The sequence below is a fragment of the Erythrolamprus reginae genome, chromosome 1 (genome assembly GCF_031021105.1).
Source record: "Erythrolamprus reginae isolate rEryReg1 chromosome 1, rEryReg1.hap1, whole genome shotgun sequence".
Taxonomy (NCBI): Eukaryota; Metazoa; Chordata; class Lepidosauria; order Squamata; family Dipsadidae; genus Erythrolamprus; species Erythrolamprus reginae.
The window spans coordinates 281,681,693-281,970,050 of NC_091950.1; the positions used below are offsets into that span (position 1 = coordinate 281,681,693).

General features: G+C 39.2%; 4 protein-coding genes and 1 long non-coding RNA gene across 21 annotated transcripts; 2 read left to right on the top strand and 3 right to left on the bottom strand.

Moving 5' to 3' along the window:
* Positions 1 to 6,752: 6,752 nt before the first annotated feature.
* On the bottom strand, positions 6,753 to 118,284 carry PHIP (pleckstrin homology domain interacting protein). 3 transcript variants are annotated; one of them, XM_070733093.1, is made up of 40 exons: positions 117,741 to 118,284; positions 117,575 to 117,633; positions 117,451 to 117,480; positions 117,197 to 117,256; positions 101,026 to 101,176; positions 100,840 to 100,938; positions 95,752 to 95,912; positions 94,291 to 94,512; positions 92,725 to 92,825; positions 90,554 to 90,624; positions 89,038 to 89,138; positions 88,905 to 88,945; positions 85,830 to 85,928; positions 82,438 to 82,591; positions 81,346 to 81,480; positions 73,287 to 73,415; positions 70,217 to 70,442; positions 63,633 to 63,758; positions 63,100 to 63,277; positions 56,349 to 56,472; positions 55,057 to 55,197; positions 53,816 to 53,892; positions 52,024 to 52,255; positions 51,225 to 51,344; positions 45,551 to 45,658; positions 40,022 to 40,146; positions 37,913 to 37,995; positions 34,942 to 35,053; positions 34,716 to 34,777; positions 32,459 to 32,614; positions 31,654 to 31,774; positions 29,951 to 30,076; positions 28,317 to 28,389; positions 24,675 to 24,725; positions 13,900 to 14,049; positions 13,479 to 13,631; positions 10,144 to 10,307; positions 8,793 to 9,058; positions 8,035 to 8,196; positions 6,753 to 7,526 (listed from the first exon to the last, which is right to left on the bottom strand). In XM_070733093.1, exons 1-40 carry the CDS (start codon positions 117,799 to 117,801, stop codon positions 6,880 to 6,882), a joined length of 5,457 nt encoding a protein of 1,818 aa, XP_070589194.1. In that variant the 5' UTR covers positions 117,802 to 118,284; the 3' UTR covers positions 6,753 to 6,879. The 3 variants fall into 3 exon arrangements, with proteins under 3 accessions (XP_070589194.1, XP_070589192.1, XP_070589193.1); XM_070733091.1 differs by having other exon boundaries at positions 34,942 to 35,071; XM_070733092.1 differs by having other exon boundaries at positions 6,799 to 7,523; positions 34,942 to 35,071.
* Positions 118,285 to 118,350: 66 nt separating this feature from the next.
* LOC139156916 (uncharacterized) lies at positions 118,351 to 126,760 on the top strand. The gene is made up of 3 exons (XR_011557388.1): positions 118,351 to 118,618; positions 125,147 to 125,245; positions 126,432 to 126,760. It is a non-coding gene; the product is annotated as an uncharacterized lncRNA (long non-coding RNA).
* A 10,404-nt stretch (positions 126,761 to 137,164) lies between these two features.
* HMGN3 (high mobility group nucleosomal binding domain 3) lies at positions 137,165 to 175,316 on the bottom strand. 3 transcript variants are annotated; one of them, XR_011557389.1, is made up of 7 exons: positions 174,880 to 175,235; positions 152,628 to 152,678; positions 146,446 to 146,475; positions 143,928 to 143,975; positions 139,119 to 139,232; positions 138,834 to 139,009; positions 137,165 to 138,600 (listed from the first exon to the last, which is right to left on the bottom strand). XR_011557389.1 is itself a non-coding variant. In XM_070733094.1 (7 exons), the coding sequence occupies exons 1-7, from the start codon at positions 174,892 to 174,894 to the stop codon at positions 138,581 to 138,583; spliced, it is 339 nt and encodes a 112-aa protein (XP_070589195.1). In that variant the 5' UTR covers positions 174,895 to 175,235; the 3' UTR covers positions 137,165 to 138,580. The 3 variants fall into 3 exon arrangements, 2 of the variants coding, with proteins under 2 accessions (XP_070589195.1, XP_070589197.1); XM_070733094.1 differs by having other exon boundaries at positions 138,949 to 139,009; XM_070733096.1 differs by lacking the exon at positions 138,834 to 139,009 and having other exon boundaries at positions 174,880 to 175,316.
* Positions 175,317 to 194,477: 19,161 nt separating this feature from the next.
* On the bottom strand, positions 194,478 to 221,746 carry LCA5 (lebercilin LCA5). Of its 12 annotated transcripts, none has more exons than XM_070733115.1 (10): positions 221,631 to 221,746; positions 220,093 to 220,254; positions 214,946 to 215,176; positions 212,596 to 212,932; positions 211,114 to 211,640; positions 207,323 to 207,460; positions 202,930 to 203,026; positions 201,809 to 201,957; positions 200,489 to 200,621; positions 194,478 to 197,179 (listed from the first exon to the last, which is right to left on the bottom strand). In XM_070733115.1, exons 4-10 carry the CDS (start codon positions 212,840 to 212,842, stop codon positions 196,404 to 196,406), a joined length of 2,067 nt encoding a protein of 688 aa, XP_070589216.1. In that variant the 5' UTR covers positions 212,843 to 212,932; positions 214,946 to 215,176; positions 220,093 to 220,254; positions 221,631 to 221,746; the 3' UTR covers positions 194,478 to 196,403. The 12 variants fall into 12 exon arrangements, with proteins under 12 accessions (XP_070589216.1, XP_070589222.1, XP_070589215.1 ...); XM_070733121.1 differs by having other exon boundaries at positions 212,596 to 212,878; positions 220,093 to 220,258; XM_070733114.1 differs by having other exon boundaries at positions 220,093 to 220,258.
* Positions 221,747 to 243,450: 21,704 nt separating this feature from the next.
* SH3BGRL2 (SH3 domain binding glutamate rich protein like 2) lies at positions 243,451 to 282,394 on the top strand. Of its 2 annotated transcripts, none has more exons than XM_070733129.1 (4): positions 243,451 to 243,696; positions 255,739 to 255,924; positions 275,493 to 275,573; positions 279,884 to 282,394. In XM_070733129.1, exons 1-4 carry the CDS (start codon positions 243,652 to 243,654, stop codon positions 279,896 to 279,898), a joined length of 327 nt encoding a protein of 108 aa, XP_070589230.1. In that variant the 5' UTR covers positions 243,451 to 243,651; the 3' UTR covers positions 279,899 to 282,394. The 2 variants fall into 2 exon arrangements, with proteins under 2 accessions (XP_070589230.1, XP_070589229.1); XM_070733128.1 differs by lacking the exon at positions 279,884 to 282,394 and adding an exon at positions 277,129 to 277,375 and having other exon boundaries at positions 243,454 to 243,696.
* Positions 282,395 to 288,358: the final 5,964 nt, after the last annotated feature.

Genomic DNA, 288,358 nt, shown 5'->3' on the forward strand with positions numbered 1-288,358 from the left:
GCCGTTCATTCTCGCCGCTTTCGAGCTGAGTCCGGGAGCAAATTCGCTCCCGGACTCAGCTCGAAAGCGCCGAGAACGAACGGCAAGGAACGGCTTTTCCACGCCGTTCATTCTCGCCGCTTTCGAGCTGAGTCCGGGAGCAAATTCGCTCCCGGACTCAGCTCGAAAGCGGCGAGAATGAACGGCGTGGGCGGGCGAAGGGCGGGCGGCAGCGAGGAGTTTGCGTGGGCGTTGGGGAAACTCCTCGCTGACGCCAGCAAGAGGGGGAAGACTCAGGGAAGCCGCCCAGCAGCTGATCTCCCGGTTGCCATCTACGCATGCGTGCCCACGGGCATGCATGCGTAGATGGTATTTTGACTTCCGGGTTGAAAAATAGCGAAGTACCCTGTTCGCAATGGTTGGGGACGCAATAAACGGGGGATCACTGTATAACAAAGTATTGAGACGAACTTTTATTATTGACCAAATACTTATTTTCCACCCTAATTTTCAAATAAATTCATTAAAAATCAGACAATGTGATTTTCTGGATGTGTTTCCTCATGTTTTCTCTCATAGTTGAGGTCTACATATGATGTCAATTACAGGCCTCTCACATCTTTTTAAATGGGAGAACTTGCACAATTGGTGTCTGACTAAATATCCACCCCCCACCCACCCCTGTATACAAATGATGAAATTTAACAGGGGGGAAACTTGAGTCATATTCCACAGCCAATACTTTCAAAACTTACCTGGCAGCCAAGTTATAATTTCTTGAAAGTATATAAGATCTTGGATTAGAAACATCAATCTTAATCATGCAACCATGCTAGAACTACAGAACATCCCACAAGAGAACAGAGAAAATCAAGAACAAAAGTTTTAAGAAGTTACACTGAATTGTGATTATGATAAATCCCTTATCTTTCAAACTAATTATAGGAGAAAATAAATATTATAATAACAGACAACTTATATTGTTGTCAAGGAAACAATGTATGACATTAAAATTATATAATTTTTCCCTCCTTTTTGCTTGGGTGGAATTTCCCGCTTGGTACTAAATCCAACATAACAATTTTTGCAAACCTATAGGAAAAATGTATTTGAGGTTTTCTATTTCTAATTTCCTACAGCTGGATTTTTTAAGCAACATAATGAATACTACATTAACATTTCTTTGAAAAACAATTTCTACCAATGAACATCCCTTTATATAACAAAAGAATCAGAAATAACCAAGATTGGAATCATATTTGTCCTTCCAGAGAATGCTCAGCAAAATTGAGATAAAGCAGAGGAATGTTAATTCATTTTATTTTTCTATTTAACCTAATACTCAGCATTTCCACACACATTGTTCTGTGGGAACCTCCCATTCAGGTGCTCCATGGGAAGCGGATAAACAAAATCAAGATGGTGACAGTGATCAGACCCTACGTTTAAAAAGTGCACTTACCCGCATGAAAGATATTGAAAAATAGTTGGTTATAACAGTTACCGTCTTTATTGTTTTAAATTCTCTCTGTGGATATTGGTCCATTTCAATAAAGTATCTGCAGCATGGAATGTTTTTATTTAATGGATTCTTCAATTATCTGCAATCATATTTGCAAAATTTTGATTGTATTCCTCCTCCAAGAACTTCATTAATGACAGAAATCAGCACAACTTAGAAAAACGAGTTTTCTATTTATTTAAAAATAGGTTTGTTACTACATTGCAGTGACAGTAATTCTTACACTTACATTCTAGTTTGTATAAAAGGATTCCAAGTATTATTCATCAAAACCAACATAAGTGTTTCACATAACAATAAAAGTTTCAATCAATATATACAAAAAGAAAGGGCAATGTTCATCCAGGTAAGAGACTGCACTTTATAGTACAATTAAGATTTCTAGGGAAATTGAAAAAAACCTAAAGGTATTATAAAACATATTTGGAATTTACATATTGTACAAAACAAGTATAGTTTTAAATGTGTCAGTTTTAAAACTAAATGTTCCAAGACAATTTCCTTATATTGTTCTATTTTATATATTTCACATTTTAAGTGACAAACGTTTTACTTAAAAATAAAGTCGTGAACTGATTATTCAAATGTAACTTATTTTTCAGATTTTTTGCAGTGATGGTCCAAAAATGTAACAAATGAGTGACAACTTGTTTCTTTAGGTGTATGTCAGATGCATGCCATCTGTGCAAGTGTACAAATTCTGTGCAAATATTTCATAAGTAATTTCTACAGCAAGCATTTTGTCAACGATTTATTTTCTATCACAGCAGTTTCTTGATGTGTTTAACTGTATTTTTAAAAAAATGATATTTTCTAATAACTCAGTATTTCATATCTATGTAAAATAAGTCATTTCTTAATTTCTTTTTAACAGAAATATTTCCAAAAATTATACATTTTAGAACAGACTTGGGCCTTGGTTTTTGTAATTCCACAAATAATGCCATTAGTGTCTTCACTCCACCCCATTCCTTTTATATTCTTAAAAATCTATATCGAGTTGAATCCCATCACATCCCTACAGAAATGTAGACTCTTCTGCTAGTGGGAACTGTACTGAAACATACATAACAGGCAAATTCAATATCTTAGTTGCCCTTGCACAACATAAACCACTAATAAACCAACATCAGCACTTTCAAAAGTTTACAATAATATTAGATTTTATCTTTCAACCTTTCTGAAATTAAAGTTCTCTTCAAAGAGCTCTGAGCTTAAAACAAAAATATCAGAAATGTTTTTCTATAGCCAATTGCAACTTAAATAAAAATTGTGTAAAGGTAACACCTTGAAAATGCAATACCAGTGATTTATATTAGAAATGATATTCAGACCTGGCCATCATATATGAAATGTACATCTTTTTTTAAAATATAAACATATGAACATTATTTACACAGTAGAAACTGAGCAGCCCTTTTATCAGATGAATCCTTAGGTCCAATTATATGAAGTGCAAGATTAACAGATACGTGAAAATGTAGAAAAGCCCGATCCAGTCGGTTCCTGTTACATCTATGCAGGATTCCCACAACTGTTCACCTGAGGGGGGGTTTCAGATGGTGGGGAGGGGTCAAAGCATAGTCCTCTGTATACCTCTCGACGCAAAGTGGACTTGGTTGTGCCCTAAACCTTCATTAGATATAGTATATCAAGGGGAATAGAGTTTGTCAGAATAGAGGTGACAATCTTTAGCAAAATTCAAGACCCTTGTTAAGGGGACTTCGATGGGTCCTTTGTAAATTTATTTAAGACTATTAAAGCTTGTGTAACTGAAATTCTAAATTGGTACTTCAAGAACATTTGTATTATAGCATATGACAGATCTTTGTGTCTATACATATAAACGCCCTTTTAATAGCTGATATGTAATACATATAGCATGACTTATAGAATGTTTAACAAAGGTATTTTAAAATTTAAAGAAATATACACTGAAAAAATTGACAACATGGTACAAATCATCGCATCAATTGCTCTTAGGTGCAAATGTACCTTAGAGCAATCAATTCATTTTAGGAAGACAATTCCTTATATCTTACCAACAAAAATGATCATTGTTTTACGTCTACTATTTGGCTGGTAATTATTGTAACTGCTGGGAAACAGAACTCAAGCCTGCTAGTTTTATTATTAAATTTGGAATTTTTCAAATTTTTAAAGTAATAAACTTTAAACTGTTTTGAAATTAATGTGGAATGCTTTTCTATCAGACTATAGCATATTAACCACAGTTAACAACGAAATAATGGAGTAAGTAGCATTTTGAAACTAATGGTCTATGCTGTATCAGAATCCATTTGCTTTTATTGTCAAACTTGTGAGATTATAACTTGTATGAATATCCATAAGTACCAAGATATGTACATAAATATTTATGCAAATATGCCAAGAAATATATTTTTCTAAGGATAGTATAATATAATCCATAATATATTTTATTATAGATCATCACAAATTATTGAACCATGAATTATTGCTTATCTAGGTTCTAAATGAACATTGTTTTTGTTGGTATGACAAGAATCGTGTAAATTAGTCAAACCAAATCATTTTAAAAAATTGAAGTCAAGTCAAGCTTAATCTTATTTAGGGAAAGTAACATAGCTAGTGTTATAAATACTATTTTGTTAAAGAAAATTCCCAAATAATATTAGAAAAAAGATAAAGTCAATGGTGCCTCTTAGTAGTATAATAAAACCTTCAGGAAAAGGAAAGTGTTACAAATAAGACTCTCAATTTTTGTCATTTGTAAAAATACTTTTTAGGTCCTGTAATGATCATGTATATTATTCTTTGTCCCAAAATTATATCAACATAAACATCCCAAGTGTGACATAATAAATGCAATAGGACTACAACAATAATTTCCTATTTGGTTTGAACTTTCTATTATACGCCAGTGTGGATAATATCAGGATATCAGGTAATTTAAACTTCCTACCTTCTGCTACAAAATCTTAAAATGTATAATGTTTTTCACTGTAAGTTGTAAAATGAGGGATTTTGTACGCAACTTGTCATGCTTTCATGGCTAATGCCTCCAATATTTCTAAGAATACACATTTTGTTTTGATTTCAAACATGTAGAAAAATTCATTCCCCTTAAAAATCAATATTAAAATATGTATGTCCAATTCTTTAAAATATTAAAGAAAATAAACATACAGAGACCTCTGCCAGTATAATAAGATTGCCAAAACATACCAATGTTGAACTATGAAGTGCTATGCAACTTTTTTAAAATGCCGTATGATGATGTCATTACTTTTTAAGTTAGGGAAACAAGGTTTTACATGATGCACATTTCTAAAGAATTGTTATAAAGATGGTTAGCTTAAAAGAAAGTGAAAAAAATGACATATTAAATTCTATGGTTAAACTACAACTACACTATAAAGTTGGGTAGCCACATATTGGCTGAGGTTCAAGATGAATATTAAATATATTTGCATTCCAAGCAAGCAACTTTCCTGCATCTGTGCTGAACTCTATTCAATTGAAATTTCCTTTGCACAGATTTGGCTGTGTGACTAAAACTACCTACAATTCTCCAACTGTATGTAAGATCAAGTAGCTGAGCAATGCCACAATCTTTGGTAGTGCCAATAATCTATTTGGAGAAATGAAACACTGAATTCAGTGAAAACATAGAAGCTTAAGATTCCAATCCTTACTCTTCAAACTGTACTGTCAAAATTAATCATACCAAGCATCTTTGGAACAGGCAATAGTACATCTGCATTTTTAGATAATGTATTTCCAAATAAAATAGAACAAAATTAAATTGCCATCTTTACACATGTTCCATTTCCTGCAAGAATGTCAAAGCAAAAGTGTGGTTACATTTTTGTACCATACAACTGTTTTACTCTGTACTTTTAAATGGACTATGGTTTTAAGCAATAAAATTGTATTTAGGTTTTAAAAGGGATAAAATAAGTAAATGTACCATAAACAAATAAATAACTATTTTCCCCATAGCAGTACATACAGCAATACATTCCCCTAAGTCATACAGTCATAATTTACAATAGACAACTTAAGGTTACTAAAGATGCACAAAATAATAGAATACAAGGCACAATCATAAAGTGGGATTTTCCTTTAGGATGGATATATTGACTGATGTCAGCTTGGTTAAGTATACTGTAAAAAGTGCAGAAAAACAATGTGCAATGAGAACTGTATAAAATATGATTGCATAAAAATTGATTTGGCCTTTTTATCTTTAATAATGGAAAACAACCAATCTTCCCCTTAAAGTTTGACATTTAATTTTTTTTAATATTCTACAGCAATCTAAAAAAATCCTAAAAGAAAATTATACCTGGTTAATTTTATGTTTATGTGCTCATGTATATACTCAATACATACATGCACGCCAACTTCCTTTGAAAATTTGTCAGTTTAACACAATTCATAGAAGCAATCAATTTGATCATAACATAAACATCAGTGTCTCACACTTTTCCTGCAACTTAACTGAACCCTTTAATCAAATTATATTTTGTTTCAGTATCTGTCAAAAGAACCTACCAGTGCACTACCTGCTCTTATTACAATGTACCAGTAGAGGTAATCTTCCAGAATAATGTATACTTTGAACAAGGAGTGATAACTATAATTGAAAATATCATGTTGCACTTGTACTAAAAAAAGTTCTCTATTCTGGTTCTCAGTCTTTGGCACAATAAACAGAGATATGATTGGTACAAGAATGAAGGTCTGAAAAATTAGACATATTAGTCAAACTTTTTCCAATGTGGATATATATATTTATATATATATTTATCTCTATATCTATATATGTGATCTCTCTCTCTCTCTCTCTCTCTCTCTCTCTCTCTCTGGCAGAACTTAGATAAAATGATCTGCCCTGTGTTTATATAAAACTGTGCCCAATCACTACTGAATTAGTGGTACCTAATTAGCAAATTTGGTAATTTTGTTTTGTACTCAATGGCATTTAGTGCCATGCTCTATCATCTTGCAAATACAGTTTCTACAATCTATACAAATGTACTGTACCTTGCTCATTCAAAAATAGGAGTTCTGTTCTCAATCTTTACATTAAAAATTCTACTATTCAAATAATGGTTTATGTACTGCTCAAAATTACAGTAACATTTCTGGAAATCAAGGTTTTCATTTATACCAACTGAACATACTGAATTGAAATGCATAACCTATTGAGAGAACAATAAATAGCAATTGTTTAAAATACATACTTCTTTCAAGAAATTTTCAGTTTGTTTTTGCTATATTTTATCATATTAGAACATATTCTTATCTGTAAATAGCAGCAGAAAGCAGATACCCCTCGGTCTATGAATTCCTCAACTGTACCTATTTATTAGCATTTTTAAATGCCAAAATTACCAACCAATCAGATTAGCCTTTGCTTTTTCAGTCAACTTTCGGACTCTGCCTCTGCTAGATGTTCCAAAAGTCAAAGAAGTGTCCTCAAACAACAGCTGTCTTTGTTCCTCTTCTGAATCATCTTCATTGTAAAAGGCTGTCCTCCTACCTTGGTTTCTAGTTCTCATATGAGGTTCAGAATCTTTAAATTCTTCAGTCTCTTCCTCAACAGGCTCATCTATTTTTTTCCTTCTGCTTCTTGTCTGAATTTTAGGATCAGGAGTAAAAGTACGTTCAAATTCTGGCTGATCTTCCTGTAGTTTTCTTTTAGGCTTTCTCCCACCGCGCCCTTTTCTTTGTAACAAGTCTTCCTTCACATTATTTTCAGAAACAGAATTGCATGCAGTAGAAACAGAGGCTTCTTCTATTGTCAATTCTTTCCTAGTCTGGTTTCTGTGCTCCTCTGAGAGTTTCTGTTGAGCAAGTAACAGGGCTTTTGGTTTTCTCCCTCTTTTCTTGTGCACCACTTCACATATATTGTTGGTCTCAATCTTGGGTTTCCGTCCAGGGCCCCTCTTAAGTACAGGTTTTGAAGATTGCGCCCCATGTCCATTTACTTGGATGCTGCCCAAGGCCAAAGCCATTGCATTATTCTTGCAATCTGCTGTAACAACAAAGTAATTTGTAAGTGTCTCACAGCAGTCATTTTTAACACCACAGACAACTTTTAAAGCCTTAATTAAATTTACAGGTTAAAATGGAGAATTGGCATGATCAACCTTCTGAATTTATTGATAACATCATATGCCATTAACTAATTATAGCAAATGCAGCCTCTTGAGGGATGTGAGGCTTGTGAAAGACCTGTATCTCTAACAAAAAGGAAAAGAGGAAGGATATTCAATGAGAAGCCCATCAGGTAGAGGCAGATATCTAGTTCCTTAAAGCAAAATTGCATCAGGACACAAATTGCAGTATGACCCTGGATATCTTGGTAGCCTTTGATATTAATGATCATATATGTCCTTCTGTATCATCTGCAAAGGCCTGGGAGAAGAAAGCACCATTTTGTTGTGTTTCTCCTTTCTGGTTGTTTCTGCATTTTGTTACTATATTTTAATAGATATTACAAATAAACAATGAACAAACCAATGAAATTCAAATAAACCTACCTTGTGGATTGACTGTAGCTGATTTTGGTTTACGTTTAATTTGTTTATCTTTTTCTAAATGTTCTCTTGCAGTATTATTTCTAGTATTATGTATATAATTGGTTTGATTTGGAACTGGCAAAACATTCTGGTTCTTGGAATGTTTGGTAGAATTTTCTAGTACTATTAGACAAAAAAAAAGAGGACAAGTTTTCATTAGACTCTAATACATATCTGCTCACTAATAAATTAATATTTTCAATATGGAATACATATAAAGTGTATACAAAGTAAGGTGCTATTCTTCTTCCTCATCCTCTTTTCATAAGTTTTATTAAAGCTTTACTATTTATACAATTACACTTTTATATTTCTGTATTGTTGTAGAATGTAGTATTTGTATCCAAAATAAGCAAAGGTGCTTGAAAACCAACATTCTTGCTGTACCTGTCATGAGCTCATAAAGTATATGCAGGTTCAGGAAATTATTTCAAATATATAAGCTCAGAAAATACCTTATTTAAGAAACTGACAATAGGTACATAGTGAGGGTGCCCATTAAGAAAGAATTAGTAAGAACAACAACCACAGAAGATATAGTGTAGGCAAATAAATGTCCCAACAAAAACTATTTAAAAAGCTCCTGATAAGCTTCTCTAAGAAAAACTCCCTTATAACTGAACATTGTGAATACAACCGTACGCTACAAATTCTGATTCTCTAATAGAAATCATGATAAGGCAATTTTAGAATTAAACTTATTTTATCAATTAGTTCACCTGTTTTTCCTGATGTAGCAGCACTGTTAGGTTTCAAAGTTACAGGCTTTGCACCAGAAGAAGTAGAAGGTTGTTCATTGGTAGTTGTTTCAGTTATCGCCCTAGTACTTCTCGTTCGGACCAAACTCACAGAATCAACTATTTTCCCATTCATCTGAGCTGCTATGTTTCTCAATAAAGTAGGACGTGCAGGCGCAGAAGAAGAAGGTGTAGTGGTAAGCTCAGCTTTCAGCTGCGGTTTTATTAATCTTCGTTTCCTATCCGGACTAAAAATAGATGACAAGTCCAATAACTGATACTATTTTTATAGAGCAAACTAAAAACAATAATTTATTTATTTATTAATGTTAATACTGTAATATGCATTGGTCCCCAACCAATTTAATCCATAGGCAATTCCAGTGAAGATTTAATTCTACTTTAGAACTTAGAATAACTAGAATATCTTTACCCTCTCCTTACGTTTTCCCTATAATTCAAAATGCTTTCAAATATCTAAAAAGCTCAAATCCAAGTAAATAAAGAACTATAAAGAACAATATCTGGCTCAGAACTATGTTTATCCCTCATTCCCATAAAACCTACCCTAATTGAATAGTTGGAAGATATTGAAAGACACCTAACAGCAATTAGAAGGAATCACCTCAACTGTCGTTCCCTTCATCTAAGGAGGGTTCCCGGGAATGTAATTCACAATCTTAAGATGTTAAACTTTCCATTATAAGGGCTTTTATCCTTTCAATGCTGCTGAGACTGAACATATTTTTTAATCACTTGGGACAATTTCAGAACAATTCTATCTTTTAACTGTGCCACTCAAATATCTTAAAATATATTTACAACGGTGTCCGTATTTTGAGCTTTGGCTAGTCAACGGTCAGAAGGGCTAGTTATGGTATGAAAGTCTAGTAATTAAGGCATCAGGCTAGAAACCAGGAAACGGTGAGTTCTAGTCCCACTTTAGACATAAAAGCTGGCTGGGTGACTTTGGGTCCAGTTACTCTCTCTCAACTCAACTCACCTCACAAGGTTGTTGTGGGGAAAAGAGGCCGAAGAAAGAGTATTAGGTGTGTTCACTATCTTTGCCTTACTTTTATAAGCTATTCATAAAAATAATAAACTCAGGACAAAAATATAAAAAATCATTGCTAAGGGAAAAGATCCCCTACTGCCCCTTAAAATTTCTACCAAATAAATAGAAAGTACCTAAATAAATAGAAAAGGGGTTAAACCTGAATCCACTCAAGGAAATAAATTGGCATTGCACTTTTGAAACATTATATAGGGCTTACAGAAAGTAGCATTAAAATACTGATACAACTCAGATACAATTGAAAGAACTGTATCATACCTTGATGCAGCACTACTTGAAAGAGAACTGCTTCTACTTCTTTTACTCCTTTTCTTTTGAATTGTACTTCTTTTATGAAAGCGTAAGGCAGATTTGTAGTCAGATAGAATTGAACTAATGTGCTCCTCAAAGAAAGCAGACAGGCGTAGGCTCATACTATAAATCTGTTTTAAAAAACAAGAAATGATGATATAAATTTTGAATGGATGCATAAAATTTTAATTACTGCCTACAAAACTATCTCTCATACACACACACAGATATATATATATATATATATATATGAATATGAATATGAATATATAGATATACACACACACACACACACATCACTTATAATTGAATTTTGAATGCATGTATGTATCAAAAGACCAAATGGGCATATCTGTATATGGAAAATTCTCCAGAGTTCAAAAGATCCCTGTTATCTCTCTCCTACTCCAAACTTGAACATAGCAAACAGGCTGATGTTATTAAAAACATGTGACATCCTCAAGAGACCTTTACAAACATCCTTTTACTATAGAATTCAATTCAATACAATATATGCTGGCAGAATGTTTTCAGTAATGAAAATGTGAGAGAGAAAGTTCATGAATAAAACACATACTAACTCTTGCCCTGTTGTCTAATTTAACTATTTATATTTGTCAGCGCTTCATTAAACACTAACACACTAATATAAATTTAAAAATCTACAGTATTCCAGCATGTAGAATAATTTTGTATAAAGGAATGAAAATAAAATGATTAATGTAGCTATTAATAATTACTTATGTGGAATATGTTTCAAGGTCAAAACATTTTCATAGAAACATAGAAGACTGACGGCAGAAAAAGACCTCATGATCCATCTAGTCTGCCCTTATACTATTTTTTGTATTTTATCTTAGGATGGATATATGTTTATCCCAGGCATGTTTAAATTTAGTTACTGTGGATTTACCAACCACGTCTGCTGGAAGTTTGTTCCAAGGATCTACTACTCTTTCAGTAAAATAATATTTTCTCATATTGCTTTTGATCTTTCCCCCAACTAACTTCAGATTGTGTCCCCTTGTTCTTGTGTTCACTTTCCTATTAAAACACTTCCGTCCTGAACCTTATTTAACCCTTTGACATATTTAAATGTTTCAATCATGTCCCCCCTTTTCCTTCTGTCCACTAGACTATACAGATTGAATTCATTAAGTCTTTCCTGATACGTTTTATGCTTAAGACCTTCCACCATTTTTGTAGCCCATCTTTGGACCCGTTCAATTTTGTCAATATCTTTTTGTAGGTGAGGTCTCCAGAACTGAACACAGTATTCCAAATGTGGTCTCACTATATAGCGGAATTACAATCTCCCTCTTCCTGCTCGTTATACCTCTAGCTATGCAGCCAAGCATCCTACTTGCTTTTCCTACCGCCTGACCACACTGCTCACCCATTTTGAAACTGTCAGAAATCATTATCCATAAATCCTTCTCTTCTGAAGTTTTTGCTAACACAGAACTGCCAGTACAATACTTAGATTGAGGATTCCTTTTCCCCAAGTGCATTATTTTACATTTGGAAACATTAAACTGCAGTTTCCATTGCTTTGACCATTTATCTAGTAAAGCTAAATCATTTACCATATTACAGACACCTCCAGGAATATCAACCCTATTGCACACTTTAGAGTCATCAGCAAATAGGCAAAGCTTCCCTACCAAACCTTACCCTGTGTCACCCTTAATAGTCTTACTAAAACCACAAGAAAGTGTTCAAACTTCATTTTGACAGTGCCAGAAGCAGCCAAGAATGGCCACTCTAACCTATTTTTACAGTTGCAGTAACTCATTTGAGTTTGGATAACTTTTAATAGTTAACTATTGTTACCCAAGATCAAAACAGAGCATTTCAGGGCCTTAACATCTCAATGTGAAATATTTCTGCATATTTCAATATTTTGACCTAATCATGTTCTAGTGTGTGCTAAAAATTAAGCTCATGAAACAAATGTTTTGTCCACATTGGAAAATGAAGTGAAAGAAGCTAACTATCTATTTTAAATCTTTCCTGTTTTTCCAATATTAATCTCTAAAGAATAAATTCACACCATCAAGAAAAAAGCAAAAATGCATAATAGTATATTTGCACAAAAAAGGAAATACTTCAGACTGATCTTGGCCATCTTGGGTCAACCCAACCATATTATCTTGGAAAATGAAAATGCCTAAATGGTCTAAAGTTCTTTAATATTTTTTTTATCATTTGGCCCATATGATGTTCCATGTGATATCATTTTGAGCAGTCACATAAATGTTTTTACTATATTACTGCATTAAGCCGCTGACCCAAGTTAATCCGATTTTAATTTTTTGAGATATCTAATTCAGAAGTAACTTCATACTCCAATTTACTCCAATTTAAATGAATTCAATATTGAAAATAAAGATAATAAAGCAATGTAGTTTCAGAAAATGTGTGAATATAAACAGAAACCTTCTGTATCTCTGAAAAAATATGTACAAACTCACAAAGCAGGCTCAGAAACTTTCAATATCAAATTTAAGATTATCTGAACTGAACCCTTTTCCAGATTCTAAGAAGTTAAAAAATAAATCTTTAGAAGAAGGAAAACATTTTTATTTTAATTATCAGAGATGGCCTATGGATGAAAAGTTGCTTTCCTCTGATTCTATTAACTGTGGTTTCTTGGTTTTTCACATTTGGTAAGTGACTGCCCATGTTTCTTCTGAAAGTAACTCTGGCAGAAGTGCTTGGCTATAGGCAAAACATCATGTAATATTATTCATAATTTTCATAGTACCATGTTCATCAATATTTAATGAAAAGACTGGTGATAATTTAGCTTCTGACTCAACCCTCAAAAAAATCAGATCTATAATATTCTGGGAAGAGCTATATCATTCTATAGCAATATCCATTTCTTCCCTTCCATGTAAAATTTTACCTCCACAATCTCTAGTACTATATTATTGCCAATGCCATCAAAATCTATTGCAAAACCAAGTACCAGAGAGATATTAAAAGAGTGGGATTTTTAAGTTAGTTGATGGCAATGCCTTGAACTAATTTCTATGGAATTTTATCCATACTTTATTCTTGCCTCTAGCTTTTTGAAATATTTTCCCTCAGATAGATTATTATGAAAGGAAAAAGTTTTATTTTTCAAAATCTTACTCTAGAACCAGTTAACAAATCAAATCCAAACTTGGATTGTAGAACTTCTCTATACTTCTTTTAACCATGTCAAAAATAACAAATATAATTAACATTCAGAGGAATAAACACATCCATGGTGCAATATTAATACATTTTAGATATAAGCTGTGAAGCCATACCCTTGATCTTTTGCATGGTGTATAAACTTTGGAATTGCTGAAAATCAGTCTGACATCTTTACATAACTCCGTTGGCGATTCATAGTTTCCTGCTTCTAAGGTTTCTCGCACTGTTGCAAAATCCATTGGTGTATCAATAATGTCTCGGTAATCCTTTTAAAAAGCACAAATGTCAATAATTAATATTTTTAAAAATAAGATAAAAAGAATAGTGCAGTAACTGTCACTTAAAAGCATTGTAAACACTGAAAATCTTTGATAAAACCTTGCATGTCCAAGAGCAAAATCCACGTATAAAATACCTGATACTTCTTCAAATTTAAATATTTGTTGATTGCTTTAAAAAATAGGATAGTCATTCTTCTACTTCAATTTTTAAGAGGAATGTTTCAGTATAATGCTAAGGTTTTTCAATACTCACTGGATACTCAATAAGATCCACTGGTTGGCGAAAAGGTTCAGAATCTTCACACTGAAAAATCAGATTTAACAATTCCTGACATTGCCTCTTCCATGCCTGAACATCATACGACTGAGCTCTGTTACGCAGCCTTCTCTTTGGCTGATGTTCCTGTAATGGCAATTTCAAACAGCTTTTATTATGTTTTTGTTACTGTCTTTTATTACATATTCCCTTGCTGAAATTCCAATTTATAATTATCCAAATTGTTATAGAACAGTTTTATAATTATTAAACACATAAATATGAGATATGAATAGGAATAAATGGGGAGTAGGAAAGCTTGTCATGCAGAAGATCTGAGCTGACTCAATCAATTAAATCAGTTTTATTTAGTCTAAAGTTAACTCAGCTTTATTTATGGTTTTACTAAACCTCCCTGTTAACTGTTCCTTCTCAATGACATAGATTCTTTGGGGATACCATAGCCGCCCCAAGTCCCTGGAAAGGGGTGGCATATAAATCCAGTAAACAAACAAACAAATAAAAATATGCATTTAAGTTTCAGACATTGAGTGTGTAACAAATCTTTAGTACATAATTTCTATTTTTTAAAAAGGCCTCACAACTAGTGTTGGTGAACCCGTTGAAGTTCGGGTTTGGCGGGTTCAGACGAACTTGACATCGGAGTTCGGGTAGGTTCGCCGAACCCGAACACCTCTGGCCTGGCGGGATGTGAAGCGCTGGGAGGGAGGCAGCAGTGGGCTACGAGCTGGAAAGCTAAATTGCGTTTGCCGCCACGGCTCATAAGTTCTTGTGGCAGAACCTGCCTCCTCAGCTGTCTTGCCTGGCGAGGGGCGAAGCGCTGGAGGGGGTGGTGTCAGGTTCCATCAAACAGGCGATGGCCGGGAGCTGCCAAAATGAGAAAGATTTTCGGCGGCTCCCAGCCATCGCCCGTTTGATGGAGCCTGACACACATCCCTCCAGCGTTTCGCCTCCCGCCAGACGCCTCTACGGGATGGGCAAGCCGGAGCCCACCGTCTCCGCATCGCTTGAGCAATGGGCCTTCACTTCGACTGCCTCCGTCCCGTCCTGCACCTCCGGTTCCCTGGCCCCGCGGATTGAGAGCTTCTCCTCCCCTGCGGGCTGTTCCCGCGGGGCCGACTACACGGGCGACAGCTCCTTTCTGGCAGCAGTGGACAGAAAGGTGACTGACAGACTGGGCACGCCCACTCTCACCTCCCCAGCCAGCAATGCCGGCCTCAGCCTGGCCAAGCCGGCCTCTGGAGGCAGCCTGCTCAGCAACCTCAAGGAAGAAAAAGAGGAGCAGCCACAGCAGCAGCTTGGCTCAAATAACCCAGCCACGAACTGGATACAGGCTCACTCCACCAGGGAAAAGCGTTGCCCTTACACCAAATTCTAGACTCTGGAACTTGAAAAGGAATTCCTCTTTAACATGTACCTCACTGTGAGGTGGCGAGGATTTTAAACCTCATGGAGAGGCAGGTTAAGATCTGGTTTCAGAACCGAAGGATGAAAATGAAAAAAACGAATAAAGGGAAAAGGGGCATAAAGGAGACTTAAGGCTTCCGGGGGGGGGAATGTCTTGGTGAAAATATTGTAGTGTGGGGCTTTTGTTTTCTTGTTTTAAGTAAGCACACAAACACAGGTGTATGTGCAGGACGGGGGTGTCAGGCTCCATCAAATGGGTGAGGAGCCTGACACACACCCCTCCAGCGCTTCTCCTTCCGCCAGGCAAGAGGGCTCGGCAGGCAGGTTCTGCCGGCTGGCTATTCAGGATCCCGGCTGGCAGCTTCAAGCAGGTGGTGGGCGGGATGGGGAGGCAGGGAGGGCTCTGAGTCAGCCATCATGGTCATCAGCCACCATGGTGGTCTGTTGCTTGAGCTGCTCCAACGCCAACCCCATCTTCTACTTTTTCACTGACATGATCGTGCATGTGATGGCGAAAGAAATTAAAGGAGGAGGTGCAGCTGCGGCGTCCGAGCCTTTTCTGTAAGAAATAAAAGGAGATCGGCACGCACACGGATTCCTGGCCTGCGCTGCATGAAGGTTTTGTCTGAGAGGTGGCCGCAGGCTGCAGGAGGGCAGGGCCTACATCAACACAGAACCCGCCCCCCTCCCCTTACCAAAGAGCGCCGGGGTGAGCTAAGGCTGCCCTGGGCAATGGGCGCCAAAATCGATTGGTGCAGACTTTGGTTTTGTTTCCTGCTTGGCAGCCAATCAGTATTGCCCTGGGTTGCAGGAAAAGCAAGGCGGTGTCGTGGCCTTGACTTCCTTATATATTTAGTCCAACTTTGGCCACTTTAAGACTTTGTGGACTTCAACTCCCCGAGTTCCTCAGCCAGCTTCACTGAGTCAGAGCCCTCCCCGCCTCTCCCTCCCGCCCACTGCAGTGTTCGAGCGAATGCCGAACCTGAACACGGACTTTTTAAAAAAGTATGCCGAACACCGCAAAGTTCTGCGCGGACCTGAACTATGCAAGTTTGGTTCACCCAACATTACTCGCAACCTGTTTTTTAGCAGCTGGAAGGATTAAAATCTTGGTTGTTGGAACACTTGACTAAGACATCTTGGTCATGACTACAAAGTACTTATAAGTAGCTCCATATCATGTTAGGCATAGGGCAACACTTATTTATTACATTTATATACACTAAAAAACAGCTTGAATACTGGGTAAAACAGGAAGAAAAGTCTTGCATGGGGGCAGAGGAAATCAAAAGCAGTAATACATGTGAAAAAGATATAAATGTTTTGATAGTTGAACATGAACCAAACATTTTGCTATGGAAAACACATTCCTTAGTTATATCCCTTGTGAGATATTGTGTGAAGTTCTGCATAAAAGAGACATCAATACACCTGACAAACTTTATGAAGACAATAGAAACCAAATCCCAGGAAGGATGATTAAATGAATTGAATAAAGTTCAGTCTAAACAAGACAGAGAGATACATGTTATTTTGTGTTGCACCAGAGGTTAGAACCAGAACTAATGAATTGAAACTAGAAAAATATCTTGACTGTAAGACCCAAAGGTGCTTTTTCAAAAGGCAAATGGACTTTTGGGGGTTTTCTTAAAGTTGTCTCTTGAAAAAGCACCTTTGGGACAACCATGACCTGGATGACTGAGAATTTCCATAGACACCTGAGTTATCAACCAGTGGTATAACTTGCCATCCTGGACATCTTCGAAAAATCAAAAAGATATAAAAAGAAAAAAGAGAAATATCAAAAGCAAGGTGTCAACCTAAGAAAACAGGAATCACTTGGATTTCTGAAAATATCTTAAATGCTAGGATAATATAATTTGAAAGCCTATAAAGGAACTCTCCTACACAACCTATAGCAAGTGTAATAAAGGCAGAGTTATGTTTGGTCTCTGTTTATTGGGCACCTGACACTGGATCACACTTGTATCCTTCCCTGGATTCATGAATCTTGTTCTGTAATAGCTGTTTACAGCCATCCCTTAACCCCTGCACCCCTGCAGCCATTCAACTGCAGAAAATATGACTTTAGCAACAGAGTGGTCAATGTCTGGAATGTGCTACCTGACTCTATGGTTTCCACTCCAAATCCAAAAAAAATTAACCTTAGATTGTCTACTGTTGACCTCACCACATCCATAAGAGGTCTGTAAGGGGCATGCATAGCGCACCAATGTGCCTACCATTCCTGTCCTAATGTCCCTTTTTCAAAAATTTGTAGCTTTTTCACGTATTCAAAATCATGTTTATACTTTTATCTGTTATCTTATATATGCGAAAGAAAGAAAGAAAGAAAAAAAAGAAAGAAAAAGAGAAAAGGAAAGGAAAGGAAATGTTCCCAAACACTGTTTTACCAGGCCAAAGCTGGATAGCCATCTGTTACAATGCCTTTGTGGAAGTCACTCTGAGCAATGATTAACTTCTGAGGTTTCTTCTAGTACTATTACCATTTATAAGACGCATCTCTCTCCCCACCCCCCAAAAAAACAAAAGTGGGTGGAAATGTCTTATATGCAGTCTTATACACAAATGTCATACAGTGCATTTTATACACTGAATGCAGCCATTTTTCCCTTCCAAAAGCCCTGGCCACTGGCTGCAGAGAGCTCCTGGGTGCTGGAGATGGCAAAAATGCCTGTTTTTGCAAAAAATGGACCATTTTTCCCCTGGTTTTTTCACAAAAATGTGGTGGGGAAAGGGTCTGGGGAGCGTGCAGACAGCTCTTGGGTGCTGGGAAATGGCAAAAAATGCCCGTTTTGCGAGGAATAAACCATTTTTCGCAAAAATGTGCTGGGAAAAGGGTCTGGGTACTCTGCAGAGCCCAGACACCCCCACCCCCAAAATGGGCGATTTTTCACAAAAATGTGCTGGGGACTGGGGGAAGGCAAAAAATGTTTGTGAAAAACAGGCAAAAACAGCACCCAAGAGCTATCTGCAGGTTTCCTAGACACTTTGCCCACCCAATTTTTTTTTTTGGGGGGGGGGGGTGAAAATAGGCGTTGATTGCTTACCTGAACGCCTCTTCTCGTACGGTGAGTGGGTACAGCAGTCACATGGGTTGCTCCTGTCCAATCCGTTGGAACTGAGCCTAGTATTAAAAAAGACTGCTGGATCCGCCCCTTCCCCAGAATTCGCGAATCCGTAGACTAGGCTCAGTAGTGAAGCTCTTTAATGTTCAACTCTCATGTGTTATAAGAAATTAGAATAGAAGGTAAAGAAGACCACACAAGGGAGGGAAGTGACTGCTGTACCCACTCACCGTACGAGAAGAGGCGTTCAGGTAAGCAATCAACGCCTATTCTCCGTACTGAAGGAGTGGGTCCAGCAGTCACATGGGACATACCCAAGAGATAGGTCCCTAGGGTGGGAGTACATTGCTATCGTGAGAGATAACGGATTGGAGTACTCTTCTTCCGAAGGCAGCGTCTGCTGATGCGTACGAATCAATCTTGTAGTGTTTTATAAAGGAATTTGGCGAGGCCCAAGTGGCTGCTTTGCAGACTTCTTCCAACGGAGCCTGAGTCGCCCAAGCGGCAGATGTGGCAGCACTTCTGGTGGAATGCGCTGTAATATTCCTTGGAATGGAGAGGGAAGCTGTCTCGTAGGCCTTTGAGATGGCCCCTCTGATCCAACGACCTATTACTGTGGAAGACACTCTGGATCCCAAGGATCTGGGATGGTAGGCTATGAAGAGTGCTTCAGATCTCCGGATGGATCTTGTGCGTTGGATATAAATCTTTAGCGCTCTAGTGAGATCTAGAGTGTGCCATCTAATCGCCAGGGGATGCTCTCGTTGGAGACAGAAAGAAGGTAAAACGATATCCTGAGATCTGTGGAACATGGAACTGACCTTGGGTAGAAAGGTGGGGTCCAGCCGCAGAACCACCTTATCCTGATGAAACTGACAGAGGTCCTGTCTGATAGAAAGGGCTGCCAACTCAGATATGCGTCGGGCGGAAGTAATCGCCACCAGGAATGCTACCTTGAAGGATAGGTACCTGAGGGACGCAGAGTTCAGGGGTTCGTAAGGTGCTTGAGTAAGAGAGTGGAGAACCCGTGGCAAGTCCCAGGTTGGATATCTGTGGATTTTAGAAGGCCTGAGATTGGCCACTCCTCTTAGAAATTCCTGGATTTCTGGAAGGGAGCGTAGGGGCTGCCTGCGAGGCCCCGCCAAGACGGAAGAGATAGCGGCCAGATGGCGGCGGATGGTGCTGGTAGAGAGACCTTGGTGGAAACCTTTCATAAGGAAGGCGATTATCCTGTGTATGGGAAGACACAGGGGGGATAAGCCCTCCTGCGAGCACCACTGATGAAATTTGGACCAAGTATGGTCGTAGATCCGATTGGTAGACCCCCTTCTAGATTTCAGAATGATTTCCACTGTGTCTGGGTCATACCCTCGCAGGTCTAAGTCCCTCCGGATAACAGCCAGGCGGTGAGGTGGAACCACTCTGGATCCGGATGGAAGGAGGCCCCCTGCCGCAACATATCCTCCGAAGCGGGGAGTCGCCAGGGGTCCTGGACGGACAGTTGTTGAAGGTCCGCGAACCAGGGCCTGCGAGGCCAGTGAGGGGCAATCAGGATTACACGTGCTTTCTCCAGGAGGATTTTGTTGATCACGTCTGGCAGAATTGGAATTGGAGGGAAGGCATACAGTAGGCCTGGAGGCCAAGGACTCCTGAGGGCATTGACTGCCTCCGCTCCCGGAGACGGGAACCTGGAGATGAAGCGGGGAAGCTGGGTATTGTCTCTGGTCGCGAATAGATCCAACACTGGATGGCCGAACCTGAGGCAGATTTGGTGGAACAGTAACTGATGGAGATTCCACTCGCCTGGATCTATGGTGGCTCGTGAGAGCCAGTCCGCTTGGACGTTGAGGCTCCCCGAGATGTGATCGGCTAGAAGCGATTGGAGATTTTTCTCTGCCCAAAGACCCAACTTCAGGGCCTCCCTCATGAGGGCCTTGGATCTTGTGCCTCCCTGTCTGCAAATATGGCTTTTGGTGGCTATATTGTCGGTGAGAATCAGCACATGTTGGTTGGATATGTGAGGTTGGAATTGCTTTAGAGCTAGAGACACGGCTCTTAATTCTAGCCAATTGATGGGCTTGGAAGCCTCCTCCGGTGACCATGTGCCCTGAGCTAAAAGACCTTGGGCGTGGGCTCCCCAGCCCGAGAGGCTGGCATCTGTGGTGACTACAAACTGGTCGGGACACCGGAAGGGGGATCCCTTGTCTAGGGCTGGAGAAGTCCACCACTTGAGGGATCTGCGAACCGTCGGTGGGATGGTGATGCGTCGGTTCGAGTTGCTGTGGCCTGATCTCTGAAATGGTAATAGTAGCCATTGAAGTTCCCTGGCGTGAAGGCGGGCCCAGGGAACAATACCAATACATGACACCATCTTACCCAAAAGGGAGGATAGGGTGACAATGGAGGCCGATTGCTGGGGCAGGATGCGAGCAATGAGATCCAAAATGCTGCGTTTTCTCTCATTGGAGAGAAAAACCTGGGATATTTCGGAATTAATGATAGTCCCCAGATGCAGGATGGAAGTGGATGGATCAAGATGACTCTTGTTAAGGTTTATGGAAAAACCATGGTTCTGTAGAACCGACATGGTAGAGGAGAGGTCTGCAGCTACACCAGCTCTGGAATTACCATGAATTAAAATGTCATCTAAACAACATAAAATATGAATGGGAGAGGCCCGGATATGAGCCGCCAAGGATCCCAAGAGTTTAGTGAAAACCCTGGGAGCTGAGGAGAGCCCAAAAGGCATAGCCCTATACTGAAAATGCCTGCCTTGAAAGGCAAAGCGCAGAAATCTCCTATGGACCTTGGCAATGGGGATATGGAGGTAGGCCTCAGTGAGATCTAGAGACACCATAAAGTCTCCTCGATGAAGAGCTGATAAAATGGAAGATAGGGAGTGCATTTTGAATTTTCTATATTTAATGAAGCGGTTTAATTTCTTTAGGTCCAAGATGGCTCTCCAGCCTCCAGAAGTCTTAGGGACCATGAAGAGGATGGAATAGAAGCCTAAACCTCTCTGGAGAGAGGGGACCGGTTGAATAGCTCTAATAGTCAACAAATGAGAAATAGCCTCCTCCATTCGAATACGAGATGGAGAGGAACTGGGAGAGGGACAAGAAATAAAACGGTTAGGGGGAGAAGAAATAAACTCTAACCTTAGGCCCCTTTCCACTGTGTCAATGACCCAGGGGTCCTTACAAGAGCGGTGCCAGGCGGAAGAGAACCAGGCTAGGCGACCGCCTATAGGCAGGTGAGAAAACTTACCATCTGGTTCTTTTGGAAGTTCTGGTAGTAGAGGATCCTCTCTGATAGCGGGACCCTCTGCCCCTGGTGGTTCTAGCTTGGGATCGAAAGCGAGGGGAATACTGACCTGGGCTCTTGTGAAATGCGAAGCTTTGATCCTGCTGACGCCCGGTGCGCCGAAAGGACTGCGGTTTCGGGGCCTTCTTGGTGGTAGGTCCCAAGACCTTTTTCTTGTCTGCGTTTTCCGTAAGGAGAGGGTCCAGAAGATCTCCGAAGAGGAGGTTACGTTTCAGTGGACCCATAGCTAACTGCCATTTCTGTCTTACCCCCGCCTGCCAAGGGCGGAGCCATAGAAGCCTTCTGGCCGTTGTGGAGGCTGCTACTGATCTGGCTGCAAATCTGGAAGATTGGAGAGTAGCATCTGCTATATATTGGGCAGCTGCGAAAATTTTGTTGAAATCCTGTTGGCCCCGTAAGTCATCTGGAGGCAGGTGTAGTTGGAGCTGACGAAGCCATAAGAGCATAGCTCTGGAAAAGAAGGATGCCGCTGCAGCACTCTTAATGGCCCATGAGTCTGCAAGGAGACTTCTTTTGAGCATTTGTTCAAGTCGTTTGTCCTCTGGCCGGAGGACCTCCTCTGCCTCGCCAGGCATGGCAGCCGTTGAGTGGAGCGTCTTCACTGGTTCATCTGGCCTGGGACATGTTAGGAGTTCCTCATAGGAGGGGGAGAGCTTGTAGAGCTTCTTGTCCTTGGGAGTGGGAGTGAAGCCTATGGTTGGGTGGTCCCACTGTTTAAGCAAGGCATCCTTAAACAACTTGGGCATAGGAATTACCTCATTGTCTTCCTGTTCCTCCATGAAGTAAGGAAGATTTTCCTCTGGGGGGTCTGTGGAAGGAGTAGCTTGCTTCTCTTGCCCGGCTAGCCCCGTGGATACTCTAGCTTTTAGCAGGAGAGATTTGAAAAGCTGCGAAGGGAAAATAGCAGCTGGGGCTGGAATCTTAATCTGAGATTCCTCATCCTCCGACAGACGCTGAAAGGGGTCATCATCCTCTTCTGCATCCACGTCCTCATCCTCTTCCTGAGAGGAGTCAGAGACCTCCATGACTGGGGCTCTGTAGGAAGGAGAAGAACTCACGGGACGGGAGGAGCGAGGGGGAGGATGAGGCAGAGGAGGTACATTTAAAGATGAGAGTCTAGCATCAATAGTGTTAGTCAGAATAGTCAAGATAGACTGAAACTCCGGTGGCAAGGAAGAAATATCAGCCGGAAAAGCCTGAGGATCCCTGAGGCCCTGAACAGGTTCTGGCTGGGGGAAATCCTCGGTAATATCTGGCTCCTCTGGACCTAAACCCCATAGGTTAGGTTGGGGTGGATTTAGGTTTGGCTCATCCAGGGATAGCACAGGTACCCCAGAGGGAGGCAGGTTAGAGGCCTCCGGGGGGGTAGGGTTGATATGCACTTGGGCCTGCACCTTAAAACGTTTGGCTGATTTATCATGTATTTTTTGTAGGGCTAGGTCCCTTCTCTTCTCAGCCCTAGTGGGCTTGGCTAAAGACTGAGAGCCTGAGGAAGAGGAGGAAGAGGCCTGGGGAAGCTCAGAAGGATTACCAGTAGGCCTAACCTCTTTGGAACCTTTGGTAGTGCCTCTCTTGGGAAGGGAAGCCATAGTCTGAGCAATTACAGAAGACAAGGCTTGAGCCAAAAAATAGGGGAGAGAAGAATTATTTTGTGGAATTCCCAAGAGGATAGGTGACCCTGCTCCTAGGCCCAGGAGCAGCTGCGCCTTAAGAGGCAATCCTGGGCGATACCAAGAGTTCTTGTCCTTAAGTGCAGCGTGGCAGGCCTCACTAACTTAACTTTAAGAAAAACCAAGGCACACTGGTTGGAGGCCACTTCCGTGGAGAATAGGCCCGAGGGAACTCAAAGCGACGACTCCAGGGTCAGGCGGCGGGCTGTAGGCACTAATGGCCGACCCCTTAGGGCAGAACCGAAAGTGCAACTTACTGGGCGTCAGAGCCTTGGCGCCAAAATAACTGCTCCGTTATTTGCAATAGGAGCGACTAAGCCCGGGAGACAAAACAAGTCCCACACCGCGGGAGGTAAATAGCCCTTAATTAGTTGAAAAAAATAAAGCTTGCTCACGGCAGGACCTCCAAGGCCGGAATTAACAAACCGGCCGCGGCTACAGCACGAAGGGAAAAACCGCAAATGGCTGAGCCGCTAACTTCTCCCCCAACTCAAAGCCCTGTAGGGCTGAGAAAAAAACTGCCGGCAAGCTGAGTAATGGAAAAATCTTACTTGCTATTGAAGAGAGATCGAAGGGAAGGTGTTTTATCGAGAGGAACGAGCATTCACACACATCCGAGGATGCGAACTGAGCGAATTCTGGGGAAGGGGCGGATCCAGCAGTCTTTTTTAATACTAGGCTCAGTTCCAACGGATTGGACAGGAGCAACCCATGTGACTGCTGGACCCACTCCTTCAGTACGGAGAATGGTCAGCAAATAAATAAATAAATAAATAAATAAATAAATAAATAAATAAACTAAAATCCAACATGGTAGGACTTGCATACCATGAATAACCCATCTGTTACATATTTTAATCCTTTGACTAGTTTTATATATCAAGGACACAACCCCATTTTTTGACCTATAAGATGCACTGGAGTATAAGACGCACATAGATTTTAGAGGTGGAAAACAAGGAAAAATATTCTGAACCAAGTAGTGTAGTAATATAAAATAGTGTAGCAGAATACTTTTTACAAATATGTATATTTTTTACAACCATTTACACTTTTTACACATTTCAAACTTGACAGCTTTAAGACTTGTGGACTTCAACTCCCAGAATTCCTCCTCCAGTCATGGGGTAATTAGAAGGCAAAACCAGTCCCATTTTTGCGAAAAACAGGCCATTCTCCTCTACAAAATGACCCTGGGCAGCTTACAAGTTATTAACTGCAGATTATCAAATCAGAAATACAAATCTAGAACAAAATTTACCTTCCTCTTTCTAGTGGAAGTTCCGGGCATGTCAGCATCTTTCTCTTCTTCCTTTGGGCAACAAAATATCCATTATATGATGTAGAAATATTCAGCGCTTGAGAAATATTTCACTTTGACACAACCTTATAGTTTTTTCTTACATTTGTATCTAAGAATTATGTGTTTCTGCATTTTTGTTATGTGGTAAAACATACATGGCAACTGCACAACCCACTGATTGTAATCCAATTATTGATTGTAATACAGAAGCCATGATAAAATGGCTTCTATCAATGCAACAGAATCTCCCCTCCCCTCCCCATCCACCCATATGTGTAAATAGATGTCACATGTTTTTGGAGAAAATATCACCGAGTAATGAAATTCTGCTTGTCTATCACTGGGCGCAGCACACATTTTGCTATAGCTATATACATACATACATACATACATACATACATACATACATACATACATACATACATACATGTTTTTGCTGAATTTTTAAAATTAAGGGAGACTAGGATAGCGCTATTTCGGCCTTGTTCTGGCCTCATCAGCTAGCAATGGTTGCGGGAATTGGATACTGTATATCTAATTAATGAAAAGAATGATTAAGGATGACATAATAGCAGTGTTCCAATATCAAAGGGGTTGTCACAACAAAGAGAGAGTCAAGCTATTCTCCAAAGCACCCAAAGGCAGGACAAGAAACAACGGATGGAAACTAATCAAGGAGAGAAGCAACTTAGAACTAAGGAGAAATTTTCTGACAGAACAATTAATTCGCTCTGAGTCTTAGGAGAGGGGCAGCATACAAATCTAATAAATAATAATAATTATTATTATTATTATTATTATTATTATTATTATTATTATTCCCTTCCAACTCTTTTATTACATAACAAGGAAATGTCTTCCTAAAGTTTCAACATGTAGATTCTGGAAACTAGTTTATGGCTAAAAATAACATGAATCTTTGGTACTAATCTAATTTTCTTTACTTACACACACACACACGCCCGCGCGCGCACACACCAGATCATCTCTCTTTTTTTACTGTATTCTATCTGAAAGATAATATTCTAAGAAATAAAATTAGTTTCTAGATAGAATCTCTAAGTCTCATGTACTTGGGGATGTAATACAGGTTTTACCGACTTACCGACTTTATCAACTACCTTGTGCAACAACACAAATTGCAGTGGCTCTGAAAATCATAATTTTGCAACCAAGAAACACATTTACAACCACTGCAGTCACTGACCCATTTTTTTCTGTTCTCCACACCTTGCATAAATTATTTAGACAAGTGATCTCCTGAACTGCTTTTCCCCCCAACATTTCTCCCAAAGGTGCTAAGTGCAAGTTAACAAGCTGAGCTCTGTAACCTTAATTAGCCACCTCACAGCTACTGCTTGTAAGATTTTAGTTATTTTACAGCTTTGGCTTTTGTTTGCCTAGTTAAAAAAGTTGGGGGTGAGGCAGGCAGAAAGTTTCCTTTCTATGTGTATTTCTCATTATGGCCTTACTCTCCTATAATCTCTTGCTCTCCAATTAATGTCAATAAAAATATTAATTTCCTTGGTATTAATTATCGAAGCACTGCTGTGAGCATTCCACACAGAAAGGTAACAGAAGGAAAGGAAAGTTGAAATAAAATCCTTAGCGCAGTTGTGGTCATGGGACCTTCTGTCCTAGTTTAGTCCCTAAACTACCTGTACTCAGATTTGGAACAGCCATACATGTAAATAAGGACTGCATTTAAACTATTAACAGGTATTTTATAAATGACAAATAACTGGCATTCTTATCTGAAGTTGTCTTCCCAATATATATTTTATATTGCATTAAAAATTTGTAGTATAGATTGTTGTCTATGGTATTGTATTTTATTTCTATTGCCAATGCTAATTTTAGGTTGCAGTATTGGTCTGAAAAGCAGAATAGATTATATACAGTGATCCCTCGATTAGCACGGTCTCGATTAGCGCGAAACGCTGCAACGCGGTTTTTCAAAAAATATTAATTAAAAAAATAAAATATTAAAATAAAATATTAAAAAATAAAAAATAAGTCCACGCTAGTTCTCTCTCTCTTTCTCTCCCTGTTGCCGGCGTGGTATATGAGAGAGAAAGAGAGAGGCAGAGGTTGGGCGCATTATCGGGAGGTGGAGGCGGCGTGGGGACGCTGGGTGCCGGTTCCCTGAATGGAGACCGCCAGCCGCTCAATCGGGCCGGCAGGGGACAGAATGGAGCCTTCCGCGGCGGGGCTGGTAAGGGGGGGAGCCGAGGGGGGAGCCGAGCCCAGCCCCGTGGCATTCGCCTTCCTCCCGCCCGCAGCCGAGACTGATCGTGGGCTCCTTCGCAACCTCGGACAGCTTCCTGGTTTTCGTGAGCTTTCATGCCCTGGAAGCTCTCCGAGGTTGCGAAGGAGCCCACGATCAGTCTCGGCTGCGGGTGGGAGGAAGGCGAATCCCCCGTGGGCTCCGTTACATCTTCCGCTGCCAGCCAGGCCATGCTGGCGGCAGCGGAACAATCGCTGGCTGTCAACTTTTCTTTTTAAAACTGGGCAGGAGCTGACTTGCCTCCCCAGTGCTAAAAAGAAAAGTTGACAGCCAGCGCTGCGACTGACGGAATGCTGAGCCTCCCGTTTTCTCTCCCCCCCCCCTCGCCCCTTCGCCTCCCTGTGTTCCTAGGAGAAGTGCTGGGGATTGAGGCAAGACAGACCTTCTGCTCCTCACCAGCACTTCTCCTAGGAACAAAGGGGGGCGAAGGGGCGAGGGGGCGGAGAGAGAACGGGAAGCTCAGCATTCCGTCAGCCGCAGCACTGGCTGTCAACTTTTCTTTTTAAAACTGGGCAGGAGCTGACTTGCCTCCCCAGTGCTAAAAAGAAAAGTTGACAGCCAGCGCTGCGACTGACGGAATGCTGAGCCTCCCGTTCTCCCCCCCCCACCTCGCCCCTTCCGGTTTCGGCGTTCGGCAACGGAGTCCGGCGCTGGGGCCATGCGGGGCCGCTCATCCAGGGGGGCGTGGACTGGCAAGTCGCCCTCCTTTCTCTTTCTTTCTCTCTCTTATACCACACCGGTAACAGGGAGAGAAAGAGAGAGAGCGGAGGGCACCTTGCCGGTCCACGCCCCCCTAGATGAGCGGCTCCGCATGGCCCCAGCGCCGCCCAGGCAGCTTGCCGCTTGCCGTATTGCAGCGAAGGAGGCGAAGCAAGGCTCCAAGCTGCAATACGGCAAGCGGCAAGTGATCTTGGGGTTTCCCCTTTGCCTGGGCGGCGGGAAGACCAAGGGAAGGTTCCTTCAGCCGCCCAACACCTGATCCGCTCCGCAGCGCGGCAACGGGGAAACCCCATCTTCGGCTCCTCGCTGCTTCCGCGCTGCGGAGCAGATCAGCTGTTGGGCGGCTGAAGGAACCTCCCCTTGGTCTTCCCCGCCGCCCACACGCAAACTCCACCATCTGCGCATGTGCGGCCATGAAAAAATGGCGCACATGCGCAGATGGTGGTTTTTACTTCCGCATCCAGTATAACGCGGAAATCGGTTAGCGCGGGAGGTCTTGGAACGTAACCCCCGCGCTAATCGAGAGATCACTGTAATATTGAAAGATAATCACCATTTTCTTTAAAAATGCATTGCATGTTAAATTAGCTTACCTCTTCTGAATCAGACAAGACTTTTTTCTTCATGGTATTGTAGAGTGGGATTATATCATAACAGGCCTGATCCCTGTTCAAAACCAACACACAGCATGTAATTCACATGAAAACTTTCAGCAACCCCCCCCCCCCTAATTTTAAAAAAAGCTGTATTCAGAGATTTACCATTAAAAATTAGTGATAGAAAATAACTGTAGGAATTACTTTGAAAATTGTCTATAATTATGCAGATTAAAGTAAACAACAAAATAAAGCAAAACAAAACAAAAGTAATCATTCAACTCTCTACTATGGAATGTCAGTAGTTGAAACCACTATTTGGTCAATCAGATAATCTTCGTGTGGAGATATAATAAAATTCTTGGTAATTTTCAACTTAATAGAATGAAAGGTATTTTATTCACAAGTTTGGATAATTTCATGTTTCATGATGTGGATACACTGCCCATTATGTGGATCCTTAGTAAATACTTATACATTCAAGTCATGCATGAAGTCTTTTGATAACAATGAGTTTTAATCTCCAATAATTGCCTCCTGTGAGGAAATACTTCAAAGATGAAGAAACAAAACTCAGAAATTAATTTGTTAGTATCTAATTGTTCCTTATGTCCTAAAGTACACTGGTCATAATATGCGTTACTCAGGGTTGATGGCTTTAAGGCCTTCAGAAGAAGGGATAAGGGAGACAGTTACTCTACCTGAAGTTGACCCACTATTAGCAACTTTTATTTAACCATAAATATTGAAAGCAGCTGGGATGCTGCAGGTGCGGTAGTAAAAGATGATCCAATTCCATTCAGTTGGGGGAAATGTGTGACATTCACTAATTTAAGATGCTCAAAAATGGTTCGTTAGGCAGCATCTTCATCCTTTACCACCTTTACCAGAGGTGGTGCTATCCATCTATGTGATTGATAATATATTAAACAAAAGTGCAAAGAACTATAATCATTATATATCTGAGAATACAAAGTTGGTTTCAAAAAATTGTTCTTTAAGAAAAACCAGCAGTGTAGATACTGTGTGTCTTGATGAGTTAAGGGCCTGTTCTATATCAAAATCTGAATCTGCTGAGCCTAAGAAATTAAATGAAGTTGTGACAGAACACTAACCTGTAACATCAAGACAATAAAGCACACTATTATAACAATTCACACTAGATTTCTTAGTCTAAAGATGTGATGTAGTTCAATCTGTATCCATTCAGTGGTGGTGATGTAATGGAATAATCTGTATAATAATCTTGGTTATTTATTCTGGACAAGATCAAATAATCATTTGATTCTACTATTAGTAAAGAATCAAGGTAGTTTCTGAATAAATAGCATCTTGGTGTTTTTTCCCCCCCCCCTCTTTCCTTTAATATTGAAGGAAGGGGGATATTTCTTGAAGCTCTAAATCTGATTGTGAGAGACAAGTCTGGAGCAAAGAAGCCTTTGATTAAGGCCTGTGTGAATTATCTCAGTTTACCTGCCTGCAAATGTTTCAAATGCCAAGGTATCCATCTGTATTCTCTCCTTTGTAAACATAAATATTATAAACTATAAATATATAAAATATATATCTCCCACACTAATTAAAAATATTAAATTATATTAAAATTTATTATTTCAACTTTATTAACTTACTTCATGAAGTGCAACAAAAGATCTGTGACAAATTTGGCAGATTTGACAATAGGACTTCCTGGTTCATTGAATGTCCGTGTATTATATTCTATATACCTAACCTCCCACATAAGGGAAGAAAGTCGCCTTTGAAATTAAACAAAAACCAGTATTACTATACACTTAAAATTCCATTGTTAAAACTTAAAAAAAACATTTTAGCTACTCCTGATACAAAATTTTAATGAATTATTTTGTTTCCCTTTAATTACTAAAAACTTAGAATATAACTACAGATTTATTTATATATTACAAAAACTAGAAAATCCAAGTAAAACATAGCTATGTGTTTTGGCTTAGTGTCTTTATATTATTTTTATTCCCTGAGATATACAACATTCTATTCATAGTTCCTAAAACATAAAAAGAATAAAATTTGAAAATAAAGTTTGCAAGGAAAAATGTGCACTGGAAATAATACAAAGCCAATATCTGGCAAACTGAGAACATTTCTCAGCACTCTTTACTAGCACTGATGATGTTATCTAGTTAGGGTAATGAAATGTCTGCAAGGAAACAAGCAAGCTCAGAGAACACCAAGGATCCCTCACTTCAATGCGGAGCTACACATATTTTACTTTATTGGTGAGAACATTGCCTATCTGAAGTGCCAGCACTAAAAGTGTTCTCCTAGTAGCCAAAAGAATAAAATGAATGTGCAAATATGAACAGCTTCAAAGTGTTCTTGAATATTATTTGTTAAAATTCACAAAGTGCTTTAAAGGTAGCACTTCGAAAGGGACCTTTGAGATTGTGCAAAGCTGGTATGAGTTTTCTGAAAATATTGTTAATGAAATCTCTTACGTAAATGACAATAGGTTGCTAAATAAAGTTAGGGAACAGAGCTTTCACTGCCTACTTTTTCACTTAATTATTTTTGCGTCAACAGACTTTACAATTTAAAAGTATTGTTTACCATTTAGTAAAACTTTTATTTACTAAACCTTAATACAAAAACTAGTTTCAGGATTATAAACTGGCAGTATAAATTAGTCTATCTAAGACATTTGGGAGGAAAACCAAATAAAAAGAAGATATAAAAATTATGGTCTTCACCAATTTTTGGAAAGTCATTAATGAGGAAATGCAACAGATTTCCATAAGAATGAAATTCTGAAGCTTTAACACAGGGGTATCAAACTTGTGTCATCATGGTGTTGTCATATGATGTATCGGGACCTTTTTCCCCTTCAAGGAGCTGAGGTGGGTGTGGCCAGCACTTGACACATCTTGCCTACAGGCTGCAAGTTTGATAACCCTGTTTTAACAGAATCATTGAAATAGCCTTCTTCTTACTATCAACTTTTAAGCAGTTTGAAAATATTGCTATTAAAATCAATGGATACTAACAAAATTACTGTATATGGGGAAAAAATTAAGTACAAGGTCAAAAATACCCTTACATGATATTGTGGCAAATATTATAGTAATGAATCTATGCTGTAGACCAGGGGTGTCAAACACATGGCTCGCAGGTTACATACAGCCTGCACAGGCTATGTCCACCCCAGCTCCACAGTGGCAAAAATAATCCTGAAACATCACTATATGGCCCATGATGCAAATGGATTTGACACCTCTGCTGTAGACCAATAATAAATGTTTTAATGCTATAAAACAAGTGGCATAAATAAAGTTTGAATAAAATGAACTTAAGAACAAACCTGTAAAATCTATTTTCCAATCTCTGCTTAATTGTACTGAGATCAGTGGGGTATGCAACAACAGTGCAGTACATTGGATATGCCTGGAAATCCACTGGTGCCACAAAAGCAGAAGCAATATCTACAATAAAAAGTTCTTAGATTTCAGACAAACAAGGCTTTTACAAATATATAAACAAATGTATGTATGTTAAAGCAACAAGAGAATTAAACACAGTCAGATTTAGACTTTTATCTGATATAAGAAAAATAGTTACTTGCCCACTGAAGTGGCAGTATTCAGCCAACCTTGGTGATTCACAAGGCTGTGTTAGCATTGGATGGGATAAACTTCCAGGGATGAAGGTTAGATTAGGATATAGTGCAGATCTTGGAAGAAGGGATTGCAAACCATTTATTTCTAATGCCACAAAAACTATATGGATATTCCATGTAAGTTAGTGGAGTTAAATTTGATTTGAGTGTTTGTACTGAAATACAGTACAATACAGTACAGTGGAACAGTGGTTAGAGTACAGTACTGCAGGCTACTTCTGCTGATAATTAGCTGCCAGCAGTTTGGCAGATCAAATCTCACCAGGCTCAAGGTTGACTCAGCCTTCCATCCTTCCAAGGTCAGTAAAATGAGGATCCAGATTCTTGTGGGCAATATGCTGACTCTGTAAACAGCTTAGAGAGGGCTGTGAAGCACTATGAAGTGATATATAAGTCTAAGTGCTAAGTCTACATTGCTATATTCATTTAGAGGGGGGGGGGGTGCGCGCGCGGTGTTTGTGTGTTGCTTCTGTCATATTAAAATTATTACCTAAAGTCATCAGTTGATTTATTCCTGAAATTATTCTTTCACATTCATCATCACGAGTTCTGGAACCCCATTCTCCATCCAAAGGTTTGTATATTAAAGATCTGCTTTCAATATTAGTTAAAGGAACACTAGTTCCAAGTTCCTCTGGAAACACAGCTGTAATAAAGTATGAGGTGTAATAGTAATTATGAATGCAAAAATAAACAATTAAGAAAATGCAATGTCATTAATACTGAGCACAGTATTATCTCACAAAAATAGCCATGTGTTAGAAATACTACAAATGTATTCAGCATATACATCTGTGTTATCCAACCTCTGCCAGTAACATACAGTTTAATCAAATCTTTTCATGTTAAAATAAAGGTGGGAGATGACTCTTTAAGAAATAAATATTAATACAGTCCATGTATTAAATTGCATTTATTTATTAAATTTACATGGCTGCCATTTCACTGTCCAAGGCAAATCTTAGCAGCTTACAATAAAGTAAAAATGGAGATATAAAAATAATTTAAAATTGCATGCTTTCCCAGTCAAAATTACAATAAATGGTATTGTTGATATTCCACATCTATGCCATGAAAAATGGTGTATCTATTAAAGGGAAACTCATAGACTGGAAAAGGAGAGTATTCGTATGTATGTAGCCTTGAAGCGGGAAACTATCCTTCCCTGCATTAGAACTAAACTATGCTTTTTTAGCTAAAGCAACAAAGTTAAAAATGATGTAAATCATTATATTCAAATACACTTTTAAATATATATTTTTACAAGGTGTTGCAGAATAAAACATATCCAAACAAATTTTCTCAGTATGAAACAAATAAACTGTTAAACATTATTGGCAAAAAGTTTGGCATCTGATGATAAGTACTGAGGACTTTGGATAAAGAGGTTAAAAACCTAGATCCTCCTAGCATAAGAAGGAGGATCTCTACTTTGTCAACTCAATAGTTAAGCTTTCCAGATTTTGTCTGTTCTCTGCAGGATCTGATCAGCTTTACCCAAATCCAAACTTACTTTCCCATGGTTGAGTAGAGATTGCCCAGTGTGTGATTCCTGACAATAAACCCTGACTGTTTCTGGTTGAGCAAGTTTGTGTGTTTCTCATAGGAGAAATCTATAGAAGCTCCTTACTTGTTTCTCAATCAAGAATCAAGATGGATGGTCTCTAGTTGAAGCACTACAGAGAAGGTATACTCTGGGCAAAGCCTGAAGGAACTAGTAACTTACCTAGTGGAGAAAATTTTGGCAGCACCCCTTCCCCACTTGTGTAGAAAGTACAGTATACGCAAATCCAATTACTCTCTAAAGAAAACAGGGAGCAATAGCTCCTTGTGTCCTCTCCAGAGAAATGACTATCAATGTTTGAAATTTAAATAACATACAAAGTTGTTATTCTACTCCTATAGCGCCACAGGAGCTGGCTTTGATCCTTAGGCCAAATTCAGTTTATCATTTCTGACTAAAAGAGATCATTAATAGCCTGAAGGATAACAACAGCAGACAAAAAAGAAATGGAGTTAGGAAAGATAATAGCAAAATTTCCCAACTTCAAATAATGTAAAGGTACTCTTTAGAATTTATAATGATATCACAGTTCCTTTATAAAAACAGTTCCCACCTTTCTACACATGAGATACTGAATTATGGCTCCTTTCTGTAACAATGTAGGAATTGTTTTAATTAGTGATCTATAACAGGTTTCTATGTTTCATTTGTTATATTTACCAAGATAGATAGCTAATTTCCCTCACAATTTTGTAACTGAAGAGACTATACTGATAGTAGCATGATGATTCTTTATCATTTTCCAGCAACTAAATTGGGGAGGCTAATCAGATGATGTTATGAAGATACAGATGATGTTATGAAGATAAAAACAATACAGGACGAGCATTTTTTGCTTAACCAATAAGCCCAGCCCATTTATGTGTGGGTTTTCACACCTTTTAGGCAATTTACAAACCATTCTAATCTAAAGAAACAAAAAAGGGGCTTAACAGTTGAAATTATTACTTTCTTCCTACTGCTTCTAAAGAGTTCACAATACTTTGGCCCAAGAGTCTCAATAGTCCTAAAAACCAGAAAGCTTTAAACAAAATGCAATTACTGAATTTTCCCACAGTTATTTCATTAATCAAAACTAGTTCTTTCTTCTTTTAAAGAAAAATCAGCTTTCCAAATGATCACATCTGCACACATTAAGTTCTATATCCTCTTTCTGTACATCTAGGAGAAAGTAGGCACATACCATTGTTTGGTATAGGCTCCATATCCCATGGGCTCATTTTCTCAGTATCTCCATTGTCCCAACTTCAAGGGAAAAAATGATAAAAAAGCATTTTGAGCAATATTATTTATCTAAATATTTATTGATAATACATGTTCCCAATTTTTAAACAGTAGATATCAATTAAAGGCACTTGAATTTTAAAAATCTGAGACATTAAATATTGCTGTATTGGCAACATACTAACCAGACATTGTAGCACTGAAACAAGCTGTCAGGATAATCAGGCTGAAGAGGTTCTTGACTTTCTATTGTTCCGAACCACCATGCATCATCAATTACTGATCTAAATCGATCACCTGGGCAGGCATACCAAACTATATAATTAATCAATTTTATATGCATTACTATTTTTAATATAGGTTTGACAACAATTGCATCAATAGGAAGATTTAGATTCATACAATTAAAAATGCACTATAAAGGTAAACTGAGTCAGCCCAGAAACATTATTTCAATAAACAAGGAAAATTTTCTAAGCATAATAATCTCTGGGACTGAGGGTGATTGTGCCTATGCCAGGACATTATTCTGCAACATGAATTATATATTAGAGATATTTTCTGTTTGTGGCTTCTATAAGGTGCCTATAAATAGAAGATAAGACACTATGTTTTTTCATAATTTAAAATGCAAATGAATAGAATAGCTTTATCTATTAAAACAAGTTTTTAAAAACTGCCAATAATTTGTTTTTGATATCATTTTAGCATCAACAAGACAGATGAAGAGCACCAATTGAAAATTCATACTTAATTCTTTTGCCATTATGCAGCTTTATTTTGCAACCATTCAAGCATATGATTGAATACCAATTTTCCCACTGATATTTTGTGCTTATACAAAAAGATAATAGTATAGTCCTACTAGTCAGTATACTGTACGTCACAAAAAACTATTTTAATTTTTTGTAATATTTTCAAGTATGGGTACTTCTACTTTTGATTTATTAACTTGGGTTTTCCAAGTTTTTTAAAATATCCAAGAATCCTGGGGTTTTTTTTTCTTTGATCCAGCCAGGTTAGCATTTTATTTGTTAAAATGTTGTTTATGAAATATAAACAAAGATAAAACCAATTCAAATAAAGAAAAGTTGTAAAAAATGAAATTAAACACTGAGAACTATTTGTGAATATTTTTTCCAGAACAACAGAAATGTGGCCAACCTCATAGGGTTGATGTTTCAAAGAGTGGGGGCCACAGCAAAAAAGATCCTGCCAGATAGAATTTCTTAGTAGATAGGATACTCATCCTGCTCAACCTGATGGGTAGATGTAATAGGGAAGGGGAAGTCCCTCAAACAATCTATTCTCATGCTGTGACAAGGTTTAAAGATCAAAACCTTATGGAATTAATTTTTAAATAGCAATTTTTTTAACTGGCTGGGTTATTAGTAAAAGAGAAAGAAGAAAGCTAAGTGGGATCTACAATGACAGTGAAATCTGAATGCTATAAATTTTATGTCTGAAAATATTACAGATTTGTAGTACTTATTCCAGATATGTATGACAACCACTGTACCCTCTAAGGTGCGCACCCGCGCACCTCAAAACACCCCCTTGTGCACCCTTTTCCAATGCCAAGCAAGGAGCCGCCCCTGCCCCCCAGCGCCTCCGGCCCCCTGGCACCCCTGGCTTCTCGCCGCTGCCCCCCGCCCACCCACCTGATCCACCCCTCTTTCTCCTCCTCCTCCACTTCCTGCCTTGGGGCGCAGCCCCTCCCGCAGCGGTGGCTTCAGCAGCTGCGGCTTCTCGTCCTCCTGATCCAGCTGCTAGCTCCAAATGCTTTGGAAACACCCACCCCACCCCACCCCACCCCTCTCGCAGTCCTTTCACCAAGAGCGCTTTCGGCCCGGCTGTCAGCAAAGGAGCTGCAGGAGAGGCAGGACAGGCGTTCTTCTCACAGCGGAGGCCGGTGAAGGTTAGTTTGAATGTCGGGCACATGTGCGCGCGCACTCCCCATCCCCCTGCCAGCCCGCCCGGAACATTCAAACTAAGAAAAACCTTTGCCGGCCTCCGCAGAGAAGAAAGGAAGAGAGAGAAAGAATAAGAGAGAGAGAGAGCAACAGACAGAGCGAGAGAGAGAAAATGAGAAAGAGAGAGAGAAAGAGAGAGAGAGAAAGAGGGGGGAGAAAGAAATAGCAAGAAAGAGAGAGAAAGTGTGTTTGTGAGAGAGAGAAAGCAAGAGAGAGAAAGAAAAACAAGAGGGAAAGAGAGAGAGAGAAAGCAAGAGAGAGAGAGGGGAAAAAACAGAGATAGTAAGAGAACAAGAGAGAGAGAGAAAGGAGAGAGGGAGACAGAAAGTGAGAGAAAGAGAAAGAAAGCAAGAGAGAGAGAGAAGATAGGAAGGAAGGGAGAGAGAGTGAGAGAGCAAGAAAGAGAGAGAAGAGAGAGAAAGAAGAGAGAGGAAGGAAGAGAGTGAGAGAGAGTGAGAGAAAGAAAGGAAAAAAGCAAGAGAGAGAGAGAAAGCAAGAGAGAGAGAGAGAGAAGAGTGGAAGGAAGAGAGAGAGAGAAATGATAGAAAAAAAGGGGAGGAAAAAAGAGAAATGAGAAAATGATTGAGGCAGAGAATGACAGGAAAGAGAGAGAAAGAGAGAGAAGTGACTCTTGATTTAATATGGTAAAAGTACTTAAATAACAACAGAGAAAAAAAACCCCAGCCCTCACCTGTTTTTATTAATAGCTATGTTTTTGGTTTTGCTGGTTGTTTTAGTTTTAATAGTAATAGATTTTGGTTTTGTTTTATTATTAATTTCTTTTAATAAAAAAGAAGGGATTTATTTGTTTGTTTGTTTATACATACATACATACACACACACACACACACACACACACACACACACACACATACTTCTATGCCGCCCACCCCGGGAAAAAAATTAGAGGGAACATTGATGACAACAGCCTACTATTTCTAAGAATCACAACTGGAAACAAAAAATATTATTCACTTGGGAATATAATGAAAATTCTTATGGCAAGCATTTCTCAAAATAGCAAGGGTTTTTAATCTTGTGGTCTAAACTTCTAACACATGGAATATTGTGAGGATCCACACACATGGCAAAATGGTAGTTATCATACGTTCTATTGAATTTTGACCATGACGTTAGGGAATTTTGACCATGACATTACTGAAATGTATTCTAGAGAACCTACCTATATTCCATCTTCTGTGCTTTGCATCATCAAACTGCTGTCTTAAGACTAGGAAATCTATCACATCTGGCATATCATGATACCTAGAGATAATCAAAATGAAATAGTATGAAAAATCTGTTACCCATCACAACAAATACTTTGGAGAACTCATCCATTCAAAGACATATCAAGTTCTGTAGGTGAAATCTAATGTTGTACAAGTAGACAGTCATGCAAGAATGGAGAATTCTGTCATTTCAGAGATTTTCATCCCCCAAAGCAGGAATATTGAGGGCTGCAGGAAGAATAGCAATCCATTCTGCTGAAAGTTCCCTCTGTAGTGGGAGATAGGCATAATAATCACAACCAAATAAAGCTTCTTAAAGTACGTTTTAGACATTTGCTTTAATAAAAAATGCTCTCAATTACACTTCTATTATTAACCAGTAAGTGCCTGTATCCCATCTATGCTAAACTGAGGGCTTGGCAATATTTTTAGGTGCTGCTGCTGCTCCCCAAAATGATCCCATCCTGCCCTTTCAAAGATTTCAGTAAGCTCACCTGAGATTATACAAGACTTCAGCATTTTAAATAAAATATATTTATTAAATGTGGGGATAACTATATAGGACAGGGGTGTCAAACTCAAGGCCTGGCTGGCGAGGCATTTCTTACTCAGCCACTTTCCCTCTTTCTTGTCCCTGCTCCTTTCCTCCTTCAGTCGGAAACTGCACTTTTCGTCTGTCCATTACAGAGCCCGGGATTTACTTTGACAGTGGTGAGTCTTAGGGGATGGACAATCCCCTTTCATGGCACAGTGGCACAATGAAAGTGGAAGGCAGTCCCCACCACCACCACTAGAAAGACTAGCCTGGCGGGTGTGGGGTGGAAAACTGAGCGATGCTGAAAGCAGCTGAAGGCACACAGTCTGTAGCTGCCTGGCCTCCTTGCCTCACCTTATTCCATGGGATGAGCCTCCTACCCCCTGCCCCACCCACCACAGACACCTGGATTCCCTTCCCTATTCTGCCCGGACCTCCACAGACATCCCCCACGAGCAATGTCAAGCTGGCCACACGTCTGTGCCATGCCCAATCAGCCATGACCATCCTGGCCACACTGTCACCCCCCCCACACACACACACATCCAGAGGACAACTACAATCCTGACCCAGCCCTCAATGAAATCGAGTTTGACACTACTGATTTAGGAGTATTCTGGACACCATGCTGTTAACTGTTGGTAATGACCTTTAAAGCCCTTCATGGCATTGGACCAGAATACCTCTGGAACCGCCTTCTACCGCACGAATCCCAGTGGCCAATAAGGTCCCACAGAGTTGGCCTTCTCCGGGTCCCGTCGACCAAACAATGTTGTTTGGCGGGCCCCAGGGGAAGAGCCTTCTCTGTGGCAGCCCCGGCCCTCTGGAACCAACTCCCCCCAGAGATTAGAACAGCCCCCACCCTCCTTGTCTTTCGCAAATTACTCAAGACCCACCTATATCGCCAGGCATGGGGGAAACTAAGACATCTCCCCCAGGCTCTCTTATATTTTATGTTTGATATGTATGTGTTGTATGGTTTTTTAACAATTGGGTTTTTTTATTTAATTCTTATTATTAGATTTGTTCCATTGTCTATACTGTTTTTTATTGTTGTTGTGAGCCGCCCCGAGTCTACGGAGAGGGGCGGCATACAAATCTAATAAATAATAATAATAGTAATAGTAATAGTAATAATAATAATAATAATAATAATAATAGTAGTAGTAGTAATAATAACAACAACAACAACAACAACAACTTAAATAGATAATATAATGTTTATCCCATTTAACTATCACAGCGAGATCCAATTCTCTTCCAAGTCTATATCCTGTGGGGTGAAATGCATTGGGGAATGGAAGGGAGGAAACAGGAATGGAAACTCTTTGTGTAATTAGATATTCTCAAATCTCCAAATCTACACTGCAAATTTACTATTTAAGCTCATTGAGTGCGATTAATTTCAGAAACACATTTTATTTTGAATATGCATAAAATGTGTTGCAAAGGTGTGGGAGAGGGTGAGAGAGAAAGAAAGAGGCATATAAATAAAATTGTATAGATGATCATGGATTTTTCTTACTTCATTGTAAATGATCCTCCGGTCAATTTACCCGTATCAGGGTCAAGGAAAGCAAGTTTAAGGCAGCAAAGTGTAGGCAAACCAACTTCGTATTTTATCCCAACTATTTTCATCAACTCTTGTTCCTTAAATAAAAACAAAAATATTGATGTTAGTGTTTTGTGTTTGTTTTTTAAAATTCAATAAAAAATGAAACAAAAACAAAAATATTGATAATAATTTCCCATGATTTTTAGGTTAAAAAAAAAGGAAGAGAAGGAAGAAGGGATTCCTGTAACTTACACTTTTGAATTAAACCAAAAATCCAAACAATAGAGCAAGAGCACTAGTGAACAATATGTTCTATCCTCCATTACTAGGAGGCCGATCCATTAGGTCTGGTATCACCATTATAACTTTGCTTAAAACCTAATCAAACATAAAATGGTACTTAAATATAATAAATATGAATTGAAGCAGAGTAGTTTATGAACAGCTTCCTTTTAAGAATATGCAAACTTCTGTGATTAGGATGAAACACCTTTTAAAAAAAGAAATGTGGCAAATATACTTATTACAAGCATGATATTCCAGGGAATCTAACTGCAGTGATGTCTCCTGTCTAAAAATTGGACCATAATCTGTCTTTCTACCTAATACAAGACAGCATGTTCCTTGGCTTTGGCTTCAGCTGAATGGAACAAGTTTTGGAATCAGCAAGTCATTTTTCATATGAGCTACTGAGGGAGCCAATCTAGATCTGAAAGGTGTGGGTGAAAGACTTCAGACCACAAATAAGAATTCTGCAAGGGACTCAACACTTACTTGCATTCAGTATTGGTGCTCTGACTATCAGTAGTGCTGAATATATGTTATCTACCTCAGGTAACCCCCCACCCCAATATTATTTATTTCAAGTATGGTTTATCTTCTGTTTTTTAAAAAGTGCTGTCCAGTGTATCACCAGAACAAAAGATTGACCACACATCCTTTCTCTTTTCAACTTTGCTCAATGTTGAATATTAAACTAACAGTTCCCTCCTGCCAGAAAATTTCCCCTCTCTAAATAAGGGCTGAGAGGAGAATTAATTATTCTATTTAAAATGCACATATAATTGGTGTGGAAAGCGGAGCCTTATGATAAATACACATGCACAATTACACATAATCCTAAAGCACAATCACACACATATCTACCTATAGTTTTAAATAGAAACTTGCCCAATTCAACCCATTCTTTTTCAGTTTAAGACTAGCTGGGAGTCTCCAACCAAATATTCTATTTTTTAAAAACATTCAACCCAGCCATGTCTGAAAATAGACAGGTAACAGACAGAGTCCTAGCAGGAGAACCAAATTATAATCTATTAATTAAGGGAAGGGCTTGATTGCAATACAAAAGCCAGTCTCCACATGTATAAAGAAGAGCCAGACTATAACTGAAAGTCAGGTCAAGTTTGTCCAACTTCAACATTCTAAGAAATTCTATTTATCACCTGTTCAAGGACTACTTGTCTATTTGACTAGTGTCATGCTTGAATTTGATATGTGGCCTTTTTCTGAAGTTCTTCATCCTTTTCATTTTTCAGCTATTAAAAATATAGCTTGAGTCCACGACTCAAAATTAGCTCTTTTTTGGTGAAGTTAAAAGGTTTTATTACACATAAACGCAGGTAAATAGAAAAGGGTTCTCTTTTGCATAGCGGCACTAATTGTCCTCCTCCTCCTCCCACTAATATTCTCATCCACCAAATAAAAATTGTAGCATTTGGGGGTTTAGCAGTCAGTCCGTTAATATGTTGCAGCCCCCAACTGTAAATACATTTGTGACAAATGTTGCTGTTTGCAATGCTTTGGTAATACAGTGAACCCTCGAGTTTCGCGTCCTCGAGCATCGCGAAAGGGCTATTTCGCTAGTTTTCAACCCGGAAGTAAACTCCACCATCTGCGCATGCGTGCCCTTCCACGCATGCGTAGATGGTGGAGTTTCCCCGCCGGGCAGAGGCTTCCCTGGGTCTTCCCCCTCTTGCCCCGGTAAGACCCCAGCGGCGGTGGACTGGCGGGCGGCGCGCGCGAGCTTGGGGCACCCTAGCTCCGCTTCCCAGCTGGGAAGCGGAGCCGGCAACAGCGTGGGCGGGGCGGGCGGCGCGCGCGAGCTTTGGGACACCCTAGCTCCGCTTCCCAGCTGGGAAGCGGAGCCGGCAACAGCGTGGGCGGGCGGGGCGGCGCGCGCGAGCGAGCTTTGGGACACCCTAGCTCCGCTTCCCAGCTGGGAAGCGGAGCCGGCAACAGCGTGGGCGGGCGGGCGGCGCGCGCGAGCTTTGGGACACCCTAGCTCCGCTTCCCAGCTGGGAAGCGGAGCCGGCAACAGCGTGGGCGGGCGGGCGGGCGGCGCGCGCGAGCTTTGGGACACTCTAGCTCCGCTTCCCAGCTGGGAAGCGGAGCCGGCAACAGCGTGGGCGGGCGGGCGGCGCGCGCGAGCTTTGGGACACCCTAGCTCCGCTTCCCAGCTGGGAAGCGGAGCCGGCAACAGCGTGGGCGGGCGGGCGGCGCGCGCGCGAGCTTTGGGACACCCTAGCTCCGCTTCCCAGCTGGGAAGCGGAGCCGGCAACAGCGTGGGCGGGCGGGCGGCGCGCGCGAGCTTGGGGCAGCCTAGCTCCGCTTCCCAGCTGGGAAGCGGAGCCGGCAACAGCGTGGGCGGGCGGGCGGCGCGCGCTTGGGGCAGCCTAGCTCCGCTTCCCAGCTGGGAAGCGGAGCCGGCAACAGCGTGGGCGGGCGGGCGGCGCGCGCGAGCTTGGGGCAGCCTAGCTCCGCTTCCCAGCTGGGAAGCGGAGCCGGCAACAGCGTGGGCGGGCGGGCGGCGCGCGCGAGCTTGGGGCAGCCTAGCTCCGCTTCCCAGCTGGGAAGCGGAGCCAGCAACAGCGTGGGCGGGCGGGGCGGCGCGCGCGAGCTTGGGGCAGCCTAGCTCCGCTTCCCAGCTCGGAAGCGGAGCTAGGGTGTCCCCAAGCGCGCGCGCACCCCAGGCGCGAGCAACGGGGTGGGCGGGCGAAGGGCGGGCAGCAGTGGAAGTAAAAACACCATCTGCGCACGCGCAGATGGTGTTTTTACTTCCGCACCGCTACTTCGCGAAAAATCGATCATCGCTTGGGGTCCTGGAACGGAACCCTCGCGATGATCGAGGGTTCACTGTATATAGCAAAAAATGCCAAATTATATTAGCAATGTGACTGAAATTCATTTTCTATCTGTCTATCTGGCAGCCCTGGAGAATATAATCAACTAGAACATTAATCTTTTCTCACATTCTTTTTTATTATTACTCGTATAAGTATATAGGAAACAAATAGCCTCTATACAGTTTCTAAAGTAACAATTTTCAAAAATTGTTGCCATCATTTAATGAGGATCATGCAGGACATTAAGTGAAAACCTCATATGACCATAATGTCTAACTCAGTGTTTTTCAACCAGTGTGCCGTGGCACACTAGTGTGCCGCGAGACATGATCAGGTGTGCCGCGAAGCTCAGAGAGAAAGAAAGAGAGAGAGAAAGAAAGAGAGAAAGAAAACAAGAGAGAAAGAGAGAAAGAAAGCAAGAGAGAGAAAGAAAGAGAGAGAGAGAAAGAGAACAATAGAGAAAGAAAGAAAGCAAGAGAGAGAGAGAAAACAAGAGAAAGAGAGAGCGAAAGAGAGAAAGAAAGCAAGAGAGAGAGAAAGAGAGGGAAGGAGAGAGAGAAAGACATAGAGGAAGGGAGCGAGGGAGCGAGAAAGAGAGCAAAAAACAGGAAGGAAGGAAGGGAAAGAAAGGGATGGGGAGAAAGAGAGAAAGAGGAAGAAAGGGATAGAAAGAGGGAGGGAGAAAGAAATAGAGTGAAGGGGAGGAAGAGAGAGAGATAATTTTTTTGTCCAAACTTTTTTTAAACCCCCCCCCCCCCCCCCCCCGCTCAATGTGCCCCAGGGTTTCGTAAATGTAAAAAATGTGCCGCGGCTCAAAAAAGGTTGAAAATCACTGGTCTAACTTCCTCCTGGCTTCCCCATTGACTTTGTTTATGGGAAACCAGCCGGGAAGGTGCAAATTGCAATCACATGACCACAGGAATATTAAGTACAAAGCCATCATAATTGCCAATTGTTCAGTGCTGTTGCAAGAATGGCTACTGAAAGAGCTCAGTAAATGATGACTTATAACTCTTGTACACTTGTAATAGGCCCACTATCTTACTGTTTTGACTTTTTAAGCATGACAAAATAATTACCATTAAATGCAGTGGACTGTATGTGGAAGTATATACAGTGATCCCCCGATTGTTGCGAGGGTTCCGTTCCAGGACCCCCCGCAACGAGCGGGTTTTCGCGAAGTAGCGCTGCGGAAGTAAAAACACCATCTGCGCATGCGCAGATGGTGTTTTTACTTCCGCAACGCTAGCGAGGAGCCAAAGATTGGGGGTGGCGCGGCTGTTTTAAAACGTCGCCGCCGGCATGGGGGGCTTCCTAGCAGCCCCCCAAACCCGTTGTTGGGGGTCCGGGGGGTGCTGGCAAGCCCCCCATGCCGGCGGCGACGTTTTAAAACAGCCGCGCCGCCCCCAATCTTCGGCTCCTCGCTAGCGGGCAGGCAGGCGGCGGACAAGCCGTTTGCTGTCGCTCGCTCTCGCCGCTTTCCAGCTGAGTCCTGAAGCGAATTCGCTTCAGGACTCAGCTGGAAAGCGGCGAGAGCGAGCGCCAGCGAACGGCTTGTCCGCCGCCTCCCCCAGGCCGGCTCCGATCGTTTTAAAACAGGCGCGCCGTTCTCCGCTGACTCCTGGCGAACTTCCCGGGCGAAGGGCGGGCGAGCGGGTGCTGGGGGGGGCTTCGCCCTCCCGCCAGCAAGAGGGGGAAGACCCAGGGAAGCCGCCCAGCAGCTGATCTGCCCGGCGCCATCTACGCATGCGTGCCCATAGAAAAAAAGGGCACGCATGCGCAGATGGTGTTTTGACTTCCGGGTTCAAAAATCGCAAATTACCCTGTTCGCAATGGTCGGGGACGCAATAACCGGGCGATCAGTGTATATAGCTAGATTTAAAGGCTGAAACTATGTTTCAGGCAAGGACGTCAAATTCAAGGCCCAAGGGTCAGATCAGGCTTGCAAGGTGTTTAGATCTGGCCTGCAGGGCCACCTTGGAACTAGCAAAGGACCAGCCTGTAACGCCTCTGCCAGTTCAGAAAGGCAGCCAGAGCTCCGTTTTTGCTGGTAGGGGATTGAAGGAGGCTATCCAGGCCGAAAACAGAGGTTGGGAGCTAGTTTTCACTGGCAGAGCGCTCAGCCTGCCACAGATGCCCTTGACATGAATGACATTAAGCTGACCATGCCCCCTGGCTATGCCCTCCAGCCCCCGCCAAGGTCAAACACAACCCTGATGCAGCCCTTAATTAAATTGAGTTTGATACCCCTGATGTAGGGTATCCATCTGTTAAATCTTAGTTCAGTAGGATTTATTCCCAAATTAGAACCCATAAGATCTGAATTTTATATATACAAAGAATGTAAAAAGGAAAGAGCAAGGAGGACACATACCCGTAACTCCATCTTATGCCATGGCTGTTTTTTAGGATTAATGCTATATATTTTGTTTTTCTTTGCCATTAGAACATATGCTTCATGGCCTTGCCGGAAATAGTAAACCTTCAGAAATTAAATATCACAGTTAATGCATGAAATAACTGTAAATCTAAAATAACTCTAACTGAAAGTATTCACCAGAACCAGTTATTTTCCAATCTTTCAATTAAAAATTTGTTGCCAATATACTTTTAGAATGTTATAATCCTCGAGACTTTTATGAAAGTACATTTTGTTTTAAAAAATCTATCTGAAGCTTTGTTTAGTTTAGAGCAGCACATTTATGGCACATTTTCATTAATAACATAATATAAAACAGGTACTGTAAATTAACCAAGATTCAATTATCTGAGCATTTTGTACTTCCATAGTTTTTACAATGCATTATGTTTATTAGCATATAAAACATCTAAAAGAAAATTACCCTAATGTGTGACCACTGACTGATCAGAAGAGTTGGTTGTCATATTTTACAATAATTAGAGCTACATGCAAGGATGAAAAAATAGTGTGTCTTCTTTCTTGACTCCAAGTTGCCACTCACATAGGGCATGTGGGATTTACAAATACATGTAATATCTAATGAAACTGTTTCTAAATTGTAGTACACACAGTAATATATATTAGTCATTTCTATAACAACAGACCTATCTAATCAGCAAGACCAAAATGTCACCTTTTTTTTCCCCATTACCAGCACAAAATCCAGAAAAACAAATTGCCTTTGGCTTGCCTGAACGGTCTTCTCTGTGCCCAGCATAAAGAATCCAAGCAATGGGATAAACTTTTGCCGGTTGTCAAGAGACTGAGTTATTTTTAGATTGAAGCATGTCCTCTCTCTTCTACTGGTTCTCACTTGTCAGTTTCAAAACGAAGATGGAGAGCTACAAAAGGAGGACATGCAGGAAACCCCCCTGCGACCCTGGACCTCAGAGGCCAGGGCGGGTTTGGACTCTCCACACAGCTCACAGAGGATATCATTCAGGTAAGTCAACAACACTTCTCCTGTACACTGCTAAGGAGAGTCCAAGCAATGGGATATGCCCAAGCTTAAGTCTTGGGGCGGGAGAAAGCCGTCCAGGGAAGCCGCTTTAAGGCAGACCTTCTGAAGTACCCGCCTGCCAAATGCAGCCTCAGCCAAGGTGAACAGTTTATAGTTTTTAATTAAGGGAAATGGCGTAGACCATGTGGCTGCCCTATAAAATTTCTTTAACAGATGCCTGAGCAACCCAGGCCATCGAGGTGGCCATGCTACGGGTGAAATGCGTGGTTATCCCATCCAGAACAGATCTCAACGGTCCCTCATAAGCGCGAGAAATGTATGCTTTAAGCCAACGGCTGGTAATCTGGGAAGTGACCATATAACACATGGAGACTAGCTCAAACACAACAAACAGTGTTTCAGATCTCTGGAATGAAGCTGTCCATCTGATATAAATCTGGAGGACCCTTCTCACATCCAGATTATGCCAATGATGTTCCAATGGATGATGTGGGTTGAAACAAAATTCTGGTAGAATTACCTCCTGGACTGCTTCTGGCCCAACCTGGACGTTTGGCCCAGAGATTGATAAACACTTGCAGCTCCCCAAGGTGGACATTCCCATTGCAAATTTAATGTCTTTGGCTATTTTCCCATCAGAGGTGTCGAAGGGCCTTAAGCCTGATGACTGGAAGGCCGAGTCTGGTTGGGCCAGAAGCAGTGGAAGGATGGCTCCAAGACCTCTTGATGATCTCAATAAAGAGCTTTGATGATAGTAAACAATATCTCTCTCTGGCTCAGAGAACCACCTGGGAGCAGGGTCAATATCCATAGATGGTTCAGAAGACTTGGCAGCTATGCCCAGGTTCACTGTGAGTTTGATTTTGTACAGCAGTGTCTTGAAGAAGGCCAGTTTGAACAGCCCAGTGAAGGCCGGCTGGTCTGGGATCAGGTGTTCCCGTTCAGCTCCCAGGCGAGCGAATTCATTTTGTGTTATTTTACGGTCATTTCTGCTGTTTTTGAATCATGCTGTGAGTACATAAATCTTGGTAAACGGAGGAGGCTGGGAGGAATGCATGAGGAATGTAATTAAGAGAGATAACGGGAGAAAAAGGAATGTGCTAGTATGAACTGGTGGAAGGTCTGAAGTATAAAACATATCAGGAAAGACTTAATGAACTCAATCTGTATAGTCTGGAAGACAGAAGGAAAAGGGGGGACATGATCGAAACATTTAAATATGTTAAAGGGTTAAATAGGGTTCAGGAGGGAAGTGTTTTTAACAGGAAAGTGAACACAAGAACAAGGGGACACAATCTGAAGTTAGTTGGGGGAAAGATCAAAGGCAACATGAGAAAGTATTATTTTACTGAAAGAGTAGTAGATCCTTGGAACAAACTTCCAGCAGACGTGGTTGGTAAATCCACAGTAACCGAATTTAAACATGCCTGGGATAAACATATATCCATTGTAAGATAAAATACAGGAAATAGTAAAAGGGCAGACTAGATGGACAATGGGGTCTTTTTCTGCCGTCAGCCTTCTATGTTTCTATGTAACTGCATTTTGAATACAGAAGAGAAAAAGAGATAGAGTTTCTTTGTTTATGAAATACTGCATTTAGTAAGAGTTATTTGTAATAGCTAAAGTTCTACCAGAAACCAGAACAGAGAGTAAGGAGGAGGCCACAAGGGCAAGGCAGGAATATAACCTGAGGCAGGGACTCCAACTGAGGCCCAGAGAAGGATGGAAATTAAGTCCAACTGATTTCCAGGAGAAGCACTCACTCTGCCACGTTATAAGAATAATAATGATGCTTTTAGCAATTCAGTGGAATCATAGAACCTTAGTGATCAAAGACGCAGCTGTGCAATAGTAAATCAGCAGACGAAGTAGTGAACGGGAAGTTGGTGGCCGTTTAAAATGGCCACCAGCACAAACTGTATCAGTAGATCTATGGCTAAACAAAATGGCCACCGGCACTGAATAAGCTGTGACTGATCTGCCTAGAGACATGGCAATAAAAACTGTTTGTTTTTTTTTAATATTAAGGGATTTTAACTTCAGTTTTACTAATATTAGATTTGTACCACTGTCTATTGTATTTTATTATTGTTGTGAGCCGCCCCGAGTCCTTGGAGAGGGGCGGCATCCAAATCTAATAAGAAGTTGTTGTTGTTATTGTTATTATTAATCCAAAATGGCCACTGGCACACAGCAAGTCAGAAAGCGATCTGCCTAACAACAGGTAGATCATAGTGTTCCAATGGCCGCCAATTGAACCAGTGATCAGAAACCAAGGCACAATTAACATGATTCACACATGGCGAATATCGCTCCCCAGCAGAGCAGCAGAGGAAGGGAATCCCCTCAGGTAATAAGCGCGGCAAACTAAGGAAATCCCCTCAGGTAATTATAGTGAGTATAGCCCCATAGGGCAGGGACTCTACTTCAACCTTGCTCCCCTGGTAGAGTATAACCCCATAGGATAGGGACTCAAGCTGCTTCAGCTGTTTCGTAGTGGCAGTTTTAGTCAGCGTACCGACTAATCCGCACACACATGGACCTTAAAAATCCAATACCTGAAAGTGAGAGCCCAAGCAGAAAATTCAGTTGATTGTAAAATAGCTGAGCTAGAAAAAGCATGTCCCGCTAACTGAGTTTTGAAACTGGCAAGTTAGGACTAGTGGAACATAGAAGGCGTGCTTCAATGTAAAAATAACTCAGTCCCTTGACAACTGACCACAGTTTATCCCATTGCTTAGACTCTCCTTAGCAGTGCACAGGATAATAAGATATATTCTCTTTTTTGGATGAGGCAATCAATTTAACCACCTCTACTTTTTTCCCTTGTTGTGGAAAGTAATATTTCTTTTTACACTTATTAATCTTTGTAGACTGCCATAATTTATATTAACAAAATTCACTCTATTCTTTCAGATTTTTAACCTGAAGGTTACACTTTTTAAACATCCATTTTAAAACACTAAACTTTTCTTTCAAAACACTTTTAAACTTCTCAGCTCCCTCTTGTGGTAAAAGTGGATTTTTTAAAAAATAAATCAGTTAATCCTGAACAATGAGAATCTCAATTGAGATTACCAGGTTTAGCAATAATTGCCTATGGTTCCCTACTATTTCTTACACTCAGCAGAAAGACAACTCGGTGTCTCTTTGGAGGGGTACAAAAAGCTGCCACCTCCTTCTTGGCAATTTTTCTCATTCATAATTCTATCTTTAATTTATAGCCAGCTTTTTCATGAGAAACTCAAGGTACTGAGATTTCTCTTCACTTTCTCCCCCCAACAGTAATGTTGTGAGGTAGTTCAAGCTTAGAGATTGGGACTGGCCCAAGACACCCAGGCGAGGGTAAACTCAAGGAGCCTAGATTTCCTTGCTCACAGGTCATGATACCAACCAAATTACAATTCTATAATTCTTACTCTACTTTTCTGTCCAGTACTTGCAGGAGAGATACGCTGTGGGACCATCCATCAGACAAGAAAAAAGCCAAAAAACGAGATGCAGAATTAAATAAATGAGAGGGAAAACAGCCTGTTCTTGAGGAAAATAAATAACAGAGGAAGGAAAATGGGGTAGATGTAAAAGAACTAGAAAAACCTAAATTAAGGAACAAATACCTAGTTTCCTTTATAAATGAGAGTACAAAATGAATTAATGAACAGCTACTACCGTGTTTCCCCGAAAGTAAGACAGTGTCTTACTTTCTTTTTACCCCCAAAAGCCCCACTACGTCTTACTTTCGGGGTATGTCTTACATTGGAAAAAAATTGAAAGGGTCGCGTTCCCGAAGGCATCTCCCCAGAGTCCAGAAGGGCAGCCACGGGACAGGAGCCTCGTGAGCCCTTTTCCAAGTTCAACCTCAGGGCTCCAAGCGGCGTGCACGCGTGGAGCCACAGACGCGTGTCGGGGAAGCGTGTGTCTGGAGGGGAGGAGCCGCTCTGCGCAGTTGGGCAGCCCCACCTGCCTGCTGGAAAGGAGGCGGGCGAAGGAGGGCGCAGCTCCGGCCGCTCGCCTCGGAGCTGGTCGGCCTCGCAGGCCGCTTGCAGCCGAGCCTCGGCAGGACTCGGTTGCTGGGACGAGCGCCTTCGCTGCAAGCCGCCACCCACTCGGCTCACTTCGGACCAGCGCCATCCTTCGCTTTGCCAAGCCGGGGAAGAGGCGGTGGCGCCGCGGCGAGGCGAAGGCGAGGGGCGCGCGGGGAGCTTGGAAGCGACGTCATCGGGCTCCCCCCCGGCAATACCCCGTGTTTCCCCGAAAGTAAGACATATGTCTTACTTTCGGGGTACGGCTTATATTAGCCGACCCCCCCCCTGAAACCCCCAATATATCTTACAATCGGGGTGTCTTACTATCGGGGAAACAGGGTATGTTAACAGTTGCATTCATGACTCTTGTGTTTTAAATATAGGGGGAGATATTAACTATAACACAAAAGAACTTGTTAAATTTTTATTTTAAAATGACCATCAAATTCTGCCTTATTTCAGGATTCTTTTTTTTAAAAAACCCACTCTAAAGTATTTGACTGAGAGAGAGGAAGAGATTCTTTCTTGGCACTTTAATAAACTGAAAATGAAAGTGCAACTAAAGGTGATGCATAAAAATGAAAGAAAAATTAAGTACCTCATCTCCCATTTGTGGTACAAAAGGGCATCGTCGAGGAACAGGATCTGTAATCCACACTGAAGGAAGCCACTCTTCTAACGTTAAGCCATTTTCGGTTAACACTCCCATAGCCAACCTCTAAAGAAATATGCACATATATCTACATTAAACTCTAGAATCTGTTATGCAATTTAAGGTTTGCTTAGCTGTTCTCAAAAGCCTTTGAATTCAGTTTTAAAAATATAGGAACAAACCTCAGATCTTAATATTTCTCTTTCCTATTTCAATACAATTATAAGCTACTCACGTAGAGAAAATGAAATATGTTTAATTTTTCATTGCAGCCCTACTGGAATAGGAAGGAAAGTATGCATGATTCGTGCATATTAAAGCATCACAATCAATTTTCTATCAGCAAAATAAATAAATACACCCATCACATGTTAAGTATCTGCTAAATAAGTCAGCATCTTCATATTAATTGACTAATAACTCAGCACTTACTATAGTCCTTCTTTCTATAAAGAAGACAAGAGTTCACCTTGAAAGAACTATATCGAGAGGAAGAGATATATGGAGGAACTTAGCTAGTTCATGAAGTGAATAAAAGAGCACATTTACAAACTCTACACAACTTTCCTTATAGACAAATTTTGAATCAAAGATCTTGCTAAATGTGCACTCCTTAAGTTGTAATTTTAATATATTAGCTATCTGAATAATTAAAATTATAATTCTCAGTTCATTTACATTAGCGAGGAATAAGCATTATTGAAAAGAAGCGTTTTAAATTAGTATTTTATAATTGTCGTATAACCTTTTGTTTCCTTTCTTTCGGTTTCCTTTTCTTTGGAGATGATGGACCATCTTTATCTTCAATACCTTTTTTCCTTTCTTTTCTAATTTGTTTTTGTCTCTGTTTTTCAGGACCCTCTTCATCTTCTGAACTGCTCTCTACTTTCTTGGTCTTAATTTTAGGAACTTTCTTTGGTGGTTGCAAATTAATTCCAGCATCTGCTGTCCAGTCCGAATAATCACTGGAATAATCACTAGAAGTGAAATAATTAATCAGTACATAGATATACACTGATGTGCAAATTTAATATCCGTCAGAAAAAATATGTTTCAGTAAGTTTCTGAAAAACTAGCTAACCATACTAGGATGAAACAAGTAATTTTTGCCTTAATTCTTCTGCAATTAGAATACATTTAGATGAAAAACACTGAACAAATGTTAATTGCACCTCCATACCAAACCATAAGGCATATATGTAATCATAAAACCAGGTGGGCTAGAACTAAAAATATCAAAACAAGAATTACTTAATAATGTTAATTTGATGCTCCTAAACTCGTCAGATGCTCTAATTATTTATTACCACTCTATTCCAAGAAGGTAATTTTGAAGTCATATTGTCAAAAAGAAAGCATTTTTTTTCATTCAATCTTTATTATGGTCTCGAACTAGCACAAGAAATATTTAAATTATATAATATGCTAGGGGTTTTTTAAGCAAAGTTGAATGTGAAAAAGCAGGCTGTAATATAGCAGAGAAGACGTGTTTCCCTAAGAAATATGTTCAAGTCCACTGTCTGACAAAACAACTGTAACAAAAAGAGCCACTAGCAAAATTCCACAAACCTCTGTGCAAAATCCAAATGTTGCTCTTTTATAGGTAGTTGCTACTGTTTCCACTTAGTGTTTCCACTTACCAGTTACAGGAGAAACTATTAAAAATAGACTGTATATTAAAAATGCACCACTTTTGTTATTGAAAATGTGTGGTTTCAGTGTTTCATTAATTCACGAAAGAACTCTGTACACCATTTTTAGTACTGGTCAGTCTGATTGTATCTTAGGGTTGTTTTAAACATTCTTAAAATACATTCTTAACCTGGGAACTGCCTGCATTCTTCAATGTGATGAATGGAAATGTAATGATATATCAACACTAAGTTCTCAAGAGATAGATATTCAGGAGAGTGTTTAATGGTGGCCCTTTCCTATCTGACAGAAGGTCATTCTAAAGGACCCTCCTATCTTCAAGGTCAGGGATCGGCAACCTTAAACATTCAAAGAACTATTTGGACCCATTTCCCACAGAAAAGAAAACACTGGGAGCCACAAACCCTTCCTGTGCCTGCCTATTTCTTGAGCGGCCACAAAATTAGCATGTGTAGTTGAATTCTGTTTCCTTCTGAAACTTTTCTTTTCTTAGATTTTTCCATAGTTGGCCTACTGGGGGTCAAAAGCATATTGGCGGTTGTGATGCATATTTTGAGAGACAGAGAGCACCAGTAGAGGGATAGAATAAAATAGAATTTTATTGGCCAAGTGTGATTGGACACACAAGGAATTCATCTTGGCACCAGATGTGGCTCCAGAGCCACAGGTTGCTGACTCCTGTTCAAGGTGGACAGGAATGTGGCTGAAAGATGCCTTTTTTATTTTTTACTGGATTCTTTCTTCCGTAAAGGTTTCTTAAACTCCTTGCTTTACATTTTTTACTCAAAATGTATTTTATGAATCGGAACCATTAACATATATCTTACCACTTAAATCACCCATTTAAGTTTAAACAGCATAGTTCCTAATATTCAAACACTTACCTAGAACTACCATCACTATGCCATGCTTTTCTTTCATCTTCTGATGTTCCACCACTGGCAACAACAATTTCTCCTTCCTAAGAACAAATAATATTTAGATATTTCTTCTGACATGCTAAGATTTTCTTTAAAAGTATTGAAGTACCTCTAATTTCTTTAATAAATGAATACTTCTGATATTATTATTATTATTATTATTATTATTATTATTATTATTATTACCTCCCCTCGGCTCACAGAAATTAAGAATGAAGTTATCCAGTGACTTCATTTCACTTAATTTTGACACCACTTTGGGTGGCTCACCTTCCCCCCCTCAAAAAAAAATTGACCATGATAAGTTTATATATAAAAAAGTAACTATTAAACAACTTTCTTGGAAACTAAGATCTTTAGTTACTACACAGAAACTCACAACAGATAATTAGCTTATATAATTTATTTCCAAATATAATTAATATAGAAAAGCTGAAGTGTGTTTGTAAACCAGAGTATCGGAAAGGCTGCCTTCTTTGATATAAATCTGGGTAAAACGTAAGGGTTTGGTTACAACACAAAACACATAAAATGTCCATTTCAAGAGAAAAACGTGCTACACTATTTTTGAACCTGCAGTAGAATAGCACTGGAATTTTCAAATTATCATTACTGAGTTCTCTTTTATGTCATTTGATAGTTGCTTCTTTAGTTACAATATTTTTTTTAATTTAAATCACCATAACCGCCTGTCAGGTTATATGATCAATAAATAACTCTCTGCTAAAGGAAGTTAGATTTTTCATGCATGGTATTAGGAAAACAATGTGTCTCTGAACATTTACTAAAAAGCTCTTCCTGAAAAAGTTAAGTTGTATTTAACATGTGTAATACATGAACAGATCTAGGAAAAACACCCATTTTTGTCTTTAAGAATAGAGAGTCTAGTAATTTCAGGATTATGAATGATTTTGCATGCAAACAATCAAAGATAGAAGTTCTTAAACTTTATGTTAATACACCTCCCTGTGATCTAATTTCAATGTATATACCTCCCTTAAAAATCCAGATACCAAAATGGCTAACTAAAACAATACAATAAAGCTTAATTTTAATAAAAACATAAAAAATAAAAATATTCACACCTTTCTGCAGGCTCCCAAAGAGAGGAGCATCTCAGCTTGGGAAAGCCTGATCTACCCTATGAGAACTCAACGAACAGTCATGTTCATTTCACTTAAAATGTAACACAATATAACTCTTACCTCTGAGGAACTGCTTCCATTTTCATTGTTTTCATTTGGCCTGACAGTTTCCTCTAAGGCATATCTGGTTCGATAGTTATGTTGGTTGGCCTGTTGCTTTTTCGAATCACCAACATCTAACACATGATCATGTGAATTATTCTAGAAACACATGAAATGATCATTAATCAGAACCATGAAAAACCTCTGTGAAGCAGCTCACCAGTGGAAATGTATGTGTAGAGGGGCGGCATACAAATCTAATAAATAAATAAATAAGGAAGAGCAAACTTAGGTTTTTTGCCTTTTTGCTGTAGATAAACTAAGTTTGCTCTTCCTTATACATTCTGACATTAATATTGCAATCTGAATGGTCACTGATTAGAATTCACGAAACAACCCCCAAAAGATAAAAAATGCAAATATATCATAATAAATATTTGGATAGATAGATAGATAGATAGATAGATAGATAGATAGATAGATAGATAGATAGATAGATATATAGATACTTATGAGATGAATTCCTTGTACAATTTAAAAAAAAAACCGATCCTATTAGTGCTATGATTGTAGAACATTTAAAACTTTCTATTGTTTCAAATAGTTTGTCCATTTCTTAAACTTTTAATTATAAATAAAAATGAAAATGATACTGCAGATAATCGAAGGTTTCCCCCCCCCCCCAAAAAAATATATTTATTCTAACGAGCTATTCAGGATTTTTCAACATTTTTCAGACTGAAAAACTAAAAGAAAATTAAATTCCTGGACACATGAAGGAGGAAGCAGGAGAAAGAAGACAGTGAAGGTCAGTGAGGGGCAGCAGAATGCAGGACAATTAAATGGTGGGGGAGGGAGGAAGCTTGTGGTAAGAGTTGAAGCAGAGGGGGCACAGCTGGGCTGTGGAGCCTCATCTGCTAAAGTGTTGCTCACTGGGTTCAGCTGAGAAGGTAGCAGGACTAAGCAGCAATTTGTACAGAGCAGAATTATGAGGTCAAAGCTGGGCACATACATTCTGTCTACTTTCAGGTTTATGATACAGATAATCCTCAATCTTCAAACCTTCATTTAGTGATCATTCAAAGAAAACAGTGGCCCTGAAAAAAAGTTACTTATGACCGTTTTTCACACTTACAAACACTATAGCATCCTTATGATCACATGATCAAAATTCAGATGCTTAGTAACTGACTCATTTATATGACAGTTGCAATTTCTAGGCTCATACTATGATCACCTTTTGCAGCCAGGATTGGAATCAGTAAAAGGGGAAGACGGATTCACAAACTTAACAATTGTACGCCACTTACTTTGGGCAAAGATGGTATCTTATTTTCTCTAGGAACATGACTTATAACGTGCTTTCTTCTCTCTTCTGCTCTGTATGATCTTATTTCTTCTTCTCCCTTTGCTGTTCGCCATTCTTCTTGCCTACTGCAGGACAAAAATTCAAACATTAAAGTTCATTTCAATGTATTAGAATTAGATACATTACTCCAATTTTTGTATCAAGAGCCACACATCTGCATCCCAATCTCTTTAAGAGTACATAGCTTTACAAATACAGTGGTACCTCGGTACTCGAACGCTTCCTTTCTCGTACATTTCGGATACCGAACAAAATTTTCGGCAAAAATTTGCTTCGGTATCTGAACAAAAATTCGGATACCGAACAGCCACAGAAAATTTTGTTTATTATCCGAAATGCTACAAGATCTGAGGGGACGGGGTGAGACGGAATGGGAGTCGGAATCCGACACGCCCATCCTGGCCGCCCACTAAACAGCCTCCCATGTCTCTAGTCTAAACGCTCCAAGCTGTAGGAAGGGACATGAGGCGGCGTCAGACCCAACTTTTTTGCCTAACTTTTTTTCCCGCTCTCTTCCCCCGGCCGTGCTGCTCTCCGTTTCTGTTCCGAACTTAGCTTCTAGTCCGCCATGAGGCTGTGGCGCGCGCCCTGCTTCCTAAGTCCGGATGGGCCATGGTGCCTAGAGCCCCTCATGGAGTACCTCACCACCTTCACGGGCAAGAGCGGCCGCCTGCTGAGGGGCACCGCCAACCATCTCTGGGGCGTCGTCCCCGGCGTGGGGAGCCTCCGTCAAGTCCACTTCCAGGATCCCCAACACGAGGGGGTTCCCTCGCCGCCCGCTTGGCAAGATAACTTGGTCCCAGTTGGGCCGGCGGGTTTCGGGAGGGAGGGAGTAGAATGGTTTCCTTTGTAGCTGGTCAGTCAGAGAGAAACAAAACGTCCGTCCCTCACTCCCCCCCTCCCTCGTGGGGGAACCCAGAATGCGCGACTCCTAAAAAGTTGTGTTTCCCAGCCTTTTGTGGAGGGCACTCAGCAGCGCCGGGAACGTCAGCAGCTTCCCTTTCTCATGTGACGTTCCCGGCGCTGCTGCTGCTTGAAGGAAAGCCGCCCTCGCTGAGAAGGAGAAAGTTGGTGTAGCTGCTTAAAGGGAAGAAGGAGCCCCCGAAACTGCCTACAGCTTGGAGCGGAAAGGTGTAGGAAGGGTGGAGGCAGCTGCAATACCGGCAGTTTCGGGGGCTCCTTCTTCCCTTTAAGCAGCTACACCAACTTTCTCCTTCTCAGCAAGGGCGGCTTTCCTTCAAGCAGCAGCAGCGCCAGGAACGTCACATGAGAAAGGGAAGCCGCTGACGTTCCCGGCGATGCTGCTGCTCAAAGGAAAGCCGCCCTCGCCGAGAAGGAGAAAGTTGGTGTAGCTGCTTAAAGGGAAGAAGGAGCCCCCGAAACTGCCGGTATTGCAGCTGCCCCCACCCTTCCTCAGATCTTTATCCCATAGGAAATAAAGGAAATAGGGTCTGGAAACCAATTAAACCCATTTCCATTATTTCCTATGGGATAAATTAATTTGGTACTCGACCAAATCGGTTCTCGACCACACTTCTGGAACGAATTGTGGTCGAGAACCAAGGTACCACTGTAATATCTACATAAACCAAGCAACAAGAGTTGCTTTACAATTTTAAAATATCATATTTTGTGTAATTCCCTCTAAATATAAAAACCTGTACCTACTAACCCTAAATAAAGTGGTTGTGTAATCCTATTTATAACACTAATTAGCACAAAGTACATATTGGAGTCCTAAGCTGAATTAAATCTTCTCAATGTATCCTTCTTGTTAGTCGAGAGAACTGACCTATTCAAAATGAAAATACCAACATGGAAGCATTTATAATACAACTTAACAAAACTAATTTTAAAATTAATAATAAAACAATCTCATCATATTAGCAACAGGCAGTAGATATCAAAAAATAAGGGAGAAAGAATGTAGTCCTACAGCACCCAACAGAAGAGTCAATAACAGCCTCTCTTCCCTGACTGGAACTATCCAATAAGTAAGAAGAACTACTGTAGAACAATGCCTCTAAATCCCAGATTTTCCAGGTGATCCAAAAGGAAACCATGAATGATGGTATCAAAGGCCAGATTCAGTAGAACCAGGAGTGTGCAATACATTAATTCAGACCCAACCAACATAGTTGGTAAAGTTTCCATCTCGGGCACAGACTAGAAGCCAAAGTGAAAATGGTCAAGGCAATTCACCTCTTTTACTCTTACACATTCTCAATCATTTTTTCTTATACAAGGAACACTGGATACTGAAAGTTGTCAAATGTGTTTGGATCCAGAAAGGGCCTTTTGAGAAAATAATGTACCACTCTTAAGCAATGTTCCCTCTAATTTTTTTTCAGTGTGGGCAGAAAAGTATAGTGGCTGAGTGGCAGTCCCTTTGGGACTGGGTGGCATGGAAGAATGAATGAATGAATGAATGAATGAATGAATGAATGAATGAATGAATGAAGAGGGAAAAATTCCCTTCTTTTTATTAAAATAAATAATAGAACAAAACCAAAATCTATTACTATTAAAACTAAAACAACCAGCAAAACCAAAAACACAACTATTAATAAATCCATGCTTTAAAATCTTCATTTCTTAAATATTTATCATAGTATTATAGTAATCTAGTAATACTATGAAAATCTACCTGAATATCAATGCATCAATTAATATATTTCCATAAATTATACTTTTCTATAATTTCATTCAATATTTCCAAGCTCAATTAATTTTCAGGCACTTAGCATTTACTATTACTATCAATCTTCTACATTTCCAAGTATATTTTAAATTCATAATGCAAACTCATAAAACCATACAGTACATATAATAAACCCCTTATTTATCATATGTATCTTCCATTAATTTTACCTATGTAATTATATATAGTTCTAAAATTCTAATCCAATTTTTAAAATTAATACATCCTAATATTAAACAATACCTAAATATATCTTTTACCAATATTCCATAATCAATCCATATTTAATAATCAATCATCCCTCCTCAAATTTCTACCACTGTTCTCATTTCTGGGTCTCTCTCCTGCCCCTCCCCCTTTTCTGTCTCATTTGTTTTTCATTTCTCCCTCCCTTTTTCTCTCATTCCTTCCCCCTCTCACTTCTCCTTTTTTTCCATCCTTGTCTCCTCCCACCCCCACGTGTGTGTGTGTGTGTGTGCACGTGCGTGCGTGCATGTGTGTGAACTTTTGAACCATTTCCAAAAACAATATCTGAGTTATTATTTGGGTGCTTTTTATCATATGCTTTAAATCAAGAGTCACTTCTCTCTCTATTTCTCTCTCTTTCCTCTCATTCTCTGCCTCAATCATTTTCTCGTTTCTCTTTTTCCTCCTTTTTTTCTATCATTTCTCTCTCTCTCTTCCTCTCTTCTTTCTCCCTCTCTCTTGCTTTCTCTCTCTCTCTTGCTTTCTTCTCTCTCTCTCCCTTCCTCTTCTCTCTCTCTCTTTCTCTCTCCCTCTTGCTTTCTCTCTCTCTCTCTCCCCCTCCTGCTCTCTCTTTTTCTCACTTTCTCTCTTTCTATCTCACTATGTCTGTTGCTCTCTTTCTCACTCTCTTGTTCTCTTTTGTTTTCTTTCTCTCTCTCTCTCTCACACTTCCTCTCTCACTCTTCCTCTCTTGTTTTTTTCTCTCTCTTGTTTTCTTTCTCTCTCTTTCTCTCTCTTGTTCCTCTCTCTCTCTTGTTATCTTTCTATCTCTTTCATTTTTTCTCTTTCTCTTGCTTTCTATTTTTCTCTCTATCTCTCTTGCTTTCTTTCTCTCACTCTTTCTATCTCTTGTTTTCTCTTTTGCTTTCTTTCTTTCTCTCTCTTGTTTTCTTTCTATCTCGCTCTTTCTCTCTCTTGTTTTTCTCTCTTTCTTTCTCTATCTCTCTCTTGTTTCTCTCTCTCTTGCTTTCTCTCTCTTGTTTTCTTTCTATCTCTCTTGCTTTCTCTCTCTTGTTTTCTTTCTATCTCTCTTGCTTTCTCTCTCTTGCTATCCCTCTTTCTCTCTCTCTCTCTCTCCCCTTTCTCTCTTTCTCTTTTTCTCACTTACTTACTCTCTCCCTCTCTTTCTTTCTATCTCGCTCTGTCTGTTGCTCTCTCTCTCTCTCTCAGTCAGCGAGGGGACTGTGAGAGCGCTTTCTCCAAGCACTTTGGGAACACCTGCCCAGCCTCTCCTGCAGCCCCCTCATTGACAGCCCGAGACGAAAGCGCTCCCAGCAAAGGGGCTGCAAGAGGGGCGGGGTGGTCATTCCTGAAGCGCCGGAGAAGCCGCAGTTGTCACCGCCGCTGCAGCCACCGCCGCGGGAGGAGCTGTACCCCAAGGCGGGAGCCAGAGGAGGAGAAAGCTGGAGAGAGGGATGTATCGGGTGGGCGGGGAGTAGCAGAGAGAGGCCAGGGATGTGAAGGGGCTGGAGGTGCCTGGGGAGGGGGAGGGGGCGGCCGCAACTCCCTTTCCTTCTCCCACCGCCTATGTCTACTGCTGGCGACGACCGCCAGCGGTAGACATAGGCAGTGGGAGAAGGAAAGGGAGCCACGGCCGCTGCCACCCTCCACGGATGGGCCGGTGCCGAGTCTCTCAGTTGTGGCCTCCCCGCCACCCCACCCCTCAGTGGGCTGGCAGGGGGATGGGGAGCGTGCACAAATGCGTGCCTGTCATTCAAAATAAAAAACCATCGTCACTCCCTGCTCCCAACATCAACTCCTGGCTTGGCCTTGGAAAAGGGTGCGCGGGGGGTAGTTTTGGGGCATGCGGCGTGCACCTTAGAGAGAACACTGCTCTCAAGTCCAATGGTGTCATCTCTTTCAAAGGGGCACTGCCATTCTCACATCAACCATCAGGAAAAACAGTTCTCTTTAGCCTTAAAAAAGAAAAGCCAACTTATCTCAAAAATATGGGGAAAAATGCAGTGTAAAATGGCATGAAATCTACTTGCTTATTTCTTGCTAAAAAGAAGTTGATAGCCTTGAAAGTGACTACTTCAGAAGCCAACTGATGTAATAAGAAATGCACCATTAAGACTTCATCAGAAGCCTCAACTTGAGTTCACAGACATGCTCATGCTCACTCGTCCACTTTTTGCATTTCTCCACCAGCACTCTATTTCTTCTCTTGGAGTTCCAAGGAGTCATCCAGCTTCAGCAGACATTAATAAATTATTCAGGAATAATCATATCAACACAATAGGTTACTTCTTGTGGTTAACATAGCAAATAACAAATTGCCTATTAAATTGCTGAGCTTATCAGAATCCATCTAGATCCATCTGGCAAGTGAGCTGAACCAACTAAATTAAATTAGTCTCTTTCTCCTAACTGCACCAAGTCTAATGTATAACTTTATTTAATGACTTTATAGACTGCTGATCTCATATACATGACTCTAGATGGCTAACGATTAGTGATTAAAAAAAACCCAATAAAAATAACCAGAAGCATGCCTAACTTCTTAAATATTTTGGGCTAACTATCGCGTGAGATAATGCTGTTATCACCAAGCCAAGAAATCCCAGGCAGATTCAGATTGGCCAATATTGACCCTTTCCCCAATCATGTTTTGGTTATTCCTGCTCATGAAATCATGAATGATCATAAATTTTAGTGATGGACCTGATGTTTTCTATCAAAACCTTGAGGGTAAGTTATATATTATTTAAAACAAATATATCAGAAATCTGTCATTATTCGTTTTTCTTTAATCAAGTATCAACTTTAGTCAGAAATACCAATAGTGTAAAGGACATGATACTGATTTGCATTGATCAGTTTTCCATCAGAATTCTAAACCAAGGAAAAGATAAGGCTAAGGAGAATGTTTTTAAACGAACGGGTCCCGTCAACTAAGCAATGTCATCTGGAGGGGCACAGGGGAAGAGCTTTCTCTGTGGCGGTCCTGGCCCTCTGAAACCAACTCCCCCCAGAGATCAGAACTGCCCCCACCCTCCTCACCTTTGCCGCCAGGCATGGGGAAATTGACACCTCCCCTAACTACTGCTTTATGTATGGTTTGATTGGGTTGTGTGATTATTTTATTAATAAGAGTTTTTAAATATTGGATTTGTACATTGTTTACTATTGTTGTGAGCCGCCCTGAGTTCTCAGAGAGGGGCGGCATGCAAATCTAATAAATTATTATTATTATTATTATTATTATTATTATTATTATTATTATTATTATTTAAAAAGGGAATAAATATAAGTGAAAAGCTGATAGAAAATATAATCAGGAAAAGAGAAGTAGTCATAAGAAAAGATTCAAATACTCAAGATCTATTCTGGACATATAATGAAGAAGGCTAGAAACAAAATGTGGGCCATGTGATTCTTGCCTTCTTGTGCAAATTAGGTTATTACATTTCACCAGGAACTATCCTCACACCAAACTGAAAAGAAAAATATATTTGCAGCAATTACTCTTAACTGAATATATTTCTTATCATTTGTTTGATGAAACCAAGCATGAAACATACCATGAAATCTAGTATTAATTTTGTGCTTGTTAAACAGAATGCTTATCAAGATTTAAATTTAAGCCCAGAGAGAAAGAAATTAGATGACACAGTTTTCAGCATTATGGGCAGATGGGGGGGGACTGCCTGGAAAATTGGAGAGTTGTGCCAAAATAAAGGAAGCATCACTGTTGTTCATAGTGCAAGCTTACAAATATAACACCATTGGATACATTTATTACCTGGCTACACCCGTTGATAATTCTGGTACCACAACCCTTCGACTCCACGCTACCAGATCCCTTTCAGTTGCCATTTCACTTCTTGGGGCATTACTATGCATCTGGCGAACTCCTTCAATTTGTCCACTGCGTCTTAATCCCACATTTGGTGGTGAATGCACTTCTGAGGTAGAGTTTACTGAGCATAAACAGAGAGAACAAAACAGAAATGAACATTTTTAAACATGGAGGAAATTTAAAACTATTACTGAATACATTTCTGTGAACAAATATTTTAATAAATACACACATTTTTAATTATTGCAAAATGATTTAACTGCCATTATTACTAGGCTAAAATATTATTTCCATAATAAAATCAAGTCAAAATTAGATCAGTGTTTTTCAACCTTGGCAACTTTAAGATATGTGGACTTCAGAATTTCCCAGACAGAATGAATTTGGGAATTGAAGTCTGTAGATCTTAAAATTGCCAAAGTTGAAAAATACTGTATTAAATTATTAAAGTTAACGAAACAAGGATTTTTGTTTACCTCTGCCAATTCTATTTGTATTACTGCTTCCAGCTTCTCCAGATCGACGCTGATCTTGTTCTTGTTGAAGTCTCTGTATCATGCTATCCAAAGGACTAACTTGTTGACTCAAAACTTGATTCAGTCCTATTAAAAATAAAATTTAGTTAATTTAAAATGTATTTTTATACTTAAAATACATATTAGAGTGCATAAAATCTGTAACAGTTCAACTGTTAAAAACATTTATTTGGAATGGACATTTTTATCATAATTCACTTTAAAATTACACAATCCATTTCAATTCAATTCATACCCCTAAAATTAACAGCACAGCTTCAATACCTGAGTTTGTATCTTTCTTAAGGTCATGCAAACAATGCAACTTGTTACATGCTCATTTATTATCAATAAGTAACAAATAATCCTTTTTTCTCCTATGTTGGAATGATTCAGTTGAGTTTACAAAGCCATAATAAACTAGATCTGAGTTCCTGATATAATTTGCAGTGTAATCTGGAATGGTTCAGATCTTCCACCACTGAATTATCACAAATGTGCAATTTCTAATCCTTTATATTTTATATCTAAATAGGCTGTTGGCATTGTCTGAAACTGAGGTTCTATGAAACCTTGTTTCAGTAAATGGGATGCAAGTCTGTAAATAAAATTACTTTCCTTTTCCATGTTTAAGAAATCAGTACCAATTGGGCAAATTAAGCTTGTACACATGCTCTTTATATATTTTAACAAAAAATACCAGTAATTAATCTCTCAATAATATATGTTAATTTATATCATTCAACAGGTCCTGATCTAGTTTTAGACACAAATTCACTCATCTACTACTAGGTTCATTTTTTCAAATGTCAAAATGTTAATGAATCAAGCACTTGTTATTTACACACTGGAGAAAATTAACGCAATTCCACTAAAGTAAAACTTATTAACGTCAATTGTGTTAATTTTCTCTTTCAAAAACCGTGGAAGAGATTATGAATAAGAAACTTGCCACTTTTTCAGTGACCCATCTATGGAATATATATTGGAATTTATCACTAACTGATCTTTAGATGATTAACTGGAGGGACAAGCCAACAAATCTCACCTATGACACCATTCCTATACAGTGGTACCTCGGTTCTCGACCACAATTCGTTCCAGAAGTGTGGTCGAGAACCGATTTGGTCGAGTACCGAATTAATTTATCCCATAGGCAATAATGGAAATGGGTTTAATTGGTTTCCAGCCCCTATTTCCTTTATTTCCTATGGGATAAAGATATGAGGTCTAAGCACTCCAAGCTGTAGTAAGGGTGGGAGCAGTTTCGGCGGCGGGGGGGGGTCCTTTCCTCAGTGCTTCGTCTTCTTCCCTTTAAGCAGTTACACCAACTTTCTCTTTCCCGGCAGTAGCGACGGCGGCCGCGGCTTTCCTTAGAGCAGCAGCAGCGCCGGGAACGTGAGATGAGAAAGGGAAGCCGCTGACGTTCCCGGCACTGCTGCTGCTGTAAGGAAAGCCTCTGCCGCCGTCAGGAAGGAGAAAGTTGGTGTAGCTGCTTAAAGGGAAGGCGAACCACTGAGGAAAGGAGCCCCCCCGAAATTGACGGTATTGAGCCGTCCCCACCCTTCCTACACCCTTCCGCTCCCAGCTGTAGGGAGTGGGGAGGCGGCTGCAATACCATCAGTTTCGGGGGGCTCCTTTCCTCAGTGGTTCGTCTTCCCTTTAAGCAGTTGCACCAACTTTCTCTTTCCCGGCAGTAGCGACGGCAGCAGAGGCTTTCCTTAGAGCAGCAGCAGTGCCGGGAACATGAGATGAGAAAGGGAAGCCGCTGACGTTCCCGGCGCTGCTGCTGCTCTAAGGAAAGCCTCTGCTGCCTTCGCTACTGCTGGGAAAGAGAAAGTTGGTGTAACTGCTTAAAGGGAAGATGAACCATTGAGGAAAGGAGCCCCCCCGAAACTGACAGTATTGCAGCCACCACCACCCCCCGCTCCCTACAGCTTGGAGTGGAAGGGTGTAGGAAGGGTGGGGACGGCTCAATACCGTCAATTTCGGGGGGGCTCCTTTCCTCAGTGGTTCGCCTTCCCTTTAAGCAGCTACACCAACTTTCTCCTTCCTGACGGCAGCAGAGGCTTTCCTTACAGCAGCAGCAGCGCCGGGAACGTCAGCGGCTTCCCTTTCTCATCTCACGTTCCTGGCGCTGCTGCTGCTCTAAGGAAAGCCTCTGCCGCTGTTGGGAAGGAGAAAGTTGGTGTAGCTGCTTAAAGGGAAGACGAACCACTGAGGAAAGGAGCTCCCCTGAAACTGCTGGTATTGCAGCCGCCCCCCACTCCCTACAGCTTGGAGCACGACTGGGAGGCTGTTTAGTGGGCGGCCAGAATGGGCGTGTCGGATTCTGACTCCCATTCCTTCTTACCCCGTCCCCTCATTTCGGATAATAAACAAAATTTTCTGTGGCTGTTCGGTATCCGAATTTTTGTTCAGATACCGAAGCAAATTTTTGCCGAAAATTTTGTTCGGTATCCGAAATGTACAAGAACCAAAGCGTTCGAGTACCGAGGTACCACTGTAATTATTATTTTTGCTAAAGAAAAATAAATGCAGGAAGAAAAAACAAGGTGATTTAACAGTTAAAGATACTGAGCCTGCTAGCTGGAAAGTGCCACATGATGGGGTGAGCTCCCATTACTTGCCCCAACTCCTGCTCACCAAGCATTTCAAAGGCATGCAAATGAAAGTAGATGAATAGGTACAACTTTGGTGGGAAGGTAATAATGTTCCATGCACCTTGGTATATAGTCATGCTGCCCACATGACCATGTCAGTGCCTTCAGGTAACTCTGACTCACTCTGCTAAGAAACAAAGATGAGCACCATACCCTTGAATCAGACTGGACAGGAGAAACCTTTACCCTTGTGGGGTGCCTCAGGGGTCGGTCCTCTCCCCCCTGCTATTCAATATCTACATGAAACCGCTGGGTGAGATCATCCAAGGGCATGGAGTGAGGTATCATCAATATGCCGATGATACCCAGTTATTATTTATTTATTTATTTATTACTTAGATTTGTATGCCGCCCCTCTCCGAAGACTCGGGGCGGCTCACAACATGTAGAAACAAATCATAAGCAATCAGACAAATTTAAAATATTTAAATATTTAAAAACCCCATATGCTAACAGACACACACAGACATACCATGCATAAATTAAACGTGCCCAGGGGGAGATGTTTCAGTCCCCCCATGCCTGACGGCAAAGGTGAGTTTTAAGGAGTTTACGGAAGGCAGGAAGAGTAGGGGCAGTTCTAATCTCCGGGGGGAGTTGGTTCCAGAGGGCCGGTGCCGCCACAGAGAAGGCTCTTCCCCTGGGGCCCGCCAACCGACATTGTTTAATTGACAGGACCCGGAGAAGGCCCACTCTGTGGGACCTAATCGGTCGCTGGGATTCGTGCGGCAGGAGGCGGTCTCGGAGATATTCTGGTCCGATGCCATGAAGGGCTTTAAAGGTCATAACCAACACTTTGAATTGTGACCGGAAATTGATCGGCAGCCAATGCAGACTGCGGAGTGATGGTGAAACATGGGCATACCTAGGTAGGCCCATGACTGCTCTCGCAGCTGCATTTTGCACGATCTGAAGTTTCCGAACACTTTTCAAAGGTAGCCCCATGTAGAGAGCATTACAGTAGTCGAACCTCGAGGTGATGAGGGCATGAGTGACTGTGAGCAATGAGTCCCGGTCCAGATAGGGCCGCAACTGGTGCACCAGGCGAACCTGGGCAAACGCCCCCCTCGCCACAGCTGAAAGATGTTGTTCTAATGTGAGCTGTGGATCGAGGAGGACGCCCAAGTTGCGGACCCTCTCTGAGGGGGTCAATAATTCCCCCCCCCCCAGGGTAATGGACGGACAGATGGAATTGTCCTTGGGAGGCAAAACCCACAGCCACTCCGTCTTATCCGGGTTGAGCTTGAGTCTGTTGACACCCATCCAGGCCCCAACAGCCTCCAGGCACCGGCACATCACTTCCACCGCTTCATTGACTGGGCATGGGGTGGAGATGTAAAGCTGGGTATCATCCGCATATTGATGATACCTCACCCCATGTCCTTGGATGATCTCGCCCAGCGGTTTCATGTAGATGTTAAATAGCAGGGGGGAGAGGACCGACCCCTGAGGCACCCCACAAGGGAGAGACCTAGGAGTCGACCTCTGTCCCCCCACTAACACCGACTGCGACTGGCCAGAGAGGTAGGAGGAGAACCACTGAAGGACAGTGCCTCCCACCCCCAGCCCCTCCAGCCGGTGCAGAAGGATACCATGGTCGATGGTATCGAAAGCCGCTGAGAGGTCAAGGAGCACCAGGACAGAGGATAAACCCCTGTCCCGGGCCCGCCAGAGATCATCCATCAACGCGACCAAAGCGGTTTCCGTGCTGTAACCGGGCCTGAAACCCGACTGCTGGGGACCTAGATAATCGGCTTCTTCCAAGGACCGCTGGAGCTGGAGTGCCACCACCTTCTCAACAACCTTCCCCATAAAGGGAAGGTTGGAGACTGGACGATAGTTATTAAGCACAGCTGGGTCCAGGGAGGGCTTCTTGAGGAGGGGGCGCACAAGCGCTTCTTTATAGAGTGATGGAAAAACTCCCCTCCCCAAGGAAGCGTTGGTAATCTCCTGGGCCCAGCTCCGTGTCACCTCCCTGCTGGCCGAAACCAACCAGGAGGGACACGGATCCAGTAAACAGGTGGCGGAACTCACAGCTCCAATGGCCTTGTCCACTTCATCAGGTGTCACCAGATCAAACTCTTCCCAGACAGGTGGACAAGTACGTGCCCCAGTCACCTCGACTGACTCGTTGTCAGTTGACTCTGTTTTACAATTGGAGTCGAGGTCGGCCCGAATCCGAGCGACTTTATCAGCGAAAAACGTGTTAAAATCCTCGGCACTACTCTGCAAGGGCTCCCCAACTCCCCCCTGATTAAGAAGGGAGCGGGTCACCCTAAACAGAGCGGCCGGGCGGGATTCCGCTGATGCAATCAAGGCGGCATGGTACGCGCATCTTGCCGCCTTGAGCGCCACTTTGTAAGTCTTAATAAAAGCTCTTACAAGTGTTCGATCGGATTCAGACCTACTCTTCCTCCATCGCTTCTCTAGACGTCTCTTTTGGCGTTTCAACTCCCGGAGCTCCTTGTTGAACCATGGGGCTCTACGGGGTCTAACGCCTCGGAGAGGTCGCAAAGGTCGAGAGCCTCCGCAGCAGCCGTGTTCCAGGCCTCCGCAAGAGACTCCGCCGAACTGTGGACGAGTGCCTCTGGGATAACCCCAAGCGCCGTCTGAAAGCCCTCTGGGTCCATCAGGCGTCTGGGGCGGAACATCTTCATTGGTTCCGCCTCCCTGCGGGGTGAGGATTGGAACCAGGAAGTCAAGCCGTAGTAGAAAATGTTATACATCTCCATCCCATGTCCAGTCAACGAAGCAGTGGAAGTGATGTACCAGTGCCTGGAGGCTGCTGGGGCCTGGATGGGTGTCAACAACCTCAAACTCAATCCAGACAAGACGGAGTAGCTGTGGGTCTTGCCTCCCAAGGACAATTCCATCTGTCCGTCCATCACCCGGGGGGGGAAACTATTGACCCCCTCAGAGAGGTTTCGCAACTTGGGCGTCCTCCTCGATCCACAGCTGACATTGAACATCATCTTTCGGCTGTGACAAGGAGGGCATTTGCCCAGGTTCGCCTGGTGCACCAGTTGCGGCCCTATTTGGACAGGGAGTCATTGCTCACAGTCACTCATGCCCTCATCACCTCGAGGTTCGATTACTGCAATGCTCTCTACATGGGGCTACCTTTGAAAAGTGTTCAGAAACTTCAGATCGTACAGAACGCGGCCGCGAGAGCCATCGTGGGGCTTCCCAGATTCGCCCACATTTCTACAACACTCTGTGGCCTGAATTGGCTGCCGATCAGTTTCCGGTCACAATTCAAAGTGTTGGTTATGGCCTTTAAAGCCCAACGTGGCATTGGACCAGAGTACCTCCGGAACCGCCTGCTATCGCACGAATCCCAGCAACCGATAAGGTCCCACAGAGTTGGCCTTCTCCGGGTCCCGTCGAATAAACAATGTCGTTTGGCGGGCCCCAGGGGAACAGCCTTCTCTGTGGCGGCCCCGGCCCTCTGAAATCAACTCCCCCTGGAGATTAGAACTGCCCCCACCCTCCTTGTCTTTCATAAACTACTCAAGACCCACCTATACCGCCAGGCATGGGGAAGTTGAGACACCTTCCCCCAGGCTTTTTATATTTTATGTTTGGTATGTATGTGTTGTTTGGTTTTAAATATGATAGGGTTTTATATGCTTCTTTTTTTAATATTAGATTTGTTTCGATGTAACATTGTTTTTTATTATTGTTGTGAGCCGCCCCGAGTCTTTGGAGAGGGGCAGCATACAAATCTAATAAATAATTATTATTATTATTATTATTATTATTATTATTATTATTATTTATTCTTATGCCTTTAGAACTGAAGCTGGTAATAATGCTAAAAGGCTCCTCTCAAAAATCCTGGAAAACAGTAAGGTATCATACAAGGTTAGAAGTTGTACATACCTGATGAAGTTACCCCCATCTGAGGGATAAGCTGCTCTTCTCTACAGTTTTCACGTCCTGGAACTAATCTCTGAAATCTTGATGGATGAGGGTTACCATCAACATCAACCAAAAATGGAGGTGGCATGAGATGTGGTGCCTGTTGCGTCTGCTCATCCAATACAAAATTATTGGCATCACGAATAAGAGGCCGATAATCACTGTGAAAGAACATCTGATCTGCTATCTGTAATAAAAAATAAAATGTTCTAATTATAGACTATATGTAATTGAAAAAATGTTTAACAAACTATATTTGTGAATCAACATCAAAATAGTGACATATTGCTAAAGTAACCTTTTCTAGATAACTTTCTTTTGTAAAAACCAAATCAAGATTTAAAAAATGATTAGAGATTGCCATCACTTCTAAAAACTACTAATTATAGTATAGCAGCTAAAATAATTAATTACACATGTCTTTTATAAAACATTTTTAAAGTTGAAATTATAAATTTATTTATTTATTTATTTGTTTATTTGATTTTTATGCTGCCCTTCTCCTTAGACTCAGGGCAGCTTACAACATGTTAGCAATAGCACTTTTTAACAGAGAGCCATGGTCTTCATAGATAATGAGAAATAGTTCTGCACAGGCATACATGCACAGGAATTCTTATTACCATATTTTTCGGAGTATAAGACGGACCTGAGTATAAGATGCACCTTAGTTTTTGGGGAGGAAAATAGGGGAAAGAATCTGCTTACCAGATATTCATCTGGCTAGCATCCTTAGTCTGGTCAATTTCAGCACATTATTTTATCCCCTGGTTAGGGCTTAAAAAAACCTTATTTGGAGAGAGTAACAATGAAAGAGCTTACAAGCCAGTAAGAGCTGGAAACATTGTTAGGACCTGGTTAGCGCTGGAAAGAAAAATTCTGAGTGCAGTGGCACTCAGCAACAGCAGCACTTGGACTGAAATAGAAGCCTGAGGATGATGGCAGCTGACTGAGACTGCTGAAGGCCATGGGACTCTATTTCAGGGCCAGCCTGGCTGCTGCCATTAGTAAGTGTTATTGTGCAAGCCAATCAGAAAGACATAGATCAGGGAGAGAAATGGAAAGTTGTAAATGCTGCTGGAGTTAGTGGACAGCTATGGTTTCCTGGGGAACAACAGCTTTGGGTTCGGCAGGAGTAGTTGAGGGCTTTCAAGGGCACTCTAAAACATCCCAACTCATGCACAATCTGGAAATCCTTGTGCTTCTTACCTGGGACTCCTAGGACTTAAAGACCTATAATTTTGTTTAACAGCTGAAGCCAGGAGTGCTGGAATTTTGATTGCTAAGCAATTCAGTTATAAGACATCTCACTTTATGATCCCTTTACTTAGCAACCAAAATTCTGCTGTGGCTATAAACTGAGGACTCCATGTATCTTTGCAAAAGAGAGGTCATCTCAGAACTTCTTACCTGATCCAAAAGCTTCCCAATTTTGCTCTGAATCAGGCTAGTTTTTAAAGCAACCTCAAAAAAGGAAAAATGTATTTATCAGAGCCATTTTGGTCTAGTGTTAAGGCATCAGGCTAAAAAGCAGGAGACTGTGAGTTCAAGCTCTGCCTTAGCTATGAAAGCCAGCTGGGTGACTTTGGGCCAATCACACTCTCTTAACCAATTGATCTCATAAGGTTGTTATTGTAGGAAAAATAGGAAGAAAAAGATGTGTTGGATATGTTTGGGAATAAAATGTTTACCACCCTGAACTATCTATAAAAATAATAAATGGGATACAAGCAAAACATTTTCGTATATGGTAACTATTATAATTTTTTTAATTGGCATGAACCACTTTTCCAATATCCTGACATTTTGATAGGCATCAGAAATTATATTCCTGAATTCAGATATAACTAAAAAATCATCCATATTAGTTAAGCAGGTAAGATGTGTATTCACCGTAAAATGGGGAATAAATGACTCACTACAAAGCACTTAAAACTATCTTTTGTTTCAAATTAGAGGTATAAACTTCATGAAACAATAAAACTGTTTTATAAGGATTCTAATACATGCTTTGTTAAAAAAAATTCTGTAGCAGCTTTTTCATATCAGAACAATTGGACAGGTCAGAGCATGCAATGATTTTCTTTTCAAAAGATAAATACAGAAAAACAGATGAAAAAGGAATAGTGAAGTCTTTTGAGAAAAGAATCGGGGGGGGAGGGGGAGATAAGATGGGCCAAGTAATAGGAATGTTCTTAAAATTTGCATCAAAGTGCAGAAAATAGATTCAATATGAAACAAAGTAGAGCAAGAAATGAAAAAACTTTGGATGTACCATTTCTGTGTATGGAGAGCCTTTGAGTGGTCCAATCAATGAATCAGAAAAAGGGTAGGGTAAAAAGTGTCTGAATTCAAGGCTTTACTATTTACAAAGGAAATTGGGGGGGGGGGGGGGATTCATTTCATAGTTCGTTTGAGATGATGAAAAAGAAGTTTAAATATTTACCCAGAATAGTTTTAAGTACCCAAATCTGGGGTAGGTAATCTCTGCACTTCCATATTTTTGGACTACAATTTATCAAATTCTAGACTTCAGGCAAGATAGTTAACCTTAATTAGAATTTTATTCCCAAACATTTGAAAGACATTAAGTTGCCCAACTCCAGCTTAGAATGTCCCTAAAAATAATGACTAAGCATTCCCGTAATAGTAGATTAAATCTAATATCTATTATTCAATATTATATAACCAAAAGAATTTTGTGATGTCAGGTGGAATTTCAGAGCCATTCATTTAAAAAGGAAAAAACTAAGATTTAATTTATAATGGAACAGAATTTGAAGTTAACTCCAAATTCTTTCATAGGTGGCTCAGTAGCTAAGACACTGAGCTTGTCAATCAGAAAGTTTGGCGGTTCGAATCCCTAGTATAGGTCTGCTGTGTAAGCAGGGGGTTGGACTAGATGACCTCCAAGGTCCCTTCCAACTTCTTTATGCTATATTCATGCTGGGAATCCATACAGTCATTTGGTTAAAACTAGCTTGTATTGTTTATGTAAAAAATACACATTAAGCTGTTTCTTGTACAATACCTTATCATACTTGCTACTGGAACCAAATCCAAATATTAAGAGGTGCCCATGGGAATCTGTACATGCAAAATGCTGGCCATCAGGAGAGCACTTGCAGTCAAACACAGCCCCGTGTCCTTGTCCTTCAATCTGAAATACAGCAGCACACAAATTAGTACTAAATAACAAAATATGAAACAACCTATTAAAAAGAATCCTATTAAATAGAAACAATCAATATATCATTCATTTTTATTTGTAAATGAAATCAAGTTCCCAGAATCAGGAAACTGTGTTTATATTTGATTATGTTCTTGATAGTATAAGAAACCTAAAAATTAACTATAAATAAGACTCATCAAATAAACCTCTGACCAAACATATCTCACTAAACGTATTTCAAAGTAAACAGGTTTAGAATCAGGTTATTAACGGTAATTCATTAATAAAAGAAGAAGCTGTAAAAGGGGAAGTTCCATCCTTGATTGACAGAACTTGGAATGGGGGAATTTGCTGTGGCCAACTTGCTACGGATAACTCACCATGGCCAATTCACCACAAGATAACTCAATGCGATAAATGTTATCTGCCTTTGTTTCTTTGATATTATTTTCATTTTTGTCAATGGAAATAGTGTCAAAAGAACAGTGATGGATAACAGTAATGCTTCATGGAATTGTTCCTTGAGAGGTGGCTGCAATGAGCTGTTCCACAGTAAGTTGGCCATAGTAAGATGGCCACAGCGACTTGTCCTAGACCTAGAAGAACTGTTGCCTACTTCTTATTTTGTTTTTGTATACTTGAATGAAAACTCTATCCAAAACTCAATTATTAATAGCAATTTGCCTTTCTAGTAAAACAAAACAAAACAAAACATGGACTTCTGTATAATTTACTCCTGCCCAATATTTCCAGTGAGGTGGTAGGTACATAGCTGAATTAGTTGTTTATTCAGTTTAATATAAGTTCTATATTTGACTGCTTGCAACTCATCTAAAGAACTCCAAATATTTTAAAAGGAATTTTACCTGATACCTGATTTTCTGTTTTCCACTTCCATTAATCCAGAACAAATGGGTTTTTGTTTTTCCCTGTAACCTGTCAATCAAGCACAGGTGACCAATCACCACTCTGAACTTTCATACCCTACTAATATTCCTAGTTGCCAATAATTTTGGCAGCAGTAAGCAAATATTTGTTCTGCCTATCTGTGGAAAGGCTATGAAAAGCAGAAATGCACGTAAAGTGAGTAAAATTTTCCTTCTATAAATTTAATCAAGTGAGCATTAAAATCCCAGGGGAAAATATAAGGAATTTTTTGTCTTACTATGACGTTAATGTCCTGACAAAATAAACTGTACTAGGTTTTATATAATGCCATATCTAGGTAGTCTACTAAAACCTCATTATTTTAATGCTAGGCGATATCTGAATATATAGAGGTTTGCAACAATTAGGTATGTTTCAAAGTTAACAATAAATCAAAGAAATAAAGAGACGATATCTCTACTTGTATCAAATGGAACTCATTTCCAAGTAATACAAAACGGATTTAGAAAAAGTTCCTGTTCACTGTTCTTTACAAGTCTTGTCCTTGTAGTTCCCAGTTGTGTCAAGAATGACTCAGAGAAAAAGAAAAGAAAAATTTGTAATAGGAAGAAAGGGTCCCATTTGAATCATTTTTCCTTGTGTACTAAAAGTTTTTTAAAACCCCTTAAAATTATAGCATTTCTGCTTATAAAAATGTGCTGCGGGTGGTTTTATACACTTTCCTAGATGACCATCCACAGCATCTTGTGCATAGCAGCATAAGACACATAGCAGCATCTTATGTAATGTAATTAAATTTCCTATTTTTAAATAATTTGGAGCATATGTGTTACTTTATTTCAATATACAGTGTTCCCTCGATTTTCACGGGTTCGAACTTCGCGAATAGCCTATACCACGGTTTTTCAAAAAATATTAATTAAAAAATAATTCACTGGTTTTTTTCTATACCACGGTTTTTCTCGCCCGATGACATCATATATCATCGCCAAACTAATAATTTTTGCAAATAAATAACAAAAAAAATAATTATTGTTAATAAATAATTACGTTTATAAATATCAGAATCACCAAGTGTCTTATTCAATGGTCAGTACCAGTAATAATGGTGAGTAAATGGTTATTAAGGGAATGGGAAATGGTAATTTAGGGGTTTAAAGTGTTAAGGGATGGCATGTGATACTGTTCATAGCCAAAAATGGTGTATTTACTTCCACATCTCTACTTCGCGGAAATTCGACTTTCGTGGGCGGTCACGGAACGCATCCCCCGCGAAAATCGAGGGAACACTGTAGTTTCAACAAATCAATAAAATCAAAGTATTTTGTTTTCTCTCACTCTCTCTATAATAAAACAAAAACTGTTTTGTTGCAATACACATCTTTGTATAAAGGCTGTATGGCTACCTATTTTGGAGTTGCAAAAAAAACTTTAGCAAATCATAGAAAAGTATTTCTGCAAAGAAAAAAAAGAAAGATCAGCTAGATCACATTATATTACTCTAATCTGTATGATGGAGTTTAAAAATTGCTCCAAGTACCAAAAATTCAGTCCAATCTGTCATACAATTTACAACTTTGTATTGGAACTACAGTGGATATAAAAAGTGTACACACCCTATTAAAATGCCAGGCTTTTGAGATATAAAAAAAAAATCAAACCAAAATAAATCACCTCCAAATTTTCCACCTTTAACACAGACTGTAAAATTCAACCGAAAAACAAACTGGAATCTTTTAGGGGGGTAAATAGCAATTTTAAAAATGTACAATAGTGTAGTTGCATAAGTGTGCATGCCCTCTTACAATCAGGGACATTGGCTGTGTTCAGAATTAACCAATCACATTCAAACTGATGGCAAATAGTCAATATACATTTGCCATCAATTAAAGTGACTCTGATCAAACCCATAAAAGTTCAGCTCTTGTAGTAGCATTTTTCTGATATTTACTCTCAGTTGCATTTTACAGCAAAAGCCAGAGTGTCCAAACCATGTTTATAAATCATCAAAGAGCTCCCATTGTTGCAAAGTATCAGTCAGGAAGAGGGCAAATTTTTCCCCAACACATTTGATATACCATGGAACACAATAAAGATGGTCTTCAACAAGTAGAAAACATATGGGACAACAATGACACTACCAAGAATTGGTTGTTCTTCCAAAATTGATGAAAAAGAAAAGAAAAAGAAAAAGAAAAAAACTGGTCCAGGAGGTTAACAAGAGGCCTACAACAACATTACAGCAGCTACAGGAATTTCTGGCAAGTACTATGTGCAATAACCATCTCTGATAGTCCTCAATGTCTAGGCTGTAGGGCAGTGATGGCAAAACTTTTTTCCCTTGAGGGCCAAAAGTGCACACACCCATCATTTAATGCCCAACACGCCCTGCTCCCTGCACATTCAATCCCCCCCCCATGCTTCCTGACCCTCACACATGTGTGCATAACCACACACCCCCTCCTATTTTGGAACTGCTTTTCTCAACTGGAATTGGACCTTTAGGCAAAGTGGAAGGAGTTTGTGGAAACAGTTCCAAATATTAGTCAACTTAGACACAAAACATCCAGGCCTCTGCTAAAACGCTGAAGAGGAATTTTAACTTTCAACACAACAGCAACTCAAAGCATACCTCCAAATCAACAAGAAATCAACAAAGAATAGCTTCAGCAGAAAAAGATCAAAGTTTTGGAATGGCTCAGTCAGATCTCGGACCTGAATCCAATTGAAAATCAGTGGGGTGACCTGAAGATAGCTGTGCACAGGAAATGTTCTCACAATGTAACATGTACTGTTTTTGCAAGAAAGAGTGGGCAAAGATTCCAAGGTGGGAAGTGGCATGTTGTATGTTCCTACCCCAGTAGATTAAATGATGTCATAAAATTAAAAGGTGCTTTAATAAAGTATTAATTTAAGAGTGTGAATACTTATTCAAATGAGATATTATACATTTTTCTTGTTATTGTTCTCCTTAAAACATTTCAGTTTTTGAAATTGAAATTGAATTGTAAAGCTTCAGTGTTATGTTAAAGGAATAAAAAATTCTTTAGTAATTTAATTTTTTATATATATATCAAAAACCTGATTATTTTAATAATGATGTGTAACTTTTTATATCTGCTATAACTTGCACATAGTATATGAAACAAAGATGCAGGGAAAAAGGCAGGTTTAGGATTGTTCCCCTCATCCCCTCATCCTACACACCCTGACCTTTCTTAGATAAAAAATATAAATAAAAATGTATTAATTATTTATTATTTATTAGTTAATTCAACTTCTATGCCGCCCAATCCTGAAGGACTCAGGGTGGCTTACAGCAGTGTAAATTACAAAACAATAAAAAGAAGTCAAATATAGCTCTAAAATGTAAAGCACTAATTAAAACCACTAATAAGCTAACTCATTAATATGCATACATAATTTCCATACAATCTGGCCATGATAGTTGTTGAGTCATAGCCCTGAGGCCTGCCGGCAAAGCCAGGTCTTTGTGGCCTTACCAAAAGCCAATAGGGTGGAAGCAGTATGGACATGGGGGGGGGGGGGGGTTTGTTGATTCCATAAAATGGCTAACTTCTTCCATGAATTGTGGAAAAAAACCCTAAAATGCTCTTCTCAGGATCCTTTAGATTTATAAAGTTATAATGTAAGAAATTGTCTTCTATCAAATGCATTGCTTCATTATATCTTCTGTACTGACTGATGAATAAAGTTCAGGAATAACAGTTTTTCAGTGTATTGTTTAGGGTTAGGGTTAGAAAGGTAGTCATGAAATTTATTTATTTATTTTTAGAAACTAAAATTGAGGTATCAACAAGCTCCTTCTCTTCTCTTACAACATGAACTAAGAAAAAGCTTATTCACAGATAAGGAAGAAAATAGGTCTACATACATGAAGCTTACTCATGTCTCAGCTTATTAAGACTGATTGCATTCCATATACTATATTTTCAGTATATAAGAGGGACTTCCTCCACCCCTAAATGGGTGGAAATGTATTATAGAGCAACTGTTGAAGCCCCACCCACCTGCCAGCTCCCACCCTTCAACCTCTGCCTCCCAACAATTTACCTCCTTGCAGCAAACAGCCTGATCAACTTCAGCACAGCCTGATTTAGCAAGAGCAGCTGATTGGCAATTGAATAGGCTTCCAGGAATACCGATGATCAGCTGTTCCCGGCTACGGGGATTGCCACCTCCCATCACTGCTGCTGTCTATTGCTGCCTCCACATGCCACATTTTCGGCCTCCGCACGTCTTGTTTTCAGCCTCCGCACGTCCTGTTTTCAGTTCATTCTAAGCAGTGGGGATAAGTGGCAATCCCTGCCACCTGGAACAGGCTGAAAACGGGATGTGAGGAGGCTGAAAATGGGGCATGTGGAGGCAGTGATAGTGGTGATCCCCACTGCCTAGACCAGCTAATTAATAGTATTCAGGGAAGCCAATCAGCTGCTTGTGCTAAATCAGGCTGTGCTGAAGCTGACCAGGCTGCTTGCTGTTTGCTGCAAGGAGAAAAATTGTTGGGAGGCTGAGGCAGATTTTTTTTTCTTGTTTTCCTCCCCAAAAGCTGGTGTGTCTGAAAAATATGATACTTAGACCTAACCTAATTTTTTAGTTTCTGCTTCTTTTTCTAAATATAACTGACTGCTACCACATTAACATTTAAGAAATTCTCATTATGTGATCTAATTTATAAATATAAAAAATAGTGAAGAAGTTAAGAAATGCTCATAATTTTAATATAAAAGCTAGGGCTCATAATTGTAGTAATTTATTTGGAAAGCCATTATTAAAATATGAAGATGTGTTTCAAGCAATATTGCCAGCTTAAACTATTTTTTGCCACTGGCATAAGTAAAATGTATGGCTATGCATCATAAGGGCAAGATTTTAATATAGTGTTCTCCATAACTCAACCTATCTGTTTTGACTCTAAGTATCTTGCTGTTTCTTAAAACAATTGAATTTTTCAAGAATCCATTCCTAAAGATATGTTTAAAACACAAGCAAGTTTGATCTAAACTCAACAGATACATGAGGACATGAATCCAGATGAGTTCATGAAGCATATTTCTCCTCTATAATATAGTTATATTCATAGTGCTGAATCCAAGAAAAAAAACCCATTAAGAATATTTTTCTACTTCATATTTCAGAATTCCTATTTTCAACTGAGGTGATACACAGAAGATACATCTGATTGCCTGGTTTAATAAATTTAACTTCATATGGCATTTGCAATTTGAAGATGATGTTTACTTGGCACATCAGGCTGACTTCACTGCTTGAAAAATAAAACTGGGTCTGGCCTGGCTAGTGCCAGATTAATGTATACAGTATCATGATGCAAACTACCTTTCTATTTGTATTGTGTGCAGATGTACCCAAAGGGGTGGAGCTTGCAAAATAGTTTTTGCGAAAAGCAGCAAGAGTCTACTGATACTACTGATCTAATGGGAGAGACTGACAGATAATGCAATGGTTGTAAACCAGTTTAGGAAGCAAACGAACATCCTGGAAAGAAAGTAACAGCAAACCACTTCTATACTGTTGCCGAGAAAACCACATGGTTATAACCACTGAGTCACAGGGATGCAAGCTACTCAGTAGGACATCTTTATAAATATTTAATGCAATAGGCCTTCCCTTTATGTGGAATTTAAATAGGGGTATAGACGACTTAAAGTCAAGTGGTATCTTGCAATTATTAATGTGCTAATGGTACTGATTAGCAATCAAAATGTTGAATAGTTCATGTCTAAAGTCAATTGTACTGCTGTCTGCTACATTTACAACAAATTTATAATAAAGCCCTCATCTGTATAACCTATGATTAAAATCATAATTTTATTTTGCCTATTCATATGTATTTCTCAGCAAAAAACAAAAAAAGTGAAAAATGCAAACTATTTTGTCAGTAACAATGAGATAAGGAATTACCTTGTGCACCAGAAGCTTCTGCTTGATTTACAAAAACCCATTTGCTCTGAATTAGTAGATAGTGTACAATCCAAGGAGTTTAAAATTATAACATTTCAACACTCTTTAAAATATGGAATTCATCAAGATACAAGCAGCATATATACAAACTAGAAAAGGGATACGTTGTTGTGATTTTTTACATGCCTGGATTAAAACTGTTAGAAATAAAATTGTTCTAGACAAATAGAGCATGACTATTTTATGTCAGCTATTTTTTGTGTGTACATTAAGCAAACAGGGATGTCATTTGTCTGTATGGGCACTCTCATATCAGACTCAGTGTCTATCTGTCAACAACCCTTTTAAAGAACTGCATCTTTTCCTGAACTTATAAGGCAGTTGCATGGGCTCAGGAAAATAGATGCTTGTTTATACCCAATTTCTACAACACTTCTGGTTCAAAACTATTCACATTCCTAAAACAATTGAAGAGCCTAAGTTGTTGAGAAGGGTTAAACTACTTTTCTGATTATATATTATATTTTGGTTATGCTTATAGTTAGGGTTAAGTGAGTGAGCAGAACTATGAAGCTCCTCCTCATCACCTACAGGGTTGGGGGAAGGCTTCACAATTTTTCCCAATTTCGTTCTGAAGGCCCAAAGTGTCTTTACATTGTTCATATTTAATCCAATCTACAAATTATATCTGAATATTTATGGGGGTTATAAACATAACAGAATGGGTTGTCAGAAAAGTTCAACTAATACTATGAATAAAGCCATTATTCCTCCTTTTGCCCATTCCAGAAATTCTGGCAATTTTGAGAGAGCACAAAATTGGAGCTAGCTATTCTACTCATATATATATCTTATTACCCAAGTGTTAAAGAGGAGCTCCCCAAGAGAAATAGCATTAAATTTTGTTGTTTGGATTACTATTATTAATAATTTGTGATGTTTAATCATCTATTCAAAATATTTAAAGTAAAAAGTTGCTTTTTAAATTGCTTAATATGAATGATTAAAATTTATCACAATCTATCAATTAGATTAATAACAGATAGAACAAGCCGTTTTAAGACATTAATACAAATAATATATTTACCATATTGAAGTAAGAGCGAATTTTTGTTCCCTTTGCCAAATCCCATACGATAACATTTCCATCATGACCAGCAGAGAAGAGAACCCTGGGATCAAAAGGGTGACTTTCAAGTACAAATACTTCATCTTCATGACCCTAGAATAATTTTTTAAAAGTTAGAAATAAAAGTCAGTTAAAGACATTGAATCATTTTACTAAATCAAAAAGTAGTCAGCCAGTCAATCAACCAAAGAAGGGTTAATCCAGTGTAGAAGGATAGAAGAAAAGTATCAATTGTCAAATTTTGCTATTTGCAATATACAAATTTTGATCAACAAAATGATGTTCAGTTCAGCGAGAACTGTAGGAACTTCATCTGTAGAAACTACTAGAATATAATTAAATAGTAGGATTTCTATTAATGTTCTTTGGCTATATCCTCTACTATAACCTGATGTGAAATTTACAGTTACCCCAACTTGGTTCTCCTGCCAGCAGGAATGCCTAGATTCTAAACAAATAGAGGAAATCTATCAATAGTTTAATAATAATAATAATAATAATAATAATAATAATAATAATAATAATAATAATAATAATAATAATGTAAACCACAGTCTCTAGCCAGTTTTTCTAGCAAAAGGTCAGAATTTGAAACTAAGTCTCCTGTATTAATTCTCATCCATTTCAAGGTTTCCCAATTCATTTAATTATACCTGCTGACAAGAACAACCAAAAAGAATCAAATTAACAGTATACACCAACATGTTTATCATAATAAACTAGAATTCTAAAGAATGCTAGTTTATCATTATATGTAAATTAGCCTTTGCATCCAATATGTACAATATCTAAAAAAATGTTTATTTTCATGTATAAACACATACTGTTAACTTTATCATAATGTACTTTCAAAAAAATCATGCAAACTCAAGAAAGTGTTGTTTTTTAAAAATATGTTGCTATATAATATTTTGAAATTTAAATTCTATACTAAGTGTACAATCAAAACATCTCATTTTTAACTGATTATACTGTTTGAAGACAGTATAATCAATACTGTTTGAAGACAGAGCTATTTCCAGAAAGTAAGTCCTCTTATTGTTTCATTACCAGTAAAACATGAGTAAGTTGACCAGTGAAGGAATTCCAAACTTTCAAAGTCATGTTGTTAACTGCAGTAATAACAGAGTTGTCATGACGGTCCCATGCCACCATAGTGACTTTTAATTTTGTAATTTTGTCTTCTACTCCTTGTAGGGTTTGTCTACAATGAAGAATTAATAGAAAATAGTAGCGTTATAACAATGAGAAAATTTTCAAAATATGTCTAAAGATTTTAAAAGTTTCAGTTGATGACTATTACAAGCCTATCAATATTAGAAAAGAGATACAAGATATTACTGGACAGGACAATCACTTATGCAAGTCCAACTTCATATGGGTCAAAGTAAAGAAGCTCTTTAGTTTCCTGCTGCTATGGCTTACAATGTGTAATTACTATACCCTATTACCCAAGAGATTGCAAATGGAAACTTAAGCAAGACTAGCACTTTTATTTATTCACAGAGGTACTGTAGAAGAGTAGGTTAAAGATAAAGGTTTCCCTTGCATCTTTGTGCTCATCTCAGTTTCAAAGCCAAACAGCCAGCGCTGTCCGGAGACATCTCCGTGGTCATGTGGCTGGCATGACTAAATACCAAAGGTGCATGGAACGCTGTTACCTTCCCACCAAAGTGGTCCCTATTTTTCTACTTGCATTTTTACATGCTTTCAAATTGCTAGGTTGGCAGAAGCTAGGACAAGTAACGGGAGCTCAACCTGTTATGCAGCACTAGGGATTCGAATCACTGAACTGATGACCTTTCGATTGAGAAGCTCAATGTCTTAGCCACTGAGCCACCGCGTCCCTACAAGAGCAGGTTCCAAGTTTGCAAAAATGTACTACTTTCATTATTTGTCCCTCCTCAGAAAGAAGCAAGAAAGAGTAAAACTCTAATCACAGTACAGTGGAACCTCGACATACGAGCAGCTCTACTTACGAGCTACTCGAGATAAGAGCTGGGAGGGGAGCGACATTTTTGTTCGCCTCCCGAGCTCACATTCGGAATACGAGCGCCAAGGAGCTGTCTCCTGAAGCCGAACGCTAACTTCCGCGTTCGGCTTCAGGAGACAGCTGCGAAGCGGCGCGGGTGTTTTAAAATGTGGCAGCCGGCCTGGGGAGCTCGGGGGCTTCCCCCCAAGCCCCCCAGGCCGGCTGCCACGTTTTAAAACACGCGTGCCGCTTCGCAGCTGTCTCCTGAAGCCGAACGCTAACTTCCGCGTTCGGCGGCAGCGGGTTTTTTTGTTGTTGCACGGATTAATTGACTTTACATTGTTTCCTATGGGAAACAATGTTTCGTCATACGAGCGTTCCGACTTACGAGCCTCCTTCCGGAACCAATTAGTCTCGTAAGTCAGGGTTCTACTGTATGCTTAACCAGAGAAATCACCCCACCCCCCAAATCCATATTCTAATCTTTACATAATTTGACATGTTTTTTTAAAAATTTAAGAACATTTGAATTGTATTTGCAATGTTCATCAGTAGTATTCATCAAACAGTAGATATTACAGGTAGGCCTTGACTGTTTGGTTACCATATAACAGCACTGAAAAAAGTGACATGACTAGTTTTTATACATACGATCACTAAAGCATCCCATTCCCAGTCATGGGATCCAAACTTGGGCACATGGCAGTTGACATGTACTTGTGACAACTGCATAGTCCCAGAGTGATGTGATAACCATATGTAACCTTCTCAACCAGCTTCCAACAAGCAAAGTCAATGATGGAAACCAGATTTGCTTAATGTCACGATTCACTTAACAACTGTGCAAAACATCATAAGATGGAGCAAAACTTACTTAATAACTGCTTTGCTTAGCAACAGAAATTTTGGGCTCACTTAGGGTCATAAGTCGAGAATTACCTGTAGTTAAACCTGCATTTTGAATCCTCCAAAGGTGTCAAATTTTCTTACTATTTAATACCTACTTAGAAACTGTGCAGGAATCAATTATGGTTTGGGGTTTTTAAAACAAAGATAAGAGGATGATGTATATCAGCTTTTGATGTATTTCAAAGATTAAAAAAATTAGTTTCCTAAATCTTGCTTCTGGTTATGGTTGCCTTCAGGGGCTTTGAATCAATGAGGGTTCAGAAAAACAGTTTCAGAAAAACAAATGAAAATTATTTTTTCATTCTTGTAGATTACAATTTTTCGGTAACAGAAACATTTATGTTAGATATGTTTGGCAAAATCAGGTCTAAATCACTTCCTTTTGATCCAGTTTTGTAAAACTTTCAGGAAAATGGTTAAGACTTCAAGTTCTGGATCTGGGGGGAAATTTCAACTGTACACTATAGTTTAATTTGAGTTTTAAAATATATATCTATTTTTAGTTCAGGGTTTAAAATTTAATTAGTTCAAATTCAGTTTGGAAGTTTGCATGAAAGACCTTGAAAAATATTTCCTTTCGTCCCAATGTAAAACAAAGAAATAGACAAACTGAACATTCTTAAACAAGATGTATATGTTAGAAATTCCTTCAGTTTTTTAAAAATCTTATATTCAGGATCCAACATCAATGTGCAAAGTACAGCTCCAATCAAAGGAGTCCATCAAGCAGCAAGATACTTTTGCTTATTTGTGCCTTACCTACTTCCAAATGCCAAATTTTCTCAGTCTTCTTCTCAGAGGAACTCTGAATTCTCCACTACATACACCCCAAGCTGTGTCAGCACTCTGGTTCTTTTTTATTTTAGGTTCAATTTATTTCCCCCACACACACACACACATTTCTATACAACTGATCTAAATCCTTGTACCTGGCACCACTATCTTATCTATCTGTTTACCCCTGTGCCTGTTTATGACCCTACGTGAGGAACTAGAGCACTTGGCAGGTTTGGAATTCAATCTGCTGAGTTTCAGGCCAAACCTGGCTTTGAGAACCAGTCAACTATATCTTCCAGGGTCCTCAATGCATTTGTGGAACAGAACTACTCCCTCCTATCCCATCTTTATCCAGCAGCATATAAACAGTATGTGTTTATGTGTATTTTTCGCATCATCATGAAATTGACAGAACCATAGTAAACCCATGTCTGTGTTATTGATCACTAAATCACCCATTACTAAAAGCTCTCTCATGCTGGGTCCTTCCTATTTCCTTTCTTCTTGAAAAGATAGCAAAGGAACTGTGATTCTAGAAGTAGAACAAAACTGCTAAATTCTGGAAAATATCATCGGCTTATTTCTCCATCTCACCCATCATGCTTTAAAGAGAACAACCCTGTTTTCTAAGAGTCAGGAATTCACTGCATCAACTACAAACTGAAAATTGAAAAATAAAACTCAGAAATAGTCCTAGCTTGTTCCCCTATCACAAAATTATTTCTACCTTAATATCAGTAACATAAAACTATAGTATATATAGGTAAATGAAAAAATAGTTTACCCTGAGGGACGAGTAGCCATATCCAGTAAAATGCTTTTCCATTCCCTTCTCTTGAACATCCAGATACGTGCTGTTCCATCACGACTTCCACTCACAAATCTAAAAAGGGGGGGGATATATCCTCATATCGCGTATGAAAACATTCAGAACTGATCAGTCCTCAACTTACAATAGTCTACTTAGCTATTATTCCAAGCTATATATAAGCTATATAAGACCATTTTTCACTCTTACGGCCGTTGCAGCATCCCCATGGCCATGTGATTTACATTTGGATGCTTGACAGCTGATTCACATTTATGACATTTGCAGCATCCCGAGGTTATATGATCACCTTCTGCAACCTTCTGACAAGCAAAGTCAATAGGAAAACCAGCTCCACTTAACAACAGGGTTACTAATTTAACAAACGCAGTGACTCACTTAACAAGGGACCTCTTGCAAGGTCTTCGTCACGGCTGATTGGATCTCTTCTATGGATGAAAAACAGGTTCCTTTCAGGGTTCCCTTAATCCAAGGGAACAAAAAGAAGAAGTCTGCTGGGACAACATCAGGACCATAGGGGGTGTGGGGCAGCGTTGGCACCTGGTGTTTGGCCAGGAACTCGTGGACTCATGGCAAGGCGTGTTTTTCATCCATAGAAGAGATCCAATCAGCCGTGAGAAAGACCTTGCGAGAGGTCCCTGAAGATGCCTTCCAGGGCACGTACCGGTCATGGCAGAGTCGCTGGAAAAAATGTGTAGAGGCCCAAGGACAGTACTTCAAAGAATTTTAAGTGTTTGTGCAAATCTGCTCAATAAATTACTTTAAAAAAAATAATTGCATTACTTTTGGAATGCACCCTGTATCATCTATTAAATCTACTGATGCCTCAATTAATGTAATTTTATTGGTTTCTTTTTATAAGTTACTAGTAGCCACTGCATTTTCCAACCTTGGCTTATACTCCAGTCAATAAGTTTTCCCAGTTTTTGAGGCAAAAATAGGTGCCTCTGCTTATACTCGGGTTGTCTTATACTCAAGTATATACGGTAATACTCTTTCCTCCTCCTATTTTGGACATAATAACAGCCCTGTTGGTGAGTTGGGCTGAGAGTGACTGTTAGGCATGAGAGTGAATAGTGAACATTAACTTGCTTTTCTGCAATGGTGTTCAATCATTTAGAGACTTGACACTGTTGAATAAAAAGCTAGGCTATTACAGATAGTCTTTGACTTACAATAGTCCACTTAGTGACCATTCAAAGTTACAATAGTACTGAACAGTGACTTACGACCATTTTCAACATCCCATGATCATGTGATCAAAATTCAAACTCTCGGCAACTGATTCTTATTTATGACAATTGTGGTGTCTTGGGGTCATGTGACCACTTTTTGCAATCTTCTGAGAAGGAAAGTCAATGGGAAAGCTATGTTACTAACTTAACCTCCGCAGTGATTCACTTAACAATTGTGGTAAGAAAGATCGCAAAATGGAACAAATCTCACTTAACAAATGTCTCACTTATCAATAGAAATTTTTGGTTCAATTATGGTCGTAAGTCAATGACTACCTATATTACTAACTTGGGGTAGTTGGCTTGGCAAGTATCCTCTTGGGAGAAAATCCCTTTATCACTATTATATTTAATATAAGCAATCATGATTCAATGGTAATATTCTAGCAGAATGGTATCATGAAATATCTCACACATATAAGTAATCCAAAGAGAAAGAATGTGGAACAGAGAAAATAGCATTGATAACCTTGTTATTGTTTCTATGTTTATTGAATCTATGTTTCTATGTTTCTATTGCTAATCTTAAAAAAATATTTTAAAAAACAAACAGTCATAAGAAATCAACTTTGCCTAATCATGCCAAAAACTTAAGTGAGGCTTCTTCCAATAGCATGGACTAGGTCTAACAGGCTTCAACCCATATTCAGAGTGTGGGCTAAATTAAATTCCCAATTGTGTAATATTCCAATAGCACAAGAGATAGCAAAATTAGGATTTGTAACAGACCGCCAAAAATAAGTTATAAGATGAAAAACTGAATGAAGACCAAAGCAGGGTTTAACAAGGTGATAAAACTCATCAAATAATTCAAATCTCCTTGCCATCCAAAGATATGATATTACAATGTATTATGTGCCTACTGCAGCTCCTGGTATATTGAAAACCTCAAATCTTCACATCATTTTGTAGCTACCCAATTTGATGTATGACTTCAAAACATGTTTCTGTTTTAACAGTGTGTTTTTATTGAAGCTTTTTCAAATCAAAGCACCTTTTTATGTTTGGCACAATCCTACCTATCCATGTAAGAATATAAAGAAAGTATCAATGGGATTAATGAAGGCTTTCTTACAAGACTTTCAGAAACAAAGTTTGCTGTGAAATGTGTATCTATAAGTATCTTTCTCATAAACAAACCTTAGGCTATTTCAGTAATTCAGCCAAAATCAGAAACTGAATCTATCAATTATTAAGTAAAGCACAATATCACATACGTTTAATGAGAAATAAGTTCTATACAGCATAAAACGTGTTGCAGTATGCAAAATCAAAAAATATTGTTCAAGGTATGTCTAATTAGATAAATTAAACTTGATGATTGATTGATTGATTGATTGATTCGATTTTATTTTATTTTTTAAAGGCCACCATTCTCCTTAGACTCAGGGCAGCTTACAACATGTTATTAATAGCACTTTTTAACAGAGCCAGCATATTACCCCCACAATCCAGGTTCTCATTTTACCCACCTCGGAAGGATGATGATGATGATGATTATTATTATTATTATTATTATTATTATTATTATTTATTAGATTTGTATGTCGCCCCTCTCCGTAGACTTGGGGAGGCTTACAGCAATAAAAGGAAGGTTGAGTCAACCTTGAGCTGGTGATGAGATCTGAACCGCTGACCTGCAGATCTAGCAGTCAGCTTTAGTGACCTGCAGTACAGCACTCTACCCACTGCGTCACCTTGTTAAACTAGCATGTTGAATATTAACAACTATGTAACAGTACAGTTTTCATAACTGTAGTGCAAGAAAACATGAGAATTTGTAAGTAATGCTTACCGATTACTGGTATTAGAAAACTGAATGCTGTCCACTTTGTCCTGTGGGAATAAGAAAAAAAAATTAACAACATAACTATTGGTTATTAATTTACTTCAAACAAAGAGCTAAACAATTTAGAGAAGGTATTTACAGTATGAAACTCCAACTCTGATATCTTCTCTGGCTGACCTGATCCAAAGAAATAAACCCTAATGATATGATCTGTACTTCCGGTGGCCAGAAACATTCCACCTAAAGAAAAGCAAACATAAAAGAAATATCACTATATCAATTTGTTAATGAGATTTACTATGGTACTATAATCTTATACCATGTATTCTTTTAATATTAGTTCCATTCAACTGCAAATATACAGTATGTCACACTGACTCTCTACTACAATCATACATCTGTTTCCCCAAATTTATTCCAGGGTGCTTTTCCTATGAAGAAACCAAACATGATTAAAATTATTTTTATTACACAACAGGTTTTCAGCTAAGTATTAGAATTCAAGATAGCAAAATGGACTCAGATACTATTACATAATTATTTCTAAACTTTCATAGACACCAGCTATTTGAGAATCAGCAGAAGATTAAGTGAAAACTGAATGAGTGGGCCTTTCTCTTGGTCAAACAACCTACCAAATAGGATTATTGTGAAAAAACTGTAGAAGAAGTATGTATGTATGTATGTATGTGTTTGTGTGTTTGTTTGTTTGTTTGTTTATTGGGTTTGTATGCCGCCCCTATCCGTAGACTCGGGGCAACTAACAACAGTAATAAAAAACAGCATGTAAATCCAATACTAAAACAACTAAAAAACCCATTGTAAAACCAAACATCCGTACATACAAACATACCATGTATGAATTGTAAAGGCCTAGGGGGAAAGAATATCTCAGTTCCCCCATGCCTGGCGGCAGAGGTGGGTTTTAAGGAGCTTACGAAAGGCAAAGAGGGTGGGGGCAATTCTAATCTCCGGGGGGAGTTGGTTCCAGAGGGCCGGGGCTGCCACAAAGAAGGCTTTTCCCCTGGGCCCCACCAAACGACATTGTTTTGTTGACGGGACCCGGAGAAGGCCCACTCTGTGGGACCTAACCGGTCGCTGGGATTCGTGCGACAGAAGGCGGTCTCGTAGATACCCTGGTCCGGTGCCATGAAGGGCTTTATAGGTGATGACCAACATTTTGAATTGTGACCGGAAACTGATCGGCAACCAATGCAGACTGCGGAGTGTTGGTGTTACATGGGCATTTTTGGGAAAGCCCACGATTGCTCTCACAGCTGCATTCTGCACGATCTGAAGTTTCCGAACACTTTTCAAAGGTAGCCCCATGTAGAGAGCATTACAGTAGTCAAGCCTCGAGGTGATGAGGGCATGAGTGACTGTGAGTATATGTATGTCACCTTCAGCTGTCCAAAGAAAAGCAGGATAGAAATATATCAAACATGCAGGTAAAGCACCGATGTATCAGTTACATCTGGAGGTTAACGGGAATAAGATCATAAGATCAAGTAGGCATTTTTGAATTATTATATATTATAAATAATTATATTCCACTAATACAATTAATTTTGGAGAGGATAATTGTGCAATTATCATACAAATTATCATACAATTAGCATACAAATCCAATAAATAAATAAATAAATAAAATTTACCAGCACTAAATGAAGAGCAGATCATTTGGACTCCAGGCCTTGGCCGTTCTGTAAACTTTGTTGCCCTTGGACTGCAAAGATTTAAAAATATATAATTAAATATACTAAAGTTATTTAAAATGATAACTGAATTAAACAGTAATTATTAAAAGATTAAACTAAATATGTGCAAATATTTTTCAGAGAAAGTAAATGAGAATATCTTTCAAATTTTCTGTTTTAGATTAGTCTATCATTCATAATAGGCATTTATTGTAAATAAAAATGTGATAGATAGATAGACAGACAGACAGACAGACAGACAGACAGACAGAGAAATAGATATGTTTTCCCAAAAATAGGAACTAGCCCCAAAATAAGTTGTAGCCCAATTTTCATACCTGAATATAGGATATTAAGCCTTACCCCAAAAAATAAGCCCGGGTGACCAACATAGAAGGTGGTGAGCAGGCGTGGGGCAATGGTTTTGGGCAGCAGCTGCAGCCTACTCAACACAGGTGAGTTAAGTATCTGTCCAAGTAGCAGACAGACATAGAGGCGCGGGGGGAGGGAGGCGATTCAGAGGTGCTGTGTGGGCTGCAGTAAAGCCAAGTGATAGTGAGCCAGAGTGGCAGGCAGACGGAGACACAGGCTCACCCTGTGTCTCTTGGCTTGTCTGCAGCCTGCAAAATGCATTGGGTTTGCCTGCCTTCCACTCCATGCCCTCTGTTCTGTTAAGCCTCAAAGTGCACCAACCAAGGGACCGTCAGTCCCTGCGTGCTAGCTGGTTCTTGTGTGCACACCAGGGGGTGGAGAGCCCAGCCAGGCTGATCACCGTGAAATCATGTTTTCCCTAAAAATAAGCCCAAAAGAAAATAAGGGCCCAAAAGAAAATAAGATCAGGTCTTATTTTTGGAGAAACATGGTAGACAGATAGACAGCAAACGCTAGCATATTTTATACTCAAAATAGCTTGGATTTAAAGACATTTTATGAGTAGAGAAAACTTCTGTTCAATATTCCCAACTGGCATTAATATTTTGATTTATTTTCATTGAATCAAATTAAAACCCCATGGTCCTCTGCAGGATATAATAAAACTATTGAATTATATACATTGCACACCCACAAAAGGGTATGCATTAGTGAATTGCAGTCTTTTTATATTCTCTGATATGTCTACCTATTGTATATCTCTGAATACCTGTTGACATATATCCAGCCCCAACTTTTCAGTACTCTATTATAGGAAAACTAAGTATACTTAGTTTTCCTTTAGTATATTTAAATCAATTAATTTAAATCATGTTCGACTTAACTCTATTTCATAATTAGTATATATCCTGAGCAGGAATGCATACTATAAGTGTATTGTTTTGCCATCAAGATATTTCTAAACTATAAGTGTAAATTAAACACTATAGTCATGCAGTTGACATTCCTTTTGAACTGTACAACTGCACAATTTTCAAGAAACGGAAGAGTTTAAACTATAAAACTAATCACTCTCAACTTAAGAGTCTCCTTTGAATTAAGAAAAAATAATTATTTCATGCACACACCCACATAGATTTCTTAGCAACATAATGGAAGTTTTTTCTAGAATATGAGACTTTCCTTTTAGTCAACAGTGTTTTTTTGACAATCATATGTACAAGTATTAATCAGATTCCATTCTGATTTCCTTTTCAAGAGCAAACAAGGTTAGCTAGGTGTTGCCACTTAGCAATAATGAATGGTTGGCTGAGCATCAAAAGGTTTTCAGGAGAAAGAATAGGCTATAAAATGCTTAGCATTTAATCTGCAACAGATCTATTTGATCATGTGGGTGTGCAAAGGCAACTGATCTAAGTTGCTGGTGATTGGTGCTACATTCATACTCCGCATCCTTCAAAAATATAGTTTGGATGCTGTACCTGAAGTGCTCCACAGCCCTACTAATAATTAAGTTGCATTGTGTGTTGATATAATATCAACTACTAATATCAATGCATGGTCTACTGTATTTATAGATCCTAACCTTGTTAATTCAGAAATCTCTCCCATTTTTCTATAGAAAAAAGCCGATTTTACTCTTTTTTGATAATATGTTTTGGGTCCATAGACAAACGCAGACAAAAAAACCTCCAAGTTTTGAACAGTTTTTCAAAATACTACATGTAATCTTACAGGAATAGAAGATATAAACTAACTTGATTTTAAGTGTGCCAGCATCCCACAACCAAAAACATATTGTGCCATCTGCACCAGTTGAAGACAAGTATCGCTTTGAGCCACTGCACAGGGGAGAAAACTGAAAAAACAAAAACAAAACAAAAACCACCTGTTATGTATTTTTTAAATTTATAGTAAGCAAGGAAACAAGGTGATTTGGAATATACTAAAGTGTCATTACCATCACTTCTATAAAAAAATAGTTGCAACCAAGTGCAATGCTCTGTCAGAAAACACTTTGCAAGAGTTCTCTCTCCCATGCCTTCTTTCCTAGTTTGATTTATTCACAATAGTAAATAGTAAATTTTCACAAATAGTAAATAGTCAATTACGAATTTGTCTAGACATTGCATACATTCTTCCTCACGTCTTCAGCATGGTCGCTCCAGCTTTTGACAGCTCATCTGGATGTCTTCCACATCACCCTGTACAGAGCTTTGTGGATTTTGTGGAAATTGCTGTTTCCCCACCCACGCCAGCCTGTTGGTTCTTCATTGTCCCTCCAGAACACCTCTGGATCACAAGGACCCCCAACAACATTGAGATTCAGCATTTATTTTGGAGCCCCAAAATTTACATTGTGCTGCTGTGGCTCTGACCACCCACCCCAATTCTAGACAATGCATACATCAGTGTTTTCAACCTTTTTTCTTCAGAGGAACCCTTTGATGCGTGCGTGCAGGGGGTGGGGGACGTTCAGTCGCTGGTTTCCATAATGAGTAGGTGGGGCCATGACTTTGATGCGATCCCCGGATAAGCATTCTGGGAGGAGGTGAAGCCAAAAGCAAGTGGTGGTGGTGGTAGTGGGGAAGTCGGGTCCGTCTTTCCCCTGCTGTGTCCCCTTTTTTCCACTTGGTGTAGACACCATGTTAGCTGGAAGGGAAGATGATGAGAGGCGGCTGCGGAACTAGCAGTGGCGGTAGGCGGTGAAAGGTACCAGGAAGCAAGAAGCACACTGGAGAAAAGCCAGTTCGTTTCTCCACAGTCCCTTCTCCGCCTCCTTTCCTTTTCCTCCTTCACCGGGGTCTCCCTCAGCAGCTGATGGTTAACGGAAGTCCCCTGGCAGCCGAGACGGAGGAGCGAAGAGAAGGAGTCACTCCTCCGCTTCGGCTGCCAGGGGGCTTCCATTAACCATTGGCTGCTGAGGGAGATCCCGGCAAAGGAGGAGGAGGAAGAGGAGGAAGAAGAAGAAGAGGAGGAGGAGGAGGAGGAGGAGGAGGAGGAGGAGGAGGAGGAGGGATTGTGGAAAAATGAACTGGGGGAGGCGATGAAAGCCCAGACCTGAGGCAGAGGGGGCAGCGAGGGTTGCTGCTGCTGCGTGATACGATCCTGGTCGATTTTTTTTTCTCATTACATCGCGGAACCCCTGGTTGGCCCTTGCGGAACCCTTGGGTTCCGCAGAACCCCAGTTGAAAAACACTGGCATACATACTTAATTACACTACTGTACATGAAAAAGAATATGAATCAGGTAGCATAAATTGTTTTACTTCCTTATTGGTTATTTTGCCTCCAAAATTTTAAATCTTAGGCATCTATTTTACCTGTAGAGATGTTATAGAAGCACTGTGTCCTTGTAGAACAGCCAAAGGAGCACATGTTCGAAGACACCACACTCTGATCATCTTGTCACAGCTCCCTGAAGCAATCATGGTATTCTCGTAATTAACAGCCATGTCTGATATTTCCGCTGCATGCCCTCTTAAAGTAGCAAGCAACCGTCCATCATCTGTTGCCCAGATTTTCACAAGACAGTCGTCAGAACCCTATAAAAAGATTAATCATTAATTTGCATTTATTTATTTATTTATTATTTGGATTTGTATGCCGCCCCTCTCCAAAGACTCGGGGCGGCATTGCATTGGCATCTTTCAGTCTTGAAAGACCATGGTATCATGCTCTGGATTCATCAATATTCATCAAAGCTAGACTATTAGATCTTCTTTTGGATCCACGGAATCCTTCAGATAAGGAAGATTATTTGAAATCCCCCACATATATACTATATAGCTGTATAATTTTAACCTCCCCAATATACTAGACTCCTTTTCTGTTGCTTTGGAGTGTTCAAAAGAACATACAGAAAGGTCTGCTATTTGAATATAAGTACTTTAAATATCTTGAAGTATTATGATTTTCCTAAATCTAATTACATGGAAATAAAAGAAAATGTTATTTATAGAACACTGACCTGCCTCATTACAGCTATTACATATGCTAAAAACTAAGGAAGAGCAACACTTCCTTTAATTAATTCCAAATACTGCATTAATTGTCAGAAACACTGTCCAAGAAGGACAGGAAATATTTTTTTCTTATTATATTAAGGTCAATATTTCCCATCACTATTATTTATAAATTCTTAAGTAGAAAATAGCTCAGCACAAATAACACAAATGTTTTTTCAGAAAGACTGTACATTTTAATTCTAATTTTCACTCGAAAGCCGTACAATGTTCAATAACAGTGTTATGCTTGTTCTTTATTGAAAACGTTGCTTACCTATCTTAATGACATCTGATAAAAATTAAAATAAAATCACCTCAAGCATTGCTCTCATTTACTGCAGAAGAAAATGCTGGAAGCATCATCAGCTGCTACTATAACCTCATTTACTCTAACTATCCAAAGCAAATGGTTCAAGCTTGTTATGTCTCTCCCCAGACAGGTATGAGAAAGAAATATTGGGAAAGGGAATTGTATTGGTTAAGAAAAGTAAAGGAGACCCAAGGGGTATATTAAGTTTTCAGAACATATTGTTTGTAAGTTCAAATTGTCAATAAAAAATTTGTAATGTCTATTTCAGCCCTTCGTTCTTAATTAAGCCTAATCTTCCTTATATTTATGTTTCAAGTCTACTAATTCTCATTAATTACATTCTTCCTCTTTCTGTTGGTTTTTCAAATAACACATCTATTTTTCTTTCATTTTATTTTTTAATTCGCACTCATCACTCTACTCCACTTATATTACAGAAATAAATATTTTAATGAATCTGCACTTACTGTGAATATCCGTCTACCAGTCCGATCAAATGTTACACAATACACTGAAGACAAATGTCCCAGGATTCGCTTATGCATTTTCATATGCTGATACACAGCAGTTGGAATAAGATGTTCCAGTCTGTATTTTCCATTAAGCTTTCTTGAAAAGAGTGTTTCAGCTATATAAAAAAAATATTGATATATGTTCAAAAAGAGATATTTGTTAAGCATTAAAGATTTAAGCTGTTATTCATAGGCATAATTCATGTAACTAAATTATGTTTGTTATGAACAATTACAATAAGCATTTAAGTAGATTACAAAGAAAATCTATCATGACTTCATTCTAGGAAGGCATTTCATCTCCCCAAAATCTCTCAGTCATGAGACAAAACTGCTATACAGTAATTTGTCAGAATGTAACAAATACCGGTAGTCCTCAACTTACAACCACAACTGAACCCAACATTTCTTTTGTTAAATGTGATGTTTAAGTGGGTTTTGTCTCATTTTACAAGTTTCTTGCCACAATTGTTAATTGTTAATTTTTAATTGTTTGCTGTGATCCGCCCCGAGTCTACGGAGAGGGGTGGCATACAAATCTAATAAATAAATAAATAAATGAATGAATGAATGAATGAATGAATGAATAAATAAATAAATAAAAAAATAAGTTGGTAACCTGGTTATTAAGTGAAACTCTGCCTGCCCATTTACTTTGCTTGTCAGAAGGTTGCAAAAGGTGATCACAGGACCTTGGGACCCAGCAACAGTCATAAGTATGAGTTAGTTGCTAAGCATTTGAACTTTGATCACATAATGATGATAATGGGGATGCTTCAAAGGTCATAATAGGAAAAACGGTCTTGTCATTGTTTTCAGTGCTGTTGTAACTTTGAATAGTCACTGAACGAATTGTTGTATGTTGAGGACAACCTGTACATATTACTTCATAAGTCTCAACAATGAAAACAAACAAACACTCTGAAAAATCACAGATCTGACCAATATATTTCCCTTAGGGTAAAAGATTCTCAGTTATTAGCAGCCATTTGTGTAAGGAGAATTTGGACTAGAAACAATGATAAACTTCTAAACAGACTGCAATAATGTGAAAATACCATTGAGTATATTTCAACAAAGGAGACATAGAAGACTGACGGCAGAAAAAGACCTCATGATCCATCTAGTCTGCCCTTATACTATTTTTTGTTTTTTATCTTAGGATGGATATATGTTTATCCCAGGCATGTTTAAATTCAGTTACTGTGGATTTACCAACCACATCTGCTGGAAATTTGTTCCAAGGATCTACTACTCTTTCAATAAAATAATATTTTCTCATGTTGCTTTTGATCTTTCCTCCAACTAACTTCAGATTGTGTCCCCTTGTTCTTGTGTTCACTTTCCTATTAAAAACATTTCCCTCCTAAACCTTATTTAACCCATTAACATATTTAAATGTTTCAATCATGTCCCCCCTTTTCCTTCTGTCCTCCAGACTATACAGATTGAGTTCATTAAGTCTTTCCTGATAGGTTTTATGCTTAAGACCTTCCACCATTCTTGTAGCCCAGTCTTTGGACCCGTTCAATTTTGTCAATATCTTTTTGTAGGTGAGGTCTCCAGAACTGAACACAGTATTCCAAACGTGGTCTCACCAGCGTTCTATATAGCGGGATCACAATCTCCCTCTTCCTGCTTGTTATACCTCTAGCTATGCAGCCAAGCACCCTACTTGCTTTTCCTACTGCCCGACCACACTGCTCATCCATTTTGAGACTGTCAGAAATCACTACCCCTAAATCCTTCTCTTCTGAAGTTTTTGCTAACACAGAACTGCCAATAAAATACAGTGGTACCTCGGTACTCAAACGCTTCCTTTCTCGTACATTTCGGATACCGAACAAAATTTTCGGCAAAAATTTGCTTCGGTATCTGAACAAAAATTCGGATACCGAACAGCCACAGAACATTTTGTTTATTATCCAAAATGAGGGGACGGGGTGAGAAGGAATGGGAGTCGGAATCCGACACGCCCATTCTGGCCGCCCACTAAACAGCCTCCCAGTCGTGCTCCAAGCTGTAGGGAGTGGGGGGGGGCCCTGCAATACCGGCAGTTTCGGGGGGGCTCCTTTCCTTTAAGCAGTTACACCAACTTTCTCTTTCCCGAGAGTAGCGACGGCAGCAGAGGCTTTCCTTAGAGCAGCAGCAGCGCTGGGAACGTGAGATGAGAAAGGGAAGCCTCTGACGTTCCCGGCGCTGTTGCTGCTCTAAGGAAAGCCTCTGCTGCTACTCTCGGGAAAGAGAAAGTTGGTGTAACTGCTTAAAGGGAAGACAAACCACTGAGGAAAGGAGCCCCCCCCCCCCCCCCGAAACTGCCCCCACCCTAACTACAGCTTGGAGTGCTTAGACCTCATATCTTTATCCCATAGGAAATAAAGGAAATAGGGGCTGGAAACCAATTAAACCCATTTCCATTATTTCCTATGGGATAAATTAATTCGGTACTCGACCAAATCGGTTCTCGACCACACTTTTGGAACGGATTATGGTCGAATACCGAGGTACCACTGTACTCAGATTGAGGATTCCTTTTCCCCAAGTGCATTATTTTGCATTTGGAAAAATTAAATCGCAGTTTCCATTACTTTGACCATTTATCTAGTAAAGCTAAATCATTTACCATATTTCAGACGCCTCCAGGAATATCAACCCTATTGCACACTTTAGAGTCATCGGCAAATAGGCAAATCTTCCCTACCAAACCTTCCCCTATGTCACTCACAAACATATCAAAAAGAATAGGACCCAGAACAGAGCCTTGTGACACACCGCTTGTAACCTGTCTCTGCTCAGAATACTCGCCATTAACAATAACTCTCTGATGTCTACGCTTCATCCAGCTGCAAATCCATTGAACTATACAGGGATTAAGTCCAATCTTCACTAATTTATCTATCAGCTCTTTATGTGGAACCGTATCAAAGGCTTTGCTGAAGTCCAGATAGGCAATATCCACGGCACCACCTTCATCCAAAACCTTTGTGACATAGTCAAAGAAATCAATGTGATTAGTCTGACATGATTTGCCTTCAGTAAAGCCATGCTGATTTGGGTCCAATAAGTTATTGTTCTTAGGTGTTGATTTATCCTCTTTTTGAGTAGAGTCTCCATCATTTTAACTACAACTGATGTTAAGTTAACTGGCCTGTAGTTACCAACTTCTTCTCTACTGCCCTTCTTGTGGATAGGCATAACACTGGCCATTCTCCAATCCTCAGGAACATCTCCTGTTAACAGGGATTGGTTAAACAAGTCAGTCAGGGGGGCAGCAATGACAAATCTGAGTTCTTTAAGAACTCTGGGGTGGATGCCATCTGGACCCATTGCCTTATTTATCTTTAATCGTTCAAGTTCTTCTAAGACATCGGCTTCTAAGATCACTGGAGCTGAATCCGTTCAGCTGGAAGCAATGCTATATCCATCTATAGTATTATATTGTAAGGTGTCTTTTGAGAAAACTGAACAGAAATAGTTATTGAAATGGTCAGCGACTTCCTTATTCCCATCAATATATGTATTATTCCTGGTACTAAGCTTCGTGATGCTGCAGTTTTTCTTCTTCCTATCACTAATATATCTGAAGAAGGTTTTATCCCCCCTCTTTACAGATTTGGCAATTTCTTCCTCTTTTGAGGCTTTAGCAGCATATATTATCTGTTTCGCCTCCTTCTGTCTCATTTTATACACCTATGAGCTATACTTCCAGACTCTTTATACCTCCTATAGACAGCCTTTTTTTCATTGACTATAGCCCTTACGTCATTGCTAAACCATAGTGATTTCTTCTTCCTTTTACCTTTAGATATTTGCATTACATATAGTCCAGTGGCTTTTAAGATGGCCTTTTTATATACAGTCCACTGGGTGCTCGCTCCTGCCATTTTATCCCTCCCCTTTAATTCATTATTTAAATATTCCCCATTGCATTAAAATTTGTTTTTCTGAAATCCAATACTTTGGTTGCAGTATAGGATTGCTCACAATCAGTTTTTACATCAAATCACAAACATAGATGATCACTGCAACCTAAATTTTCTCCCACCTTAACCTCTGAAACCCAATTCCCATTCATAAAAACTAAATCTAGAATATTCTCCCCTCTAGTCGGTGTCTCAACCAGCTGTGCCAGAGCTGCTCCTGTAAAGGCCTCTACTATATTCTTACTTTTGCATGTAAGGGCACTGGGGATATTCCAGTCAACATCAGGCATGTTGAAATCACCCATAACCACAGTATCTCCCTTTACTGCCATTTGGGTAATTTCATCCACCATCTTGTTGTCATATTCCTCAGATTGCCCTGGAGGCCTATAGACCACCCCAATTCTAATGACAGAACCTTCTTTATTTTGCATGCAAACCCAGAGTCTCCAGATCTTTACATGTATTTTGAATTAGTGTTGTTTTTAGACTTTCCTTAACGTAAATGGCTACTCAGCTCCCCTTCTCTCTATTCTATCCTTCCTGTACAATGTATATCCTGGTATAGATATTTCCCATTCATTAGAATCCTTAAACCATGTCTCAGTTATGGCAACCAGATCCAAATTATCTCTAGATATTATGGCCATTAACTCACAGAGCTTGTTGCTGAAGCTTCGAGCATTCGTGCACATTACCCGAAGAACATTATTTTCATTATTAGTTTGCCCCTTATCATCAACAACTAAATCTATTTTATTTACAACTCCCTTTTCATAAGCTTCCAGAAACCGATTTATAATAATAATTTATAATAATAAGATAATTTGAAATATTTAAAGAAGCCACATTCAGGATTTCAACTCATTTTGGGAGGTGGGGGGAGAAGAGAGTTATTCTATGCTTTCAAATTATTTTCAGATAGGCTTCCAAATACATACAGTAATATGCAGTCAGTTCTGGTTGCTTAAGACTCTTTTACTTGAAACCTAAAATCAGATTTAACATACACATTTTTTTAAAGAAACCTACATAAAAGAAGGTACATGCCAAAAACTATCATCACAGATACAGTATTACATTCTGTCAACATTCTACAATTATGTAATCACATTCTTACCTATACTGGGAGGACTGCCATAATTTATTGGTGACTCTGGAGGTCTCCCACAATGCAATGCGGCAAGAGCAGAACCCTTCCACACAACATGTTTGCAGCCTATTTAAATATAAATAACAAATATAAGCAAAACAAATATACAGTGAAAAAGATTATCAAGCCATTTTTCCTTTTGCATACTCATACTTTTACTTGTGCGGAGCAAAGACTGTCTTCCAGCTCCTAATAGTGTTTGAATTCCTGGGACACTTTGAGGAATTTCTTGTTCTAGAAGAGGTCCAAGTCGATGGCATATTTGCAGGAGATGATCAGGTGCCAAGTGTCTATAGTATTTAACCTGTTAATAAACCAAAAATTATTTGTACAATGTTTTACTCTCACTTTTTAAAGTGAAAAAAATACTTTGAAAATGAGTGTGTATATTTGGTACTTAAGTCATTGTTTTTACATCCTGCAGAAAGAACAATTTAAAACATCTACCTTTAAACAAATTTTATACTAAATATCACTCTCTGTGTGATTTAATCAACCCACCTGGCAGGGTTGTTGTTGCTTTTTTCTAATATTTTAGAAATTGTTTTCTTGAAAATAAAACTCTGTTTTCAAGATTCAGTTTAAATCCTTTTGACAATGTTCACAAGAAATATTTAAGTCTAACTATAAACATAAATAAATTCATATAACCACTACTCCTTATCTTCCAAAAATCATGGAACACAGGAGAACTACCAAAAGATTGGAAACGAGCTGACGTAGTCCCCATATACAAAAAAAAGGGGGGGGGAGACAGATCCAGGCAACTAGAGACCAATAAGTATGACATCTATACCTGGAAAAATACTAGAAAAACTAATCAAAACACAGCTCTGCCACTACCTAGAAACAAACAAGATAATAACCAACAGCCAACATGAGTTTGTCAGAAATAAATCATGTCAAACCAACCTCGTATCATTTTTCAACACATAACCAAATCAGTAGACCAGCATAATGCAATAGACCTAATATACTTAGACTTTAGTAAAGCTTTTTATAAAGTAGACCACAACCTATACAAATTGGAAAAAAGTGGGATAGACTACAACACATGTAGATGGATTAACAGTTGGCTGACCAACCACACCTAACAAGTAGTCCTCAACGGATTCAAATAGCCATGGAAGGAGGTAGGCAGCGGGGTACCTCAGGGTTCAGTCCTGGGCCCATTGCTCTTCAACATATTCATCAACGACCTAGATGAGGGAATAGAGGGGGAACTAATCAAATTTGCAGACGACACCAAGCTGGCAGGGGTAGCCAATACCCAGAGGATAAGCTCAAAATACAGAAAGATCAAGATAGGTTAGTACTATGGACTCAAATTAACAAAATGAAATTTAATTTTGAAAAAAACCAAATCTTACACCTAGGTAAGAAAAACCTAAGACACACCTGCAAATTGGGAGAAACCACACTTAACAGCAGCGACTGTGAGAGAGAACTTAAGAGTTTTGGTGGATAACCAACTAAATATGAGCCAGCAATGTGCAGCAGCAGCTAAAGAAGCCAACACAATCTTAAATTGCATCAACAGGGGGATGCACTCCAAGAGGTATTGATACCACTCTATAATGCCCTAGTCAGACTACATCTAGAGTACTGCATTCAATTTTGGTCACCCCATTACAAAAAGGACATTGAAACACTAGAGAAAGTACAGAAAAGAGCAACTAAAATGATTAAGAGACTGGAATTGGGCATGGAGAGTTTAGCAAAAAGGAGGGCCATGGGGGACATGATAGCAGTATACAGATATTTGAGGGGTTGCCATAGAGAGGAGGGGGTCACACTATTTTCCAGGGAACCAGAGGGTCAGACCAGGACCAACGGATGGAAACTGACCAAGGAGAGATTCAACCTGGAAATAAGGAAGAACTTTCTGACGATGAGAGCATCAACCAGTGGAACAGCCTGCCAGGAGAGGTTGCGAAGGCCCCATTCACTTAACACATTCAAAATGAAATTGGACTGCCATCTGGCTGGAGTGGTGTAGGGTTTCCTGCTAGAGCAGGGGGTTGGACTTGATGACCTGCAAACTCCCTTTAAACTCAACTCAACAAATAGGTAGATAGGTAGGTAGGTAGGTAGGTAGGTAGGTAGATAGATAGATAGATAGATAGATAGATAGATAGATAGATAGATAGATAGATAGATAGATAGATAAAACGATTATGTAAAAAAACAAATACCATATTTTTCAGAGTACAAGATGCATCTTTTTGCCTCCAAAAAGAGAATGAAAACGCTAGTGCATTTTATACACTGAACAGAGCAATTTTTGGCCTCTCAAAGTCCCACCCCGCACCTCATTTTTGTAAAAATGGACCCTTTTCCCCCCAAAAAAATGGGGTACGCACAGGATTTAGAAAGCCTACAAAGCATTCCTAGGGGTGGAGAAGGCAAAAACACTAGTTTTGGCAAAAAAAACAACCACCTGGTGAAAAATGGGCCATTTTTTGCAAAAAGAGGAACATTTTTGCCTTCCTCCACCCACTAGGAGCTCTCTGGAGACTTCCCAAACCTCTGCATGCCCTATTTTTTGCAAAAACAGTGGTGTTTTCCCTTCCAATTACTCTATCTAGCATGACTAGAGGATGAATTCTGGGAGTTGAAGTCCACTAGTCTTAAACCTGTCAAGTTTGAAGACCCCTGGATTAGGAGTTAGGGGTGCAATGATCTTCAACCTTGGCAAGTTTGAGACTTGTGGATGTCAACTCCCATTCCTGAGCTAGCATGACTGGAGGCGGAATTCTGGGAGTTGAACTCTATAAGTTTTAAAGTTGTCAAGTTTAAAGTTTGTAAAAAAAGTACATGGTTGTAAAAAGTATACATAGTTAAACATTCTGCTACACTGGTATTTTATTAAATAATATATTACTACACCATTTGGTTCTTTCTCTTGTTTTTTCCTCTAAAATCTAGGTGCATCTTATACTCAGGTGCATCTTATACTGTGAAAAATATGATATTAAAAATGTGTGCACATCTGCATGTCTCTTCTCCCAACAGCATTTTAGTTCTAAGGTTAATGTATTTTGAATCCAAGAAAAGGAAATATTTATTATTATTTTAATTGTCACATGGAAATGTAATTATTCAAATGCATCAGCTATTTAGTGAAGTCAGATTACATTATAATCAGAAATACTCTACTCCAGAAGTGTTATGTCTTTTCTTTAAAGTCTTTTCCCTCCTAAAGGTTTAGCTGTGTTAAACTCTCCCATATTGCAGAACTGAAGCAAAATACCTAACAGATTTTTATTATTTTATATTTCTTTTGTAATCCAAGTTTTCTTACATTTATCATTGAATTGCATGCCCAAATGACCCAATTTGATCAAACCAAATGAATATTAAGAGGAAAATAAGCTTAAGTAAAGCTCATTCAAGACATCTACTTCTTTAAAACATGTTGGCTATGTTTCTATTGAAGTCCATGCAAACTACCACAAAGTCATGTGTATATAAATCACATGACATTCGGCATGTAAAATAGCTTATTTTGAGAACACTATACAATGAATTCAATGTAAAGAATTTGTATATTTTTAAAAAAAAATACAAAAAATATTGATCATATGACCATGAAAATTGGGATTAGCATCATCAGATGACGAAGAGATGGTAAAAAGACAAGCACGCCTGGCAGCTGAAAATTTATATTGCTGTACACAAAGGCTAACTTTGCTTATCTCAATAACATCAAAAAAGATTTTATTACAATTTTTACTTTTTTAAAATTTAGGAACAGATGTCCAAAACATAAACCAGAGATTCTTTTGAACAGAACTTCATTCTCCCAAAAATACGGCATGGAGGAAGAGTTATTCCAACTCTTGGGGTAAAAAGCACAAAAACTGGAAAGCCAACGGATTCAATTACAAGAAAAAAGTAAACCAAGATTTGTCTGCTATGAAAACACTGGGAAGGGAATTATTTTATTTGGTATTTTCCTTATTTTTTCCCCAAAAAAGCAAGTTTAGGAAAATTGTACTTTCTATTAAGTGATTGCCTCCCAAGGTCAATTCTATCTGTCCGTCCATTACCCTGGGGAGGGGGGAATTATTGACCCCCTCAGAGAGGGTCCGCAACTTCGGCGTCCTCCTCGATCCACAGCTCACATTAGAAAAACACCTTTCAGCTGTGGCGAGGGGGGCGTTTGCCCAGGTTTGCCTGGTGCGCCAGTTGCGGCCCTATTTGGACCGGGAGTCATTGCTCACAGTCACTCATGCCCTCATCACCTCGAGGCTCGACTACTGTAACGCTCTCTACATGGGGCTACCTTTGAAAAGTGTTCGGAAACTTCAGATCGTGCAGAATGCAGCTGCGAGAGCAATTATGGGCTTCTCCAAGTATGCCCATATCACTCCAACACTCCGCAGTCTGCATTGGCTGCCGATCAGTTTCCGGTCACAATTCAAAGTGTTGGTTATGACCTATAAAGCCCTTCATGGCACCGGACCAGAATATCTTCGGGACCGCCTCCTGCCGCACGAATCCCAGCGACCGGTTAGGTCCCACAGAGTTGGCCTTTTCCGGGTCCCGTCGACTAAACAATGTCGTCTGGCGGGACCCAGGGGAAGAGCCTTCTCTGTGGGGGCCCCGACCCTCTGGAACCAGCTCCTCCCTGAGATTAGGATTGCCCCCACCCTCCCTGACTTTCGTAAACTCCTTAAGACCCACCTTTGCCGTCAGGCATGGGGGAACTAAAACACCTCCCCCTTGCCCATGTTGTTTTGTTGATTGATTGACTGTGTGCCTGTTTTTTATATATACTGTTTTTATGAGATTATTAATTTTAAATTGTAACTAGATAGGTGGGCATTGGATTTGGTAGTATGTACTGTACTGTTTTTTATTATTGTTGTGAGCCGCCCCGAGTTTGCGGAGAGGGGCGGCATATAAATCCAATAAACCTAAACCTAAACCTAAAATGTTTATATAATACATAACCAAAATGATATAACATTAAGAATTTCATATAAGAATTTTAACAGTACATCACAAAAATTGTCATGCATGTTGTCAAACATTTTGGTAAAACCTCTGAATGCAAGGGCAATTTTACTGACTATTCACAACGGCAGTAAGAACCCAATCTTTTACGTTTGTTCATAGGCTTCTGTTCCCAAACACAACAAAGCCTCAAAGCAAAAGAGTATGGAAGATGTCTGAAGATGCATTTTACATCTTTAAAACTGGGTATACTTTCTGTTCCACATTGTTTTGTTTTTCCTGAATTCCCTTCCTTGCAGGATTTTTTCCCACCCACTCAGAGTTTGAAGCAATCTACCTCTTTACTTTAAAATATTGGCTTTTCCGTGGCCGAAAGACACTTGTACAACCAATACTGAATATGCCAATTGATCCCTATAAGAGAAATTTGGTTTAACACCAACATTCAAAAACCCTGGAATCCACCATGATGCTTAAAATTGCAACATTTCAGAAAACTTAAGCAATACCAGGAATGATCCCAACAAAATAGCAAATTCACTTATTCCAAAGACAAAAGTATTGATAAGAACCTGATAGGAGTGTGAGTAGGAGCATGATGTAGACAGCAGTAGCTGATGCACACTGATGAAAAAATTGCTAGATAGAAATACTTGGGGCCAACAAATACTGATAACTTTGCATTGGAACGCATTACTCTGGAAAGGCTCCACTTCCCGCAGGCCAAAATACTGACTGACTGACTTTCCAACCAGAGTCAAGTTTTATATCTCTCTACTAAATTTCCTGGCATTATTCCAACACTGAAAAACCTCTGATATAAAATACAGCTTCCTGGCTGATTCGACTAACTAAAATCAGGTATAGAGTGAAAAATAATAGTTTACCGTAGACTTTAAAGTATCGTTGGCGCACATCTGTACATCTAAGCAGTTATAACCACAACATCCATTTATCCAGCCTTTGTCAAGTGCTTGAAGGGGAAAAAAGAGCACTCTGATTGCCAGACTCAAAAAGCCCAACAACTGTATAATGGCAAAGATGGTGAGTCGCCTCTCTGAGGGCAGAACCATCTGCAGCAATGGTAGTTTATGTACTAAATCTCGATGGAAAAGAAACAACAGATACAGCTATTCTTAACTCATCTCAGGTCTCTTTCACACATACCAAACAGAGAGGTTTTTTTTAAATTCACCTTGTTTACTTTTTTAAGTCAGACTGCCAACTGGGAAGAAATAGGAATGGTCCTTATTGATGTAGTATGTAAAAGGATGGTAGGAAATACTACAAATCCTCCAAAATGTTGCCAAGGGGAGGAGGGTTAAAAAGCACACATAGAGACATACACCACTGATTCTTTAATGAAAGGTAGCTTTTGCTCTGCCATACATGAAAATCCAATCTTTGCTGTTATGGCTTCAAACCCAAAACAAGCTTTCAATTATTTCTTTTGCTAGTTTAGATGTCAAGAATACTGCAGGATTTTAACCATCTGTAACACCATTACATTTTTCAAGAATATGAAACATTAAATTTTCTTCTTATAATGTAAACTACAAAACAAACTGCTTTCAAAACTTTTCAAATATAGCACATTTACTTGTTTTCTCCCTTTTCTTTAACTTTTTTCTCTTCTAACATGTCATTTGGAGTAAACATTTTCTTTAGAACAGGAATACCATAAATTAGAGAAATTCAAATAAATCATTTCTGCATCCTTTTCTTAAATTTCAAAAGAGTGACTAAAAAGAAAGCCTGTGTTAATCTAATACAATTCCAACATAAAAGCAGCTGGAATTATTAAACTCAATGAGACTTATTGAAGAGCATGCACATATCAATGTTTCTATATAGACAAAAATAATTGTTACATGAGGAGTCAGTTAGTTTTCTAAATGGGATTTCTCACTTATTTTTTTCCAGATAAATATTGGCGCTATATATGTACACACACACACAAGTGATAACCTGATAGACAAGCCATACTCACCATATTAGAATTTTACTTTGAAGAGAAATGGACAGGGTGGAAGAAGTAAAATTGGGACTATACTGTACAAGAATAAGATAATTTATTTAATCTACTCTATTTGCTTATTAATAAATTATTATTAGCTTAATGAGGATGAATTCCAGTACAGGTACTCCTTGATTTACAACAGTTCATTTAGTAACCAGTCAAATTACAACATCACTGAAAAAAGCTATTTATGACCATTTTTACACTTAAACCATTGCCATGGTCACATGATTAAATTTAAATGACAATTGGCAATTGACTCATATGTATATGACAGTTGCAGTGTATTGGAGTCATGTGATCACCTTTTGTGATTTTCTGACAAGCAGATAAGGAAGCCATGTTCACTTAACCATCTCATTACTAATTTAACAACAGCAATTATTCACTTAGTAACTGTGGCAAGAGGTCAAAAAAATGGGCTAAAGTTCACTTAGCAACTAACCTAGCAATAGAAATTTTGGGCTCAACTGTGGTTGTAAGTCAAGCTGTGCTACATGTACTGTAATAAGAAATACACTTTCCTATGTGTTTCTTCAGTTCAAGATACTGAATATTCAATATTCAAAATATGTAATTTAACAGTCATCTGTTGACCACTGGCATTTTCTATTGAGACATACAGTACTCTTAGAATATACAATTATTATTATTATTATTATTATTATTATTATTATTATTATTTATTGGATTTGTATGCCGCCCCTCTCCGTAGACTCGGGGCGGCTAACAACAATAATAAAAACAACATGTACAATCCAATAATAAAAAAACAACTAAAACCCCTATTATAAAACCAAACATACACACAAACATACCATGCATAACTTGTAGTGGCCTAGGGGGAAGGGCTATCTCAACTCCCCCATGCCTGTCAGTATAAATGAGTCTTGAGTAGTTTACGAAAGACAGGGAGGGTGGGGGCAGTTCTAATCTCCGGGGGGAGTTAGTTCCAGAGGGCCGGGGCTGCCACAGAGAAGGCTCTTCCCCTGGGGCCTGCCAAACGACATTGTTTAGTCGACGGGACCCGGAGAAGGCCAACTCTGTGGGATCTTATCGATCGCTGGGATTCGTGCGGTAGCAGGCAGTTCCAGAGGTAATCTGGTCCAATGCCATGTAGGGCTTTAAAGGTCATGACCAACACTTTGAATTGTGACCGGAAACTGATCTGCAGCCAATGCAAGCCACGGAGTGTTGAAGAAACGTGGGCGAATCTTGGAAGCCCTACAATGGCTCTCGCGGCTGCCTTCTACACGAGCTGAAGTTTCCAAACACTTTTCAGAGGTAGCCCCATGTAGAGAGCATTGCATCGAACCTCGAGATGATGAGGGCATGAGTGACTGTGAGCAGTGAGCAGTGACTGTGAGTATTCATGAGACAAATATTTTTGTTTTCTATACTAATTATTTCTTCCCGAACATAACCATGTAGCAAGAGAGGCCAGAAAAAAAGTTAGTGCCAAGCCAACAGAAATCTGAGTTAACTCTACATATTTTTTTCATACTGTCACAGCTACCCCCATCTGGCTAGCAAGAAGCGGAAGTTTTCCTGGCTCTAGTCTCCATTCCTGGTATATGTACCGTGTTTCAATAATAATAATAATAATAATAATAATAATAATAATAATAATAATAATAATAATAATAATAATAATAATACCCTGTTTTAACATTTTTTTGAACCCTGAAATAAATGACATGCATTCAAAAGCCCAATTGGGCTTATTATCAGGGGATATTCTATTTTGGGGAAAACAGGGTATGTATGCATACATACATACATACACAAACCCAGACACATATACATTTGGTATTTACATACAGTACATTAACTCTATCATGCATTTTATACACATTATTTAATTCCTCTTCACTCAATGCGGCCCAGGAATGCCAAAGGGCTGGACACAGCTGTTCCAAAATGTTTTTTTAATTGGGGGGGGGGGGCTTTTTTAAACTAATGCATCATCCATGACCATAGCACGCTATGACTATATTAACAGAACTTTTCTTGTACATGGAAGAAGGGAGAAACACTTTGCTGTTCTTTTCAGTCATCCCTGCTCAACTCTCCTAGATGAAGCACAATTACATCCCACCTATCCCATTACACTGCTGGGTAATATTTTTCCAAAGTCCAGCTAATGACTATCCTGTTAGACATTGAGGAAAAGTGGATTGAGCTCCTACCAGACTCACAAAAAAAAGTAAAATTACAATGTGGTCCATAATTTAAAGATAATCAAATATTTCAATGTAGAGAGTATATCTGAAATTTTAACACACTTCTCCAAAAGAAAAAAATGACTAGATTACTTAAATAAACTACTATTGGTTGACTACACAAATTTATAAAGCCACAGTAGCTGGTTTCACGTGATCAAATAAATGTCAGTTAAGCGTCAAATCCTAGAGTTGTCATGACCAAAATAGCAGGAACAACTATGCCAATATAGAGTAAACTAGAATTTTAAAAACTGAAAAAGGAATTTCACACTTGCATTCATAGTGAGTTAATTATGATATACCCACTTTGCAAAGTTTATTCCAGACTTCTTTTTACCTGGGCTAGATAGTTTATGAAACAAGCTGCCAACTGGTCCTCTCTCTATTTTTGACCAATTCCTTTCCCAACTTCCCCCAATCTCTCATAGCTAATATGATTTGTTAATTAATTATCCCTTAAGTTTTAGCTATTGGATATTCCATAGTAAAGCAAAATGCTGTGCCACAGAAGGCTCACATCATTTTCTCAAGACAGTTTCTGCTATATTGAGGGCACTTCCAAAATATGAAAGGATTTTTAAAATCTTCTACTATAACAATATTACTTTTTTAGTTTTTATATTTTTAAAAATCTACTAAGCTTCAGAGAAGTTTAATAATAAAATCAGAAAAGGATCCTTTAAACAATCTAGCCACATCCTCCAGAGGAAGTGAAGGTATAAACTGAAGATTATGGCTCCATATATAATCCAATTTAGATTATTTTTGTGTTGAAACAATGTCTCCTTATGTGATAGAAATTCAGTGAATACAATTTGTATTAGTTGTATTTTCAGCTATCCTCAGCTTAGCTTGCAATTCCTAATACATTTTCTTGCCCAGGTCCCATTTAGCATTTCACCTAATTAGGGTATATGACAGTTCTACTAGGATCAGATTTTTCCTACATACATCAGAGTTGCCAGATGCTATTGGGTTTCCTTGCAAAGCAGGATTCTGAATGTGTAAATAGCTAGATGGCCTGAAGAAATGCTATGGATATGCCATGTGTTCACATTTTGTTCACAATAAGGGGACCATAATGAAACACTCTTGTGTGAATCTGGTCCAGCATGCTCTTCCTACTGAACAAACTCTAGAGCAAAGGATTTAGTTTTCCTTTCTGACCAGCTCAACTACCCGCTGTCCATCTCGATTTCCCAAAATTTGAAAACTGATCTCAAGACCTGAGATGCACTCTAAATACTTTTTTCTTCCTCAGGAAGCATAATCAAGAAGTCCAAATTATAAATATAAACTGATACAGTGGTACCTCGAGATACGAGTTTAATTCGTTCCGGACCTGGGCTCTTAAGTCGAGCAGCTCTTATCTCGAACGACTTTTCCCCATAGGAATTAATGTAAATAATTTTAATTGGTTCCAGCCCTCAAAAAACTCACAAAGTTAGTCTAAATTATGCAGAAAGACATGTTTTTAATGAAGAAATGTACATGTACATATAAATGAATAATGAAGTTTCTTTCACTTAACTTGTAAACTTTCTTAAACTTTTAAATTTACATATGTTCAACTTCTCTGCCACCCAATCCTGTAGGACAGAGGTCCCCAACCCTTTTTGCACCAGGGACCGGCTTTAAGCGATCAAGAGAGGAATGGGTGAATGAATGGACGGAGGGTGGGAAGGAAGGAAGGGAAGAGGGAAGGGACAGGAACAGAGGAAGGAAGCAAGGAAACTTATGAAAGGGGAGAGTAAGAGAGGAATGAGTGAAGGGAGGGAGGGAAGAAGGTGGGAAGGAGAAAGAAAAGAAGAAATAGAGGAAGGGAAGGTAAAAGAGAGAAAGAAAAAGAGCAAGAAAGAAAGCTGCAAGCACCCCCCCGAGCCCCCCAGGCCGGCTGCAACCTTTTAAAACACGCGCGCCGCTTCGCAGCTGTCTCCTGAAGCCGAACGCGGAAGTTAGCGTTTGGCTTCAGGAGACAGCTCCTTGGCGCTTGTATCTCGAATTTGGGCTTGTAAGTACTGTAGAACAAAAATATCTCTCCCCTCCCAGCTCTTATCTCGAGTTGCTCTTAAGTAGAGCAGCTCTTATGTCGGGGTTCCACTGTAGTTTGGATTTCATTTTATCACTTGCAAGAATAGCTATAGACCGTTAATCATTTTCAATGTTAAACTTTTTAAGAAAAATGAAATCATGGTATGTGCATGGTATCAAATCCCATTTTACAAGAAATTGTCTCCAAATAATGTGAATATGTGTACGACTGTACTGATTCTATATTTTATATAGAGTCTATATACTTCTTTTAAAAAGTTACTAGCTATTCAAAAGGTTCTAAGTCAAGAATTGAAGCTAAATGTCTGTAAAGCCAAATCTACTCACAGATCCAGAGAAAACAATTACTTCTTACAATTACTTCTATGTACTTCTTACATACACTCTCAAAATATGGTGAAAATGATCTCTTGAAACCTCAAAATACAGGGAGTTACATTTAAATTAATACTGTACTTCCACTGACCGACAAAAAGTATTCTTAGCAATATTTTACAGTAGCAGTATTTTATTTTATTTAGAATCAGTAAATTACTCTTCATATCACAATTTCTTTTTATTACAATGTAACATATATATGTAAATAATTTAACTCTAGTGAACACATAAAAAGTAACATCTCTAATTGACAAACATACAGACCTAATCTGGTGTCTATGGGCAACACTTGCATCTTTTTACTTCCCCTTAGGTCCTAATAGAATTCCTGAACCATTTTTTTTTTCCTGAAATTAAAATAACTAGGCAGTAATTGGAAAACATCAAAGTGAAGCTCAAGTCTAAAGCTGTTTACTTCCAACCATGCTACCAGATCCCACATGGAGCCTGAAACTATTTTAGAATATAAAAAAGGTAGCTGAATATGAACAAGCCTCTTGCTTTAAAATGTACATAGAAAACAAAACACACTGGGAAACATTAGGAAATATCTTGAAAGGTTAAAAATGATGCAGGAGGAGGAGACTACGTCTATGCAGTATACAGTAAGCCTTTGGGAGTATGTTTGGGTTTTGTCCCTGTAGACCACTAGAAATAAAAGTCATGCTTGCTTTTACTGGTAGTACATATTTTGCCTCACTTTGTTTCTCAGATTATGAACAAAGTATTTTTTGTAAAATGGATTTTTAGCTTTCATATCTAAGCTGTCTTCATACTGCACAGACATACTTTGGGCCTCATTAGTCCATGTTCTTCAGTATAATTGTGTTTGGAAATTACTGATAGTTTTATTTTCTTAGCCTTTCCTATTTTGTCACCATCATTATTGTAGTCCTTTTGTTAGAATATGATTGATTTTCTCAAAATTATAAATACGACTATCAAGAAGGGAAAAAAAGATCTTTAAAAATTTTAAATAATCAGCAAAATGGTTTTCCATTCTCAGATAGGAACATTTAGCCCCTTGAAGTATAAATTTTTTAATGATTGTCCTACATTTGCCGAAAAGAAATACCAAATAAATCAGAAGAATTATTCTGGAAATACTTAGCATGTGTAAAACAATATAACACACACTTTCAAAATTGTGAACTCTTCGCAAGATTATTGATGCTGCCCACTAACTCTCTTGCTGAACTTTTAGTCTTTATTAACTTTGATAGCAGTACCTAAAAGCTTATTTTATATTAGTTTCATTTTCACCACTTTAAAGTACTCAGTCTTAAGAAAGACATATTTCCTGCCTACTGAAGAAAACTATCAATATTTAATACAGATGTTGCATTAAAACCATACAATTGTTTATCTAACACTTCAAGACAAGTACTTCACTGCATGTGGAATTTTCCAACAAAAGAAAGAAAGAAAGAAAGAAAGAAAGAAAGAAAGAAAGAAAGAAAGAAAGAAGGAAAGAAAGAAAGAAAGACAGGATTGTTGTTTTGGATTGGTATATTATACAATCCCTTCTGAAATCCAGCCGCTACAATGATGACATATTAGGACCTGTAGAAGTATGGAAAGTATGTATGAAACCTTGAACTTCTGGAAAAAGGTGAAATGCACACACACACACACACACTGCTTTTTTAAAAAAAATAACAGGGGGTGGTCATAAAAAGTTTGAAAGACAGGAGAAAAATGGGTGTCCAAATCCTCCAAAAATTAGAATAGTTTCAGCATTTGATTAATTTTGGGGAATAAAACTACTACATAACATAAAACCACTATACCATGATCTACAAATCATAGTGTCTGAATTCCATATCAAGCCAGATAACTTAAGTTATTGCTCAGCGTGTCATGTAAAACAGATCACTAGGCTAAGAAATTTAAGTAAAACAATTCAGATCTGAGATAGGACGAACATCTAATATCAATTTATACTTCCATCTATTTCATTCTGCAGATTTCTATAATTTTGGATCTATAATAATAAAAACAGTTGTTCTCATATCCTAAAAACTCTACTGACTTAACTGGGAACTAACAACTGGTTCTTATCGATATTTTAAGTAACATGCTAAGATTTATATTTTTCTCAACAGGATTCCTTTGTAATATGATTAATAAAATACTTATACAGTTGAAAAGAAATTAATAGATGTAACACAGCACTATCCTTTTAACTTTTCTAAGGTTTCCTAGTAAATCTGAGTATTCTTGCCCAAGAACACATTAATTTATTTGTGACAATTCAAACATCAATTAAGATGTTAGCTAAACTGTTTAAAAAGCAGTATTTACTTTTTCATTTGATTTTTATAGTCAGAACTATCCTATTTATATAAGAAAGAAAAGTTAATAATACTGTTCAACTGAAATAAACTTCTAACATGAACTGCACAACTTAGCACCAAGTTAAATCAATGATTTATATAAGAATAGAGATTAATGTCTTAAGAATGCATTAAAATATTCAATAAGATTAAAACTACCTTTAGTAGCATTTATTTATAAGTGCATTTTTAAAAAAATCAAAAGATAAATCTTGCATGTACAACTTCTAACCCATCAACCTAAATATATTACTTTAGCTACATATTTTGTTCTAATAATTCTAAATAAACTAAATTTTAAATAAGCATTAAAATATTGCTTTGCAATCAGCTTGGCTAAGCCAACTAGACCAAGGTTAGAATTCCTAAATAAAATAAAAATGTATCTTTTACTAAATAAGCACCCTTATGATCACTGATTTCTGAAACTGAAGCAGGAACCAGCAACAAATTGTTGCTTTAAAAATGTAAGCAGCTGTACATAAACTTTATCTTGCATTTATCTTCTTGTATTAGTTATGTACTCTATTCAAGTAGTATTATCACTAGGCAATATATTTCAAGAGCTACCTCTTCTAAATGTGTGAAATTATACAACCCTTAAAATTACAATATATGAAAAGTCATGTAGTTTAACTTCATACTTAAGTTTAGATGTAATATTTAAAAAATCCAATCCCTTAATATTTACCTATTTTTAGCAACTAGTAACAATGCCCAAACTTCGCTCATAAGGAACTACTTTTTACAAACAATAACTTAAAAGCTTTTGTGAGAAGGATGCCCAATTGGAAAGGAGGCACTTTAAACTATCTGCATAATTTTCTGCTTTGCCCTATATCCTACAATCAGCCTTTAATACCACAAAATTAATGTGATATTTTTCTGCATCTATAGTTCAGAATTTTTAAATTATCTAAAGATATTGGCTTCAGAAACACTGTATCTGTTTCAAAGGTGCTAGATCATTGTATCCTTATGTGAGTTTTATACTCTGGGGTGACTTTCTACTTGTCAGACAAGGATATATAATGAATGAGAGGAGGGAATGGAGGAAAAATGCTGAATGTAGTAACACTAGTGACTTTTAACAGTTTGTTCCATGAGAGAAACTATTCTTTCACAATTCGCTGTCCAACATATACCAAAAAACCCTAAAGGTGGTATACCAATATGAAAAAGAATCAAGCAAAGTTTGTCTCATTCTTGATTCTTGAAAGAAGTCTTGATCCAACCCATAGCTTGTCTATGTATAATGAAATAAAATTTATTTACTAAAAATGTGACTGATTATAATTCAAGGGGAGAAATCCTAAGAAATCCCTAATCAGATTTCCCTGCCTGCTCTACAAGTGAGTGAGACATTTTGCTTTTACCCTTTTTGATTTTTCCCTTCATTTAAAATCAAACGCATGCCATTTGTGCTGCCCAGGAGGTAAAGAGAAATACATTCTGCATGCCAAGTAAAAACTTCCTTGAACTACCCCCCAAAATCCCCTTCAAAACTATCCCAAACAATAGTCTGTCACAGATCCATAAGTTTTCTAGCTTAGTTCCATAGATGTTCCTTCCTGAATGTGAAACAAACAAAAATGTCTCTAGTCAAAACAAATAGAACCACAAACCGATCAATTGCACATACTACAAGCTAAGTGTGCCTTAAAACACCACAACAGTCCACAAGTTTGTTTTTGTCAAACCGATACACGTTTTATGAACAACACTCTGTCCCCCACTAAAATCAGGCAGAAAGAGTTAGCTGTGCGATTGTCACTTAACATTATCCTGCCAGGGTTAGTCAGTAGTTTTTTTCCTCCCAGACTGTTTGGCTTTGTCTTTCAGCAAAATAAGACATGGAAAACAAGAGATTCCGCCTATAAAGGCTGCTTATAATTCCTCAGTAATTGCACAGCCCTATTGTGTTATGTGAAACAGGACTGCATACGCGAGAGAGCGCTCCTACAGGCCTAGTTGGCTCACACAAGCGCGCGCTCTCATTCTCGCCCTCTCTCGCTCGCTCCTCCCCTCCCGCCTCCTGCTCTCCCTGCACAACATCCATGACGTACCTTTATTTCTAGCATAGTGACTCTACGGCTCTCGCATTAGTAGGATTATTATTATTTACCCTAACTGCAGGACCCCAGACAGATGACTTCGGAGACAACACCTGCTCGACTTTACACAAAAAAACACAAACTCGCCTGTTCTCGGGCAGGGGAAAAAAAGCAGGAGTTTTAAAAATGTTTTTTTTTTAAGTTGCTAAAAAAAAATTTGCGGGAAATTCAATTTTTTAAAGGGCTGCTTGCAAACTTTCCCTAGCACATCCACACCGCCTTGGTCGCTTCTCTTACTAGGCTCTCATAGCTCCTGGGATGCTCCTTTCCAGTCCAGTCCGTCCGCTTCGGCAGCAGCTGGAGAGGGGAAAAGACACCGCCGGTCACTAAAAGACACCCCCTTCCTTGCCCCCCCGCCCAGAAAACAGCCCCCGGAGTGCCTTCCCGCCCCCCCGGCGAGGGGGGGAGGAGGCGAGGCCGCCGCAGCCGCTAGCACTCCAGCAAGCGGGCGGGCAAGGGAAGAAGCGCTGGGAAGGCGCCGCGTTACTTACCTCCTTCTCGGCGACTTCTCGGATCAGGACCTGGAGGACCAACAAAAAAGGGGGAAACAGGGTCAGAGGCAGCGCGAGGGAAAGTAGCCATATTTCCAGGCCCGGCCCCGGCGGCGGTCCTTACCTGCGCGGCTTGCTGGCAGGGTCCGTCCTCGAGAAAGCGAGCGATGAGGAAATAGAGCTCTGCAGAGGGGAGGGGGAGAAAGGGGGGGCACACACACACACACACCGTGAAAACAAGGGCGAGGCCTGTTAGGGCGGCAGTCCCGGCCCGGCACCCACTTACTTACCCGCTCGCAGCTCCGCCGAGTGCCTGCCGCCGCCGCTGCTGGAGCCGCCGTCCCCGGACATGGCGAGCGGAGGAGCTCGGCTCGCTCAGGCCGAGCTCCTCGGCGATGTGGGGCCCTGCAGCTGAAAAGCACGCTCCCCCAGTGGCTGTCACGGTTTCTTCAGCGGCAACGAGAGTCGGAGCTCCACCATTCGAGCCCCGGTAGGAGGAGGAGGAAACAACAACTCGCAGCAAAACCCGCCGCCGCCGCTGCTGCTGCTCCTGACCGTTTGCCTCAGCGCCAGCGAGCGCGATCCTTCCGCCGCGACAAAGAGTCCCGGCCCCCCTCCCTCAGGGCGCGCACACCCCCTTGGCCCGCGCACCCCTGTCCCGCCTCGCCTTCGACCTCCCGACAACCCTCCGAGGGCTCGGATGCCGGTCCTCGGCGTGCTGAGGGGCTGGGCGGAACGGACTCGCGCGCCGGCTCCACAGCGGAGGGAAGAAGGAAGATGTCGGAGCAGCAGCAGAGGCGGGGTGGAGGGTGGGCGGGTAAAAGCTCGCTCGGCAGAAAGGCGCTTTCTCTGTGAAGAGCTGGGAGGCCTCGGCGGAGGGATACCTCGCGCGAGAGGGGAGGGGGAAGAGGCCCGTTGGCGGCGGTGGTGGCGCTGGAAGTTGCTTAGTTTCAATGTAGCCGAAATAGGAACCAAATGAGGCAAAAATGCCCCCAGGGACCGTAGGCCTCACTGGGTGAGGCGGGCATGAGGAGCTCCACTTAGCCCTCGTTATCAGGGCCTTTTGGAAAGAGGGAGGGAGGAAGGTTGAGCAGAGTCGTGCCAGGCTCTCTTTGCTTTCATGGCCCTCCTTGCCGCCTTTATATGGTACAGATTTCCATCTCTGCTTGTAAGTTACCATGTCGTGTATAAATATATACATATATATCCAAACAGTTATATGTATATATTCCTGTGTGAATGTTCCTCAGTATGAGTGGGAGAATCGGGGTGAGTGACGAATAAAATGTCTCGTTTTGCTAAGCGTTTTCCAGTAAATTGTCCTTTGTTGTTGTTGTTGTTCTCCTCTCTGGTTGAGATGATGAATAAAATATCCTGTTTATCAATTGTCCTTAATTTTAGCCTCAGTATTCTTCCTTGGTCGCTGCCAGTTTTAGTAATGGGAGATGGTGGGGGCTTCCCCCCCCCATTTTGTCGGAACAATACAATTTTATGAAAATGAATACAGTGAGAAGGATGGAATGAGATGGATAGGTATGGTCACATTTGAGGAGGTGAGGTAATTTACAGCTGGATCAATAACAAACAGAAAGCGTTAGGCAAGCTTAATAGTCACATTTGCTTTTTGTCTTTCATGCTGCATATAGGCAATGAATAGACTTAATCTGCCAAAACGACCCGTTTTGTTTCATTGTGAAGAGCAGATTTTTTTTATGTTCTGCCAAAGGCATACCGGTACCTATTGATTGTGTAAAGAATCTATGACTGGAGACTGAAAATAAGATTTTTGTGTGTATATATTCTGCCTCCAATAAGATGTAAACCATTGGAATAATGGGTTGCATTAGTTATAGGCCAATGACAGTCACATTTTGGTTAAGTGAATACTTAACAGTAAACTAAGTTAAAATGTTCTTTTTTGTTACTTGAAAACTGTTTAACTATATAGCATTTAATTAATAACCAGTTATAGTATTGCAGTCTGCTTGTGATGATTAAAGTTATAGATCAAGTTACTCAGAACTGAGCCCGCAAAGGGTAACAGTTACTACATAAATGCTTGTTTTGTTGCTTTAAGAGGAATTCTAGCAATAATGTTTCAGCTTCATTTTATACTAGAAAATATATACAGGAAAATTAGGGTAAATAAACTATTGAATGTAGCTAGTTGAACACAATTTAGATTACATCTGGGGGGAAAGAAACATTGCATTCGTGGTACTTTGATTAAAATTATAATATAAACTAAAGTTACATGTATTTCAAATGGTACTTATGTAACATTTTAACTAGTTTTTGATACTATAATAAACCTATTATATCAATCATTTTTGTACTACAGTTTTATGGATTCTATTTGATTCTAGGTTCTAATATTTGTCTATAATATTCAATTGAATACAAATGTTACTTCCATTGCTCTTTTCCATAAAGATTTACTTTTAATAAAGTATTCTGTAACTATTTATGATACAGAATATAAAAAGCAATTCTCAAAAATTGTGGATAGATTTAGAAAATGTTCATAACTGCTTTTTTAATTGCTTATGGATGCAAAATAAGCTATATGTTAGATTGAGGGTATGTTTCATTTAATATGGAAATATTTAATTTTTTGCTCTGAAATTACTATTTTAATATTGCGTGTTGCATAATAAATTTGAATTCATATTGCATAATCTTAATTTATATACAAAAATAATTCTGTATCAAAAATACTAATCATATAAGTAAAGAGTTACAAACAAGGGTTGTGAACTTTTATTCTTTATTATTCTTATATGCAAACTATTTTTTTTTCCATGGATGGTTAGGTATTCTTTTGGTATTACTGTATAACAAATTGAAATTACTGGTGATACCATTCAGTTCTGAAATTATAAATATATTCTATTCAGTTTTCAATATAATTTAGTAGTTTAAAGTACTTAATCTCTGTAAGATTTTCCAGGTTTCCTTGCAAAGTATTGCTTTTGAATTTTATTTCTATCGTTCTTGTTTTAGTTGTACTGTTCATTGTGATGAGATGATTCTTTGTGAGCCAATTCTGTTATAAATGAGCCTTGCTTTATATGAGAACATTGTCTCTTTTAAATTAAAATGGCTGCTCAAAATATAATGTTATAGTTGTGATTTTACAATTTTCTACAGAATCATATTGTATTTGTGAGAATCTATTATTCATTTTGTTTTAACTTTGCTAAATATGAGCATCTCATTTTTGGGATCATTAATGTGCTCAAGAAATTTATCATCTCCCATCCATGATAGTACTGCTAGAGGATAACAGCTTACTTTATAAAGAAAATGACTTATTTTTAGTAAGAAATTAGAAATATTAATCCTAAAATAACATTCACCATTATTTATATCTCCTAATTATTCATGGTGAATAATTGATTTCTGTAGGATATTTTCTGAATATTAAGATAAAGTTAATGAATGAACTTGTATTCACTTAATTAGGACAATTATTTGAATTATTGTTAATACCTGATCTGTTATACAAAACATATTATCTAAACTATAGCACATTATCTATATATATATTTAATCATGTGATAGTTCTGTAGGGCCACATATACGAATTAATGTTGATTTAAATACTTTGTCTATTGTAGAAATACTGCTGAAAATTAGGGATTTATGCAATTTTGCATTGCATGATTTGCTTTCCAGTGCAGAAGTAATTATATCACAGCTTTTATGGCTTGCTTTGTAATAAGGAACTTGTGGCACCTAATTTACTTGGATTTGCTTTACAAATATGAATAGGATATTAGCAATGGAGTATTAAATATATTGGATAAAAAGCCTTTTTGTGAAGGGAAGAACTTTGATAGTTAGCAAAATGAAGAGATACATTTGTTGCCAATTCCACCTCTTTCTCCAACATTTTTGCACTATATCCCATGCTATTTTAGAAAATGTCTTAACTTTCTCTACCAGATGTTTGCCTAGTCCAGAGAGAATCAATTATGCTTCCCTGTTCTGTGTGTAGCAACTGCTTGTCCTTTTCAATTCAGCCTCTAGGACATTTGATTTAATCTAGAGAAATTACTGTAGTTAAAAGTTGCAAATGGCTGTACAGTATATACTTTAAGTACAAGACTTGAACTGTCAAAATCACTTCTAATAGTTCTGATCATTTTTCTTGGAAAATATTTCTACCTAATTATGAACTTTCGTAAATAAAATTGATATTTGGGGGATACCGTTTTTGTAAAATATATTTGATATTACAATAAATGATATATATAATGTGAAATATTGATATATACCACTAAATATAATTACAAAATTATTTCAGATATGCTATCAGTGCATTAAAATACATTTCATGAAAGAATCCTTTACAAAACTGTGAAATAAAGATTCTTGCTATAAATGCTTAAAAATTGCATGAAATATTTTTTTCCAAAAAAATTGTCTTTTATCTGAAACGAATTACATTTTTTAATTTCTACATTTTATAATGAAGAACAAGTGATAGTCAATCTTCAAAGTTCAAACTGTTGTTAGTTATTAAAACAACCAAAGTAAGGATACGTGGAAGTATTATATTAGACATAAATGACTTTATTTTCAGAAAAGAAATTAAGTAATCAGATATACCAATTAGCTTTTCTTTTCTCTATTTTCTTTTATTTTTTCTCTTTACAAGGTAATTTATTTGAATGTAATATGTAGACCAGGTGAACTGCATTTTACAGTTTGATGTATCTGTGAAAAGAGTGATTATGATTCATGCTATTTTTTGCCTCTTACAGTTACCTACCATATTTCACTGTGGTTACCAAAAGGCAGAAGCAACAAAAACTTCGTGACAATTTAAGAAATAGCAGTGTATTATAGCCTACAGTAAACCAATATGTATTGATAAAGACTTAAGTGTATAATAAAATGTTCCTGATGTTTCCTGGTTCAGCATGCTTTTAAAATCAAGACTTTTTTGAGAAGAGGGGAGTTTTCTTTACTAACACAAGATTCTGAGGGGAACTCCAAATTAAAACTTAGTTTCAATAATAGTCATAAAATTTACTCAGCAATACAAATGTAAAAACTGGGTAATTTTATTTATTTGTTTATTATGTAATTCTATTAAGTTTTCTCTGGGCAAATGAAATTGTACACTTCTTTCCAATAAATACAATGAACAAAACAAGTGAAATGTATCTAGTTCTTAGCTTGTAAGACATAAGTAAATAAGCCATAGAACATCATTTGAAAATGTATTGCATAACTTTTGAGATATTGAGAATCACTTTGGAATCATTTTTAAAATATTCCAATGTGTCCAGAAAGCATTTTCAAAAAACCTAGTCTTTGTCCAAGATGTAAATTCAAAACTTATTTACCTTTCACATAAGGATGATAATTTTAAATATTTTAAAATAATTGTCACATTTATGTAGCTTAAATGTTAAATCTTTCAGCCTTTTTCAACCTTTTAAGTGATTGGCCAAATGGTCTGCCCCATAATAAAATAATTTAACTGCAATATCATGTAACAGAACATTAATATATTTTATGCTGCCATTACTATTGCATGCCATTAGCAAATAACAGTAGTTATGCACTATTATGATTTAAATTTATTCATGATACAATCTGTTTATTGCTTCAACTTCTGTGATTTCTTTCAGCACCATAAATTGTCTATATTAAGTCAGAATTTCTTCATTATGAATTTTGGTTAACATGTACAGACTGAAGCATCCGAGCTAATATACAAGTAGAGGTAATAAGCAGGAGGAAACAATCATTATAAACCTTTATTAATTTAGGAAGAATTAACTATCTGATCTACCTTTCAAGTATGTTTTATTCCTTCATTCTGTAAAGGGTTAGACTTTCTACATAAAGATTGGAAGAGATAATTATAGTGTATAGAACAGAGATAGTCATTTTCAAATAGAACTTGCCAGTGACCTTTTTGTGAAATGTACACTATATTCCAGAAAGGTGAGGGCCAGACAATCATTGCCTTAAATGTAATTAATATGATTGTTTCATTGTGTTTAAAATATTTCTAGTACATTTGAAATTGTCTTCCTGTGGTAACTCTGGGAGAAAGGTAAATCAACATCCAAAACTGGAAGACCCCCCCAGAATGGGCACTATTGGGACTATAAGATCCTAAGACTCTTAATAGTATTAATTTCTTCAAAAAATAAAGATAATAAACATTGGTGGTTCACTTATCTGATTCTGGATTAAATTTCAACCTTCAAATGCTAAGATTTAGGGTTTAATTGTATGCCGCCACGAGTCTACGGAGAGGGGCGGCATACAAATCTAATAAATAAATAAATCTTTTTTTCATCTTGAACTGTTTTGTTGTTTTTTAAATTTTACCTATAAACTACATAGAGTTGAGGAGATGGCCCAAAAATTGAAATAATAAATGTAGCATTTTCTATAGACATAGTGAGGTGTTCCTTGAGAAAAAATGTTTCCAAAGTTTTGCATACTTAGGAGATGCTTATAAGCCTGAATAGAAAAATGTTTTTTGCAGATTTCACCATCAAATTATATACCAACCATCACATTTCAAGACCAATCAAGTGTTTGAAGAAGCCTGATTTTCCTTAGTAACATTAGTGTAATCAAATAATTACTCTATTTTGTGTTATTCCAAATTAACCAAATTAAAGTTTGCGTGTGTGATGTGTGTGTGTATTATAAATTGATTCTAGCTAGCCAAACTTCTTAGAAGTCACCTCATTCTAAAATATATGCAAGAAGTCTTAAGGTCCATTTTAATTGTTAGAATTCATTAAAACACTAAAAGAGTATGAAGCTTATATTATGTTTGTTAAATAAAATTTAAAATAAGTGTACATATCAAAAATAAACCTTATAGCAAGAGTACTTTATTATAAGATTTACAAAATATTTGTAGAAAAAATTGCTATTGGCTCTATTGTGTACATTTGCTGTCTTTGGAGATTTAACTCAAATAGCCATTGTGAAATCAATTATATATGCGGTTATATACCCATTAAAGCTTGTTAGACCATCATCTGACCTCTAAATATTTTTAAAATGTTTATTTATATATCTTTAAAGTTCCCTGGAATATTGAAAGAATTCTGAGAACATTTAGTTTGATCTCAATGATGACTTGTTCTAATAATCATTTTAGTATTTTTATTTTATACATATTGTGTAATGGACATACTAAACTAAACTGTTTCTATAAGACTCTGCATTTAATATTTAGTGTCTGTTACAGGTTAAATATTAGAGATAAATTTTCAGTGCAATAATTTGTAAAACTAGTGATATATTTCACATATGAACAAAATACAGTAATTATGTCTTATCCATGTTGGCCACTTCAAACATAGTATTTTAAATGTGTGTTCATAATCAATATGCTAAGATTGTACTTGTCTTAACAACACGTCCATGCACTAATAAGAAGGAGCAGCCTCTCAACTGCTCCTTTATCTATACTGGAAGCTTCCTTAATAGTCTTAATTGCTGCATTTATATTCAAAGCTTGTTTCTTCACTTGTTCAGTGTATTTACATAAAGGTACTAATAACACAGAATATCTGTATTATGCAACTGCAAATGTGTAGCTTTAAAATTGTAATCTGTTGCCTCTGCCTCTTTTATTGGATTTCAGTTGTATTTTTCATCTAAAAAGTGAAGCATTTTTACCTATGTATAAATTTATTCTTTGTAGATCTAACTTCCATGAGGACTTCACCTCCTACAATTGGAATTCCATTACTCTCCCTGTGTGCATCAAGAAATTCCCCAACTTTTCAGTGCATACTTCAAAGTATATGAAAACAAAAATCAATTCTATTTATTTACAATATTTTATTTTTTGGAGTTCATGTTACCAAACACCCACACATCTTTTGCCGACTTACCTTTTAAAAGCGTGAAACAATATAAACAACATACTGTAGATTATCAGGGGAGGAACAAAAAGCAAACCCAAGCTATTGTGGGGGTGGGGGAAACCAATAGAGGCTCCATAACTATCATAGCTGAGGCCTGAGGTAAAACCATGTTTCCAAAGATTTTCAAAATGTTTGCAGACTGGGACTCTCATAGTACAGAAAAGGTGTACTGTTAGAGTCTGATAGGAGACATTGGTGGAAGGAATCTGGAATGCATCCACTCTGCCTAATCTTATGTGTAGGAAGAAATTAATGAAAATGGAAAGTCCCTCAAATAACAGGCCTTATGCCATGAAGGGCTCTGTAAGTGATATCCAAAAACCTTGAAATGCACCTGGAAACAAAATGGTAACTAGCTTATTTTATAAAGCAGTGCTGCCTCATGGACGTATTGTGGCATGTCATTATGTTTTTGCTGTATTGACAGCCATTTTTTAAAAGTATTGAGAGTTTTTTTCTGTTAAAAACAACATATAAAAAGACATACAAAAACACATAAAATAGGTAACAGCTTTTACAGGTTTTTTGTCATATTTCCACATATATTTACATCTATTCATTCCACTTTAATTACAAATGAATCTAGTTTTCATAGGAAAAGAAAGTAAAAAGATTTACAATTCTTTCAGAGATGACTCTCATTCTATAACCAAATTTGAATTTACTTATGTTTGTTTTAAGCATCATTTATTTAGTCTTCGGAGAGGGGCGGCATACAAATCTAATAAATTATTATTATTATTATTATTATTATTATTATTATTATTATTATTCCATGATTCATAAAATTCTGTATCTTCCTTCTCATGTATCTTCATTGTCAGTTTACGCATCTTGGAACATTCCAATTTTTTTTCTAATAACTATAGATGATGTTAGGATAGTATTGGATTTCCAACTCTGAGTGTAAGCAATTCTGGCAGCTGTGGTTATGTGAAGTATTATATAATGATCCTCTTTTTAAAACTTTCCTCTGAAAATTTCCAGTAAAAAACCACTGGTTTCAAATCTATCCTCTGTTGTGTGATTTCTTCCAACTAATTTCTTATTTTATTCCAGATTTTGATTTTAGGACATGTCCACCAGAGATGATAATAAGTCCCTTGCTCCTTATGCTTCCAACAGTTTGAAGACACCTTCAAATCTTTGTCAATCATGCCAACGATAAAACATTTTGTAAATATTTTCCTTATATGATGCTGCTAATGTCAGTTTGTAGTTTACCTCCAAAATTTTGTTCCATTCTGCCATATGGATTGCATATCCAAAATTTTGTGCCCATGCCATCATTGTTCCCTTAACCACATCTTCCTCCAATTTGAATTGTAATTGAAAGTTACATAATTTCGTTATCATTTTTTCTAATAATAAAATTTTATCTAATCCTTGTTCTTTTTGGAGTCCAAATTCTGTTACATCATTGTCCCTCATAATGGCTATAGCGTACAGGAATGGGTTAAATCCATCTGCTCTCTGATTGGACTGAGTCTGTCAAAGCATGTTTAGATACCGCAGTTGTTGATATGCTTGACAGCTTTTTCATTCAGTTGCTCAGCCACTCCATTCCTCCCAAACTGGGTGGATATTGGTTGCTATATTCCATTTTTTCTTACTATTAATCCCTCTTGTATCAGCATGTCTTAGTAACATAAGAGACCATTGGTAGCTTTAGAATTTCAGTTGCTGCTGAGCCATAGCTCAAACTGCTTCTGGCAGCGGTAACTTAATTGTCAGAGAAAGATTGCTTTAAATTGTGGCTTGCTGCTTGATGAGCCTACAGTGTTAGGAAACCGCGTGTGGGGTGAGAAATTATCAGTCCCCTGGATCAGGGCTCCAATCCAGACTGCCTGCTGACCAGCTCTTAGCCCCATTGATCGGTGGACGTGGTGAGCATTTTTGGTGGGTAAGCAGTTATCCACATAACAACGTCAAGAAAGTCAGGACTTCAATTTCTGCTGCAAGGCTTATAGAATACAGTAGATCACAAGAATTGGCAATAGTGCAGAGAGTGGATCTCTCCACCGCCTCTCATCACACTGGGTTGGTGATAGACACATTTCAATGGTTGCATCCACCATTTAGCCGCCCTGAGTTTTCAGAGAGGGGCAGTATACAAATCTAATAAGTTATCATCATCATTATCATCATTATTTGGCAAGCAGCCTTTTCCCACAGCGGTGGCCATTTTGTGTGCACAGATCAACAGAGTGCTGCTTGTAACAATACTGCCAGCTTGTTGCCTCAAAGGACACATATTCTGTAACCATTGGAGGTGCAATTACCGTTCTTCACTTAGTGTCAGCTTGCATATAAGCTGCAGACCATTGCCCAGTGGAGTATTGGCTCCCGTAGGTTGACAGCTTGCCACGCCCCATCAAGACATGGCTCTTTGAATGGCTAGGCCACACCCCACAAAGATATGACCATACAGTGCCATGCCCCACCAGGGCACAGCTATGCAATTTGAATTACTATTTCACCTGCTGCCACACCCCACCAAGGTACAGCTCAGCTCCAGTGTCAACTCTGAACTCTATTATTCCCAGCTCCAATTATCAACCTTGAGGCCCAGGAGCAAGTTTCTTTACTCTCACTGAAACTGCCCCACCTCCTATAAGCCAGAGGGGCACTGAGCCACAGGCCACCTTCACCCCTATTGCCGCTGGCCTCAGGCCCCAGGATGATCCCAGGAAGGTCATGCCAGACTATATGAAAGCAATTGTGGCAGAGGCAATCTGTCAGGGCATCACGGAAGGTCTCCAACAGTCCAGATAGCAAAGCCACCCGCATGCAAGGTGGCACTATCAGAGGTTATCTGCAGTATGTGCCTGCAGAAGGTGAGAATTTTTATCTGGACCAGGCTTCTGACCCCTCTGACAGAGACAGCAGGAGGTGGAAACCTGGAGTTGGAACTGTCTGTGGATTAAGACAACCCTTTGGAACAACCTTCGTTCACCAACCTTTTTCGTATTCATCCACTTGGGCACTTACTACACAAGGCCAAGATAGCAACAGGTCTTGCACCAAAAACCTCTGACACAGATCAACCGTCAAAACCAGACCTAACAAACCATTTGTTCTTGGACTGCATTTCTGAAGTGGAAACACTCAAACTATTTGTGGATATTATTTCCAGACAGTGGTCATCCCCAGGAACAGGACTCGACCCCTTGTCATCTGAAAAAAGATTGTACAATGACTTGGTGAAGACTTGGTGAAGACCCTGCAGGTCCCTGCTGTGGATGCGCTGGTTGCAGCATTGCCTACTTCATCCAATCTGCCCGGAGATTCGGCAGAATCATTACACTCTGAAGACTGTAGATCTGAGCAGTCTCTTTAACAGACCCACCAGGCGGCTGCATAGCCAACCTGAGTATCTACCACGGTGTCATTCTTTTCTCGGATATCACTCATCTGGCTTTGCCAGTTACAGGAGAGAACGCCCGTGGCTGATCCCCATCTCTGGCAGGATATCAACAAATTGACAGCAGACCCTCAATGCAACTCATTTTGCGTCTAAGTCCACAGGTGCACCACGGGTGGCTTGGAGGTTTGTAAGAATTGGCAGGTGGACACTTGCCATAAGTGGTGGTTAGCTACAGCCTCACTTGCAGGGAACCATCTATTTGGGTCTTGTTTAGATCCATTGCTAACAAAAACAAAGGACAACAGATTTTGCCATCAGTGACCAGGCGCTCCGATTTCTGGTTGTCACTCTACTTTAGACGATCTAATTATCAATCAGGTGCCTTTCCTCAGAGGCCACAAGGGGGTTATGGGCAGAGACCTAGGCAGCGCCAGGACCATCCTGAATGTGGATGTCTCTTTAAATACTAATGGCCCTTTTGAGGAGGAGGAAGTTGTTCTTTCCGGTGCCCTGAATGAGTGCATCCCAGAGGCTGTTGGCATATTTTGTGGACCGATGGGAAGAGTCCACTTCGGACGCTTGGGTTCAAGAGATGGTTCGGTCTGGTCTTACTCTTGAGCTCCGCTCCATTCCCTTGAGGTTCTGTATCTGATGTCCGGTTTCTAGATCCTCAGACAAGAGGATCCTCATGGAGACAGCTATTCAGCACTTGCTGGACATCTATGCCATTGAGGCCATCCCAGAGGATCAAAGTGGATAGGGATTCTATTTGATCTTGTTTGTCATCCAAAAGACCTGGGAGGACAGAGAGCAGTTCTTGACCTCAAACGATTTAACTGTTACGGCCCTCTCTAAATGGTTTACAGAGGATAAGCATATTGCCCCCAACAATCTGGGTCCTCATTTTATCAACCTTGGAAGAATGGAAGGATGAGTCAACCTTGAGCCTACTGAGTTTTGATCTGCCAAACTGCTGGCAAATGCATTCACTTTTCACCATCTTAGAGGACATTAGAGAGGGCAACTTCCTTTCTTCTATTGATCTGACAGAAGAATATTTGCATGTGCCTGTTGTAATGCAGCATCAATATTTTCTGAGATTCCAGTTCGCTGGAAATTATCAATATAGGGCAATGTCATTTGGTCTTTTCTTGGCATCTAGAGTATTTACAAAGTCGTTGGCAGCTCTTCCGCAGTATTAAGGGCTGTTCCCGTGCATGTCCAGTGTTACCTGGATGACATTTTAATTAAGTCTTCCTCCTCCTCTTGGGCTCAAGAGGATATCCAGACAACCATCCAGGTCCTGCAACACCACAGCTTCTCCATTAATTTGGAAAAGAGCCACTTGACGCCTACTGCCAGATTGCTCCATTTAGGAGCCATAATTGATGGTACAGTATAAGGTATATCTCTCTCACCTGACTAGTGTCTTCCATTTAGAGAGACCGATCAGCAGATTTCAGTATTGACCAATTATTAGGCAAAATGATGTGCACTTATCCATTGTTCCCTGGGTCCATGTTCACTCCTGAGACCTCCAGTGTTTTCTCTTGCTGTTTCAGAGGTCCGGCAGGAGCACTTCTCCAGCCAGGGTGCACCTACCCTCGGACGTTATCACATCCCTCAGGGGGTGGAGGTCCACAGCTCTTTCCAGCAGAAGCCTGTTTAGGAACCAGATCAGGTGGTCCTGACTATAGATGCAAGTTTGAGGGGCTGGTGTGCCCACATGACTGCTCATATTGTCCAAGGTCAGTGGACCGAGCAAGTATGTAAATGCCTGATAAACTGGCTGGAGTTCTGGGCGATTTGGTTAGCCATTTTGGCCATTGCTGATGTGACATCATATGCTAATCATGACCACAACATTACAGCCAAGGCACACATCAATCATCAGGAGGTCACTCAGTCCTAAGCCCTAATGGCGGAAGTACATCAATTGGCCCTTTGAGGGAGAAATTCCTGCTGTTCCTTTGGGCAGACCACATATCAGGTATTGCCAATGTAAAGGCTAATTGGCTCAGCTGATCATTGATAGACCACAACGAATGGTGGCTGTATCCAGCTCTCTTCAGGGAGCTGATGGAGGTATTCAGACTACCAGAGATAAACCCCTTTGCTTCACCAAGAAATGCCCAGCTCGACAAATACTTCCTCCAATTTACGACTCAGAAGGTTGTGGGAACCAACGGTCTTCAGATCTAATATGTCATAAATTAAGAACTGCATGTTTCTAATTACGTATCATCTTAAACAGAAAGCATTGGTGGCCTAAAATCCATACTAAAAATATTACTATTCACCTTCAACATAAAATATCAGGATTATTTTTACATTCAGCATTTATAGTTATGGCTAAATTAGTGACAGTAAACCGATGATGGTGAACCTATGGCATGCATGCCAAAGGTGGCATGCAGAGCTCCCTCTGTGGGCATGCACATCTGTAGCTGCTTGTCTGGGTTCCGGCATGCATGCATGTGATGGAACCCGGAAGAGCAGCTGGCCGCCACATGCATGCACATTGACCAGCTGTTTTCTTCCAGGTTCTGGTGCTCCAGCATGCGCTCGCACTCTTTTTAGCATTCAGTGCCAAAAAGGTTAATTAACCATCAACGCACTAGACATTGGCAATAATGATGGATTTTTCAACTACATTTTCTGAGTGAACAAGAAATAAAATCAGAGCTGGCCAGAATGGCCTTCTCCAAATTGCTATCTTCTAAATGTTAATGAATATGCGGAATTGAGGATTATAGAAGGTGAAATTCAAGACATCTGGAATATGTGGTAGGCTGGGAAGTACTGGCCTTAGTGATAAATACTATCTTTTCATGAATGCTTATTTGGATAATCATGTTTTCAGGAGGTTTTAAATCTTTTAACAATTACTATACTGTACTTTTACTTTGTGTATACAGGTGTAAGCTAATGAAACAAAATTCTTTTAGTTGACAACAATTCAGGACAGCATTTAAATAATTAAAAAATATCAGCTTCAATGTTAAAAAATTACCAAACTTTGTTTGGTACAGTGTGCTAGTGGTGTCTGCTTAAAGAATACTAACTATATAGAAACGTAACATGGAAATCTAATGAATTAATTACTATGATCTAAACAAGTTTGTTAAAATAGTAGACTGCCTGCATAACTGAAAAGACATTGACATCTCTGGGCTTGTTATATGGGCTTCAAAAAAGAAACAATAAAATTAACTTTATATAGAGAAATGTATGTTTCCGCATCATTATCTCTATTAAAATGTAACAAAATTTGTATATATGTTCTAGTACAACTCCATGAAATTCCCCAGTTATGCCCATTTTAAAGATGTGCATCTGTTCATATTTTACCTATGTAAGTGTAATAGCAAATATTATTGTATTAAAGATCAAAAGGGTTTCTTAAATGGAGTCACTTGTAGAGTCTTATTAATTTTCAGTTTCTCTTCATAATAGGGTCCTAAACTGGCAGCGTTCTAAATGATACAAAAAGCCATCCTGAGAATTAAGACTGCTACATGCAACATACCTGCAAAAAAATGAATATAATGAATTAACTACTTAAATAGAAATGTGATAACAAAGGAGGTGCAAGAATGCATTCACTGAGGTCCCAAATACAGTAATTGATACAAATTTGTGAAGGTTGACTAGTAATCTTGCAAGGAAGAAAAGCATCATCTTATGAAACAGACCAGCTTTTACAATCTTATAGTCTTTCACATACTTATTGAAAGATATTAGCCATTTACCTTGAAAGCAATTATTTAAGATTGTCTAAACAAATCTTGATGATAAGCAAAGTAATAGTTGGCACTGAGGATAAAAAAAGACTTCAATTTGTTTCATCTATCTGGATTACAAAGAAAAAAAAGGGGGGAGAAAGGTGGACATCCCTATTGACATAGCAGTTACACTCAAACTTCCACTCTGTAGTGGTTCCCAGGGTGAAAGCATTAATGTGTCTGGCTAGAGACTTATTTCAGGCAAAAAAGCAGAGATGCAAAGCTGAAGCAGATAAACAGCACCTGCTCCCTTATTAGAAAGACAGATGATGAAGTGGAGTCTGGTGTCTTCCTGTTCCCTTAATGCCACAGCAAGGGATTTCAGAAGCAGAGTAGGACAACGGAGTGCTCCTATTTTCCTCGTCCTCTGTACAGTAAAATAAAAAACTTTGATAATAATGGATTGGCAAATTCAAGATTAGTCTCTTCACTTTCAAATAAGAAATTCCAACAATGCCTACCTCTCACATTTTAAATTTATTAAATAGATTATTAAAGCCATGAGTATTTAATAATTCTTATTTATAGCGAAGCCAAATTTTTACAGCATACATTTCACACCATCATGTTCTTTTTAGTCTCAAAATGAGAAGGATAATTATATTTCTAGTATTTTTAATATTGGTAAAATTCTCCAGCTACCAATCAATTTGTTTTAATTCAAAATACAGGTGTTTTAAACGTATATAACTTAGGACTCGAAGTTACTTGAATAATATTTTCTGCTACAGAAAATACTCATTATTATTCAGGTCTCCTTACTATCCAAGTAATTTTACTAATTTTGGATAATTTTTATTGTGATATGCCATAAATGGAATTTTCTGTCCAGAGAAATTAATCTGAAGCAAACAATACTATGGTGGGTTGCCATCAACAGAAAATACTCCAGTCATATGTTAATGTTTCTTGTCAGATGTTCCCTGTACAAGTAATGTCTCTTTTCTAGGGGTGAAAAAACAGCAACCTTCAAGGGTCTTTGAGCAGAACGTCCCCTATTGTCATTCTCGGTGGACCACATTTCCAGGGTGTCCAATGTGACAGCGGACTGGCTCAGTCGCACCACTAGAGATCAGGCAGAGTGGAGTCTCCATCCCTCCATATACAAAGCCTTGACGAGCCAGTTCAGCCTACCTGTGGCAGACCTCTTTGCCACTCCGGAGAATGCCAAACTGCCCAGATATTCAAGGTTTAAGACTTGGGGCACAGAGGGGTCCGATGCTCTCCTTTATGACTGGCCGTCTGATCTCTTTAATGGATTCTACCCTCTGCCTCTCCTCCCTAAGGTCATCAAGAAGATCCAGGAGGAGAGGGCAGAAGTGCTGATCTTGGCTTCTCAATAGCCCAGGAGGACCTGGTTTGCAGACCTGAAATCTCTATATGCCAGCCCTGGCGGATTCCCCAGGCAGTTGTTGCTCAGACAATGGTCATTGGTTCAGCCAGACCCCCAGTGGTACTATTGGTGCTTGAGCAGTGCTATTTCAAGCACCGCAATATATCGTACAGTTATCAAGACCCTCCAGGTGTTCAGGAGGCCTTCCACCAAATGAATTCATTCTGCCACTTGGAACAACTTTTGCTCCTGGTGTTCCAAAGAGGGATGTTCTCCTGTGGATTTGACTATGGTGAAGCTCCTGGAATTTTTACAACGGGCTGAACGAGGCACTATCATCCAGTTCGGAAGGTCCCCTGCATTTTTCATATCAACAGTGATCCTCTGCCTGGACCCTATATTTGTGCCCAAGATAAACTCCTGATTTCAGAGCTCAGGGGCTTGTCCTCCCTAATTTCTGTCCCAACCCCTCCCAAATCTTAGAGACAGTGGCACACCCTTGGTGTTATGAGGGTCCTTGAGTACATTAAGACCACATCAACATTGTGGAGGATGGAGGGGTGCTTCCATCCAACCCACTTCCTTAGGGCAGAAGGTGTCTACTTCCACTGTTGGGAGATGTCTGTGTAGCACCATGGCAAGAGCTTACAACCTCCAGTCTTTGCCCTGTGACGGCGCACTCAATGTGCAGTTCGGCAACGGCGCAGCATGGTCCATGCAAGTGTCCATTGAAGTGGTCTGCAGAGCAGCCACTTGGGCCTCACCAACACCTTTTATCCGCTACTACAAAATTGACATTTTTACATCAGCTGAGGCAGTCTATTGTTATTGAGTTCTTCAAAGAGTACATTCACAGACTGTGACTGTCAACCAGTCTTAACCTACTCAATGGATTTTGGTATGTTCCATTCCTGGATGCTAGCTCCACTCACTATGGGGAAGGGGCATTGGTCTTACCTGATACACTCTTTCTCATAGGGTGGAGCTAGCATCCAGTCCCACCCAAAGTCGGTCTGGTCTGTGATCCAGGACTTCAAATTGTGATCTAATTTATGTGAGAACAAACGCCAAGGTTGTCTATTGGTCTTTGCCAAAGAGGGGGAATTAAAGACAAAGATGGAGACCTACAATTGGACAGACTCAGTTATGATTGGCTGAATTGACAGTGTCATCCTTTTCCTGGATGCTAGCTCTACCCTATGAGAAGAAGCATATCAGGTAAGACCAACGTTCCTTCTGCTATTCCTAATACTGTCTTGATGATCTGCTTTGTAATTTTGGTTTAGAGATTAAGATTCCCTTAATCTTCAAAGCTCATTCGGTTCCTTTAAATCTTACTAATTGTAGAGTTTTCTTAGTTTGCAACTTTTCCTAATCTTTTCTTGATCTCGATTGTATAATAATAAGGTATGGATTTTCTCCCTTTGACTTTCTCATCAATGAGGCCCACCTACATTGATTCATTGCTATTTGGATCTTCTTGTCTTAGAACTGCATTTTCTAATAACTACTGTAAAGTAATAACTATTGCAAAGTAATTATGCAATCACTTATATTTCTCACATAATTTTACTTTTTTTTAATTTACATTTTTGTAATTATTTCAAATTGTAGAAATGTCAAGTGCTATGAGAAAAAATGCTCTTCACTTCAAACCAAATATTCTACCTAGTCACTAGTCATTATGCTCTTAATGGTTTGAGAAAGGATACTGCCAACAGTTCTGATGTATGTTTCAATGGTGCAAAGAATAAAAAATTGAAGAGCAAATGTAATGGTGATAGTTCTATTCCATTCACCATCTTCACTTTACATTTGCTGAGTTTGTGTTCCATTGCAAGCTTCAGACTTCTTATAAAATCTAGAACCTTGATTTAGCCTCTCATGCAAGTGAGGTAGGTTTCTACTTGGTTGTTTGTCCTATAGCCTACAGGTGAAACTCAAAAAATTAGAATATCGTGCAAACATTATTTTATAATAGTGTCTATGCCATGCCACAATGAGGCAGTAATTGCTGCAAAAGGGGCCCAAACGAAGTACTGAGTTACATATGCATGCTTATACTTTTCAGAAGTCCGATATTGTTCTATGTACAATCCTTTTTTTATTGATCACATGTAATATTCTAATTTTCTGAGATGGGGGATTTGGGGTTTTCATGAGCTGTACCCCATAATCATCACAATTATGACAAATCACGGCTTGAACTATCTTGCCTTGCATGTTATGAATATCTCTTATATATTAGGTTTCCCTTTTAAGTTAGATTACTGAAATAAATGAACATTTGCATGATATTCTAATTTTTTGATTTTCATCTGTATATCAGAGTCCATATTGATGGAAAATGATATTTGGAAGGGGCAATGAATGCTAATACTTATGTTTCTCTATTACCATATGAGTAAAAAATGACCAACTACATGCTAATGCTATTTTTGATCAATAAATAATCCAGTATTACAGATTTTACCTACAGTTGTGCCTGCATTAGATTAAATATATGACCCAATGTAATATATTTTTTCAGATACATCAAGCAAATTAAAATAGCATTTTTTATAATTTTAATTTTTGCAAATTGCACTTTATCAAAGCAATGGAAAATTAGTAAAAGAGGTTTTAAAGTACATTAGACATGAGAAATCATGGGCATGTGATACATTCTAATAATATGACAGATGCATTTTATTTAATTTCTAATTTTCCCATGAACATTTTGTTTTGTTTTCTATTTCCCCCCAGTTCTAAGACAATGTAAGTACTATTCATTCTTTTTCTTCTATTACTAGAAAAGCTTTGAAGATTGGGCAATGAATTTCTTGTGTCTTAATTACTTAACTGCAAGATGGAGAATAAGAGCATCCTACATCAAAAAGAGATGCTGCAAATTCATTAGTGTTTGTACATCATAAACCTATTTTTAGGTTTTATTATGATAAAAGCTAAAAAAGAAAATCAGTAGGGCTTTATTTTAGAAAACAAATCACAAATTGTGTTATTATGTTTTACTGTATGAAAAGATTGAGCTGCATATTATTCAAAAACTATTCAGTGCTTTGAATCTTTGCAAAATGATAAGGACTAGAGAAAAATCATTTTCATATAAACACATCTTCAAGCTTTTGATATATAATATTGTATTTATCATGTATATTGACACATAAATGCTTTTATTACATTATATTATTTTTTCTCCAGCAACATCAGTATACGAGAGGAATTGAATCTCTTTTAAGATTTGTAAAGGTAGCTAATCGTTATTGTTAGTATCATTTTTGCTAAATACTAAATAAAGACATTTGGATTGGATGATAATTACTTTATTGGTTGAAACATGCATATAACTCCAAACATTATGGCCACAAGAGCAATGATAAAAGTTATGAAGAATTTTTTTCCAAATCCTCAGAAAATAAAATTACTCAAATTTCAACCCAAAGAAAGATGCTTACAAGAGGCTAAAGCAGTGTTAATATGAGTTAGAAAAAATCCCCATTTTAACATCATTACAATTATAGACTCCTTCAAAAATATTGTTTACATCAATGCTTCAGAAGATCACCCCAGTGTTTTAAATCTCCATTTTGATATAAAAAAATTAAGTAAATGCAAACAAAGCAACAGAAAATACTAAAGGTTAAACTGAGACAAACTGCAAGTTTCATAGTCATATAAATGTATATGGATTGAGAGACAGTTAAGAGGAGATGATGAAAGTGAAACTGTTTTTTCAAGAAAGCATAAACTAATGTCCACATAAAGTACTGTATAGCATAAAACAGTGCCGAAAAAATAATTTGTTACATAATCCCTGGGCAATTTACATTTTTCTGTACAAAGTATAAGGCCTTCAAGATGTGTGAACCATCCAGCTGTGTAAGATAGCTCTTCAGAGCTCCTTAAAGACTCTAGTTTTGCATCCAGGCTTTGGGTGTTCTGGTATATTTGGCAAATAGCTCTGTAAAGGGGGTGGCTGCCTCTTAAAGCTCTGCTTAGTTTGCTTAAAATACATGAATTGTAAATATATTATTCTTATCCATTCCTAATCATAAAGTCAATCAATTTTTAGTATTATGTTGTAAGCCCCGCTGTTTTCTATGAGCTATAATAATCTTGATTCTGAAATAACTGTTGTAACCAAATTTCTAAACAAGTGTGCTTAATATTTTTCTTACAAGCATTACAAAGCATACCTCTGATTTAGAAAGATACTAGTGAACCACATTTGTTAGCACTGAGACTTTGTTATTTTTTTAAAATGAAAAGGATCCCATATGGGCAGCAGGTAGCCAAATGTATACATGTTTCATTAAAAACACAATCCTTAATTATAAAAGCACCACAGATTATTGCTCTAGGGTGAAAATGACAAAAAAAAACCCAAAAACATTCTAACACTCACAATAAAAACATCACTATATGCACCAAGACTTACATCTCTGAAAAGCAAATATACGGAATGCTTGTTCAATTGTATAAATACTTTTGTTTTCCAAAAGTTATGTTAATGATGCTTTTCCCCCCTTAACTTGACATGGTTGGGAATTTCTAGAAGTACTGATACAGGAGGAAGAAGTGTTCATATATAGTTTATCAATTTATTGTAAGTCCTAAAAAATTAGCATTTACAAAATCCTTGATAAAAATATCTTTTAAAAGTTGTCAAGAGGTACATAAAAACATCCTCAAATGTTCATGTCAGTTCATATGCACCTGTCATCTACTGATTCAATTCTGTGCCTGTAAAAGGGAAAAGGAAAAATGTTATGCCAGCCTGCCTTTTATAAAGAAAGACTAACCCTACTTCATATCTTCTCTAAACAACTTTTCAACACTCGCCATCTTTCCTTTTGCTACAGAGGTTTGAAGCAGATGAAACAGATCATTTAACAACTATTGTATTATAGACAGGACAACTGTAAATATTCTTACATTTACAGGCTCCTGGTTTGTAAAAGCCATAGAAACCTTACCTGCTAGCTTCCATTGTTCACAATGAAAAGCACCACACTACTATCTGCTCCTATTCACTGCATATGCAGAATGCTCTATTGTACCCTTAAACTTTCAATATGCCCTTTTACTGACATGTGATGGGTGGGACACCTCTGGATGTTGAAACACTAACAGTTGAGCGAGAGATGAGAATCTGTAATAACATTACGGGGGCAACAAAAAAAAGTATTATGAACATGCTTTCAACAGCTTAGAAACTGAATTGTAAAACACTGACTGAATCAGCAGGATATATAAAGTACCTCTTCAGCTTTACTTTCACCATTTTCAGATGGTGTAGTACCTTCCTTTGCAGCTTCCTGTTTTTCATTCTTCTTCCCTTTAGAACCTTTATTTGCCTTTGTTCCAGGTTCCTTCTGATAACAGATCAAATGGACAGAATGAGTTATTACAGTAAAAGTCTCCAGAAATAATACAAGATACTTGCTTTTAGCTCCATTTCTTCTAGAACACATTAGTATTTCTGAAGTTATGCAGAGCCATAATCAAAGTTACAGAGATCAGAAAACTTTGGTGAAAACCCATCCTACTTTGATGCACATCTTCAAGGTATCTTTTGCTGTTACGTCACATTCATAATTTAACTCCTATATTATTTATAACATTATTATAACTGTCATAGTGTAAACTTCACTTGAATCAAGACTATGAAGGCTACAAGAAGTAACCAGCATAGCAAATAGCAACTCTTCTCATTATTTAATTAGTAAATGAGAATTCCTCATCACATGAGAAATACAGACACGATTGAAAGGTGAAATAGTGAGGCTCCTTATCTTTGTAGAGGGGACACCTGGCAGAAGTAAGCAAACAGAATCAAATCTATGCTGGCTTTCAAGAAATACTAAATGACATTTTACAAGAACAAGTGACTAGCTTCTGAGCAGTAGTGATTGTGACCTCCCATATTTTTTAGCAGAATGAGATTGGTTGTATTTCCCAAGAAGCAGTATGCTGTAATTATTCCGATGTTACAGAGAGTTGCATTAGGACAACTGGAATTAGGTCTGACATGATATCCTGTGACTGCAGTAAACCAGCATGTATCTCACAAAAATGCAGTTTATACTCTGCTCGGTAATTTGAAAACCATTGATAGGGAATGGAATTGTAGGGGTGAATGATGAAACCTTGCAAAAGTTTTCTCACATCAGGGATGTTCTGGACTGAGGCTCTGCCCATAGATACATACAAAATCTGAGACAAAGGACCATATTTCTTTTACAATAAAAATAAGTTTTTAAAAACCACGAAATGTCTTTTAGGTGGTTAAATTTTAGCATAGCCAATTATGTGATTTGACACTGCTATACATTTTCCCTACTATTAAATCTGAAAGATATAAAAGTATGCTATACTTTGCCCATGACCTTTTGTTACTTTTCCCTTCTTTTGGCCCACTTTCAAGAAGAAAAGGGAGATATTTAAGGAGCATTAGGCAGGTTTGCTGCCTTGAGTTATTTATTAAAAGTAGAAAAAGTAGTATAAATAAATAAACGTGTTTCTATCATGGGAACAGGTTTCTCTCCTTTGTGCACAAGAAAGAAAATGAGATAACTCATGCTATTATTTCCCCTCTGTACATATGAAATTTAAATATGTTACTACTGTTGGTTAATCTAAATATCTAAAATATTATCCAATATGGGGTTATTTTGCCAGAGCAACAATCTCAGACTGTAGGTTATCTGTTTTAACATACTAATACAGGATTGGATTTGGATCCTGCCTCAAATAGATGAGAGTCTTCAGACCCAAGAAAGAATTTTGCTACAGAATGGCAGAGTGCTTTTGTCAATTCCACTGCACTTTTATATCCTATTTCCTGGAGATGTCCTAAAAATAGAGATAAAGTTTGAACACCCTACACTCTAGGGAATCTATAATAGCTCCCAGATGGACAATAGGGGGAGCAGGAATAAGGTGACTCTTGTCCATATTGATGGAAACCCGTGGTCTTTTAAGGTTAACATTACCTGGATATCACTCAAGGCTTGCGTCCTGAAGGAAGCCAATAATAGAATGTCATCAAGGTAACAATGAATAGGCACGGGGAGCGTCCTTAGGTGGGCCGCCAAGGCCGCTAACACCTTAGTGAACACTCTGGGGGCTGAGGAAAGGCCAAAGGGAAGAGCCCGGTATTGGTAATGAACGCCCCATAGCAGAATCTAAGGTACTGTTGAAAATCAGGTGGATAGGAATATGGAGATAGGCCTCTGTAAGGTCAATGGAGGATAGGAGATCGCCCTTCCTTTTGAGTTTCTGATTTTTTTTGAGGCCTTGGTTGATTTGGGCAAAGTGTCTTTGGCCTTGAAGGCTCGTTTCCTCGAATGTGCAAAAGAATACCCCACATTGCTAGGGCCTGGGGACTGAGAATCCCCCTCAGGAGTCGAAATAGTCGGCCTTGACTCCCGGCTCACAGGATTATCTGACATGGTTTAATAAGAACAAAACAGGCCAGACAGAAAAATGGCAGTTGAGGTATACAAAATGGCCGCCGGCGAAGGACTACTGAAAAACCACAAAATGGCGGGAAGTCTAGGCTCGCTTAGTGCAGCTAGGCTTTGGTGACTGACCCTGCTCAACTGCTACACGGCGTCGTTACACCAACACTCACTCTCCTGAGTCAGAAAGAGCAATATGTTTAATTTCGGCTTAGCCGCTATGCAGAAAAAATGCTCCTGAATTGCCGTTATGCACAAGGATTTTCCAGGGCCAGTATGCCTACTGGCAGTAAGGATTGACTCTAACTCGGCAATTAGATCCTTCTGCGGGGCCTATCAAACTGGAGCAGTGCGCTGTGCAGCTGCCCGAGCCGATCAGCTGTGAGGCACTGTTTTTTAATTAGGAGGAACCAGTGGATCCGCAAGCCGATAAAGAAAAGAAATGCGCTGAAATTGCTTGTCCGGGATGCCTCTCGCTTCGGCTTTCATTCACCGGCTCGTTTAGGCCTCGGGAAGGACTTTTGGCTGTGTAGGTGTTAACACCCCTCCCCCGACCGGTTGCTCAAGGCTGGAAGCGGCAGAGGAGTTGCTTTTATTAGCAACTCGGCTGGCTATAAAGGGCCAGGCCAGCCAGGAAGGCCGAGCCTTTCTTCCTCACAAATTGCCTTCCTGAAGCAGCGGCTAAAGGGGAAGAGGAGGAATGGGAGGGGTTTTTTTTAATTTTTTAAAAAAGGATTACCTGAGAGGTGAAAGGAGAAGTAAGTAGAAGATGAAAGAAGAGGGGGGGGAAACAGTCAGTAGGTTGACCACACGTCCTGTCATGCTGAGGACTGAGGAAAAAAGCGGGAAGATTGACAGAACTTGAGCTTTTATAACATGGGCTCAGTCCTGATTGGTTGACGAACGGAGGTCAACCCACTGACTGTGGACTCCACCTACAAGCTGGAGAACACTCTTACACCAAGAAGGCCATTCTAACCAATTGGTTAATTATATTTATTGGTTAATTAATATTTAATTATATTTAATAGTCCCCATTGGTAGACCTAATTAATTAATCTATACTAGATTGGTGTGTTAGAACTCTCCTCTCTTCACCATTATTGGAGCTTTCTCCTAAATTTTCTTCCTTTTACATGGTATTTGAATGAAAAGGACTGTTATGAAGATAGTATTCTATATATACCGGTACAAAGAAAGAGCTTTGATGTAATATTTGGGTGGAAAGTGCAAAAAGGTAAAGACTTGGATGTGGGGTTGAATATAAAAAGCTGTAATTAGATTGATTAGATTGGGACTAAATTTAAAAAGCTGTAATATTACAAATTAGATATTGCAATAAATTATAGAGGGCAGACCTTGTAACTATCTTACAAAATATGTTTTTGTTAATTGTGAGGTTTTTGTCACATTATCTCATATCAATTACCTTGCCATGGCTGTGCCCAAAACAAATAGCATTGTCAACTGTGACATTATATTTATATCCTGCCTTTGCTCCATGAGCAAACAACTAAGTACACTTTTCTTTGTATTTTATCTCAAAAAGACCTTCTGATGATAGTAACTAGTTCAGCAACACCCAGTGGGCTTCCTTGGCATATTTCATATTAATACACGTTAATTATCAATATACTAGACGCATGTCTTCCTAGTTGGTCAATACCTCATGAGAGCTAAAAAGAAGCTGGGTCTAGCTAGTGGTGTATGCAAAAAGGAAGATTTCCACCTCCTTGCCCTCCTCTTCTTTTTACTCCGGCTTGTTCAGCTGCAGCCAAGGAAGAGGTGGCAGTTTAGTTTCAGTGCTCCTACTTCGCTCGCAGAGCCCACCTCATCCCCTCCCCTTATTTTTACTCCGGCTTTTTTGGCTGCAGTGGGGGCACGTTATTTTCAGCCCTCCCCCTCACTTGCAGAGCCCTCCAGGAAAGCTTTCCTGAAATGTCCGGAATGCAAAAAAACCCAGCACAGTGTCTGTTCGTCCTTTTTTTTTGTTTCCGGGGCTTCAGGGAAACTTTCCTGAAGCGTCTGGAAGGCAAACCTCCTTTCCCAAGACCGAAAATCAGCTGGCCAGTGCGTGCATGCGCTCTGGAGCTGAAACCTAGCAAAACTAGCAAAGTCTAAAAATTGAATGAATGAATGAATGAATGAATGAATAAATAAGTCTGGCGTGCCTTCCGATATGGCTCCACGTGCCAACTGTGGCACATGTGCCATAGGTTCGCCATCACGGGTCTATGCAGATAATGATGTTTTCTTACATGGCAATAATTTCTGGAATGAAAACCTACAATTCACAATTATTATTTCTAGTGTTAACAATAATTGTATTTTGAATGTTGGTGGAGAAAAATCTGAAACAATGATAAGGTGACTAGAAAAATCTAATATCTAGCCTGTATGAATGCAATGTTCACTGAGTGAATTTAGACCAGTCTCTTTCTCTCTCCCCAAACTATCAGAGAGCATCCTTACTGTGAAAATGAAATGAAGGGCATCCCCCATACACACCACTTTGAGCTCCTTACAGAAAACCTAAAATTAGAGCAGAGCGAAAAAGTTGATTATGAAAATATTCACTGCACATGGTAAAAAGCATGACTGTTTTACCTTCGCACTTTTCCTTGGCTTAGACTCAGGTTTTGGTGGAACAGGTTTCTAAAAAATATGTTCAGAGAATGCAACCATTAGCACAGGTAGTAACAAACTTTAAGTTACTCCTTCTCCTTTCTTTTTTATTTTGATAAGGAAAAGCCAGGTACATGACTTGTCTATAACAATATGCAAAAATAGTTGTGTAATAGGTTGTGAGCACAATAAGAAATGTAACACATATTTGCTATACAAATGTCCAATGTTTTTAAATGTCTTTTGTTTTGTGTGTTACGTATATACGTGTATAAATAAAACCTATTTTATAATTAAGAAATAAATAAAAAGGAAAGAACTGACAGTTCACCTTTGTAAAAATTAGTTCCTATACCTTCCTCAGAAATATTTTATGTTTCTTTTCCTATAAATTATAAATATTTTGCAAGAAATTTCCTGGTAATCTGAGATATATATTTTTTTAAATTATATCACTTTTTCTCTCGTTTAAAAATAATACTTCTTTAAAAATATCATTGCAAAGAAAATGAAGAAAATAATCAACAAATATTTATCAATTAGTCATCTTTGCTGTGCATTGATTATGAATGAGCCTGGACTTAACAAATCAAATTTAATGTGACCCAAATTTAATATGACCAGCAATTTTCTTCCACATATCCTGAAATTTGTCTCCAGTCAGACGACCTGCGGGAATGTTAATGTTCCAATGTCATGCATATGATCACATTATGTCCACAATAACTTCTCATGGTACCCACAATTTATTTATTTAATTGGACTTCTATGCTGCCCAATCCCGAAGGACAAGCGTCCTTCTTGAAGGAGATGGGTGATCTAGAAACATAAATATGTATGGTATATCTGTGTAAGAGGACAGGAAGAGGATTTTGTAAGAGGATTTTAACTTTTTTCTTCTTTTAAACTTCTTCGAAAATTGAACTAACCTGTGCATTTTCTTTCTTTGGGACTATTTTTCAAATCATTTCCAAAGTCCAGATTGACTCAAGCACCCAGAAAAGCTTTGCCTCATGAACTGGCTGCTTGCTTACTGGTCCTGTATCAACTGAAGTGGGGGGTGGGAGTGCTTGAGCATGAGGACTGGGAGACTGCAGTACAGTGATCCCCCGAGTTTCGCGCTCTCGATCATTGCTAATCGCTATATCGCGATTTTTCCACCCGGAAGTAAAAACACCATCTGCGCATGCGCGCCCCTTTTTTCTATGGCCACGCATGCGTAGATGGTGGAGTTTGCGTTCCCCGGGCAGATCAGCTGCTGGGCGGCTTCCCTGGGTCTTCCCCCTCTTGCTGGCGGGAGGGCGAGCGGCGGGCATCAGCGAGGAGCCCGGGTTTCCCCTTTGCGTGGGCGGCCAGTAAGACCCCAGCGCCGCTTCCCAGCTGAGTCCCGAAGCCAAACGCGGAAGTTCGCCTTTGCCGGCTGGCTTCAGGACTCAGCTGGGAAGCGGCACGAGCGAACGGCGTGGGCGGGCGAAGGGCGGGCGCGCGGGCAGGCAGGCGGCGGACAAGCGGCGGGCGGACAAGACAAGCGGCGGGCGCGGCAGCAGCGAGGAGTTTGCGTGAGCGGCGGGGAAACCCCAATCTTCGGCTCCTCGCTGCTGCGGCGGAAGTAAAAACACCATCTGCGCATGCGCAGATGGTGTTTTTACTTCCGCACCGCTACTTCGCGAAGAATCGATTGTCGCGAGGGGTCCTGGAACGGAACCCTCACAATAATCGGGGGACCACTGTACTATAATTGCAAATGATTAGTTTTATTTTTATTAAAAGGGGTGAGAGAGAAAAGTAAAAATTGGTTTGGTTGATGCTGCCATTAAGGCCAAAGGGCAAAATAGGGAAGCAGGAAGAAAAAAGAAGAAACAAGGCAAAAGTTTATTGTGAGTGGGTTGTTCATAAAATGCGGTGGCTAGCCAGACTTCAGAGGCAGCTAGTTTGTGTTTTCTTATCCTGCAGCCATTGGACTGAGCTGCCCATCATATTTACACAAACAACCAAGTGTTTCCCCGGAGCCAAAAGGGTAAGGGGCCTCTGTTCTAGGCTTTGGGGAGTGATACATTCCATCAAAACAAAGGAAGAAAATTAATTTGGAGCTTAGGAAGAAAGTGACAAAGATTTTAGTAAGAAATGTAACTTTTTGCAAATCTCAAGAAACAATATTGATTAAATGTGCAGGAGAGTTTGTATTTGCCCAATCAGGTGTGCTCTGCATATATATTTATAGATGCAGTAAATGTTATACCAGTGTCCTAGATGTCTAGTGTTCTCTGCTTCAAAATAAACTTCAACTGTACTAAGCTGCTTGGGGACTTCCCAATGTTTATGGAAGTTTCTTTGTTATTTCAGATAAGAATTAACGTATATTCTCTCTTGTGGGTAGTTAAAAAATTAAGATGTGATTATCTTACATATCATATGGCATAACCAATGTTAACTTGTATGGACCGGATTAAGAGATATTGGGGCTTCATACCCAACAGAAATAACTCTTAGAAATACTTACAGCTGATAATCTTGCAGATCTTCTTGTTGGCTAGAAAACAGAAATAAAATCTCTTTGTAGATTCATAGTACTAGGTAAAAGGGGCATTGGGGGGGGGGGTTGTCATTCATTTGTCAATAAAATAAAATATACATCAAAAGCAGAAGAAGCCTTTCATATCTAATGGTAAAGTACTATATTTACAATTTGTGGAATTATTTTAGAAATGTGATGTACTTAAGTTGGATAATTTAATTGGTATACTTAGAAATAGTATCTTCCTTTTTTTTCTCTCCATTGTAATGGAAATATTTTGTGGTAGGATCAGGGCTAAAGATTTGACAGGCACAGTGCAAATCAATAGTACTTTCAATCGTTATTTTGGTAGCCAAATAATATTTGCTCTGTGATTCCTGGAGCTTTCTAAAATTGAAAGTGACATATTTTATTCATGTTCCAACACAAATTAATATACAGGTAAATATCTTGCATAAACCAATCTTCCCCTCCTAACCTGGAACACTCCAGATTAGACCTAGAAGGCATTATATGATGGAAGGATGAATCCGGATAGACACACAGATACAGATATAAATAACTGAAATAGAATTTTTAATATCATAGTCTAAACCAGCCACCCCTGCTGCTCACGTGGCCCACTTCTGAACTGGCCACAACCTGGTAATAGGCCTTGCAGTGGGTATTAATATTTGGTACTTGTGACAGTTGGCATTAATAATTTTGGTTTGATTTACTATTTCCTTTGGAGTACAGCCTATAAACTTGAAAAGTTCTAACTTGAATGCTGGTATTACATTGAAAATCAAAATTCTCATTAAATGAAAAATGAGACAGGAGGATTTTAAAGATTTGCTTTAGGATATTGAGCCTAAAAAGGTTAAATACCATATTATAAATCTGTTGGTAAAATACCACTTTAATAACAATGCTATACATGGGAGAGAAGGCAAGCTCATATCCAACTGGGGAAGGTGTTACCGTGTCCTGTTGCACTGCTAAAAAGCAGCTTGTTAGTGCAACAAGCAACACCTCTGCCAATGATATGACTTACTTGAAACACCAAAATGAAAACACCAAAATCATAAGATCCAATCTTCTGCTATGCTCCTGGTTCCTGAATGCGCTAATATTAGAAACAACATATTGCTACAGATGCCATTGGCCACATTTGAGAATATATTCGCCGCCCTGAGAATACAGCCGCCCCGAGTCTACGGAGAGGGGTGGCATACAAATCTAATAAATAATAATAATAATAATAATAATAATAATAATAATAATAATAATAATAATAATGTTTTATGATATAAGAATTTGGAACTTTGGCTTTGTTGTTCCAACTTAGTTGAAGCAAGGAAATATTCACATGTGGAAGACACTATTCCCCAGAATTTCAAATACACTTTTTCTCAATTTGTCACCCCAAAGCCTTCTAACTAGCATTCACAGATTAGGACTAAAAATGCAGACTGAAACTTGAAATTCAGTTTTGCCAGCCATGGCTTTTACACTTTCTTGCTATGTTAAAAATGATAACTTTCAGATTTGTAGGGAACTTTGAGAATTGTAGCCATCAAACTGGGATAGGCTATTACAGTTCTTACCATTAACAATTATGAATTATTTTTCTTCGTTCTAAAATTAGATTAAATGCCTTTCTTTATTGCTTGTGAATAGAGCCAGTCTTTCTAGAATAGGATGTGATTTTAATACAATTATCCTAAGCACATCATTGCAAGTACCTATTTCATACATTTACCCTAAACATAATTACTAATTTTTATTTCCATCATTTTCATTCGTTAATTGTAAAATAGACCACTGCAGGGGTGAAATTCATTTTTTCCCCTACCGGTTCTGTGGGTGTGGTTTGATGAGCATGGCAGAGGAAGGGTACTCAAAATCTCCATTTCCACCCCACTCCAGGGGAAGGATATTGCAAAATCCTCATTCCCTCCCTACTCCTAGGGGAAGATTCCTACCCACTCTGAAGCCAGCAAGAGCTGATATTTGCCGGTTCTCCAAACTACTCAAAATTTCTGCTACCGGTTCTCCAGAACCTGTCAAAACCTACTGGATTTCACCCCTGGACCCCATTGCCTTGGAAATGATTGCCTCTAACCTGCATGAGAAATTATCCAGGGCCTATAGTGTGATGGAGGGGACTTCAATTCTCACAAACACATTCCATTTATCGTGTTTCTAGGAGGGAGGCCTCTGCTTTTCATTCACATTAGATAGCCCATTTTTTCCTGTCATTTTGGAAACTAGTTTAAAGTTGAAGTGACAGTGTAAATAAACATTTTACAAAAGGTAATCATTTAAATGTCCAATGTGTTGCCACTTGGCAGCTATTCCAGTACTCAAAAATTTGTACTTGTTACTCTTTCCCTTTTTGAGACTATGAGATCATCAGATGTACTGATGCTGTATCAATTCCCCAGTTCTTAGAAGTCACACAAATGTAAAATTGCTTTGAAAATGCACTTTTGTCTCTAAATGTGCATTTAAAACTACCAGCATGCAGGGAAAAATATGTGCAAGCTTCTCCACTGCAATGAAAATAACTATTACTGTATAGTTAAACGGAGAGCTAGCTCTCTCTCTCTCTCTCTGTGTATGTGTGTTCGTTTACAATGAGGATCCTTTAGAAGAAAAATGATTATTATTTAACTGCAGCAAATTAATAATTCAGTTTAAAAAAACCAATTTTCTGGTTGTGGACAACTCATAGACATTCCAAAAATAAAATAAAACTTTACATCCTTCTGGACATATTTCAAAATGTATGTACATAACAGTCCAGCTTAATCCAGTTAGCATCACAAATTTTTACATTTCTAGTTTCCTACAAGTAATAAGATTTTTTAAAAAAATCCCTAGAGAACACTAGCTTGATTAAGAAAAGAGGCAATTCATGGTTAATTATTCAGGAAACTTGCTTTGGTAAATTAAAATGTGCTTTCAAATTGTCAATTTTTAAAAAAAATTAAAAGCATGTATTCATTTCAGCTGAGCTGGAAACATTTTCTTAGTATATCCTGATCAAATATGCCCATTATCACTTTATTACTAAAGGCAACATCAATCAAATGTTCTTTAATGGAACATTAACTCAAAAATACAGTAAATCTGTCATAAAACTACTTCTATGGAACTAAGGGAAAGTACAACCTAGAAATGAGCCTCTGTGAAACAAACAGGAACTGCACTGATTTGCTCTCAGAAGGTAAGTGTATTAAAAAATCTGATTAAAAACAATACCTAAGGAAATATTAATTAGGGCTCGTTTGATGTTCAGCCACTTGAATGGGTTTCCTATAATTAGAAGTATTCTTCATGATGAAGAAAATATATATGTTCTGATGAAGTTCCTTGCTATCACATACAAGATATATAAGACTTAGAAAACAATGCTATATAGGTCATGACTATTTTTGCTTTAACAGCTTCAGTAACAAAAGTCTTCATATGAACCTGGAAGGACTTTTGTGAATTTTTTTCTAAAGTTATTTCGAAGGCCTGACTCAAGCCCTGCTTACCTAACTACTGCCTTGGTAGTATTTCCTCCCTCTGTCCTTTCAGGCCATTCCTTATTCCCTCTACATATCTTATAAATAAGTTATTTCCAAAAATGAATTTTCTTAGCTGCCAAATCATAACATGTAATATGGGTATTTCAGGAAAAAAGGGAACATCGCACAGATGATCAAAATACGTCGTTGTGTTACATACTATGTCGATAGCACATACAAGCCTTTGTATTTTCTACAGAAAAACTACTTGGGCAAGTATATAAAATGATGTTCCAACAGATATTAGTGCAGAAGATTCTGTTTTAGAAGACTCTAGGTCAGTGTTGCTTCTTAGCAATATTGAACTTAACATCCCTACTTGTCTTTTATTTATTTATTTGATTATTTATATCCCACCTGTATTATTTCTACAAATAACTCAAGGTGGTAAATATATCCAATACACCTTCCTCCTAGGGGCAAGGCTAATCTTAGCTTATGTTAGCCCTGCTACAAAGTAAATACAATGGTACTGTAATAGAAATACGTCTTTCAAGACTGTCTTCTAATATTACTGCTACTGCTGCTATTTTTACCAAATGGAGTTTCTGTCTTATTTCCCTTAAAATCAAAGGCATTTATAGTTGGAAACTATGCAAACAAATGCAGTTGAGGTATTCTTGGTGGGGAAGGGTGTGTGTGTTAAGTGTGACAAGCAGAAAAAAACCTACTTCAAGCTATTTTCATAAGATTCCAATATGAGGGACAATTCTAAGTCTGCGAAGCAGATTTCCTCATTTCAGCTTCTTTAATTCACCAATGGAGTGAACTAGCTTTGTACCAGATGGGAATGAGGTCTCTTGCACAGCAGACATGTCCTTGGAGATAAGAGCATTCTACCTCTCACAGGCTTATTTACACATTCTTTCTGCTTTTAAAATAAGAAAGTTATAATTTCAAAAGGGAGTTTATAAATAGCAGCAGCTTACATTAAGACTTTGGAACTTGTATATTCCATGCAAATATTAAAACAACTTGTGAACATTCAAATTATTTTAAGTCAAAAAATAATTTAAGAAAAAGTTGGTGCAACTGCCTGGAGGTAACCAACTGAACCGCGCGACATTCCCGACGCTGCTGCTGCGTTGGGAATGTCGCGCGGTTCAGTTGGTTGCCTCCAGGCAGTTGCACCAACTTTTTCTTTCCCCGTGGCGGCTCCGGCGGCTTCCCTTCACGTGACGTTCCTGACGCTGCTGTTGCTCCTCGAAGGGAAGCCGACGGAGCCGCCACCGCTGGGGGAAAAAAAATTGGTGCAGCTGCTTTTAGGTAACCGACTGAACGCTGAGGAAAGTAGCCCCCACGAAGCTGCCGGTATTGTAGCCAGCCCTACCCTTCCTGCTGCGTTGAGAAGTTACAAGGTAGAGACTGGAAGGCTATTAAGAGGGCGGCCAGGAGGGGCGTTCCGACTCCCATTCCCTCTCATCCCGTCCCCTGAGATCTTTATCCCATAGGGAATAGAGGAAATACTGTAGATTTAATTGGTTCCCAGCAAGTCAATGGGCTGGGAACCAATTAAATACATTTCCATTATTTCCTATGGGATAAATTAATTCGGTTCTCGACCAAATCGGTTCTCAACCACAGTTCTAGAACGGATTATGGTCGAGAACCGAGGTACCACTGTACTTCTAAAATGCAATGAGCTAATTTGCACCTGATGATTCTGGCTGATTACAAAGGAGCAAATACACCAAGACATAGCTGTTTGCTTGCTTTTCCTTGGCTCTTCCTGCTGGGAGATGTTATCTGTGAGTTTAGTATTGTCAGAAGGACAAGGCAGGAGCTCCACATCCATCTCCCCCACTCTCTCCCTCCCTACCCTCTCTCTCTCTTAAATCAAGCTTCTGACTCTTATTAAATTTCAGTCATTGGAGCAACACGACTTGTGGAGGTTTGTACAGTACTGCCAAAGGTGTCTGCCCCAGCATGTGGAAATTATTGAAGAATTACTTCCTGCCTGGGAAAGAAATTATCTCTCAATGTGCCCATTAATATAGTGGAAGAACTTTGAAAGGGCATCTGGGAACAACTGTTGTAGCAACTGCAACTTACAGAACATTAGGTTTATCCATGCGCATCTACTCCTAACCAGAATGCTGCCAAAATGACAAAACATGAACTTACAGTGTCACATCTGACATTTCAAACTTCCCTCATAACATTGCACAGAAGTTTCCAAGGGGCATGTTTTGTCATTTGCTCACAACTTTGCATCAGGCTAAAAACCAGAGTGACCGTCAGTAAGGCTTGGACAACAAGCTGGTTGGCCAATTCCTGTTGCAATCAATGGATCAACATTTGTTGATCCTAAAAGAAGCTGATCCTGCTGCCACTGCAGAATCCTGTGGGACTTCCTGTTCCTCACAGACAGGCAGCTGATCAACCAGACATTGTGATAGTAAACAAAGACATTGTTTATCAAAATGTTACATTTCAAGGAAGAAGATTTGCTTAAATATATAAAACATATGAAGTGTTAGTCAGCTGTAATGAAAGCACCACTAGACTTTATTAGACTGACTGACTATGGCCTGAGAGAAATGTAATTGTCTTTGTCTCTATTATCTTGCCATCAATAAAAGAAAGAATTGAAACAATCAGACTTGCCTCTTGTTTTGTTATTTTTGCTGCATCCTTGGCTTCAGCACCCTCTGGGGACTAGGAAGAAAATTATACGATTAAGTATACTGCATTCTCCTTAGTTAAAACAGACAATCAGAAATATAGAACCAAATGGAAATCTTAGAGGTTATACTATTTCAATAAAAGACAATGAGATTTAATTCCATCCGTATTTCTAATGCTTTAGAGATCACCTGAGCATTAGATTATTATAAACTGAAGTGTTTTGAAAATATAAACATATACCAGGAATTAGCAACTTTCTATTTTCAACGATATTTCTTTAAAAAGTGACTAAGGTGGTTTTAAGCAGAACCATTCAGTTACATATCATATTCAGGTTTAGTTTTCAGTCAAATGAAAAGAAAAGAAAATCTATAATCTAGTTTTAATGAAGATACAAAAACATAGAAGTGCTCAATAATGGAAACAGACAACATACCTTATTGGTAATACTGTACTACAAATTAAAATATGTGGTAAGAAAAGAAAATCTTAATTTTTCTTAAGGGAAAATTAAGTTTAATTTAGTAGAACTAATTTCAACTAAGTGTATTTAATTCTAGATTCTTACTGGTAGAATAATGGTGCTTGGCTTGGATATTTTATAAGACACTTTTGATGTTTAGGTGAACAATTCAATTTTCCAAATACTGAAAATGCTGGTCGGCATAGCAGAACCACAAGAATTTCCTTTGGGCTGGGTGAATTGGTACATGAAGATAGGCCTCAGTAATGTCCTCCAAAGCTAGGAAATCTCCCTCTCTAATCCCTTCCAGGATGGAGCAGAGGGAGTGTATTCTAAACCTCTGGTATACCAGATATCTATAGAGGCCCTTGAGATTCAAAATTGCCCTACACACACACACACACACACACACACACACACACACACACACACCAAGCTTTTTGGGTACTATGAAGAGCATTAAATAGAAACCTGACCCCCACTGGTCTGGCGGAATCGGCTAAATAGCCCAAATGGCTGGAAGGTTACTGCAAAATCCCTATTCTCTCCCGATCAGCTGGGACTCGGGAGGCAGATAATAGATAGGGGCTGGGCCAGTAAGAGATGGTATTTACCGGTTCTCTGAACCATTCAAAATGTCCACTATCAGTTCTCCAGAACTGGTCAGAACCTGCTGAATACCACTTCTGTAACAGACCCCCAAAAGTTCCAAAGTCCTGAAAGACACACGTACACTCCATGGTCCCATGACATTTGGGGCGTTCAGAAATTCTGCCTTTACATCGTTTGCAGCATCCTGTGGTCATGTGATCAGAATTTACAAAAGGTCATATAATCAAGTTTATTTATTTATTTATTTATTTAATTTATTGGATTTATATGCCGCCCCTCTCCGAAAACCCTGGGCGGCTAACAACAATCGTAAACAGTGTACAATAATAATCCAATACTAAAAGCAAATTAAAAACCCCTTAATATAAAAAACCAAACATACATACAAACATACCATGCATACAATTGTAAAGGCCTAGGGGGAAAAGGAATCTTAATTCCCCCATGCCTGGCGGCAGAGGTGGGTTTTAAGTAGCTTACGAAAGGCAAGGAGGGTGGGGGCACTTCTAATCTCTGGGGGGTGTTGGTTCCAGAGGGCCGGGGCCGCCACAGAGAAGGCTCTTCCCCTGGGTCCCGCCAAGCGGCATTGTTTAGTTGACGGGACCCGGAGAAGACCCACTCTGTGGGACCTAACTGGTCGCTGGGATTCGTGCCGCAGAAGGCGGTCCTTGAGGTAATCTGGTCTCACGAGTGCTATCTTACACTCAACACTATTTTTACCGGTTTATACTTTTATTCAAAGGAATTGTGCTAAAGAACCCAGGTCCCAGCCTTATGTTTCACTGGATGGATCATTTAGCTACAGGCAAAAATGTACTCTTCAAGGAAAACCCTTTCCTCTAATAAAGTATGTCTATAATTATGCCTCTCTCGCTCTCAAATTATCCACTTTTAAAACATTTGTTTAAATTTTATTAAATTCATTCATCTTAATAAGAATAATGGAAGGAACAGAACGTTTTAAATTAAACTCTATCAGCACATTGCTGAAGGCTAAAAAATGTAAAGTCAAACAACTGTATACAAATTATAAAATAGATGCTGAATCAATTTATAACATTTTATTTATTAGATTTGTATGCCGCCCCCATTGCAGTACAATACACTGGGCTGGCTTAGGATCTGCTATGCCCTCCCCCAAACAGAAAAGGAGACCCTTCTCACCACAGGAGGCATTTCAGATTCGATAAAAGAATGTCACTGTGGAATGCAAAGAGAGGGCATGGTCCTCCCATGCCTCCAACTGGTAGCTGTGCTAAGTTTGGGGGTTCTCTGTACCATCTGAAGTTCTTCCTGGTTCTTTTGCAGGCAGCACCATCTGCAGATCAAAATCTATTCAGGGAATCCTCCAACCAGTGGAAAAGAAGCTACAGAAGAGAATATCAACTCCATGGTAGACTGTTTTATGCTAGGATTAACAATTTAAATCCTTGCATTGTTACAAATGTTTGGTGCAAATGTCAAAGTTGAAGGCTGGGAACTGAAGGAGGTGAAGGGTGAAATTGGATTCTCCAAGACTATCTTATCTAATTGTAAATTAATCTTTTGTTGTATCTCCTGAATTTAAATGCAATGTAGCTATGGGCTGGCGATGAGGCAAAATGTATTGATAAGCCTTGCCTTATTAACTGCTTCAATTACCATTCCTGCTGACTGAAGAGAAAATATTCCCAAATCAAAGGCAGGAGCTGAGCGAAATTGTATCTGTGGAAAAATGATTTTTTAAATGTAATTGTCATTTATCTGACCAGCCTTTCATCCTCTGCAACCAGCAGGTCCAAGTGAATCTTTTAGATTTTTGTATCCTATAGTTTTAAAAAAGTCTTCATTTATAGTTTTACTTTGTTCTTTCATTCCTTTAATAATTAGAAAATTAAAATGGCTTGCAAGGTATCACGGGGCACAAGTTTATTTTGTCAGCTTGGCTTGAGGTATTACTTTTTCAAACGCAGGCAAAACATCTAAAGGCAGTATAGGTAACTAGGTTGTATGTGATCAAAAGATTCCAAGGTATAGTATCTGCATCAAAAGAACTGCTCTTAAGAAAGACTCTGTTTGTGTTTGTGTTTGTGTGTGTGTGTGTGTTTGTCGAGTCACCCTGGTATACCCAAATATGGGAGGGAGCATACTGCTTCCTTTTTGCCTCTATATATATTTGCCTCTACACACACACACACCCCCCTAAACACCACAATTCAATCAGCATGTAAAGCAGTGGTTCTCAACCTTTCTAATGCCTCAACCCCTTAATACAGTTCCTCATGTTGTGGTGACCCCCAACCATAAGTCTAGAACCAATTCTCCCAATAGAGCTTTAAGCTGATGAGCAGGAAGGTCAGAGGGATACCCCAACTGTAAACACCTGATTGGTTGGATTGTAAAAATAATTTAAAAAAATAAAAAATGTAATTTTTTTTTGAAGATGGGGATGACCGTGGCTAGTGACCATAGGTTTGGTTGGGAACTGGTCCTGACTGTGCAATGAACCATTTATTTTTATTTATTTATTTATTTATTTTATTTGACTTCTATGCCGCCCAAGCCCGAAGGACCCAGGGAGGCTTACAACAATATAAAGAGATACAAATACAATAAAAAGAAGTCAAATATAAATATTTAAAACTATAAATCCCAGTTTAAAACCCACCACTCAAGCAATCCAATCAACACACAGGCATATCATTCAGTACAATTCAGCCATGACAGATGTCAAATTCATAGCCCCCAGGCCTGCCGGCAAAGCCATGTCTTCACAACCTTTTGGAAGGCCAGTAGGCTGGGAACTGTATGGACATCAGGGGGAGTTGGTTCCATAGAGCCGGGGCAGCCACAGAGAAGGCCCTCCCCTGCGGCCCTGCCAACCTGCATCGCTTAGTTGATGGGATCTGGAGGAGGCCAACCCTGTATGATCTTATGGGTCTCTGGGAGGCATGGTCCCATAGATAATCTGGCCCTAAGCCATGTAGGGCTTTATAGGTAATAACTAACACCTTGAATTGTGACCAGAGATTAACCATAACTATAATAATAAGCAAAGGTAGTACCAATAGTAATAGGCACCTTGCATGCAATCCCAAAACAATTGGAACACCACTTGAACACCTCTGGCTTCGATAGAATCACAGTCAGTCAACTGTAAAAGCAACTTTACTTGGAATAGCTTACATTCTCAATGATACCTTTAACACCATCAAATGCTTATGCCTATCCCAGGTCTTTGGGAAAGAATCAATAGGTGGGTAACAATGCCAAATCTAATCCAAACAGAAAGCTGATTGTATAATGAATAATGAATAATAGTTTTGGGTTAGGTATAACATTTATTGAATATGCCAAGTTAAAATGCTCTATGATATCCTGAACATTCCAAAATTTTCCAGAAAACCAATTCTGATGCAAAATATTTCCAGAAAGCTTCCCCAATAAGTATGGAGATCAGTTCCAATTAAAGGCAATAATAAATAACTATTGCCTCTACTGTGCCAAAAATAAGTTTCTATTCCATTGCCAGGTTTTACGTTATTTTCTTTTGCGGCACAAATCATGGAAAGGCCTGGTTTCAGACAAGAGCTCTTATTTTATGCAGTAATAAATCTACATTGTTCTCATTCATTTTATAACACATTATTGACATACTCATAAAGACCTTGCACTTGGCAATCCACATGTCTGGCATGATACAAGAGAAATTAGCCACCTCTGGAAAATCAAGAAAATAAATTTAAACCCTGAATAAAATCATTGGGAGTATATAATTTATAATTATGTTTTATTAACTAGTTTCACTACATTTGAAAGATATTTTTTAAAAACACTTAAGCCGAATTTGTAGGCACCAACTTTAGCTTAGTTTTATAGAGTTTTATAAAAAGATTTAGATATTTTTCAAACCAGACGAAACAGTTAGAATGGCTATTATAGAACAGAATACTACTTTATATATTTCTAAAGCTAACAGTCTTTTTGTTGCCTTAAATGCATTTTTCCAAATATGAACCCCAAATAAGTGTGTTTTTGAGGATATACAATTTTGTAATCATGCAAAATAAAGTACAGTGGTACCTCTACTTAAGAATTTAATTCATCCTGTGACCAGGTTCTTAAGTAGAAAAGTTTGTAAGTAGAAGCAATTTTTCCCATAGCAATCAATGTAAAAGCAAATAATACATGCAAACCAATTAGGAAAGAAATAAGAGCTCGGAATTTGGGTGGGAGAAGGAGGAGGAAGAAGAGGAGGAAGACAGTCGCTGCTGAAGGAAAAAGGTGAGATGAGAGGAACAAAAAAAATCCAAAATTATAAGGCTTAAAAAAAAAAGAGGGACTCTAAGACGGCGAGGAGGAGTATGCGCCTCCCATATACCCGGCGCGAGACTGCCTCCCATACACTGCGCCAGAGAGAGAAACATAGGCAGGCGAGGGGGGGAACCTCCCGCTCCTTTGACCAAAAGGCGGTGGCTGCTGCTGCTGCTGCTACCTCTTCCTTTCCATGCTGAAGGGCTCCCCTCTTCTTTCACCCGCTCGTTTTATAGCCGTCGCCTTTCCTTCACTGTGGTAACTCATCAGTTTGGCTGAAGCCGTGTTGATCCAGCCGGGGTGAAGTGCCCCCTTTTGTTTTTCCGCACTCAGACGCTCTGGGAGGCACTCTTGTGCTGGGTTTATGGGAGGCAGCATGAGGGAGTCACCACAGTGAAGTGGTTTATTCCCTCTCCAAGCATCCAGAGAAAGGAAAATGCTCTGTTCGCTCTGGGCTGCCCAGAGCAAAGGGAGCGTTTCTCTTCTCTGGGTGCTGGCAGAGGTTTATTCCCTCTCCAGGCACCCAGAGAAAGGAAAACGCTCTGTTCGCTCTGGGCTGCCCAGAGCAAAGGGAACATTTCTTTTCTCTGGGTGCTGGCAGAGGTTTATTCCCTCTCCAAGCACCCAGAGAAAGGAAAATGCTTCGTTCACTCTGGACTGCCAAAGCCTCCTTAAGCGCCACTGAAAGGCTCCAATACCTAAAGTCCTGCTGGATTCATTTCAGAAGTTCAAAATCTTGGACAAAGAAATGGTCACCTTCCTCTGTTGCTTCCCAGCAACCAGCACCTAAGACATTCAGGACATAATAATAATCAAGCCAGCACCATTAGTAGCTACTAATTGCCTGTTACCCCATGAATCTGTTATCCAGTTGCCTTCCAAACAATCCAAAGTGGCTTCCACTAGCATAACTGATGGCAATGAATTCCAGTTTAAGTGAGCGTGGCATGAGAAAGTATTTCTGTCCATCCTGAGTCTCTCCATGGACCCTTGTTACTTTGCAGTAATTATCTTGCATCAGTTCCCTAACTTTTAAAAATTATCTTTTCTCTATGTATATTATAACAGTAAACAATTAAAGAAAATTTGAACTATTCATTATGAACTTTTCCCAACTGTGTTTCAAAAATTCAGACGGTTTATTGCTGCTCGTTGGGGCATTATTTTGTTTTCTTTTGTTTTGCTGTTAAGAAAACCAAGTTAAAAGCCTGACGAACGGAGTCTAGGACAAGTAGCACTCCAGCTGTTGTGGTTTACAATGCACAACCAATGGTCACGGCTTACTTCTATATGCTAACTTTGTATGCTGTATTATTTTTCCAACATAGAATAAGGTTATTACTAAATATTTAACAAACTATAAAGCAAAAAATTACAAATGCATTTATGCTCTAAGAATAAATGCTGGATGCCAAATCTTTTTTTTTTTTTAAACTTTCAAAGACAGCAATGTCAACATCATACAATAAGACTTTCTTGAAATGAAATTAAACAAGCACTACAGTCTGGGTTGATATTAAATATTAAGAATTTAAAAATAATGCCTGTATGTATAATTAATTCACAGCTAACAGAGAATAAATTAACTCTTCACTGTTTTCTTGGGTTCACTAGTAAATATGGATTGTTTGCAGGAGAAATAAAGAAAAGGAAGGAAAGCAATAACAACCTTAGACAAGATCAGGAAGGATGGTGATATTTCTATGCAGTGCTTTTATATTAAAGGCAGAAAAAAGTGCTTCAAGACATGCAGGGATAGGAATTTGGCTATCGTTGTCTACCATTCCTTAATCAAATGTGTCTTTTATCAGGAAAGGGCATGACTGCACTGCCCGAATCACTATGCCACGAAATATCAGAATTAAAGCAATGAAGCTCTGCAAAACTGTGGGCAGATTTCAAGCTTCAGGACTGCTTCATCAAACAATTTCACTGCAACTACAACACAATTAGAGGAAAAGCAGAGACTATCTAGATAAACTATATTTATGTTATTGCATCCCACCCATTTTTAAAAAATCAAATCCAAACAATTTCATACACACCTCCAAAAAATGTACGCACTTGGGGACTAATTTCTGAACAGCAACAGATCACAATGTCCAAATTCCTTCCAAGCCTATTCTCAGGATTCAGAACAGCTTTATATGATCTGATAACCTCATAATATAGTTGCAAATGCAACTTCTAAAATTTTCATCTACCCACACGTTGGCTGAAATTCTGAGAGCTGCAGTTCCGACATAATGGGAATGAATCTAGATAGAGAAAAGTACTATACATGGTGAATCAGGTAGACTGTTGAAATGAGGGCAACCCTCTAGTGGTAGCTTTTAATTATACTTAATCATCAGAGAGTGATTGCTGATACAGTATATGATTTTTTTTTATTCTTGTCTTGGGCATTATACAAATTCCATTAAAATAGAACTGGAAGTGAAACTTAGGGACATAAATTCTAAATATTGACCAAAATAAGACTTTAAGATTTTTTTTTAAAAAAATGCATTGATGTTACTAATGTAGAATGTATCAGGAAAGTAATACGTTTCAATTAAGGTTGCAACCCATTAAATCAGGATTGCAACACAATTAAACAAATTGTTAATCGATCACACAAAGGATGAATTATTATTCTATCAAACAAATGTGCATATAAATAAATTTAATTTAATGCAAGCGCTCCTTTCTATGAATATGCAAGCCTTTTCCATAGATAGAAAAGCCTTTTCTGACTTAATGCAGGATACCTGTACAGCTGTGGAAAAGTAAAATACAAAACTATGTTTTGTCTCTGAAAAAACATTGCCTGGTGGTTTGTAATGTCAATTATTACAAGAATACTGTAATCTCTTATATGGATTTTTGTTGCATCTTATAATGTGCCTTTTGTTATTATTTGTATATTATTTTATGGAATAGCACCACTGTCGAATTATTAGGATCTCAAACAGAACTTTTTATGAAATAATACAGGATGCCACAGAAATCTTCAAGAATATATAAAGACACTTCCAGGGATGAATGGCACACTAATGTCAGCTTCATGGGAATATGAGAGAGAAAAAATCAGGATGAGGCATTCAAAATTAAAAAGAAAAGAAAATTACAATCCCAGAGAGCAATTGTAATATTTTTTTGCTAGATTTTCAAAAGAAGCTGTTTAAAGTTTTAAAGAAATTTGAAACGATCAACAATCCTTTGAATGGATTAAAGATCAAGATTTATGTAAAATGAAGGGACACAAAGTCAATTTATTTGATAAAGATTAAAATGTTATTTTGGGTGATAGTGTTTAAACAGGTTTTGTACTTCAGTGTCGTTCTACTTAAAACATAGAATTTTGTGAACTCATTTTCTTTAAAGGAGAAATTATCCTCTGTCATGTTAAATTTTTGTTCTTTTCTTTATGCTAGGACACTAGGAATTTTTAATATCTTTTAAGTTTTGATTTGCTCATAGTTAAGAATTGAGAGATAGAATGTTTACTTGAATGGAACATGCTGATATTTGGCATAGTTTTCTTTGGATTTCCGGACATCTGGAATTGAAAAATGATGTACAGTGAATTTGATTACAGTTACCATAATGTTTAAGCTTTTCTCCCTGCAATTATTTTAAGTATTGTGATCTGATAGTATTTAAATTGGCTTCATTGTATGTAGTTCTTTCTACTTAAAGGAAGGGATATCTGTGAGCTTGTTTTCTTTAAAAGATAAATCCTCCCTGTTCTATCATTAAACTTTAATCTTTTGTTTACACTGGAACACTGAGATACCCTAGGATATCTAATTACTTTTAAATGTGGATTTGCTCACTGTTAAAAGTTGTGATCTGGAATGTTGTTTTATATATATATATATATATAATCCTCAGAGAGGGTTCGCAACTTGGGCGTCCTCCTTGATCCACAGCTAACATTGGAACACCATCTCTCGGCTGTGGCGAGGAGGGCGTTTGCCCAGGTTCGCCTGGTGCACCAGTTGCGGCCCTATTTGGACAGGGGGGTCATTGCTCACAGTTGCTCATGCCCTTATCATCTCGAGGTTCGATTACTGCAACGCTCTCTACATGGGGCTACCTTTGAAAAGTGTTTGGAAACTTCAGATCGTGCAGAATGCGGCCACGAAAGCTGTCGTGGGGCTTCCTAGATTCGGCCACGTTTCCACAACACTCCGTGGCCTGCACTGGCTGCCGATCAGTTTCCAGTCACAATTCAAAGTGTTGGTAATGACCTTTAAAGCCCTACATGGCATTGGACCAGAATACCTCCGGAACCGCCTTCTACCGCACGAATCCCAGCGACCGGTTAGGTCTCACAGAATTGGCCTTCTCCGGGCCCCGTCGATCAAACAATGTCGTTTGGCGGGCCCCAGGGGAAGAGCCTTCTCTGTGGCGGCCCGGCCCTCTGGAATCAACTCCCTCCAGAGATTAGAACGGCCCCCACCCTCCTTGTCTTTCGCAAGTTACTTAAGACATCTCCCCCAGGCTTATTATATTTCACGTTTCGTGTGTATGTGCTGTATGGTTTTTAATTGTTGGGGTTTTTATATATTTTATTATTAGATTTGTTCCAATGTTATACTGTTTTTTATTGCTGTTATGAGCCACCCCGAGTCTTCTGAGAGGGGCGGCATACAAATCTAATAAATAAATAAATACATATTAATATTATCATTTTAGGGCTATTTGGATTTTTTGCTGACACTTGAATTAGAGAATACATTACTCACTGGATTTGCCTATAGTTAGGAGTTATGGGATGAAAAGTTTTATATTTGTTAATTATGGAGGGGTGAAAAGATAGTGAAATTGTTTATATTTGTGGAGATGATTTTCAATGGTTCCCTCCTCTCTTTTCTTTTTTAGTCTGTATTATGTTTCATTATTAGAATCAAAACTTTTAACAAAACTGTTCTTTAAAAATTTACATTCTTTGCATCCATTCAAATATTTCTGAAGCAAGAGGTTCTGTCACTTATATGTAATGGTGGTAGGGGTTTTTTTTTTGTGAAAGATATAATAAAGCCATATGACTTTTACTCTTTGAGAAAGCTAATTCTACTTTTTCCCTGTAAAGCTCCCCAAATCTCCTCCCTCCCCCCCTCCAAGATTTTGGGAGCCTCCAGAATAGTGCAGAAGATACTATATGAAGCTATGGTACAGGGGCAAAAATACTGTCTTTCCATTAATGGAAGTTAAAACCAGATCCAAAATTTTTCAAATAAAATGAAGGACACCTTTACATTTGTGATAGCAGGCAACCTCTGGTAACATGTCTCTTGTGTGCAAAGAAAATCCTCCTTTTAAAATACAGCTTGCTGTGGCATCTAAAGAACCATTTTACCTTTGAGGGCAAACAGAAGATCAAAGAACTCAGTGAGCTACTGTCATCTAGCTCCCATTAAGTGTTCCTTTCCTACCACAGTCACCAGAAAGATTTCTGAAGAACCACATCATGTTAAGAGATGAAAAGAAGATGATTAAGTTTGATTTCAAGAACAGAAAGAAGAAAAGCAGAAAAATTAAGAGGGATAAACAGTGAATAGATGCAAAAGAAACATAGGTTGGTGCATTTATAAACTAAAATAGTAAAGTAAATCAGTATTGTTTTATAATCTTTTCCATTGTGTGTTTTGTACATTGTTGTTTTTATACATTGTAAACCACCCAGAGTCACAAGATTGCAGGATACAAATGTCAGAAATAACAAATTACAGTACCGCCTTTTTATTTTACACTCCTCCTCTCTTCTCAATGCATTTGTTTCATTTTCATTTATTTTGGAGTGAGAACACATTAATTAGAGGGCAATGGATTTATTGTTTGGGGAAATTGTGTATTCTGATCAAATAGAGCAGTGGAAAAGATGGAGACCAGCTAAAGAATGCCTTTGCTTCTTCATGCTGTATTAACTTTATGTTCATTCTTATGTCTAGCAAATATCAGTATTTTTTAATAACAAGATAAAATCTCAGAAGAGAAAATATAACATATAGTGCTACCATTCTCTATTTTTTCTGGAAAAGAGCATTGGCTTACCTGATACACTCCTTATCAGAAGGAGCCAGCAGTCAGGATGGGTGTTCTCACCCATCAGCTTTAAGGACTGAGTCTGTTGATTTAAACTGGGATCTACCCATTGGCTCCCAGTTCTGACGGATCTGATGCAAAGATTCAATGTGGTAAACACTATAGACTTCCAAAAACCACAATGCCTCATCTATTGGGCCTTGCTGTAAGAAAGCCCAGCTTTCAATGCCTATGGGTATAGGTAAGAAGAACAGGGCATTTTGGGAGTGGAGCCAAGTCTATCTTCTGTACCCATGAAAACCATACCCCAACCCACCCAATCCAGTTAAATTCCACCCCAATTTCTGCAGAAAAAAATGCCAACACATGCCTGATAAAACAGAAAGTCTGATTAAAGATTTTACGAATATGTGCTTAGTCTTCTAAGTTCACCTAGTATTACCTGAGGAGGCTTTTCTTGGGAAATTTAGTCACCTTATACAAGTAAACTGGCCACTTCCATAGCAGAAATCTGAGATTTACTTTATACAACAAAAGTGGATTCTGAAAAATCAAGGAATATCTGCCACTAATAGGTTTTATTAATAATACAAAAACACAGAAGATTATACAATCATATGACTGCTTGTAATTTCTTATTCACTTCACATTTCTCTTATCTTAAAAAGCAAAATTCATTTTTATTGTTAGAAAAGATAAAAAGATCTGTACTGCTTGTTATCAAAATCCCAGTGGAAGTGAGGACCCCGCTAATCGTGATTCTGGTAGATAGAAGCAGAATTTTTTCTTATTTCCCCCCCCAGAAATTAAGGTGTGTCTTATACTCCTAAAAATATGATATTTTATGCAGGGAGAATTAAGCCACATGTAGGGGCATTGCAAAAACCTTAAGATTCAGCCAAACATTTTGCTTGGAAGCTATGTTGAATGTCATATGCTTCTTCAATAGCTATACTAAAAGTCATTAAATGACATGTTTTCTGTATTATTTCCAGGGTTGACACTTTTATTATACACTAATCAATATCCAATCATACTAAGGCATTTACAATTGTTAAGAAGAACTTAACAGCCTAAAGTTGTAATATTCTACACATATTCTTCTTGGGACTACATCTAATGTAAGACTTGCTTCTGCCTGAGAATGGTTAGGGAAGTGTTATGAAATATGATTGTATTGAAGAGAGCAACTGACACCTGGACTTACCAGAAATCCAAAGTAGGACACAATTATTAATAGCAAAACCATTAGAAGGCAGAGGAGCCATGAAGTTTGCAATGAAGACTTTCTCTAGTATGCAGGATATTCTCTGCCTTGCGGCACAATTGGTTCTTTTTACCCTTAAACACCAAACGTGGTTTAAATTCAAGGCCTGATCTTCAGAGTAAGAACTATAAAAATAAGAACATTTGCATGTCTTATTTGTGAAAACCTTGCTTTCCTACTTAAATAGAAAATAGACAAGTTGTTAGTTTTCCTACAAAAACCTGTGGATTTTTTAAAAAAGAAACCTCTAAAATCACATCATTATTAGTTAGATTGATAGAGAGGATTTAAATAATCAGAGAACATCTGAAACCAGTTTTATTCAAAGAAAAGTAGGGTTTTTTAAAAAAATTTATGAATAACTATCTCCATTTATAACCCTGAACTACAATTTAGCATAAACTGGTTCTTTGTCTCCTTTTCTTAATTGATGAGGAAGACCAAGTCACCAAAATTCAGTTTTAATTAGCAAATTCATGATTTGTCTTAATATATATAGTTAATATTAATATACAGTTATATTAACTTAATTAACTAGTTAATAGTTAGTTAATATTTATTAACTAAGCTAGTAAAACAATCCAGGGTGGTGACTGGGTTGTTTAACAAATGACTAAGATAGTTTAGATATTGTTTTCAGTTAGCAAATATGTTAAGAGGTAAAGTTAAAAAATATTTCTTTCATGTACACACAACCATTTGTCATAGTGAAATTTCTTTTTTCTGAATGGCTGATGAAAAAACAAGTCATACAAAGATCAATTGTAGGGCAAATCTCTTAGTTAATGGCTGTTTCAATTTCAATATTCACAGAGCCTTCTCTGTGGCGGCCCCGGCCCTCTGGAACCAACTCCCGCCAGAGATCAGAATTGCCCCCACCCTCCTCGCCTTTCGTAAGCTCCTTAAAACCTACCTCTGCCATCACGCATGGGGGAACTGAAACATCTCCCCCGGGCCTATACAGTTTATGCATGGCATGTCTGTATGTATGTCTGGTTTTTATAATAAGGGTTTTTTAGTTGTTTTATTATTGGATTGCTACATACTGTTTTTATCACTGTTGTTAGCTGCCCTGAGTCCACCGAGAGGGGCGGCATACAAATCCAATAAATAAATAAAATAAATAAATATTATATTCTACAAGAATGTATAATGTAAAAAAACAAATAACCGGGGCATAAATATCACACTGAAATGCTAATTTAATATGTTCTTTGTTTTATATGCTTTATAAAACTGGGGAAAGTTTTATGAATGGTTGGAAACTAAAAATAACTGAGAAATATTTTTAATCACCTTTGAAGGAATACATGATTATTTAATTTTAATTTTTAATTTAGACCCTGATGAAGAAATAAGATTTGGTGGCAGCAATGGATAAGGATTTAACACAGAGGTGAAAAGGTTAAGTTAGATACTGAGTTAAGATGTTTATGTTTTATTATAGATAGAAAAAGGGAATATAAGGGAATTTTATAATATTGCTATTTGTAGACAAAATATGTTTGATGTGCAGTTAATTTTAATTAATTTAGCAAAGAAGGAAAAATCACTTTATTAAAAATGTATATCAAGATTTATTTTTGAATGTTTAATGTAACAAAAAATATTTTTTATTATTTTAGGCATTGATTCTGTGTTTTCTACTGGTAATGTTGTTTTTACTCTATGTTGGTGAAAAATAAAGAAAATTTGGTACGCCCCCCCTCCCCCCAAATGCAGGCTGTTCCTTGAATCAGAGAAGCTTATTTCAAGAGCACAATAGGTAAACATTATGAGTTGTGGGCAGCAAAAGTTTACTTCTGCCATAAAGCCCTTTTACCAGTAGTCCTAAACTTACTACCACAATTGGGACCAGAATCTCCATTGCTAAGCAAGGCAAATGATATGTAATTCACTGCAGTTGTTAAGTGAATCATGTGGTTGTTAAGCAACAGGCTTCACCTATTGACTTTGCTTGTTGAAAGCCAGCTGGGAAGGTTGCAAATAGTGATCACATGACTCTGGGGCGCTGCAACTGTCATGAATATATACTTGGCCGTCCTTCTCGATCCACAACTTACATTAGAGAACCATCTTTCAGCTGTGGCGAGGGGGGCACTTGCCCAGGTTCGCCTGGTGCACCAGTTGCGGCCCTACCTGGACCGAGACTCACTGTTTACAGTCACTCATGCACTCATTACCTCGAGGCTCGACTACTGTAATGCTCTTTACATGGGGCTACCTTTGAAGAGTATTCGGAAACTTCAGATTGTGCAGAATGCAGCTGCGAGAGCAATCATGGCCTTCCCCAGGTATACCCACATTACACCAACACTCTGCAGTCTGCATTGGTTGCCAATCAGTTTCCGGTAACAATTAAAAGTGTTGGTTATGACCTATAAAGCCCTTCATGGCATTGGACCAGAATATCTCCAGGACCGCCTTCTGCCGCACAAATCCCAGCGACCGGTTAGGTCCCACAGAGTTGGCCTTCTCCCGTCGATGAAACAATGTCATCTGGCGGGACCTTCTCTGTGGTGGCCCCGACCCTCTGGAATCAACCCCCCCCTGGAGATCAGGACTGCCCCCACCCTCCTTGCCTTTCACAAACTCCTCAAAACCCACCTCTGTCATCAGGCATGGGGAAATTGATTCCCCTGGGCCGTTTCCGCTTTATGTATGGTCTGTATGAGATGTATGATTGTTTTTTATATTAAGGGTTTTAAATTGGTTTAATGTATTGGATTTGTACTGTTTCTTGTTGTGAGCCGCTCCAAGTCTTCGGAGAGGGGCGGCATATAGATCTAAATAATAATAATAATAATAATAATAATAATAATAATAATAATAATAATATGATGATGATGATTGAAAATATCTTTGGGGGAAGGGGCCTTTTTTAATTTGATGAAAGAGATCTCAAGTTAGAATAAAAGAAATCTGTTTGGGATCCAACAAGGAGGAATGTTTGTTTGTTTATTGATTTATTTGTCAAACAAGTATAGTATTACAGTACATATTAACATAACATAATATAACATAAGTAGAACGTAGTAATAGAAAGGATAATAAGACAGGACAGGGACATTAGGCACATAAGTGCACTTATGCACGCTCCTTACAGACCTCTTAGAAAAGGGGAGAGGTCAATTGTAGATAATGTAAGGTTGAAGATTTTGGGGTTGGGGGAAGCAACAACAGAGTCAGGTAATGAGTTCCAGACGGTGACCACTCTATTGCTGAAATCGTATTTTCAGCAGTCAAGTTTGGAGCGATTTACATTTAATTTGTTTCTATTACGTGCTCTTGTGTTGTTGTTAAAGGTGAAGTAGTCACTGACAGGGAGTACATTATGATGTATGATTTTATGAACAACAGTTAAATCAGTTCGGAGACGACGTACTGTAGTTGTAAATTTTCTAGATTTAGTATTTGAAGTCTGGAGGAGTAGGGTAATTTGCTACGTGAGGAGGAGTGAAGGACTCTTGTGAAGTATTTCTGGGCTCCTTCGATTGTATTAATATCTGATATGCAATGTGGATTCCACACAGGTGAGCTGGTATTTTCCATGGTCTTTTTCTAAAGCCTAATTCAATTTGAGATTTTGAATTAGAGAAGGAAGAATGACTGAAGGAAGGACTTGATTTTTTTCTCACAATGCTAACTCAATACTATCTCAAACTTCACCTCACCCTCTACATTTGAACAATGAATATGTGCAACATAGCCTTATCTGGCCATTCCTCTGATTATCTAGAATTTAAAATCCTGTAGAGATTTAGATACATAAATATACATGTAGATAAAAAGGAGGATTCAGGAGAGGGCAAGATACTTGCTGACAGATGTCTGAAAAAGCAAAGACATAACTTTAAGCATTTGACCTTTGCCTTTGGGCCTAGCAGAGAAGAGATACAATCCAACATCTAATAATATTCCTAAAATGCAAAATCTACTTGGAACTTTATTTTGAATATTAATATAGTATAGCAAAGTTAGTATCACAGCATGAATGCTAGGTTAAGATATTCTTACATAATGTGAATGCAGAGAAATCTTTGACATGGAGACACTATGAAAAACAAAGCATTTCTCATGTGGAGATGGTATCACCCTAGATATCTCTGATATATACACTCTCTACCCTTTTGAAATTAATCTCCTATATTTTGCATTCTGTATCTCTGGCAATATCATTTGGCCCCTAAAAATCACAGGCTTTCTCTTTTGACTCAAATTAAGAAAATGTTCATGTAGAAATGCTGCAAGACAAACTTTGCCTGAAATCATAATTTAACATCATAGACTTCACTCCTATTCATAATTACATCTCTTAATTGAGACCACTCTCTCCCAGTATTAATTAATTTACATGTTTCTACATCCAATTTATGAGATTGCTTTTGTCATCTGTAATAAAAATGGAAAAGAAGTAAAACTAAAGACAAAAAAGACAAAAATCTCATGAAGGAATTTAATCAAGTATTTCAGAAAGCTGTCAGAGGAAACAAGAAGCAATATTACATCTGTAAAGATATTGACAATGGGAAGAGACATAGAAAAACAAGCAAATCTTTCTAAAACATTTCTAAATTCAGAAGGAAATTCCAATCTTGAACAGATATACTAAATGACATCATCAGATGGACAGTAACTGATTCAAAGATAGAAGAAAGATGAAAGAAACATACTGACATTCTTTGAAGATTTCAACATTGAAAATATTTTAGAAAATAGTTTTACTTAAAATAATATTGTACTGACAATGAGGTTTTAATACATTTTTATAGGCTTCTGACTTGGCTGAGCCCAGCACTCTGGGTTCTGCCAAGTCAGAAGCCTATAAAAATGTATAAAAACATGGTGAGCAACAGAAGTAAATAAAAATTCTCGCCAAACTATGCCTGCAAATCTAGGTAATACTCACTGACCAACAGAATGGAAAAGATCAATCTACATACACTACTAAAAAAAGAGATTTAACAAAATGTCTAGTTCACTGTTCACTCCAGGAGTTTAATTCTGAGTGGCTCAAGGTTCGACTCAGTCTTCCATCCTTCCGAAGTCAGTAAAAAGAGAACCCAGTTGTTAGGGGTAATATGTTGACTCTGTAAACTGCTTAGAGTGGGCTATAAAGCACTGTGAAGCGGTATATAGGTAAGTATTGCTTAACAAAATGTACACATTACCACACTTCTAGCAAAACAGCACATCATCCCTACATGGAAAGGGACATGCACACTGGACAATTGAGAAAACCAGATAATATAAATGTATTGAAAATATCAAACAGTGTACTGTATTTCCAAAAACCCAGGAATCTCACACCAATGCATTGTCCTCAGGAAAAAGCTCATACAGAAATGTGGAAGCCACAAAACAGATAAAACAGATTGGTTCCAGGTTAACAAAAAGTGACATAGCCTTGCATGTTTAGAATATATACAGTATACTGGAAAAAGATAATTATGATTTTAAAATTGGAGGAAGAAACATCTTATGCTAATGATATTACTGTGCTAGCTGAAAATACAAATTATCTGCAAGCTTTAGTAGTGAAAGTCAGGGAGCAAAGGGAAAAAGTGGCTGAAGTTAAGTATACACAGGACAACTAAAAAACATATAGCAACCACTATATAATTGACATTGAAGTGGTTCATAGCCTCTGCCTTTTAGGATCAACTATCAACAATAAAGGAATCGGAAGTCAGGAAGTAAGTTAGAGACTTGCTTTTCGTCCAGCATAAAGGCCTTGAAAAAGTTATGCATATTCTGTGATTGTTTACACCAACAAAGATCAGAATCAAGCTGCAGTGTTCTTTCCTCTGAAGTTCTATGGAAGTTGAGCTTAGAAATAGAATAGAAAGAATACTGATACTGAACTTCTTTCTCCTTCTATCCCTTCCTTCCCTTTTTTCGTTCCTTTCTTTCTTTCCTTCCTTCCTTCATTCCTCCTTTCGCTCTTCATATTTCTTAACCACCCATTTCCCTCTGATCCTGAAATCCAACTTCTTGAATCAGAAGTAAATTGATCATGTCAAAGTTCAGCTTAAATTTATTTTTCCATACCTGTCCTTTACTATTTGGAAATCTGCACAAGTTCTCAAAACATCCAGCAAGGAGTACGTACACCTTAGTATCATCAATATCCTGCTGAAAATTAGCCTCCAGCCAATGTCTGATAGTGGCTTAACTTACACAGAGACACATGAAACAAGATAAAATTTTGCAAAAAAAATCCAAGGAATCAAGTATGTTATCTCTTCCAATAACCACCATCATAAAGTGATATATTTAGGCTCCAACTTTTACAAGTACAGTACATCATTTTTTGGTGATTAATAAATTCAACACAAATGAGAAACCCAAGAATTACCATCCCCTTTCCCGGGAGGAAGAGCTAGTTAGGGGTATTTGTGTGCCAAATCTAAATCTTAATTTAGAATATAATGAATCAAGATTTCTTCTAAGAATTCTAATGCAATAAACCCATCCATCAATTCTTCAGCTATTCATATCCAATGTGTTCTAGCAATATCCTGTTTCTAGTTTCCTACACTATGATATTTCATTCTATGATATCTGAGGCATTATACACATATGCAGAATGAATGAAGTTTTGCCACAGAAGAGCAGCAAATAAGGTTATCAAGGATAAAATTAAATCTAAGACAAGAATGATAATACAAAAAAAATATTCCACTAAATCCAAGGAAAGTAACTCTCTGATAAATATGTAGTTTAGTATAAGATTATATCTTAATGAAAGCTAAAACTTTACTCAGATCTACCCAAAAGTAAGTCTCCATTTAATTTTGAAGAGATACATATCACATAGGTGTAGGCTTTAAAATATTTAAATATTTCAACTAACTTGAACTTTCAACCAATAATAAATCAAAATTGTAACTCATTCCCCAAAGGGAAAAGCAATGGTAATTATGAAGGAACATGCTGTAACTGTCTACTTTCAGACAAAAGATAAAATTGTTAACATTTTTAAAAGTAGTATTTATTTAAAGGAAGCTTAAAATACTGGATTGCTGGTCAAAATGGTACTTTTATATCAAGTATGACACATGAATATATTTCCATAAGAATCATGCAGAAATGAAATACTTTTGCTATTTCTTCAGTGGCATTAGCCTGACAACATTTTTGTGTTGTATTAATTACTTTAGTGGAGAATATGTAAATATAAAACTAAAGGAAAAGCACTATGTAGATAAAATAATTAGTAGTACAAAAGTTGGGTATTTTTAGACAGCTCAGCTTCTTAAAAGGCCTAAAAATCCATAAATAAGTAGCGGTACAAATTTATTTTTATTCTTTCTCTGAAGAGGCAAAACAAAGGCAGCCTCTTTCCATTATAGTCAGTTGTGGTACAATTTTGTTGCTTGCTTTTTTGTTAAGTGTTCTACAGAACCATCAGTGCGTGTACTACAGTACATTTCACAGAGGACACCAAGAACAGTTAAGCAGGTCAAGGTCTTGCATAAGGTTTGGAGGATGACTCCAGGGAAGCCTTGTCTTTGGCCATGTTGGCTGGGACTGATGAGAATTAAAATCCCAAACCTTTGGAAGACACTAAGTTTTATATCCCTGATACAAAGCCATCCAATCCTTATCCTTAGGAATTTATAATCTCAGCTGCAGCACAAGGGATTACCGAAGCTGAAGCTGATCACATCTTCAGTTACAGTCCCTGGTTCCTCTCTTTTTTTAGATGCATATCCTGCTTTTTCTCCAGGAACTATGCTAGCATACACAATTTCCTCCTCAGGTTTTTTTTTCCTGCCAACAAAAACTCCATGGGGTAGGTTGGATTTTGCAAGAACGACTGATCCATCCAGATGGACTTCATTACAATCTTGTGCACTTCACCCCACATACCCAACTGCTCCCAGAACATTTGAGGGAGTCATTTATGTGTTATTTGTATTGAATTTGTATTTGTATTTGTTTTGACTAGATTGCTCAGTTGTGGGTTTTAACTGGGGTTATTGTTTTAATATATATACAGTACTTGACTTCTTTTTATTGTTAACTGTACTTTTTTTTAATTGTTGTAAGCTGCCCTTCAGGATTGGGTGGCATAGAAGTTGAATAAATAAATGACTAAATGGATGAATAAATGAATGAATAAATAAATTTAATAGCGATAGCATTTAGACTTATATGCCGCTTCATAATGCTAACCCTGTACAAAGCCTCTGCTTCTTTTCAGGATCTAATGCAAGGTTGAATAATTTCTGACGACTTCAATTTCGGCTACTAGTTAGAAGTTATATCCAGATTGCCTCTCAATTTACACAGCCCAGAGCCAAAAAAAAAAGGCATTTTTTAAAATCCCAATCAAATGTGACCAGCGAAGAAATCCCTATCTTCGGAGCCGGGAGGGGAGACGAGTGCAGAAGTCGCTGAAAGGTCCAGCAGCCTTTTCACCAGAGGAAAAGAAAAAAAAGGCAAAGGAAACGGCTGAGGAGAAAAGAAACGCCTCGGCTTCACACAATTCTCTCTCTCTCCGGAGTAACCGTTGCAAGCGGCTCCTTCGCGTCTCGAAGGTGCAAAGCTCCTCCCTAACCGCCTTCCTCGGGCGCCCTCGGGGTCTTTGGAAGAAACATTTCCCGCTGCCTTGGCATCAGAGCCCGCCTCAGCTGCGGCGGTCGCAGGCCCAACCTAGTCAGCCAAGACGGTCCCGAGAGACCCGAGAGTTGGCACCGAACAGATGGGTCCTCCACACACGGAAAGCAAGGAGCGGGGTAGTTTTAAATACGGCTCTCCCCTGCCTTTACTTTCCGCCCCCTCGCGCTCTCAGGTTACCTTAGCAGCCCTCCCCTCCCCCCCGCACACACACCGTCCCCGAGGCGGCTCGAGAGAGTCGCGCGCGAGCCCGTGCTAAGAGTTCCCCACCCCAATGGGGGGGAAGGCGGAGAAGCGAACTCTCGGAGCGTTCCTTTCGTAAATACGCGCACAAGCACACACACACACAAACACACACAAACACGCACACACATACTCCCGCAGCCGCGTAGTTCGCCCAAGAGCTGCTCGCGGAGAGTTGTGGTGTTGTAGGGGTGGTTTTTTTGGGTTGGGGGAGCCCTTCGTTTCTCCTCCGAGGCGTAAGAAGAGCGAGTGTATGTGGTGTGGTGTGTACGGGGGGGTGGGGAGAGAGACAGAGAGAGAAGCTTGCTTGACGTGCCCGGGAACGCGAAGGGCCTTGCGGGAGACTGACACCGACCCGAGCGACGGGTCTCCGCGCGCCCCAAAGCGCCGTGCGCACCGCTTGCAACCGCATAGAGCACGAAGAGGAAAGAGAAAACGTGGCCGCGTTCAAAACTGCAAAAGGCGAGGAGCTGGCGCCCTTACATTATTGCAACAGGCGGTTAAGAAAAGGCGGGAGGGGGGGTTATAAACAGACCTCGCCGCGGCCTCTCGAAGTGAAACCGAGCCCGCCGCTTGGAAAGCTGTCAGCATATGTGGCGAAAGGCTGGCGCGGGGGGGGGGGTTACCCTTGGGGGGGGTTATTTTCCTCTCCTTCTCCGAGCCTGAAAAAGGGGGAAACGAGGCTCCGGCATTACCTTTCTCTTCGGCATGGTGTTGCCTTCCTGCAGGCGGCTTGAAACCCCAAGCGAAGAAAGCGGCCGCGGGGTTGTGCTCCTCGCCGCAGCAGCAGCAGCGTCGGATCCGCTCTTGGAAATCGCCCGCCGCCCGCGATCACCAGAGCTGACAGCAAAGGCAGCCTTGCCGCTTGGGTTGACCCCTCCCCGGGCGACAGCTGAAGCAAGGACGGCCTCCGCCTGGCGACGACGACGCTCAGCGCCCACCGCTTCTTCGACGGGAGAGCAGGGAAGGCGGGAGGGGTGGGTACGGAGAGGTGCAGCTCTGGCTTGCGATTGGCTCCCCAATTCGGTTTCTCCCCCCCCCCTCCTCCTCCTTCCCCGATTTGGGAATAGATCCGAAGGAGGAGGGGGGTGGGGGGAAGTCCTTGCGGCTTAGAGGCTGGATCCGTTGGGGCGAGGCGGGATCTCGCGATTGGCCGGCGGGCAGCCTTCGGATATTGCCCGGAGGAACGCGCCGAGGTTGGAAGCTGGAGGGAGCCGCCGCGCCGCTTAGGTAGGTTGCCCGCTCGATCCGAGCGCCTCTCCGCTCCGTATAGCGGCGAACCTCGAGGGTTTTGCGTCAACTTGGATTTCCCAAACCGCAGACCGAAGATTACCTTGTGGCCGAGAAGGCTACCACGTCGCGATCTTCCGTGTTTTGCAATCTGTTTTGCTCCAAGTTTTCGGAGAGGGGCGGCATACGAATATTATTATTATTATTATTATTATTATTATTATTATTATTATTATTATTATTATTATTATTATTTATTATTATTATTATTATTATTATTATTATTATTATTATTATTACAATTATTAGTAGTACAAGTGCACTAGAGTGCCTTCCGTCCCGTGTTCTATTGCTCTCCTATATCTCCTATACCTTTCTTCTATTCCTATATCTCTTCTATTCTTTCATTGATATGTTCTATTACTATATCTTCTTTTCTATTATTTCTTAGATATATTTTACTATGAGAATCTCCTCTATAACCATCATGTATTTTACTATGTGTATATAGATATATACCCACTAAAACCCTAATTGTGTATTGGACAAAATAAATACATAAATTATTATTATTATTATTATTATTATTATTATTATTATTATTATTATTAGTGCACTAGTGTGCCTTCCGTCCCCTGTCCAATTGCCATTCCTATATTTTATATATCATTTAGTTAGTTAGTCCAATGCACAATGAGGGATTTAATGGGTATACTGTATATACATATATGCACACAGTAAAATACATGATGAAGATTATAGAGAAGATACTCATAGTAAAATATATCTAAGAAAGAATAGAAAAGAAGATATAGTAATAGAACATATCAATGAAAGAATAGAAAAAGAGATATAGGAATAGAAGAAAGGTATAGGAGATAAAGGTGAGCAATAGGACAGGGGACGGAAGGCACTCTAGTGCACTTGTACTCGCCCCTTTTCTCCCATTCATATATTTTTCCTCTATTCTTCATTGATGTATTCTATTCTCATATCTTTTCTTCTATCCTTTCCCTGATATTTTACTACTACATGTTTTTATTCTCTTTAACTTTCAATTTGTATTGGACAAAATAAATAAATAAAATAAATAAAATTTTCAAAGCCAAGATTATGGCGTTATAGATTTGGATCTGTACAAATTTGTTATTATATGCAATTCAATTGTATAAACAATTACCATTTTTTAAAATGTTGCGGGGGTGAATAGAATAGAATAGAATTTTATTGGCCAAGTGTGATTGGACACACAAGGAATTTGTCTTGGTGCATATGCTCTCAGCGTACATAATCAAATAATTACAGTGAATAATCTGTACAGTTGTTCTATTAAATGTCTTTCTCCCTAAATCGGTCAGATGGACATCTGATGGTGTTTTCCATCCTGTTGGAAGAGGACCTAGGCATCAAGGATATCAAGAGTGAATTGAATTAAAGTGAGGGAGAGGGGCGCATACTCAGCCTGGCTCTCTCTTCCCAGATTCCATCTTACTCCAACTAGCAGGAACAGGGTCGAGACAGCTGGAGATGGGCTGGACACAGTGGTTGACCAGGGCATCTTTCATGTCTTGCCATGCTCTTAGCATACCACATCATTTGCAGAGACTGCCTTCATGACCATTGTCCTATTCTACTAGGTTTCATCCGCTTAGTCCACTGGAATTTGTCTTCACATGGAATAGACAAGTCCCTGTCAAACTGAAGGTCAATGACCCAACAGCTACTGTCAACCTGGTTTAGCCAGCCTGTCAAAGCTGTTGCCCGGGGTGTGGCTGCTGTTCATGCTACAGCTGATTGGAGCCACAGGTGACAGCTGAGTGACAGGTGGGGACCAATGGTGGATGAGCTGCCCTAAAATGAGCTGCTGTAAAGTAGTGTTTCCCAACCTTGGCCACTTGAAGATATCTGGACTTCAACTCCCAGAATTCCCCAGCCAGCATTCGCTGGCTGGGGAATTCTGGGAGTTGAAGTCCAAATATCTTCAAGTGGCCAAGGTTGGGAAACACTGCTGTAAAGAACACAACATGCTCCTACACCAGAGGTGCTACCCCTCCCTGAACACCCCATACACCCCATTAGATGGGCATCTAATTCAACATGCACTGGATTCGTTCTCTCTTAAAGACATTGGACAGCCATTTGTGCGAAATAATACAGGGTCTCCTGTTTGAGCAAAGGGTTTGAAGAGAACACCTCCAAGGTCCCTTCTAACTCTGTTATTCTGTTAAGAGGAACCATCAGTGCCTTTGGTATAGCGGTATACCGACTAAGACAGTCAGGTCCTAAATGATTATTTTAAATTGCATATCGATTGGGAAGAGGAATTGGCTGTTTTCAGTATTGCCATTATTGCATTTGAGATAGGCACTAATAGGTTATTGATATTAGGCAAAATAAAATTACTAAATTGGAGCCAGCCAGCCCTTGATTTGCCCAATAAACAAATTAGATGACTTTTCTAAGTAGGTACTTATAAGCAAACAGTATCTACTTGGCTTACCTGCACTGTGAAGCTAAGCAGGATCAGGCCAGGTTGGCATTTCAGTGGGAAACCCCAAGGGTGCAAGCCAGGCTGAGAATTTAAAACAAAGATGGAAGATGACAGTGGCAAACAGTATGGCTATCAAAAAATTCAAGAAAACAGTATAAGACCTTGACTAATATACTTCACTTAAATTTTTCAAGGGATAATAGGAGGCAAAGCAGGGCACCACCTTCCATTATATGACCAGGTATAGTAATTTACTCCTGTGTCCCCTTCCCCTCTGCTTATTTTCAATTTGCATGTATATAGTCGTGTTTTTCTGCTTTGTATATTAAAGATCTGGTTTTATTTATGCACGTACATGATCCATAAATAAAGTTCTGCTTTTATTTGCATATACGTCTGCAAGTATTTGAACAGCTTAGTATAAATCTGGTGCTAATGATAATTTTATTATTGTCGTAAAAGATTGATCAGTATAGTTTATCTCCAATACATCACTTGATGGATTAAATTACAGATTTTGCAGGCCTAAAGTAAAAGGAGGCTACGGTTTGTTTCCTAAGAACCTATGGCTTCTTTGCATATACAGTATTCAACAGACTCAAACTCAACCCTGATAAGATGGAGTGGCTGTAGGTTTTGCCTCCCAAGGACAACCCCATCTGTCCGTCCATTAGCCTGGGGGGGATCACTAACCCCCTCAGAGAGGGTCTGCAACTTGGGCGTCCTCCTCAATCTACAGCTCACATTAGAGAAACATCTTTCAGCTGTGGCGAGGGGGGCGTTTGCCCAGGTTCGGCTGGTGCACCAGTTGCGGCCCTACCTGGGTCGGGAGTCACTTTTCACAGTCACTCATGCCCTCATCACCTTGAGGTTCGGCTACTGTAATGCTCTCTACCTTTGAAAAGTGTTCGGAAACTTCAGATTGTGCAGAATGCAGCTGCGAGAGCAATCATGGGCTTCCCCAGGTATGCCCATGTTACACCAACACTCCGCAGTCTGCATTGGTTGCCGATCAGTTTCCGGTCACAATTCAAAGTGTTGGTTATGACCTACAAAGCCCTTCATGGCATCGGACCAGAATATCTCCGGGACCGCCTTCTACCGCACGAATCCCAGCGACCAGTTAGGTCCCACAGAGTTGGCCTTCTCTGGGTCCCGTCAACTAAACAATGTCATTTGGAGGGACCCAGGGGAAGAGCCTTCTCTGTGGTGGCCCCGACCCTTTGGAACCAACTCCCCCCCAGATATCAGAGTTGCCCCCACCCTCCTTGCCTTTAGTAAGCTCCTTAAAACCCACCTCTGTCGTCAGGCATGGGGGAATTGAGACTTTCCCTTCCCCCTAGGCTTATAAAATTTATGCATGGTATGTCTGTATGTATGATTGGTTTCTTAAATTGGGGTTTTAAAATTAACTTAAATATTAGATTTGTTTATATTGTCTTATTATTGTTGTTAGCCGCCCCGAGTGTACGGAGAGGGGCGGCATACAAATCTGATAAATAAATAAATAAATTCCTGACCTAGCTCTGTAATAGTTAACACCACAGAAATTAATAATGAAGATAGAACTTCCTCCTGTCTTCCAATGAAGCTGCCAATATTCCCTCTGCCTTTTCATAGGATTTGTTTGGTACCAAAGGTGCCTTAATGGTACAATTAATTTATTGTCACATAAATTTTGTGAGTTGAATGCTTTTTCATGGGATACAGTAAATGATAGGCTCAATTAACAGTTCTGAAGATGCTACAAAAAGCTGCTATTATTATTTATTAGATTTGAATGCCGCCCCTCTCCGAGGACTCGGGGCTGCTCACAATATAACATGCTATGGGTGGCATGTTATATGGTATGCTATGCTATGTATGCTGTGGTATAATTATTAATAATAATAATAATAATTTATTAGATTTGTATGCCGCCCCTCTCCGAAGACTCGGGGCGGATCACAACAATAATAACAATGTTACAATGGAAAACAAATCTAATATTAAAAAACAGTTAAAAAACCCATCACTTAAAAAACCATGCAACACAAGCATACCATACATAAAATGTAAACACCTGGGGGAAGTGTCTCAGTTCCCCCATGACTGACGATACAGGTGGGTCTTAAGTAATTTGCAAAAGACAAGGAGGGTGGGGGCAGTTCTAATCTCTGGGGGGAGTTGATTCCAGAGGGCCGGGGCCACCATAGAGAAGGCTCTTCCCCTGGGGCCCACCAAACGGCATTGTTTAGTCGATGGGACCCGGAGAAGGCCAATTCTGTGGGACCTTATCGGCCGCTGGGATTCGTGCAATAGAAAGCGGTTCCGTAGGTATTCTGGTCCGATGCCATGTAGGGCTTTACATGGTATGCTATGTCTCTGCTTGTTCCTGTTGATATTCAGTTCATTCCAGGTGGGTTCTGGATCCTTTTGCTGCTAGTTTGCTCAGTGTTGCACATGCACGCACCTACAGCGATCAAAAAATAGCTTCTGTGCAAGAGCAGAAGCAAAATCCAAGATGATGGCTCCCGCGGAAACGCTGTCAGAACTGGTTCCGTGATTTCATCCCTGGGTTACTAACGGTTCATTCCTCTTGAAAGATCGCAATAGCACTTAGACTTATATATTGCTTCATAGTGCTTTGCAACCCTCTCTAAGCAGTTTACAAAGTCAGCATATTGCTCCTAACAATTTGCGTCCTCATTTTATCACTCACCTCGGAAGGCTGAGTCACCCTTGACCCTGGTGAGATTCGATCTGCCAAACTGCTGGCAGCCAATGACCAGCAGAAGTAGCCCACAGTACCACTGTGCCACCATAGATCTTGTGATTTTAACCCTACAGTGATACCTCATCTTACAAACGCCTCGTCATACAAACTTTTCGAGATACAAACCCGGGGTTTAAGAATTTTTTGCCTCATCTTACAAACTATTTTCACCTTACAAACCCACCACCACTGCTGGGAAACCCCACTTCCGGACTTCCGTGTTTTTGCGATGCTGCAGGGGAATCCTAGCAGGGGAATCCCAGCAGTGCAAAAACGGGCACTTCGCTGGCAACGGAAGTCCAGAGGTGGGGTTTCCCAGCGAGGGAAGCCTCAGGGGAATCACAGCAGCACAAAAACACAGAGGTCCGGAAGTGGGGTTTCGAGGACTTCAGTGTTTTTGTAATGCTGCGATTTCACTGATGCTCCCTTCACTGGGAAACCCCACCTCCGGACTTCCGTTGCCAGCGAAGCACTCGTTTTTGCGATGCTGGGATTCCCCTGCTGGGATTTCCCTGCAGCATCGCAAAAACACAGAAGTCCAGAGGTGGGTTTCCCATGAAGGGAGCCTCAGGAGAATCCCAGCAGCACAAAAACGGGCGCTTCGGCTGGCAAAAGGGGTGAATTTTGGGCTTGCACGCATTAATCGCTTTTCCATTGATTCCTATGGGAAACATTGTTTCGTCTTACAAACTTTTCACCTTAAGAACCTCGTCCCGGAACCAATTACGTTTGTAAGACAAGGTATCACTGTATTTTGTTTCATAATCAAGATATTATCCTATTACAGATGGTAGCATGTAGTTGTAAGCACAATGGCCAACCCTGCTATCTTTGCTGTCACTACCAAAATAATCTTGTTCAAGATTTAAATAATCTTGTTTAAATGTAAGTCATTAAATTCTTATGTCTTTTATCAGGTCATCTCACTGACTGACCACATCTGTTTACATGTCTTTTTAATTCAACCAATAACAAATAAAAGCAATAGTTTTATAAATTTATTATAATTTTTTTGTATACTACTTTGCCGTACTTTTGTAAGAATAGTAGATGCTTGGAACAAACTTCTAGCAGACATGGTTGGTAAATCCACAGTAACTGAATTTAAACATGCCTGGGATAAACATACAGTGGTACCTCGAGATACGAGTTTAATTCGTTCCGGACCTGGGCTCTTAAGTCGAGCAGCTCTTATCTCGAACGACTTTTCCCCATAGGAATTAATGTAAATAATTTTAATTGGTTCCAGCCCTCAAAAAACTCACAAAGTTAGTCTAAATTATGCAGAAAGACATGTTTTTAATGAAGAAATGTACATGTACATATAAATGAATAATGAAGTTTCTTTCACTTAACTTGTAAACTTTCTTAAACTTTTAAATTTACATATGTTCAACTTCTCTGCCACCCAATCCTGTAGGACAGAGGTCCCCAACCCTTTTTGCACCAGGGACCGGCTTTAAGCGATCAAGAGAGGAATGGGTGAATGAATGGACGGAGGGTGGGAAGGAAGGAAGGAAAGAGGGAAGGGACAGGAACAGAGGAAGGAAGCAAGGAAACTTATGAAAGGGGAGAGTAAGAGAGGAATGAGTGAAGGGAGGGAGGGAGGGAGGGAAGAAGGTGGGAAGGAGAAAGAAAAGAAGAAATAGAGGAAGGGAAGGTAAAAGAGAGAAAGAAAAAGAGCAAGAAAGAAAGAAAGAAAGAAAGGGGGAAGGGACAGGAACAGAGGAAGGAAGCAAGGAAACTTATGAAAGGGGAGAGTAAGAGAGGAATGAGTGAAGGGAGGGAGGGAGGGAAGAAGGTGGGAAGGAGAAAGAAAAGAAGAAATAGAGGAAGGGAAGGTAAAAGAGAGAAAGAAAAAGAGCAAGAAAGAAAGCTGCAAACACCCCCCCGAGCCCCCCAGGCCGGCTGCAACCTTTTAAAACACGCGCGCCGCTTCGCAGCTGTCTCCTGAAGCCGAACGCGGAAGTTAGCGTTTGGCTTCAGGAGACAGCTCCTTGGCGCTTGTATCTCGAATTTGGGCTTGTAAGTAGAACAAAAATATCTCTCCCCTCCCAGCTCGTATCTCGAGTTGCTCTTAAGTAGAGCAGCTCTTATGTCGGGGTTCCACTGTATATCCATTCTAAGATAAAATACAGGAAATAGTATAAGGGCAGACTAGATGGACCATGAGGTCTTTTTCTGCCTTCAATCTTCTATGTTTCAATGTTTCTATACAACACCTGGCATGCTACATGACTTATTGAGAAAAAAAAGGGGATGAATTATTAATACTGGTTTTAAAATATCCCTTTAATGTCAAGATCTCAAGTAACCATTCACTGATTTTTGTTTGTAGACAACCAAGCAACAATTACTTTTTCTTTTTTGATAAATGCAGATTGTATAGTAATTGGCAATATAATATTGAGGTAATATTTCTCTTTGGAGTTTGTGTGCAAATTTTGACTTCCGTTAACTTCAGTAGTATATATACGTAAAAGATTCCTAGTGTAATAGCCTTCAAACCTGTTGGGATACAAATTCCATGCTGGTTGGTACTGATGGGAACTGGAGACAAGCAGACTTTTTGTAGACCAATAGCATACTTGGGAGGAAGATGAAAGTTGATGTTCATCACACCGGAACAGCCAACAGGTGGAAAAAGTCTAATGTATAAATTACTATTTGAAGGAAGACACTTTTAAAATATACAGCTGTTGATTTTCCGTCCAACCAACCAACTGGAGTTAATTGAAATTTCTGAGAAACTGCAGGCAGGACCTGGTTTGGCACAAGCTGAGTAAATTGCTAAATAAAGAGACAGGAAGTTTGTGGGCTTTTATTAAATGATTCTTCTTTGAGGACTAGCCAGTCCTGCCTATTTTTCTAATTTTATTTTCCTAATCCCTATCATTGAAAAAAAAATAGACTCTTGCCAAGATGTTTTCTGTATTTTCAGTACCATCTGATCCAAAATCAACTTTGAAAGCCTACCCACTGAAAATCAAAAAGGAGAAACAGTATTCTGCAGAATTGCTCTGAAAAGAGAAGTAGTGCTAGATATGCAAAACCACACCTGGCTTTTTCCATTCTAGCAGCCTGGGAACAGCATACCGGTAATTCAAGGAATTCATCCTATGCCAGAATAAACACTTGCATTTGAGATATATCAGGTATTTTATCTGCTGTAATGCATTAACGTTTGAAGCCCAGTGAAAATGGGAAAATGCCTTTGCTGTATGTAAAATTGTTTTTTTCAGTCCAGTTCCCAAATGGTCAGTGTTAGTGATTTCTAAAAGTTGTAGTTGCAGTAAATATTGAGGTCACCAGGTTTTGGAAAGGATGACATAATCCAAAAAATGCTGGAAATTATATATAATAGATGCAGTAGAATGTCTATTAAAATTCCTATGCAGTTTGACCAGAAAGGGCTTTCTTGGGAACTCTAAGAATTTTTTTTAAAGGCCGATATTTCAGTAGTTAATTAGCAGCTATTAAGAACATATATACATTGGGTAGTGTAATACAGTGTTTTTCAACCAGTGTGCCGCGAGACATGGTCAGCTGTGCCGCGAAGAAGGAAGCTCAGGTTCTGGCCTTGCAACTTTTTGCTGAGAGAGAGAGAAAGAAAGCAAGAGAGAGAGAGAGAGAAAGCAAGAGTGAGAGAGAAAGAAGGCAAGAGAGGGAGAGAGAAAAGGAGAGGAGGGGACAGAGAGAAATGAGCAAAAAGGGGAGGAAAAAAGAGAAATGAGAAAATGATTGAGACAGAAAATGAGAGGAAAGAGAGAAACAAAAGAGAGAGAAGTGACTCTTGATTTAAAGCATATGATAAAAAGCACCCAAAGAATAAGAGATGGAAAAAAACCCAGCCTTCACCTGTTTTTGGAAATGGTTCAAGAGTGTGTATACACACACACACACACACACAAGGGGGGAGGAGACGTGGATGGAAAAAGAGAGGAGAGTGTCTTAGAGTGTCATTTTGTGTCATTTTTGTTGGTGGTGTGCCCCAGGATTTTGTAAATGTAAAAAATGTGCCGCGACTCAAAAAAAGGTTGAAAATCACTGGTGGAATAATTGGATGGTGGAATTGTCAACCAGAGCAGAGGATTACAAGAATCTTCTTCCTGTGCTATATAGTAGAAGTCTAAGGAAAAATGAGTTTGTGGAATCCTTGGTGTTCCCTGAGCTTGGTTGTTTTCTTGCATATGTTTCACTACACAACTAGGCAACATCATCAGTGCTAGAAGAGAGTGAGATTCGCTTCTCTTTTTCCATAGTATACCTGTCACTGTTGGTGGGAGTATTCTTGGTGGTTTCTTGATTGGACTGTTGTTTACTGTTAACTTGTTTGTCTGAGTTGGCCGGGCTTTAGTTGGTTTGTGTGCTATTGTGAAGCCATGTGGTTGTAATAATCAGTTGGTGGTTTCTGAGATGTTTTTAATATACCAACAGCTCAATCCTGAGCTACAAATATTCTCTTCCCTCAGAGAGGGATTTAGAAGGTATGGGTCCGAGTGGAGGTTCGGAGGTCTAGAACAGGGGTAGGCAGTTGGCTCTTCTATGACTTGTGGACTTCAACTCCCATAATTCCTAAGCCAATCATGCTAGCTTAGGAATTCTGGGAGTTGAAGTCCACATGTCATAGAAGAGCCAACTTTGCCTAGGCATAGACAGATATTGACTGACAATAGGTAGATCGTAGAGCTAAGTGAACCTATTCATAAATAGTTGAGAGATATTTAATTAAAGTCATTTTAAAAAAATAACAAAGTGATTGCCTACATATATTTCCCCCACATTCTACTTAGTGATGTTTCCTCAGAAGTATAAAGAAATAAAGGAGAAGAATGGATGAATTTCTAAACTTTTATTATTACACTACCCAATGTATATATGTTCTTAATAGCTGCTAATTAACTACTGAAATATCAGCCTTTAAAAAAAATTCTTAGGGTTCCCAAGAAAGCCCTTTCTGGTCAAACTGCATAGGAATTTTAATAGACATTCTACTGCATCTATTACATATACAGTGGTACCTCGGTACTCGACCACAATTCGTTCCAGAAGTGTGGTCGAGAACCGATTTGGTCGAGTACCAAATTTATTTATCCCATAGGAAATAATGGAAATGGATTTAATTGGTTCCCATCCCCTGTTAACTCGCTGGGAACCAATTAAATCTATTTTCTTTATTTCCAATGGGATAAATAAATTCGCTACTCCAAGCTGCAGGAAAGGTGGGGGCTGCTGCAATCCCGGCAGCTTTGGGGGGCTCTTTTCCTCATTGCTTCCTTTTATTACCTGTAAGCAGCTTCAAAAACTTTTTCTCTGTGGCTGCAACAGCGGCGGCTTCCCTTCCAGTAGCAAGAGCGCCGGGAAGTCACGCAATGAAGGGAAGCTGCTGGAGCGGCAGCAACTGCTGAGATGGCTCCGCCGGCTTCCCTTCATCACGTGACGTTCCCGGCGCTGTTGCTACTGGAAGGGAAGCCGCCGCTGTTGCAGCCACAGGGAAAAAGTTTTTGAAGCTGCTTACAGGTAATAAAAGGAAGCAATGAGGAAAGGAGCCCCCAGAAGCTGCCATCCCGGCAGCTTCAGGGGGCTGAGGAGCTCTCTAAGAGCTCCAAGCTGCAGGAAAGGTGGGGGCTGTTGCAATCTTGGCAGCTTCGGTATCTGAATTTTTGTTCAGATACCGAAGCAAATTTTTGCCAAAAATTTTGTTCGTTATCCGAAATGTACGAGAAAGGAAGCATTCGAGTACTGAGGTACCACTGTAATTTCCTTCTGCCGCACGAATCCCAGCGACCGGTTAGGTCCCACAGAGTTGGTCTCCTCCGGGTCCCATCAACTAAACAATGTCGTTTGGCGGGACCCAGGGGAAGAGCCTTCTCTGTGGTGGCTCCGACCCTCTGGAATCAGCTCCCTCCAGAGATTAGAACTGCCCCCACCCTCCTTGCCTTTCGTAAACTCTTTAAAACCCACCTCTGCCGTCAAGCATGGGGGAACTGAAACATCTCCCCCTGCCTATGTAGTTTTTTTGTGTATGATATGACTGTATGTATGTTTTCATATATTGGGGTTTCTTGGGGTTTTTTTAGACTTTTTAAATGTATTATTGTTATTTTAGAGTCTAACTATTACATTTGTTATTATATATTGTTTTTATCATTGCTGTAAGCCGCCCCGAGTCTATGGAGAGGGACGGCATACAAATCTAATAAATAATAATAATAATAATAATAATAATAATAATAATAATAATAATAATAAACCAAAGGAATGGCTTAGAGAAAACAGCGAAGACAAATAGATTGTGTAGATAACTTCAATTGGTTATAGGATTTCATGTTATTTTAAAGAATAAAATGGTAATAAGAAAAGGACACCCACAGCTGAGAAGGTATATTAATTTATGTTTTATTCCAGAGTTAATTTTTTAAATCTTTAGAGACAATATCTTCATATTGTGTTGTGTTTCTACAGCTGAACTTAAGAGTTAGTTAGTGTCCTGTTGCAGCACAAACAACAGAAAGCAGCAGAGCTAGAAAGTAAGATACAGATGATGAAATAAAATTGTCAAGCAAACTGAAGAATAAACTTTGTTGACAAAGCAGCATATCTTCTGTGAAGTTAAGTCCTATGTATTTATTTGAAGATTTCTTTTAAGAGGTGAAAAAACATTCGATGGAAGTTTTCCAAGTACAGTATTGCGCATGTGAACTTTTAAAATGGCTGTGACAAAAATCTTGACCCAAGGCTGTAGAAAAGAAGTTTTAACAATTGTGGAATAAATGACAGCTCTCTTACAGATGAAAGCAAAAATCAAGAATAAACAGTACAATGACTTTTTAAAATAGTAGCAGGAAAGTTTCCTTGAAAATTGCACAGAAAGAAATATTGCTCAAGACAGAGGTATGGTGATTCTGTAAACTGTTTAGAGAAGGCTTTAAAAGCATTATGAAGCGGTATATAAGCCTCAATGCTATTGTTATTGCTATTTTGAGGCTGCTCACTGACACAAAACACAGGGGTATCTAAGATAGGTTATCTATGCCCAAAATTTCAAGTCTGGTGGAATAAGGTATTCTGTTGCGAGCAGAGGAGTGGAGGACTCTTCTTGTGAAATATTTCTGGACTCTCTCAATTGTATTAATGTCCGATATGCAGTGCGGGTTCCAGACAGGTTCCACCTGTCTGGAACAATCCATTGAGGATTGGTTTGGCAAATGTTTTGTATGCTTTGGTTAGCGGTTTAATATTGCCAGAGAAGAAGCTACGCAAGATTAGGTTGACGACTCTTAGTGTCTTTTGGGCAATTTTGTTACAATGGGCTCTGGCACTTAGTTCTCCAAGGTCATTAATAGAGTGAGGGTCAGGTTGTGTCCTCCAAGTTTGTATTTTGTGTTCTGATTCTTTTTGCCAATGTGTAAGACAGAGCATTTATTGGTTAGGTTTGAAGTTGCCAGTTATCAGACCATTGTGATACATGGCCTAGGTCTTTTTGAAAGGTAGAAGGTGATGGTGTTGAATAATTTAACATGGTTAGCAAAGAGGATGTAGTTATTTATAATACGATCACAAATATCGTTTATGTAAAGAATGAATACTGTTGGTCCTAGAATGCTGCCTTGAAGGACACCACTGTTGAGAGGTGCAGGATTTGATAGGGCACCCCTATTTTAACCGTTTGTTGTCTGTTTAACAAGAATGCAGTTATCCAATCATGAAGGGGACCAGAGATGCTGAAAGCTTTTAGTTTCCACAGTAGTTTGTCATGTATTACTGAATCAAAAGTTTTACAAAAGTCTATGTAAATTGCCTCTATTGATTTACCTTGATTGAGTTGTGAAGTTCATATGTTTTTGCAGTGTAGGAGTTGCAGGTTAGTGGATAATTTTTTTCTGAAACCAAATTGTTTGTTAGAGAGTAGGTTGTTGGTTTCTAGGTGGAGGGTAATTGATTAATTTATGATTGATTCCATTATTTTGCAAGTGATGCAACATAAAGAGATTGGTCTGTAATTTTTAACGTTACTTGGATCTCCTTTTCTGAAGATAGGGATGACTGTGGCTAGTGACCATAAGTTGGGTAAGAGCCTAGTCCTGAAGGATTTTAAAAAAAAATTATACTTAGAGGTTCAAACTATGGTTGAGGAGAGCTTTTTTAAGAAATATGCTCATAGACTGTCAGGTCCAATGCATAGAGATGGTTTTAGGCTGCGTAATGCTTTTTCAATATTATCTTCCGTAAAATTGATTTGTGTTAAATTACTGCAGTTGTTTGAGGTCTAACTAGGAAATATTTGGCATGAGCCATTGCTGCTTACAAAAATGTAGCCAAAGAATGTGTTAAAGAGGTTGGCTTTAACAGCTTCATCATTATATTCTTTACCATTTGGTCCTTTGAGGGGTGGGATGGATCTTGAATCTTTGAGTTTGTTTTTTACAAAGTTGTAGAAGGTGCATGTGAAATTTGTGCGCAGAAGATTTTCTTCTTGATTGATATGATAATTGGTACATTCTGTCTTTAATTGGTGGCATAAATTTGAGAAACACTGATTTAGACTCCGCAGGAAATTTTAGGATAATTTAAACCTTAGAATGAGTCTCATAGCCATGTCTAGGCTAATATAGTCAGCGTCCAACCTCAGATTCCACTATGGATTGATGTCCGTGATAAGTATAGCCTTTATCTTTATAGATTGAAATCCATGCCTTAAATGTGCTTTGAACTTTTTGTTATTTGTTAACAAGAAAGGAATATCAATGTGTCACTGCCTTCTTTACCCCAGATCTTCAGTATTGTTAGAGGGAGGGAAGATGATAGTTCATTGGTACTTCATAATCTCTGAATTTTAATATTACCAAGCTTATATTTGGTTCCAGACTTTTATTTTTGTATTCTGCTTGAGTTTTGACTATGGGGTGCCTTTTTTCCAAAGTTTCTGTACTGTATTTAAATATGTGGAGACGTCTAGGTTGACACACGCAGAGGAGACAGGAAGGTAAAAGGACAATAGCCTGATCTTTATTCTGTAAACAGAGCAAATTTTCTTTTGTGGGAATTGCTACAATTGAAGCTTTTCGTTTTGGTGCTCCCTCGTCTTCCTTTCACTGTCACCCTGGATTGAGAAGCAATTCCCATTCAAAACAAAAGGAAGAAAATTATTTTTTATCATTATAAAATGAAATTTCTAAAACCTCAGCTGTGGACTCCCTATGTATATTGCTAGAAAGATTTCTAAAAAGTACAAATCTGGCTTCGGTATATTGATGAATAGAATAGAATAGAATAGAATAGAATTATTTATTGGCGAAGTGTGGTTAGACACACAAGGAATATGTCTGGTGTATATAAGTGCACTAGTGTGCCTTCCATCCCCTGTCCAATTGTCTCTCCTTTATCTCCTTTATCTTTTCTTCCTTTCATATATCCTCTCCTCTATTTTTATATCTTTTCTTCTATTCTTTTCTTTATATATATTACTACTTGTCTATTCTCTTCAATGTGTATTGTGTATTGGACAAAATAAATAAAAAAATAAAAATAAGTATATGCTTATTGCATAGGTCTTTTTCCTCTTAATTTGAGATTTCTTGTTATGTTTTCTTTTATTCACTATAATTGCATTTCTTGGTAGTATAATCACTGTCCTTTTTGTTGGTGGTGGCGACCTAGAGCTTTGTTGTATGTCATTATTTTACAATAAATAATATATTTTTAAAAAACATGCTGTACATGCTCATCATTACACATACAAATGCTTCTGGATCTGCAGTTGCAGCTGATAATTGATCAGTTATATGGTTAGTTAATTTCCTATTAGCAGATGGCTTGCAAGTCTTAACTCCCCCAAATCATTAAACAACATCACTGATGTTTTTGCATATTTCTTGTTGGCACCATATTATTTTGTTAAACATTAGAATTTGATTGCCAAATAATTATATTGATTTGTGACATGAGTCACAGATTTTATTTCACAAACATTCCCCTGAAAGGAATCTGAGGCATCACTTCCAGCAGCAACAGTTATCAAATCAAAAACAATATACAGTGATCCCCCGGGTATTGCGAGGGTTCTGTTCCAGGACCCCTCGCAATGACCGGTTTTTCGTGAAGTAGCGCTGCGGAAGTAAAAACACCATCTGCGCATGCGCAGATGGTGTTTTTACTTCCGCAGCAGCGAGGAGCCGAAGATTGGGGTTTCCCCACCGCCCACGCAAACTCCTCGCTGCCGCTCGCCCGCCCTTCGCCCGCCCACGCCGTTCGCTCGCGCCGCTTCCCAGCTGAGTCCTGAAGCCAATTTGCTTCAGGACTCAGCTGGGAAGCGGCGAGAATGAACGGCGTGGGCGGGCGAAGGGCGGCCGGGCGGCAGCGAGGAGTTTGCGTGGGCGGTGGGGAAACTCCTCGCTGATGCCCGCCGCTCGCCCTCCCGCCAGCAAGAGGGGGAAGACCTAGGGAAGCCGCCCAGCAGCTGATCTGCCCGGCGCCATCTACGCATGCGTGCCCATAGAAAAAAGGGCGCGCATGCGCAGATGGTGTTTTTACTTCCGGGTTGCAAAATCGCCATATAGCCGTTTCGCAATGATCGGGATCGCAATACCCGGGGGATCACTGTATTTCCTATAATATACTGTAATTCATAGTCTGTGTGATCTCTCTGTGTACCTGTTTTATTTTGCATTAATGGCATGTCTGCTCTTGTTGAACTTACTAGAGGAAATCATTACATCCATTAACTTGATTTTGATCAGGTTTTAATTTCAAATGTCTATACCTACATGGAAACCAGTGGCTGGAAAATGGAAATAGATGCAATTTCTACACCATTCTTGTTCTCAATATATTGTACTTCAGAATTTGAAACTTAAATTCATGACATTTTTCTTCCCTGCAAATACCAACGGCAGAGTTAGGACTAAATGAGCTGTAGCCTTTGTGGAGGTGGATGACTGAAACAGTTCAATAAAAAGACTGACAACTCTTCTTGGAATGAGCTTTCATTAGTACCTTGGCAACTTGCCCATGTGTTTCCAAAAACCTCACATTTGGTTCACACTTTTTTTTCAGCAAAGCAAAGAGCTGATGATTGCAAAACTATGCCTACTTCTCCAGTGTGCAAGCTGGAGTACAGAATGGCAGATGAACTTCACAGTTTCTCCACTGAGGCAGATAATTATTTGAAATGTTAAATCTAGTTAAAATCGTTATACCGGAGCCTCCTTTCCTCCTAAACTATTTTGTACTCATAATACAGTGGTACCTCTACTTACGAACTTAATTCGTTCCATGACCAGGGTCTTAAGTAGAAAAGTTTGTAAGAAGAAGCAATTTATCTCATAGGAATCAATGTAAAAGCAAATAATGCGTGCAATTGGGGAAACCACAGGGAGCGTGGAGGCCCTGTTTCCTCCCAGGAAATTCCTAGAGAGGCCCCACGGGGGCTTCTCCCTGCCTTTTTCGGTTATAGTTCCAAAGGCTCGGGTTTTTAAGTGGAAAATGGTTCTTGTGAAGAGACAAAAAAAATCTTTGAACACCCGGTTCTTATCTAGAAAAGTTCGTAAGTAAAAGTAGTAGGCATTTGTAGGTAGAAGTACCACTGTATTTTGAACAGTAATGCAAAAATGCCTTGTTTTGAGATAACATAGCTGCCCAGAGTCCTCCGAGAGTTGGGTGGCATATAAATTAAATTAATATATAATAAATTAATAAATAACTGTGTTTCGGAGTGAACACTGAATCCAAAAGGCTCCACAGAAGCCTAGGACAAGATTTTGACAATTAGATAACTAGATTAAAACTCCGTTTGTGCCATAAATTTTAATTTCCAAGCATTAGACTAATGACTTTCGGGGGATATAAAACATCACTTACTGTGTCCTGTCATTATTTTCCTCTTAATTTTCAAATTAAATTCCTATTTCTGGATTTTAATGCAAATGGAAGAAACCTTCTGTTGTCTGGAAAGTACCATTTTGGCCATGGGAGCCAATTCAATGTAGTGATTCAGCTGTTGGACAAAAAGCTGGGATACCCAGATTCAGATCCACCTTTAGCTATGGAAAGTAATTTAGGACTAAAAATATGCTGTAGTCTCCCAGTCCAACCGACTCACAGGATTGTATTGGGGGAAAATAGCAATAGGCCTTGAGCTCCTGGGAAAAGGGGAGGACATAAACCTTAACAAATAAATATGCAACGTTTGATGATAAAGGGATACATTGTGCCCTTAATGCTTAAGATACAGCCAGTCAATAGTAATCTTTAGATAGTACAAATTCTCTGCATTCATTGACACATCTCCCAATTGATCGTCCTCCTACAGTCCAAGAAACTCATTGAAACTCATTGACTAAAAGTTTATTTGCACCTTCCCTGTATAGATCAGTTTATTCAGTGGCTTCCTGTTTGAAATTGTCCATTTCAATAAAGTATTCCCTGTGTTGGGATGCAAAGTAGACCCACTCTTCCAGCACAAGTAGGATTATTATTATTATTATTATTATTATTATTATTATTATTATTATTATTAATTAGATTTGTATCCCGCCCCTCTCTGAAGACTTGGAGCGGTTCACAACAACAAAACAGTACAAATCCAATGATTAAAAACAATTTAAAACCCTTAATATAAAAACAGTCATACATCTCAGACAAACCATACATAAAACGGAAACGGCTCAGGGGAATCAATTTCCCCATGCCTGATGGCAAAGGTGGGTTTTAAGGAGTTTGCGAAAGGCAAGGAGGGTGGGGGCAATCCTAATATCTGGGGGGAGTTGATTCCAGAGGGTGGGGCCGCCACAGAGAAGGCTCTTCCCCTGGGTCCCACCAGACAACATTGTTTCATCGATGGGACCCGGAGAAGGCCAATTCTGTGGGACCTAACCAGTCGCTGGGATTCATGTAGCAGAAGGCGGTCCCAGAGATATTCTGGTCTGATGCCATGGAGGGCTTTATAGGATGGGCTTCTCCTAGCAGGATGAGAGAGTTATGGACAGAATCTTGCCAAACTAAAGCTTTAATCTTGTAAACTACTAGATATATTCTGAGAGATTCCAAATGTGGCTACCCTGAGCCTCTTCACTTTTGCCCCATCCTATTTGGGATAGTGCAGTCTTTTAATCAGAGCGTCTCTGTGGGAATGCTCTGTGTTGCCAAAACTCCCCTCACAACTGCTTCTCTAGCTACACATTACAGAAAAGGTGCTTTTGGTAGGCATTCAAGATTGTTACAATTAGAGATAAGGACATGAAAATGTATTCCAAGATTTCTAGTGATTCTTGTTTCCTAACCTCATCTATTTTGAAGGGGTGACAATATGTTGTATTATGCCAAGATTGTTGAGTAAGAAGTAATGGCTGGAAATTGCAGATAATTCATACTGAACAATCATCATACTAAACAAAGCAAAAGGAGAGAGACTTTGTGACTTATATCTATCTCATGAGTATTTAAAGCAGCATGGAACTTGTCACGAGCCATTCCATCTTATTTACCCAACAAGTTGCTATTGATTCCATGTGCAAAATGGACTTTTAAAAAAATATTCAAATTAAAAATGTTCCAAAGTACATTAATATCACATGGACTACAGTGAATACAGGCATACAAATCTAATAAGTAAGTAAGTAAGTAAGTAAGTAAGTAAGTAAGTAAGTAAGTAAGTAAGTAAGTAAGTAAGTAAGTAAATAAATAAATAAATAAATGGATTTGTTACTTTCGTAAACACAGTTGTCATGAGATCAAAGCTAGTTTGTTCCCCATTTCGTATCCTTGGAATTAAGTACAGAAATATTTATGTCAGCAAAAAATAGAGTACTTGTGCTTGCTTGGGTCAGAAATACAAATACTTTAATGAAAAATATTTTTTTTTAAATCAAGCATTTTCCAGAAATAACTTGTACATAAAATATAAATGTATAAAAGCCAATTAATTTACACATTTTCAACCAGTGCAGACAAAATGCTAGAGTAGTGTGTGTATATAATGCAGAATTGGTATTTGTTCTTAGTGAAAACATTTTTTTTAAAAAAGAAAAAAGTACCAAATCTTTATTTGTGCATTCAAAATGTAAGGATATCTAGTTATTTCCAAAGATGTACTAATAACCAAAGCATAATCCTTCCGTTTCAGTTCCAACTGAAAGCTAGAAAGTATCTATGATATAAACCAAACTGTGTGTGTGTGTGTGAATTCTGGAAGATTACAGGGTAGAATACTAAAACTCAGGGTGCACAAAAGCCTTTTGTTTTGCCAATGTGTCACAGGAGAATGTTTCCCTAGAGTCCACTGCACTCTTTCTTCAAATGCTCAAGTAGCCTGGAGGCTAAACTAGCAGTTTGGGAAACTAACAAAACCTAAATGTTTCTTTGGTATTGCCTTAACTCACAATTTCTGCTGGTAAATAATATCGAGTTAATATTGAGATTCACCAACAATCATGGAAATGGGAACTATGCAGCATGATACTGTTGGAAATGGAAAACTTTACTGTTTTTCTCTTTCCTCTTACTTTCCAACTTAGTTCTCTGGTAACCAAGAACCTTCCCTTTGTATTTCCATAGCTCTGAATCTTACTCTACACATGAATGTTTTTCTTGCCTTTAGTTGCAGTTACTTGGGATCTTGTGCCTTAAGATATAATCAGCATATAATAAGAGCATCTGTTTAAATGGTTCGGATAGAAGCCTTATATTAAAAAATTCTGTACATTCATAGTAATGCATCAGAATTCTTCTCATTCATTCAATTTTCTGTGTTCATATGGAACATAGAAATGATGTTCCTTAGAGGAAGCAACTGTCTGTAGCCAAAATGAAAAACAAAATGAAGTGTAGATCTAATTATGGACTTCAGGCTCACCAATCCCTTCGCTCATCTCTTCAAATGTTTTTCAATTGACTGTTTTATATTGATATAGACATTTGGTGCAGCCCTCTAGGAACATTAGGATAATCACCAAAGTTACATTACACAAATACTTCACTTTGCTAAATTGATTATATTCATGTCAGTAATTCACAATCCAGCTATTGTATTGTAGTGTGTTTTTTTTAATAGAGCTGTCTGGGTACAACTAGAAGAGGTAAATTTAATAGGCATACATTTTTGTTTCCCAATTAAATATTTTTATAAGCTTTCAACAGAAGATATATGATAAAAATTACAACATTCTCTATGTTGCCATCAGTCCTTAAATAGTCAATTTTATTCTACGACAGTGGCTGATAAACATCTATTACATTTAAAGCAAACATTTATGTGTGTTGTGCAAAACTAGAACATGAACTAAGGTTACAAGGACAATCCAACTTTTTCTGCAGTAATTGTTTTGCCTGCACCCTCAATTTCATTAGGCAAAATTCCTCGTAAAGGAAGCACTCTACAAAAGATACTTAACAAAATGGTGGTGCAAAGAGGCCTCAAATAAGGATTCAAATTAAAAAAACAACCCCATTTATTTGGATGTGCTAGTGAAATGTCAATTTGAAGTGACTGATGACAAATATGTAGAGAACACTACTTCCTCCCAAGAAGGCAGCCAAGTTATTCTATTAATAGAATTAAAATAGGAAAATAATTATTGAGTACACCTTGTTTTATCTGTTAATTGTCATCATTTATGCTTAGGGCATTAAATAAAAACTTGCATTCTTGATCATTCTCAAAGCTATATAACTTAAATTCAATCACGTTGAATGTATAAACTATAAACATACTAACTATAACCATTTACATATTTTACAGAATAAAATCACTGCAATAATACTTCCTCAATATCATCTTCTAAAGAATCAAGTGCCTTAACTGCCGGTCTATTTGCTGTGTGTTGCAGTCGCTGTCTTGGAGGTATTAGGTTCTTTCCTTCACTAAAAAAAAGATCAGTGTCATTTTTAATGTTGACAGTGGTTCCTTTAGCCTGAAAACCATTGTTTGTATTACCGTCTTGTTGAAAATCATTTCTCTTAGGTGGAGCGATTGTATTGACATTGCTACCAAACAGCTGCTCCATTAAATTAGACTTTCTCTCTTTCTTACTATCAAGACTTACATTTTCCTTAGTGAGTTCTTCTAAGAAGTCAATTTTTTGATTAAGCCAGTTTGGCCGCCCTGACCCTTTCCCAAAGGAAGGTACATAACTTCCAAATATCAAATTGTTGCTGGTACATGTGATGTCTGTAGATTGTGGTTTCTGGATTTCTTCTTTAACAACTCTACTAAAGCGATCTGCTTCTGGCAAACCATTAGGCACTTTCTCTATTGTCTCTGACAATTGGTGCAGTCTCTTATTGTTTTCCAATGTATCTGTGCTAATTTCTTGAAAACCCATATTTATACTGTTTTGCATTTCCCTGTCGATTTCATGCATCTTGGCAAGCAGAATTTCTTTCCGTCTTTCTTCCTCTGTTCTGTCATGATTCTGTGTTCCTTTTTCTGAAATAAATATTTCTGTCTCTGTCTTCATTTTTTCATTTTCAAGCAAATGTCTGTTTTCTTTCTTCTTTCTGTCTGATTCTTCTTTCTCCCATTCTGGAAGTTAAAATACAACAAATTTAGGTCTACATATTGATTGCATTGACATTCACACATGAGGCTAAACTATAGTTTAGTGTGACATAAATAAGTTGAAACAAAGCAATTTTTTCTCCTCCAATACGACTGAGAAGAGATTCAGAACTTTTGTGCTTTCCCACAATTGTATCTTGTCATCGGGGCAAAAAATGCTACTAATATATACAGTGGTTCTTAAAAGTGTGTAAACTCTGTTGAAGCTTGAGAATGCCTGTATGAATATGATCTAAACACGACCTATTCTTCACACCATTCTTAAACCTAAATAAAGAAAACGTAATTATCTGAGGGACTGCCTTCTGCCGCACGAATCCCAGCGACCAGTTAGGTCAACTAAACAATGTCGCTTGGCGGGACCCAGGGGAAGAGCCTTCTCTGTGGTGGCCCTGGCCCTCTGGAACCAACTCCCTCCAGAGATTAGAATTGCCCCTACCCTCCTTGCCTTTCGTAAGCTTCTTAAAACCCACCTCTGCCGCCAGGCATGGAGGAACTGAGATACTCTTTCCCCCTAGGCCTTTACAATTTTATGCATGGTATGTCTGTCTGTATGTATGTTTGGTTTTATAATAAGGGTTTTTAACTGTTTTAATATTGGATTGTTTATATGCTGTTTTATTACTGTTGTTAGCCGCCCCGAGTCTACGGAGAGGGGCGGCACACAAATCCAATTTAAATAAATAAATAAATAAATAAATAAATAAACAAACATTATCCTTGTTCATTTATTAATGGATCCAAGACTACATCTTCATGTGTGACAAAAGTTCATTGGAAGGAAAATTCTTGTTAAATAACAATTAAGTGTAGTTGCATAAAACAACATGTTAGTTATGATTTACAATTAGGATATACAGTACTTGATTTTTAAATAATGCAGAGAGAAGTGTTTACATGCTGTATTTCTTTTAAGGACAAGCAAATACACAAAGCTATTTTTTTTTTAAAGGCTTTCTACAATTATCCCCATGCATGTGTGTGAGGAGAATGGACTTGAATGTTAATATATCTACTGAGTATAAAAGTACTGTGATGAAAGGGCAAAATCACCAATTTCTATGGAAAGGTAGATATACAAAGATCACTCACTTCTTCAATTTGTATAGTTCAGATATATGTAGCAAAATATTTAAGCGAAAGTTTATGGAGTCATAGATATCTAGTCCATCTCCTACATAGTCCAAAAAACTACCACTACAGCATTCCCAACATGACTATCCAGCCTTTGTTCAGATACCTCCAGCAAATGAGTCTCTCTACCATCTCCCATAATAATCCCATTCCCTATTGAACAACAATTACATTAGAAAATTTGCCCAGAATTTATTCTCTTGTATTTTAAACTCTTTGTGACTTGTCTCTTTCTCAGAAATATCACAGAACAATTCTGCTCCAATTTCTATGTCAGAAGAGTAAAAAATATGTGGCCCACAAAAATCCTGAGTGTGGCCTGAACCAGGTTAAAATGGAATTCCCAAATATTTAACAAAATAAAATTAAAATACAATAAAACACAGAGTTCTTTTTAAAATGAAATAATAATAAATTACATCATGAAACACCTTAAAACACCAGCCTTGCGAAATCCTGCACAAGTTTCTCTTTCTCACAAACAGTAATGTGTGTGTGTGTGCATGTTTGTGTGTATTGATACACACACATTGTATATGAATATATATCTACATACACATATACACATATTTATACTGTACACACAGAGAGATTTCCTCTTTCCTTAAGAATTCCAGAGGCTTATACAGAAACCAAACAATGAAATGGTCTCTATAAACTCAGTAAGGTATAACGAATCATCAATGAAAAAAACACATTAAAATGTAACATGCAGCTTGTAAAGTTAAAATAGTATTCACTTAAAAAGTAGTGTTTCTGAAAATGTCCAGAGATCAAGCATTTGTCTTTTAATTTGAGACTAGATAACATGGGGATGGGTCTGCATTTTTTCCAAGTGAGAGTACCATAACTGCGTGACATAACCTTCTTATTCCTATTCACTACACTGCCAAATCTACAGGTAGAACCATAAGCAGTAGCTCTCCTGGTGTTCATGACATATGAGCTGGGTTGCATTGAGGGGCAGGTTTATCTAGATTCTGTGGTCCTGAGCCATTTAGGTCTATGGAGACTGCCATCATTACCACATAGAACCAAGCACTCAGAAGAGATAGCAGCATCTCCGGGTCCCGTCGACCAAACAATGTCGTTTGGCGGGCCCCAGGGGAAGAGCCTTCTCTGTGGCGGCCCCGGCCCTCTGGAACCAACTCCCCCCGGAGATTAGAACGGCCCCCACCCTCCTTGTCTTTCGCAAGTTACTCAAGACCCACCTGTATCGCCAGGCATGGGGGAACTAAGACATCTCCCCCAGGCTTTTTATATTACATGTTTGGTATGTATGTGCTGTATGGTTTTTAATTGTTGGGGGTTTTATATATTTTTTTATTATTAGATTTGTCCCATTGTTACACTGTTTCTTATTACTGTTGTGAGCCACCCCGAGTCTTCTGAGAGGGGCGGCATACAAATCTAATAAATAATAATAATAATAATAATAATAATAATAATAATAATAATAATAATAATAATAATCTAACGACCATTCATTTTAAAAACAGCTATGGAAGTCAGTCTTCATTAGTACTTGGTTAGGCAGCCACCAAAATATCCTAGAGCTGAAGGCTTGATAAGCAAAAAACAAGATGATATTGGTAAACCACTTCCAAAGGACATGTCTTGGTAGTTACCAGGAGAATTCTTATCTTTTGCCTAGAGGCCCTCAATACAATGTCAGTGGTTTTTAAATTGTTTCATCCAATTACCTCTTTTGCCTGTATCTAATAATGTGATTCCACCACTGTAATAACATTCACATCCATTGTTTTCACCAGGCAGTTTCAAACTGGATCCTCAACTCACAAACAAGCAATTATAAAGTGCTCCATTATCCTCATGACATGTCCAAATTATCCCACTGGGGGTAATTACCTCCAGTTTAAGAACCACTGATCTATGTGATAGGATTCTGTTTCGCTGCCCCACAACAATCATGGATATACTGTACAAAAACAAACAAACAACCCCAACACCTACCTTTGTCCATAATATTTATTTATTGCAGTGTAAAAATAAAAAAAAATGTTTTGTTTATCATCCGAGAAGAAATAACCATTATATAAGAAAATAATTGGAGGAAATTGTACATATAAATTACATGATGGCATGTTCATTATGTAAATGTAAACATTTCTACTTTACCTTCTCTTAGTTTCTTGGCTCTTTCTTCCAGTGCTTGGAGTTCTTGTTCATTTTTTAGTTTCTCTTCTCTTTCTCGGTTCTGTTCCTGCTTCAAATCCTCTCTTTGTTCTTTCCAATCTTTAGCTGTCTGTTCCTAAAAATATAAATGTAGAATGAAAAGCTCTTCAAAAGCCATTTGGATGAAATTAGAATGAATATTGTCATTTCAATTCATTTGCAATAAGTTCCATTAAATAAAAATATCAGCAAATTATGATCAAAATACTCTTAGTAGAAAGAGTAGTGTACGGTATATTCCTTTCCTACTTAAAGAAGGTGCTACTACCTGATATTCATGATCCCTTTTAGCTCAGCCACCTTCTATTCCAGGGTTTCCAAACTCGGCCATTTTAAGTCTTGTGGACTTCAACTCCCAGAATTCTCTAGCCAGATTTGCTGACTGAAGAATTCTGGGAATTGAAGTCCTCAAGTCTTAAAGTTTGACCAGGTTTGGAGACCCCTGATCTATTCCATTCATGAAGGATTTTCAGTTCTAAAGAAAGGTTTTGAGATGGACTCTCAAAGAAGCAAATAAAAAGATGCTGCCTGATTCCTCTACATCGGTGGTTCTCAACTTGGGGATCAGGACCGCTTGGGGGGGGTCAAACAACATTTCACAGGGGTCGCCTAAGACCATGACTACTTTTTAGAAAGGTTGAGAACCACTGCTCTACATGACTTTTAACTGGATTCAACTCACAAAATTTTCAGATCTTAGATATCCAAAGAAACTTGAGCATTCCTGTATTTTATCATACTAAAACTTAGATTTTCAATTTTCAATTACAGGTAGTCCTTGACTTACAACCAAATTGGAACCAAACTTTCCATTGTCAATCCTTGTGGACATAAACTGAGCTGGACCAATTACATGACACTTTTACAGTGATCACTAAGTGAATCACATGGTCACTAAGCAAACAATGCAGTCATTAAGCAAATCCAGTTTCTCCAATCTATGGTTTTTTCCTCCCTAAAAAAAGTGACAAAGGGGCCACAAATTGCCATCAGAAATGGTCACAAATTGCAATCAGGATGCTGCAACTGGTCATAAACACACGCTGCCAAATGCCGAAATAGTGACTATGTAATTCCAAGGGTGATGCAATGGTCATAAGTGCAAATAGAGATCGTAAGTCACTTTTTCTGACTTATGTTAAATGAATGGTTGTAAGTTGAGGACTATCTACTTTCACTTTCAACACAAACGTTTTCAATGACATGGAGAGAAGCTGGTGAGTACAGAAGACAGTACAAAGGGAAATTACAGGTTCAACTCACCAATTGGAGATGCTCATCTTCTTCCTTTTTCTCCACTATTTCATCAGAAAAGAAGTCTGGTAGCAATGGAAATTCTATCGGGGAAAAGTATCCAGTAGTCTGTACTGCTTTTGTGTTCTGTACTTCTCTTACGGTGTTTTTCTCAACAACTATAATAAATTTTGCACAACATTTTAAATAGTTTCATTTAAATAAACAGTTTCAGGAAGTCCATACCCACTTGTTTTATTAATAATATGAATGACTTGAATGAATATCAAAAGAGAGTCCCTTTAGAACAGTGGTTCTCAATCTTTCTAATGCTGCAACCCTTTAATATAGTTCCTCATGTTGTGGTGACCCCCCCCAACCATAAGTCTAGTGCCAATTCTCCCAAAAGAGCTTTAAGCTGATTGGCAGGAATGTCAGAGGGACACCCCCATTGTAAACACCTGATTGGTTGGATTGTAAAAATATGTCCCCAGGCGCCAGAATAGAAGCTTTAGTTCCTAACTCCATGGGAAATTTGTCTTTTCCCGTGGTTTTAGGCGACCCCTGTGAACTGGTCGTTCGACCCCCAAAGGGGTCCAGACCCCCAGGTTGAGAACCACTGCTTTAGAACATCTGTAATGGATTATGGTGCGAAAAGAGGTCTGAAATGCTGACAGCAATAAAGAATTAAAAACCTCTTATTAAGCCAATTGCTTCTTCACAGATAACAATAGTGTTACATAATAATTTATTCTTCTTTAATCAAGCTAAGAGTTGGTTTGCTTTCGTTTTCAAATGCAAAAATTAGAATAAAGATTGTTTATTTTTCAAATGATTAAACACTAAAAAGGACAGGCAATGGATTCAATGTGCTAGAAATACGGAAATATTGAGAAATCATTCATCGAGTGATATATTATTTGAAGAAAACCTTCACTATTTTGTGTGTTTGTTTATCTGTCTGTCTGTCTCTCTCTCTCTATTTATTTGACTTCTATGCCGCTCAATCCCGAAAGACTCAAGGCAGTTCACAACAATGATAAAAATACAATAAAATAGGTACAAAGATAAAAGAAGTCAAACATTTTAAAAAACTAAAACGTTATAAAACGATATAAAATATAGCGGTTAATATAGTACAGATAATTTACCTTTTCTTCTTGGTGTGATATCATCATGTTTTTTGGGTGACTGTTTTAACATACGATTAGAATATATATTCTTTGCATCTAATTCTCTTTCTTTTTCCTAATAAAAATAGGAACATGCACATTGTCAGAAAACTAAGCAATTCTCACATTTTTATTTCTACAGTGCCTCATTAAGATTTTTGAGATACACGCCAATATTTACATTTCAATTTTTATGACAAATATGTGTCTTGAGGTTTAGTTATGTGAGTAACCAGGTAATTCTGAAGTAGTCAAAATGCCCCCCAATCTGATGATATAATATACCCTCTCTGACCAGGACATAAAACTCTATACTCCTGAAGGCAAAATAACTTTCAGATGTGGGATGGGATGACATAAGATTTTGTTGTTAGCATTCCACACTGGGCTTATTACCAATGTTAGAATACCGAGCATGAAACAGAGGATATGTGGCAGTGATGGTTGTTCAGCCAATAACACAGACCAATCAGTAAGAGTATAAATATTATTCACAATGTATACAATAGACCAGTGATGGCGAACCTATGGCATGGGTACCACAGGTGACACACAGAGCCATATCTGCTGACACCTGAGCTGTTGCCCTAGCTCAGCTCTAATGTGCATGTCTGTGCTGGCCAGCTGATTTTTGGCTTACATGGAGGCTCTGGGAGGGCGTTTTTGGATTCCAGAGAGCCTCCAAGGGGATGGAGGAGGGCGTTTTTATCCCAGCTCCAGGGAAGCCTTTAGAGCCTGAGGAGGGCAAAACAGGAGCCTACTGGACCCACCAGAAGTTGGGAAACAGGCCGTTTGTGGCCCCCAGAGGGCCTCTGGGGGTGGCGGAGGAAGCTGTTTTTGGCCTCCCCAGGCCATTGAATTATGGGTGTGGGCACTCGCACATGCACAATAGCGCGCAGCCACGCTCTTTCAGTACCCAAGGAAATAAAGGTTCGCCATCACTGCAATAGATTAACCAGCATATAAATATTAATGTATAAAGTAGACTAACCAGCATATACAGTCAGCTACATACATAACCAACCATTAATATTACACATAGTTCCATACAGTATCATAATATAACACATATTAAGCACACAGCAATATAGTATATTATTATTATTATCACACAGCAATATCTTAGCACACATCAGTATTAAGCACACAGCTATATCTTAGCACACAGCAATACTTTAGCACACAGAAAACTTAGTGCACAGCAATATAGCAAGCATTATCAAGGCTAACCGCAATAGCCACCAACAACCAACAATACAATGCAACACAATATAATAGAGAACAGCACATCTGTCTCCCTTTTATGGCAGCCTAGCTCTTAAAGTAACATTATACTATTTCCTCCAAACATACATTGCTGGTTAGTTCATATACTGACAAACCCAGTACATAGTACTGACAAAACATGTGTACCACTGTTCAGTTTTATAAGGCATAAATGATTTTGTGAAAGAAGGATATACTGTACTGTACTTTGACCAATTGTTCATCAGATCGTTATCAGATTTTTACAGGGGAATGTACTATACATCAGCAGTCTGAGGAAGACGTCTTTTGAATAACATTTTGTCTATGTTGCAGCCCTAAATATAACTAATAAGAGTAACAATTTAGACAAAGCTGGAACACAATTTTATATCACTGGGGTTCTCAAACTCCATAATACCCTAATTACCTAAGTCAGTAACATGAATTTGTGCAACCCTATCCCAAAATAAATGTTAATTATTTCATTGGGGTTGGGATGGATATATGTCAATTTACTTTTAATAATTACATTTTGATCTTTATATAAAATAAAACTGCAAATCTTACATATTAGTAAAGTAAGGTTCAATAAAATAAAATTGGGATTAAGTTTTGCTTAAAGTCATATTTTTAATGATGATTTTTCTTACTTTGGCAAAATTTCTGAAATCTGAAATTGATTATGAAGGCAGTCACTATCAATTATTAGGTTGAATGGTGATAGAGGTAATACAGGTAGTCCTCAACTTATGACCACAAATGGGACTGCAATTTCTGTTGCTAAGCAATACTGTCACAAAGTAAGATGTCATGTAACTGCATCACTTGGTGACCGCAGTCCATCATTAATCAAATTCCACTGTTGTTAGTCATGGACCCAGCTCAGTCCAACCATTCTGGACATCTCCCAGCCCCAAGTCTCCATAAGGAAAGGGATTATTTCCTCTTTAACTCACTCTATCCATCTGTTTCCCTACTATCACCATTTTTGCTCTTTTGGTCACCTTTTACCCTAACTTGCATGGCAACAAACAGTCCCAGATCACAGGGCTTGGGGGCTGCTTGTCATACTGCAGCTCACGGGCTTTTAGTGCACTGCAATTCCACAACTGCAAGAAGCCACAGACAATTCTGAAACCTAAACTACCCAACAGTATGGAGCAAAGCTGCCATGCCCTGAGAAACTCTGGCTGCTCTTGCAGTACAGTGCAAAGCCACAGGTAACTCAAATTGCTCTGGCACCGTGTTTTTCAACCAGTATGCCGTGAGACATGGTCAGGTGTGCCGTGGGGAAATTAAACATGGGTCTCCAAACTACGGCCTGTGTGCCGGATACAGCCCGCGGAGGCCATTCATCTGCCCCGCCGCCAGCTGCCTCCATCTGAACATAAACATTCCGCTCACAATCCCTCCAGCTATCAGCGACAGGAAGAATGGAACCACAGGGAATGCTCACTGACCAATCACCTTCTAGTAGTTGAAGCTGCTGCTCCTCCCCAGAGTCCCGATTTCTAATCCTGGTCAGGACTGGAGGTAAATGTTGCCACCGCTAGATGAAGCCTCAGCCTCAGCTGGTTATGCCTATCCTGATGGTGTATATAGATATTTGACCATTTAGAAACTATATTATTAACTATATGTATAATATGTACTATCTTAGAGTGTCATTTTGTGTCATTTTGGTTGGTGGTGTGCCCCAGGATTTTGTAAATGTAAAAAATGTGCCGTGGTTCAAAAAAGTTTGAAAATCACTGCTGTAGCAGCATGGCCAAAGCCACAGCTGTCTCAGGAAACCTAAGTAGCCTCAGCCAGTTGCTCTTGCCACCGTGCACTCCGGACTTTCCAGCTGCTGATTGCATGAAACCATATTCCCCAGACCTTGTGGCTAAATCATTGGACATGACCTTAGGAAGGAAGCCTGATGAGGCCAGAAGCTGCAACCGTCAGTTAGAGTGGCAGGGGCTGTGAAGGGCAAGGGGCCAAAAGGGCATAAATTGGGAGGTGGGATAGGCAGATGAAGGAACCTGAAATGCCCCTGTAATTATAAGCATTAGTGGGCTGAAAGGTGCAAAAATGTTATTTATCTGATCAGGGGCACTGCAACACTATAACTTTGAATGATTGCTGAATAGTTGGCTGTAAGTGACAAAATTGAAGGGGTCCAAAGACGGGCTACAAGAATGGTGGAAGGTCTTAAGCATAAAACGTATCAGGAAAGACTTAATGAACTCAATCTGTATAGTCTGGAGGACAGAAGGGAAAGGGGGGACATGATCGAAACATTTAAATATATCAAAGGGTTAAATAAGGTCCAGGAGGGAAGTGTTTTTAATAGGAAAGTGAACACAAGAACAAGGGGACACAATCTGAAGTTAGTTGGGGGAAAGATCAAAAGCAACATAAGAAAATATTATTTTACTGAAAGAGTAGTAGATCCTTGGAACAAACTTCCAGCAGACGTGGTTGATAAATCCACAGTAACTGAATTTAAACATGCCTGGGATAAACATATATCCATCCCAAGATAAAATACCGAAAATAGTATAAGGGCAGACTAGATGGATCATGAGGTCTTTTTCTACCGTCAGTCTTCTATGTTTCTATGAGGAGTACTTGTACATTCCCTTGCCTTAAATCAGCTTCTCTTAAAATGTTGCAGCTTGCAAAATACTGGTAGGCTATACATTACTTTGGATGCTCATTCAGAACAGAGCCATACTGAAACAATCACTATGGTCTTTGCCCCTTCTTCTTCTCTTCTGTTTTCATTCCATCTACAGAGTTAACATCAGTTCAGTGAGGATTTCTGTATAAAAATGTTAGCATTCAGGTATGCTTATTCCTTCTTTCAAGGGCAAAAAGTGATGACTTAAAAAAAATTTGGGCTTCATGTAGAATTCTGAACCTTAACACACTTTTTGCACTAAACTGATAATCCTGCTTGGAAATAAAAGACAAGAATGAACTCTCTAGAAATACACAGCAACCTACATTTGAGAAATGCTGTTGAATCAAAAACTATAATTCAATTCCCCATTAATAGTTATATTGAACTATGTGAGATATAAAAAATATTTTGGATTAGAAGATATGTTCTAAAGATTGTAACAATACAGATTTTTACCTTTAATTTTTGATTCAATCGTTGGACTTCCTCTTGCATAATCTTAGTTTCTTCTTGGGCTTCATACAATTTCTTTTTCAGAGAATGCAGTTGTCTTTGGAAACTACTATTGGTGAGATCAAGCTTCTTCTCAAACTCCTAAAATTCAGTATAATAGTAAAGTCATCGTGTTTTTGATAAAAATATTTTTAAAGGGACAAAACGAAGGAATTATTTGTATATAGAGCCATTGTGGCAGAGTGGTTAGAATGCAGTATTGCAGTCTACTTCTGCTGACTGCCAGCTGACTACAATTTGGCAGTTTGAATCTTATCAGGCTCAAGGTTGACTCAGCCTTCCATGCTTCCGAGGAGAGTAAAATGAGGGCCCAGATTGTTGGGGGGCAATATGCTGACTCTGAAAACTGCTTAGAAAAACTATGCAGCACTATGAAGCGGTATATAAGTCTAATGTTATTGCTGTTATTTACTTACTTACTTACTTACTTACTTACTTACTTACTTACTTACTTACTTACTTACTTGCTAGATTTGTATGCTGCCCCTCTCCGGTAGACTCGGGGCGGCTCACAACAATAATAAAACAATTCATGGCAAATCTAATAATTTTAAAAATATTTTTTAAAAACCCGTTATTAAAACAGACATACACACAAACACACCATACATAAATTGTATAGACCTGACGGCAGAGGTGGGTTTTAAGGAGTTTACAAAAGGCAAGGAGGGTGGGGGCAGTTCTAATCTCCGGGGGGAGCTGGTTCCAGAGAGTTGGGGCCGTCACAGAGAAGGCTGTTGTGGTTCAAATACTTTTCTAAAATGAAATACAGTGGTACCTCTACTTAAGAACTTAATTTATCCTGTGACCAGGTTCCTAAGTAGAAAAGTTTGTAAGTAGAAGCAATTTTCCCCATAGGAATCAATATAAAAGCAAATAATGTGTGCAAACCCATTAGGAAAGAAATAAAAGCTCGGAATTTGGGTTGGAGGAGGAGGAGGAAAAAGAGGAAGAGGAGAGTCGCTGCCGAAGGAAGAAGGTGAGGTGAATTTAAAAAAATCCAAAACTTTAAGGATAAAAAAAAAGGGATTCTAAGGCGGCGAGGAGGAGCACGTGCCTCCCATACATCCAGCGTGAGGCTGCCTCCTATACACTGCACCAGAGAGAGAAACCCAGGCAGGCAAGAGAGGGGAACCTCCCACTCCTTTGACCGAAAGGTGGCTGCTGCTGCTACCTGTTTCCTCTTCCTTCCCATGCTGAAGGGCTCCCCTCTCCTCTCGCTCACTCGCTTTGTAGCCGGCGCCTTTCCTTCACTGTGGTGACTCCTCGGTTTGGCTGAAGCCAAGTTGATCCGTCCAGGGCAAAGCCCCCCCTTTTGCCTTTCTGTGCCCAGATGCTCTGGGATGCAACCTCGCACTGGGTGTATGGGAGGCAGCGCGAGGGAGTCACCACAGCAAAGTAGTTTATTCCCTCTCCAAGCACCCAGAGAAAGGAAAACGCTCCATTCACTCTGGACTGCCAAAGCCTCCTCAAGCGCCACTGAAAGGCTCCTATGGCAGCCCAGAAAAGCCTGAGATGGCCAGGATTAAAAGGGAAATGGCAGGAAACTGGCCGGGCCTTCGTGCCACTCTCAAATTTACTGGGAAACTTTTTCGGGCGCTGGTTCTTAAGTAGAAAATGGTTCTTAAGAGGAGGCAAAAAAATCTTGAACACCCGGTTCTTATCTAGAAAAGTTTTTAAGTAGAGGCGTTCTTAGGTAGAAGGACCACTGTATTTTATATTTCAACCCTATCAAAATATTTAACGTATAAAGAATTTCACTAATTTCTCTTATTTGCTGATGTCAGTGGTTGGATGCAAAATGCAATGAGTCAGAAATTGTCAGTCTTGTTATTTTCATCATTACAAAATGTCAACATCTTTATTTATTTTATTTTATTCGACTTCTATGCCCCCCAATCTGATGAACTAAAAGAAAATATAAAGTTGTATAAACTAATCAATGTATCTTATATAAAGTCTGAACTTCAACTACTCAAGAGGCATCAAAACAGAACAAAGCGCCTTCTGTTTATTATAGGTGTTAATACAATGTATGAAAATGTGTTGGGTGCTACAATACATATAAACTAAAAATGTATGTTTAAGGATTGTTCCTTAAGAGAAGTGTGCCGGTTGGCTTTAAGAGGGAGCCAACAGAATTCTCTCTCAGGGTAGTATTGTTGATTAGGTACAGTGTGTATAGACCTGTGTGCTGATATCAGATTTGCATATGATGGTTTAGTTTATCTGTGTATGATTTGGATTGTATAATGACTACTCTATTGTATATCTGTATATAATATACATACTCTATTTGTACTAGACTGGGGCATTTGACTGAATAATCCATAACTGCCACATTCACTCTATATAAAGTTTGTTTTAGGATATTATATTTTTCCTAAGCAATCTAACAATAGGGTTTGAACAAGAATTTCATGTTTTGCTCTACCTGGATAAATGCTGCACGTACAAAGGCCAAAAAAAAAAAGTTCCATCTGTTCTTTTTTCCAGTTCCGTATTACTGAATGTAACATTTTCACAGTGTGTAAATTTCCCCTAACGTTCCATTACAATTTAGAAAGACAACATATGGTCATATGCATGACCCTTGAAGAAGAAATAATTTGATGACTAGTTCTAGATCCTATATTAGCAAACAGTATTAAAGATTAATTGCTAATCAAGTAAAGGTATCGTGATGATAAGGAGGTTAGAAGTGGTTGGAGACTTCTTGCCAGTTTTATTCAGCTTTTATAAATGTATGTTATAATTAAACATTCATATAATTCTAGTTCCTTTTCATTCATTTAGACTCCTATGCTACAATTTTCAACTCAAAGTAATGGCAAATAATAAGCAAAGATCCCCACTCCCATGTTGCCTGTCCTCTTGACATTTATCTTATTTAATCTTCCTAATTTATGTGTTGTTATCATCTTTTTAAAGTTTTATATTATTCTATAAGCCTTCCAGAGTCGCTTGAGCAGTGCAATGGGAGGCATACAAATTTAATAAGTCAGGCAAAATTAAATGAATTTTAACATAGCACAAAAATATTATATGCATACTCCCATAAACTTAACCCTTAAAACTACATTATTAACAGTGAAAACAAAGTGACAAAGTAACCTTAGAAATTTTATCCCTGTGAGTTTGATAAATGAAGGGCTTTAAATAATGGAGGGATTGCTAAGAGAAGTTTGGGGACTATTCTCACCAACAACCTGTCTCTGCATCACTTCTATATAATTTCAGAAAATTCCCATTCTTCAGGTTTTCTTAGAACCTACGGAAGCTGGTGAAAACTACTTCATTCTATTAGCAGGTACACAAAGCAGGCCTTCTAAGAATTCAGCTCCCCTCTTACAATCTTAAGGATCCAATTAAGCATTCTAATGAATTAGATGTATGTCAAAAGGAAAGGTGAATTTAGAATTTAATTTACAGCGAAATTTTATACATATTTATTTAGAAGTATAAAGTATGCTTAGAAGTGACACCCCCACTGTTTACTGGCTAAGATTTTACATCTGTGAATTATAATGGCAATGTTAGTAAATAACATGTGTTCCTGGTTCTTTGTCAGATTCAAAGAAATCACTAACTAGACTAAATTGGCCTGTTTGAGTTTAATTTTGGGGTTTTGTTTTTTCTGTGTGTGAGTAGCCAGTGTGTAAATATGGCATGCACCACAGAATGTACAAAATTAAAACACATCTTTTAAAACGCTTTTTTAAAATGGCTCTCACCTTATTTTTCTTCTCATTATCTTCCAATCTATTTTCTGCAATTACCAGCTTCTTGGCCAGCTCATCACGTTCGGGGAGATTCTTATCTTCTGCAAGTTTTTTCAGTTTTTGCAAACTATTTTTAGCTTTGAATAGCTCTTCCTCGGAAGCCTTGAGTTTCTTCTCATTCGTTTGTTCTCTTTCTTGTGTTTTTCTTAAGCGCTCCTTTAGTATTCTCATCTCATCATTATGCCGCACCAGAAGTTGAGAGATTTCATTTTCTGGGTCTCCAAACTTATGAAGGGCTTTCTCCTGTCTGTACTGAAGCTGCTTTAGTACCCTATTTTCTTTCTGCAGCTCATCAAGTTTGACATGCAGCCCAGCCAGTTCATTACGAAGCTCGTTAATTTTCAGCAGCCTAGCAGAAAGCACTCTCTTTGTGACAAGACTAATATCTTTGGCGGGAGACTCCCTGGTGAGGCTCTGGGAGTAAAAACCCCAGCGGGTTCTCTTGCTGGGTGCATATTTAGAGTAAAACTGCTTTGTGGCTGCAAAGAAATACGAGGTTAAGATTGGGATGAAAATTAGTAAAACCATACGATTTCTCATAGCCTGCGAACATACTACAACAATCTCTCAAATATTCACTTTGAAATCAGTAAATATTAACCCTTGTGCCATTAATTTTTTTTAATCCTGATTTTGTAAAAGCCTTTTTAAAAGAAGATACCAGCCTAGCAAAGTTCAGTATTTTGGACAACCTGAATTCTACTGTAAAGTTTAAAAGCACTCATGGGTTAGGGTAGGAGAAGAAAAGCAATAAAGTTGTACGAAAGTAAACAAGGAGAAAAACTAAAAATAGATGACTCATCTATCTATACCAAAACTAAAATGAAACTAATACCGTATCTGATGTGCAAAAAAATCTGAAAAATGTAATGGCAGTCCATTTAGTATCATCTGAGTTTTTGCAGCCCAAATACAATACTATGGTAAATACCTTATGACTAAATATTCAATATGTAATTAAAAATAGAGCAGAGTTTTGTCAATCTTTTAAAAGAAAAGCTAATTAATTATATTTTGTAATCTCTCCATGCAATATTATTGCTAAATGAATTTTTAAATGGTCATGATCAGTTGATCTGTTAACTGAATAAAACACAATACCTACCCTCTCTACTGTCTTTTATCTAAGATGTTATACTATGAGGTGAAGAAAGGAGATATTTATAACTGACTAAATTCAATTAATACATATAATTACAAGAACAAAAGTATGTTCCAATTTAATTACAAAGAAAAAGCAAGCTAGAGTACTTTGTTGAGTAAATTGTACTTTTATTATTTTAAAACCTAAATGTTAATTTTTATTACAAATGTCAGCTCAGTTTTGAAATATGCCATATTTCAAAGGAAATAATCTTATTTTCATATAATTCATTTAGCAACGTGATACACACAGACACACACATAATAAATTGTGTTTTGGCAACTACTTACCATGATAATCAGCATGGCTTTTCAAGTTCTGTGTTTTACTGCTTCTATTTACAGTTTGTATAGACCGACTGCTGATGGTTGGAGACTGATCAGAAGCATGAGATGAATCATCATCTGAGTAATATGAATTACTGTTTTTATCACTGTCTGATTTTCTGCTATGCTCAGAATCCAGACTCCTTCCTCTTTCCTCCATTACAAGAAACTTTTCCTCAAATAGACATTTATTTTCCAGATGAAGGCTCATAACACGGTTACTGCTGGCTTCTTGTCAAATAATTACCTAAGTTTAGAAGAGTTGCTGACATCATTTTGGCAATCAATATTTCTCATGTATCTTTTAATCCGCATTCAAAGAAGAAAATGAAAGATGATTATAATAAGCATTTTAAAATGAATGATAGTGGCCAATCATTCCTCCATTTAATCTTTAATTAAGTCTTATTTATGTACTTTTGTGAAATGAACTTCTGCAGATTGGAGCTTGTTAATTATAACTGTTATTACACATCACCATTTTATAATTATTGGTAACACAACAGAGGAATTTCTTCAAAGAAAAATATTAAAAAGCATATGCAGAAGGGCAGCACATCACTTGAAAAAAACACTTAATAATAAATAATTCCAAAGAAATAGATATATGAATAAATCATGTCCAATATAAGAACATTCAAAATTTTATCAATTATTAATTTATAAATACATGAAAGTCCTTTGATTTGAACATAGCCAAACATTTTTAAAGTTAAGCAAATATTTAAGATGGTCTCAACCAGTTGTTTTGTTCAGTAATTCAGTATTTTTAAGCATCATCGCAGTACAAATCTAACAAAAATGTATTCTTACTGAATCAAACCAAACTTAATCTACACCAAATATCCTCTTTCAAACTAACTAATTAAAGGACATCTAACAATAATATATTACTAAATCAGACACTAAATATTCTATTTCAAAAGGACTAATTATAGGACATGCTGTTGCTGCTAAATCCTTCACATTTCCAGTGATTCTAGATTTTATTTCACCTAGAACATAGACTTCATACTTTTTATCATTGGTAGACTTGTTTTCCCTGAATTTGTCTACTCAAAATCTTTACAAAATAAATATATGAACAGGACTATTTACATTATATAAAATAGATCATGTAAACATTAAAAGTCTGGTACTCAGTGGAGAAAATACTGAACAATGAACCAATATTCTGACTTCCTTTATGACAACATACAGTATTTCATGTTCTTTCATTCTAATATGTGAAAGAAGATTCTTCATATTGTTTAGCATATGGAAGTTTGCTATATTATATTTTAGTCCCTAAAACTAAATGTCTCAGAACATACACTGTCCAACTATGACATATTATTTCCATCCTTTGCCTCAAATTCTAAATAACGTTTGTTCATTTCATTAGTATAATGTGTGATTTGCTATCTTTAAGTGAATTAATGTGCATCTTCTCAGTTTAATATTCCTTCTCAAGTCAGATGTAAACTTAAGCATGGAAAATTATGAAATTAAAGTCATCTTTATAAAGTCCACCAGGTTTTGCTCATTTAATCTAAAATTACAGAATAAATCTCCACAGATGCCTTTGGGAACAATTTTTGCCTGTGGCATGATTATTTCTACTTTAATGATCATTTGACAAAATAAGAAAATGGAAGCTGTAATTAATGATAAATTGTGTACTGTATAATTAACTGGACTGCTTTCCACAGTACGTATATTGTATAGAGATGAAAAAGAGAGACTTGAATTTTAATACATCAGTGTAGATTGCAATGTTTGAAAAAAAGTGTTTTCAAATTGAGGAATTCATAGTAATTTTTAGTGGTCACAAACTGACACATATGTACCCATATGTGTCTCATTTCAATTTACAAATGCAGCTTAAGAAAAATTGCAGAGTTCTTGTAAGTAAACATAAACAAAACTTTATATGGGAATGTATCTTTCTACATTTACATTTACTGAACAAACTCAGAAATATTTTAACATTACAGTACTGTTGTAATTCTAAGCCAATTTTTTTTCTGACAGGTTCTACTGAATTTAATGGGATGTACTTTCGATTATACCAACATAAAGTAGCAGCCACAAAGCAAAAGCCATAACTTACTAATAACCGAGAAAGCTTTTATAAATAAAGGTAATGATGCAAATGTTCTCAGAGAAAGGTTTTACAGGTATAATGTTGTCCTGTCTACATTTCCTTATTAATTTGCTTTGAAGGTTGTGCTATGAATGTGTTTTCATAAGAGAGATTTTTACATTTCCCAGTAGAATGAAACAATCATATTGTAGAAATATAACATTAAATGTAATTAATAAGTAAAGATACCCTCAATTTGAGCTTGATTCCTATGGACTACAGCCATGTAGTTTTCTGTGTAGTATTATAGAAGTAGTTTATCATTATGTTCTTCCAGATGGTTTTTTTCAATGTTCCAATGTAGCAACCTTAGAATTCTAGGCAGTTTCTCACCCAATTACTTTCAGGGCTGATCCTGCTTAGCATGTGAGACCAGCAAGGGCTGGGTAGGTTGGTAGGTGCTGCCACCTGCTGAGGCAACTATTATAAACAGAAAAAAGCAATACTTATTTGAGGAAAAAATCCTTAAATGTGTTTAAATTCAACAATAAATTCCTAAACAGGAGATATCAAGCTCCTCCGCATGTTTTGACCAAGGTATGCAATTATTTAAAAAGTTACTTCATTAGATCTTTTAGAAGCATTTTATATTGCATTGAGAAATTCTTAAACAATAAGCACATATTTAGGAAATATATATTTTTCCATTCTTAATATTATTCCCTTCCTGTTTACTAGTAAAATTGCAATTTACTAAGAAAATGGCAATAAATGTAGTATCAAGATGAATCTCAAAAGAAACTTCTGTTAACTTTAAAAAAAATACTTATCGCAGCCTGACTATTATTAGTCAGTGTATCTTTCTAGAACAGGTCTCTCCAAACTTGGCAACTTGAAGGGTTGTGAACTTCAACTCCCAGAATTCTTCAGCCAGCCATGTTTCTATGCTGGCTGGGGAATATAGAGCCTCTGTGGTGCAGTGTTTAGAGTGCTATACTGTAAGCTACTTCTACTTCTGCTGATCACCAGCTGCCAGCAGTCTATGGAGAGGGGCGGCATACAAATCCAATAAATAATAATAACAATAATAACAACAACAATAACAACAATTATTATTATTATTATTATTATTATTATTATTATTATTATTAGTTTGGCAGATCGAATCTCAGTAGGCTCAAGGTTGAATCAGCCTTCCATCCTTCCAAGGTCGGTAAAATGAGGACCCAGATTTATTTATTTATTTATTCGATTTTTATGCCACCCTTCTCCTTAGACTCAGGGTGGCTTACAACATGTTAGCAATGGCACTTTTTAAACAGAGCCAGCATATTGCCTCCCCAATCCAGGTCCTCATTTTACCCACCTCATAAGGATGGAAGGCTGAGTCAACCTTGAGCCGGTGATAAGATTTGAACCGCTGACCTACAGATCCACAGTCAGCTTCAGTGGCCTGCAGTACTGCACTCTACCTGCTGCGCCACCCCGGCCAGATTGTTGGGGGCAATGTGCTTATTCTATGTAAAGCCCTTAGAGAGGGCTTTAAGGCACGTGAAGTGGTATATAAGTCTAAATGCTATTGTTAATATGCTATTTGGGGAGTTGAAGTCCACAAGTCTTAAAATTGCCGAGTTTGGAGACCCATATTCTAGAATTATTATCTTTCTACAGGTTTGCAAGTTAGTTAAAGTTACAAGATAATAAACATTTAAGAACACAGCAGGCCACCCTCAGAAGAACCTTATCACAAACTGTGATTGCCCTGCCTTCATCAATAGTTTCTTGCTGGTTCTGCACATATCCACGTGGACACCCAAACAAAATAGTTTTTTATTTGTTTTGCCAATAGGGAGCTGAGCACAAATGGTACTACAAACCACCAAAGACACAGGTCTCATAGAAAAGAAAGGGAAGCTGGTTTCAATATTTATTATTTATTTATGTATTATTTAGATTTGTATGCCGCCCCTCTCCGCAGACTCGGGGCGGCTCACAACAAAAATACAGCAATCATAACAAATCCAAATAATTTAAAATATTTAAGAAGATTTAAAAAGAACCCCATTTACTAACAAACACACACACAAACATACCATGTATAAATTGAACAGGGGGAGATGTTTCAGTTCCCCCATGCCTGACGGCAGAGGTGGGTTTTAACGAGTTTACGGAAGGCAGGGAGAGTAGGGGCAGTTCTAATCTCTGGGGGGAGTTGGTTCCAGAGAGTCGGGGCCGCCACAGAGAAGGCTCTTCCCCTGGGGCCAACCAACCGACATTGTTTAGTTGACGGGACCCGGAGAAGGCCCACTCTGTGGGACCTAATCGGTCGCTGGGATTCGTGCGGCAGAAGGCGGTCTCGGAGATATTCTGGTCCAGTGCCATGAAGGGCTTTAAAGGTCATAACCAACACTTTGAATTGTGACCGGAAATTGATCGGCAGCCAATGCAGACTGCGGAGTGATGGTGAAACATGGGCATACCTAGGTAAGCCCATGACTGCTCTCGCAGCTGCATTCTGCACACTGACATCAAAAGTGAAGTTTTGAAACACTGGCAAAGAAAACTCTGGGAAGGACAAGCAGGGAAATGAAGGGAATGGCTGTCATCTGCAAAGGCTGAAATGGGCCGAAGCAGCACTAGTGGCTGTTGAAGATGTGCTTCTGGTTTCAGTTCAGAAAAAGAGTGTGGCTTTGGGGCCAAAAATAGATTAGGCAGGGTTTGTACTGCTGAAGGCTTAGTTAATCCAAGTGTGATATAAAGTCCATAAAGTTTTTGAGAACACAATTGGGGATAGAGTGCTGGAGAAGAAAAGGACTGGCATGGAAACTATGCTTGTTAGTGCATTTAAAGATGGGGAAGAAACACCCCCCCAAAAAAGGTCTTACTTGCAAAAGAATAATTAGCTAGTTGAAGGCCAATTGCTTCTTTGTCTGGCTGATATAGAGATACAGAAATAAGGATAGATAGAGGGAGAGGGGAAAGATTGCAGCTAATACTTGTGCTTCTTCAACTCTTCAGTAAATTAGAAAAAGTACGTATTAGAATAAAGTACATACTTATTAAGCTTGTATCCTAAAATACACATATTTATATGGTTAAGAATTTGTCAGGACTAACAATTAGAGATCTGGACTACCCCCACCCTACTGGCCTTCCGGAAAGTGGTAAAGACGACAGGCCTGGGGCCATTGATCTTATGGTGGTAACTAGCGAGATCCAGCCATGAACGGTATGCAGGGATCTAACTGTGTGAATTGTAAATTGTTTTTAACTGTTTAACTGTGAGCCGCATAGAGTCCCCAGGGAGTTGGGCGGCATAGAAATTGAATAAATGGATGAATAAATGAATACATAAATAAACTAATCACATTTCCGATATATTTATTTTATTTATTTATTTATTATTTAGATTTGTATGCCGCCCCTCTCCGCAGACTCGTGAATAATATGTATACTATTGTGAATAAGCACATTTCTAGATAAATTGTTCAAAATCAAAAAATGAAACATATATAATCTGGCAATTATCCTTAGGTAAGCCAACTATGAAAATTAAAACATATAAATATTTTGATGGTTAGCTTATCTGAGGCTGTGGATTTTTTCATGGTACTTGGATTAAAAATGTGAGAATCAGTTTATCAATGAATATATTGTGATAGTTTAAAATTCAGATCAATTTTGGATAGATGGGGAAACTAGTAAAACAACCCAGAAGAAAAAAATGGCAAATCACGTAATGAAAAGTTGAATATGACTGGTTGAAATTTTAATGCGCCTGGAATGAAATTAAATTTGTAACAGCTATAACAGCATAGTAGGATTTAAAATAATGAAAACCTATTTCTAGCCTTTAAGAATCATTGCATAATTTTTCCCTCATGGGTTTTATTTTCAGTGATGTTCACAGTTATATAGAACATGATGTACTTCAAGGTTTGTTTCTTTAGGAAATTGAATAATAAATATAAAAAGGGATTTAAAAAGACATGCAGCTTCACTTGTTTACTTTGATGGAATTTTCTTCCTACTTTACCACTCTGGCTATAACATTGAATTCTCAGGCTTCAATTCAAGTACAAACTTGATTAAATTCAATTCCGTTTCAGTTTGATTTAACAGCTTGTGTACTGGACAAATAATACAACAATTCACCAGTTCTCACAATGCAGCATAGAATTATTTTGCTTTCTCTTATGCTGATGTAATGACTGTGAGAGTATATGAAATCAATATTTATGTTATTCATACGCATACCCATCCATAAAGGAAATAAAAAAGCCTAGTAAATGATGCCAAGAAGCAAGGTAGAAAATATATTCTGTCTTTTTAAGATGTTATTTAATTGAGCAATAACACCAGGTATTTTAATGTATTTATAATGTACAGATATAGCAAGTGAAAACAGAATGTCTCTCAGAGTTGCATATTCTGTGATATTTTTTACAGAAATTTACTTGATATTAATCTTAGAAACTGATTTTAAAAATATCACTATCCCAACATTCTTATTTTAAGCCTAAAACAAAAAGCAATCACCTAAATAAATAAGGATAAAAGCAAATTTTATTCAGTCCAAGTTTTCCACCATGTTGCAATCTTAAAGGAATCCTTTGGGGATATTTTACCCCATGAGATATCATACTGAAAGCAAGGCACATTTTCCTCTTCCTGCTATTGTAAAACAGAAATACTTTCTACTAAAAAATATGGAATAATCCAAATCATTTGTTTATTCTGAAGTAAATCCCAGTGCTCAGTGAAATTTATATCCTAGAAAGCAAGCTTGTTTATGACAATAGCATTTAGATTATAAATGTAATACGTTTGTGATTATGTATATGATTTCCCACCACCAATTTCAAATATAGTTATGTTAATCAAGTGCAACCATAAAGAAAGAAAATGTTTTGCAAGTACAGTAAACGCATAAAGCTGCTAAGAATTGTATATTCATTTGAGTGTACCTACACAATCTGAACACACCTAATAAAAAAAATAAATGGAAAAAATACACCAATGTATTGATTTTCCCCATATTACAAAATACATTACTGTATATGTATTTTCTCATCAAACAGTTTTTGAAATATTACAGAAAGAAGAAAGGACCATCAGATAATTAGGGTATAAAATGATATTTTGTTCTCATATTAATTTTCTACGGGGATCACTCTACTTCCTTTCTCATCAAGATAATTATGTTTCATGCTTTTGAAATATTAACATATTTTGGTAATTCTGGTCCCACTGAACGTGAGATTTGACTAAGTAAGCACAACTAGGATTTCATTACTTTGCAAATATTTCAAGTCCTTGAGCTATTATCTTTTAATTATCCTGGGTATAGGTAAACATAAGGATTATAGAAAGAAGGGGGAAAAACTGAACAGCACCTGTAAGAAATTCTGTTTATGTCATTTCTATGCAAACGTCCGTTGTAATAAATTGTGGTTTTATATTTCTTTTCCTCCAAGGTAACATTAGTCGATATCCTTTCTTTCACTTTTTTCCTCCACAACAACCTTCCTGTGTAGTTTTGGCTGGGAGAGAATGATCTGCCTCAAGATTACCCAGAGAGTTAAGGGATTGTTAGTACTATGTACATAACTAGTTGGGTTTGGCAATATATTACACAAACCAACAATGTATGCTTACATGTAATAGAACACTATTGCTTTAAGACTAGTGTTACAGATTGCCATAAGAGGGAGCCAGAAAGGTGGGTCTCTCTCAGCAACTCTCTGCTAGTTTGTCTTTGTGACTATGCTGTAGAACTGTGTGTTCATATGATGGTTTCATGTATTAAGATGAACAAGTAAGGATTATAGTATTGTATATGTATAGCGAGTTATTGGCTATGTAATTGTGTATGTCTAGGATTGTTCTTGACTAAGATATTTGCCAATTGAAATGATATTTTGTATACATAGTGTATCTGGACTATATTATTGAATTATTGTATCTCTGTGCTATCAAGTGGAAATCTGCAAAACCTCCACGTTTCCTCTGTGTCTATGTATCTTGGACTACTAAGAGATTACTCTGCACACAGGGGTAGACTCGTAAAAAAGTGCATTAAGTCAGTTGGATCAGGGAGGCAAGCAGTGATAGACTCCTACGGGTATGGTCAGATACCCAGAACCGGTAGAAAAATTTTGGTCAGGTGCACAGTACCGGTAGAAAAAAACTGATTCCCCCCCCCCTTTTTTACCCTTCTGGGCATGTTTTTCCTATTGCAGTAAATGAGGTTGAATGTGTATAATTTTAGAAGAGCTATGTGTGTGTGTACATACACATACAGTTTATATAGTAGATAATGTATATTTTCGTGTGCCTGTGTGTAATATGTATGTACACATATGGCATATATACATAGAATTAAATGGTGTATTTTGGATGTTCAGTAATAGTAAATAAATAGAGAAATTGTATCTCTTTGAGGCAAGGAGAGGCCAAGCACCCTAACCGGTGAGGTCACGTTGGCCACCTTTAAGACAGTCACATGATCTTTAAGCTACTCCAGTCACATGATCACCAAGCCACTCCCACCTGGTCACATGGCCGGCAAGCCACACCTATAAAATAAGCTACGCCCATAGTGTGCTAATAAATTTTTTTGCAGCCCTTCACTGGAGGCAAGTGCCAGCCACAACGTCCCCACCACCACCTTCTATTACTGGCACCCCAATAAAGCTGCTTGGCTTTAAGGAGTTACCAGTTCTGTTGCAGTGTATGAAGGTGGGGGTGGGAGAGAAGTGCTGTGATAAAACGAGGACGCGGGGGACCGTGGAAACAGTCATTCCCCAACCTGGAACAGAGGCTATCAGCGAGCGAGCGAGACAACGCGACCACAAGAAACCTCGCCACGTAATGCCAGCCTGCCCCCCCCCCCCGGGTTTCCGGCTTCCTCCCAGCTAGCCCCTCGCCCTACCTGACTCCGGGGGCTCTACTTCCTCCCCCCCACTGACGGAGCAGGACGGTTACCGGGGTTCCCTTAAAGGCGTCACCAAGGCGCTGCAGGATATTTACAGCAGGTTCCAAGGTAACGCGGGCGAAGAAGAAAGCAAAGGGGCGGGGATAAGAGGGGGGGAGAAGGAGGAGGCGGCTCTCAAAGTCTGTCCTATTGGCTGTCCGCTTTGTCAAAAATCCTCGCCTGAGAAACCAATCCCCGCGTCTGATTAGACCGGAAAGGGCGGGCAAGAGAGGAACCGCGGCGTTCTTTTTTTGGTGGGGTAGGAAAGGCTATTCAGGGATGCGCCCTTATTGGTTCATGCACCGGAAGACTCCGAGAGAAAGGCAAGTCCGCTGGATCCTAGGGATGCAGGCGGAGTAATTTTTACTCCAGCTGCGAGGGGCGAGTTGTCAGTCTGGCGGAGGAGTCGGTCAAGTGTTGTGTTCGCGCTCCGCTCAATTCGTTCAATTCAAACTCTCAACGCTGGAGTGTGGCTAGCCTCACTTTCTTCGTAAGCACTTCAAATGTGCTTTTCCTCAGGAAACTGAAGAAAATAAGAAAACATTTGATCAATATTTATCTTAAGATAAATAATATTTATAGTATTATTAATATTAATTAATATTAATAATATTTATCTTAAAATAAATAAGATAAATATTTCTTAAGATATATGTTGATCAAATATTATCAATATTTGACACATTGACATAAATAAATAGAAGATCCTTTTTAACAACCTTTATTGTGCTCTAAAAAGGAATGACGCTACACATTTTAATCGCAATGAGAATTTAGTAGACATCCGTGATATAGAATTTGAGGTGAAATTTTTGGCTTGTCATATTTATGCAAATGACATGAGTCCCTGCAGTGCTGTATTTAATGGGTATTTGTGAATAATGGAAAGCCTCTTTCCAGTTAGGACATTAGAAGTGAATACAGTGTGAATATCATCAACATACAGTATTTGTTTAACACAACTTAAAAATGACTTTTTATTGTTTTTACTTTATATTAATTCACTTTGGTTCAAATGCTTTCTATGATGAATGAAATCCCTATCCTTATTTTATCTTCATGGTTTTTAAATTTGTTTTCACCTGAAATAGCTCACCACAATTTTTTTTCTAATGTGAAACACAGAATTTCACATTAGAAAAATGTGAATTTTGAATTTCAGCCCAAACAGTATAGTATTCAAACTACAGGTAGTCCTCGACTTACAACAGTTTACTTAGCGACCGTTCGAAGTTACAATGGCACTGAAGAAAAGTGATTTATGACCAATTTTCAGACATGACCTTTGCAGCATCCCCATGGTCATGTAAAATGGGGCAAAACTCATGTAACAAATTTCTCACTTAGCAACATAATTTTGGACTCAATTGGGGTGGTAAATAGAGGATTACATGTATAAAGATATGCAAGACCTAATAGTATGTCTATACCTTGTATAAATAAATCTAGAAAAACATTGACATTTTTGCCATTGCTATCAATTCTCAAACTTGAAACAATGTAATTTTATAAAATAGTGAAAAACCAAAATTTTATTTTATTTTAAAAATCCATCTTGTAGAAAGCAAATAGATTGTGTCTCATTTCCTAGGAGGCTTTCAGCAATTTAATCCATTCTGATTGGAATAAATTACTGTACAGTACTTGTAATTTTCACATCACTCCATTTTTTTTCTCTTCTGTGTTTTTTTATTTCTTTACTTGTTTATTGTATGATTTGCTCATCCTCAAGTTAGATTAAAAGTCAAATTATACATCATAACCTTATCTAGAAACTTAAAGCACTTGTGAAATATATAAAGCTAATTAATATTTCTTCAGATTAATTCCCACTAATTTAACGGGATTTACTAGTATCAATGCATATTCACTCCACTAAGTTACTTGTAACTTCCATCTATTCAGTTTATAAAAGTACAACTCAAGCCAGATGGTGCAGGTACGTTCAAAGCATTGGGGAGCTGCAGAAGGGCAGAATATGCTTCAGAATGTGCAGCTTCTGGATCTAACAGTGAGTGATGTGAGTGACATCAAGTTGGCTATGCCCACCCGGTGACCACCACCGCACTAAACCACGCCCATAGAGCCGGTAGGGAAAATTTTCACATTTCACCCCCGGTCCAGGGGCTGCCTCTGGAAGCTCCATTTCAGCCTGCAATGGGCCGAATGGAGTGGTGGGGTGGTGGTGGATCCAGCCACTGGAAGCTCCATTTCAGCCTGCAACGGGCCAAGGGAGGCCTGTAGAGGCTTACCCAGAATTGCAGAGGGACACATGAGGCTGAAATACCTCATGTGCACTTAACGAGCCTCTCATTTGATTAGCAAATGTTTGGGCAAAAGAAGGCACTGATCTCATTCAAGATACCAGATTCATTCCCATGATCCTCGAGTTGCAATTGGAATGGGCAGGTTCCATTATATTCGTAACTCATGGACTACCTATACTGTATTCTCTTTTTTTTTAAAAGGTCTCAACACTGTTCTAGAATAACAAACTCGGTCTTCCCCTACTACTCACATATATCCTTCTTTCATATATTTGTAGCTTTTAAAATTTTTATTGTATTCTAATTTTCCCTGTGTGAACAATTTCCTTTCTTCATGCAATGCATTCTCCCTTATTAACAGGGTCAGGAACTCTGTAAGTGATGCAGTTGTAAGGCATGATGTCATATGATCATGTCAAGTTATGATAGCAGTTCTGGCAATTCTAGGTGCCATCAGTAGGTGAATCCAGCCCTGCTCCACATTGGTTACTTACTGCCCCTCCCTGCCAACTTTGCTTGTCAGAAGCTGGCAGCAAAGCTTGCAAATGGTGTTAACATGATCACAGGACATTGCAATATCAGAACTGCAAGCTGGTTGCCAAGTGCCCAGATTACAATCACGTGACCATGGGGATGCTGACAGCTGCACTTTAAACAAATTCTCACAGCCAACCCACACTCAGTAAAAGACCTTGGAATACTAATATCAAAAGACCTAAGTGCTAAAGCCCACTGCAACAATATTGCCAAAAAGGCTTCCAGAGTCATTAACCTGATCCTACGTAGCTTCTGCTCTGGCAATCTCACACTACTGACTAGAGCCTACAAAACCTATGCCAGACCCATTCTTGAATACAGCTCATCTGTCTGGAACCCACACCACATCTCAGACATTAACACTCTCGAAAATGTCCAAAGATATTTCACCAGAAGAGCCCTTCACTCCTCCACTCGAAATAGAATACCCTACGAAAATAGACTATCTATCCTGGGTCTTGAAAGCTTAGAACTGCAGCGCCTAAAACACGATCTAAGTATTGCCCACAAGATCATATGCTGCAACGTCCTTCCGGTCAACGATTACTTCAGCTTCAACCGCAACAACACAAGAGCACACAACAGATTCAAACTTAATATTAACAGCTCCAAACTTGACTGTAAAAAATATGACTTTAACAATCGAGTTGTCGAAGCATGGAACTCATTACCGGCCTCAATAGTGTCAACTCCCAACCCCCAACATTTCTCCCTTAGACTCTCCACGATTGACCTCTCCAGGTTCCTAAGAGGCCAGTAAGGGGCGTATATAAGTGCACTGATTGCCTATTGTCCCCTGTCCAATTGCCTTTCCTTATATCATATATCATATATATTCTCTCTCTCTCTCTCTGTCTCTATATATATATATATATATATATATATACAGTGGTCCCTCGATCATCGCGAGGGTTCCGTTCCAGGACCCCTCGCGATGATCGATTTGTCGCGAAGTAGCGGTGCGGAAGTAAAAACACCATCTGCGCATGCGCAGATGGTATTTTTATTTCCACCGCAGCAGCGAGGAGCCGAAGATTGGGTTTCCCCGCCGCCTCGCTGCTGCTGCTTGTCCGCGCGCGTGCCGCCCCCCCCCCCCGCGCTGTTGCTGGGGCCGCTTCTCAGCTGAGAAGCAGCCCTGGGGTTTCCCCGCGCGCGTGCGCGCCGCCCGCCCCCCCCGCGCTGTTGCTGGGGCCGCTTCTCAGCTGAGAAGCGGCCCTGGGGTTTCCCCGCGCGCGCGCGCGCCGCCCGCCCCCCCACGCTGTTGCTGGGGCCGCTTCTCAGCTGAGAAGCAGCCCTGGGGTTTCCCCGCGCGCGCGCTCGCCGCCCACCCCCCCGCGCTGTTGCTGGGGCCGCTTCTCAGCTGAGAAGCAGCCCTGGGGTTTCCCCGCGCGCGCGCGCGCGCCGCCCGCCCCCCCCCGCGCTGTTGCTGGGGCCGCTTCTCAGCTGAGAAGCAGCCCTGGGGTTTCCCCCCGCGCGCGCGCGCGCCGCCCGCCCCCCCCGCGCTGTTGCTGGGGCCGCTTCTCAGCTGAGAAGCAGCCCTGGGGTTTCCCCGCGCGCGAGCGCGCGCCGCCCGCCCCCCCCGCGCTGTTGCTGGGGCCGCTTCTCAGCTGAGAAGCAGCCCTGGGGTTTCCCCCCGCGCGCGCGTGCCGCCCGCCCCCCGCGCTGTTGCTGGGGCCGCTTCTCAGCTGAGAAGCGGCCCTGGGGTTTCCCCGCGCGTGTGCCGCCCACCCGCCCACGCCGTTGCTCGCGCCTTACCGGGGCAAGAGGGGGAAGACCCAGGGAAGCCTCTGCCCGGCGGGGAAACTCCACCATCTACGCATGCGTGGAAGGGCACGCATGCGCAGATGGTGGAGTTTACTTCCGGGTTGAAAACTCGCGATATAGCGTTTAGCGAAGATCGAGATCGCGAAACTCGAGGGACCACTGTATATATATCATATATCATATATATTCTCTCCCTATCTCTTATATCATATATATTCTCTCCCTCCCATCTACTTCTCTTCTTTTTTACTTTCTATCTTTATATATATTACTTAATGTCTATTCTCTTCCATATGTATTGTATATTGGACAAAGAATAAAAATAAATAAATAATGCCCTTCAAGCAGCTGTTGAACCACAGGACATTAAGCAAGGACTACCTGTACTACCTTATTATTCTATTTTGTGTTTAGTCCATGTTTATCTATCTTTCTTCTTTGAACATATATTTTTTATTATTTCACATGCAGTATATTTTAAATACTTTATTCCAACTGCATTCTATTTTTCTTTTGACATATTCAATTTTCACTTCCGTATAACAAACTACTGTATTTTTGGAATATAAGATACACCCTAGTTTTGGGGGAGTAAAACAAGGAAAAAAGGCCTCTGCCTTCCAGCAGTTTGCCAAACAGTAAACAGCACAGGTGATATAGGCACAGGTACCTATACCTACAAACGCCTCTACTTACAAACTTTTCTAGATAAGAAGCTAGTGTTCAAGATTTTTTTGCCTCTTCTCGTGAACCATTTTCCACTTACAAACCCAAGCCTCTGAAACTGTAACCAGAAAAGACAGGGAGAAAAGGCAGGCTTCCTGAGGCCTCTCTAGGAATCTCCTGAGAGGAAATAAGGCTGGAAAAGGCAGGGAGAAACATCTGTGAGGCCTCTCTAGGAATCTCCTGGGAGGAAACAGGACCTCTACCCTCCCTGTGGTTTCCCCAATCACACACATTATTTGCTTTTACATTGATTCCTATGGGAAAATTGCTTCTTCTTGCAAACTTTTCTACTTAAGAACCTGGTCATGGAATGAATTAAGTTCGTAAGTAGAGGTATCACTTTACACTGTTTGCTGTATATTTTTGTGCCTGACCTCTCCCTCCCAATTTGCCTCCTTGCAGCTTTAGTTTCACTTTCATTTTAGCATGTGGCCAGCAGATCTGCCTCACTCAGCTGAGGGTGATGAAGCTAATAATAAACTGCTTTGATTAACAGGCTCTGTGTTTGCTGCAAGAAGGTAAATTGCTGGGAGGCAGAGGCCAAAGAGGGACTTGGTGGGTGGGGTTACATTCGATGTATAAGACACACTCAAGTTTTCACCCTCTTTTTGGAGGTAAAAGGTGCATCTTATACTCCGAAAAATACGGTATACATATATAGAAGCAGTCTTATGCGTGGCCATTTTTGTTCGTTTCAATATTCATTTTTTTTACCACTGGCTAAATACTACCTGCCATTCTTCTACCCACTCTTACAGGTTTTAAAATTTCTTAATCCATCTTCCTATCATGAGTACACATTCATCCACAGTACTTGCTCTATTTTTGTCATATATAATTTGCAATTGTTCACTTCACTTTCCTTGTCAGATCAAAACTTTGTTAATTTTGATACATTAATTTTCATATTGATTCCTCTTTGTTCTGACAACACTAATAGAATTTTTCCTGTCATTGGTACTTTGCACTTTTTGATCAGTAAATGAGGATTCATCCATTGACATCCACAGAATCCATCAATTTTCATTAGAAAGTAAGTGTCACGTGATAAGCCAAATTATTGGGTAGAAATTATTATTAAAGGGGACAGAACATTCTAATGCCTAGATACAGGTGACCCTCAACTTAAAACCAGAGTTGGAACTAGAATTTTGGTTGTTAAGCAGTGAGGTCATTACACGACTAGGCCTGATTTTACAACCGTTTTTACTGTGGTTGTTAAGTGGCTCATGTGACTTAAGTGACTCGGTTCATTAAGCTAACCATATGGTTAAGCAATTCATTTCCACAACTTATTTTGTTTTTCTGAAATTGGCTGGGAAGATTGCATTCTGCAATCACATAACTGCATTTGTAAGCATTATAAATGTGAGCCTGTCGCCAAGTGTCCAAATGGTGATCAAGTGACTCTGGTAATGGTACAACAGTTGTAACTTCAAAAATAGGTCATAAATCACTTTTTCAGAGGCTGTCACAACTTTGAATCATCATTATAGGAACTATTGTAAGTTGAGGACTATTAGTAGCTCAATATCTCCCGAATTAATTATAATTAAGTTGTATTTTCCCTTCCTCCTCTTTCAATCCAAGTTGGGGTTTTTTAATTAAAGATTCATAATAATAAATATCTCAAATTTAGTAGGTTGTACCGGTTAATGCCCCTGTCATTTCTGTCTAAATTTGTCAAATAAATAAATTGGAAGATTCATTTCCAAATCCCATGCAGTTATTTGACAAATTTAGACTATTGCATTCATACCCTATTTTTCCTCCAAGAAAATTGTAGCATAGAATCTTACTCAAACAATGTACTCTAGAATTTTTTAAATTGTGACAAAGGTTTCAAAAAATTCCAGGGGGACTATTGTATCTTTTGCTAATAACAGTGGACTAACTTATTTTGTCCACTTTCTTGAATCTTTCTTTCCTTCCTACTTACGATCAGGATTTAGTTACTCTGTCATTTGCTTGTTTTTGGCTTAGCCATTGTGGTTTATAAATAGTATTACATGGTTTAATGTATCTGAACTCATCCAACTGTGGCTTATTGGACATGCTGTCATTTAGCATATGGTGTAAGGCATCCACCAGGGTCAAGATTGCGATTAGTGCTACGTTTGCTGCTTTGTGAAAAATTCTGAATGGATATGAATAGCCCTGCAGTTGTCTATGAATCCTCTGAGTGGAGCTTCAAGTCTGCTTCAGATAATTGTGATAAAATTCAGCTTTGTTTACAGCAATAAGCAACAGACTATTACATACCAATATCTGGTAGATTACTAGCCATGTAATATTGATTTTAAGAGAGAGCGGGGAAGATGTTTCCAGTTGGCAGTCTTGTCCTAATTTATTTATTTACTTTATTCTATCTATACGGCCATCTGTCTCAACAAGTGATTCCTACCTGTTGTTTTCATTGTTTTGCATTATTTGATTAGTGTCCTTTTAGCTAAAATTTCAATAGGAGAAGGATTATTTAAAAAGCAAAAGAGGTAATTAGAAAATTGGCATTCTCTATTTGTTTTCTTAATACATTTTCTTGTGCAGCAAGAAAAAGAAAAATGGTAAGAGGAGGAACAAAGTCGTTGCTCTTAACATTCCCCTATATCAGAGGTGGGGGTGAGAGGGTGTGTATGGAAACTTTGCATAGAAATAGCAAATTAGCAGATGGAGGGAGGAAATCCCAGGTTATTAATAGGTTGTAATAAGAGGCAGGTTGTTTCCAACTGCACAAAACATGTTGTAAAATTGCCGTGCTAGAAGATTGAGCTAAATCAGTGGTTCTCAACCTGGAGGTCGAGACCCCTTTGCGGGTCAAATGACTGTTTCACAGGGATCGTCTAAGACCATGGGAAAAGACTAATTTCCCATCGTGTTAGAAACTAAATCTTCTATTCTGGCACCTTGGAACATATTTTTACAATCCGACCAATCAGGTGTTTACAGTGGGGGGTGTCCCTCTGACCTTGCTGCCAATCAGCTTAAAGCTCTGTTGGGAGAATTGGTGGTAGATTTATGGTTGACGGTCACCACAACATGAGGAACTGTATTAAGGAGTCATGGCATTAGAAAGATTGAGAACCACTGAGCTAAAAGTTAATCAACTCAGCTTCCCCATGCTCTCAGAAATTTGATGATGGGGACACAAGAGGAACATGTAATGATGGGGATATTGTAACAGTTATAAGTGTAAAAACCAGTCATATAGTCACTTTTTTCCAGTGTTGTCGTAACTTCAAACAGTCATTAAATGAATGGTTGTAAGTCAAGGACTGCTTGTTTCCTGTTCACTCTTTTGTTGTTGACAAATATACATTACGCTTTGAATGTCAAACAAAAGTGTACATCTTCATTTTCAGAACTCCTAAAGAAAGGCTATCAGGCTCTGTGTGTCACAGATTTCATGATTTCTATTTAAAATTGTCCATATACAATAAACCAAGAGTTTATCCAAGTGCAGCAAGACCAGTGCTACTCATATAGCCTCATGATACCCTTCATATTACAAGGCTAGGCTTATTAGGTATTGGTTTCTTTCAGATAGGAGTACAAATCCATCAGTAAAGGAAGGTGACCTACATGCTGCTATCACGATGCTGCCAACTGTCATATGTCATCAAGATTGCTTTCTTCTTGTTTAACTTGCATTGTATCAGACAAACCAGAAGGAGATTAGAATAAGGCACGATTGTACCAATGATAGCGAACCTATGGCATGTGTTTCACAGGTGGCACTTGGAGCCTTTGTTTGTTTGTTTGTTGATTTGATTTGATTTGATCTGATTTGATTTTGATTTGATTTATATGCCGCCCCTCTTTGAGGACTCGGGGCGGCTTACAACATATAAGAGACAATAAAAAATATCCTAAATACAATTAAATTTAAAACTAATCTAAAACCCAAGTTTGTTAAAAATCAATCCCTCCCATTCAAACAAGCAAACATGTATTTTATTAATTGGCTAGGGGCCAGTATCTAATGGCCCCAAGCCTGACGGCACAAAGAAGTCTTCAAACTCTTGCGGAAGGCGAGGAGGGCCAGGGTGGTGCTAATCTCTGGGAAGAGCTGGTTCCATAGGGCCGGAGCCCCCACAGAAAAGGCTCTTCCCCTAGGCTTCGCCAGACAACATTGTATAGTTGATGGGACCTGGAGAAGGCCAACTCTGTGGGACCATTTTCACTCTCCCCATGGTGAAAACTGGCCAACCGGCCAACCGGAAGTTGGGAGCTCTGTTATCAGTAGAGAGGCCTTCAGGAAAAGCCTTTAGGAAAGGCCTCTGCAGATGATAGCACAGCTCCAGATCGACCCGGAGCTCTGTTATCGGCTATATAGGTCTTCAGGAAAGACTTTCCGGCTGCAGAAGAAATGGGCCGAGGTATGGGAGGCCTGGTCTCAACTATCTGAAAGCAGGTAGTAGGGCAGCTCCACTTCCTTTCATTTCTGAACTTCCAATTGGACCATTTTTTGCTGTCCCCAGCCTTCAGCAGGCTTTCCTGAATCCTGAGGAGAGCAAAAAATAACTCAATGGGCCTACTGGAAATCTGTAGGCTTCAGTGAGGCCTGTGCGCATGCAGGGGGGAGCAGCGGAGGAGGATTGTGCGCATGTGTAGGGCATTGCATTATGGATGTGGGCACGCATGCTGTTGATTACACACCTACTCTTTTGTCACCCAAACCAAGAAAGGTTCACCATCACTGGTATATACCCGGCATTGTAAATGTCTAGATGATTCAAAGTTAGTTTGGATTTTCTCACACCGTTGATGGACTGCATTTCTGTCTAAAAGATCTCACCAATCCATGTATCAATCTTTCTAAGCATCTTGGCTAGATGATCCTTCCAGGACTGATCTTAAATACAATTAAGAAACTAAATATACAGTAATTGAATACACAGTAGTACCTCGTGATACGAACCCCTCGTCTTATGAACTTTTCGAGATATGAACCCGGGGTTCAGAATTTTTTTGCCTCTTCTTACGAACTTTTTTCGCCTTACAAACCCGCTGCCACGAACGCTGAACCCGGAAGTTCGGCAAAAGTTCAGGTTTGGGAGGCCGCCAAGAAGCGACGCCGCCCCTCTGTCACCTTCCGCAACAGCCGGGGGGCTTCTCAGCGTTCTCCCGAATGCCGAATCCGGAGGTCCAGCAAAAGTTCGGGTTCGGCGTTCGGGTTCAGGAGAACGCCGAGAAGCGCCGCCGCCTGGCTGTCACCTTTGCAGAAGACCTGTGCAGCTGTCAGCCGGTCAGGAGGCTCAAACAGAGCTGGGGAATCCCAATAGGGAGTTCCAGGAGCGGAGCTTTGACGTCATGGAGATGGAAGGACGTCTTCGTGATGTCAAAGTTCCGCCCCTGGAATTCCCTATTGGGATTCCACACCTCCGTTTGAGCCTCCTGACCAGCTGACAGCTCCACGGGTCTTCTGCAAAGGTGACAGCCAGGCGGCGCTTCTCGGCGTTCTCCCGAACCCGAACGCCGAACCCGAACTTTTGCCAGACCTCTGGGTTCGGCATTCAGGAGAACGCCGAGAAGTCCCCCGGCTGTTTCGGAAGGTGACAGCTGGGCTGCAGTGCCCAGAGGAGCGCTATTTTTGCAATTCCCCCCCCCCCGCCGGCTTGCACGCATTAATCGGTTTTACATTGTTTCCTATGGGAAACATTGTTTCATCTTACAAACTTTTCACCTTACGAACCTCCTCCTGGAACCAATTAAGTTCGTAAGACGAGGTATCACTGTATTAGCAAATACTTAATATAAACATAGAATTGACAAGTTTCAGATCTTCTAAGAGAGCCCCTAGCCTTTTTGACACAAGGGATCAGTTTCATGGAAAACAATTTTTCCACAGACTAGGGGAGTTAGGGATTTCGATTTCTTGCCTGTCACTCACTTCCAGCTGTGCACCAAGTTCCTAATAGGCCATGGAATGGTACCAGTCTGTGGCCAAATGATCAAGGGATCCCTGTTCTAATAATTAGTTTCTAAAAATCTGCACTTTTTTGAAGATTATTTCTGTAGAAGAATGGCATATCACTGTGAAATTATGGGTTTTTGTTTTTAGCAAAAATGAAAAATGATGGAGGGTAATGTATGTTCATGAGAAAATCTCTACTAACCTTTCTAACCAATAAATTATATTTATTTTAAAGTAGGATGTTATTTCCTTAGATTTACAGTATGTAGTTACATTCTGCTAGTGACTAATTGTTTGTAATAAGTGTCTGACAGTTTATTTTGCAAACAAAACATCACAGTTAATCATTCTATCTAATCAACATTCTGCTGTCTATAATCCAGAACTGATAGCCAAAAGCTCTGTCTCATTTTATTAGCTTTTACATAAAGTCTTTCAAGCCAAGAATAACTGGAATCTCATGAGAAATGTGCATGTATGGATATGCTTGTAAATACAGTATGTATCAGGTTTCTCGAACTAATATTTTTTCCTAAGCAGTTTTTTAAACTGCTTGGTAGAAACAAAGTGCATAGATTATAAATTACAGAAATAATAATTTGGGTAGGATTATAGCTCAACAGTAAATTCAAAAGATAAACCTTTCTCATAGCTCCCACTATTATATTACTTTTCTCCTATTCAAAACCACATTTTTGTTTTTACAATACTTGGATGTGCATTTTTTGTATTTACACTGTGTACAGTTTACTTCTAAGCAGCATATAACCTTGAGTGGATATGAGTTTTTCTATGAAAAGTTGACCAGAGTTGTGGGGGGGAGTTAGATTCCCTCTCATCTCTCACATGATAATCTCACATTCTGGATCACTCTGCTTCATTCTGGTAATTAAATATCTTTGAAAAAACCTATTGGAGGAACTATAGAATTAATGTATTATTGTCTGATTTTCCCTTAAGATACTTGTGAGGAGTCATCTTAATTTTGGATGGAGGCGACTCTTAGCTCATCCAACAATAGGGAGTTGACAACCTGAATGTCCTAATTTTAGGAGCTAGAATTGCCCTAAGAAAGCATACATGATAGATGGAAGTGACTCATTTGGCTTAACTAGGCCAAGGGGAGGAGGGTAGTCTCTTACAATAATATTTCCTAGAAAGGAAAAAAGAGAATGAAAACTGACTTTGTTTATAGCAGGAAAACTTGTATCATCCCACAATTTGGTGGAAAGAGAAGTCTTTGTGAGTACTAATACTGAATACCCTTATCTTTCCTTCAGGTTCTATATACTCTATTTACAAGGAAGCTTTATGGCATAGAAACATCAAGCATTTCTAATTTTTCTTATTCAAGAAAACGATTTTGAGTGAACATAAGTGCACTGGTGTGCCTTTCGTCCCCTGTCCAATTGTCTTTCCTTTCTCTCATTTATCATATATATTTTCTTTCTTTCATATATCCTCTCCTCTAAGTTCACTTTACCCTTATATATATTACTACATGTCTATTTTTCTTCCTATGTATTTATGTATTGGACAAATGAATAAATAAATAAATAAAATAAATAAAACATTGAAATCCCTTGACACTTTTTAATTCTTAGAATGGGATGGATACTTATAAAAATTAGTTTAGTTTTGTTTCATAACTAGTATATGTTTATAGATCCCGTTGCAGTCCAGCAAAATTGCTGGGTTGTTTTACTTTAGTAAGTACTTTTGTGGGGACTAAACATTTTAAACATGTCTTAAGTTAACATTTACAAAGTAGAGTTCCACTTTGAGAAATATTTAGTGAACAGGGTGGAAGAGAGATAATTTTAAATGCTACAAAGATGGATAAGTCTAAAATTTAAATATAAAATAATAGAAGGATACTGGATCTTCTTTATCTCCTCACTTGCTCCATGGAAGAGCATTTAGGTTATCGGAACCATGCTGGGCGTTCACAAAAGTGATAAAAGATTGGGCTATTCCTGTAGGGCATTTGGTTTGTGAAATAAGTTGTAAACACAACTTGGAAATAGATTAGGTGAACTGCCTTTTTTGATGTCAAAGAAAATGGTCTCAGACAAATAGGATATTCATAGATAAATAGCACGTACATATAATTCAGTCCTTTTTCTCTATTTCTTCAAGTGTTTGGAAAGAGATAATCGGATTCACTGTCTGATTGCTTTTACGCTACTTGGACCAGGATGCCAAATGTAAAGCTATGTTTATCACAAATGCTGTTTGCTGTGAGCCCCACTAGATTTCTTCCAAGTGCCTGGATTACATAACCACTCTTATAGTGTTTACTTATAAATGGCTCAGAGTCACGTAAATAGTAAGATGGCCAGTGTATAAATTTGATTAATAAATAAATGAATACATTCTTCTGTAGTGTACCTGAATGACCATTCCACAGATTCTATTGATATTTTAAAAATACTTTTCCAAGTAGATAGTAGAAGGCATCTGTTGGCCTTCCATCCCTATCCATTTTGCTAAGGTGGTAGGGTTTCTCTCTCTCCACCCCTCCCCAGCAGTTGTTTCCCCTTGGATTTATGTGGTCGTATAACTTATGTATTTATTATTGCGTAACTGTGCTACATTTATTATTTAAAATTGAAAAACAGTAGTTCTTTAACCATTCTAGTGCTACTTTTCTGCCCTGTTTTCACTAGGCAAATCATTTTAAAGTATAATCCGCTAGTCCATCTATTAATATTTTGCATTTCATGTGATTAAACCATTGTAAAAACAGCTTTCCATAGAATGCAAATTAGTGGCTGCTAGATGATACAAATCTCCTATCTGGCAGAAAGAAAATGTGACTGCTTAATATCTCTTTGGAACAGTGGGGGAAATTCTCTCAACCATTGTTAGTCTCTGCAATGTTCTGAATAGGATCGTAGAGTAGAGTATGAGGGTGCAAAAGGTTGGAAGTTTCTTATATCCCCCATGCAGGATCTGAACTTGGGCTGAACAAACTTTTGCTCATCACCAGTCACATTCAACATGTAGAGGGTAAGGGTAAGTCCATAGTGAGTATGACAAAGCACAAATATATTCTAAACGTCCAAGTCAGTTGAAAGAATAATGAATAAAAAGAGAGATGGAATAAAATATGCACATTAAACTAGAAAAAATTTAATTTGTGCTGCATGTTTTGAAAAAGCACATATATAAAATTAGAAGCCCTAGATTAGCAAAAAGTGGAGGTAGAAGATTGGCAGAACTAATGTATTAAAGAGAGTCATAAACACAATCAAAATATTTGTTAAGATATTCATGAATTGGGAGCCAATGGTAACATGGTCAGCCAATGAATAGGCATAGCAATGAAGTCAGCCAATGAGAGTTAACCACTTCTGAGTCTATGCAGAGAATTGAAACTTGAAATTGAAATTTGGAGTATAAGATGTACTTTTTTACCCCCACCCACACAGCCACCCCACCCTTTGGCCTCTGCCTCCCAGCAATTTACCTCCTTGCAGCAAACAGGGAAGAGCCTGTTAAGACAAGCAACTCATTATCAGCTTCTGGACCCTCAGCTGATTTGAGGCAGGTCAGCTACATACTAAACTGAAACTGAAACTAGCTGCAAGTAGGCAAATTGCTGGGAGGAAGAGGCAGATTTTTATTTTCTGCTGAACTCGATGCAAGGAGGTAAGTCAATAACTATAAATGTCTGTAGAATGTTCAAATTATTAGACTTGTTTTTTAAAGACTGCTTATTGTTGTTCTAGACAACAAAATGAAGAAGCTTTTAAAAATAAATTGCTTGATCTGAAAAGACCCAGTGGCATTGTATCTTTTTTTAAATAGCAGAACATAACTATACTTCCAGAAAGCCACACCAATTTTAACAGACTCTGTACAACTATAGTCTGAAATGTAACAGTGTCCTGTCCTGTTAAGATAAGTCAGCTGAGTTAAACCTTGACTTAGTCATGTTTGGAGTAGATTTATTTAAATAATTGGGAGGAGTTAGTGTGACTAAATTTAAGAAAACTTTCTGACATTAATATACAGTACTGCCATAATGTACATTTCTCCAATTCTTTGCTATTTCTATGGGTCAGGCACACATGCACAGAAATACACAGAAAACAGTGTATATCATCTGTGCTATTTGCTGTTTGGTGGGAGGCAGATTTCCCCCCATTGTTTTCCTCCCCAAAAACTAAGGTGTGTCTTATATTCCAGTGTGTCTTATACTCTTAAAAATATGGTACCTTTAAGGCTGGGCATGGCTCAGTCTGTTCTCTGCTTTCTGAACCCACACAGAGTTTGTTCAGACATACTGAACTCTGCTGAAATGAAACTAACTTCTGCTTGTGTTTACTTTTAACTACATTGAAGAAGAATTCTGCTAATGGTATTGTAATTCGTCTGTTATTATGTTTAGAAAGAAGTTATTGAATCCAGTTGAATCAGTCATCTGTGTGTGCTTTTGGTTTTGATTTTGCAGTGATTTTTTAAATATATTTTTATGTTAACTGTCTTGGGCTTCCAACTGCAAGGAACAAAGGTATAAATTCCTAAGTCTAAATTAAAATAGCTCCAAAGGAATGGAGAAAATAAATAAAAAGGCAACCACCACTTTTAACTCAAAGGCAAAAGATGAAGATAAGGATCTGATAAGCGTGAAAGGAAAGAGCCACTTATGGAAGCATTAGTGCATTAACCTGAATTAGGAGCCAAATATAAATTATAGCCAAAGGGGTGGATTAGTCTGACTTGTAATGTGAATCAAGGGTATATCTGTGTTAAAGATCAAGAATTTTCCACTTTCAAAGCAAACTTTCTTAGTTTTTGTTCAGCTAGAAGCAATACGTACTAATCCATCAACTAATCCTTCCTTAGCCATGAAAGCCAGCTGGGCCAGTCACTCTGTCTCAGCCCTAATAATTCACAGGGTGGTTGTTAGGTGGAAAATAGGACTAGGAAGATGTATCATACATGTCACCACCTTGACTAATTAATAAAAATAATAATGGTTGAGGTGCAAATAAATGAACTCTCTCTTGCTTTGGGTTCTTCTAAGCAAGGATTTCAAAATAGGGAAATGGCATCCTTCACACAACGTTGGATGCACCAAGACAAATTCCTTGTGTGTCCAATCATACTTGGCCAATAAAAATTCTAGTCTAGTCTAGTCTAGTCTAGTCTAATCTAATCTACTCTAGTCTAGTCTAGGTGGTGCAATGGTTAGAGTGCAGTATGTACGAGCAGTATATACCAGGTTGCCAGCAGTTTGACAGATCGAATCACAGTAGGTTCAAGGTTGACTCGGCCTTCCATCCTTCCAAGGTTGGTAAAATGAGGAGCCAGATTGTTGGGGGCAATATGCTTACTCTCTGTAAACCGCTTAGAGAGGACTGTGAAGCGGTATATAAATCTAAACGCTATTGCTATTGATATAGTCTAGTCTAGCCTAGTCTATGTTAGGATGTAAGAATTTACAGAAAATCCACAACCGCTCAATGGCTTTTGTCTTTGCACTGGTCCCCCCCCCATCCCTTCTTTGGATATCATCTTTCCATAAACATCTGTTAAGGGTAGAATAGAATAGAATAGAATAGAATTCTTTATTGGCCAAGTGTGATTGGACATACAAGGAATTTGTCTTGGTACACAGGCTCTCAGTGTACATAAAAGAAAATATAGATTAGTCAAGAAACGTGGTACATAAGAACATAAGAAGAGCCATGCTGAATCAGGCCAGAGCCCATCGAGTCCAGCATTCTGGGTCACACAGTGGCCCACCAATTGCCCATGGGGATCTTGAGCAGAAGGAGAAGGCAAAACCCTCCCTTTCTCTTGATCCCCAACAAATGTTACTCAAAGGAATCCTGCCTGCCTCAACCAACATAGAGGCAGCACATGGACATCCGTTTCAATAACCACCAATACACTTGGCATCCATGAATCTGTCTAATCCTGCCTTGAAGCTATCAAGGTTGACAGCTGTCATGACTTCTTCTGGAAGTGAATTCCATAAACCAACGACCCTCTTGGTGAAGAAATATTTCCCTTTATTTGTCCTTGCTTTCTTACCTATGAGCTTTAGGGAGTGCCCCCTCGTCCTAGTATTGTGTGATGGAGAAAATAATTTTTCTCTATCCACCTTTTCTATCCCATGCATGATTTTATACACTTTGATCAAGTCACCCCTTAAATGCCGTCTTTCAAGGCTGAAGAGACCAAGGTGTTGCAACCTGGTTTCATAAGGGAGGTGCTCCATTTCCTTGATAATACTTGTTGCCCTTTTTGCACCTTTTCCCGTTTCCATTATACTTTTTCCAGTCTTTGCACTGGTTTTCCCCCATCCCTTCTTTGTATATCATCTTTCCATAAACATCCATTAAGGAGATAGGGTAGAATAGAATAGAATTGAACAGAATAGAATTCTTTATTGGCCAAGTGTGATTGGATACACAAGGAATTTGTCTTGGTGCATAGGCTCTCAGTGTACATAAAAGAAAATATAGATTTGTCAAGAAACATGTGGTACAACACTTAATGATTGTCATAGGGGTCAAATAAGCAAGGGAAGCAGTGAAATAACTGAATACAGTACTTGTCGATCCTACTGTTCTCAGTTCTTTATTCCACTGTTCCGTCAGCACGATTTGTGGCGGCAGCCCGATCGGCGGAGCGGATTTTTCCCCCCTCGACTGAGTGCCTGCAAGCTAGGAGCGACATGGCGGCCTAGAGTGTTCCCAGCTGGAGGTGACTAAACTAATGCTAGCAACGGCGATCGGGGCAGAGGAGTTGACTATTAACATACCGGAGCTGGACTGAGACTGAGATCTACGAACTTAGCTTCTTTTTCCTCAAATACGGGCTGGCGTCGCTTGAGCTAAAAATCTGACAAGCAGCGACAAGGGAAGGAAGAGGGAGGAATTGACAGCTTCCTCCTTCCGGCTGGCGGCGAGCGTTTGTTTGTAAGTCATATTATTTATTCAAGAAAGCTATTAATAACATCCTTCAAAGCGTAGAATAAATACCAAGAAGATCTGACGTCCCACGAGGAAATGCAATTCTCCGAATGAACTTTTAAATGGTTAAATCTGGAATTTTCTAAAGAGGGCTCAACGGGACGGCGTGATTCGTCCACTTCCTGGTTCCTGTTTCCTCTCTGGCTCTTCGATCTTTGTTTTTGTTGCTGCGTCACAGTAGAGCGAGCTGAGAGAACGTCGGCTCTTTCAAGTTTCAAGTTTTGTGGTCTATGAGGGACAGCGATCGGAGGCACCTCTTTCATTTGATATCGGGAGCGGTAGGTCGCAGGAGAGATCAAAAGCGGCTGGAGAGCACTCTAGAGACCACCAGAGAGATTGGCCCTACTGACCCTACTGACTAACTTACTCAGCGAAATAATGAACCCAAAATAACATCAGCACGCGACAGCATTGAAACCTACCTGAACTTCATGAATCAAAGTTTGAAGTTTGAAGTTTGAAGATTTAGAAGGGTTTGACATTCCATTTAATTGTTTAACTGCACAATAAGTAATTCCTATACTCTACTGTCTCGCAAATTCCTAATCTTTATTATTAGTGGATGATCTACATAAGGTTTTTATACTTTACCAAGTCTGTATCCCTCTACTATATATTGTCACTATCTATATCAAATAATTAACACCGTAATCAACTCTAATTTAATGAATTTATATGAATGAACGTATTGACTTTATAATTTAATATAATATATTTAATATAACAAGACATTAACTGCTATTATTAATTTTCTGTATATATTAATTGACAATTATTGTCTTTCTGTAAAAATAACTTAGCTGTAGGATATTTGAATATACTATTAATTTTGCAAGTACTAACTTTAAACTATAAAACTTGTACTGGGTAATCAATAGTAATAGAACAATAGAAATAGAAATAGTAGATAAGATATACCTGCAACATTATTTTGACTTAATCTATATATATTATTCTGTCTTTGTTAATTTGTTACCGGTCAATAGTAAACGACACTTTAATTAGAAGCTTACTATAATTAAGATAAGGTAGTATTCTCTTTGTAACAGTTATATACTTTGTTTAACCTATATATATTTACTTAATAATTAATTAGTATTTATCCTGTCTGTACATATTCCTTCTATCTTCCCCTACGTAATTTCACTCTCTAGAGGGAAGAAATATCTCTAAACTTTTACCTTTTAAGGTTTACTATTGAGTCCAACAGGAATTGATACCCCAACTACACATTATTGAAAATACTCTGTTTTACTGTATCGATACTAAACTCTGGATCAGACCATCAAACAACTGTACCAGTGGGCAAATTGGTGGTCGACTATAAAAATGACAAGCCTTTCTAATTTGTCTAGGCTATGATCAGGGAAAAAATCAATCACCCATTCTACATCAGCCATACCAAGTCCCTCTACCCAGAGATCCCTCGACGATATGATACCTAGAGAGAGGTCTAATTCTTATAAAGATCTCCAAGCTACGCTGCTTCAAATGCAGGAGCTAATGTTGAAAAACCATCAGGATATTAAAAAAGAATTAGGTGAGGTGAGGAGCGATACATCCGAACTAAAAGAGTGGATGCAGAACATGGACAAAAAGCACGAGGCTTTTCAACAACAAATGACTAAACAAGAACAGAGGATACAGGTCTTAGAAGACAAAATAGACCAAGAGCACAAACAAATGGAAGACCTGACAGATAAATTAATCCACGCCAATAAAGATTTAGAGAACACAGTAATTCAATTAGAGAGCGAAAAAGCTAACCAATATCTCAGATTTCAAAATCTCAGGGAGGAAAAAAGCGAAGACCTACCAGATATTATGGCCGATATCCTTTCAAAGGCCCTGGGCATTGAAAAAGATACAATGCTAAATGAAATCGATGAAGCCTATCGTATAAACACGAACTACGCTAGACGCCATAACCTCCCCAAAGAAGTTCATATCAAATTTATCAAAAAATCAGTCAGGGATGAAATCCTTCATAGAGCCCGGGAAGATCCTATAGAACACAAGGGGAGACAACTGGTAGTATTAAAACAGGTCCCAAAACATGTCAGAGACCTTCGCAGGCCATACACCTTTCTGTCAGCAAAACTAACCAGGCACAATATAAATTTTAGATGGCTGGTCCCAGAAGGTATGCTTGTGACCTGGCAAGATAGGAAATTAAAAATAGACTCTGTCGAAAAAGCCGAAGAATTTTTTGACAAAAATTTCTCTACCGATCGAACTTCTGAAACACAAGACGATACCGGAACAACGACCCTCCCTTCCACTAGTGTACAACTTATAGAACAGAGCCCTACAAGTTTAGAACGAACTCAGGCTACTGATAAACTAACTTTAGGCAACAATGGCTATACAGGATATCCAAAAGAAACTAGAAGTACAAGGGCAACAAGACCCAAGTACAGATAACTTAAATCTGGTACAAGAAAAGTTAAACAAGGGAATCGAACTATATTCAATTAATATAAACGGTCTAAATGCACCAAAAAAGAGAAGCCAAACTTTAAATAAAATTGCTAAATTAAACTTCGACATTATTGCAATGCAAGAAGTCCACATCAAAAATAAATTTGAGTACCTACTCAAAAGAAATAAACTTGGGAATCTGTTTACATCACTTGCCGGGGAAAAAAAGAGAGGTGTAATATGTTATATCAATCCTAATATTCAAGCTGAATTGAAATATAAAGATAGAGAAGGTAGAATTTTAATTATAGAACTTACTATAGAAAAGGACAAAATAACTTTAATAAATATTTATGCCCCGAATGTAGGCCAAGAAAATTTTTATAAAAAACTATTAATCACCATCAGAGAACATTCCACTGATAATATCTGCTTATTAGGTGACTTTAATGGCATAACCAACAATGAAATGGACTATAAGAATGATAAAAAGACCAAACAAAAGAAAAGAATATTACCTAAAACCTTTTTTGATCTAATTAAAGAACTAAAATTGAAAGACAGCTGGAGGGACAGAAACCCCAAACTTAAAAAAATTTACCTTTTATTCTGATAGGCATCAATCGTGGTCAAGATTGGATATGGTCTGGACAACAACAAAAATTAACACCAAAATTCATTCGATAGATATAGAACCTAATTACATTTCAGACCATAGTGCGCTTAAAGTTTGTTGGAAAGGAAATAAACAGAGTTGTAGATGGACGCTTCAGAAATCTATTTTAAGTCAGGAAGATTTTAAGCAAAAACTTAAAACTGAAATGAATTATTTCTTCCAAGAAAATCTAAAAGATGACACTAGCCTTCAAAATGTTTGGGATACAGCCAAAGCTGTTACTGTTCTCAGTTCTTTATTCCACTGTTCCGTCATTAAGATGATTTTGCTATTTTTTCCAACCAAGGGATGGCATGTGCCGTCTCTTATTTATTTATTCACATATCACCCGGCCTTCTTTCAAAAGGAAGAGAAAGGGAAGGATTCCTCTCAGTTGGGAGTCGGACACCTTCGGTTGATGCCAGGGCCCGCAAAACTACATTTCCCAGACATCTCTGCACCACGCGTCCTCATCCCCCCCCTCCGCGTCCCCTGTTATCTTCGGATTCCTGCCGCAGCTCGGAGGCACTTGCAGCGCTGCTGATCTGCGGCGCGCCCTGCGTTCGCGGCTTAAGGGAGCCAGGCAGGCTAGGCAGATTCTAGTCCAGGCGAAGCGGCGCTACACGGAGGCGCAGCTTCCAGACTTTGGCAGAGGGAGCCGCCTGGAAGCGCATGTAGGGAGGAGGGAAGAACCGAAGGGAAGATGGTCATTCGGCTTTTCGTCGCGTCTTCCTCTGGTTCCGTGGCGGTGAGTTGGGAAAGGGAGGCTGGGGAGCGCCAAAGTCCCCAACGGTCAGGCGGGAGGGAGCCACGGTATCCATCCATCGCCCCTTGCCTCTTTTCGCGTCCTCAAATATGTTGGGTCGGACTACAACTCCCATCATCACGCCTTAGCCCCGCACGACCCATGTGGCTCGGACGATGGTAGGAGAGTTGTCCATCGCACTCGGGACGCGAGGTTAGAGGAATGGGGGGGGGCTATGCCTTGGGCAGATCTCTTCCCCCCTCCCTACTTATTAGTTTATTATTTATTAGTTTTATTCATATGCAGCCCAACTCCCAAAGGACTCTATGCACTGCCGAAATCGCGACCCGATAGACAGCAAAACGCGCGCGAAATCTATCAGTAAGGAACCGGCGGAGTCGAGAAGAGAGAGAGATATTTCTGCCTTGGCCAACAAAGTCCGTAACTCTGGAAAACGTCGTAGTAGTTTTCCGTGGCTAATAACAGCTCTCCCCCCTCTCCCCCCCCCCCCCCCGGTAGAGAGACAGAGAGAGATGAGAGTCCTATCGGTAGCCTCTGGGTTGCAGAATTTCTGGGTTTGGGCGGGCTGGAATATGCATGTTGTAATTTACCACTAATGTTGTTTTACTGGTTGCTGGCCCCTTTGCTTTCAAAAAGGTGAAAGGAAAATAAGTATGCATTAAAATCATTACTGTTCTTGTTATCCTTTCCCGAAAAATCGGAGAGAAAGGGAGCTTCCTTTTTAAAATGAAATCGTTAATTATTAATTACCACCTTGAATAACACCATACTTTTTTTTTTTTTTAAAGGAGTCCGTATGTAGAAATGAGACTGGTAGCCTAGGTGCATCAGAAGCCCTTGTGCCCCGAGTCTTCAGAGAGGGGTGGCATACAAATCTAATAAATAATAATAATAATAATAATAATAATAATAATAATAATAATAATAGTTATTATTGTTATTATTATTTATATGCCTGTCCATCTCAACATAAGTGACTGGGCAATGTACAGGATTAAAGGACAAAACGTACCATACATATCATCCAACACCCAAGGATAAAGAATCCACTCGTTTTCAACATGCCAGAGCTCACCTGAACTCATAACAGAGCTTGAAATTATATGCACATAGTTGAGTTTGACAACACATTGAATTCACTATAAAATTGCTGCCTCAATAGCATTTTTCAATCCCCACAAAAACTCAAAAAGTTGTATTTCTGATACAAGTTAAATTTAAGCCTTAGTAAGATCTTGATATTAAACTCTAATAATCTACTGAAGGGAGGTGGGAGGATTTACACAAAAATGATTAGAAAGCACACCACCCACGGGCCACAGCTCTTCGAAAATAAACATTTTTGCTTTGCAGCATGTGCTGTTTAAGTAATTAAGCTTCCTCTGTAGATGTGTATAAAATTGCAGCTGCATGTTGGTGGCATATCCACTATTTTTTTTTAAATGTTTTTTTGCGTGGTCCCTACTAATAATATCTGTTTTTTCTCAATCCTTCTGTTTCTCACTCAATATACTTTTAGTCTTTAGATATTTTGCACAGACACGCTGATATTTTGGCACTGTAAGGATTGCTGCTCAAAGACTATAGGATTGGTGTCTCTATATATGATAATGTGAACAAAGTGAAGCCCCATTAACCCTTTGAAGTTTACTGTCTTTCGTATAGTAATAACAGAGATAGCCATCTCTGGCCTTCCTTCCTGCAAGTGTTGTGCAGTTTGAAAACAAATGAGCACCAAGTTAGGAAAGGCTCTTAGACATATTGTACAGGTAGTTTATACTTTTTGTTGCTATAACTAATTTTGCTATCTGTAGATAACTCTGTTGAGTTATATATTCTTATCAAGTAAGCATAAATATGGACCTGCGCGATCACTGAGGAGACTTTTTACACCCATAACTGTTTTTCGTTCAGTGTTGGGGATACTGAACTTTGCCTTCTGTAAAACACACCTAAGCTGCCTCTATGGGCTCTGAAGTTTACGATAGATCTGATTGCTATGTGATATTTGCATTCTGTCCATTCATGTAATAAATGCTGAAGTACAGTGTGGTTTGGCATAAAATAATATGCTAGGTAGCTGTATATTAACAGCCAATAGTGAGTATTTATCCATTTCAGGAGCCTATTGAGTAACTATTAGATCTTTTTAGAACCTGTACAATGAGTCACTGAACATTCACAATAAAAGCCTCTCTAGAAGAATTGTCAGTCTATTTTTAGCACGTGGTTTATAGTAATACACCATCAAAATGTTTAATCTGTGTCACATTTAAAAACAATGATTAAAATAACCAGGAAACTGAAGATGCTGTCCCTGTCTTATAAAAAACCTGGGATTTTCTATTAAATCGCACTAGGCTTAGCAGAGCTTATATTTGAGCAGGCATACATCAAGTTGCACTATTTATATTTGGCTCTGTGCCTATTTGCCTTGTGCAATTCAAGAAATCCTTCCTTCCTTTAAAGTTTATTACTCATTTCCTGGGTGCCATATCTGTAATTGAATGCTTGAACTACTAAAATAAGCAAATTATTTTCTTGCTCAAAGCAAAGGGATGGTGTTTACACTATACATAAACTTAATGCTAGAATATTTTTTTTCTAGTCAGTACACTGTGAAAAGTGATGCGGCCTTAAGAACTTTCAACACCATTGTTCCTTTCTCAGTAATCAATTGGTCTGAGAAGTGCTAGTGGCAATTCTGCAGCAGCAATATTTATTTTTATTTATTTATTTATTTTGTCCAATACACAATGAGGGTTTTAGTGGGTATATATCTATATACACATAGTAAAATACATGATGAAGGCTATAGAGGAGATACTCATAGTAAAATATATCTATGAAAGAATAGAAAAGAAGATATAGTAATAGAACATACCAATGAAAGAATAGAAGAAGAGATATAGGAATAGGAAGAAAGGTATAGGAGATATAGGAGAGCAATAGGACAGGGGACGGAAGGTACTCTAGTGCACTTGTACTCGCCCCTTACTGACCTCTTAGGAATCTGGATAGGTCAACCGTGGATAATCTAAGGGTAAAGTGTTGGGGGTTTGGGGATGACACTACACAGTCCGGTAATAAGTTCCACGCTTCGACAACTCGGTTACTGAAGTCATATTTTTTACAGTCAGGTTTGGAGCGGTTAATATATAGTCCAATAACCATAATGTATGGTTATAACCATAATAGTCCAATAACCATAATGTAGACCAGCAGTTCCCAACCTTTCTGGCTTGGCAGACCGGCTTGGGGGAGAGGGGAGGGTTCCACATGAGTGGCAGCTGCCCGTGTGAGTGTGTGCAGCTCTGTTTTTACAAGTGGTGGAGCAAATGAAGTTTCCAATGCATGCTTACCCACTGCTTACATGGTCTGGTTCCAAACAGGTTGCAGCCCAATAGTGGGCCACGGCCCAGAGATTGGGTAACCCTGATATAGACCACTGCCTATAACAGTGATGCCCAGGTGCCAAAAGAGTGCGTGCATGCATGATAGCAGGTGTGCACCCGTACTCATAATACAATGCCCTCCCCCCATGCTGTTCCCTCACACATGCACACAACCCCTGCGCTGCCCCTCCCCGGCACATGCGCATAGGCCTCACTGAAGCCTCCGGACTTCAACTGATAGGCCAGTTGGGCTGTTTTTCACTCTCTACAGCAGTGTTTCCCAACCTTGGCAACTTGAAGATATTGGGATTTCAACTCCCAGAATTTCCCAGCCAGCAAATGCTGGCTGGGGAATTCTGGGAGTTGAAGTCCAGATATCTCCAAGTTGCCAAGGTTGGGAAACACTGCTCTACAGGGTTCAGAAAAGCCTCTTGAAGCCTGGGGAGAGTGAAAAATGGGCTGATGAGCAACCGGAAGTTCGGAAATGAACTTCTGTTTGGCTGTTTTTTACCGTCCCAGGCTTCAGGAGGCTTTCCTGAAGCCTGGGGAGAGCGAAAACGGCTGAAAAGAAGGCTGAAAATCAGCTGGCCAGTTTGCACATGTGTGCTGGAGCTGACATAAGGCAACATTTCATGTGCCTTCAGATATGGCTCCACATGCCACCTGTGGCACATGTGCCATAGGTTTGCCATCACTGGCCTATAACATCATGCATAGTTTCAGCTTACATCATTCTTCTCTTCCCTTTAGCTAAAGCACAAATGATGGAGTACCTGTGCATCCAAAGTACTCCATTGGTAGAAGCAAAGCTGACATAAAATAATGAGTGGGTTTCAATTTTCTGATTTTATTTACTCTTTATATACTTTTCTCTCTGATTTTATTTACTCTATTCTGTCATGTACCAGTTGCAAAAAAAACCCCCTTAATTTCTTGATTGGAATTTCCTTTACTAAAGGATCTTTCAATTTGGTAAGCAGGAGGGGGAAAGCTATTATTTACATGTTGCTATCTGAGCTAACCCCATCTACGCCTGCTATTTCCACCCCTCCCCAAGGAAAAGGTAGATTTACCCATTATGCAGTTTGCTTAATTTTAACGTTGTATGAACCTAGCCGTTGTGCTTTGCACCATGTATAAACAACTTTGCATTATTTGTATTATTGAGTACAGTATGCCAAACCAGAAATTATATGAAGAACATACAATATCCGTACCTACCAGCAGAATAGTTTTACACTCAACCTTCTACCGTCTGAACAAATTGTGTTTTGCATGCATCGCTGGCCCTGCACAAAGAATAATAGTGAATATGTAACACAAGCAGGAACTTCCTTTGTTAATACTGCACATCAATAATGGCTATTATTCCAACATGTAATAAATATAGTAATATCCAAGGAGAACCAAACACAGAAATAAGATTAGGTTAAACTTGCCAACTAATAAGTAGGTTTTCATCTGGAATGAAAATGAGGATGAAGCTGGCCTCAACTATTGCTATGGGGGACAGTTTTCCATAAAGGTGATGTCATATCACCAGGGGTGGGTTCTTCCCGGTTTGGACCGATTTGGGTGAACTGGTAGCAACCCGCTGGTGATGTTATGATGATGTCACTGACCCAGTTCAGTTGGTGGCGGTCCGTGGACACCTCATCTTTTTTTTAAAAAAAATTTTTAAAAAATTTTTAAAATTTTTTTCTACCGAGCATTCATGCATTCATTCATTCATTCATTCATTCATTCATTCATTCATTCATTCATTCATTCATTCATTCATTCATTAAAATTGTATGCTGCCCCTCTCCATAGACTGCATGCGCAGTACCTGAGTTTCTGGCACTATGCATACAGTCCGTCTTGTTTTGGCTTTTTTTAAAAAAAAATTTAAAATGTCAGATTGTTTTGCTACTGCACATGCATCCACGAAGCACATGCGGGCCCATGAGGTGCGCAACGCATGACATAGGAGGAAGTGAACCGCAGCAAGATTTGTAGGAACCCACCCCTCCATATCACCATATTTGTTATTAAATGCAAGAGATTTTTGAGAAGAGACTCCTCTGGAACTTAAAGTGTAAGCTGATCCAGGAAGATGTTTATATATCTGGCATACAAACTGTCCCAGTGTTTGAAAGTTAAGCACTGGAACTGGCCACAAAAGCAAGTGAGCAGACAGTAGTGCTTGCTTAAATTTCAATGGCAGAGTCTTCATGGCAAGCAATTGCTGTTACAAAGTAGAAACTTGAAGCACCCCCAAGTATATGTGCTGGGGAATACAACAACAGTTTCTTCCTCACTACTTATCCATATACAGTGGTACCTTAATACTCAACTACTTTGCAACTCATCAAATTGGCACTTGGTTCATCTTGATGTGAATGTTTTGTCCCAGTACCCATCATTTGTTTGATACTCAATGCACCACTATCTTGTGACTCATTAGAGATAGTCCTCAATTTAGGACCACAATTGAACCCACAATTTATGTTGGTAAGTCAGAAAATTGTTAAGTGAGTTTGCCCCATTTACGACCTTTGTTGTTGTTAAGTGTTGTTAAGTGAATCACTGCAATTATTAAATTAGTAACATGGTTAAGTAAAATCTGGTTTCCGCATTGACTTTGCTGGTCAGAAAATTGCAAAAGGTGATCACGTGTCCCTGGGACACTGCAACCGTCATAATTATGGTACAGTTGTCAATCGTCCGAATGCAAATCACATGATCATGGGGATGCTGCAATGGTTGTAAGTATGAAAAACGTTTATAAGTCACTTTTTTCAATTCCACTGTAACTTTGAACGGTCACTATGCGAACTCTTGTAAGCTGAGGACTACCTACATTATTCCTAATGGTAAAAAATTGTGTAGGTTTTCCCCCCCCACATAATGGTAAAAAATTGTTTGGTACTCATCATGCCTCCTAGAACCAATTAACGATGACTACTGAGGTATCACTGTATGTTTGTTTGTTTGTTTGTTTGTTTGTTTATCTATCTACTTATTTATTAGATTTCTATGCTGCCCTTCTCTTGAGACTTAGCGCAGCTTACAACAAAACAAATATTCCTCAAGATAGAAGTAAAATATTGAGATCATTTGTATAAAAATAAGCTATACTTCCTCAACAGACATTTAAAATGACTGAATTGAAAGTTCTCTTCACTTAACAAATGGGCTTCATTTCCCTTAACCCCATTTCTTTATTATTATTCTAGTACAATGTTGTTATTGATAATATATAAATAAATGAACATGCCAGGCTTGTGGAATCTTTGCATTTTATTACAAAAGTGAGGTGCTATATGAGTAAAAACAATGGGAAGCTTTTCAATTAATTTGAAAGCCAAGCCCTTTATAATAGCTTATTTTCATACATCTGAAATCCTGTTTCTCCCCCAAATAAGGCATTCCCTGATAATAAGCCCAATCAGGCTTTTGAGTGCATGGCAGTAAGGCCAAGCGCTTATTTCAGGGTTCAAAAAAATATAAGAGAGCGTCTTATTTTCAGGAAAACATGGACTGTGGGTGTGTGAATGTTTCTACCATTTTTAACAAATTGTAATAGGCTATAAAATATATATATTCCTACTGCGGTTGCCCTCCTGGGATTTTTTTTTTAAATTTAGAAATACTCTCTACATTATTCAAGGACCCTTCTTCCACATAAGTGAATTGAGGATTACAGCAGAAATTCATTTTTAATAAATTTACCTCAGTTTGTACCAGAAATTCAATATTTTTAGGAGTAATAGACTGACAATACTAGCAAAATAATCTCAAGTCTTTCATCCTTGATTTCTATCAAGCCCCTGTCAAAGTCTGACAGCAATGGAAGATGAGCTGGAACAAGAACTGACAGCAAGTGAGAGGGCAGCTCCCTTGGCCTTGGAGGAAACTGGGGAAAGGCAGAGTCAGGCCAGGCCAGGCTGCTCGGAATTAGCAAGGCCTGAAGGCACAGAGCAACAGAGCTCGGCCTAGGACCTTCTGATGCAGAGCTCGGCCTTGCACCTTCTGATGCAAGGGCTTGGAGCAGGGGTCCCCAAACTTGGCAACTTTAAGACTTGTGGACTTCAACTCCCAGAATTCTCCAGCCACCAAAGCTGGCAGGAGAATTCTGGGAGTTGAAGTCCACAAGTCTTAAAGTTGCCAAGTTTGAAGACTTTTGGCTTGGAGAGTACAGAGGAGGCGGGATTAGCTCAGACAGAGGAAGCCTCTCAGGAGAGTGCCCCACCCAGCTTTAACAGGCACACTTGGGGAATGAGACGTAAGGAGACACTGTGGGGAGGGGCACTTATAAGGAGCTTGCCAAGAACCCTTGCATTCCTGTGTGGCATTCTGGAGTAATTATCTGGATCTTTTTCTCCCTGGCTTTGTTCTTGTTTTGCTAGATAAAGTTGCGATTTATTGCCCTGTAGCCTTGGTGCAGACAGCGTTGGGCTGGACGAATTGCGACCAGAGGCTGTTTGAGGTTTATTTGAGGGAGATTTGGAACAATAAAAGGGCCGGTTTGAACAGCCAGCTATTTGTGTTATCTCTGTGCTGTGCCCTGGGTCATTGCTGGGTGCCGTGCTCTGGGTCATTCCATTGCTATCTTATATTGAATGTAGAGCACTCTTTAGAATGAACAATGTGTAGAATGAGAACACTTTGTATAATATTAGACAACCTATGCCCTATTGTTGCAAATATATTGCCTTACCTAAACAGAGAAATGGAAAAACCAATGTTTGGGGAGGGGGGAGCAGTGAGAGAAGATGCAACTTTCAACTTCCCCATTGATTTCCTTTGTAGGAATTTGGAAATCGTCCCCTCCTCTCCCCTAGTTGGTGGAGAAAGTTAGTAATGACAAGGCTTGCTGGTAAATTGTCGCAGAATGTTGAAAATGAAGAACTACACCACCAGAGCAGCAGCACAATAGCAACCAGCAGCACCGAGGCAGCCACAAATCTCTCAAATTTAATCCTTCAGAAGTCAAGGGTCCCAGATTTTGGAGAAGACATTCTGTAAACCCATTTGAAGTACCTTGGTTAAAAAATTATTGTTCTAGGATGTATTATTTTCCCCAGTTATGACAATAAGAGCTCTAGTAATATATAGATACATCTTGTGCGACCCACTTTACTCTGGTCTCTAATCACTTAAAGTTTTTCTCTATATGTAGATGATTTCATTACATACTGACATTCATTGGGAAGATAGGGACAGATAGTACAGTTTGTAACGTCAGAAATAAGGGTGTCAGATATATGTTTAGAAGATAAATATTTTTAAGGAACCTTAGAAAACATACCTAATACTCCTACCTCCTATTTCCCATACAAAACAACCTTGTGAGGTGGGTTGGTCACTTAGCTGGTTTTTATGCCTAATGAGACATGGAATCAGTCTCCCGATTCCCAGCCCAGCATCTTAACTAAAACCAAACTGGCTCTCATTTTTTTTGAAATAACAATACACATATTTGATCAGATTGTGTGGTTTATAAAATATTCAGTATAAAAAATTATATATCTTGAATATGTTTCTGATCATAGAGCATAAATATGCTGTTCCCCAAAAGCATTCTTAATCCTTTTCCTAGAATACAGTTATGCTTTACTTAAAGAATATTTCAAAATTATAAGCCAGAACTCAATATACAGTGATCCCTCGAGTATCGCAAGGGTTACATTCCAAGACCCCTCGCAATACTCGATTTTTCACAATATAGTGGTGCGGAAGTAAAAACACCATCGCCGCTTGTCCGCTGCTTGTCCGGCCGCCGCTTGTCCAGCCGCCGCTTGTCCGCCGCTTGTCCGGCCGCCGAACTTCCGCGTTTGGCTTCAGGACTCAGCTGGGAAGCGGCGCGGCTGTTTTAAAAGGTCGCAGCCGGCCTGGGGGGCTTCCCAGCACCCCCCCGAAGCCGGCCTGGGGGGCTTCACAGCTGACTCCCGAAGCCAAACCCGGAAGTGGTTTTTTTTTTAATTAATTTTTTTTTTTAAATCGCGATATAGCGTTTCGCGAAGATCGGGATCGCGAAACTCGAGGGATCACTGTACCTCCATTGAGCAACAGTTGGCATGTTTTTGGTTGTATTTTCCCAATCCCTGACTGTCTGATTTACATTTTGAGTCATTTTAAACTGCTTAATAATATTGCTGTCTGCTTATTCAACTCTTGTCATCCATCTGCTGATCGTGCGCCAGATTTAGCTTTTGTGGGGTAGGTGGAGGGGGAAGAGCAGCAAGCAGAATTCTGTTCTATGCCTTCTACCGGTTGCTGAGCTAATTGCTCTTTTTAAACAAGAATGCAAGATGCCAACAGAAATTAGTAGATTTTCAGAAGCTGCATAAATTTTACTAAAGTATGCTCTGCACGCAGTCCATTCATCTACAGAACATGCAGTCAGATGTGCATTTTTAAAGCAAAAGTAAATACCATCTTCCAATCTCATATCAGAAATCTTGAACTGAGGATTTTAACGCAGTCTTTTTTTTAAGCATTAAGGGTACAAAAATAAAAATTGTGCAAACAGGCTAGCTAAATTTGCAACTCTCAAGTGCTTTGGCTGCCTTATTCATCTTAATTTCTAGATTCATTGAATGCTGAACAGCAAACTGATTTCTTTAGTTTCACATATTTTGCAAATTTTATATTGTGATTTGTAAAACATGATTTATGGTTGTATCTTATAAATGAGCTCAGTCATTGTGACTTATGGTAAAAATAATTAAAACAAAACTATGTTAGGGTAGTGCTACATGTGGAGTTAGAATATGTACTATTTGGTCTGGATACTGCCTTCTTAGGATTTGTGTATTCAGTTCGCTAACCCAGTGTTTCCCAACCTTGGCAACTTGAAGATATTTGGACTTCAACTCCCAGAATTCCCCAGCCAGCTGGCTGGGGAATTCTGGGAGTTGAAGTCCAGATATCTTCAAGTTGCCAAGGTTGGGAAACACTGCTCTAACCCTCTATTAAATATCCTCAGGTTACCTGTTTGTTAATCAGGTTACACCTTGTTACCAACAAAGTGTTTCTATTTTTTCTATGAACTGCTAGCATTTAGAACATTTTTGTAAAATACACTGTACAGTAATTTTGCCTTGTGATAAGTGCACCATAAAATGTAAATGCAGGGTGCGGTGGCTCAGTGGCTAAGATGTTGAGCTTTTCAGCTCAACAGTTCAAATCCCTAGCGCCACATAATGGAGTGAGCTCTCATTACTTATCCCAGCTTCTTTCAACGTAGCAGTTCGACAGCATATAAAAATCAAGTAGAAAAATAGGAACTATTTTGATGGAAAGGTAACAGCATTCCGTGTGCCTTCGGCATTTAGTCATCTAGAACTGAGTTACGTCCTCCAGACATTGAGCTTTTTTGATGGGATCTTGTTTCAAAGATGAACAATTTCTCTGGACTATGTGTGTCAGCTGCATACGCTGTACTTCAATTAGCACATTAGTCTCATCAGTTGCTTTTTAAAAACAAAAACTGTAGACCATATTGTAATACATCTTCCCAACTAGGCTCTGTAGTATCTTTGAACATCTGCCGTGGGAAATCAACACCCTCTCCTGAGATGTTCGTATTGAAGCGGTTGCTATAGCAAAGTGCTACCGAACCCCTCCCTCCCCTTTTGGAGGTCCTCAGTAAAGCTTTCATAATAGGCATTGTTGTTTAGTCCACTGTATATCCCACTGAGTAAATTATGTGTTGTAGAAATGGCTGCATTGTCTGTTTTATTATGTTTTTTTCCTGAATCTAAGTTTTATTATTTTTTTAAATACACTTGGAAACTTTTAAAGGTCCATGGCCATGCTATCTCTGAATTCTTATCCATACAGCCCCTTCCTATCTGGAGAATATGATGTTCCAGAATGTTGGTCTAAAATGCTAACATAGTGGAATTAGAACACTTTTTAAAATGGGTGCAAATAGGTATGTGTGGTTTAGGGTCTACAACAGTATCCTTGTGTAGGGCCAATTATTTTGTTCTTTTTCCTGATTAGGGATTTGAATTAGAATTGAGAAGTGAAAAATGTCCCTTATAGTTACAGTTGTTCAGGCACCTCATTTCACCTCCTGAAACTGCACAAAAAAGGTGTAGAATTAAGTGCAAATGAACATGCCATTGTTAAAACGTATAAGCTTTTTTTGAAATTTGAAATTGCAAAGAGGAGCAAGTGAAAGAATGTATGATAAAGTGGGATAAAAATTTTGGTTGAAAGTGTGAACAAGAAGAATGGATATTTCATCATGGTTTGTGGACGTGTGAAAAATCTAGAAAATTTTGGATTAAAATGCACTGATTCGAAGGATCAGGACATTAATATACAATTGAGACCAGAGGTTTTTCTTTTTGAATGTATGGACAGTTGCAAAAAACTTCCTTGTTGTGCATAAGAACTTCAGTGAGATTATTGTATGCATAAAGATATAAAAAATTGGTACCATGCACCAAATAGTTAGTGAAGATGGATACTTTTTTTCTGATCAAGAAAACACAATATCTACATTATTGCTGACTGAAAACCCCTTGTAGATTTTTTTTCGTATGCAGTAGAAACTTTTCAATGATTGACTTGCACCTGTTGGTCTGGGCAACAAATGATTACCTCTTAGTTCTGCCTTCCTTTTTTCCAGATAAAGAAGAGGCAGCAAGACATTGTGCAATTTCTGGAAGCCAACAAGATTGACTTTGAAGAAGTGGATATCACCATGTCAGAGGACCAAAGGCGGTGGATGTATAAAAATATTCCTCAAGACAAACTGCCTGCACAAGGCAATCCATTGCCTCCCCAGATCTTCATCAATGATGAGTACTGTGGAGTAAGTAACTTTCAAAAATGTGGTTTCTCCATTTTGTTTCAGAAAAAAAATGAGGTGTGTATTGGACCATAACTCCAGGTAACAAGAATATGGAGGGCACCATGGGGATTTGATCCTCTTCCATGTGCTCTGGAGGAGTTTTTGGATTATGCCAAGGAATTATGGGATAATGAAACATCTAGTGCAATGATGGCAAACCCTGTGGCACGTGGAGCCATTTCTACTAGCACATAGGCCATTGCTCTAACTCAGCTTCAACATACATGTGCCGGGCCGCCTTCTCTGTGGCGGCCCTGGCCCTCTGGAATCAACCCCCCCCAGAGATTAGAACGGCCCCCACCTTCCTTGTCTTTCGCAAATTACTCAAGACCCACCTTTGTCGCCAGGCATGGGGGAGTTAGGATATTCCTTCCCCTAGGCCATTACAAGTTATGTATAGTATGTTTGTGTGTATGTTTGGTTTTTATAATAAGGGTTTTTAGTTGTTTTATTAAATTGGATTGTTACATGTTGTTTTTTATCGTTGCTAGCCGCTCCAAGTCTGCGGAGAGGGGCGGCATACAAATCCAATAAATAATAATAAATAATTAAAATAATACTGGCCAGTTGATTTTCAGCTCACACGGAGGCTACAGGAGGGCATTTTTTGCTTACAGACGGCCTCTGTGGGAATGGGAGAGGGCATTTTTGCCCTTTCCAGGCTCCAGGGAAGCTCTAGAGCCTGGGAAGGGTGAAAAACAGGTCTATCGGGCCCATCAGAAGTTGGGAAAATGGCTATTTATACCTTCCAGAGGGCCTTGGGGGGGGGGAGGGGGGGGAGGCTGTTTTCATCCTCTCCAGGAATTGAATTATGGGTGTGGGCACTCGTGTATGCGCAATAGCTCACGTGCACACACTTTTGGCACCCATGGGAAAAAAGATTCGCCATCACTGATCTAGTGATTGATTTTCCATCTCTGACATATTTCTAGCCTTAGATGACATTTTAAAAGCCCTTGCTTGGTTTCTTTAAAGCAGACATCTATAATAATTTTTTATTATATCCGAATATATAGATTACCAGTGTTTCTCGTTCCCATATGTCAAACATCTGTTCTCCATAAAATAAAGACAAGGCAATTCCCAATCATTTGTCTACATCAAATTCATTATAGAGAGTAATGTGTGCCACCAGTAAGTCAGTATAATTTTTTTGTTGGGTCAGTTTTCATCTTATTAGAGAATTTTCTGTTTGATTTCACCCTGTATTCTAACTCTTCATACATTAGAAAAGTGATTTGGATAGTGGAAATAAGTTGGTTGCCACTCTTTGATTGTTTACAGACGAGCCAGGCTGTTCAAATATCATCTCCCAAGGAGTTGTGAAAGGATGTCTGTTTTTTGTCTCTTCCTTCTAGTAATGACAGGAGAAAGTTTGCTGGTTCGATCTATGCTGACCATAATAAAGATTTTATTTGAGATTTTGGCTTTCTCCTAATTATTAAAGTAAAATAAAAGCTGCAAGCCTCTCTATAGCCCATGAAATTAGAAGCATGAAGACAGGATTCGTGGCAGAATTACTTGAACAGGGGAAGTCAGACTCTTTTCTTCTGTTAGGGCCTAATTTTTGCTTGAACTTTTGAGAATCCAAAGATAAATGAAGCTGAAATTAGGAGAGGAGGAATCACGTGGGGAAGAGTTCCTTCTAAATAGCATAATCTAGTGGTTGGAATTAATCCATTCTTTGGTTAGGAATAAACACATTGCAAACAGTAACATTTCACATTTTTGCAGATAAGAAAAATAGGTCCCTTAAGTTCTATGTTGAATTCCTCACATTCTTTTTCTAAAGATATGGTCCTGAAGTGCCATTATTCTTGTATGGACTCACCCATAACCTGTTTGCAGGTTGATGAGTTATTTCATTAATTAGCATTTAAAAGCCCTTGTGTACTGTATATTGTCTAATAATATTTCTAGCCGTTGAGACATATTGCTTATATTGGAATAAAGAAATGCTCTTTCCACTTCAGACTGAAAGCCTGAGTTGCAATGTGAAGGAGTTACTAAAATAATAGAAACAAGCTCCATTAATTTATTGATGGGCAGGGTTTACAGGCAAGGTAAAGAAATAAATTTAAGGGTTTTAAAGATGAAAGGGCCTATCATGAACATTAAACAAAACTAATCCATGCCTACTTAGCATTGAAAAGTAATAATTAAAAGCATAGCACAATGAAATAGTGCTGTGATGACATGTGCCTCAGGTGGCATGCGGAGCCATAACCAAGGGCACGCAAAGAGGTGCCCTATATCAGCTCCACTTACACATGTGTGTGCTGGCCATCTGATTTTCGGCCTTCTGGAGGGCGGGGGGAGGTCATTTTTCACCTTCCCCAGGCTTCAGGAAAGCCTCCGGAGCCTGTGAACGGTGAAAAACGGACCCAACAGGCCTACCAAAAGTTCACACATGAGGTAATAACAAACTTCTGGTTGGGCCATTTGTTACCCTCCCCAGGCTTCAGGAATTCATTTTTTTGCCATCCACAGGCTCTGGAGGCTTCAATGAACCCTGCGTTCATGCATGGGGGGGCGGGTTGTATACGTGTGCACGGGGGAGGACATTGGATCATGGGTATGGGCACACACACTATCATGTACGTGCACGCCCTTTTGGCGCCCAAGCAAAAAAAGGTTCGTCATTACTGAATTAGTGTTAATAATTGTGTTACTGTGTATACAGTGTTCCCTCGATTTTCGCGGGTTCGAACTTCGCGAACTTCAAAAAATATTAATTAAAAAATACTTCGCGGTTTTTTTCCTATACCACGTTTTTTCCCACCCGATGACGTCATATGTCATCACCAAACTAATAATTTTTGCAAATAAATAACAAAAAAAAAAAATTGTTAATAAATAATTATGTTTATAAATATCAGGATCGCTAAGTGTCTTATTCAATGGTGAGTACCAGTAATAATGGTGAATAAATGGTTGTTAAGGGAATGGGAAATGGTAATTTAGGGGTTTAAAGTGTTAAGGGAAGGCTTGTGATACTGTCCATAGCCAAAAATGGTGTATTTACTTCCGCATCTCTACTTCGCGGAAATTTGACTTTCGCGGGCGGTCTCCGAACGCATCCCCCGCGGAAATCGAGGGAACACTGTATTCATTTGTGTGTAGAGGTTACACTTTTGTGGCTAATGTGAGTGCAACAGTTGCCAATGTTTCACATTATTAACCAAACAGTACTGTTGATCCAGTGAATCTATGTTGTGAGTATTTATATGGATATTCAGGCACGGTTGGATGTGCAATAAAAAAGATGAAATTTGGATTGAGCTAACATCTGGATATATCTGACAGTAGCTATGTACTATGCATAACCATCCTGTTTTTGCATAACAATTTTAGCTATATCTGAATTCATAACAATCCATTTGCAATTGCTTGGCAATTCTGTATTAAAAATCCGAGCTTTGAAAATTGAAGACTAAAAATGACAGCTTTGGTGTCGTGATAAATAAGTCATGGGAAATATATATCAAAATTGGTCTTTCTAAACAGAAACCAAGTGCTACATTTTCCAAATAAAGCAGTCTTTTAACAACAGTGCTTTATAAACAATGAAACTTAGTTTAAAAAATCTCCCAGGAGCTTTCTGTAAAAATGTTATTTTTTTTCTCTGTTAACTTTTCTTTTTCTGTATGTTTTCAAGTGTTTGAAAAAATGAAACCGCTCTCTTTGGAGATTTTCCAGTGTTTGAGCAGAAACCCTGAGGACGTTACTTTCTCTAATAAATACATAACAGTCAGCAGCTGGCTACCAATGACATAATATTACCTCATGTGTGAATGTTGACAAAACTAGTGTATTTTCCCCTCCTCTAAAATACATTTTTGAGCTCTTGCTTAATTTTTAATGCCTTAAAGTTAAAATATTTATTTTTAAAGGAATGCATTCTTTATATTTTTTATATTCCTCGAACTACCGGTACTGTATTTCTTTAAATGGACAATGAATGGTCTGATTTTCTAATAGAAACAATAGTCTTTTTAGGATTAATGCAAAAATCCCACAGCCTCAGATTTGGTTCAGGGCCTCACAGATTATGAGACCCCTCAATATTAACTAAACCTCTAGCAATAATAAGATGGGCAGCCAATAAAATAATAAAATAAAATAAACAATGTAGTAGTAAATGCATTACTTCTCCGTACTGAAGGAGCGGGTCCAGCAGTCACATGGGTTGCTCATGTCCAATCCGGTGGAACTGAGCCTAGTATTAAAAAAGCTTGCCGGATCCGCCCCTTCCCCAGAATTCGCTCAGTTCGCATATCCTGCGGTTGTATTGTGATAGCTCGTTCAACATTCTAACACCTTCCCTTCGATCTTTCCTTCAAAAAGTAGTAAGATTTATTGTATTTATTTATTTACTTGCACTAATTGCGCCAGCCGTTTAAAAGAAAAAAAGACAAAAAGCGGCTCGGCTTTTTTCCTTGGGAGAAGTTGCGGTTTCGTTTTCCCCCGGCGGTTTTGCCGGTTACGATTCCTGCGGCCGCTTGTGGATTCTTCAAATCCTTTGGCCTGGAGGTCCTGGTGCAAGTATTTATCTATTGAATTATTGATTATTTATTGTATACAAATATTTAAGGGCTTAAGAAATACCTCCTGCGGAGTGAGACACCTTCCAGTCTCCTGGACTTAGTCGATCGCTTTTCCTTTAAGAAATTCTACGGAGCGATTTTTTCGGCGCGAAGGCCTTCGCGCCCCTTTTTTTAAATCTAGGCCTCTCGTGTTGGCCTCCTGCCAGCCGCGTAGGCCTCAGTCCACCGCGTGGATCCCGGAGCGGGCCTTGGGGGTCCCAGGCTAAATTCTCCACCGGCTAAGCCTCCAACCAGAGTGCCTTGGTTTACTTAATTATAAAGTTTAGGGAGGCTGGCCCCGCTGGATTTGGGGGCACGAACTCTGGGTTTGCCCAGATTGTCCTCAAGTTTCAGCAGCTTCGAGGCCTCGAAGCAGGATCCATTCCTCTTGGGAAGTCCTTGAAATTCTTCTCCTTATTATTCAGTTATTGGCTCAGCCTTGTCTTCTGTTAATTGTCAGACTATGGCTACTTTTCCCAAGAGAGGCACAACTAAAGGTCCCAGAGAGGCCAGGCCTACAGGCGATGAGATTACTAGTATCCCCCAGGCCTCTTCCTCCTCTTCTCCAGGGGCCCGCCCCTCGACCAAGGTCACCAGGGCCGAGAAGAGAAGGGACCTAGCCCTACAAAAAATCCATGACAAATCAGCAAAACGTTTGAAAGTGCAGGCCCAAGTAATCAGTAGTCAAGACCCACCAGAGGCCTCTAGTCTGCCTCCTTCTGGGGTCCCTGTGTTATCTCTGGATGAGCCAAACCTAGACAGACCCCAACCTAACCTATGGGGCATAGGTCCAGAGGAACCAGATATTATTGAAGATTCCCCCCAGCCAGGATCCTCCCAGGCCTTTAGGGATTCTTCTGCCATTTCTGCTGATATTTCCAGTTTACCTCCTGAGTTCCAATCTATTTTTGCTGTGTTGTCCAAAGCCATTGATGCCAAACTCTCCACCATCAATGAGCTTCCCTTACCTCTTCCTCCTTCTCGTCCCTCCCGCCCTTTGGGTTCCTCCCCAGCGGTCAGAGCTCCTATTCAGGATGATTCAGAATCCTCCCAGGATGAATATGAGGATGTAGAGGAGGATGAGGACCCTTTCCAGGGATTATCAGATGATGAGGAATCCCAAATAAAGGTCCCTCCTCCAATTACTATTTTTCCTTCTCAATTATTCAAATCTCTCCTCCTCAAAGCTAGAATTTCTACGGGATTAGCGGCCCAGGAGAAACAAGCCTCCACTTCCACTGATCCCCCGGAGGAGAATTTACCTTACTTCACAGAGGAACAGGAGGATAACGAGGTAATTCCTATGCCTAAATTGTTTAAAGATGCCTTACTCAAACAGTGGGATTTTCCAGCCTCTGGCCTTAATCCCTCCACCAAGGACAGAAAGTTGTATAAACTCTCCTCTTCCTATGAAGAGCTTCTATCCTTTCCCAAACCAGATGAACCTGTCAAGATTCTTCACTCGGCAGCGGCTGTGCCAGGCGAGGCGGAGGAAGTCCTCCGCCCAGAGGACAAGCGCATCGAGCAAATGCTCAAAAGAGGATTCACCGCTGATTCCTGGGCCATTAAAAGTTCTGCAGCGGCCTCCTTTTTCTCCAGAGCCATGCTGCTGTGGCTTCGCCAACTTCAACAGCACATTCCTCCCGATGACTTGAGAGGTCAACAAGACTTCAACAAGGTCTTTGCAGCTGCCCAGTACGTGGCTGATGCCACCTTGCAATCTACTAGATTTTCTGCTAAGTCTATTGCAGCTTCTACAACGGCAAGAAGACTCCTATGGATTCGCCCTTGGCAAGCGGGAGTTCGCCAAAAGTGGCAGTTATCCCAGGGCCCCTTAAAGCGCGACCTTCTCTTCGGTGATCTTCTGGATCCACTCCTCACGGAGACCACGGACAAGAAGAAGGTTTTGGGTCCAACCACGAAAAAGGCTACCAAAACGCAGTCCTTTCGTCGCCCAGGGCGCCAGCAAGATCAAGCGGCTTCCTATCAGAGATCTCCAGGTCAGTATTCCCCCCGCTTTCGTTCCCAAGGTAGGAACTCCAGGGGTAGAGGGTTTCGCTTCCAAAGGGGAGCTTCCTCTAACAGGGCTTCAAAAAAACCTAGATGGTAATCTTACCTCCATTCCCATAGGGGGTCGCCTAGCTCATTTCGCCTCTAATTGGCGTCTCACCTCCAAGGACCCTTGGGTCATTGACACAGTTCAAACAGGCCTTCTTTTAGAATTTATTTCTCCTCCCCCTAAACGTTTTATTTCCTGCCCTTCTCCCAGGTCATCCTCAGATTGTAACCGTATGGAGGAGGCCATTTCTCATCTATTGTCCATCAGAGCCATTCAACCGGTTCCTTCCGGTCAGAAGGGTCTAGGTTTTTACTCCATCCTATTTATGGTTCCAAAGTCCTCCGGAGGTTGGAGAGCCATTTTGGATTTAAAGAAACTAAACCTATTCATCAAATATAGGAAGTTTAAGATGCACTCCTTGTCTTCTATTTTGGCCGCCATTCACTCGGGAGATTTCATGGTCTCCTTAGACCTCACTGAGGCCTACCTTCACATTCCTATAGCCAAATGCCACAGAAAATTTTTACGTTTTTCCTTTCAAGGCAGGCATTTCCAGTATAGGGCGATGCCATTTGGCCTTTCCTCGGCCCCTCGGGTCTTTACAAAGCTCTTGGGGTCCCTGGCGGCCTATATCCGGGCGTCTCCCATCCACATTTTATGTTATCTTGATGATATTTTGATTCATGGGAACTCCCTAGAGAGAGTGAAAACAGACCTTTCTGTCACCATGTCAGTCCTCCAGGACCATGGATTTTCCATCAACTTTGATAAAAGTCACCTCCAACCTTCCACATCCATTTCTCACCTGGGATCCATTATTGATTCAAAATCCTCCCAGGTTTTTCTCTCTCCCGAGAGAAAACTCAGTATAGTGGAGTTAATTTCTAACATTTTATCTAATTCTTCAGTATCCATAGTTACTCTATCTTCCCTTTTGGGGAAGATGGTGTCATGCATAGGCATCATTCCCTGGGCTCGCCTTCATGCTAGGGAACTCCAGTGGCTCCTGTTGCCTTTTCAGAGATCGGGGCACAGCAACTCAAATCGACGCATTGTCATCCCACTGAGTGTTCGCAGATCCTTCAAGTGGTGGAAGTCTCCGGCCATGGACAGAGGATCCCCGTTCAGGTGCCCGGATCAATTTGTCATCACCACAGATGCCAGTCTATCGGGATGGGGCGCCCACGCCCAGGGGATGATAGCCCAGGGCACGTGGTCCCCGGAGGAAGCTTCCAGGCCAATCAATTGGCTAGAGTTAAGAGCCGTTTCCCTGGCTCTGAAGCATTTCTCTCCTCGCATTCCCAACCGGCACGTTCTCATTCTCACCGACAACATTGCCACAAAAAGCCATATCTGCAGACAGGGGGGCACGAGATCCAAGGCTCTCATGAGGGAGGCCCTCAAGTTGGGCCTTTGGGCGGAAAAACATCTCCAGTCGCTCCTAGCCGATCACATCTCGGGGAGTCTCAACGTCCAGGCGGATTGGCTATCCCGAGCAACGATAGACCCAGGAGAGTGGAACCTCCATCAAGACCTGTTCCATCAAATCACTCTCAGATTCGGCCTACCAATTCTGGATCTCTTCGCGACCAATGCGAACGCCCAACTCCCTCGCTTCTATTCCAGATTTCCATCCCCGGGAGCGGAAGCAATCAATGCCCTCCGGAGTCCATGGCCTCCAGGCCTACTCTACGCATTTCCTCCAATTCCAATCCTCCCGGACGTGATTCACAAGGTCCTCACCGAGAGGGCCCGAGTAATCGTAATCGCCCCCCATTGGCCCCGCCGGCCCTGGTTCGCGGATCTCCAACAGCTGTCCGTCCAGGACCCTTGGCGACTCCCCGTTTCGGGGGATATGCTGCGGCAGGGGGCCTCTTTCCATCCAGACCCGGAGTGGTTCCACCTCACCGCCTGGCTGTTATCAGGAGAGATTTAGAACTGCGTGGTCATGACCCCGATTCAGTGGAGGTCATTTTAAAGGCCAGAAGGGGTTCGACCAATCGAATCTACGACCACACGTGGTCCAAGTTTCACCAGTGGTGTCTACAGGAAGGTCTCTCCCCTCTGTGCATCCCCATACACAGAATTATTTCCTTCCTGATGCAAGGCTTCCATAAAGGACTTTCCACCAGCACCCTCCGGCGTCATCTGGCAGCCATTTCATCTGTCCTAGGGGGCCCCCGCAGACAGCCTCTCCGATCCTTCCCTGAAGTTCAGGAATTCCTCAAGGGCATAGCCAACCTCAGACCTTCCAAGGTCCACAGGTATCCTTCCTGGGATTTGCCACGGGTTCTCCATTCCCTCACGCAGGCACCATACGAACCCCTAAAATCGGCGTCCCTCAGGTACCTATCCTTTAAGGTAGCATTCCTGGTGGCTATTACCTCTGCCCGACGCATTTCGGAGCTGGCTGCCCTCTCAATCAGGCAGGACCTTTGTCAATTCCATCAGGACAAGGTAGTCTTGCGACTGGACCCCACCTTCTTACCCAAGGTCAGTTCCATGTTCCACAGATCTCAGGATATTGTCCTACCTTCCTTCTGCCTCCAACGAGACCATCCCTTGGCAATTAGATGGCACACCCTGGATCTCACCAGAGCGCTGAGAATATATATCCAACGCACAGGACCCTTTCGGAGGTCAGAAGCACTTTTTGTAGCCTATCATCCCAGAGTCATGGGGGCCAAAGTGTCTTCTACAGTAATAGGCCGTTGGATCAGAGGGACTATATCTAAGGCCTATGAGTCGGCCTCCCTCTCAGTTCCAAGGAACATCACAGCGCATTCCACCAGGAGCGCAGCCACCTCGGCCGCTTGGGCGACTCAAGCCCCGTTGGAGGAGGTCTGCAAAGCAGCCACTTGGGCCTCGCCAAATTCCTTCATCAGGCACTACAAAATTGATTCTTACGCTTCAGCGGACGCTGCCTTCGGCAGAAGGGTACTCCAATCCGTTATCTCACACGATAGCAAGCTAATCCCACCCTAGGGACCATCTATTGGGTATGTCCCATGTGACTGCTGGACCCGCTCCTTCAGTACGGAGAATAGGCGTTGATTGCTTACCTGAACGCCTCTTCTCGTACGGTGAGCGGGTACAGCAGTCACTTCCCGCCCTTGTATGTGTCTTCTTTACCTTTCTATATCTTTCTTTCCTCTAACAATGAGAGTTGAACACTACAGAGCTTCACAACTGAGCCTAGTCTATGGATTCGCGAATTCTGGGGAAGGGGCGGATCCGGCAAGCTTTTTTAATACTAGGCTCAGTTCCACCGGATTGGACATGAGCAACCCATGTGACTGCTGTACCCGCTCACCGTACGAGAAGAGGCGTTCAGGTAAGCAATCAACGCCTATTCTGCAGCATATTGACCTGGAGGAAGTAGAGGTGTCAGAAAACCAAGTTATTTATTTACAAATTGGCTTTTAGGAAAGAAAAAAAAACATGGGCATGTAAATGCTTGTCAAGAATTACTATGGTGGGAGTAGTTTACTTTGGTGTGTTTGTTACAGCTGCACACAGAGTTCAGTGGAAATCTGATCCTACATAAGAGGCGGATTGCCAACTGATAAATAGGCTGCAGGTGGTGTTTTACAATCATGACAATACACAATGCACGCCCTTGTTCAGAATAAGATGGGGTTGGCAGAAAAAAGCTCCCAGAGGTAGAAGGCTCAGATAGTTAGTGGGATGTACATAAGAACAGCCAAAGATAATTTGCAGGCAAGATTAAACAACAGCTGCCCATTCTTTCACTTGTTCTGAAACAATAGCCACCTTTGTTTGCCTTAGGAGGAAGATTGTTTGTAGTAATAGAACTCCTATTAACCACTCAGGCAATAGCTTAAGGGTAAAAGTGGGTCTTTTCTTTCTCTTACAATTGTCCATTTAAACAATTGGTTTAAAAACTCTAAGTGATACAGTAAATGTTAACTCCTTGCTGCCACCTAGTGGTCAGGTGGATGAGTGCCCCCCCTCACTGGGTTTCCTTGTTTTGCTATTTGCATCTTGTTTCTTGTGCCTTACTTGTTTGCTGCCTTGAATTTTGTATAACAGGAGTGGCAAGCAATGGTCTAAGGCAGGGGTGTCAAACTCAAGACCTGCAGGCCAGATTGGGCCCGTGGGGTACTTAGATCTGGCCCATGGCCTCCCCTGGAAACAGCGAAGGACTGGCTCACGGTGCCTCTGCCAGTGAAAATGGAAATTGGGAGGGCTGCACACAGCCCTTCCAGGCTATGTTTTTGTCCATGATGGCCTCCTGCAGTCTTTTGTCAGTGAAAACATAGCCCAAGCAGGCTGCATGTGGCTCATCTGAGCTCTGTTTCTGCTGGCAGAGGACTACAGGAGGCAGTCACAGCTGAAAATGGAGCCTTGACAAGTGACATTGAGCTGGCCATGCCCATTCCCCACCCAATCCCGCCCTGAGGACAAGCACAACCCTGATGTGGCCCTTGATGAAATTGAGTATGACACCCCTGGTCTGAGGCAATCGTTCCTAACCTGAGGCAATTTGAACATAACCTGGGGGTAGTGTAGCAATTTTTTAAAGTGTGCGTTTGTGACCTGAAGATCCAGTTTTAAACTGCTACTGCTGCTGGGATACTTTTAAAAATACTTTGGGTTTTGTGGGGATAGTGATATGGAGGTAATGACATTAAGACAGGAAAAGGATTAATAGGGTCAAATATTTCAAATCCCACTGCTTTGATGGCTGGATACTTTCTGGAGCCATCTCCCGAAGGTCCACAAGCTCCCTCAACACCCAACTATGCCAATGAACAACTTGTATAATTACTGAAAGCCACTGGGGTGCCTGTTAAGAGAGATAAAAGTCTGCTGCACTGATTCACATTTAACTGCTGTTGGTTGTAGGATTTTAAAAAACTTTTTCTGTTCATTTTTCTCACTTGGCCCTGCCCTTTTTATATATATTTATTCAACCACCTGCATTTTTACTATTTCCTCCAATAAAAAAAGCACTGCCAGCGAAAGACAGCCTATCCTTTGTGTAGAAAGGCAGACAATAAATTGTAGAAATAAACATGGAAAAGCTAAAACGGCAGGAGCTTATCATATGCATGAGGAAATCTTTTTTTTTAAAGGTTCAAAGTGTACTTAAATAAATCCCTACAAGGTTAAACTTAAAATATGTCTTCTGTGGAGGGAAAGTATTTCTAGCTGATTGGCATAAAAGCCTGCTTAACTGCATGAGTTGCTACAGAATAAAAGATTTTAGCCCAAGGTATTTTATATATGACCAGTGAGACCAGACTTTTTGATTTCCTTCCATTGAGGAAGCTTCTATTCAGAGCATAAGGCTGATGGTGGAATAGAGTAAAGCAGTAAATAGGTTAAAAATCAGGCCATTGTCTTTCTTTAAGAATCTACAATATTTTTTTTTTAGTGAAAAAGTCAACACTTGCGAGCAATGCTGAGAAGAATCCTTTTTTTAAAACTCACAGGCCTTAATTGTCCTTTGCACGTTAATTATCTGAGAAGCAGGGTGCTTGACTGACTTGCCAAATGATTTTTCTCACCATTTCTTATTTTCTATAATGGGAACAGATCATTTGATCATTTGTACAGGGGCTAACATCCATAAAGGTAATTGCTATAGGCAAGTGAATTCAAGTATGTTAATTGTAGTATGCAGGGACTGTGGGGAAAGGTTCTCTTGAGTAGATTCTAGTCTGTCCTGCTAGATTCCAGCAGCTCCCTGGCCAGGAGCCAACCAAAGTACATCTGCCTGGGGAAACAGATTTTTTAAAAAACCTCTTGTAGCTAACATTAGTTTTGATATAGAGCATAGGTTCATTCACTGGGGCAGGGATGGGTGGGCTAACTAGCCACATGCAGTTTCTTTGCTTCCTGTTTGCTTCCTTAGAATAAAATGAGCTGGAAAGGACCTTGGAGGTCTTCTAATCCAACCCCATGCTTAAGCAGGAGAACCTATAGCAGTGATGGCAAACCTTTTTTGGTTCACATGCCAAAAGGGTGTGTGTGCGTGTGTTAGTGTGCGTGCCCATGCCCACACCCATTCCCTCCCGTATACACGTGCACTCTCCCTGCTTCCCCTGCGCATGTGCAAAACGCCCCCTCCGTCCCGGCGCATGCACACAGGCTTCACTGAAGCCTGGGACGGTGAAAAAAAGAGGCAAACGGGCAAACCAGAAGTTCAGAAATATTGGCTGTTTTTCACAGTCCGGAGCTTTAGGAAGCTTCCCTGAAGCCTGCAGTATGCAAAAAACAGCACATTTTCTGAACTTCCGGTTTGCTGGTTGGATGGTTTTTTTGCACTCAGGAAAGTGTCTCTGAAGCCTCTGGAGGCGAAACAGCTTTCCCAAGGCTGAAAATCATCTGGCTGGCCGTTTTTCACAATCCGGAGCTTTAGGAAGCTTCCCTGAAGCCTCCAGTATGCAAAAAACAGCACAACGGGCAAACCGGAAGTTCGTTATTCAGCCTCTAGATGTGTGGGTATGTTCTGAACATGACCTTTAATAAGTTTGATTTCAGTTTTGGGTTTTTTTTTAATATGGTAGAAGTGAAGTGTGTGGCCAAGAAGGGGCATGGTCAATGTTGCACACTCTGCGGGAAACATCAAATCCCAGCTGTTTGGAGACCTGGAACTAGTCCGGAACTAAGTCAGAGCCACCCTGGAAGGGTGGTAAAGAAGAGAGGTGCTGGTTGGTGGTCTGGGGGGGTTTTGCAAACTCCCCAGTGAGACGGCATCAGCCTCTCGACCAGCAGCTGTGGAAGACGACTGTTGCCATTTGCTGGGACAAGAGACAATTAATATGTATGGAAAGTAAGCTATAGAAATTAATTTGGAAGAAAACTGAAAATTAAAGGTGATAGACTCAGCCAACAAAAATAAGTGGCAAGGAGGTAGCATTAGAATAACAGTAAATATGCCTAGATCCTAGGAGAATATAACACAGACAAACACACAGAGTTATATATATATATAACTATATATATATATGTGTGTGTGTGTGTGTTTTCGTAGATTTTTTGTAGAGTTTCACGGGTACAGGTATGAAGGTCTTGGCATATTCGGGTTTCTTCCTGTGTACGTTTCAGAGATTCCTGGCGACGTTTCGATGAGGTCCCACTTGTCATCTTCAGGCTGGTGCTTTTTGCCTTGTGCTAGAGTGAACTTAGCATGACCTGAGCTGCCTGGGTGGGTGTTGAAACTTCCTGGTGGGTTGATCTGTGCAGGGTGGTGGTGAGATTTTGCATTATGAATAAACGTGATGATACTTTCCGCCTGCCAGACATCTGGAAACCAGCCCTCATCAACAAACGTATCCCAGCCACACAAACTGAAGCCAGACCTAGAACAACACAGGATACCCCCACCAATCACCCCCACCAGACCCAAACCCACACCCGCCCTACAGACCAAATACAACCACCACCCAGAAGCCAAACCACAGCAGCGCCCCCAACTGCTGCACCCCCCTCTGACATGCACACAAAGCAAACTGACAAACACCATAAACACATGACCAGACCACAAACTCACAGCCAAATCAAAACCCAGTATGTTACGCCACAGACACACATTACAAAACAGCTGAGTAATCTGCAGGTTCCAACTACTCAGGATGTCATCCCGAATCCACAAACATCAACTAATCAGCATATATCAATTACATCAATGACCCCAGGTGTTACCCCACTACCAGGAAGTTTCAACACAGCTTGCAGCTGCTGTATATACATATACATAGATACATGCATACATACACACACACACACACACACACACAGACACACAACTCTTCAGCTTTGAAATGGAGATGAGCACCACTCCCTAGAGAGTCAGGAACGTCTAGCACATATATGCAAGGGGAACCTTTATCTTTGTTACATGTATTAAATGTTTTATGAAACATTTAATTCATTTTAATGTTAAATACTTTTAAATACTTTTCCCATTCATTGTCAGCATTTGGTCCAATATTTTAACTCTGCAAGAGAATAATGCATATGGACCTTGTGTGTGTGTGTGTGTGTGTGAGAGAGAGAGAGAGAGAGAGAGAGAGAGAGAAGGAGGAGAAAGAAAAGGGAGAGGAGAGGGGAGGGAGGAATCACTATCAAATAATACTGAATTATACTCCAACTCTTTTTCTTGCAGAAATTTAGTGCAAGTTTTTCCTGTTAGAATGGAGTGATCAAAGATGTTAATCTGCTTCATTTCAGGAGATTAATTATGTTTTTAAAAGTATAAGAAGAAGCCTTTCAACAACAACATACACAAATTTTAATTATATGTTATTAATGCACTAGATTCTTTATAGTGATCCCAGATTTTAAAGGGTGCATTTAAAATGATTAAGGCAATGCTTTAATTTATGTGAGAAAGGAATAATTGCAGTATTACATCTTGAATTATAGTAGGGAAGCCCTGAGAAGAATAGTTATAGAACAATGCTGGGCATTCAGAAGAAACTTAGCATAACGTGGGTTTCTTCAACTTTATCGCTCCAATTAATTTGGGTCTTTGATATTTATTTATTTATTTGTTTGTTTGTTTACACATACATACATACATACATACATACATACATACATACATACATACATACTGTATATATATATATACACATACATACATACATACATACAGTGGTACCTCGAGATACGAGTTTAATTCGTTCCGGACCTGGGCTCTTAAGTCGAGCAGCTCTTATCTCGAACGACTTTTCCCCATAGGAATTAATGTAAATAATTTTAATTGGTTCCAGCCCTCAAAAAACTCACAAAGTTAGTCTAAATTATGCAGAAAGACATGTTTTTAATGAAGAAATGTACATGTACATATAAATGAATAATGAAGTTTCTTTCACTTAACTTGTAAACTTTCTTAAACTTTTAAATTTACATATGTTCAACTTCTCTGCCACCCAATCCTGTAGGACAGAGGTCCCCAACCCTTTTTGCACCAGGGACCGGCTTTAAGCGATCAAGAGAGGAATGGGTGAATGAATGGACGGAGGGTGGGAAGGAAGGAAGGAAAGAGGGAAGGGACAGGAACAGAGGAAGGAAGCAAGGAAACTTATGAAAGGGGAGAGTAAGAGAGGAATGAGTGAAGGGAGGGAGGGAGGGAAGAAGGTGGGAAGGAGAAAGAAAAGAAGAAATAGAGGAAGGGAAGGTAAAAGAGAGAAAGAAAAAGAGCAAGAAAGAAAGAAAGAAAGAAAGAAAGAAAGAAAGAAAGAAAGGGGGAAGGGACAGGAACAGAGGAAGGAAGCAAGGAAACTTATGAAAGGGGAGAGTAAGAGAGGAATGAGTGAAGGGAGGGAGGGAGGGAAGAAGGTGGGAAGGAGAAAGAAAAGAAGAAATAGAGGAAGGGAAGGTAAAAGAGAGAAAGAAAAAGAGCAAGAAAGAAAGCTGCAAGCACCCCCCCGAGCCCCCCAGGCCGGCTGCAACCTTTTAAAACACGCGCGCCACTTCGCAGCTGTCTCCTGAAGCCGAACGCGGAAGTTAGCGTTTGGCTTCAGGAGACAGCTCCTTGGCGCTTGTATCTCGAATTTGGGCTTGTAAGTAGAACAAAAATATCTCTCCCCTCCCAGCTCTTATCTCGAGTTGCTCTTAAGTAGAGCAGCTCTTATGTCGGGGTTCCACTGTACATACATAGCTGATGAGGCCAAAATAAGGCCAAAATAGATCTATTCTAGTCTCCCTTAATTTTCAAATTCAGCCAAAAAAAAGTGACATATATACATACACACATACTTCCTGTAACATGAGACAGCATGGGAAACTGGCAGAATAGTTTATTTATTAGATTTTTATTCCGCCATTGTAACTATAAATAATTCAAGGTGGTAAACATACTTACTACTCCTTCCTTCTATTTCTCCCATAGACCAACAGCCCTGTGAGCTGGGTTGGCTGAGAGAAAGTGACAGTTTAGTGAGCTGTATTCATCCTGATGTGGGTTAATGGAGGAGAACAACTTTCATTGTTAAAACTTGAGGTTCACTTTCCAGAAGCTTGTCTGAAAACAAACCTGTGATAGTTTTCGCAATTGAAAAGAAAGCTTATGGACTAGAAAATGGGAGACCTGTTGTTTCCTCAAGGGGAGAGCCATTGTGGACTTATTTCATTTGGAGGATAAAAGCTATGTGCTGCAGTGAACTAATATTGACTGGATTTACTCATCACACAAACCCATGGCTATGTAAAAGATACCTTGGATGGCCTATAAATGATCACTTCACACATGCTAAGCCATAAACTAGATTTTATAAATCATGATAGATGAGAGTTACATCATCATATACATATGCTATCAATATGACAATGAGAAATGTTTGGCAGTGGCTGTGATTGGACACAGTATAGTCCTCGGAAAGAGTCCTCGGAGAGGGGCGGCATATAAATCTAAATAATAATAATAATAATTATTATTATTAGTATTATTATTAGTATTATTATTAGTATTATTAGTATTATTAGTATTAGTATTATTAGCGAAATACTGGCTTTATATCTGGTTCACCAAGGTATGAAGAGTATTTTCTGTATTTTGCTAATATGAGAGAAAGAAAAACAAGGGTCCTATGAATTTGAATGTTATGTCAAAACGTTCTGTGCATGCTCAGACGATAAAAGAACCCAAACGGCAGCGGCCAGGCAGGTGGGCAGAGCCTCGCGCTCCCTTCGCAACCAGCTCTCTGGCAACTGACAGGCATAAATGAACCGGGAACATTTCACCCCGATTCTTACCCCAGTTTAATAGATCCTTTTTTATTTGTACATGTGTAATTTGAAATGTGAGATCAAACAGATAGTGGATGGGCTACCAATACGTTCAATAAATAAGTAATAAACAGATTAAAAATTGACAGAACATGATTCCAGGGCAATGAACCGACACATCAGATTCCTTTTAAAATAAATCAAAACTGCATGATGCCACAGGCTTTGGTAAACCTGCTTTTGGTGTTTCAACTTTCATGTTAAAAACCTCTTAAGATTTTGCTTTTTGTTTTGATATTTCAGATCAGGAGATCCTATCCTAGCCTTGGCTAAATGGGAGTAAATGACTCGGGTCACTCAGCAGAGTTCAGAGTAGGACTGGTTTCTCATGTTTGGCCTGAAGAGTTAGACATCACAACCAGAAATCATGAGCTCTGCTTTCTTTTTCATATCAAATGTGAAACCAGGAGAAGTTGTCAAACTTGTTTCAAAGGTGTTGTCATGGCTTGGGAGTGTCTCTGAAGTCAGAGTGTTTGAGTGAAATGGCAAAATGGGGAATATATGAGCAATGAGTATTCATATAATTACCTTGTTATAAGGAGGTTGAGTGGTTAATTATTTACACTTCTATATCCAGTCTGGCAGTGGAATAGATGAGCAGATTAAGCAGCCATTTATAGTCCTTTGATCTGTACTGATCTCTGGGGCAGTGGTACTAAAAAGGAAAGTAAATGTTTAATTTATTGTTTGTCCTGTGATTTGGAATCATAAAGAAAGGAGTACATTTTCTTGTGACGAATGCCACAACCTGTTCTGTTGTATTTCTATCAAAGATAGATGAACAAAATAGAATTATCTTCAACTCTAAATTTAGTTTATTAAATATGTTATAGTTGTCCATTCAATTAGATTCCAGGTGGCCTACAAAATCCAGAAGGCAATAAAAACGAACATACACAAGAAATAAATTATATAAATACAGCAGGGGCCCTACAAATACATTAATACATGAACCCCAGATCTGGGAACAGCCAATTCTTAAGGGGAAAACAGTTGTATCTCCAGGGGGACATTATTAGTTATTTGTTTATATATCTTAACTGGTGGCTCAAACTGCATTTTTTTATTATGTATACCACTTTTGGAGGGACTATATTAGTGATAGCGAATCTTTTTTGGCTCTGGTGCCCACAGGGTGCAAAACTTTCCTGAAGGCCTCTAACCGATAACAGAGCTCCAGATCGATCCAGATCGATCTGGAGCTGTTTTCTGCTGCAGAGGCCTTTCCTAAAGAACTTTCCTGAAGGCCTCTCCAGCTGATAATAGACTGACTGACTGACTGAATGAATGAATGAATGAATGAATGAATAAATAAATTGATCTGGAGCTCTGTTATCAGCTGCAGAGGCCTTGAGGAAAGCCTTGCTAGGTGCAGAAGAAATGGGCTGAGGTATGAGAGGCCTGGCTGCAACTGTCCAAAGCCAAATAAGTTCCTGAAGACCACTGACAGCAAAAAGGAGGCTGGGGGTGACACACACAAGCGAACTTCTGGTTGGGCTGTTTTCAACATCCTCAAGCTTCATTTAGGAGGCTTTCCTTAAGCCTGGGGCGAGCAAAAATGGCCAAAAAGAAAACCAAATATCAGCTGGCCAGCAAATGCATAGAGGAGCTGATATAGGGCAATGCCTCACATACCATCAGTTATGGGTCCATATACTATCTATGGCACGCATGCCATACGCTCACCATCACTGTACTAGACTAACTCCTTTATTTATTTATTTTTTAAATAGTTTTTATTAAATTTCTCTTTTTAAAAAATACATATATCAAAAACAAAAAAACCCAGTACAATACAAAAAAGCAAAAACTTACTAGACTAACTCCTATAATCCTTGGCTCAGTGTCTCTCAACCTTGGCAACTTGAAGACGTAGACTCCAACTCCCAGAATTCCACAGTCAGTATGGAAGTCCCAAATGTGGGGATTCTGGGAGTTGAAATCCATACATCTTAAAATTGCCAGAATAAAAGAAACACTGACTTAATTTATACTGGCAAAAGATTGTGGGAATTAATCAAATACATCTGGAAGGGGGACACACACGTGTGCCACATTTATGTGTTGAAGGATGAACCTTTTAAAAGTATACTTTAAAAAAATCCTTTCTTTCTCTTTAGGATTACGACTCGTTCTTTGAATCCAAGGAAAGTAACACCGTCTTCACATTTCTTCGCTTGAAGTCGAATTTGGCCTCACAGGTGAATATTTATGAACTAAAATTTAAAGTTTTTGCATTTGGTGTTTCCGTGCACTTTATCCTTCTTGTGTAATCAGAGGGAAATAGGAAAGCAGCATAAGCCAGTGTTTCCCAACCTTGGCAACTTGAAGATATTTGGACTTCAACTCCCAGAATTCCCCAGCCAGCATTCGCTGGCTGGGGAATTCTGGGAGTTGAAGTCCAAATACCTTCAAGTTGCCAAGGTTGGGAAACACTGGCATAAGCAATTTTAGGCAACTGAGGCTGAAAGGGGAACCTTCGTAATGATATTGTTGTTACTCATGAAGAAGTTAAGACAGTTATAAAGGCTGGGCTTATAAATTGCTGGGCTGCAAAAATCCAGAAAGCCACTAGATGGAAGTAAAGTGTTAAATGTTTTCTGTATCTTTTTGATGCCATTTATTACATATTTTACATTATGCATACATTAGCCTTATTTGATTATCTCTAGGTAATTCATCTGATTTTCATTTGGCTTGTTTGGGTGGGTTAATAGATCTAATAGATTCTCAAATAAATCGGCCCTTTTTCACCTGCTATTTGTTATGACTTTATTGATCTGAGTGGGAAAATAGTAGAAGTTTTCCCTGGTCAGAACTCTCTAGGTAAATAATCTAGAATCCCTATAAGAAGTAAAATTGTCATTCTGGACTTGAGCAGAATAGTTGTGTTTACCTTGAAATTTTGAAAGATATTTAGTGACAAATGAATACATGTGTGTGTGTGTGTAAAAATCTAAATGGCTACATGCTCTCCCTTATTTATCCGACAATTTCTCTATGTCGCTCAGCAGGTATTTATTAGAAACAAAACTTCTTATGTGGCAGGACCAGTTTTAGAGACAGGTTTCTGAAGCAAGCATTGCAACAATGCTGGCTTTTAAAGAAGAACTTTGTGATTAATTGATTTGGAGGGTGTGTGCCTGCAAATGATACGTGAGAAAGATCTTGAGAGAGAGTGAAAAGAATTTCTGCCTAGGAAGCAGTCAGATAAGAGAACAGTCAGATAAGATAGCCCATAGATGTACAGTGGGTGGAGGAAGCCTAATTTCTCAGGCTGTAAAAGAGACAGTGGGAGATATGTACTTTCAGACTTGCAAGATTCTGTTAAGGTGGCTTTTTAATGAAATAGAATAGATCATCTTGTTGTGTTTTCAGTCTGGTCTACCTGGGAAACTGCTTTACTTAGAACAAAAAGCAGAAACAGAAAAGAAGGCTGAAATATGAGCTGTACTTGATTAATTGGCAGCAGTTTCTATTACGTTGTATTTTTAATTTCTCCTGATCAATATTTTAAAATTTAGTTATATTATTTTGCTAAGCCATTGCCATAATTATGCTTTTTAATTGTTTATTTTTAATATGTTGTTTCCCTAATTCACATTGTAAACATTACTGTATTTTTGGACTATAAGATGTACCTTTTTACCCCCAAAGGAGGGCGAAAACCTGGGTGCGTCTTATACACCGAATATAGCTCCAGCCAGCCAGCCCCACCCTTTGGTCTCTGCCTCACAGCAATTTACCTCCTTGCAGCAAACAGAACAGAGCCTGTTAAGCCAAGCAACCGATTATCAGCTTCCCGACCCTCAGCTGATTGAGGCTGCAAGCAGGCCATGTGCTGAAACTGAAACTAAGGCTGCAAGGAAGCAAATTGCTGAGAGGCAGAGGCAGAATTTTATTTTCTGTGCTAATCAGACTGCTGAAACTGAATGCAAGGAGGTAAGTCAATAACTATAAATGTTTGTAGAATGTTCAAATTATTAGACTTATTTTTAAAAGACTACTTTATTATTGTTCTAGACCAGTGTTTCCCAACCTTGACAACTTGGAGATATCTGGCCTTCAACTCCCAGAATTCCCCAGCCAGCATTCGCTGGCTGGGGAATTCTGGGAGTTGAAGTCCAAATATATTCAAGTTGCCAAGGTTGAGAAACACTGTTCTAGACCAGTGATTTTCAACCTTTTTTGAGCCGCGGCACATTTTTTACATTTACAAAATCCTGGGGCACACCACCAACCAAAATGACACAAATTAAATAAATAAATAAATAAATAAATACATACATACATACATACATACATACATACATACATACATACATACATACATAACCCCCTCGTATATACAATCCCATGTAACATCCCCTTATAAATACAGTCAATCATTAATCATCCCTACTCAACTTTATATCTCATTTCTGGGTACTTCTCCTGTCTTTCCCCCTTTTCTCTCTCATGTTTGTCATTTCTCTCTCTTCCTCCCTTTTTCCCTCATTCCTTTTCCCTCTCACTTCTCCTCTTTTTCCATCCCTGTCTCTCTCCCCCCCTTATGTGTGTGTGTGTATACACACTGGAACCATTTCCAAAAACAGTTGAGGGCTGGGGTTTTTTCTCTTTTATTCTTTTCAAAAAGAGGTGTGGGCTGGGGGGCATTTCTTATTATTTGGGTGCTTTTTACCATATGCTTCAAGAATCACCCCTCTCTCTCTCTTTTGTTTCTCTCTCCTCTCATTCTCTGCCTCAATCATTTCTCCTTTTTTCTCCCCTTTTTGTTCTCATTTCTCTCTCCTTTCCTCTCCCTATCTGTCTCTCTTGCTTTCTCTCTCTCTTGCTATCTCTTTTTCTCTTATTTTCTCTCTCTCTCTCTCTTGTTCTCTCTTATTTTCTTTCTCTCTCTCTTGTTCTTTCTTTCTCTCTCTTTCTCTCTCCCTCCCTCTTTCTCTGTTTTTCTCACTTTCTCTCTTGTTTTCTCTCTCTCTCTTGCTTTCTCTCTCTCTCTTGTTTTCTTTCTCACACTCTTTCTCTCTCTTGTTCTCTCTCTTGCTATCTCTTTCTCTCCCCCCTTTCTCTCTCTCTCTTTCTCACTTTCTCTCTATCTTGCTGTCTGTTGCTGTCACTCACTCTCGTTCTCTCTCCGTTCTTCTCAGCGGAGGCCAGCGAAGGTGATATTCAATGTCGGGAGCGCGCGAGCGGTTGCGCGTGCTCCCTACCCCCCTGCTAGCCGCTCGGAATATTCAAAATAAGAAAAGCCTTCACCGGCGAAGGTTTTTCTTATTTTGAATATTCCGAGCGGCTAGCAGGGGGGTAGGGAGCGCGCACAACCGCCCGCGCGCTCCCGACATTGAATATTACCTTCGCTGGCCTCCGCTGAGAACAAAGAGAGAACGAGAGTTGGGCCATTTTTTGTCTCCTGCGTTCCGGGTGCGGGAGGAGCCACGCCGAAAGGCAGGAGACAGCGGAGGAGGAGAGGGGGCGGGCGGGGGGCAGCGCCGAAAGGCCGAGGGGGCCGGAGGCACCGTGGGGAGGCAGGGGCGGCCGCGGCTCCCTTCCCTTCTGCTGCCGGCGCCCCCCCGCGGGCTGGCAGGGAGATGAGGAGCGCACTTTCGGGGAAGCGACGGTGCTTTGGGGAAGCAACGAGAAGCCATGGGCGCGAGGGGGCCGACTTTCAAAGCAACCTTTGCCGGCCTCCCGTGGGAGGGTGCCAATAGTGGTGGTGGCGGCGGCGGGGCAATAGCGGGGGGGGGGGGGGGGCGAACCGCCTCGCGGCACACCTGACCATGTCTCGCGGCACACTAGTGTGCCGCTGCACACCGGTTGAAAAACACTGTTCTAGATGACTTAACAAAACGAAGGTCTTTTTAAAATAAATGCTTGATCTGAAGATGCCCAGTGCTTTTTAATCTTTTTTTTAATAGCAGAGACTAATGTATACTTCCAGAAAGCCATGTCAATTTTAACAGCATCTGTACAAGTATAGTTCGAAATATAACAGTGTCCTGTTTTAGTATTAAGATAAGGCAGCTGAGTTAAACCCTGATGTAGTTATGTTTTGAGCAGATCTATTTAAATAATTGGGAGGAGTTAGTGTGACTACCCTGTTTCCCCCAAAATAAGGCATCCCCTGATAATAAGCCCAATGGCAATAAGGCCAAGTGTTTATTTCAGGGTTCAAAAAAAATATAAGACAGGGTCTTATTTTCGGGGTAACATGGTACATTTACGAAAATTTTCTGGTATTGATATACTGCCATAATGTACATTTCTCCAATTTTTTTGCCATTCACAGAAATACACGGCAAACAGTGTATATCATCTGTACTATTTGCTGTTTGCTAGGAGGCAAATTGTTGGGAGGCAGGGGCAAAATTTTCCCCCTTATTTTCCTCTCCCAAATCTAAGATGCGTCTGGTGCGTCTTATACTCCGAAAAATACGGTAAATTAGTTTTGTAAGCTTCAAAAAAAAGTCTATAATAATTTATATACATGTACATTTTTTTAAAAAAATAGGAATCAGAGCCTTAGGAAAACTCCTTGAAGATTCCAGACGCACTTTGAGCGAATGAATTCTCGATGTTCGGCACGCTACACCTTCCCTCATGGATCACTGTGATACAAGCCAATTTGCACCATTGGTATTTTGCTTGCTGCTGAAGAGGTGAAAAATAAGGCAACGGATACAAAAAATGGGGTGATTGGTTGTGTTTGGTGCTCTTCTTTCTTTGCAAATATATATCTGTAGTTAATCCTCTGGGTCATTGTTCTGATATACACTATTATTCCATTTAAATGATGACTTAAGAGTCTCAAGAATGGCAAATGGCAGCAGAATCAGGTCATGCATTATATAGTATCAGAGATTCAAGCGTTTACACTTTGCTGAGTTGAGAATTACTGCAGGGGTGACTTATTGTTCTAACTGTGATTACAAACATCTTGAGCTTGCAAAGTTCTCATTTTCCAAAATACCAAAAAAAAAAAATTACAATAATTCTCCTTGCAGAACATATCATTGTTGTGCTATATGTGCTAACGTGTTTTTGTTGCCACAAGTGGGCCTAATATATAGTCCTGGTAGAAGCAAGAGCATCAATATATGGTTGGGATTCAGCCGTACAGTGTATAAGCCTTTCTCCATAAATGCCTAATTCCTGCAAGGATGTTTTTGCTTTGATGGCATCTAAGAATGATCTCTTAGTCTCTCGACCCAAGAGAGACGCAAGTTCTAGTGTTCAAGAACAATCCCAAATCAACTGATCAGCAAAAGTAGCAAAGGAGAAGTATCAAGCGATCTGTGTCATTCTGAACAATATTGCCAAATTTTATATTTCCATATGCCTTCAATGTCAGTGTCAAGCATTCATGAGACAGTTAATGCTGCCAATTAATTGTAGAGTCAAGTTCAAAACATGGCGTGCACCATACATGGTGAGCAACATCTGTACAAGATGGAAGCCATGTTCAATGACTTTAATAGGGAAAAGGGCAGGGATTCGTCAAGAAAGGAATATTTTCTTCCTATAAAATGTGGTATTTTGTATGACTGTGTTGGGTGAAGACAATATTGTGTCTTCCACTTTTAAAGCACATAAGAACAGACAACCCAGTGATATACATCTATAAATGGGTGGGACTACAGAAAAATAGCTCAGCCAGGACATTCTGTTTGGAAATAACTCCTATTATATTCAATTAAATTTAGCCCCTGACGAGTACACACTTCTTATTTAGATTTCCAAACTCTTATAAAAACATCACACCTCTTCATCAGTACAGCTAGTTTTGGAAATCAGCTGCCTTCTTGTCAAAGGCACTCTGGTTTAAAATTGGGCAGCTTCTGCCCAGCTTTGCTTTGGTTTAAAATTGAGCAGGTTCTGTTTGGACATAGCAACTATTACCTTCTTTATAGTTCTTTAAAAATGACATCTGACTGCCTCAAAGTCTTTGGAAATGAAAGTAGGCAGAAGAAGAAAAGTAAAGGTCCTGATGACATGGCAGGAAGCAACTTCTTTTGTTTGTCTTGACAAATGTGCATGTCTTACGATTGGTGACAGCACAGTAGCCTCCACTGTGTGTTTAGAGAAGCTCCTTCATCACGGACACTTTGTAGTTGGAGCACCCAGAACCCGTTTCATTTTTAAAAATTCAGATGTGTTCAATCCCAGTCGTGCACTCTAGAACAACATGTGATCTTTGGGACTAAATGACTTGATGAAGTGTGCTAATTTTGTTGTATACACAGAGTTTCCCTGTTAGAGTTATGTCTTATCTTTCATCAAGATGTCCTCTCCATGAGCCTCTTGATTAGGGCAATAAATTCAGGTATTCTGTTTAAGAAGATCTGGGGGAGCAAAAATCTGCATGACCAAATAGATCAGGGGTCCCCAACCAGTACCGGTTCATGGTTTGTTCAGAACCGGGCGAGTGAGTGAAACCAAAACAATTATTCCCCCCGCCCCTCGTCTCCCTGGTCCATGGCAAGCTTGTCTTCCATGAAACCTGTCTCTGGTGTCAAAAGGTTTGGGGACTGCTGCCATAGATGTTAGAAAAAGCCGCCTCCAAAATCACCTTAGCCTTTGGCTGCCATCTGGTGGTCACTGATTTTTCAGCCCAGATCAGTTAGCTGCATCCAGGGGAAAGCCTATATTTAATAGTGAAGCCAGGTAAGCGTGATCTGTATTAAGTTACTCACTCAAAGCTCAGGGAAGTTTCTGAAGTATTTGTTATGAACAGGCATTCCAAGGGAGTGGGGAACTTTTAAGAATCCACTGTGTTATCCATTCTACTGTATACATGCAAATCCTCGTCATGAGATTTTAGCTAATTTTAATGATAAGATGATGTAAATTTAGATTTTATTGTTGCTTTGGATTTTGGAATTTTTTGGGGGAAGAGGGAGCATATTATAAGAATGCAGTTGCAAAAAGTGTCCTGTTTTCATGTCTGAATCAGATCACTTAAGCTCACTAGTGAATGCTATTCTGTATGTAATTAAATGTTTGGCTTTTTTTAAATTAAAAACTGGTCAGTCTTTCATTTTGCTTGCTATGAGATTTCTCATTCTTTCTCCTTGTAAAATTATTAATGATTACAATGTACGTATTATCTGTTCTTTGAGGTTATCCTTTTGGGATGCTTCGTTCAAGCATTCTAAACTCCGGAGCACTTGCCAAGTGCTAGAAACCCTTCCTACATGTTGATAATAATGACTTTGCAGATAATAAATACAAAAATAGTGTTGACATTAGAGTGTATGTGTATGATATCAAAAACAGAAGGCTGCATCAAATCTCAGTTGTCAATGCAAGCACATGGATGCAGGTGCTTGGAGTTGCTGAATTTGACTTCAATATGTCTTTTCTCTTTCCTTTCTCCCCAGAGGTGTCCAGAATCATTTCATGAAATTCCCAGTTAGCATGACTTTATGACTAGGAATGGTGGAAGTGAGAATTCAGTATATCTGAGAGCATCACTTAGAGAAGATTGCCTTATAATAGTACTTTTTAAGTAAAAATAATTACTGCTAAATGGAAGTGGGGGGAATCCCATAGGAGAAAGATGGGGAATTTGATTAAATTAGTTGTCAGGAAGTGCCTTCTGTGAGATAGCTTTGACAAAACAGATTAAAATTGGCTGGTATTATTATAAAGAGCATTAGGTTGTCTTAACTTATTCCGTGAAACAAACTTAGAGAATCCATCTTAACAAATATAAAGTTTAATCAATGCAAAATATTTATGTTCTTTATTCCTTGTGGATTTTTACCTTTTCCTGCAAAGATTCCAAACATTTTCAAATATAGCTGAATTTCCACCCCCTCTTCTCATTTTCCTTTGAAATTTAAATAATCAACCCTGTCTTTAATCATCACACGTGCTCATTGCTGGTCAATTGAAATGCTTCACCAAGCTCCAACTAATGCAAAATGCATCCATTAAGCTGCAGGTGATATTTAATATTCGGATCAAACCAGTATGGAAAGATTTAGGTTGATTGCCCACTTTGTCTGAAATCATTCCCAGGATCAAGATATTAAGATATATCAAAGACCAACCCCAGTATTGAAGCCTTCAAGAGAAGTCCTTCCTTTAGCAAACTTCCACAACATTAGAAGGGGGAATATTCTGAATAGGTGGAAAAGAAAGGACATTCTCCTGCAGCACAAATGTGAAGCTTGGACAATTATAAGTTCTCCAACGTGGGAGGAGCCAGCAGTCAGGATGGATAGTCCTCGCAGATCAGTCAGTAGGACTGAGTCATGAAACTCCCAATAGGATCCGCCGTTCCCTGTTATCCCAGTTCTGACTCGGTCCTCAGCAGGAAAGGATGTGGCGAAGAAGATCCCCATCCCAACTGCTGCTTCCCTTGTTAAGTGACTGTCTTACCGTACCTGATCATTCTCTCTGGGTATGGCATAGACGCCAGGACTCGCCAGTCAAGTCTTCCACAAGGAGATTCAGGCCTGTGGACTCCTCCCTGTTTTGCCTGTTCGATTGAGGCCATCCGCTACTCAGCAGGTTCGATTGGCCTCTAACTGAGTGGGGCGTGGTAGGATTTCTATGTGCAGTTTAAAGACTAAATTCCATTTATTTTGTATTTCAAAAAGCCTGTAAACAGATCTCTTTCTTTTTAATTTGTCCTGCTTAAATTGTTAGCAGCAGAATGGGGTGGTGGAAATAAAATAACCAAGGAAGATCATTGGATAACTATAATTTAAATAAAAACAAAGACATCACAGGACACTATTAGCCTAAGCCACATGCTTGCAGAAGGTTGGCCAAATGTACCCCCCAAAAATAGTAGTAGGAATGTTGTGTGGTGGGGGACGTAGGGGAGAAACATTTGGAAAAGCCACGTTTTGGGTTCTCAGTTAAATACACATAATCATTTAGAAGTATGCATACATGCACAGCTCCAAGGGACACACCTCTAACATCACCACAATTGTCTATTTACAAGTATCCATTTATACATTAAACAATCAGGAAGGCATCATATGCCTTTATCATCTTCCTGAGTGCTGAACCAGTAAATAAGCATTTCATTCAGACACATGCTGTATTTCCATTAAAAACAGTTCTTACTGAATTCAGCAACTGAACCAACTCCATATTGGACAAAGCATTCCTTTATTCATACTTATTCTCTCTCTCTCTCTCTCTTTCGTCTCCCCCATTCTCAGTGACTTGCTGAAGTACCAAAACCTGGCTGCACATCTGCCCAGTATAAAGGCAGATTGCCTGTCCCAAATACGTCCCCCCTGATCTTTCACATAGAATTAATGAGAATTCTGCCAAATATTTGCAAGGCACATTGAATAAACTAGGGGGGAAAACCCTACATTAATATTTTGATATTCCTGCAGTTATGTACCATCTACGAAGGAAACTTTCTATTCTTCAATGTTTTCCCAGCATTATAACTTCATTTTCATTCTGTGAATCTTCCATCATAATCAAATTAATAATGCTTTTACTACATAGTATTTCATTATGTGTTTGAATGAATACTATATTTTTACTTAAACCTCATAACACAACTTTTTCTAAGGAGATACTCAAACTATTCTCAGAGGCTCAGTGGCTAGTCTCATTTATTCTTGGGAGTCCAAATGGACCCATTACTTTGTTCTTTTCCCATTGTCTCCCATCCTTTTATATTATTTAACAGAATAATTTCTCCCTTAGTTGGATCAATGCAGTTCTTCTGTTACATCCACTAGAGAATAAGGTGAAACTATCACCAACCTATGAATTTCTACTTGCCATAACATCTGGGTGACATTTTCTGATATACACTTTAGCTCTTTTATTCACAGTTCAACCTCTGCATGTATTAAATCAGCTTTATTTTATAAAATCAGACTCCTTTCTCTTAACTTTATTATATCCTTCCCCTTTCTTTGTTTCATGGGCACACAATCCTTGCTCCCCCCTCCCTCCCTCCCCTCCCTCCCTTCCCTGCCTCCCTCCCTCCCACCCTGCCTCCTTCCTTCCTTCCTTCCTTCCTTCCTTCCTTCCTTCCTTCCTACCTACCTACCTACCTACCTACCTACCTACCTACCAACCAACCATAGACCTATGCTATAGCCATCAACTGATAGGTACTGACCTCTAGCACCCATTATGACTAGGCTTTTTTGCATACTGAAATACTTTTTTTAGTAACAAAGAGAAGGGCTAGATTAGATATCAGCATTGTTGTGTCTTTTTTTTAATAAATAGTTTTATTAAATTTTTATTACAACAAACAAACAAACAAAAATCTTAAAGAAAAAGTGCCCAACACCAATAAACCCCACCACCATTTAGGGGGTTAAATTATTTACAATAAATTTCAATTTCTTCCTTAGCTCCGGTTTACATTTCTTTACATACAAAAAGTGATTGGAATTTATTTTTCACATTGTCGTCATAAATTCTACTTAAGATATAATCTTTCACCTTATTCCATCGTGCCATCAGCTTCTCCAATTTATTTTCATCAAAGTTATTTAATCTTATTTCCATAATTTCAAAGTGGATGTGGTCCACCACATACCAGTACCAATTCTGGATTGTCCATTTATTGCTATCCTTCCACCCTAGTACCACTACTAGCATTGTTGTGTCTATGAAAAGATAACACCAGCCAGTTTCGACACACTTTAGCTCAAATTGCAGCCAAAGCCAGGTTTAGGCTATTTTATACAATCTTAGATTTTTAATTTAGAGATACAGTGTAATCCGCATCTCATCACCTAGGAGTCATATATGCAATCTTCTGTCACAAATATAGGATGCCAATGTAAACATTGCTATGATTTTCAAATTTCTAAACAGAGATCAGAACAAGACTTTTTAACTTTTAAGTGTATTGAAGCATTGGCCAGCGCAAGCCTTCTAGCATTCATTATCTATTCTGGACTGTTGAATCAAGGGTAAATATTTTTTTAATTAACAGCATAAAATCTTTGCTTGAATACCTGCAGAGTGCTTGTTCTCGGCTTAGCCCACTTCAACACTCAGATGCTTCATCAGCATTTCCACATCCACGACTATAAGTGGCCTCTTGAGCCTTGTACAATTTATCTATATGACATATGGATATTATTTTTAATGGTGAATAGAATGCAGAGGGACATGGGATGTGCAATCTCATTAATACAGGTGTTACATTCATAGCTAACACAAATTAACATAGGTTTTGTGCAAAATCGTACATATTTTCTGTTTCCAGAACTTATCATAGTACTTTTATCAAGTAGCTGTGTCAACAGAATACAGGGAAAAAAAGATATTTAGAACTTGATTGAGAACTTCTGAGCCTACCACTCGCAAGCTTTTTTTTTTTTAGCTTAAAGAAAGTAAATTTATTTTGGTTGCACAATTTTCGAATACTAAAACATTTAGCAACTGGAAGGCATGATGGTAAAGTAAAAGTTATGTTTTGCTGTCAGAAACAACCCCCCCCCCAATCTTTTTTCCCCATTCTGCTTCAAGATTTGTCAGCAGAAGAGAGAAGAATCCAAAGGAAAGCAAAGGAAAAGTTGAGTAATATCACATTGACTCCAGGGGTGGATTCTAGTTTTCTTTACTGCCCGTTTGCTCAAGGGTGTACCTTGTGCATGTGTGCATGCATGTGCAGTATCGAAAACTTCTGCACATGTGCAGACGCAAAAAAGAAGATGGCGGCACCTACAGGACCACCGAGAGAACCAACTCAGGGTTGTGGCAGGCTTTGGATCGCTGCCAGTTCCAGCGACCCAAGTCGCCAAGTTACTACCAGTTCTATAGAACTGTTCCGAACTGGTAGGAACCCACCTCTGATTCAGTCTCCACCAATTTAGGGAGAAGCCTATGCTATTGAACAAACATGATGGAATGCAGTGAAGAGGTAGATACCCAGAAGGGAGGGTTTGCATTCCAGAAGAGTAAGAGGCAACTACTCAGATACCATGTGCAAGAGGAAGAGGATGAAGACAGTGCTTTTCTAATAGTTCACAGAGTGTATTGTAAATAGTAGAATCCTCAATTCTGGCAAAACAATTTTTAAAAAATCAACCTCAGCTTTGAAAAATTGCCTGGTGTCATTCTTGGTTTTGGGCGAGATAAAACATTATATGAAGTTGAGAGCCCAGCAAAATAATTCCCGGTGAATCTAAAGGAGTGCCAAAAAAGGGAAATACAATATTATTTATTTAATTAATTATTCATTCATTCATTTATTAGATTGATAGGCAGCTCTTCTTGCGGACTCGGGGTGGCTTACAAGAATAAAATACAATATAACAATAAAAATAATAATGAATAGTTAACTATGAACAATTAGAAAGTTAAGAAAAATAAAAACCCAATATAAAACAGTCAATCATCCCTCATTCACAGTACTGGGCAGAGCAGGAGCTATTGCTCACAGCTCCAGGCCTGGTGGCATAGATGTGTTTTCAATGCCTTTTGAAAGGTGAGGGGAGAGGGTGGAGTTCCCATTACTTGCCCCAGCTCCTGCTCACCTAGCAGTTCAAAAGCAAGTAAATGGAAATAGATAATTAGGTATCAGTTCAGTGTGAAGGCGATACCCCTCTGTGTATTGTGGCATAGAGTCATGCTGGCCACATGGCCATGGAAGTGTCTTCAGACAATGCTAACTCCGTCAGCTAAGAAATTGAAATGAGCACCATCCACTAGGGTGTGACATGACTGGACAAGGGGAAGCCTTTATCCTTACCTAGAGGAAATAGAGTGGGGTATAACTTTTAACAAAAGAAATGTTATTGGTGTAACCATAAAATATGCAATTAGTAAATACATGGGGCCATGACACAATCATGTTTGTTTGTTTATTAGTTTTGTATGCCGCCCCTCTCCGTAGATTCGGGGCGGCTCACAGCAATAATAAACAATATATAACAAATCTAATAATTTAAGGGAAACACTAAAAACACCATTATTAAAAGCAAACATACACACAAACATATCATACATAAACTATATAGGCCCGGGGGAG

What these genes read in the sequence shown, in the direction of transcription:
- LCA5 (XM_070733126.1), bottom strand. Translation starts at nt 212,842, where the DNA reads ATGAGCCTTCATCTGGAAAATAAATGTCTATTTGAGGAAAAGTTTCTT. An exon ending in AAGCCATGCTGATTATCATG is followed by an intron (nt 211,641 to 212,595) that starts GTAAGTAGTTGC and finishes ATTTCTTTGCAG; the next exon opens with CCACAAAGCAGTTTTACTCT. An exon ending in ATAATGAGAAGAAAAATAAG is followed by an intron (nt 207,461 to 211,113) that starts GTGAGAGCCATT and finishes ACTGAATTTTAG; the next exon opens with GAGTTTGAGAAGAAGCTTGA.
- SH3BGRL2 (XM_070733128.1), top strand. Translation starts at nt 243,652, where the DNA reads ATGGTCATTCGGCTTTTCGTCGCGTCTTCCTCTGGTTCCGTGGCG. An exon ending in TCAATGATGAGTACTGTGGA is followed by an intron (nt 255,925 to 275,492) that starts GTAAGTAACTTT and finishes CTTTCTCTTTAG; the next exon opens with GATTACGACTCGTTCTTTGA. An exon ending in AGTCGAATTTGGCCTCACAG is followed by an intron (nt 275,574 to 277,128) that starts GTGAATATTTAT and finishes ACCTCCTTGCAG; the next exon opens with CAAACAGAACAGAGCCTGTT.
- PHIP (XM_070733091.1), bottom strand. Translation starts at nt 117,801, where the DNA reads ATGTCCGGGGACGGCGGCTCCAGCAGCGGCGGCGGCAGGCACTCGGCG. An exon ending in TTTGCTCCGCACAAGTAAAA is followed by an intron (nt 100,939 to 101,025) that starts GTATGAGTATGC and finishes ATATTTAAATAG; the next exon opens with GCTGCAAACATGTTGTGTGG. An exon ending in CTGCTCTTCATTTAGTGCTG is followed by an intron (nt 89,139 to 90,553) that starts GTAAATTTTATT and finishes GCTTTTCTTTAG; the next exon opens with GTGGAATGTTTCTGGCCACC.
- HMGN3 (XM_070733094.1), bottom strand. An exon ending in AGCCAAGGAAAAGTGCGAAG is followed by an intron (nt 139,233 to 143,927) that starts GTAAAACAGTCA and finishes ATCTGTTATCAG; the next exon opens with AAGGAACCTGGAACAAAGGC. An exon ending in AGGTGTCCCACCCATCACAT is followed by an intron (nt 138,601 to 138,948) that starts GTCAGTAAAAGG and finishes TCCCTTTTACAG; the next exon opens with GCACAGAATTGAATCAGTAG.